Raw genomic sequence first — 211961 nt, forward strand, 5'->3', positions numbered from 1 at the left:
TGAGCCATTCAGAGTCAAACCCACACATCTTCACCCTCATCCTGAACAACCAAAGTGACCATTAATATAACAGCTCTATGTGCACCCACCTGCTTGTTTCAATTCTGTAATTTCTTCATGATGATGATATTGACTGCTTTTGTAAAGTATTTTGTGATCTGCTGATGACAAGCACTAGATAAGAACTAGGTGTTATTTTACATAAAAAATTAATATTGTAATAATACTTTTACTTGCAGTATATCATTCAGCCACTAGATGGCCCTGTGTTCTCTACAGCAGTGTTTCTCAACAACCAGTCATATACTGGCACTGGTCCCTGAGATCTCCCTGACAGTGTAGGAAGCTGGTCCCTGGTATCAAAAAGGTTGAGAAACACTGCTCTACAGAGTTCCAGTGTGAGGGCCCTGGTAAACAAGAAGGACAAAGCTGTAGCCCAAACTGTGTGGATGTATTTTTGTCTCTGTAGTTTGTAGCCATTTTGTTTTTTAAATTCCTACTATTTAAGTCAGATTCTGATTCTGTAGATCATGACTAATGCCAAAATTTGAGCAATAGCTAGCAACAAAGATAATCCATTCACATAACATTTCCTAAATGCTGCAGAAAAACAGATCCCCCAACCAGCATTTGATCTGACACTATCACTTTCTTACATGCAAAAACTTACAAAAACCACATGTTAATTTTCAAAATACCTAAATATGTAAAGAATGAACTTGGTCAGAGTTAAGGCTGCAGGTTGGGCTGTTCAGGATGAAGGTGCACTTAGGTGGGCTGAGCACAATGAAAGGGAAATAGCTGAGGTTGAGAAGGCCCAATAAAGTGTGTAGTGAAGATGGGGTGTTGAATGACTCAGCTCCTTTTTCTCTTACTTTTTATGGTTTTCATTGGTGGAATGTGCAGCTTACCAGCCTCAACTCCAAACTTAGAAGTTTTGTGAGGGCATATGTGAAGTACAGCCTCAATTATCCCCAAATTCTTGTTATCCTAAACAGGAGCATGTTACCATGATGTCTATTCATTATATTGAAAATTCCTTTGATTATCTGTACTTCATGTTTCCTGTAACATTCAGATAATTAAGGCTGTATTGTGTGTCTATGTTTATTTTATATAATATATATAAAATATACACACACAATGTGTATCTCTGTGTTTGTATCAGTCACTTTAAAATTCCACGGGGAAATTCAGAGCCAAGGCATCTTTGATGTATCTCCTCCACTGGGCTACCTGTACAGGCTGCTGCTGTCACTATGAAAAACAACAGAGTAAAGGCCCATCAGCAGTCTTAGTGCCACACAATTCCCCATCTCCTTCCACCTTCTGTGTCCTATTTGCTCAACCCGACATATTTATTACTAGTCTCAGTCTTGCATGGTCAACTATCTTATGAACTGTGCAGTGCAAAGCAACAGGGAGAACTTAATAAAGCCAAGTCAGACTGCACAGACTATTCCTCAATGCTTCTGTAGAGAGAGAGGGACTTTACAGGCACAACTTTGCTGCTCTGCAGATATGCTAACACCATATCTGCCAGTATTTCTTGCTGAGGAGCACGGTTGTTATTACTTTGACGAAGGAGGCTGGAGAGATTTTCATTATTTACCCTAGGAGATGGTTCCCTGGACACTAGAAGCCAGATTCATAAGTCTGAACTTATGCCTCATCCTGCAGCAGACAGTAAATCAGGGTAAAAGAATGAGAGGCAAGGGAGTGGATGGTTCGTGGGAGGGTAGTGGAGAAACTGCTAGATCACTGGTTCTGATCCAGCCCAGGTCCTGAGTGAGTTAAAGCTGTTATTCTAAGGTCACCACACAGCACCCGTGTGAAGTGAGCAGATGTCTCTGTCTAGCTTCCCTCTAGCCTGGGGTCCACATAACAAAAATTCCCTTCCCACAGCTGTTGTTAACTGGCTCCAGCTGCAGCAGAGAGGCCAAGGACAGGGGGGGCATACTGATGGCACAATCTGCCAACTGTTTGACCTGTACTTCATCTGCGGGTAAACTGAGCATTCCAGTGCTGTCAGTCTGCTTGTTTGGCTTTGATATCACCCAGGTTTATACCTCTGTTTCCTAACATGATTCTTTTCTTTTGTCAGAGCCAAGAAAAAAAAATGCAACGGCGGTCACAAACACGTTTCACGTAGTCTGGGTGGGGCGGCAGGGAATCAGCTGATCTCTGCAGGATTATGAAAGAACCTTCTCCCGTCTGTACAGCACTGGCCATGGGAACAAGTCCATCTGACACAGTTACTGTATAAGTCACTTATGGAAAGCTGAAACTAAAAGATGTCCCTTAAGGTCCTAACCTTTGGGGCTCTATCACGTGAGCTAAAGAAGGATTCCTCTACTAGTTGGTAACAGTAGGTCTCTTATGCTCTCTGTGGGCCAACCACCTCCTCTCCCCACCTACCCACATGCAGGCACACACACACACACACCCATATGTGCACACACACACCCTACATCACTGTAGCTGCAGAATGCTAGACTAGATGGACCATTGATGTAGTCTGCGATGGCAAATTATATGTACCTAAAGGGAGACTAATAAAGGACCAATGGGAATACTAGTGAAAATAGTCCAGTGACATAAAATATATGGTAACATAAAATCTATAGTCTGTGAAGGAGAGAACTAGGTGTCTGGCTGGTGGGTCTTGCCCACATGCTCAGGGTCTAATGGATCACCATATTTGGGATCAGGAAATAATTTTTCCCCAGGTCAGATTAGCAGAGACTCTTGGGTTCTTTTTACCTTCCTCAGCAGGCATGGGGCACAGATCATGTGCAGGTTTAAACTAGTGTAAGGGGTGGATTCTCTGTAACTTGAAGTGTTTAAATCATGATTTGAGGATTTCAGTAACTCCGCCAAAGGTTAGGGGTCTATTACAGGAGTGGGTGGGTGAGGTTCTGTGGCCTGCAGTGTGCAGGAGGTCAGACTAGATGAACATGATAGTCCCTTCTGATCTTAGCATCTTAGTTTATTTCTGAGACATTAAGTGTCCATTGGGAGTTAAAAATGCAAGCCAAGTGTCCTGTTTGTTTACTGGACATCAGCACTGCTAATGAACCTGAAAATAAGTTCTCATTACCAAATGCACATTCATGTGTACAGGTCTGACCACAGCTTAAACTTCATGACCTGACAATATTCACAGAGGCTCCTCACAACTCTTTAGATGGTTAATAGCAACTGGGTCAGATAAAGCTTTTATGCTAACAAGAATGATCTTATGTTTATGTAGAATCTTTCATCTCTGCACAGCTCAGGTCCCTATAGAAACTGTGAGGCTGATTTTTAAACAAGATATGTGCTGGTACTACCTCAACTATATAAGCAACTGACTTTATTTAGTTATTTGCCTGTGCAATTACCACATTTATATGTACAGTTGCAATTACTGTGCTTGCTGCTGGGGTGAAATTCAGCAACCTTTTAACAGCGCTCAGCAACATTACATGACAGTTTAGGACGAGGAAGTGAAAAATACCCTATCCAACAGAAACTATTGGGAGAACATAAGAGAGGAGATTCTGGTCTGGAAACCAGCCTGCAAAAGACTTCTTGTAAAAAGCTTTGTGTGTCCGTCCGTCCGTCCATTTGAACTGACGCTTGGCTCCGCCATACCATTTAGACTCTATCTGTCCAAACATGTTCTAGGGAAATAAGCTTCTTGGAATTTCTCCTATCAGTAACTAAGACTTGACCTTATTTCTATCTGTATTGTTATCTATTTAATGAAAACTTCAGCAGAGAAAGGAAAACAGCACAGCAGGGCTGTCAAGTAAATTATAGAATATGTGCATGTGCTTACCGAATGCTCATAAACTGATCTGCAGCAACTGCTTTCTCTGCTGAAATGGAGATGTACAATGCTGGTACATTAAGTCTTGACGCTAGTGCCTAGTATCAGCCAGATCCATGTGAGTCACGAGATAAGGAAAACCCCAGGTGTCAACACATTCCCAACTGGCTCTGCTTCCTCCCCAGAGTGAGAACATAACAGAGAGTGTTTGACAGGGAAGTTTCTGAGGACCACCAGCTTTGTCTCGTCATTAGAGTGTGAGTGACCTTGACGAGCGGGGGCAAGCAATCCTCTTAGCCAAAGTGCTACTGATAAATGGTGTGCATCTGCATTCCTTATCGAGTGTTATTGAGAGGAGCAGCATTTCAGGCAAGTTGGGCACCGGATCAGCCTACTCTTGAGACACTGAGAGCTTTCAGCAGTAATGCTGTCTGTCAGTTTCTAGAACTGCAATGTTCCTAGTCACATAATGAGTTCCCTAAAGCTCAGTGCTCAGCTGAGGAGGATTTTATCTGTGGAGAGCTTGTACTAAGATTGCAGGAAGTTAAATAGTCTTAGGGTCAATTCTGGAAGGTGTCAGATGCCTTCAGGGATCTGACTTTTAATGTGTACAATGAGATCAACAGGTCTTGCACATAGAATGCCATTACTAATAGCTATTATTTGTTGCTATTCATTTATAGAGCATCGTTCAGGTAGGTCATTTAACTCTTACAATCATTCCTCCCCTGCACCTCTAGCTCTCAGCAGCGTAGCTTCAAGTTTAGTTATAGTGGGCCAGTTTGGGGCCAGATGACTCCCTCGCAGGAGAAAACCACTGGAGGGAGTTAGTGGGGCAGGCAGGCAGCCCTTGAAGAGTTTCTTTTAAATCCTCTCCCTTTGAGGGGGCAGGACTTAGGGCTCAGCAGGGTTTGGAGAAGTGAGGTCTCCTAACTGACAGATTAAGCCATGGGGAAGGGATCGCCTCCCAGATTCATTGAGGGAGATCTTTGGTGCAGGGGCCATCTTTTTGTTCTGTGTCGTACAGCACCTAACACAATGGGGTCCTGGCCCAGGCCTGGTGCTCCTAGGCACTACTGCAATACTACTAATAATTAAAAATGGCTGACCTGTGGTTTCAGTCCCTCGCCCTCTCTCCCCTGCTGGTCCCCGCTCCCTCCCTGGCAGAGTGGCTCCCATAGGAACCATGTCACCATTGGCTGAGCTCCCTGCAGTTACGCAGCAGTAGCCACTGAGGAGATCCAAAGGCAGTTACTCCAGTTTCAGGTTGCATTAACTCTCAAATGGATCTCCATGTGTAAATGCTGGGGCTGGGGAAAGGATGGTGCCACACTGAGATTGGCCCCCTGCCCAGGCTCCTCTCAGGCCTGCACCCAGAACCCTGTGATCATCTTCCACATACAGCCCCAGCAGAGGGGGATTAGTGGGGTGCTGGGGGGGAGGTACAGTGCAATGGAGGTGGTGGTTCCACACAGGCAGGGGATCCTCCCATGGAGGAGACGCTTTGGCCCTTTGCTCTTTCACTTTAAATAATCTAAGTTATTAGGAATACATTCAATGTGATGATTTTCAACTTGGCAACATGCCTTTAAAAACCTCTGAAGGTTGGGCAGGCAAAAGGGCACAAAGAAACCTCGGCCATACAATGACAGCTGTGTCTGGGCAGATGCAAAAGATTTGATTAGCGAGTGATTGAATTTCTAGGGTTCTGTACAAACTAGATTGCTTTCCTGGAGAGCACACCCCTGGCATTTCATTCAGTGATTACAATAGAGCTTTCTTCTGCTGTTACCGAACAAGCTCTAGCTAGCTAGCTTGTATACAGCAGCCATAACCATGGTATCTGAGTACCTCCCACAGTGACAAAGCATGCCCAAGAAGGTATATTTCTCTCTTCCCATGGAAGTTATTAGCCTTTCCTATTGCTTTCACAGCAATCCTATTTTTGCTCAGACAGGGAGTTGGAGGCAATCTGCCAAGCAGATGATAGAACCCTACAACTAGTCCAGAGGATTCCCAAACACTTTGCATCTATTGTTCCCGCAGGTCCTGCAAGGGGATGAAGTCAGCACCTGTTGATTGCTGCTTCCTGGCATACTCTGCTGGAACTCTGAGATTCAGGCTTTATGGTGCGAAAACAGAGTGCAGTGATCCTTCATTTATTGCCAGCAGACTTGTTGATTGTATTCATGAGACTGAGAGAGCCAATTCCCTCTTGCCTTTCATTTGGGGAGGAAGCTCCTTGCAAAGGTTCAAACCCACAGTTCAAAAATAATGAACAGGAAAGAAAATAGCTGCAGTGATGGCAACCTGGCAAGAACTTAAAGGAAAAGGCGCTATAAAGTAAACAAGGCAGAATAACTGGTTTTCACACCATTTCACAACATCTTGCCATGAAATATCTCATAGCTGGCTTGAGCCATTTACAGTCTAAGAACATAAATAGCTGATCTGAGAAATGCCACTGTTCTGGGCTCAGAAATGTTTTACTATGATAACTGGGACCTTCGAGCATAGAGAATGGGAAAGGTGTGCATATTACAAAGAGCCTTTCTGTTATCAACTATAACAAGTAAAAGAAAGAGTCAGGAACTGGATGCCTAGGGGGTTAAGGAGGAGGCTGGAGACTTTCCCCTTTAAATCACTAGCTCCGAGATGACCCAGCTCAGTGGTCATTACAATTGGATGACAGTTTGTTATGTGGAATGAGTGGATAGTTCTCAAACCTGATGCCTACTGTCCAAGTATCAACATGCTTTTGTCTCCATCATAACTGACAGTGGCAGCAGAGGTCAAGGATAATAGAAGTCTGGCTGAAAAGGCATGGAGGCTGACCTACTCTCTCATCCCTAGTTGTGATTGCTCAGGAATAAGATTGACGCCATGTGAAGGAATGTTTCATTGCTACTGTCTGTGTTCTGTGGGTGAATAGAGAGGATTTCAGGGCCTGATTTCCAGAGGTGTTCAACATCCACAGCTTCCATTGACTGCAAATGGAGTTGTGGCTGCTCAGCACCTCTGCAAATCCAGGCCCAAATTCAGTTTTATTCAAAGGCAAAGCTGAATTCTGCAGAGCCTCTATAAAGCAGCTCACAAGCTCAAACAAAGCAGAGGGAGCTCCAGTGCAAGCTAGTTAACCAACCAGACAGCTCATCCATCATCATCTCCACTCTGACATCTTTGGGCTGGATTCTGATCTCTGTGATGCTTCAGTAATTCCAATGCCTTTGTCAGGTTCGCTCTGTCTTTACACCAGTGCCACCACCAAAATCACAATTTGGCCCCAGGTCTTTATTTTATTTTAACACCTCTGCTACTCCTGAATGGTGAAGTCATAAATTTCTCCTCATTCCTCCAGAGGCAGGGAACATAACCCGATCTCCGAGCCTTTGAGATGACTTATGTTAATAAGAAGAGCAAGGTGTCGACTGATAGGAAAGGTCCCTGGGGAAGCATTTACCATTGTCAGCTCTTGAAAGATGATCAGCTGTTAGATTAATCTCCCATAACATATCACTTAGGCCAAAGTGGGTTAGCTAAATCTGTGGTCTTAAGAATTTGCAAAGTTCCCCTTTTGGCTTAGACACAGAGAAGAATAAAGAAGCCAAGGTTGTAGGTGGGGGATTTTTATTCTGTATGCACTGAATGGGGCAGCTACCTGGTTTTGCCTGGCAAGTATTCAGTTGCTGAGATTTGTACTGCCATTAGAAAGGGTCATCACCTCCCAAACTGGCCCACATTCCCTGTCTCAGGGCAGGTCTACACTGAAAACACTGCCGCTGCGCTGCTGTAGCTCTTCAGTGAAGTCACTACTATGCTGACGGGAAAGCTTCTCCTGTCGGCAAAGTTAATTGACCTCCACAATTGATGGTAGCTATGTCGATGGGAGAAGCCCTCCTGTAAACATAGCGCTGACTACACAGGGGTTAGGTCAGTATAACTGCATCGCTCAGGAGTGTGGATTTTTCACATTACATTATGCACCATTACAGGTGGTTTGAGAGTGGCACAGAGCACGTAGACAACATATATGGGAAGAGGGTGGCTGGAGGTCAGAATTGGAATCCCAGGCATGGCCTCTCTCACAGGGAGAATTGGGGAGATGGGCAGGCTGCTGTGTGTGAGTCCCACGTTGTTCAACAGGAAGCAACATAGACGGAAGTCCTAAAAGAGGAAAAGGCCCCTCAATGTGGGACCGTTCAAGGAGATGAGGCTAAGAACAAAGGTACAATTTAGATTGATCTTATACTCTGGTCCAAGCCTGAGCTGCCTTAGGCTCTGGATTTCATATCCTATTCCCAAATGACTTTTTTCACCCAAAAACAGGGCTTCATCTAGGGGAAGCAAATGGCAGAATGTGACCAAGACAGTTGCTTGGGGGTGGGGAGCAGCCTTCGCCAGAGAAGGAACAAAAATAGGAAAGCAATATAATAGAGATGTGAAAGTAATAAATAGCACCTTAGAATTCTGGAATTTTGCAGTCAGCCATCCAGGCTAATGCTTTCTCTATATCTATCTGATATTTGCATTTAAATTCCTTCCCTGAAGAGATGATGATCTCATAGCACTTTATAAATATTCATAGATTCCAAGGCCAGAAGAAACCATTGTGATCAACTAGTCTGACCTCCTGTATAACACAGGCCATAGAATTTCCCCAAGTTAATTCCTAGAGCAGATCTTTTAGAAAAACATCCAGTCTTGATTTTAAAATTGTCAGTGATGGAGAATCCACCACGACCATCAGTGAGTAGTTCCAATGGTTAATTATTGTCACCGTGAAAAAATTTACAACTTATTTAAAATCTGAATTTGTCTAGCTTCAACACCCAGCCATTGGATTGGGTTATACCTTTGTCTGCTAGACTGAGCATTGATCAAGCCCCTCTCTATCAGGTAGGTAAGTAATATAGAGAGAGAACTTCATCCACCATCAAAAGACGTCCAACCTCTAGAATGGAACACAGCAGTTTTTCAACAGTACATGGCAACACCATACAATAGCTTAGCAGAGAATCTGAAAAAAGCGCTTTTGTAATTGAAATTGCAGAAAGAATACTGAGTAGATGGAATGTAATTCTCCATTTGGAATGTAGCCAGCACGTGAAGGGTAACAATAATATCTACATGGAGTTCATTTGCAACATCTGTCAGTTATGATGCTATGGGGAAATGTTACAAAATGCAGAGTACTCTCAGCTTCTCAAATAATGGGTGATCAGCCTATCTTGGGATGGAGTTCATAACAGGGGAGATTCTTCTATCAAGGAAAATCTACTACAGCATCCCTGATAAGTATCTCCTATTTATGATTTTCCCATAGGGAGAGTAGAGGAGAGGAAGGTTGGTTGGTTGGTTGGTTGGTTCCTGCAACTCTGGTGGTTGAGGTTCGATTCCCAACTCTGCCACACATACTTCTTGTATGACCTTGAGCAAGTCATTTATCTCCTTGTGCCTCAGTTCTCCATTTGTACCCTATCTTACCGGGGTGTTGAGACATGTTAAACAATGTGATGTGCTCAGATGCTATGGTGATGAGAGCCACAGAAGTACCATAGATAGATAAGTTCTTATATAACCAACTTATCCTCCCAGAAAGGAAAGGTATTCCCTTAAAGGGAGGATGATTACTGACAGACCAGCTCACTTACCCTACATAAATATCGATAATACAAAAAACACTTGCATTCTATAATGCTGTCTGGTATATAAGGGATCCTTTATAATATTATTTAATATCAATATTGCAAAATTACAATGATTTGTACGAGATATGCCATGTCAGGTAGTGTTGGATCGATTATAATTTGCTAAAATTGATAAGCACATTTATGTATATGTATCAGTGTTATGAGTTCTAAATATGTATAATACATCGGTATTTCAGGTTGTCCTGTGTTTCTGGGTGACACCCCAGACAGGATGGCAGCAGGACTAAGCCTGCTTAATGGCCCATCAACGAACCTCAAAGATACTATGAATCCAGTAAAAGGGGCTACACCTTCTGAGTCACCAGGACATGTAAGAACATGCCCACCCAGAGACAAGGGACTCTGGGGCTTTTCCATGCCATGTGCTGTGTGGCTGTGTTTCGGACAAGCCACATGGCAAAAAGACTTAAAAGGCAGCTGCACCATCCCCATCTTGTCTTCATTCCTGCTTCCTACCTCTAGATCAACTCATCTGCAACTGAAACTGTGAAAGAAAGGACTGACACCCATCCAGGTACTGGATGTACACCAGGGGGACTGTACGAGCCTGCAAACTGCAATTCTACTGAGAATCTGATATATATGGACTTTACAGTCATTTGTATGTATCTGATTGCTTTGACCATTTAACGTTTCTCTTATCGTTTGTTTCTTTCTTTTATAATAAGCCTTTAGTTTTAATTACTAAAAGATTGGCTGGCAGCGTGGTATTTTGGTAAGATCCAAACTTATATTGATCTGGCAATGTGGCTGACCCTTTGGGGTCAGGAGAATATTTTGGTAAAGGGAATAGAGTTTAAATAATGTATCTCTTTACTGGAACTAGTTGCTGACTGAAATGCAGGAAAGGGGCTGTGTCATTTTTTTGGTTTAGCTTCTTGATAAGCAATGTGGGTAATCAGAAGCACTGTTTGTGACGGGTTAGGGAATCTAACTGAAGTGTTAGCACCAGTTTGGGAGAATCTGCTCTCCTTTTTGCAGCCTGACCTTGGCATATCCTAGGCACGGACAGATCACACATTTTTGTCACTATCTGTGATGCGAGGGAGAAGATTGTCACAGAACCACATGATTCTGCAGGAAAGGTCCATCGCTGCTGTGAGCAATCACTGAAGTGAGTTTTTAGCCCTTGATCAGGCTGTCACAGTCAGTGATGGTGTGTGTTTGTGTGAGATGCATTATTACAGATGGCTGGCCTGCCTTCTGCTCCATACAGAAAATTGGAAAGGAAAGAGGCTGTCTATATAAAGTTAATTAACTATTTCTGATGAGCAAGGCAGAAACAGCCAGCAAAAGTAGCATCTTATCTACTTCTTCTGGGACACAGCACCTGGTTTATAGAGGAGATACTGTCAAAAGAATATGTTGCTGCTTCCTTAGCTTAGGACAGAGGTTCTCAAACTGAGGTGTGTGGAATGTATGCTGGGGTGTGTGAGAAGCTTTAGGAGAGCAGCCGCTGCTGGCTGGGTGACCAGCTCTGAAGGCAGCGCCGCCGCCAGCAGCAGTAGAGAAGGAAGGGTGGCAATGCCATACCATGCCACCCTCTCGTCTGCATTGCTGCTGATTGTGGTGCTGCTGCCTTCAGAGCTGGGCACCCAGCCAGCAGCTACTCTGCTTTCAGATGTGGGCGGCGGTATATGTACTTGTATGGTGGGAGTAGGGGGAGGGTCGCATAAATAACTACAGACACAAAGAAAAGTGGCGCGATCAAATAAGTTTGAGAACCACTGGCTTAGGAGAGACAAGTGTGCAATGCTAACACAGAATGGTAGGGAATGCGTTTGTGGGGAAAATACTTTTCAAGTATGGTTTGTTATTGCAAGGTTGCTTTTTGAGTTCTGAGCACCATGGACTGGTCTATTGTTGTAGGGTTGCTGGTGAATACTAGGCTACACACGCTGGTTTGTTATTGGGGGTTGCTTGGTGAGTGCAGGGCTACACACGCTGGTTTGTTATTGTAGGGTTGCTTGGTGAGTGCAGGGCTCCACAAACTGGTTTGTTATTGTAGGGCTGCTGGTAAGCACTGAGTCTTAGTTACTGGCTGTAAAATTCTCTTCCCGTATCTGGGCTACCCTGGCGAAGAGCAAGAGAGCAGCAGACTGTGCTAGCTGGAAGATTGACTGAGGATCCCAGGCTAGGTTAGGGGAGGAAGAGTCAAAGGAGCTGATTGAGCTTTGGAGAGGAGACTGGGGGCAAAATGAAGGTAGTGATGCTGCATTAACAGCTCCCAAAGGGGCTTGGATGTTTTCCTTGAACAGGCCCCCAAAACAGCTTCAGTAAGTGCAGGGCCTGCTTCCTCTAAGCCAGACTTTCACTTACAAACATCTGAACCAAAAATATGTACCAGAGAAAATCTACATGAGGGCAAGTACAACTGGGGTTCTCAGACTGGCAGCTCGGAGGATGTCCGGATCCATTTGGAAAGTAGTTCAATATGCCTCCACTTTTTGCAGGATGGGTCAAGGACTCACGTGTCATGACTGAAGCATGTGTGATGTGGTGGAGGGGGAAAGTTGCAACACACTAGTCTTCACATTCCTGATGCAGTTCCAGTTGGATACGTTTTTCCTTATTTGCTTCCCAAAGCTACTGCAATAATATTGCTGCACAGTTAAACAGCTGCCACTTCCCAACCCCCACGATGATTGCATTTCAGTGGAGGGTGAAGTGATTACTCTATAGATATAGGGCAAATGGCTCCATTCAGATCCCCACAATGGGGCTCAGGGCTGATATTCTGCTCTCCTTCAATGTACAGTACTCTGCACATGTAGGTTGAACGTCACAGGGTAATCTGGCCCTTTACAAGATGTTCCAGCACAGCCCCCACTGGTTTCTGGTTCTCCTATTAAGCCATGGGACTTATAGTTCAGGCATCAGCTGACTCTGGGCCAGGAACAAGGCTTGCTGGGAAGGTAAAAATAGGGAAGTCCTGTTCCTTAGTGGAGAGAGAACAAGAGAAGGCTGGAGAGAACAGTAGCTGGCTGAGGCCTGGGGGGAAACAGTAGCTTGTTGGCAGCACTGTCTGGGCCAGCCAGTTGGGAGTGAGACTAGGGAGGTTCCCTGCAGAGAGGAAGCCGGGAACTGGAACCTGTGTGGACTTGGCTGATGAAGGCCTGGAAAGAGATAGGCAGCTGTAGGAGGTGACAGGTGACCCTAGGAATCATGGTGCAGGGCTGTTTGCAGTAGAGGTAAACAGCTTTCCCATAGTATCCAGTCCCAGGTTAGAGACTGGAGTAGGAGGAGGATCCAGACACCCTTATGGTGCCACCTAGAAACAGTAAGACAGTCGTGCGACTGAGAGGAAGGATTTGGAGGGAAGCTGTAGGCCAGGGTGGATTGACTCCAGTATAATGGATGAAAGAACTCCCTGAAAGCAAGAGGGAAGGACTTGTCAATTTCACAGACCCTAGGCAGAAGGCTTGGCCCAAAGAGGTTGAAAGGGCTCATTTTGATTTATGTGTGGTCTTTCCTTACCCTGGAAAGGGAGGGTGGCCAGAGGGCCAAATCACCAAACTACCAAAGAGCAGCCAGGAAACTGACGTGCCTGATGGCAGAGAGGTAACCCAGGGAATTCTCCTGTGTGCAGATGGTCAGCACAAAGCCTATGCACCAATGAACCTCACTGAGGCCCTAACTGAGCTCTCTAGATGGAAGGTGCCATGGAAGTGCAGAGCAGTGCTGTTACATTTTTAAACAACACACTGCTCAAAATTCAGATTCTCCAACAATCTGCATTTCTGCAGAACTCTGACGCTCTAAAATACCTTTGAAGAAAACCCCTTTCATGGTCAACACTTTGGAGCCAACCTCCTGCCATCACGGAATTCCCTTGTCTCTGGATCTGCTCACAGCCACAATTACTTCCCGTTGGGTGATGGCTCAACAAGAAGAGGAATTTATCCTGTTTCTGTATTCACAATAGAAGTTGTTCCTTCCACTCAGTGCTTAACTCCCCAGCACAGGTGTCCTGTACGTGGGCTGTGGAGGAAGATCCATTACTTTTTTTCTGACCTTAATTATGGTTTCTAGGAGCCTGCAGCTAGCAGAAGCACAGAATGCACCTGTTTGCACAGTCTCTGAACAGGCCCATTTGCCCATGCCATTTAAAGGAGGCGATTCAAACAGCATCAGTTGTAGGAATCTGTTTCTCAAAGGAAATAACATCACCATGTCATGCCTCGCTCCCAATTCTGCATCCTGTCAGGAAGTTGTAACACACACCACCCTGGAATTCTTGCCTACAAAAAAGCAACAGTGAGTGGGTGAAAATCAGCTATGTGGAGAAGGCTTGTGCATCACCTAAGTCAGTGGTGCCCAACTTTATTACACAGGAGGGCCACGTAAACCTAAGCACAACCTTGTGTGGGTCAAATAGATTCTCTATATTTTAATAAAATGTAAAGTCACCTGTATTGATTTATATTTTAAGTTCAGCTTGTGTATGTATTTAGATATGTTGGCTCTATGCACAGTATTGTCTATTTACACACTTGTGTAAACTAAAATTATGTAAACATGACAGCAAAATGCTAATGAATCAGCCCTTAGTATATTGTGTTGAAGCAGGTGTTGGGCCTTATGAAATGCTCTGGTGGGCCGTGTATGGCCCATAGACCATAGGTTGGGCACCTTTGACTTCAAAATAGGGCTCAAGTGGGTGTTGCATGGGCCTTGAGTTGGTGCTCTGCACAAGGGTGGATTTTTCCCCATGAAGATAACACACATCACCTGTCTTCAAAAGAGTAATTGTCAAGGTTTTTGATACTCAGTGTGGAATTAGTCCTTGCTCTCAATTCCTGAGGGGTTAATTAGCATTTGTATCCTTCCCCAAATGTTTTCTCTTGAATGGTGCCTTCCCACAGTTGGTTATTATAGAGCTGCTCATGAGTGCTGGGTTGAATGTATTGATTTGTTGTTGTTTATGACACTTTGTTTATGACACATATGCTGAATCATGGAATCATAGCTAACGGAGATGGAACAGACTTATCAAATCATCCAGTCTGTCTCCCTGCCAGATGTAAGATTGTTTCAGACAGGACACTTTCTAATGTGTCATTCAGTCTAATTTTAACCATCCCAAGCAATAGGAGATTCCACAACTTCCCTAGGAAGACTATTGCATAGCCTAATATTTCTCATTGACTTGTTTTGACGGGGTTGCTCTTGAGTGCTAGAACTGGCTGGACATTTTTTTTTCTTTTTTTAGGTCAGCTTGAATGAATACTCAGCTGTGTACACACACTGATCTGTTTGTTGCAGGGATGCTCATGAGCTTGGGCCTGGCAATGTCAGTTTGTTATTTCAGGATTGCTAGTGAGCCTCTGCATTAATACCCTCTGGTTTGTTTTAATTTGCACATGCTGAGTTCCACAGTTGTCACTGGTATGATACAAGCCACAGAAGCAAGTGATAAAATAACATTATTTTGCAGCCTAAATAAATGCCATGTTATAATTTAATCCTTCCCCCAGCTAAGCCTTATGCAAAAAGTAATGTGCAGTGGGGTTTGTTCATTTTTATATGTCCTCTTTAAAAAAAAATAAATAAATAAAAAAGGGGTTGGGGGAAGGAGGAGAGAGAGAAACTTTCCAAAAAGAAACTTTTTTATTGAGTGAGAGAGGCAGTTCCAGTGGATAGCTGTTCTCTTTGTTTCAGTACAAGTGAGAGATGTAAATTGCTCTCTGATGTAGCAGGCTAGGTGATTGGTGTGTCCCAAATCAACCTGGCAGACTGTCTTATTTCTCTGGATGTATTTATTAAGTGGCTCTGGTGCTGGTGAGAGGCGCCAGACGGACTCTAGAGACTCTGTGCACACAAAGGGTACAGCACAGACAATGGCAACAGCAAGGCTGAGACACACTGGCAATGAGCTTATGAGTCTGATTCAAAGCCCTCTGAACAAGATAGGAGGGTTTTTAAAATGACTTTAATAGATTTTGGATCAGGTCTATGTATGGGGGAAGCTTGCACTGTTTCTGTCTGAATCTGGTGCACAAAAGATTTCAGTCTTCAGGACTGTCAAGCTGGCAACATCCAGCAACATAGCTGCTTATTTGGGTAGTGGGTACCTACTTGGGTGGTGGTATTTTGTGATTTGATACTTGGCCTACTAAGAACCATTAATTAATTTCACATAGGAGACCACAGAATATCAGATAGGTAACCACTTACCAGAAACTCATGCACAACATAGGATGGATTAAAATTTGGCAGATTTTTTTAATGACCTGTTGGGTAGAATAATTGCACCCATATTTTCCATGGGAATCTTTCTTCATGGCCTTGCTTTCTTATTTCTACCACCATGGTTCTCTGTTCCAGGAACACCCATGAAGTTGCTGCTTCTCTGAGAACAGCAGCAGAGGGTCAGTGTCAATTGGTGCAAGTCCGTACAGACATCTTGGAAGGAGTGGCTGGAAAGACATTTCACTGCAAGAATTTCTGCAGCTCCATATTTATCCAACCAGTAAAGACCAAATCGTAGACCCCTGTTTTCTGGCTCAATGAGCAAAGTGAAAGATAAGAAGGGGTTTTTTGTTATCTCTGCTGAAAAGATTAATGTCAAAGCAGGAGGATTAGTTCTCTGCAGCACAGGAGATTAAGTTTGGATTTTGCAAACTTTCCTATTATCAGCTTTCCCCCCTAGACAATCCCCACAGGACTTCACAACCCTTCTCTGCCAACACTGGAGTTCAATGAATGTGTCTCTTATTCAACCACTTTTTCCTCATTCACAACCTCTACATTAAAACAGTCTTCACAAAGCAGGATTGTGCTTCGTTCTGGGATTTTGCTTTTTTTTTTTTTTTTTTTTGGCCAGGCTTCCAATTTTCTGTCTCACACCCAGCCTAAATCTCACACCTAAATCCAACATTTTTCTATATTTTGAAGGAAAAATGTAAAAGATTTTGTCTTTCTTCTCAATCTAACAGAACAGCCTTCCCACGCTCCCAACCCCCAATAAAACATGCCATATGTCCAGATATGTCCAGAAAAAGAGCTGCAAATTATGCTGTCTCATACAGCTATGGAAGAGCAATCTGGAGTCTAATCTGGCTCATGCATCAACAGAATTGTTAATTTTGTTCCAAATGCAAGACAAGTTTGTCCTTAATTATACTTCAGCATAGTACTCTTTGATAACCCACTCACTAGTTACTGTTGCTCAGACTAGCATAAGAACATAAGAACGGCCATATTGGGTCAGACCAATGGTCCATCTAGCCCAGTATTCTGTCTTCCAACAGTAGCCAATGACTAGGGTGACCAGACATCCCAACATTAGGGGCTTTGTCTTATATATGCAACTATTGCCACCTCTCCCTCCCTTTCCACTCCCCCCTTCCCAAAAAAAGTGTCCCAATTTTTCACACTTGCTGTCTGGTCACCGTGTCAATGACCGATACTTTAGAACAGGGGTGGGGAACCTTTTCCCTGCCAAGGGCCATTTTGATATTCGTACCTTCATTCGCGGGCCATGTCGCCGATTCCGCCGCCGAATTCCCCCCGCCGCCGCCGAAAAGGGGCAAACGGCGGCAGGGTTTTGGCGGCGGGAACTGCCCGCCCCCCACGGAACCGCGCCACCGCCAACTCCACCCCCTCGCCGCCGAAATGCCGCCGCCGTTTCCGCCTTTTCAGCGGCGCGGTTTTACAGTGTCCGCGGGGTGCCGTGGGCCAGTAACCGCCTCCGAGCTCCCGCCGCCGCCGAAAATGGGCAGACGGCGGCAGGGTTTCGGCGGCAGGGTTTCGGCGGCGCGCACTTCCCGCCCGCCCGCGGGCCGGATCAAATTCTTTCCGGCCCACGGGCCGGAGGTTCCCCACCCCTGCTTTAGAAGGAACAAACAGAACAGGGCAATTATTGAATGATCCCTGTTGTCCATTTCCAGCATCTGGCAGTCAGAGGCTTAGAGATGCCCAGAGAAAGGGAGTGTATCCCTACCTATCTTGGCTAAAAGCCATTGATGGATCTATCCTTCAGGAACTTATCTAGTTCTTTTGTGAACCCAATTTTACTTTTGCCCTTCACAACATCCCCAGCAATGAATTTCACATGTTGACTGTGTGTTGTGTGACGAAGTACTTCCTTTTCTTTGTTTTAAACCTGCTGCTTATTAATTTCATTGGGTGACCCTAAGGTTCTTGTATTATTTATTGCTTCGCATAACACTTTCCTATTCACTTTCTACCACACACCATTCATGATTTTATAGACCTCTATCATATTCCCCCACAGGTGTCTCTTTTCCAAGCTGAACAGCCCCAGTCTTTTTAATCTCTCCTCATATGGAAGCAGTTTCATAGCCATAATCATTTTTGTTGACCTTCTCTGTACTTTTTCCTTTTCTAATATATCTTTTTTGATATGGGGCAACCAGAACTGCATGCAGTATTCAAGTTGTGGGCCTACCATGGATTTATATAGTGGCTTTATGGTATTTACTGTCTTATTATCTATCCCTTTCTTAATGGTTCCTAACATTGTTGGCTTTTTATGTCTGCCACTACACATTGAGTGGTTGCTTTCAGAGAACTATCCACAATGACTCCAAGATCTCTTTCTTGAGTAGCAACAGCTAATTTAGACCACATCATTTTGTATCTGTAGTTGGGATTATGTTTTCCGGTGTGCATTACTTTGCATTTATCAGTATTGAATTTCATCTGCCATTTTTTTACCCAGTCACCCAGATATGTGAGATCCTTTTGTAAGGGCATGTCTACACTGCCCGGCTCTGTAAATGCAAGGTATGCAAGTTAAGTTATGTAAGTAAAGTAAAATGACATCAGCGTACCATACATCAAGTAGCTGCACTGTCTTCACTAGGCTATGTCAATGGGAGATGCCTCTCTCATCAACATAGCTTACGCTTTGCATTCTGGTGGAGTATCAGAGTTGACAGGAGAATGCTCAGCAATTGACTGAGCGGGTCTGCACCAGACTTGTTCAGTCGATTGCCACTGCATCATTTGCAGCAGCGCTCACAGTGTAAACATGTCCTCAGTCTTTGCAGTCTGCTTCGGAATTAACTGTCTTGAGTAATTTTGTATTATTGGCAAATTTTGCCACCTCACTTTTTATCCCCTTTTCCAGATCATTTACGAATATGTTGAATAACACTGGTCCCAGTACAGATCCTTGGGGGAGCCCACTCTTTACCTCTTTCCACTGTGAAAAGAAAACTGACCATTTATTCCTACTTGTTGTTTTCTGTATTTTAAGCAGGACCCTCATTCTTATCCCATGACTATTTACTTTGCTTAAGAGCCTTTAGTAATGGACCTTGTCAAAGGCTTTCTGAAAGTCCAGGTACACTATATCAACTGGAGCACCTTTGTCCACATGCTTGTTGAGACCCTCAAAGAATTCTAATAGATAGGTGAAGTATGATTTACCTTTATGAAAGCCACGATGACACTTCCCCAACATATCGGGTTTATCTATTTGTTTGATACTTTTGTTCTCATCTATCGTTTCAACCAATTTGCCTGGTACTGAAGTTAGGCTTAGCAGCCTGTAATTGCCAGGATCGCCTCTGGAGCCTTTAAAAAAAAAAATTGACATTGCATTAGCTATCCTCCAATCATCTGGAACAAGGCTGATTTAAGTGACAGGTTACGTACCACAGTTAGTAGTTCTCCAATTTCATATTTGAGTACCTTCAGAACTCTTGGGTGAATACCATTGCTCCTGGAGATGTCTTACTGTTTCATTTATGAGTTTGTTCTAAAACCTTCTCTACTGACACCTCAATCTGGGACAACTCCTGAGATATGTCACCTAAAAAGAATGGCCTGGGTATAGGAATCTTTCACATCCTCTTCAGTGAAGACTGATGCAAATAATTCATTTAGCTTTTCCACAATGGCCTTGTCTTCCTTGAGTGCTCCTTTAGCACATCAATCATCCAGTGGCCCCACTGACTGTTTGGCAGGCTTCCTGTTTTTGATGTACTTAAATAAAATTTTGCTGTTAGTTTTTGTGTCTTTTGCTAATTGCTCTTCAGATTCTTTCTTGGCCTGCCTAATTATATTTTTATATTTCACTTGCCAGAGTTTGTGTTCCTTTCTATTTTCCTAAATAGGAATTGATTCCAATTTTTAAAGAATGCCTTTTTTCCTCTGACTGCCTCTTTTACTCTGCTGTTTAGCCATGGTGGCATATGTTGTGTGTGATCTTTCTGGGTTTTTTTTATTTAGGGTGTACATTTAGTTTGAGCCTCGTTTATGGTGATTTTAATGTCCATGCAGTTTGCAGGCATTTCACCCTTGTGACTGTTCCTTGTAGTTTCTCTTTAACTAGCTTCCTCCACTTTGTGTAGTTCCCCTTTTTGAAGTTAAAAGCTACTCTGGTCAGATGGTTGATAGTACATTCCTGCTGCTATATTCTTATCATTCAAGCATGGAATTTCTGTCCATAGAAATTCTAATGCACAGTTTGATTTATTTAAGATTTTTACTTTATCTGATTCTATGCTTTCTTTCACATAAAGTGCCACTTCTCCACCAATGCAACCTACTCTGTCATTCCTATATATATTTTTACCCTGATATTACTGTATCCCATTGATTATCCTTATTCTACCAAATTTCCATGATGTCTATTATAGCAATATTCTGATTTAATGCCTGGCGATCTAGTTACCCATCTTAGTATTCAGATTTCTAGCATTTGTATATAAGCACTTGGACATTTTTGTAAATATTCAGTTGCTTGTCTTCATGTGTTAGATTTAAATGGGACTCTTTTACATAGAAGTGTTCCTCACTAGCTCCTACCTGTACTTTACCAAGTCTTTCCCTGTTCTGTTTCAAATCAAATTTTGCAGATAGCTAATGCAGCCTCTTTCATGGTGCTCTGTGCGCAAGAGCCTTCTGTTCCCCTCTCCCTGGCAAAGAGGGATCCCATGTGCAGTGGAGATTGGAGGAAGCCCTCTAGAGCAGAGGCCCCCAAACTGTGGGGTGTGCCCCCGTGGGGGGGGGGGTGCAGAGAAGCATCCAGGGGGCGCACAGCAGGGCCAAGGCCAGCCCCTTATGGGGGGGGGCATGGAGGAAGTGCTGCCCAGCCCCACTCTCCTCTGGCCCCGCCCTCCCCCCACCGTGGCCCCCCCGGCTCCTGACCACCACAGCCCCACTCCCTGCCTTGGCCCCCAGCCCCAACACAGCCCCCTGACTGTGGCCCCACTCCCAGCCGCAGTCCCCGGCCCTGACTCTGCCTCGTTCCCAGCCCTAGCTAGGAGAAGCGGGGGGGGGGGGGGGGTGTAGAAGGTGCGGGGGTGCAGAAAGGGTTAAGGGGAGGTGCAGGGGACCACTGCTGTAGAGGAAGATGAAAAACTTTTACCAGATGGAACAAAAGTACTAGATTGTGATGATGGGTAGAGGAAGCGAAAACTACTCTATAAATAGTCTTGGAAGGATCAAATTTTTAGCAATAAATGTCAATAACCATCATTTTCACCGTACATACACAAACCAATGAAAATATATTCCTAGTAATAATAATCTAAATTTACAGACAGGCAAAGTAAGGAAAATTCTGCATGAGAAATTATTAGAGTTTAAGGATATTTACTTTGTATATTTTGCCATGTGATGTTGACAATTTGTGTTTTAATGGTTATAAAGCATTAACTTTTTGACTCTCAATGTCTATTGTCATTAAATAATTATTGTCTGTCCCCATCCCATGATTTTCTATAACTGCAAAATTTTGAATTGATAAAAATCTTTTTTAAATGCTTTAAATAAACATTGATATCATCTATCAAAATGATCCCCAAAAAATTTATTCTGACAAACCTATCTCTATATCTTGTTCTAAATATCTGTTTTCATGTGGAATTTTTGCAATTTTCAACTGAATAACAATTCAAAAATATACAAGAATAGTGGTGTAATGAATAGCCTGTGTGTGTCACTACTGCTCAATGTAGATGGTATCACAACTGATGAGTGATGTGTTCCACACTCTGTACTGCAACAATAGATTCCCCTTTAACTTAGATTACCAGATTTTATTTATTTATTAAAGACAGGATGGATCATTATCCTGTCGCTGCTGTTGATGTGAGAGTCTGAGTGGTTTCAAATGCATACAGGTACAATATGTTGGTAAATTAATAGCCTGGTATGCCCCTAGTGAAGTCAAAAACACCCCTTCTAACCTTGTGAGTCCTATGTTGTTTACTGGGAAAGGCTACCAGGGAGAAAGGAAAGAGGTACAAAGAAATGGGCATTAAGTTGAAAGGAAAATGATTATAGTGGATGTGATATCCAATCAACTCAAGGCTAATATTTTCTCTCTCTGCTGGAGGCACTTAATTTGCTAATGAAGTGCTGGGATAAGGAACCACTGCGCTCCCTGAATTGTCAAAACAAATGTACAATTCTCAGCCTGGCATTGAAGATGACTGATCCCTCTGCAGAAAGCTGGGCTAAGGCAATCATGATCAATGTCATGTGTCTTCTCATGTATAACTTTGTTCATTTCAGTCTACATAAAAGAATCCAGAATTCCTGAGCAAGGGTGAGAACTTTCAGATTCAAATACATCATCTGTGAATCAAACCAATTAACAAGTTCTACTAAATAATTTTAATTTTGTTAAATAATAGAACTTAGGAACTACACCAAGCTCTGTATGTGTTTGTTTGTATATCATGCCTATTGGGAGATCTCTGATCTCAGAGGTGCCAAGTGAGGGAAAATGACGTCTCAGATGATACATGACACAACCATCAACTTCTAATGTCCAAACACTGATACGTTCAGGGCTACCCAGGGGAAAATGACACAACTGTCAGTGAACTAAGTAGTATGTGACCAAAAATACACAAGGAACACTTATGCTGAGTACGGAGGTACCATTGTACCTAATCACTCTTCTAATCCTAAATTAACTTCAGTCCTAGCGTCCAGATACCCTGCAGCCTGGCCTTAGATACATGTTTCATTATAACACTACTTCCCTTTTATGCCTCCTACAAGAGGACAAGTTGTGCCTGGAAGTTATGTACATCAGAGCTAAAACATTAGCTGCAGTCATATAATACAAAATCCAGGGTCCCTGTATTTGTGATACTGCTTTTAGGGGCTGCTATGCCACTTCCAGAAGATGCAGTCTTTTGGTACAATGAGAGTGTTATTAATTTGTTGTTTACACTTTTCAGGCAAGATCTGTGCTTAGAAAGTGACTGTTGCTATAAGTAAAATATTCCTCTCCTTCCTTTTTTCTTTTGAATGTGGAGATCCCAGCCCCATTTCACTGCATTAACCCCCTTCTCTGCCACTCGTGAAAGGCCTGGGTCAGGTTGACTTTCTCTTTCAGCAGCATGTTCTTCCTGCCAGGACCCGTCTACACTTCTCTGGGGTGAGCTGAAGGGGTCTCCTGGGATGAACTTCCCAAGATCTGAATGAACTAGCCCCACCGCACCTGCCACTGCCATGGGAATGAATGCGTTCAGGACCCAAAAGCAGCATCATCGCAGTGGGAAAGGCATCCTCTTCTCTGTTTAATCTCTTCTTGGAGTGGGCGACCCAGTTCAGAGAATGCATTTCAACCTGGTATAAATAGACCGAGCCCAAGTTGTAGCTTCCTCCATGTGCCCTGTTAGGAGGAATTCACCCATCATGCTATGGCTTGAAATGCAACAGCTGTGGAATTCCAGCAGAAATGCTGAACAGGAGCCGTTCATTTCTTTTGAGACGTGTCATTACAGGACTCTGGTAGTTCTGAAGGCAGGCAGCGGGCCCCATTGCTGTTTTGCTTGGAAGCTGTTACTGTAAGTTATGGCATTTTGAATGTATAAGCACTGTACTAAATCTGGCTAACGTGTGCTAGAGACTGTTCAGTACTGAAAATCACTGGGGACTGGCTGGCCCAGGGGCCTGGGAATGGCTATGGAGCCTTTTACATATAGATCACCGCTTTAAATCCAGCCCAGATCCATTCAAATCTAGCCCAGTTCAGCTGATGGCTATTCACTGGTCTATGTGTAACATGCTGATGATCTCAGTCTAGTTCCTTCTGGTTCCTATCACAAAGCACCACCATAGGACTAGCACCTTTGCTGGCAGTCTGAGCAGAGAGACAGAGCTGCACCTTCAGCTCCAAAGGCAGCTGTTTCCAGCACATTGGCAGGGTGCTGGGGAGAACTTACTTATGAAACAGTGGCACCTAGAGGCTTCAGTCAAGATCCAGTCCTTCTTGTGCTAAGCACTGTGCAAACACATAGTGAGCCAGCAATCTAAATACTCAGATGGGGGGGGGAAGGAACTTGCCTAAGGTCACGTAGAAGGTCACTGACAGTGCTGGAAACAGAACCCAGGTCTCCTGACTCCAAGTCATTATCTGCAGGACCATGTTGCCTCTCAACAGATCAGAGATAATATATACACATCCTGTGCTATCAGTCCCTTACTAATAGTAATTGAGAAGTGGCCTATATACAGCTGAGTTATGGTGGGTATTAACACAATGTATGTGCATATCTATGAAGCTGTCAGCATTGTTTTTTTTTTAAATAACCCTGTGTGAATGCTAATACCACACCATGTGTTGTTGCTATAAAATAAGACTGCTTAGTGAGACTCATAGACTATAAGGTCAGATGGGACCATTATGATTATCTAGTCTGACCTGCTGAATAATGCAGGCCACAGAACCTCACCCACCCACTCCTGTAATAGACCCCTAACCTATGACTGAATTACTGAAATCCTCAAATCATGGTTTAAAAGACTTCAAGGTACAGACAATACACCAGCAAGCGACCCGTGCCCCATGCTACAGAGAAAGATGAAAAAACCCCAAGGCCTCTGCCAATCTGCCCTGGGGGAAAATTCCCTCCCAATATGGCAATCAGCTAAACCCTGAGCATGACTCACCAGCCAGACACCCAAGAGAGAATTATCTATAGTAACTCAGAACCCACCCTATATAACATCCCATCACAGCACAATGGGCATATTTACCATTAGTAGTCAAAGATCCGTTAATTACCAAATTAGGCTGACCCATGATACCATCCCCTCTATAAATTTAGCAAGCTCAGTCTTGGAGCCACCTAAGTTTTTTGCCCCCACTGCTCCCCTTGGAAGGCTATTCCAGAACTTTACTACTCTAAAGGTTAGAAACCTTCATCTAATTTCAAATCCAAACTTCCTGATGGCCAGTTTATATCCATTTGTTCTTGTGTCCACATTAGCGCTGAATAATTCCTCTCCCTCCCTGGCATTTATCCCTCTGATGTTTTTATAGAGAGCAATCATGTCTCCCCTCAACCTTCTTTTGGTTAGGCTAAACAAGCCAAGCTCTTTGAGTATCCTCTGATAAGGCAGGTTTTCCATTCCGTGGATCATCCTAGTAGCCCTTCTCTGCACCTGTTCGTTTGAATTAATCTTTCTTAAACCTGGGGGACCAGAACTGCACACAGTATTCCAGACGAGGTCTCACCAGTACCTTGAATAACAGTACTAACATCTCCCTATCTCTACTGGCAAAAAATAAAATAAAGACATAAATGGGGGTTAACTTTATGTCATAAGTGAGATTTCAAGTAGCAAAATTAGTGGAATGGCCTGAAATAGCACAGTCATGATGAATCTTGACACCAACAATCAAATGTTCTAATGGGGCAGGGACTTTTAAACTTTTGAGCCAGTCCCATAATTTGAAATGGTTTTGCCAATGCCTGCTCAAATCCTGGTTCTCATTATCCCAGATGTGAGTTAAAGACAAGGGCGTGTTCTCCATTTTTTAATATTCTTTTTGTTATTTTCCAGGTGCCTTCACTTGCATCCTTCTGATATTTCCCTTAAGGACATTCCTCAGCGATATCTCTGCAATAAGACCCCAGTGGAAGAGGCTGCTAAATGTAAATCTCAGATGTTTTAGAAAGTTTTCTAAAACAGCTACCAAAAAAGAATGGAATAACTTCTCCACCTGAGACTTTTTTCCCCTATCATACAAGCTGCAGCAATAATATTTGGTAATGAAGTGTGACAATCTTATTAGAACATCCCCAGTCCCAGAAGGATTTCCTGGACATAACAGGCACTTGGAATGTTTTGCTTTTAGATCATGATGATTCTCCCCTCCCATGCACACCCGTAGTTCCCAAGTGACCAGCATTGTGAACTCTGACCCTGCTGACTTGACTTGGATCTCCCCCAGAATGGGAAAAACTACTAAGATTTTCCTTCAGTTTTACTACCATCAATCAAGCTTAAAAAGGAGGTAAAATACAGGATGACTTTGCTTCTGTGCTCAAACCTGAACACAATAAGGAATCCCTGTGGGATTTTTAGACTAAAAGCTTCCAAGAATTCAGTAAAGTTTTGGAATCAATTCATCTGGCTGGAATGCTATCATACAGCATATAGACTAGTCCTTGTACTGTAGGTCCCCTTGTATAATCTTTGCCTTCTACAGGAAGGAATAATCCATGCATGATGTGTAGTGGCTATTGCCAGGGCATAGATAGAATGTAGACACAAATGCCTTACTATGCTGGAATGCCCTCCTACAGCTCCTGTCTCTCAGAGAGGCCAGAATAGGGGCAGCCACACTCCCCCGGTTGGTTGCAGGCATTCTGGCATGCTTTGGGGCAGTGCTACCCACAATTTGGCCAGTCATGTCAAATTTGGAGAAAAAATTTGGTGGTTCAAGCCAACATTTGGACTCAAATTGTAATAAACACAGTTCTCATTTTCATACCATTGCACTGCTTCTAACAGCTAGTGCTTCAGATGATCCAGCGAGGGACCTAACTTGCACTAAACTTAAGTTCAGTGGAGCAGTAATTATGTCTTACAATTTATATATTTGGATTTTTACAAACTGTACTAAAAGAGTGCCTGTCCAAAACTCTGGCCACCCTTAACAATCTTTGAACAATGCACCGAATAAATAAATTGACACATCAGTTCCCCCAGACCAAATCAAATAACACAGTGACAAGACAGCAAAAACTACTAAACTCCCCAGGATAAGTATTTGCACAATGCATAGCATGAGGATGGTACTGTAATACAGATAACAATGAAGTTAGTTAGAGATGAGTGAAAACCAGATCCATGAGAATAAAATACATTGTTTTTTGGGGGTTGTGATGAAATGTGCTCCCCACACTGGCCCTGCAAGAGCTGAGTTGGATCAGGTGGACCCAATCAGCTAATTAGGTTGCAAACAAGGGGGGGAGAGGGTCAGGCTAATGGCAGCTAACTAGAAAGAAGCTCACCTCTGAGAGACAGGAGAGGCTTCTATAAAAGCCAGGAAAATAGCACCAGCAGGGGATAGCAGGGAGAAGGCTGCAGACAGTTGCTGGGAAGAGGGTGGTGTGTTTGAGGGGGCTGCAGAAACAAACTCCTCCCTGGGAGGAGGGGGTGAGGTATCTAGAAAACCCTGAAGGTGTGCCGAGAGGTATGGAAGCAGCTCAGGGAAAGGCAGCAAGGAATGGATGTAGGCTGCTGTGTGGAGGGTCCCTGAGCTGGAACCTGGCATAGAGTGTGATCCCAGGTTCCCTTGCCAGTCACTGCAGGAATGGCACTGGGAGGCAGCAAAGCAGAAGACAGCCTGAGACTGCTGGTGGTGGAACCTTGATATGCTTTCCCCTGGAAGGGGAAATCGCAATAGTGACCTGATCAGCAGGCTGAATTATGAAGAGGGGATGCAGAAGAAAAACTGACAGGGTTGGCCTGACTGAGCTAGTCCCCAAATTGCCAGCAGGCAATGCTATCCAGCAGTGAACAGAACAGGGTTCTGTAGCAGATTCTGAACCAGCTGGATCCTCACCTGTTTTTTGTTTTTTTTATTTTGGTTCCAATTTAGCTGTGGCTCAACTAGCAGGAGATTCTAGCGTCCTCACTTGTGAGGAGGGTTGAGCTTTGAACCCAAGCATCGCGCCTCACAGGATGCTGAGCACAACCACCTCTGCTCAATTCTACTATAGGACCACAGTGCTTACAACGCACACAACCCTGCACTCCCATTGCTTCACCTGTACTTAATATGGGGAGAAACAGAAGCTGTTGCCCTTCTCTCTCTCTCTTTTCCCCCTTTTCCCCCCACTTGGGCTGCTAGTGCTGCTGGAAGGTGCTGCCATAGACTCACTTCAACACTGAATTTTAAAGCTAAATGCTAACAATGGCGTTTTATTAGTGATGTTGTGTGCTCTCCCCATGTCCATAAATGCTGTACACCCTCTCTCTAAATCAGCTGGCCACTTGATTACATGGTGCCCTCCCACTGACTTGTGTAACCTGATCTTAATGTTGTGTTCCAAACATTCCTGGATGCATATGTGCAGCTTTAGAAAGTGCTCTATTAACTATTGCAGGAGTAAGGAACATGGTTCTCTATTATTAAATCAGCAAGACACCAAAACACATTAACGAACACGAGGTGTCCTGAACAGTGGCTCAAATCAGATCTCTTATTTAAATTGGACTTTCTAGCCACACATAGGAAACATGAGGTCTTTTGCTCACAGAAAAGTGGCAGCAAACACTGGGTGATGGGAGATGCTAGAATTTCAGATGCTAGTAGAGCTACTAGAGTCTAAAGCTAGTGGTCTAGTTCGAGGCTGAGGCCATGCAATTCACTAGCAGCACAGGCCAAGTTTCCCAGTGGTCTCAGTATACTGAAAGGCCTTTTATACTCATGGCATGCAAGCCATATGCCAGTGTGTGTAACACAGCTCATGTCAGTCTGCCATCCGGGTGAGTTCCCCTTCATTTCTTCCCCAATGAGATTTCAGAAGAAGGGAGTGGCTGATGATACATTATCTGTAATTACTTACACAGCTTTCAAAACTAACTGCATTACCAAGAGACTGATAGGAGATAGAAAAGGGGCCTGCTGCTCTTTTGAGTGTTGTCCGGAAGAGTGGAGAGGGGGGGAGACTGCAGTGACAGTGTATGTGTAATTCAATCTAGGTCATAAGCATTTCCTATTGGCTGAGCATCAATCACATCATTAACCCTGAAATTGAATCCTGCCTCTCAGACATGCTGTCTTTCAGGTCTCTGGACCATCTCACCACTGAAACTTCCTGTCTGTAGTCCAAGCTCGTGTGGGCCCTTCTTTCTCAGTTATGTCAACCCAGACATAGGGAAAAGATTTTAATGGGTACTTGTTATGGATTGGGGTCATCATCAAACGGTTAGAACTGCTATTGTTCTCTCATGCAAAAATACCCCCCATCTTGTTAATATTTCTTTTTTCCTCCAAACCACTTTACTCACCCAAAACAAAAGACAGAGGCTATAAAAGGGATTTTTAAAATATCGCCTTAATCCATTCTATGCAGTCCATGTAATCTCTACTCATGATCACTAGCCTAGTGGGTGCAGCTGATCTTTGGTGTAACTCCACTGTCTTTGCTGAGGCTACATTATGGATGAAATTAGCCCAATATATTTGGCTTATAGTCTTACAAGCTTATGCTGTGATCTTGTAGGCTAAACATGGGTTGGCCAGCTCACTGCTTAGATGGGAGACCTCTAGGGAATCCTAGTGATTGCAAGTAGTGTTGCTCGTGATTCAGAAAGAAGTGCACTTTTCCATAAATCATTACTGAACTCACTGCACTAGCTGAATCACTCCATTGTTGGATATGGAGTTTTACTCCCCCTAGCCCCAGATAAAATGTAAGAATGTGGTCCTTACTATTTGTGGTCATTAAATAGTCCTTGGCATTCTTTGCAAGAATAGGGAATCCTGGCCAAATTCCAGTATGGATAATTGTTTTCTGTTTATCTTAATCCTCCTGTACTTTCAGTTGCATTGATTCTTCTTTGCTGTCCTAAACTTCTCTTTTTTGTTGCTTCATTTCACACAAAGAGATGGATGCGCTTCAGATATAAGCAAAGTGATACAAATATAGACCTGTACACACACAGTCAGGTAGGATTCAATCTTGCAAGGTGCTGAGAGCTCTAGCCCCGATCCAGTAAAGTGATTAAGTACATGCCTAACATTAAACACAAGTAGTCCCTCAATAGACCTCAACAGAACTAGGAACATGCTTTAAATTAACCAGGTGCTTCAGCGCATCAGGGCTGGAATGCTCAGCACCTAGCAGGATTGAGCCCTGAGTGAGACACTCAGTAAGATAAAGTAAAACACTTTGGGTACCATCTGGATGAAAGGTGTTATATAAATGTAATGTTCTAGTCAAAATCCTAGCTCTCTGATTGACCTGTTAAAAGATCAACAATAGAGATAATCCGACCCTCAATTTGTTATGGTTACAAAAGAAGAAATTATCAACTTCATTCTTTTTTCTAAAAGGGCAATTGTTATTGCAGTGGGGATCCTAGCTATCCCCATGGTTTCCTCACGCATCATCTTCCTTCCCAACATTTCAGGAGGGTTTGGAATTACGATATGATCACTTCTTCACCATAGGGCAGATCCTGAAGTCTTTATTCAGGCAAATCCCTCACTGAAGTCAGTGGGAGGTTTGCCTGATTAAGACTTCCAAGGTTGGATCCGAGTAGAATTAATGCAGGAGCTGATCTTCAGAAAACTCCATTTGAGCTTAGCTTTAGAAGACCCTTAGTTTTTCCAATGAATGTCCCTTGATCCTTGCTAATCTATTTCCCCCATTTTGGATTCCATCTCAGTTGCTTTTCTGTCTCATGTTACCTCTGTACCATCCTGCCTCTAAAGTCACCAGTGGGATGTAGCACTGAGCGTGTTTCAACAAGGCCCACCCTATATATAACTACATATACTTGCTTGCACATATAGGGAGAGGCTTTCATTACGTGTTTTTCATGACCTGGTGCTAACGGAGAGCACTCTGATTTTAGAAGTGTTAAAAAAGAGGCTTGAAATAAGACTACGATAAAAAAAGGCTCAGGGCCAGATCCTAAACTGGCACAAATAAACGTAGCTTTGTGTAACAGGCAACCTTACATTATTGGCTTTTAAATTGAACTAACTGTTTATTTCACTATCCAGACACTGATTTGCCTTGTGTAATTTATTTGTCAAAACCTCTGCTAATGGACCCTTGGAGGTAATCTTATAGCTATTGAACTGGTCATTAATTTATTGATTATCCACTGTTCTGCCAAATGGTCCTCTCTGATCACTTGTCTTCGTTATACTTGGGATTCCGGGAGTAGCTTGTGTACTTTACACACTGTCCATTATGCTAATGAGAATTATTGATATGGTAATTGTCTAGGTGGTGAGCTTAGGAATTATAGATGACATAATCAACTTGCATGTCTTCAAGTTCTCTCTTATGAGTATTCTGGAATAATTAGCAGTAAATATTGACAAGTTGGTAGAGTTAGATAATTAATTTAATTCACATCAAAACCAAAGACACTTTTGGAATAAAATAAAACACTCCAAATGCTCGGGATTCTGACTCGTCCCTCTAGAAAATAAAAATGCTCAGAAAATCAGGGCAAAAAGCTTGACTCGGGGGAGAATTATACAAACAACGTGATCTCTCTTTGGTTTTATAGCTAGAAAATTTTAGCCACCACCTCTTCCGTACATCCCCCCAGAGAGCAGCTTATAGGAAAGCAGAGCCCTAATGCCTCCCTGTACCCTGATCACATGGGACAGAAGCTCCTCCTTCTGGACAGCAATCTAGGATCCTGATCCTTCAAACCCACATGTGCCTAGCTTTGCTACCATGAGCGTCATTTTGAAGTCAAGGGGACTGTTGATGGTAGCAAAGTTGTGTTTGCAGGATCAGGAGCTAAGAAGGGCCTCTGGGAGGAGATGCAGCAATGGCAACAGCAAGGCATGACATTTCAGGAGCTCTGCTGAGGCTGAGCCCAGCTGTTCTTTGTAGGGAATGTCTGGCAGTGGGGTGGGCATTTCGGCAGGAAGTACCTGTGATGAAGCGGGAAAATGAGGTAACAGGGGGGAACTGCCTGAAGAATTTGTTATAATAAAACTTAAAAAATAAAACAAGAGCTAAACAGAGAGAAAGCTTAGGGTAAATACTTTTTTTCCCCCAAGTGAAAGGCAAGGATTACATTGGGTTTTTTTAAATGGCAAGATTTATAACACAGGGAAAATACATGGAACAGGCTAGTTCAAATAGCCATTAAAAAACATAAAGAATGGCAAAGGTTAAAAAAAATAAGGCCCTAAATCTGCAATTGTATCTGCCACTGCAGGCCCCTGCCACTCTGCAGAGCTCTGCTGACTTCATGGTGGGCTTATACTGGAGGGACTGAGATCAGAATCTGGCCCCAGAGCTCTGATTCTAGGTTGTGGTCTGGCTCCTTTACACCAAAAGCAGCTAAAAACCTGCAGCTGGGAATTCCCCTAGCACGGGGGCAGGGATGAGCTGTTCCCTGGGAGGTGCAGGGCTGGCATAAGTCTGGTGGGGGACGTGTTGCGTGTGAGAGAAGGTAAAGTTATCTTTGTTCTTCCTCCTAGGCTGAACCTACTGAGAGGTGCAGCTTTGAACTGGCCTTAGGTGTTTAGTATATGCAGACCCTGGATAACTCAGTTGTTATAAGTATCTATTAATATGTGAGGGGCGCACATGCTGACACTTCCCCCATTGTAGACCTATGCATCAGCTTTTGCTCCTGGTGGCACTGTACTGGAGGCAATTGCCATGCCTCCAGCAGTCCTGGGGGAGCCCTGAATTGAGTGGTCTCTGCTGTGCCTATCAGTGTAGCATTGGCTTTCCTACACTGGCCAGGACTAGCTGCACTGTGTGTGTGTGTGTGTGTGTGGGTGTGGGGGGGAGGGGTAGGGGGGATATGACTGAGATTGCAAGGCACAAGGAAGAGAGAGGAAAGGCTCACTGGGCCCTCCCCTTTGCCCTCCTGTGTAGGGCCAGGCACACTCACATTCCAAAGACAAGAGAGGTGTGTGAGGGAGGTCACTATTACTAGCAGGGATGGGATGAAAACAGGGGAAGGGAAATGGAGGCTAAACATCAGGAAGAGTTTCCTGATAGGGAGCTCTACTAAAGTGTGCAGTAGTCTCCCAAGGTAAAGGGGATCCTTAAAAGTGAAGTAGGTAAAGCACACAGCGTGCTGTAGGGGACAATCCTTCATTGCCAGGGGGAGGGACAAATTGACCTAACAGGTCTTTTCCGTCTCTAATTTCTGAGTCACAAGCACTAACTTCCAATAAAATCATCTTTCAAGTTGAATGATAGCTATACAGCAGGGGATTGCTTGCAGACAGCTGATCTGGGAGGAACAGAATTAGAAGGAAAGGGCCTGCCCTGTACACAACGCTAGAACATACTGAAATTCTAGCTGGCTATTTTTGGGCAAAAGAAAACTAAAGTTTCTGTGCAGCTTCTAAAATATTGACCCCAAAGTCTGGCAGAAGAGGAGGAGGTTTTAACATGATTAGCTTAGTTATTACCAGAGTAGGATTCCAGTTTTTAAAGCTTGGGTCTTTTATGGGATGTCTCAGTACTGCAATTGGATGCTCATATGGGAACTTTTGCACACAAAGACGGAGCATCTCCAGATACTATTCATAACATGAACTGCTTGCGTTCATCAGGAACACCATGGAACTGCCCAAGAGATAGGCTCATGGAAGTCAAAGGCAAGGAGAACTTGGTAGCAGGTTATATCCACTGGATACAGGCCTGAGACCAAAACTGGCTACTTCTGTAGCATAGTGAAAGACATCATTTTGTTTAGGTGGCTCCAGTTACTGTGGGCTCTGGAACCCCTGGCATTTCAGGGACTGACTAGGCTTTTCTGACTCTCTCCTTGTTAGAAGGTTTCCATGATATTTGTTCTTACCTGAAGACATTCAGTGCTCTTACTTTAATCCATATAAAGATAGCACAGGAATGGGTGGCCTATAAATGTTTACAATGAATGCCCCCTTTACATGCCAAAGTGCCCATATGATCAATCACCATGTGGGAATCTAGATGGGAAGCTTTGACTCTGCTGTTTAAGCTGAATGCAGTTGGAGTAGTTGAAAGAGCTTCTAGCTTGCTGCAGAACTACAAAGATCAAACATTAGAAAGCCATAATGAAGATGAATTCTAATGGGCAGATGGATATATGCCAATATGCTAATGTGCATGTTTAACTTGACAAATGCTAATGATGAAGATGATTTTATAGATATTTTGGGACCTACATTTATCATTTTGCCATGATATATTAAAAACAGAATTATTATTATTTTGACTGCATCGCAAAGCTGTTGCTAAGCACAATGCCAAACTTGCTGACTTGCCTAAGTGGCAGCCAGTCATTTATAAAACACTGCACTATATTACTACAAGTTTTTGTCCTTAATTAACATAACCCTGAATTTTCATTGTCATCAATCCTGCCGGCAAGCCTGACGTTTGAGCTCAGATAAATGTCCAGAATTAATTTTTTTTCAGAGTACTGCCTCCCAGTGAAGCCAGAAGGTTTAGATTGCATCTGAAGACATTAGTAGATTTTTCTCCTGCATATCAAATGAGTCTAAACTTCTGGATTATGATGAATTAAACTATATATGAGTCATGCAAAGTCTGCTGGTTAGAAACATGTTATCAATACCATGTTTGGCGCTTGATCTTCCACACTCATAGATTTCAAATTCTTTTGAAGATGAACGTACCATGTGAGTAGTCGTTAGTCAAACATTAGTGAAGGTCTGTGGCATTGCCAATGGGAGGTGAGGGCACTTGACACCTTTCAAAATCAAATTCTTTATACTCAGAAGAACAAAATGCCCGGAAGGGTTTAATATAATTTTGTAGGAAAATGTGGAAGCCAAGAACCATAACTTTTACTTATATGATATCTTTCATCTGCGGGATCTCAAAGGACTCTACAATTAGAGAATTAAGCTTCACAGCACTAGGAGATAGGTATTATTGACCCCGTTTTACAGATAGGGCACGGTGATTAAGTGACTGGCCTACAGTTGCATAGAAAGTCAGTGGCAGAGTTTGACATAGAACTCAGAAATCCTAACACCCACTCCCCTGCTTTAATCATGTACACAGCCTTAAGAAATATATCTTATTTTACGAGAGAGAGGATTACTGAGAAAGACACCTAGTTTATCCTGAATAGTGCCACGATGAGATCTTTACTTCCACAAAGACAGCTACTAGAAAAGGCAGAAAGGGCCTTGGTTTAATATCTAATAATACACTTTTAGAACTGCACTTTCAGCAGTGTGGATGAAACCAAGCCTTGGTGCTGGATGAGAACTCACAACCTTCAGAGGCAACAGTGATACAAACTGAGCCACACGGACACCATCATCAGGATCAGGACCCTTCATACTGTACTGTACTGAAAAAGAAGGAAATGCATTCACAGCCCTGGAGCCTCTCTGGTCTCCTTCTCCTGCACCCAGTCCACTCTCTCCAGTGATCATGGAAACCCTTCTTCTTGGTATATGCTGAAAGGGGCTCCTGCCCACCTCTCTGTACTGCTGACCCCATATCCCTGAATGAAACTTCTCTGGCTTCCGTGCTTGTTCTTCTACATCTCCGGCCCAATCAGCTGATATCTCCTGTCGCTTTCTCTCTCTGGCCTGGGAGAGTTGTTTGGGTCAGCAGAAGGGGGAAAAATGGTCATATGGGGAGCACAGGGCAGGGGAATGTAAATGAGGGTATAGGAGTTGTCTGACAGACGGAAGGAACTTGCACTTCCTGCACCTTGACCCAGCCACGCCTCTCAGTGGTGAAAACCCCTCTTCATCTCTGGCACAAGGCTCTCTAGTGAGAAACAGCCATCAACTGTGGGAATTAACTTAAGTTGACATCCCCTTGGGAATTTCCCTATTAAGGGTTAAAACTGCATTCTAATGCTAAAGATTAGATATTAAAATAGAACTCTTATTTTAAACAGTAATCCTTCCAAATAACACGAAATCTTCATCAATAAATCTTTAGCCCACAAGCTAGTCTGACTCTATTAAACATGAATTACAAGAACTCCACTTGTACCCAGCAGTATTTATGCACAGATTACTTCAAGACAATTTTAGAAATAATATGACAGCTTTTGGCTCTTGTAAACTGACTTAGCCAGAAGAATCATGCACTTAGCATTCAGTGCTACTATTAAATGTATCTTGTGAGCTTTTCTGAGAGTTAAAGTTTATTACACACATGCAGATCTACTCACCTACCTACTGTACACTCGGGAATATCTCTTGACCCAAAAGGTATCCATTTTTTCAACGAATAAGCAACAGTTTTCCCAAGAAAGCAAAAAAAGATCAAAATGGTGTTGTGAACTAATGCTGGTTTTTGAATCCCTAGTTGTTCCAGAGTGACAATCCACTTTCCTAAAACAGGCCTGCTCTTGCTCCTATTGAAGCTAAGGATTTCAGTAGAATCAGGATTGGGCCCATACACAGCAACTATACATATATTATGGAAATGAACTACACGACTCCTATTGCTGGGGTTTGGTGACGCTGACTGTGCTTCACAAGGACTGTAAATTCCCCAGACTATCTTTGATTGGTTATAATGATACATTCTGTTATTTTCCGGTGATGCTAGGAAGACAGGTGGGAAAAAAAGGCTCTTTGATAGGTTAGTGTGACCCAGGAACCCTTCAGTGACAACTGGCAAGGGAGTTACAAGCATACCCTGATCTTGGTATGTGCATTCTAGTTCACCCAAGCATGTCGTGTGAGGTCTTAAAAAAAGAAAGCCTGGGTCACACCAGTTATGAATATTATTGTGAAATGTACATACAGATACTAATTAAGGAGTTATGTATGTATACTGAAAATACGTTCTAAAGTTCTGTATCAAGGCAGAGTTGACAAACTGGTTTTCTGTGAGACAAAAGATGTTTGTTTACTTGTCTCTCTGTCAGCATGTAATTAAACACTGTAAGCCAACACGGTGGAAGCCTAAGCCACAGGAAATCAGCCTGACTTTGGGTACAGACAATGAACTTTAAGGGATGTAAGGAGAAGGCAAGGAAGACATCCCTTTATCCTGCACCTAGAAAGTAATCCGGCAGTGGGATCACATCCAGCCTGGTTGAAACACTGTGAAGGACATTTGGGGTGAGACAAACTTCCTTAGCCTGGGAGTTAGCCTGTTAACTTAAATTTAGTCTTTAGAGATCATGTTATGATTTTGTTTTATATATAACCCCTTTGTTTCCATTATCCATACGCACTGTCTCTTGAATCTTTGATAAACTTGTAGTTTTCACTATGAATATATATCAGTATTGTAGTATAGTACTGGGAGAGGAACCTGTATTGAATCACACTGGCTGCTGTATACACTGTTCCCTTGGGGACAGCACACCTGGTATTACTGTGAGTGTTAAGTGGAGAAGGGGCTGGACACTACAGGGAAACCCTTCGAAGGAGCTTGGGGCGTGGTGTACAGCTACTGTTATCCTGCAAGGCAAAGGAAGGGCTGGTTTAACCCAGAGGAGAGTGGTTGGGTGGCTAACATCTTTGAGGTGTCAGGGACCTTACAGCCAGGTAAGTAAGCACAATCAGGTCTCCTTCTCACTGGAGGCAGAGGAGTGACAAGGCTACTCACAGTCCTGGGTACCCTGAGAACCATCACTGTTAGAAACCTAACTGTGGAAAGGAGAAGGAGCCTGGATTTTGCAAGACTATTTGCCTTCAGTTCTGCCCCTCCAGGCCATGCATCCATTCTGTTGTGTTCACACCTTGGGCAACTGGATCTGGCTCTAAATGAATTAACAAGGATCTAATTACTATCAATGGCTAGATATGACTACAATGTGCTACTAGCAGAATCAGTATTGTCAACCCCAAACTCAAAAATAATGAGATATTTGAAAAGAAATAAAATGTTTCTTTTTATTTTCCTTTCAGTTTTTGAGCCTTTACTGTGAACATGAGTCATGTTTTAAGCTTTTCTCTGCAACCAGGAAGGCTAGAAATGTACATTAAAAAAAATTAAAGACCCTCTGAAGTTCTTATCTGATCATATTTCCAGAAGCCGGGGATTTACATAAAACACTCTGATTCATTGACAACATTGAATTGGATACACACTATTCCCACTATTTCAGCTTAGTTTGTAATTGTGTATGAGCCACCTTTCCCTTGGGGTGTGAACAGTGGGTGGCAAAGTGTATTATTTGTTTGCCTGGGATCTTGCCTATGTGCATGCTTGTGATAGGGCAAGTGTGTGAGCACAATGTGAGTGCACCTAAGCACCATATGCTTGGAATGAGTAGCGTGCACAGGGTCTTGCTACCGTTTTTTGTGACTGCTGCTGTTATTAATACATGCATTTCTATAATGCCCATCTCTGTAACCTCTGCTCACAGAGAGAGTGGGGTTGGTGGGTGAGTGACAGGAAAAGAACTGGAGAATAGTTCCTGGATGGGAACTTGAGATAGGCCCTGGACTCTGAGGGAGTTGCACAGGCAGCCCCCTGGGCAGGGCAGGGCAGGAAGATGTACTGGTACCTCCCTCTGCCAGTGAGTGCACCAGACTACGGAGAACGGGTAACCTGCCCCCACACCAGCCTAGAACCGGGCTAGAAAACAGGGGCTGCAATGCTAACTCCCCCCATGCGTGCACCAGGGGTAACTCCCGCCCATGCATGTACCGGGTTGGGTAGCGCATGACACGACGGGCTAGGCTGGGCGATCTCCCCACTGCATCCCCACGTGCCCCAGCCAGCAGGGAGTGGGCGGGCCCGGAGCCAGGGTCCCGGCCGGGGCGGAGGGGCTGCGCGGAGGACCCCGCCCCCGGCCCCGCCCTCCTCCTCCTCCTCCTCCTCCTCCCCGGCTCTGCAGCGTCCGTCTGGGCCGGGCTCGGGCGGAGAGTCGCTCGCGCACGGACGGAGCAGGCAGGACATTTGCGCAGTGGCCGGCGCGGGGCCATGTGGCTGCTGTGGCTGCTGCTGGGCTCGGCGGGTGAGTGAGGGCGCGCGGGGCGGCAGCAAGCGCAGGCTCCTTGCCCGGGCTCGCGAGGGGCGGACTGCGCTCTGGGGTGCGTGGGTGGGTGGGTACCGCCCCCTGACCCTTCCCGTGCGCGCCAGGCTGGGGAGGGAGGGAGTGCGTCTGTAGTGGTGGCTGTCCCCCATGCACCAAGCCGGGGAGCGGGCTGCAATGGCGGCTGCCCCCCATGCGCCTGCCAGGCTGGGCAGTGGAGGGGGGGGGAGGTGCAGTGGTGGATCCCCTCCATGTACTAGGCTAAGGGCCGGGAGAAGAGGAGTTGTTTGCAGTTTCTTCTGCTCCCTGCTGCTCGGTGTGTGGTCCAGCAGCAAGAGGAGAGGAAGGTGTAGGTACACAATGGGGGTGTGTGTGGAATTCCTCCCCTTAGGGGCCTGCTGCAGGTTGCGCTGGGGGCACTGGGAAATCCTCTTGCTGCAGCTCCCTTCTGGGTGTCTGGAGCCGGGGGGGCTAGTTTGCTCCTGTCCCTCAGGAGTTGGTGTCTGAGCTAGATTGGCCCTTGTGCTGTCCCGGTACAGTCTCCCTCCTTTGTCACTTATGGCTGCACCTGTAGTCCTTGGGTGGGTGCAAGGGAGGCATCTGTCTTCTGATTCTGGAGAGTTTGGGTATAGCATGTGGTTAGTGGGGCATCACTGCAGAGCAGCCTAGGCCGTGCTCTGATGCCACAAGGTACCAGCTTGGGCATATTTATAGAGGGCCATGACTGTATGCAGTACCTTGCAGTGTTAACTGAAACCCCTGTCCCACAGAACTTACCATCTGAAAGCTCAAAGGGGTATGGCATGGCTGGCAACACATAATATGGTTTACGGAACGATGAGACCAAGCGAGAGGCTGAAAAGGAATTCGGTTTAGTGCAAGTGTTGCTGAATATAATATGATACTGAAGCTATTTTTTAGGGTGTTACTGTTTTTCCAGGATTAGCAGTGTTGGCAGTAATTGAGCATTATAGCATCATAAAGAGAAAAAGTAGTCCATGGTGGAGATGTGTGTCTTACTCATGTGGCAACAAACACTAAACTGTCAGAGTGAGTCATAAACATTTAGTATGTTTATCCTCACAGCATCCCTCTAGGTGTGAATGCATTGTCCCTATTTTACAGATAGGGAACAGAGACAAATTTAGGAGGAGATAGTCAAATGTGAAAGGGATTTAGACACACAAGTCAGTGGGTCAGGTCCATACTCTTGACTTGTATGTCTAAATGCATAGGTGCTTTTGAATAGCTCCCCCTAAATGAGTTGCCTCGGGTCACAAGGAAGTCTCTGACAGAGCAGGGAATTGAACTTGGATCTCCTGAGTGTCACTGCTTCTCGTGGTAAGGCAAATGACAAATGCCGGAAGGGTGCATTTTGACTTGGCATGTCATGTTTCCCCTTCCAAAAATCTTAAGTAGGAATTTGTCAGCCACTTGCTCAGCGAATAGTGTAATAACTCAGCATGCCTACTATAGGTTAAAGTGTTGGATTAATGTTTTACTAGAAGATCACAGGTTCCAACAGCAAGCCCTACTGGGAAGTAGCCCAGAATGCTGTGCTAGGGAAATAGGTGAAACATGCACAGAGGATGGGTCAAGTGTCTGACTGTATCTGAATGATTTGATATTGGATTAAAAATAAAAGATGGCTCTGTAGCTGTTAAATTCATACGTGGTATGGTAGGCATATGTCTGTCAAAGTCTGTACTCTTATATTTTTTGCAGCTTTGCTGCAGGTGTAAATTATTTCTGCAACATGAGTTTAGCAGGCACTTTTCCAGTGTATTTTGGTAGAAGTGTAAGTGGCGTGGCAACATGAAGCCACATCTGTTGTCGAATTGCTTCTTGATGTTGGAGGGTCTGAAGTGATGACACAAAAAGGGAGAAGCCCAGAAGATCAAGCTTAATTTCTCTAAGAGCATCTGTCGTCAGAGTGAAACTGTTATTTATTACATTTCACAACTTCCATGATAAAACTAGTCGATGTGGTTTGCACTTAAATTAATACCTATCCTGCAGCTAATGCTTGCCACTGTAAAGGGCTCTTCCTCTTTCAGGTGTAGCCTTAAAAATGAGGAATGAAAGAATAAAACTTTATGCTGTTTGAACTCCTGAGGCTTGTAACACCTTGTGGCTCATGAATAGTTTTTGCATAGACTTACTTTTTTTTTTCTTCCATTATTGCTTCAACAGTGGATCTTTTGGAAACCTTCAGGCAAAGCTTGGGTGTGTGCATTTAAATTACGTTGGCTTCATCCTATTATTATGTGCCATTATACTTTGGTAGTGTTGCCAAAATTTGTCTACCATAATTACTCCTAATAATATGCGTGTCTCCATGTGCTAAAAGCAGTCATATTCCTAACATAGCCAGCATGTCAACGTGTGAGGCCATGGAGCGTCTGTGTTGTGGAATAAGGCCTGATTCATCCTAACATACTAGTATCAGTCTCATTTTCTTTAAGTGTTTCTTTTTCTGCTCATTTCTCTTTTTTTCCCTTCTCATCTGCTCTCATGCCTACCTTTTCTTCCCGACCACAGGGGCAAATAAGAGTGATCTTTCTTATGGTTGCTAGTACTTCAGTTTTCTGTCTGTAATCTGCATAAATCTGCCATGGTGGCTGTGCACCAGCTTCCCTTCAGTTATTTAACCAGAACCTCTGGTTTACATTGGAGTAAAATGGTACTTAACATTCAAAGAGCTTTCTAAAAATATTTTCTGGAATTCTTGTAATGTGTTCAGATTTTCTTTTGAAGAGCAAAATATTGGATCTTTGTGTTTTGGGTTTTTTTGTAAATGTTTCTTCCTCTCTGTATATTGACTCCCCTGCAGTTTTCCTACAGGGAGAATATGTTTCTTCCTAGCTCTCTGTCTTTTATTGAATTTTAGTTTTGATAATTGCTTAAAGTAGTTTTTCACTAACTGATATCTTTTGGGGTTCAGGTGGAGAAACTTGGAACTTCTGGTGTTTAACATTGGGCATAGAAAGCCCAATACATTTACAAATGGCTGATGTAAGTTATTGTTCTAGAGAGCATGCAAGAATGGCTGTAAACTTGGATTGTGTCGGTGAAGATTAGCAAAGCAAATCTTAATTTTTAAAGTCATATACTTGGCCCAAATGTTGCTTCTGATCATGTAAGGCCTTATCTACACAGGTTTTGTTTTTTTTTCAGTATAACTTAGGATGTGAATTTAAACTGGTGGAATGCCCTGTGTAGACACTGTTAGGTCTTATCTACATGGGAAAGTTTTACTTGTTATACAGGTATAACTTCCTATGTGGACATTCTTATCCAGGTAGAAAAGTGGCTTTTTCCATTTAGCTTAAATTCCTTAAATTCCAAGTTGGATAAGCTAAATTGAAATGAGCTAGTAAAACTTTTCTGTGTAGATGAAGCCTAAACAAAGAATTATCTGTATGTTAATTTTGTTCCTCTCTATTGCTGTGTTGTGTTCTAGATTCGTTCGAAGAGGCCGAAAACAACCAGATAGATGTAAAAACATTGGTTTTTAATCTATTGTTTCCTGTCCTCCTGAAGAGAGCAAACGATAGGAAATTTCATGAACCACCACTGCCTAGTGTAGGCAAATGTGTATTTCTCTTCTTTTGTCATATTTAACTGTAACCTTGGAAATAACAAGGAAAAAGAGTGTGATGCTGGCTGGATTAGGGGGAACATTTAGGTATTATTTAACATCAGTATGTCAAAATTACAATAATTCATATGAGAGAGGCCGTGTCAGGTACTGTTAAAAAGGTTATAATTTGCTAAATATGATATTGTATGTGTGTGTGTCATGTAGGTTATAAATATGTAAGGCATGTCCATATTTTAACTTGTGCTGTGTTTCTGGGCGATACCCAGGATACAGGATGGCTGCAGCACTAGCTGGTTTAATGGCCCATTAAGGAAACTCACAGGTACACTGGGCCCAGGGGGAGAAGCCAGGGCTACACCTGATGAGTCACCAGGACATGTAAGAGCGTGCCCTATGGAATGGACACTCTGACTCGGAGGCTTTCCCATGCCTTGTGCTCAGGGCTTGGTTGTATTTGGAACAAGCCACATGGCAATCCACTATAAAAGGCAGCTATACCACATCCTAGTGTCTTCAGTTCAGTCTTCATTGAGTCCTGCTTCCTTATCTCTGGATCAACTCATCTACAACTGAAGCTGTGAAACGAAGGACTGAGGCCCATCCAGGTACTGGATGTGCACCAGACTCAGAGGGACTATACAAGCCTGCAAACTCCACAATTCTGATGAAAACCTGATATATATGGACTAGCAAATCATTTGTATGTATCTGATTCCTTTAATCATTTAATGTTTCTCTTATAGTTTTTTTTTTTCTTTCCTTTTATAATAAACCCTTTGTTTTAGTTACTAAAGGATTGGCTGGCAGCGTGGTATTTTGGGTAAGATCCAAACTCGTATTGATCTGGTACTGTGGCTGACCCTTTGGGGTCAGGAGAACTTTTTGGTAAAGAGCATAGAGTTTTAATAACTTCTCTCTTTACTTGATCTAGTGGCTGATTGGGAGCCAGAGACTGAAATGTAGTGAAGCCGGCTGTGTAGTTTTGTTTTAGCTTCTTGATAACCAGTGTGGGAAATCAGAAGCACTGTTTGTGGCTTGTTGGGAAGTCTAACTTTAGTGTTACTCACTACTGCTGAGAGAATCTGTTCTTTTTGCAGCCTACTCTGATCTTGGCATTTTCAGGTGGTCTATCCTAGGCATGGCTGGTTCATAGAGAATTCTTGTTTACCATGATAAAAAGCCCTGTCTTACTGTGAATGTGGTGCAGGTCTTGGAAATGTGAAAAACACAATACAGCTGGAAGGTTCACAACTGAGATTCCTATGTGTGTTCTCTTAAATTGGAACTTGGCATTTAACGACTTCCCTGTTGAACAAACCTTTCATATGATATGCATGTTTACTAAAAATGTAGTCAAGTGACCGTGTGCTGAGCAGGCCCTGTCTTTTCTTTTTTCCCTTTTATCACAGCTAATGCTGCTGGAATCAAACTCAAAACACGCGCACACAAATTTTAGGGAACATGCGTGCACAATTTTTTAGCATCACAGATATTTGTACACTTGGAAATGCTGTAAAAAAACAGGCAGAGACTTGCTTAGTGAGTAAAACGTAACATTAATGCATATTAAACTTAATAGTGAAGATTAACTTAAAACCCTTGTGCACAATTACACAAATGTAAAATATTTGCTTAGGTTGGTTTTCATGTGTACTGACTTTCAAGGCACTACATAGAGATGGTGTTTGTTTTTTGTTTTTTGTTTTAATGGGAATGTTGTGGCTGAAAATCCCATGTAATATATGGGAAGCTAACCCTTTCATCTTTATTATATTGCCACACTGCATAGAGTGGGATTTCTTCCCCTTCCCCACCAAACATCTAGAATTATCTGTTTGTCTTTAGTAGTTACATTAAAAGATATACACAAGTCATAAGTATTATAGAAAGTGGCTTTCAAATAATAACTTGAGGAGGAGTGGGTGTACTTTTAGAAACTTTATCCCTGGTAGTCTCTGAAGTGATGTGTTCTCTCTACTCTGCAAAACGTTGGAATGGGCTTTAAATTATATTTGCACTTCTTAGTGCAATCCTATTAAAAGCTCTGGGTCTGATTTTTCATGCTTCTGACCCTTTTCCGTGTTTCTGTGCTTTGAGCTTGTGAAACAAAGGAGCATGCCTGAAAGTCAAAAAGGTTCTGACAGTAACTGTGTTCAAGTCAAGAAGCCACTGCTCAAGCATGCTGGTGGGAAAGAAGGAATAAGTGCTGCAACAGAGCTCAAAATATTTGCCAGAGAAATACATCTGCAAGCCAAAGGCTGATTGAAGGATGGGAAGTAGTCAAAAGGCAACACGCAGGCTACTGAGAAGCCCCATTTCAACTACTAGGGAGGGTATTAGAGAGACAAGACAGATGAGACCATTCTTCATTGGACCAACTTCTGTTAGTGAGAGAGACAAGCTGTTGGAGGGTACTGGAATTTCCATCAGGATGCTGTCCCTAAACATTGCTTGAAGGCAATTCCTTTCATATTAAAGGCCTAGCTATTGGGAATCTGAAGTTTGAAGACCGAGCCTAAGTTCTGTCTATCTAGATTATTTCCCTACTTCTTGGGCTGCTAGACTGGAAAATGAACTTATCTTCTCCTCCACCCTCCTGTCTCCAACAAGAGCCTACTAGCAGTTATAAAGGATGTGTTTCCCAACTGAGGGTGGGGTGCCTGTGAATAGTTTCAATCCCCAACTCCACTCCTGGTAATAATAGACTTTCCAAGCAGCAGCAGATTGAAATTGATGCTATTTTTGTCAATTTCACAGAAGCTTCAGGGGTTCTGAATGGCAGCAGTGAAAAGTCATGGCAGTTCCTACTGCTTGGAAAAGCTGTGAGTAGCAACAGAGGCATTGGAACTTTGTGTCGTTGGAATCAAGATGATTGTGCTACAGTGGCTTGCTTCCAACTGCAAAGGACTGTGAGGCTGGAGTTTGCAGCAAGGAACCTTTGTAGGAAGAGAAGGTATAATGTGACGGGTTCACTGTTGCTTATGAAAGATAGGGAATAAGTTATATCTTCACTGTAATACCAGAACAAGGGAGCGCAAGATGAAATTGCCAGCAGATAACATTGATTATATGCTGCATGAAACCCCACCCCCCACAATTTGCTGTCTGGGTACAGTGGAAGATTATTAAATCAAATATGGTGGGCTTAAATTAAAAAAAAAAGAAAAAAGAGAGGAAAAAAAAGGGGATAATTTTATGAGAATACTGTAATATATGTACCTGTGTTTACTGGGGCAAAGGTAATCCATAGTCATGTTTCTGGACATAAATTGAGCACCAGAAAAACCAGGGAGGAAATTCCTCCCTTCATAGCTAGCACTGCAGAATTTGCTAGCTATATTGATCGGGAAGGGGCAATCTCTCTTCTGAAGCATCAGTTATTTGCCACTCTGAGGTAGTAGGATATTGGAATGGATAGACTGATCTGGTGTGGCATATCCTACATTTCTTACATTTTCAAAACAGTGCAGTTGAGATGCCGAGCAACTCAGGAGCCACCTAGGGCTGCTGTCCAGGAGGACCTGATGCAAAATTAACCTAGTTTGTCACCTATACACAGATTTTTGTTTATTTTTTTTACCCCAGAAATGCCACTGAGAGAGCATCTCGCTCTAACAAGTTCCTTCTGTGGTTACATAGTCTGTTTATGCAGGAACAGAGTACCTCGGTATGCTTGGGAAATTCTGTTGGTGGACTGCAATCTGTAATAATTACAGCAGTGGTCTGAATTTCAGTGCGTTCTCCATGGCAGGCCAAATGATTGATTGATCTGTTCTGTGAGCTGGTGGGTGACTCTCTAGATTGTCGTTATTCAGTTGTCCTGCCTGGTACAGATTGAAGCTGACGTCCTGTCTAGAGGAAGCAAGCAGCTTGTTACATGTGTTTAAAGTGGCATTTTCTGAAGTTTGACTTGAAAGCAATTTCAGCATCAGTTGTTTGAAGGTGGTGGAGAAGAAATAGGTTTGGCTTCTAGGTTTAAAAACATCTTGAGTTACCCAAGCAAACATAAATCTCATTTTTTGACACAATTGCTGTGATAGAATATGCCAAGATAACAATCAAATATGTCAAGTGAAGTTAGTTTTAAATGATGGGTTTCTTTTTAAATATATATCTGTCATGAAGCACTGTACCACAAACTGTCCCCACACCCTTGAACTTAAATAGACCATGGCTGAAGGGAATTTTGTAGATTGTCATCTCTACACAGCAATTAAACACCCTTGGCTAGCCCAGGTCAGCTAACTTGGGCTATGGGGCTGTAAAATTACTGTGTAGACGTTCGGACTTGGGCTTGAGTTCAGGCCCAATTTTACAGCTCCTCAGCCTGCAAGCTCGTCAGCTGATCCAGGCCAGCTGCGGCCACACTGCGGGGTCTTTGTTCTGGTGTAGTACAAAGGTAGGCTTGCTGACTGCTGGAAAAGTTTTATATAGCACTTTTCTATGCACTAATAATATGAGATGTGAATTTAAACAGAAATTGTTAAACCAGTTGAAAAAGTTGTATGGATGCTCTTTTTTTCAGTATAAGAGGTGCTTATTTTGGTTTAGCTTAAGTCTATTAGAAGCAGGTTTAACCACATTGAAACTTTTGTTTCAGTATGAAAACCACATATCTTCAGGTTTTATTGCAGATTTGAATTAGACGGGTGCATTTTTCTCATGTAGACAAGCCCATACTCTTTTCCAGGGGTTCTCAAACTCTTTTCCTGGGACCCCCTTTGAAAATATTTCAGGTTGTGATGACCCCCCCCCCCACCACCACCACCAAAAAAGAGTGACGACCCTCCATGCCATCCTACCCTTACTTCTGCGCTGCCGCTGCTGCTGTGCATGGCGCTGCCTTCAGAGCACCCGGCTAGCAGCCGCTGCTCTCCAGCCATTCGACTCTGAAGGGTTCTGGCTGTCAGCCATGCACTGGGCTGGCAGCCACAGCACGTGTGGGGGCAGACAGCTTGCGACCCACCCCCACCCCCCCCAACATGATAACCTCATGAACCCTTGAGGAGTCCCTACCTTCAGTTTGAGAACCACTGCTCTTTTCTGAGCTAACCGTGATTTCCTGTGAAGTACGGTGCAATGCTGTTGTATTGAAGTGTGGCATAGCAAAGCTATTTGCTAAAAAGCTGATCCATGGAAAGCTGGCAGACCACATGGTGCTGGCTCTGTTTGATCCCAGGTACTTATACAAGTATCTAGGCTCTTCACTGCAAAGCAGAGCCTGGAGGCCCATAAAAATAGCTGGAAACAAGGAGGAGCTAGTTTGATGCCTCTTCTAAGAGCCTAACCTATACAAGAGCAAGAGGGGAAGAAACAGGCTCTGTTCTTGGGGATTGCTAGTCACCAGCGGGAGAGAAGTGTCCGGTGGAGCAGAAAATGAGCCAAGTGAGTACTATGGTTAGGGAAAGCAGAGGGAATGGCAGGAAAGCATGTACAGGGAGAGTGAATGACCAGACACAGGCAGGCATGTGCAGGGGGAATGAAGAGCAAAAGAGCAGAGTCACTGTCTTCCCTAAAAGGACCAAACAATGATCACGTTAAGGACAATTAAAAATATTAGATACTGTTACATTTCTAGGTAAGCAGTTGTTTTAGCTACCGCAGGGATGCAATATGCTTGTGATTGCGACAGGAGGTGGTCTGCAAAATTATGAATGGAAGGTCATGTAGCCATGAGACTTTAAGATGTCGTCTATAGTGTAAAAACGAACCCATGACCTAGTGTATCGAGCCCTTTAGAACTGGGAGTTAGTGAGTCAGTACCCGAACTGGAGAAGTCCTGAGTGGTCTCTGTGCAAGTTGCAGAATTACCAACTGGCTCAGTTTACCCAGATTTAAAATGGACACAATACTTCCTCTCATCACATAGGCAGGCTGTAAATATTAATTTATTAAAGCTTGTGAAGTGTTTGTAATCTTGGATTAAACATGCTATTGTGGTATAATGTATTGTCTTTCTGCAGGGTTTAATGTTTCTCAGTTTTTACTAGCATTTTTTCACCTAGGAGCTTGCTTTGTTAGGCTTCCTTTTGAGCCTCTAGTCCTTTAAAGCTACTTCATAGGCAAACTGCCCTCTGAGAGGATCTGTCTTGAAATATGAGTTGTCTGTCTTCACAGTCAATGTTTCTGGAAATCCAACTGATGTTTGTTTTATAAAACTAGATTATTTTAATATAGACAAAACTGCACCAGTTGGGAACAGGTCAAACTTGATGGCCTTTGTCGGGATGTTGCGGAATAGCTCAGCCCAGAGAGGGAAAAGTTAATTCACACAAAATGCTGGAGTATTTTGTTTCAGTCTCTGTTGCAGGTGGTATGGTTCTGCAGTAATTGGCGGTGTGTACACGGTAGTGCCATTTTAAGATTAAAGCATGTGAACCCTGGCCACTAAGGTTCATTTCCTCTTCCAGTTATAGTCTCTGTATAGAGTTTGATTGGTCTTTCCTTGATGCCTCCTCCTGCTTAGTAGAATTCCCCTAATTTAGAGGAGATGGAAGGACAATGAGCTTCATCAATACTCGTTGTGAAACTGTGCATATTTCATGCAGAATCTTCATCAGTGGAAGATCGAGAGAAGCAGCACGGTTCAGTGAATAGGGCACTGGGCTGGGGCTGAGTGATCTGGGTTCTTGTCCTGGCTGCATAACTGATCTGCTTTGTGACCTTGGGCACATTCCTTCCTCTCTTTTTTTCATGCTAACCGGTGTCTGTCTTACCTGTTGCATTAGAAAGTCTCTGGGTCAGGGATTTTTTTTCTTTTTAAACTTTGTGTTTATACAGCTCCTAGCACAATGGAGCCTTGATCTCAGCTGCGGCCCAGACATGCTGTTGCGGTACAAATAATACTATTCCTGTGCACATGAAGCCGCTCCTCAAGTCTGTCATTCCTCTAGAAAGACTGTCCCCACTGGTAAAAGTGGTTCATAACATTTATTTCGTGCGTTGGCCACTGTAAATTCATCTTTGGCCATCTGAATTTTTATTGTTGTTAGGATATTAAGATCAAGACTCCACTGTATGAACACAGAAAAAATGGTTCCTGCTCTAAAGATCTTGCAGTATAAAAAAGGACAGCTGAGCAGAAATTGACATAAGAGCAGTAGACAACAAATAAATTGTCAAATCTATAGAACTTTTAGTTAAAAATTTCTTCCTACTATCCGGGTGCCTGCACTTCTGCTCATCCAGAGTGCTGTAATCTACTGTTCTTTGGTTGTCGTGTGTGCCACTCTGGTGGCTGCTTCTCCGAGGATATGGGTATTATCAACTAGCAGCTAGAGGAGTTATTCTTTGATCTCAGGTGGTATAGGCTTATGCTTCTAGTACTGGAGGTTACAGATCAGATGCTGGATGATGACCCATTATGATGGTTATTACACTTCCACCCTCTCCATCCATTCAACTGCACTCTAAATCAGATCCTTCAAAGCTCTTGTTGTTGGTCAGTTTGCTACTGTGAACCTTCACTTTGCACACCTCTGCTTTCATGCTTGGCTTAAAAACCCCTACAGGATCACATGCTTCATTGCTTCTGTAAGCTGAGCTCATTGTACATACCAGGCACTCCTTGCATCTGTCCATTCTCCTCCCCCCTCCCCCCCCCCCAAAAAAAAAAAAAAAAAAAAAAGCTTGCAGTGTTCCACATTCCAATCCCCCTCTGTTTCAGGGACTCCCTACAACCCGCCCACCAGTGCTCTCAAACCTTGCAGATGTCTGTCCTGTCATTCCCCCATGCCATCCATTTCCCCATTGTCTATCATGCCTCAGGCTCTGTGTAGCCCTAGTTTCCCTTCTGACACGTGTTGGGGCTCTGTGTCCCTCATGACACCTATAGCAGGATCTCCCATACCCTTTCTCCCCATGCTAGGTGCTCTGTTACTCTCCTTTTTCTCCTCCCTTCCCCTCCTCAATTGCAGGGGCTCTGCACACACCCCTTTCCTCAATTTGTGTAGAATCTGTGTTCACTTGGCCAATAAAATTCAAGTGCAGATGCATGTGGAAGGAAATCTATCAGAGTATTTTATGCTGTTGAATTTCTTTCTCTTCTCTTGTTCCCCCTTGGGTCTCAGTACTTGCTGTTCTGATTTATAAGCTCACTCCATAGGTCATGTTTTGGGTTCCATGGACCTTGATAATATCTCTTTAGTAATAATCAACAGGGAGGGCATTGTCTAGTTAGAACAAAGGGGTTTGGACGTCAAGGCCCCTGGATTCTCTTCCAGGATGAATTGATTTAAATTGCTTTGGTTTAGTTTTAATCATGATTTAAATCAGCAAGTAGGAAACCTTGACTTAAATCATCATTTTTAATCGTTTTTTGTATTTGTACTACTTAGGTTTTTTTCTAAAGAAAGGTTGTTTCTCATTAGTTGATAACTATTAAAAGTTGATTTGCAGCTAATAGCCGTTACACTAAATTTGGTGCTTTTTGCAAATCAACATGATATACTATATATATATATACACATTGATTTAAGCAATTATATAGCTTACTCATAGACTTTAAGGCTAGAAGGGACCATCATGATCATCTAATCTGACCTCCTACACATTGCAGGCCACAGAACCTTGCCCACCCATTTCTTTAATAGACCCATAACTTCTGGTGGAGTTACTGAAGTCCTCAAATCATGGTTTAAAAAGTTCACATTGCAGAGAATCCACCACTTACAGTAGTAGTTTAAACCTGCAGGTGACCTGTATCCCATGCTGCAGAGGAATGTGAAAACCCTCCTTCATTCTCCCCTCTCTCTCCCGTGGGGGGTGGGTGGGGGGGGGGATTTTTTCCCAACAAATATGGTGATCAGTTAGACCCTGAGCATATGGGCAAGACCTGGTAGCCAGACACTTGGGAAAGAATTCTCTGTAATAATTCAGAGCCCTCCACAACTAGTGTCCAATCGCCAGCCATTGGAAATACTAACTTAATTAAGATTTATTCACATTCTTAATTTGTACATTTTTATTGTGTTAGAAAATGATGGATGATGCATTCTTTACTAGACAATATTTTATTTTGTGTCAGGCTCTGCTTGGATGGAAATTCAAATTAAATGTAATGTACAAAAACAGCATTTTAATATTTGTATAAAATAAAATCAAGTGTTGGATACATACTTTTTTTTTTTTTTTGACAGAATGTGTTTTAAATTAAAAACTAAGGAGATACGATCTGTAGCTAGTGAATTGAACTTGATTGTTTCTGGTCGCCAAGTCCTACATGATTTTGAAACTAGTAGATCTCAACTTCTCACATCCATTTTTTTTATTCATATATTGGTAGAGAGGGAAAAGCTTTCCTACTTTTTCAAATCCCAATTGGTTTCTTAACTTTGGATGACTTGTCACTGAACCGAACTTGTTGAATTAACCGAAAAGAAAATATTCTCTCTGCATCTGCTGAATAGTCTACTGCTGTCAAAAGCTGATTTAGCTCTTCCACAAACTATTGCCTGGTGCTTAGCCAGTAATTTTCACCAGTTCAATGGTTTGACTTTCTTTAAAACTTGGCACCACAGGTGTCCTGCTTCAAATTATTTTGGTATTTAATTTAAATGGCTTTAATAGATCATAATAAATTTAGGCCTTAACATAGGTTAATTTCAAATTTAATTTTAATGGGTGTATTAAAAAAAAAAAAAAAAAAAAAAAAAAAGTAAACCTGTAGTTAATTTAAACAAACATCTGATTTATTTTTATAATCAATTTTTATCCCTGTTCTCTTTTCAGCTCTTCTACTGACTCACTGTGCATCCCTGAAGAAGTTACTTAATCTCTTCAGTGTCCATCTATGAAATGGGGTAAATTGGTGTGAGTGAGTGAGTGAGAGAGAGCAGGCAAAATTTTGTTAGCTATGCAGAATAGATCAAATATACTAGACACCACAAACCACATTGCCTCAAATAAAAGATACGTTACTAGACTCAGCATTTTTAGCCTCCGCAGGAAACTTATTGCAGTAAGATGAATAAACATCAGAGGCATTGTACTCCTGTAGTTTATAACAAGTAGAAAAACTATCAACTCTCATATCAAGAGCACAAATTGGTCAGGTAACCCAGGTCAGAATTATGCAATATTGGGGATTGGGTGGAACCACACAGTGTTACAACTAACGTGCTGTCTAATTGAAACCTAAAGTCAGTGCCTTTAAGTGGTGTCTAATATGTCGTACCTGATTTGGAATGGCTTATCTAGCAGCAGAATTCTGGGTCATCTGGAATTTATTTATATGCTTACTTATTATCCCTCTAGATAAAAGAAATTGCAATGATCTGTGTAGTGGCACAAAACAAATTTGTCTTATCAAGGTCTTGGCATTAGGAAAATGAGACTCTTTTTTTTGTGGTTTGAAAACACAGTGCATGGAGAAACTAAATAGATACTGAGATCAAGACCCACACAGGGCTGACAAAATGCATATTGTTCTTGATAGAAATCCTGGAGTCCAGCAGCACCTATTATTTAATCAATTAATTTTAAAAGAATAAGTCATTAAAGTAATTGGACACAGTTAAAAAATCGGTCACAAAAGCTGCTACAGAAAATCTTTTGATTGTCCTCCACTCAAACTCAGTTTAAAAAAAAAAAAAAATCACCAAAACAAAACACTACACTGCATACACAATTCTACCCTTGGGAAGAGGACGAGGGAGAGAATAAACCATATGTTAAAGATGTTAGTCCCGTCCAGTGCTTAATTTTTTACTTCTGATCTTGGTCGTTCATAGCCCCAGCACCACTGGGCTTGCTGCATCAGTTATGAAAGGAAAAAAAATTACTTGAGCCCTGGCACCTGTTTCATTGCCCATTGCTTTTTCATTCATTAAGTACTGCTCCCATTGCTTAGTGTACTACTGGAAGGTGTTCACATATTAGTGTGATGAAGGCACTTACAAGAACATATATAGAACAGAATATGGTAGTTTTGCTTGATATTGCAAAATATTGTAGGGTTTAAATGGTTGTGGATCAGTCACTTCACTATATAACTGACATTTTGCCCATTCTTGTCTCGTCCTTTCATAATTAAAGGCTATTATTGAAGTGGCAAAGGGTTGAAGTAGTCTGTTTTTAAAACATTTTTCTATAGCTGTTGTCTTTGTTTTAAATGGAGAGATCTTCCTTTGTTTAAACTGAGTGTAATTGAATCTGTCTAGTGGACTGTTGATGTGGGACTAGCATGAAAATAAATCCTTGTGTATTTCGGTCACCAAGCTCTAAAATGCAAACTATAAACTGTTTACCATAGAGAGGTGAAACCTTTTGTTTTCTGTCTGAGTCTAGAGCCATGAACAGAGAATATAAAGTTCAGGAACCAAACCCACTCCTCCTCCTCCCCTTCTTTCCCCCCCCCAAAAAAAAGGGGGGGGGGAAGGAATTGAAATCCACACCGCTAACAGCTTGGCAGGTCTTCAAGATTGGATTGAACTTCATTTTCAAGGCCGCCCCAATGAACTGTCAAAGGAAACCGTGTTAAAGGGCTGGGAGGATGACCAAAAGACCACAGCACTGCCATATCGCTAGTGCAATCCTGAATGCTCTTTGTAGACACTGCTTTAAACATTGCATCAGAAATCTCCCATGGAGCAGGTTAGGGTTTCTGGATTGCTTCAGCAAGTTTGAGGCACTGATGCAACAGGACTTTTTTCCGCCAAAGCCCTAAAGAGGGTTGGCATGACCGTGCTTTCATTTTCTACCCTCTCATTGACAGCCTTCACTTTCTAACATAGTCCAGAGTAATTAAAAATAAACAACTTAAGATGTATCTTTTTCATATCCAGGTTGTTCCTCCTCCCTGGTGGGCACATGTTGATCATTTCTTGCTTTCGTCCTACTCTTCCATAAAATCTTGTTGGCGGCGTGGGGGCGGGAACTTTCGCAGTATACTTTCCCCTTTCAGAGATTGTATTTCTACTGAGTGGAGGCTTGTCCAAAATCTTGAAGCGTCCACTGATTTTGGGTGTCCAACTTGAAGGACTGATCTTCCAGAGTTCCTGAACACCTGACACTCCTGTTGAAGTAACTGTATCTGGGAGTGCTCAAACCCTAGGTATCTTAAATGGGACACCCAAAATTAGCGGACACTTTTGAAAAACATTGGCCATGCACTGATGTATGGACAATCAGTCACACTGGTTTTTATTTGACTAGGAGGCCTTTTAATACAAGACTGTGTACAGCAGAATTATTGTAGCTGGCAGGTCTACTAATCCTTTCTTTTCTTTTTTTTTTTTTTTTTTAAACCGGTTTTTAAACTCATGTTCATGTGATCTGAGTTAAAGATTGCTTATTAACAACTCCTGCACAAATTAGAATACAATGTCTAACCAGAATGGATCTCCTTAAAATTTCTAATGGGACCTTTGAACATCTGCCAAGGGAGTTTTTCGGCTTTCCGATGAATTCTTTAATGGAAGCTCTGGCCCGTTATTTGGTTCACAGCTGTCAGGTTAGCTTCAGGCCACTTACTTTCCAATTTCCAAGCATTATCTATAGAGCTATGTCTGCCTCATTGGACCTTATTACTTAATGAGCTGAGTCAAACTAAATCTAAAAACTTAAGAAGCGTTTTGATCACTCAGACAGGGCATTCAAGTCCTAACTGAGGTTGAATGGAGAGTAGCTTGCCTGTATGATTTATTAATTGTTTTCTTGGCTGCAGCTCCTCAGTGTGTTCTCATGGGAAACTATGTATTCAGTCAACACTGTGAGTTTTATAAAGCATAGTCTAACTTCGTTTTTATCTCTAGTGCCTTTGGTGAATGTATTGCTTTCTTGCTCTCCAAAAATCACAGTGTTAAGCAGCACACATCTTGTGTAAACACATTAAAAAGCAATCAGTGTAACTTACTCAGTGCTATAGTGCTCAAATCCTAGTGGTTGTCTTATTTTAAAGAGATTTGCTGCTGAAATATTTATTGATGATGTGGTTAATTGATTTTGGCTCATTTAAAAGTTTTAACAACAAAAATGTATGATCATGAATGCAAGTTTTTGATTTAGTTGTAAGTAATTTTACTTTCATTTGACTACTTGTTTGCAATTTTAGTTTTGAAATGAGGTTCTTTGTTATGTTAAGTTTCACATATTTTAAAATACTGAAGCTTATTGTCATTGACATATGAAGGTAAAGAGAGCATAGGATTGAGAGTCAGACCTTCTGATGCTCCGTTACTGACTCTATGTGTATCTTTAGGCAACTCATTGAACCTCTGCTTCAGTTTTGCCATCTGTAAAATGGGGATAATGGAAATGTACTTACCTCACAGGAATGATAATATTCCCAAAACATCTTGAGGATGGAAGCAAAAATTCCACATAGGCGGAGCCTTCTGAATCATCCAAAATTGAAAGTGTTAAACAAATATAGGCCAAGTTTGTTTGTTTATTCTTTGTTTTGTATTTTGTAACATGACTGGTAACACTATTAGGTGCCTAACTTCCAGGAGCTTGATTTTCAGAAAATCGTAAACCCCATCCCCTGCTCTTGTCCCTTTAAGGTGTTACGAGTTGGGCACCAGAAAATGAAGCATCCAAAATCCCTAGTCACTTAAAAACAAAAAACAAACAAAAACAAAACAAAACAAAAAAACCAACTCAAAATATCAAAACAATACAAAAACAACAAAAATTCTTGGCCAAGAAATATAATGAAGAAAAAAACTGAGTTAATACGAATTTTGTAAATATCCTCCTGTATTTACTTTGTTTGAAATGGGCTCTTTGTTTGTCATGTTTCAGAGATCCTGTTTCACTGAACTGCTGTAGTAAACCTATTTGGTTAGGGAATCTACTGAGAGAGAACCAAGCCATTAACATTTAACATTGATTACAGGTAGTTTTTCCAAGAATAGAATGGAAAATGTTACTACATATTTTATCCATGAAAAATCCATGCAGAAATTATTTGTATACAATAGAGCTGTTAAAAGTGAAAAAGGTCAATTTTTTCCCATTTATCAGAATTTTATTTTTTTGGGTGGTGTGGGTGAGTTCTAATGTACTGTATATACAGATGAAAAATAAGAACGGACATCAACATAGGGTGACCAGATAGCAAGTGTGAAAAATTGGGGTGGGGTGGGTAGTAATAGATGCCTATATAAGACAAAGCCCTGACTGTCGGGACTGTTCCTGTAAAATTGGGACATCTGGTCACCCAACATCAACACCTAGATTAGTGGTTCAAATCCAGCCCAGGTCACTCTGACTAAAAACCTTTACGATCTGTTGGCTGTTAAGTTGCCTATATAAAATGACTTGAATGGGGCAGTTTCGGTGAATCACTTGGCTACCTCAAGAGTCACAGTCACAATTAGCATTAGTGGGCAGTCTGAGTAGAGGCTAAAGGCTGAATGGGTTTGGAAAGCCAAGTTGCTCATTTTGCTTAGATGTACGGTGATACCTACCTATGTTGTAAGTTACATCCTTTATTTGGGAACATAACATCCAACTGCCTGTGTGCAAGATGAAGCTATTTCAGAACTCTCTGCTCACCCTAAACATACTTTCAGGCAATAAGCAAGCAATAGATCATATGCTGTGATACCATGTTTTATTTTTTACTATGTATTAAATCATGTGGTATGGTGCCTCTTTAAATAAATAGTATTTTATGTACTTGGAGTACAGATGGTCACCATGCATGTATATCTAGGTAGTTTTGTAGTATCTAAGCATTTCACAGACATGAATGAGTTTACGCTTGCAGCATCGCTGTGAGATCAGGAAGTATTATCCATATTTTACAAATGGGGGAATGCTGAGGCCCAATGAAGTGAAGTGATTTGCTCAAGTCCACATAGTCTGTGCCAGAGCTGAGACCAGAGTCTAGATCTCTTGAATCTAAGTCCACAAGACCACCATCCTTACTTGAAAGAGATTCCATCATCAAGATTAGTATGTGATGGAGATGCCTCCGTTAGTCTTATTTCTCCTAAAATTCCCATTGGTACACCCCCATCAGTGGAAAGGCTAGTGTAAGTCAGCCTGTCTGCATTAAACTACCACATTGTCAAAATGCTGGAACTTGTCTGCCTAATTCGTTTACCATTGGTGTCACTGATGGGAGCTCTAACTAGGACATCTTAGGAAAATAAGTAAAGTTTTGGAAACACCCAGGACTGTCAATCTAGTGTATTTTATTAATTCCTAAATTCATTCTTAAATTGATGGGGAGGGTGGGGGGAAGTTGACTGACATGATGTAAAGTAAATATTTGTGCTGCTTTTCTATCTTTCATTGTCTAGTAAAACAAATAATTCCATGGCAGTGGAAAGCTCAAATGTGGGCTTCGATAGATATCAGCAGATGGTGTGTGTTGTCTCTCCCCATCCCCATAATTGTCCTCATGTATTATGCATTAGTGATAGGAAATGTGCCTGCATGGTATGAATTACTGACAATATAGTATTTGTATTGCTGGCTGCAGTATTTGACAACCAGCGTTGAATTACTTGGATTTCTACTGAGCTTGTAGTTGACTTTATTTTTTACTGGCACAAGAAATATGTGTAACTCACAGACATGTTGTTCACATTAAAGCAGATTTAAAGCATCTTGGAAGAGCAGAATTTGGAACTTCTTGATATATCCGGGGCAATTTGGCCACTGACAATATGTTGGGGCCCAGGTTTTCCAAGGGTTTAGCGGAAATGCAGTTTCTGGCTTTATCTTTTAGCTGTTTCTGCTGTCATTGTTGGTAAAGTTGTAGTTTTCTTTTTCGGGTCTAACGCTAATATAATGTGCTGATCATATTTATTCAGTTTTCTATTTAAGAGCACCTCACAGTGCCCCCTTAAAGTAGATAAGTATTTTACAGATGGTGAAACTGAGAGACAGATTAATGTGAGATGTGGTTATGCACAAGTATGATTGGGTTTTAAGCCTGCCTCTGGCGGAGAGTGGACAGGTCACTTAATGTCTGCCTCAGTTTACCCATTCTGTGAATTGACAGTATTACTTATCTACCCATTGGAGTGCTGAGCATTTATTAGTGTTTATAAGGCTGAAACAACACTAAATGATATTAATTATTCATTATCACTTAATTACTGTAGCTACTTTAATTGTTAGATTTGTAAGTAGGACAGTGGAAACTTCTAAAATTATGCCTTGTTTCTTTAGCCAGTTTCAATCTACTGCTCTGGAAAACAGCCTTGATATATGATACTTGTTTAGTGCCTTCTATCCCATTTTTCCTCTGATGGTTTGCACAAGTCCTACAATAACAGTGAAGATATTTATTAAAAGAACAGGGTAAACACAGCCTTGGAAAGAGGGTTCCCTTTGGAGATGTGGAGCAATTTTCATATCAATAGCACATCATCAGACTGGAGGTAAGATTAGAAGGCTAAATTTCAAACAAACATCAGTTGAAAAACTCAGGGCCATATATAGCTAATTTAAAACATAAATGAGTTTATTAGTCTCTATCTGTTTGGCTCATCTGTTCAGATAGAGGGGCTTCTTCTGGATTTTGTCTTGTCCTTTCCCACATTATGTAAAGTTTTGTCTCTGTAACGTCTGTCTTGTTCATTTTTTGTTTTTACAGGCTTGATTGAATGGGCTGTTTTTGATTTTGTCTGCCCCCACTTTGGAGTGGTTTTCCAAAGTCACAGACAGGCATACTATAGTGTGTTAACCACAGTGATTTAACAAACAAAAAAGAAATGTGAATATGTATAAAATGATTTGGTTGTTAAATCCAGGCAACAGCCATTAAGAGTTGGGATTATGCGGTTTCTCCTTTCAGTGCTTCTTGATCAAAGTGGCTCCAGTTTCCCTATGGTGCACACTTCCAGTTGGGAGAGTGACTAGTTCTATCTTGGCTACAGTCTAGATGCTGCAAAGAGGTTTTCAAAATAGATGCCTAAGAACATATGTGACGGCTGCTCTTTTTTTTAGAGAGTCTTCATTCTGTGTAGGGTCCTGAAATAAAAATAAAATGAGGAATCAGTGCAACATGACACACAGCAGTTTCCAATATTTTCTCTTAAATTAAAGATGGAAAAAACTTATTGGTTTATCTCTCTACTTCCTTCCCAGGGCTAATGCAAGATTATTCCCTAGAGTATATAGTCCAGTGCTTTATCCAGTCCAAATGTAAATGAGTATCACAGAGGACTTTAAATATTTACCATATTGTCTTTTAATCATTCTTTTTTTTTAAGACTTGCGGCATAGCTTTGATTTAATAAAATAAAGACTATTTAATAAGTATGCACATTTTCCAGTGATGTGAGTAATTCTCAAATATTGTACTAGATTTAAGTATATACACACAATTAACTGTATCTGATGCACTGCCAAGAAGCATGAGAGGAGACCTTTTTCACCCCACCACTGCCACCGGTCTAGTTTCAAGCTGGATTCAATTGTTAAGTAATTTTTTAAATAAACACTCAATAGATAATTGAGTAATTTTTAGTGAAGACCTTGATCTTGATGCTCCCTTTATTTACACTGATTTCACACTGGTGACGTCCATGGGTTTACTTCTGCTTTACACTGTGATGAGAAGAGAAACAGGCCACCTATTTCTGAGAATTGGGTTTTTAAAAGTTCTGTAACTGAAGCTTCTTTAATCTTAAAACTGGATTTGTGAAGTCGACAAGTGGAAAACCAAATGATAAAGGAAAAAAATCCATTTAGAAAGGTTGCTTGACAAATGGACCATCAACAAGGGCCTGATTCTTCTGTTTCATTTGTGTAAATTACATGGATCTCTTCTGAAGTCTCTGAAGCTGCACTGCTATAAAATGGAGGCAAGTGGAGATAAATTGGGCCCAGGGAGCCTATTGCTGTCTAGCAGAAACTTCTTTTGCTCTGCCTAAACAGCTTCTGAGTAATAAAGAAACAGCCAGACCCAAAGGAGGCTATTGCTGTATTCAGCAATTTGGTGAGTGACATTCTGGACCCATTAAAGTCAATGGCAAAACTAATCCTGGCCACCACTGAAGTCAGTGTCTCTTAGAATGACACACAATGCTGGTGACATTCCTAAATTATCTACTTTTCCAGTTGCTCAGGGAAAATTTTGCTTTTTGAAGGAAGGGCAAATTGAAAAGAAAAAATAGCAATTAACTGCTACTTTTAAGACCTGCTGAGTGTAGATATAGAGTTTCAAAAGGCTCATTTGTATAAACAGAATGTCTGATCCTGTGCTCTGTTCCACCAGACCAATTCCATCAGCTTCAAAGGAGTCATACTGATGGAAAGCTGGTGTAGCAGAACGAGATCAGGCCCAAAGTCTTAAAAGAATCACTTGATTTCCATTTCTACTCATCCACAATACTTTGATTTTTTGTTGCTCTGTGTTCAGGACCTCATTCTGTTATGCTTATTTAGATTTGGTACTGTCTTGATTTTTATCTTGCAATGCAGTTATTTGCAGTAAGTAAAAGTGTTTGATCCCAGAACATCGCTGTTAGTGTAGATTTCTTGTTGGCAAGGTGTTTCTGAAAACCACAATGTGTCTTGTGCTTTAGGAGAAGTTGGCAGTGTCACCTGGCTCTGGCTGTCAGTGTGAATGAATTAGCAGCTTGCTTTGTTTGGGCCTGAAAGCAAATGACATTGCAGATACCTTGATTTGCATTCTTTGGTTGCACTGTATTCAGAACGCCCATCATGGTTTTCCCATTTATCTCCTTCAGTTTTCTGGTTTAATGAGCAAATTCTTTATTTATTTATAATGGGACACTAGCCTTGCTAAAATATTTACTAAAACTATATGTGAATTTGACCCCTTTCAGCTGAGAAAACATTTTTCAGGGCTAGCTTCAGAAAAGTGTGTGTGTGTGTGTGTGTGTGTCTGAATCAAACAGAAAAGACTTGTATACACATCTCCCACCTCTGAGTTGAGTCCCTAATTCACAAGGCTATGCTGTTGTACACTCTGTCTGTCCGACACAATGAATATTCAAGTATTTATACAAAGTGGAACAGCTTCAACAAGAGAGTTTGAGGGCAACCCACCGCAGAATAGCCAGTAGCCTGCTGGTGAGAGCACCCATCTGGCATGGGAGAGGTCTGAATTCAAATTCTTGCTCCAGAATTAGGATTAAAACCTGGATCTCCCACAAGCCAGGCAAATGCCCTAACCACTGGGTACCAAGGGAGAAGGCAGCATATGCATGCACAGGCCTCTTTTTCTGAAGCTGACTGTTCTGGGCTCTTCTGACAAATTCCAAACATTTTCAGAACCAAATACTTGTTCAAATTTTTTCAGTTTGCTGGCAAAACTGAAAAAACCCCAATTATTTGGCCAGTTCTACTGTTTAGTTTTATTATTTATGCAGTACCATAGGCATCCATGGCCCTTTGAGGCAAGTAAGACAAATCCTTGTCTTATAGTTGATGACAGCAAAAGACTGACTCACCTGAAGGGTGTTAGGAGGGCAAAGATAATCAAAAGGCGGGAAATACAGCTTGAAGGGATACAGTTTATAGCGGAGAGCATGAGAGAGAAGTTAGAGGCTTCCTAACTTTCTTGTTCCTTTTTCTCTTTTAAGTTACTAGATGTTGCAAGGGGTTTTATATTGGATCAGTCAAGCAAAGTTTTCGATGGCAATTTGAATAAGAGTGGCTGAATGAGGCACCTAAGGATGGGGGATGGTTCCATGTGTAATGGCAGCATGAGAGCAAACATGCGAATGAGTGGTGGGAAAATACAGAGGAAATAACTGAGAGGTTAGAGTGCATGTGAGGAAGGCAGGAGATACGGGTGTGGACTGTGGAGGAGGAATGGAGGTCACATCTGAAAGTGCTTTGTGTTTTCTGCTTACATAGTGTAGAAGAAATCAGTCTTCACTTCTGTTTGGGTGGGCAAGGAAAAGACCTTTATTAACAAGGTAATTACCTGGAGCAACAGCTTCAGCTGAACTGCGCCCCCCCCCCGATCTGCGTTGCGTGGGGGTTTTTTATACAGATTTATTCCCAAGTCATTGTTATACAGCAAAAATGCATTAAGCACGTGTAATACAAAGACGAAATAACCGTGAGTTTGCACAAACAGTGATACGTATACAAGGAACTTTCCGTATATGGTTACAAAGGAAGGCATGCGCATAGCTTATTGTTAAAATGGAAAAATACAACTTCAGTTAAAAGAAAGAGACAGTAGGGCAGTTTACTTATCTTATTTCTTAGTTTCTGAGAAAACTTTCGCCCACGCCTTGCTGACCATGCTTATCGGTCAGCGCATCCCTAACTGCCTCTTAGCTTTCTTAAACTGTCTTTGTGACAAACTTTGTTTCCACAATAGTCACAGGCTGTGCAACTAGTGGGCTGAAGGCTGCCTTCTATCCTCTTCAGGTAGCATCTTGGATTTGTGATGAAGGTTGTGACTTTGCAAATGGGAAGGAAGCAACTATCTTGAAACACTTAATAACTGATTAGTCAGTAGAGCTAAGCATGGGATAGTGTAATATCACAGGCACACTTCAAACCCCTCCCCCCCATTCCTCCATCTCTTCAGATTCATATATTGTATTTGCCTACTTCAGTGCTTAATAATTCAGAAATGGCAGCGAGCAATTTGTGCATGAAGCCATGTCCCCTCCAGCTGTGATCTAGTCAGTTTATAAATTGAGAGGCTGGGAATCCTCTACAGGAGAATGCATGGTGCTTGTGGAAAAACTGTTGATAACTTAGTAGGTACTACTCTTCCGTCCAGATTGGTACTTACCCTGTACTCCAGCATGGTGTTGGGAGGAGGCACTGTTCAGCTGGCGCATCTACCTTTCATGTGAAGTACAGAACTATTCATCCTATCCATTAAATACCCCATAGCACTTCTCTCCAGAGCTGGGTTATTTGTTAGTCCCATTGTCCTGGACAAATTTTAGCCTTTGTATTCAATCTACTGTACCAAAATTTCCCCCTGTGGTTTCAGTTGGATGGTCCATAACAGGAAAGTGAACACAAATGGTTAACAATGAAATTTGTTTTGTAAGTATTAACTTCTTGAATCAGGAATGTCTTTGTAGGTTATTGGCAGCAAAGCAGTGACTGCATAAATCTCTCTCGACTATACGTTATAGACGATATTGCATTTGAATGCAGGGAAATTAATTACATAAGAAGCTAAGATGACAGGAAAAACCTATAACAGTTTATCACATTCTGTGGATATTATGAGTGTTATAAATTTCAGTTATATGAATTGTATTTATTCTGTAAGCTTCACCCATTCATCATTCTTTTTTTCCTTAAATAGGGCTGATGGGTTCTTCAATAAAGCAGAAACCCTGTTGTTTAAAAAGGAAGCAAAGGAAGGTGAAGGAGATGCCTTCAACATAATGGACAACAGCAGAGTTCAGACCTCATGAAAATACTCTAGTTACATGGCCACTAATAGCTAAATTATTAATGCGGCATTGATCGTGGAAGATGCTTTCGACCATTGGCTATCCTTTTACGTTGGCATGTTAATAGCCGGAATTATAGGAGTCACATTCCATATGGGGTCTTTCATAACACCAACAGGCTCTTTTTTTTTTTCAGATTCAAAGCAGAGAACATGGACTGAGTTTCTAGTGTTGTTTCAGCAAGGCTCAGTTTCCTAATTCTTGAATGCAAGGAATTTACATTTTGGTAGTGGAGTGGGATAAACTAGGAGTGAGGGACAGACAGTATCTCTTAGGTATCAGGAGGTGAATCTGATGTTGAATTAATCAGTCTAGGATGAGCTTATGAGCCTGCCATATCAGATAATGTAAAATAATGGGTTATAAGATAGGATCATTTTTCTTTCTCGTGTTCATGAATCAAGTCGTAGACAGTGCCACATATTGTTTCCTGTTGGTGTCACAAGAGTACAGCCGTCCTGGTGAGTTGCTGAGACAGGGTGTCACAAAGCATTAGCCTTTACAAAAAGGAAACCGTCCCTTCTGAAAATTGCCCTAAAGGGCAGAAAAATATATTTTAATTGAGAACTTTTTGTCTAGTTTCACAGTGAAGTGTTATCTGCTTCCCCGGATCCATCGGCTTGTGTTATCTAGGTGCAGGGAGGGTGTCTTACTCCTTTGTAGACAGCTACTTTTCGTTTGTATGAATGCCTGCCATCCTAAAGTGCTTTTCTAGCCATTGTTTGTGCGTGGGAGAAAGGGGAGGGGAAGGGCAAATTAGAGAAGGTTGTTTCTGACTGACTTCTGTTAACCACTGGAACAATTTACCAAGGGCTGTGGCGGGTTCTCTGTCAGGGGCAAATTTTACATCAAGATTGGATGTTTTTCTAAAAGATACGCTCTAGGAATTATTTGGGGAAAGTTCTATGACCTGCGTTATTCAGTCTAGATCAGTGGCTCTCAACCTTTCCAGACTACTGTACCCCTTTCAGAAGTCTGATTTGTCTTGCATATCCTCCAAGTTTCACCTCACTTAAAAACTACTTGCTTACAAAATCAGACACAAAAATACAAAAGAGTCACAGCACACTATTACTGAAAAACGGCTTACTTTCTCATTTTTATCATATAATGGTAAAATAAATCAATAGGAATATAAATATTGTGCTTACATTTCAGTGTATAGTATATAGAGCAGTATAAACAAATCATTGTCTGTATGAAATATTAGTTTGTACTGACTTCGCTAGTGCTTTTTATGTAACCTGCTGTAAAACTAGGCAAATATCTAGATGAGTTGTTATACCCCCTGGAAGATCACTGCGAACCCCCAGGGTACCCTTGGTTGAGAACCACTTGACTGGATGATCACAATGTTCCTTTCTGGCTTTAGACTCTTTCAATGCTCGCTGACATCCAGCACTCAGATATATGCCGTACCTTTAGCTTTGCCATTCACTTTTTAAAATTGGTTTGTCCCCCTTTTGAATTGCATGATCTTTGTATATTTCTAAAGTGACTTAATAAAATGTCAACTAAAATAATCTTTTAAATTTATAGTAGGGCCTTTGTATCCCAAAGCACCTTTACAAATTACATACAGGGGATCACTTAACCTGCCTCTGAAATTCAGCAGCTGTCTAAGAAAAAAGGAAAAACCTCTGCATATGTAACATTCCTCATTTTTGCCATTGCACAGCTCGGAAGCTGTGAAACTGCCCTTAAGATTATTCCTCTCACGTGGCAGTTCAACAGGAGGGCCAGTACATTACTTGTCTGTCTCCCTTTTTTAGAAAGCAAGATTATTTTTGGTTTCAGAGACTTCCAAGAGAAGAATCTCTCAGAAAGAGTGATTATTTTTCTTGGGTCTGTGAGAGAGACGTTACTAGCGCGCTCTCTCTCTCTCTGTCCCTCCCTCCCTCCCCCCTCCTTTCCATTCATGAAATGGCCTTTGTGAAAGGAGAGTGCATTACCCACTTTTCTTCCTTCATTATGTTTGAGACAGGATTGCAAGACTCAGTTTATCTCTAAAATATGTAGTATGTTAAGGGGAAAATATTCTTGGCAGTAGCGGCAACTATTGTGGGGCTGCAGATAGTGCACAGGGTTAGTAGTGGGGGGGACAAGTTCTTTCTTGCTGGGTTGCAGTGGGCTCAGCTTGGTGGCGGCTAAGGCTTGGATTTTCAAAAGAGCTTAAGAGAGTTAGCCAGCCAACTCCAAAACTCATCTGAGCTCCTTTGAAAATCCCAGCCCAGATGGTTGTTTTCTGGCCACTCTTTGGGCCTGTGTGATCTGAGTTGGAACTGAATTCAAACCATTTGCTTTTTATGTCCCACAAGCAGTCATCAGATTCACCACTAGTATGCGGTCTCGGTAGAAAGGCTAAGGACGGAATGGCCTTCAGAAACTGAACTTCTCCCCCCATGACAGGGCTGCCTGCCCACTTGTAAAGTTGGTCGCAGTGGGGAGACTTTCGCTGCTGCCGCCCATGCTGTACTTGTTGTGTTGATGTTTGCATTTTTGTGGCAACGGCTTTTGGTCCAACACTAAATGTATGTTTAAGAAATCTGGGATACTCCATAACACCAACTGTACACTGTAAATTTTCACTGTTGTCTGTATATCCTCTCACATGAGGAAATGTGTATGTGTTTGAAGTAGTGGAGAACCATAGTTGGAGCCAGTCTGTTCACAGATTCTGCTGCATGTAAAGGTTGTTCAGACAAACTTGCTGTTTATTTTGAGTGTTTTCCCCTCTGTCGCCTTGTGGAGGATTCCCAGTTTTAGCTAACGATATTTTGTCAGTTTGAGATTGGGAGAGTAATTATTAAAACTCAGAGCTTTGGGCAAGTATACTTTTGATCTCCTTCTAGTCCTACTTTTTCCAGAGCACAGAATAAATAAACTTCTAGGGAAGTATGATCTCCCCTCAGATAAATTAATGCATTCCCTGTCAGTAAAGAACACACAGTGGGTGAGATCCACCCTGCTAAATTTATACCCTTTAATTTTCAGACATTCAGTGTCACTGAATTGGCACAGTGGTGGGAGCCAACGCTACCTGCTTTGCAATTATATCCACTGGGTTGTTGTTTATGGGAGAGAATAACTGGGTCAATGAGATCACAAATTAGACTGATTAACTCTTTGTAGCTGGATCCAAAACTGTTTTGTTTCATCAGTATATTCATCCAGTTTTCTAGTTTGTAAACTTACTTAGAAGCCCCAGTCATGATTATTCTTGGTGCTGCTGCAATACAAATAATAAGTTTAGTTCATAGGCACCCTGAAATTAGGGAAAATTACAAACTTGTGCAACATGGAGCCTAGATCTTGATTGGGGCTTTGGGTGCTACTACAAATACAAATGTTAAATAAAAATGATATCACTCTGACATAAATCCCAGTGGAAATAAAAATTCATATCTAGCAGAATGTCTGTTACTAGATATATATATTTTAAAAGAATGTTGACTCTTGGGGGATTTCTGCAACTCTTAATCACATGGTGGTCCTTCATTCCTACATGTCTAGAATCCTTTCATGGCTTTGTTGGAAATTTGAAATCATATCTCTTGTATTGTAGTAAATTACAGTTTCTTTCTAATATTTCAGACAAAGTGAGATCAAGGCTTAGCAGCTGGTAATTCAGTTTTATTACACTACAGTGATGTACAGAAGGCCGGCCTGTGTATGATCCACAGACCCAGCTTTCATTCTCCAAATTGACAGATGCCAGAAGAGTTGCTGTCTCTACTCCTGTGTGAGGAATGCCTTGTATTATTCTACTCTTTTGTTAATTTAAAGACCGTTTATAAACCGGATGGATGGTGAATGCTGTGTGGAGTCTGCCTTAGGCTTGTAAGATTGGTTAAAATAAGGAAATGGGAAGATCTTGAGGTGTCCTTAGTGTCCTTAAACCTTTGGAGACTCAGCATTTGGAAAACGTTGAGCTAAGCTTTAAAGTGAGATTAACTCTGTCTGTTAATCAAAATGTATTCTTTTGTGAACGTTTGTCCAAACTGAATTCACAATAAATCCAGAGTTTTCAGCAGTCCTAATATAATATATTTAGGTCAAAGCTAAGTGACTGAAGTTGGGCACCTCCATCTCCATTCCAAATCCAATAGATTTAGATGCATAAATTTGAAAAATGTGACCTTTTCTCATTAGGCAACAGAGCTTGTATTGAAGTTTGCCCTTCATCTCTCACTTTGTCACTTACATTTACTGGATTTTCTTGATAATCTCTTGTATCTGTGTGTTATGGGGCTGTTTTTGGGTGGTTGGGGGAGCAGGAAGGTAAATGTAAAGAAATTTAAAACTAGAGTTGACAAGAGCCTAGCAGTTGGACTAGGTGAATCATGGAAATTAGAAAAGAAAAAGCTGTTAGATCATCTGGTCCCGTTTGTTCCCAACCTTTTTGGCTCGAGGGCCACAAATATAATTTTTACAACCCTGAAGGGCCACCTGTCTATCAGCTCATAAAAAATGTATTGACCTGTACACCATTAAGGACTACAAATCACTACATATTTAAAGTAAACATTTTAATGCTACTGTGCTCATGTTTACATTTACTATTTTACACCCACAAATCACTCACAGTATGTCACACACTCACAGACAAAGCACTAGTGTAGAATAGTGACTGTCACTACACACTAAAGCACATGACCTGGCAGCGAGCTAAGTCACGGTGGGTGACCTGGTAAGTGCAGGCCAAACCGGAAGGCACTGATTTTTAGACTCTTGCCCCTCCTCAAGCATGGTGGGTCCTGGCTGCTCCGCTAGCAGCTTCCTCCTTCACCAGTGCGGCCAGACGGAAGGAGTTCAGCAAGGAGGCTGCCTCCTCTCTGATCTCCCATCCCCCTGGCTGCAGCCAGCAGGAGGGGAGTCGTGGGCCACTTTGAAAGACCTCGTGGGCCACTTTTCGCCCCTGGGCCACAGGGTGGGAATCACTGATCTCGTCTATCACTCTGTCAGTGCAGTATTGCTCTCTACCATGTATTCCAATGAGCTTTGTCCAGACCAGGGTGAATGCTCTCAATGTAAGTCTAGAGTTAGTGGGGCTCAAGTCAGCTGACTTGTGTCAGGATACCCTGGATTTGAGTGTCTACACTGCATTTTAACCTTTGGTTAAGGATTTTCTGACCTGTGCTCGGCTTTGTACTGAATGACCATCTAATCTAAGACTTGGGCTCTCCACCTCTAGGTTGAGTCGCACTGGCAGGAAAACGCCCCTGTGCATCTGTTCTGAGGATAATTAGGACATCAGTCTCCAGGGCTGTCAAATTATTAAGATGAAACTTTGTCATTCTTAATTTTTAAAATGGGATGTTCAGTGAAGGTGTTTTTGTTTGTTTTTTGTCTGTTTGTTTTGAAGTTTGACATAAAATGTAATTTTCAGAGGAACAATAGCCACACCCGGGGGTGCAGGAATAAGAGATCCCGGGACGCTGTGGAGAAGTTTCGGGGCTGACTCCCACTCATGGCTCACACTGCCTGGGCGCTCCTGCACACGCAGCCTCAGGGAGGCTGGGAGGTGGCTAGAGAGCAGAGTGGGGACCCAAGCAGCTGCTCTGCTTGGGAGAGGGAGTGGCCAGGATGTTGGGGGGGGGATCATCCCTCCTCTGGGCACACTGAGCACTGAGTTTTGCTGTTCACCCTCCCTGCAGGGCAGTTGCTTAGTCCCTGCTCTGCTCTCTGGCCTTTGCTCCTCCCCCCCAAGACTGCATGCGCAGGGTACCCAGGCTGCGTGCACTGTAAAAGCAGCAAGTGGGGGCAAGCCCCCAAATCTCCTTGCAACCTGCTGTGGCTTTAGCTCAGGCTTCTTGCTGCGGGAAGGTTTTGGGCCTGTCTTCCGCTCACCACCCTGACCATGCATGCAGCCCTGGGGAGCGGGCCTGGGAGCAAGGGCCAGAGAGTAGAGTGTGGACCAAGTGACTGCTCTGCAGGGAAGGCGAGCGGCAGAGCTCGCAGCTAAGCACAGCTGCGGGAGGGATAACCCCCAACGTCCTGGCTGTTGGGAGCCGCCTCCTGCTTGTCAGCTTCGCTCTTTGCTGTGGGCAAGCTTGATGCAGCAGCAAGGAGGAGCAGGAATGAGGAGTGCGTTTGGCCAGGCAGTAACGGTGCTTCTGGCCCCTGTGCTGGCTGCCTGCAGTGCTGCTTCTCTGCCCCCGGGAACTCTGGGATACATCCAGAGACTTTGGAGCTACGTGCTCACAGGGAAGAAATAGGGCTTGGACCCTATGTCACAACATTGGCTCACACCCTCCAGCCCTGCAGGGTCCTGGGACTTAGGTCTGAGCCCTATGTCAGCACAATTGGTGTGTGGAAGCAATGATGGGTTAGACATTGTTGTGTAGACATACCCAGTGTTTCCATTGATCCCTTGGGGAGATGATTCCAGTGTCTGCTTGAGAACATAAAACACTTGCACTGCTTGGCATTCTAAACCATCCTCTGCACAACTTCATTCCAGTATTCCTCCCTGTTATACTGCAAAACACAGCTTTTGTTGAAAATGCCTCAATCCATATTTTTATATTGCCAAGTACTGCATTCCTTTCCTGCCAGCTTTGAAGCTGTTTTTATATACAACATACCTGACTTGCTGTGGTCATATTTGTTAGGGAGAATTGCTCGCCTATGCTATGCAAAAGGAGTAGGCTCCAATTTCCCTCCCCCCCCCCCCCCCAAAAAAAAAAAAAAAAAAAAAACGAACAAAAAAACAAAACCAAAAAAAACCCAACAACCCTTGATGACAATTCCACATTAATTTTCTATATGCACAGGCTGAAATGACATTCCATTGTAATGGAGATGTATATTTTCTTTCAAATAGGGCTTATGTTAAAACAAATAAGTGGAGTAGATAAGGTGAAATTAAACTCCTGACAAAAGAATGAGCCTTCGACTTCAGTATAATCCCAGCTGAGTATCTTCATAAATGTGCTTCCCATTGACAAAATGCAGATGCCATTCATTTTTCTGTTACTGATTTGCGTACGGAAATAGGTTAAATCTAATCCATGCAGCAAATGCTGACTCACTTTTTCTTCTGTCTTGCGTTTTTTAGCATTACTGTATAAAGCACTTCAGAGAACCCATTTGAGAAAAAATCATGTTTTAGGGAAGGTGGTTGTAAAAACGTATTTTTTCACTAGAAGCGATTATTTTCTAGCTGTGTGGCAGTGATACAGGGATTTCCCAACTTTGAATAAATAACTACTTTATCTCCTTTTTTTCCTATTTAACTTGGTCTAGGGATTGCCTTGGGGAGGGGGTGGGATACTTAACCAGAACTTCAAGAGCTTGGAATATGGAATGCTTTCTCTCAGGGGACTTCCAGAAATAGCTGGTCTGAAGAAACCTTACTGTTGCTTTCAGTAGTTCTGCAGCTCTAAAAGGCTTGTGTCCTGTGATGTCACAGTTGGACTGGACCTATTTATGTGCAAAGGTCTCCAGAGTGCCTTTGTGAGAGTCAAAGTGCAGTCCTTGGCTTTCTAAAATATAGCCTGTGGCCTTGCTACATGGTTCACCACATTTTGGATATAGGCACATTTTGGACAGAATGAATGATTAATGGATTGGAGCTCAAGCCTGCTATTGCTCTAGAACAGGGGTGGGGAACCTTTTTTATGTCAAGGGCCTGATGGTGGCTCTGGCGGTAGGGGAGAATTTGGCGGCGGCGTGGTTTCACGGTGGCGGCAGGGTTCTGTGGGGGGCGGGGGGCAGTGCCCGCCGCCGGGAAGGGACAAACGGCGGCAGGGGTTTCGGCGGCAGGGTTTCGGCGGCAAACAACTGGCCCCCCCCCGGTGCCGCCGTGAAACCGCGCCACCGCCGAATTCCCCCCCGCCGCCGAATTCCCCCCTCCTCCCCCCACCCCTGCCATCAGATCCCAGAACAAATGATTTTGCGGGCCTTATATGGCCCGCCGTGGGCCGAACCAAAGCATTTGGGCCGGACGTTCCCCACCCCTGCTCTAGAATATGGCCTTTGAACACCTTGATTTTTGATCATTTAAAATAAATTAAGTCTAAAACATGTCATCATTATTCCCGTATTACAAAGGGAGATGAACAAAGCTGATCGACTTCACGTTTTCATTGCTGATGAATGTGGCCAATAAGCAAATTGTGATCCATCAGTCACAAAAAGTATACGAATTAAGCAAATATTGGAGTTGTGTGCGTTGATTTTTGCTAACATACTCGTGCAGACTTGATGGGGCACTTAGTGAGATGTCAGTGCAGTCCTCAGCATGGCAATGTTTATGCTTCTGATTTAAAGGATCTGGTCATATTGATCAAAACTACCCAACAGTGTGGTGTGGGATGTGTGCAAATATATCCTTTCCTAATATTATTCATTTATATTATGATAGGGTTCGAAGGCCCTACTCAGAATCTCAGTCCTTAATTCCACTCATCTTTTTTTAAACCTCCTTGTGGTCTCTCCATCCTGATTTATTTTTTTCTTCATTCTGAACTATGACACTTGGATTGTATTGTTATGCCAATGCTAGTTCTCCTCTGTTAGAGATACCAAAGATTCTGGCTGCTCTAATCTTTTCACGTGCCCTAATGACCCCATCCATCCTAAGTCCCGATCTCCCACGCCCCAGCTCTCATTCCTTACCCGACTCTTGTCCATAATTTTTCACTCTCACAGTACAAACGTGTTTTAGTTTCCCCCATACTAAAACCCCACTTACCTCAACTATTACCCTTATCGCCTTCATCCCTAAGCTCTTTGAACATGCTGTCCAGAGTTCCTCTCCTCCAATCCTGTCCTAGACACTGTCCAATCTAGCCTCTGCTCCTTGAGCTCAACTGAAAATGCTCTCACCAAAGTTTCCAATGGCCTAATTTTAGCCAAATCTCAGAACCAATAGTACTTGGTCCATCAGTTGCCTTTGACACAGTAAACATGCTGTTCTTGAAATCTTATCTATCCTGTCTGCCTGCCTCTATAAACTTCCTCTAGTGTAGTGTGTGCTTTAGAGGATCTTCCTCCAGCTTCTGGGGGGGTTCTCCAGGGTTCTGTCCTTGGTTGCCTTGTCTTCTCCCCCTGCACTTTATCTCTGGGTAATTTCATCTTTAAACACAGATTCACAGATCTTCCTCTGCTCCAGACTTGTCTCCTGTCCAAACTAAAATCTCGGCCTATCTCTTTGACATCTCCTTGTGGCTGTAGTTGTCAGCTCAAGCTTAACACTGCCAAAATAGAGCTCATCATCTTCCGCCCCCACCTCCTTTCTCGATCACTGTGGGTGACACCACCATCCTGCCCATCACCTAGAGCATGTTCTGTTACTTGGACCTCTCTTTAGGTCCTCACATCCAAGCTATATCTAAATCTTACGGATTCTTTCTGTGTAACATCTCTAAGATACGGCCTTTGCTATCCATCTGCACAGCTAAAACTCTCATCCAGCCTCTCATCATCTCGAGTCTCAACTACTGCAATATCCTTCTTCCTTACCTGGACAAATGCAATCTTGCTCCACTGATAACCGTTCAGAATACTACTGCAAAAATAACTTCAGTAGCCCAACGCTTTGACCAAGTCACCCCTCTCTGAATCCCTGCATTGGTTCCCCCTTCTCAGTCGTATCAAACATAAGCTGCTTGTCCTCACTTTCAAGGTCTTTCATGGCTAATCCACTCTCTCAGTATTGAAATGTTGACTCCTGCCTCCAGTTGGCCCATGAAGCCAGCCTCCATTGCCCACTTGCTAAATATTGAAACCAACATGTCAGTGCTTTCTCCTGTGGTGCCCCTCACACTTGGGAGGAGCTCCCTGTAACCATTCCCAAAACTCTCTCATTAGCCTCCTTCAAAACCTTCCTTAAAGCTGTGATGCGTACAGAAAAACCAGTGGAACAACAATTAAGCTGCTGGTGTTCTGAGACCGATATACTCACCAATATTGTATCATTGTTTACTTGTACTCCCCCGTCTGTCTGTTTCTGATCTGTTGTCTCTTGTCTTATATTTAGACTGTGAGCTCCTTGGACAGGGACTCTTTGTTTTCTTTGTACAGCTCCTAGCACAAATGGAGTACTGGCCCATGACCCAGGGCTCCGAGGCATAAATAATAAATCAGAGGAGGCATTCTTGTATTAAGTTTTCATCTGTTCCTGTTGGTAACTGTCCTGGAGAGTTGCTGTGCTCAGTCACACAGTTCCTGCATTCCACCCTCCAGGTGACTGCACTTCAAGTGGATGATTCATATATGCATGATCTGTAAAACACCTGTGGGAAGAAAGGTGCTAAAATGGTAGTATGAGGGTGACCACTGGCTAAAAGGGGAGCTGTACTGGCTGTACTGTTGATGTCTTTCATCACACTCTTGCTATGTCACTTGCATTCTCACTGCTCCTCCTCTTCCCTCAACTTTTTCATGTGACTGCACATCCAATTATTAGTGCTGTTTGCAGACAGAAGTTCTGTGCAGCCAGACAATCAAGTCACTACTCCACAGGCCTTATGATATAGTTTTCCTTATAATAAACACAGAATGTTGATAGTCGCAATTGTAAAATGCTTCACAGAATTGATAGTTTGCAGGAGATTTTTAAATTTAAAAAAAAAAAAGCCAAGAAGTTTGATCACATAAAATACAATTTAGAAGAGCTTAATTTGTATGGCCTTGTAGTTAACACCTGCCACACCTCTGGAATTCCTTTAAACCACAGTTCCTTTTCAAGTAATTGTTATATCACGCAGGGGGTGGAATTGATGATGGTGGCAGTTGGGGGAATAAATATGTAGCAAAGCCATTGCTCTGACTGGGTCACAACAACAACTGTAGGCTTTTTCTCAAAAGACATAATGAAAATGAACATATTTTATTGGCTGGTGGGTATTCTTGTCCCAGGGTTTGTGTAACTAATCACGGTCAGTGAAGTCTTGGTACTTCTCAGGGCACATTTACACTTAAAACGCTGCACTGGTGCAGCTGCATGACTAGTGCTTTATTGAAGACACTATGCCAGTGTTTCTCAATTAAATTTGGCCACGGAACCCTTTTGAACTTGATAAATAATTGCGGAACTCCCCAAACTCTTAACAGTATTTTTACATATGGGGCCAAAAAAAGTGTCAAAATAAGCAAATTATATACAAACAACTAGGTCAGCGTTTCTCAATTAAATTTCCCCGCGGAACCCTTTAGGCTCCGTGGGGAAATTACACTCCTACTCGATACCCTCCGCCGAAAAATCCGGGACATCTTCCCTTTTTCGGCGGCGCGGAGAACAGCTGCTCTTGGCGGCGCGATGTCACTTTCTCGCGGAACCCTAACCGTGTTCCCATGGAACCCCAGGGTTCCGCAGAACACCAATTGAGAAACACTGCACTATGCCAATGGGAGAGAGTTCTCCTGTTGACATTGTTAATCCACCTCCCTGGATAGCTGACATAGCACAGTGAGGTTGGTATAACTACATTGCTCTGGGGTGTGGATTTTTTGCACCCCTGAGCGATGTAGTTATACCGATATAGGTCTATAGTGTAGACTGGACCATAGCAATGAATAGAAACTTTCAAGCAAGAATATCTAGTCAACAGCAGTGGTTCATAAAGAGCCTACTCCTGCAAGGTGCCCAGGACTTTTCAGAATCAAGCCGCAAAAGAGCAATGCACACCATCTTTTTATAATTGTTTGAAGTAATGGCTCGATCATTTGCAGTTAAGGAAACATAAAGCTTACTTTTAAAAAGTGATTTGTTGTATACTTTTTAAAAAGGGACACTACAATAAAAACAATTTAATGCTGTGTCTTTGTTACCCAAAGCACTTGGATTATTCAAACAGAATTGTCATTCACCAGTTTTGCTGTTCGCTTGAAACCTAACATGTCATCTTCACTTCTTGGTCGTCAGGCATTTATTCACTGCTGTTGCGGCTTTGGAATCACAGGACTGCAAGGGATTGACAGGAGACTGTTTAATAACAAACTGATGCTCACGATTTTCTGCATACACTAATTAAGCTGATGGTATCCCTAAAGTACATTTTGTATCTGAAGTAGATAAGTGCCACGTGTGCAATTCCTGATGGATCTCCCTCCATCCCTAATCCTTTGACTGGATGAGGTTTTTTTAAGGTCCCTTTCAATTGTTCATGCAGGGTTTCTCCCCTCCAATTTTGCAGCATGTTCTTACCTGTTTACTCGAGCTTGTAATTTATACTTGGCCATGCTAGTCAGCTCCAATCCCCTGTTCTCTTGCCCCCTAACTGCTCCCCCGCAGTTATGTAGTGTGTTTTGTTCTGATTTTCTGTCAACCTTCATCTAAAAAATGACTGGATTTTGGTGAATGAGGATTTTATATTGTATGTGGTTTCGTGCAGCACTTTTTTACGATGAAAAGTACTGTGTGTGTAAAATGTTATTACTTAATGCTCCGTTGGTATCTTGCTTTTTTCCTAAAGTGTTTTGAGAGATTCCTTGATTTGTAGAGGGCATAAATACAGAGCCAAATTCTATTGAGTTTAGCATGTTTGAATATACAGAGGGAGTTGTTGAATTTTGTCTATGCAGGCTGTCCTGCTGTTAAGCCTCTTGTGCTGTGCTGTTTTGTGTTGCTGTGTACTGTAGCATACGGCATGCTTATTTTTGCCAACATCACTTTCACACCCTGTCATCAAATTCAGATTTAAGAAGTTAAACTAAAACATATGTTTTTAGCCAGAGACCTTTTTTGAAAGGGATTTATTTCAGAGACTGGTAACATGAATGCCATCAAAACAAAGCTACACGTGACAATTATTCGCTTAGGACTTGGCACTGGGATATGCTACACGGGTGTAAACCAAGCTGTTGGCACTAACTAACTGCTGAGAAAGTTGGAGCGGTTTCAGGAAAGAGTCGATCTCCCCTCCAGCTTATGAGGACATGTTTACAGATGCGGCAGCTGAACTTCCAAAGGATCAGTCTGTAAGGCAGAGCCTTACTACCTTGAGGTGTTGACTTGTAAGAAGTGAGGAGTTAAAAGGAACAGAGCTTGGGTAGTGCTCCACTACTTGGATTAGGTGGTATTGGGTAATCAGTAGGCATCACCCTTCCTTTTGAACCAGTACCCATTTGTGATTTTGAAGGGCAGTGTGCTGCTGCAGGTGTCATCATTTGGAGATGTAAAACTGTCCTGACAATTTGTGGTCATTAAAGCCTTTAGTGCAGTGTTTTTCAACCAGGGGTACGCGTACCCCTCGGGGTACACAAAGGTCTTCCAGGGGGTACATCAACTCATCTAGATATTTGCCTAGTTTTACAATAGGTTGCATAAAAACACTAGTGAAGTCAGCACAAACTTAAATTTTATAAAGAATAACTTGTTTATGCTGCTCTATATGTTACACACTGAAATGCAAGTACAATATTTATATTCCATTTGATTTATTTTATAATTATATGGTAAAAATGAAAAAAGTAAGCAATTTTTCAGTAATAGTGTGCTGTGACATTTGTATTTTTATGTCTGATTTTGTAAGCAAATAGTTTTTAAGTGAGGTGAAACGGGGTACACAAGACAAATCAGACTCCTGAAAGGGGTATGCTAGTCTGAAAAGGTTGAGAACCACTGCCTTAGGGGGGATGTCTACACAGCAATTAAACACTGCAGCTGGTCCGGGTCAGCTGACTCTGGCTGGGGCTGTGGGGCTTTAAAATTGCTGTGTAGACTTGGGATCAGGGATCTTCCCACCTCGTTGTGTCCCAGAATTCAGGCTCCAGCCCAAGCCTGAACATCTACACAGCAATTTTACAGCCCCACAAGCCTGTGTCGGATGACCAGGGCCAGCCACGGCTGTGCTGTGGGTCTTTTATTCCAGTGTAGACATATCCCCAATGAACTGTAAAACTCTTCTTCATTTGGGCTCTGCCTGGCTGAGGAAATGGCGCATCTTCCCTGATGATTCCACTGTAGCTGAAGCTAGTAGAGAAGTTTGAGAAAAATCCCCTCGTTTCATTATTTTTTTTATTTCACGTATGTATTTGTATTGAGGTAGTGCCTGCAGAGGGCAATGAGGATCCCATTGTGCTGAGGTCTGTACAGCTGCATAGGAAAAATTGCTCACGGTTTGAGGTCCTGTTTCAGCAAGGAACTTTAATGTGTGACTAACTTTAAGCCGGAGTAGCCCCACTGAAGTCGACGGGAATACCTATGTGCTTAAAGATGGACACAAGCTTAAGAACCTGCATCTGGGTCTAATTTGAAGGTTAGTAGCCTGATATGGTTGGGCTATGCCCTTTATATTTTGGATTTTTATTCTTGGTTGTACTAACTTTTTCTGTAAGTGCCCAGAAGAAAGGGTTAAGTGCTTCTGAAAATATGAAGAAATAACTGGCATGAACAGCGCTACATAAATTTATAATCTTATTATTTACACATTGACTTTAAGAATAGAAAAGTCAGTTTGCTGAAAATCACTGAAGAATCTGGAGAGATTAAAAAAAACTAAGCTGGAATGCTGAGCTTGCAGCAGGGTGGGTGGGTGTTGAGGATCCTTGGTCTGTAATCAGCAGGTTGCTTTCCATTACAAGTGACTTTTATGGAGGAAATCTACTACAAATATATCACCAAGTTATTCAGATGCCCTTACACTCAATGTGTAGAATCCATACTTTCATTCCTGCTTCAGAGGGATAATCTTTCTGTAAGCCCCACTGTCTCCTATTAGTGTAACAGGAGCTGCACATTTCTTAAGTTTCCAGTGACTTCAAGGGATCGTGAGCTTTATTCTTAAGGGATAATAAGGGCTTAACTCTTTCACCCCTGAGTTCTTCTCTACAACATCCAGAATGCACCACATGTAATTTTTAGGGGTTAAGAGCTTAATTATGCATGACTCTGAAAGAACCAGTAACCTTCTGTCTGCTTGCCATTCTACTCCAAGTTTAGTGATGAGCTCGTCACCTTTGAGACCAAGGATATGTCTGCACTGCAATTAAAAACTCGTGGCTGGCCCATGCCAGCAGATTTGGGCTGGTGGGGCTAAGGACTGTTTAATAGCAGTGTAGACATTCAGGCTCGGGCTGGAGCTTGGGCTGTAGGATGGTGCGAGGTGAGAAGGTCCTGGCCTGAGCCCAAACATCTGCACTGCAGTTAAAAAGTCCCTTAGTCTGAGCTGCTCGAGCCTGAATCATTGCAGTGTAGACATAGCCTAAGAGGCAGCTGAGTCTAACTGACAGGATGCTGGACTGGAGACTTGTCACTGACCTGCTCTATGATGTTGGGCAAATTTTCACTCCTGTGTCTGTTCCCCCCTCCCCACCCTGTCTTGCCTATTTAGACTGTAAGATCTTTGGGACAAGGACTGTCTCCTATGAGTATGTACAGTCCTCGGTACAGTGGTTATGGATCTCAGTCAGGGACCCTTAATTATTACAATAACACAAGTAAATAACTGGTGATAGTGACAGCATACACCACTGAGGCTTGAACAGAAAGAAATTGAGGGAGTCAGTCTTTCTAACTTTCCCTTGAGCAGTGCAGAAGACCCTTTTGCCACATTCTCACAGTATTTGCGCATTGGTACCTGACTACTCTAATAAGCAAAGTCAACAGGATGTCTCTCCATCATATAGGATGAGCAGACTTCTTGAGAGCAGATCATGTGCCCTGTTCCTGTGAGGTGTGACTGGAGTTGGGAACACTCAGCACTATTAGGATCATGGCTATGTTTGTGCATCTGGCTAGTGCCAGATTTAAGCAGTATTGACTGGTGGAATCTTTTAGAGTAGATTTAATTTCTTCAGAATACGGTGGTTTGATGGGGTTCATCTTCAAGGCTTGTTAAGTCTAAACACCTAAGTAAAGTTTGCATGCTCTCTGTTTTGGCTTTTTGCAGCTGAAACAGGAGTCTCTCCTCAGTTGTCTCTACAGTACAAACACAAATTATGCCTTCTTAAGACCAGAAGGACAGTCTTGTGGCTAAAGCACAGGACTGGAATTCAGGACTCCTAAATTCTATTCCTTGCTGTGCTAGAGATTTTGTGTGTGAACTTGTTAAGTCCTTTAAGTTCTCAGTACCACAGTTTACAAATCTAAACAAAATGAAGATGGCACCTGCCTCATAGTGGTTTTGTGGTGATTAATTCCTGATAGGCATTAAAGTGCTTTGAGACCCTCTGATGAGGTGCTCTAAAATTTTGAAATATTTATTCTTGCTAACTTACAGGAAGAGACCTGGTTGCATAACGTAAAAGTTAAATAGGGCTAATATGTGACCTTTCCTTTCCACTGATTTCTCTCCTGTTTGTCACTGCTGATAAGCATTCCTTCCTATAGTCCTGGCAACCATGCTCCAGTTTAGTAAATTAAATAAGAAGTCATTTCCTCTCTCTATTTCTATTTTTGTTTGTTTTTATTGGTTTGGTGTCACCTGCTACTTCCACATAGGCTGTTTACAAATAGTCAATGTCCCTCTTTTCCCCCACCACACTAAGCAGTCCTCCTGAGTTTTGGCCATATGGGCGGGGGTAGGGGTTGTATCCAAGCAGAGGTAACAGCTGTAGTAGAGACAGCTAAACTCAAGGCTGGGGATTTCACCAGAAATCCCCAGCTGAGAAGTCTAGCCATGCAGTATTGTGGGATTTAAAATAGACCCAGTGGTCCTCAGTTCAATCCTTGTAAAAAAAAATCTCCCTGTCCTAGTCACTCCACAGAAGGAAAAGCAAATTTATTCATTAACTAACATTTTAGTAACACATTTAATTTAGAAAGATCCTGAAGTGATGCATCCAGTGTGTACACAAATCTTTGTACCCAGCTTTAAAATGCAGCCCTCGAAGGTGTAGCATAGTAGCTGTTTAACATATATCAATGCTATATGATGCTTAGAATAGACAGTAAAGAATACAGCATCCTCACCTTGTTATTTGTTTATGGTAGTGCTGATGACATGCTGGGTGCTTTCCAGACACACAAAAACGAACAACCCTCTGCACTGAAGAACTCCCAGGACAGACACCCAAGTAGATGGAGAATAGGGGAAAGGCAACAACACATGGAGAACAACAAACAGATTAAAAAAAAAGTCAGCAAGATTCATTATAGGCAGCCCAACAGAGATGTCTTTAAAATAGGTTTAAATGGTGGAGAGGATGATGGCTTAGTGGATGAGCTCAGGAGGTTGGAAGCTTGCATTGGAGGCTATGTGGAAGAAGGTAAAAGAGGCAGTTGTTCAGGAGACTGACAAACAGGTGTTGAGGATAGGAATGTTTGAACAAGAGCCGGGGCACAATGTCACACTCTACTAGTGAGGATAAGAAGAGAATATGTTGGGATTTCTGATAAGCAGCAGCCTGATTTTTCTTGTCACTTATGAATTTTTTATAATTGAGTACGCCCTCTGCACAAAACTAGACTGCTGTAAAAATGGTGAGATTTGGTGCTTTTGTGTATTTGTGTTTTGTAAACATTGATTGTCAGTTTATTTGTCTCAGTGGTCTTAAGTGTGACTCGTATGGTTTTTCTGCCTTTGAATTTGTATGGTTAGACATGATCCATCCTTAGATCATGGAAATGCTAAACATCAAATACAGTGGTTCTCCCAATTGTAGTCATGAGTTGCCAAAGGTCTGTGGACAAAAAAATTGGGGGCAAGAGGGAATTCCTTAAATCAGATGTTTTACATTTCTCCCTTCTGTGAACACGTTACTTGTGAGTTGACATTACATTGTACCTGTCCATTGCCTTCACAAGTAATCACCACAAATTCTAGTTAGTGTTGGATGCATCAGAAATGTAATCATCAGGCAATTTAAGTGGTGGTGGGCAGGAGAGAGGGATTAAAATTGCTCAGAGATTAGGTGTCTTCAAATAATCACTAGCAAATGTCCTTTTCTTTACTTGTGACAGATGGTTTATGTGCTGTTGATGGATCCCGAAAGAGCTAGCCTGTCTCATCCGTCACTTCTCGGAGCCAGCTTGGAAGTACATTGGGATGCTTGTCTTTTGTTCTGCCAAGGCCTCTCTGGCAGCAATGTAGATAAAAGCAAATCCAGCTGGAGCCTGGGCTCTACAGGGATTTAGGAGACAGGTTGAGAAACAAACAGCTGTAGATAAACTCATTGGGTGGCATCAAACGTAATTATTGAAAAAGAAATGGAAAGGATAATGAGTTTTTGTTTGTATTTTTACTTTATTTACTTCTATAATGTTGTTAACAAGGGATGGCAGTGTAATTTACAAACTGAGGCCTTTTCTACACTAGCATTTATGCTGGCAAAACTTTTGTTGCTTACGGGTGTGGAAAAAACCACCCCTCTGAGCGACGTAAATTTTGTTGGCATAAACGCTTGTATAGCCATGTTCTGTCGATGGGAGAGAGCACTCCTGCTGACATAATAAAACCACCTAAAGGAGCAGCGGTGGCTATGTCGGTGGGAGAGCTTTCCCGCTGACAGTGCTGTCCATACTAGCACTTATGCTGGCAAAATGTATGTTGCTAGGAGCAGGGAGGGAGAGTTCAAACCCCTGAGTGACAAAAGCTTTTCCAGCTAGTGCTAGTGTAGACAAGACCTTAGTGTAATTTATGACCCTGAGTGGTAGGTGTACTATCTCCATTTTACAGGTGGGTAAACTGAGGCAGTGAGGTTAAGTGACTCGTACACAGAGAATCAATGGACATGGTAGAGTCAGGAGCAGAACGCCCAGGAGTCCTTACATTCAGTGTTCTGCTATAAGCACGTCAAGGCTGCCTCCCTGTTCCAGTGCATTGAGTGTTAATGAGCCAGATGTTTATCAGTGTTGGGAGAAGGAAAGCAAGAGAGGTAACAGGACCTAATTGGTTAGTTCTCTTGCTGTCACTTGTACAGTGTAGAGACCACTGAATGTTTTAGGTGCCTGCATGATGTTGAGTCAGATCCGATGAGTCACGGTGCATTTATATAAACGATTGAGTGATGCCAAAACACACCGTTGAGACACAGCCAGAATGGTGTTCGGTGTTTCTGATGGGGGTATGTGTGCGGGTGATGCACTAAAGGAAGTGGGGGCCCAGGACACCACTCTTCCCTCCTCCCCCTCCGAGCCAGCTCTGAGCACAGACTCAGCTGCCACTATGTCCTCCCCTCCCATCCATACCCGAGATAGCAGTGCAGGTCTGCCAGCGCTGGAGGTAATGGGCTGGGGCACCCACATTCTGACCTAATGGGGGAGTCCTGCGGGTGTTCTGTTGCTGTGGGCTGGGAGGGAGACCCCAGCATTCCTTGAGCCCCCTGGCCCAGGCACATCTCTTCTCTTACCAGGGAGGATTTGGGAATGCCAAGTCTGAGGATTCAGTAGTTTTGCTTTGCACAATGATGACTTGAAACTGAAAGTTCTGATTCTGGTTTCACTTTCTGTGTTTTCCCTGTCACTTTAATGCATTGCATCCAATCTTAGTGCTCCAGGAATCTAGTACAGTCCTACATGAAGGAATAGATGTGATGCACTATGATCAGACTAACCTTTGCTAAGAGTCAAAGAGGTTGACCCAATGGATATAGCTATAGGAGATAGATTAGTGGTCTAAGCATTGGGTTTGGAACATCTAGACTGGATAACATCAGTGTTAACTCAGCCCTTCATCCACTGTGGGAGTCGGAGGGTTTGTCTGCACTGCAAAAAAGGGTGAGTCTCTGATCCTGGGTAAACTGACTTGGGCTCACACTACGGGGCCAAAAACAGCTCAGGCTGGAGCTCTAGCTCTGAAACCCAATGAGTAGGGGTGAGTTTCTGACCCTGGGCACAGTCCAAGCCTGAACATCTACACCTCTGTTTTTAGCCCTATAGCATGAGCCCCGTGAGCTGGAGTCACTTGACCTGGTCTTTGCCATGGATCTTTTTTTGAAGTGTTAGATGTACCTTGAGTTTCAGCACATTTAATGTGTGAGAGTATTTTGGAAGGAACCTTAAAAACTCTGACTTACTCTAGGTAGATGTTAAAGACCCTGTTGAACTTCTTTCAGAAGTTTGTCCTCATATCTCTGGCCCAAAATGTCAGTTGCTCTTGTTATTATGCTGTACCTTTCACCCCAGAGGTGGCTGCATTTCAGTGGTGTTATACGTTCTGTAGTTTTTAAAGTGCTTTGGAACTTTGAGATTAAAAGTGTCCTGTCCGAAATATCCTTTTCCTGCCGTGATGATAGAATGTGAAGTGCTCAGTGGTGGCTTGCTTTTTTGGAGAGTGGGGGTTGCTACTGAATTCTTCAAGCTTTTGTAGCAAGTATTAAATATTTAGATGCCCGCATTTTTGGAAGTAGTTGTTGGCTAGTTTCCCTCAACCAACCCCCTTTAAAAATTGAAACATGGGGCCCTTTTTTTTGAGCCTGGCTGGTGTGTTTTTTTTTTAAAGTCAGTAATGTGTTGCAGTGAAAATGGACCACATTTTCTTTTTTTGTTCCTTTTTCTTTTTCTTAACTGAACATATACATGCATCCAGTATTTAGTTTGGATTCAGAATTAGAGAGGCTTCAGGGTAAGTATGTCAGCTATTGGAAAGCTTACTCTGCCAGACTGAAGGAATTTCTACCACTGCTAGTAGGTTGCACAAAAGCTGACATTTGTAGGGACTGTATTTTAAACCCTTCAGGGAATTAGACGGGGTAATCTAATTTGGTCCTTTCTTGGCCCCCCTGCCCCTCTGAATTATCCAGCAGGCTGTGCCTTGGGTGAGATGGAAGGTAATAGTCAGAAATGTTGCATGCCACTGGATGAGGATCTCCTTATGGGCCTTAGGGTTTTTTGAAGTTGGCTCAGTAGAGGAAAATGAAGTGGATTTTTAAAGCCAGTTAGCAAAAAGAGCAATGTAACTTAAACTATTCCACATGTGGAATTGTTTTGACAGTTCTGTGTGCACAAATGGATTCTTTAGAAGTGGAGCAATCGGCATAATAAATATCTAGATACATTTATTATATGATTTAAATGCTTCAATTCGTAACCCCTGACTTTTTTAGCAGTTGATAAAGGCCATTTTAGAAAGCACATGGTTGGTGGTCTACGCATTGGATTTAAGGAGATCTTTATTCTTATCCTAATGCAACAAACCTCTTGTGTAACTTTAGGCAAATAACTTAATTCCTCTGTATCTCAGTTTCCCCTTTGGTAGTGTATCCCTACCTTCAAAGGATTGTTGTGAGGATAAATTCAGTGAATGCCATAGAACAGTCCATAGATATCTTACTGGGCAATGGATGGGATTTGATGGCTGTTCTCAGAACGTCAGAGTCTATTCAGGAAAGCACAATTATACTCTACCAATTAAAGTGGGATTGTAAGAGTGTTCAAAGGTTTCTCCTTCAAGGAGATTTCCTTTCATTATTTGGTAGTTTTGAAATGAGCCTGAGGAACATGGCCAGTTTGTTTTTAGGAAAATTAGAAACAAAACTGGAAGCAGATGTTGGGCTCTTGACCCTCCCCCTCCTCCTCAAGGGTCTGTAAGACCACCAGAGTCTGTAAGACCACTGTCTTTGTATCCTGTACCTTGGAAATGCATCTGACAAGCTTTCTTTCTCTGAAATTCTGTGATCCTTAGAGAGTAAAGATGCTTCTGTGGTCAAGGCGGGAATTGGGAGACCTGGATTCTGTTCCTAGCTCTTCCACAGATTTCCTGTGACAAGTCACTTGCTGTAATTGGTTATGTCTACACCAGGATTTTAATTTCAGATTGGTGCAGCCCCATGTGTGATTTGAGAAGGGTTAGATGACATGGTTGCAAAAAAACAGGAATCTTTTCTATAGCTTCCACTACACCAGTTGGGAATGGCAGATCAGAAAAATCCTAATCTAGACTAAGTTTCTATCTGCCTTAATTTCCTCTTCTACGAAATAAGGATAACACCCCTTTCACATGGATGATCAGTCAGTCATTAACCATGGTAAGGCATTTTGCTCTTTCCATCCCAGGATCTCTTTAAAAAAATGCTTGTCGTTGTAATTAAATAGTAACTGACTGCCAAAAAAAGTTCCCTTGATGCGGTGCTGACCTGCAAGGGTGTGCGCGCTCTCTAAAATATAGGTTTTAAAAATCCTACTGAATCTTAAGATGCTGAATGCTGTATAATAAACCGAAGACCAACATAGATCAACTGTACCTTCACAAGGAGAAAAAGAGCTTCCAGCTATCTTATTTTGTATTTCTTTACCTAGCTAAAGAAAACCTTAGTTTGTACGATTGTGCAAGCATATGTGTTGTGTTATTAGCACACCAGTGGCTGTTTGCTAATGAGAGGGTTGCTGTAATATTGACAGGTTGTTTTCACTTTCTGCATTGTTGTTTGCAAGTGTTGATTATTGCTAGGCAGATACAGATCAGTGATGGGAAGAATGACCTGAACTGGCTTACGGCAACAATAGAAGTTGACTTGGTAGTTGAGCATACAACTTCTTGTGTCTCTCACAGTGCTCTGAGGCTCCGCACTTACCAGTAATGGCTGCAGTTGAACTGGTGCTCCACACGGTTTTCCCTGCGAGAGTAGCCCAGGACAAGCCATTTTTAATATTTGTTTAAAAAAATTTTCAAACCTGAACCAGAGTTGAATGGGTTTGTTTCATGCCACTGTCCTCAGTGGACACCTTTCTTGGTGAAGACAAGGCTAAAGTGAGCAGGTGCTGACCTTGGGGGTGCTTTCCAGCACGTGCTAAATAGCAGCATTTCTGCACTGGGATGTGAGGAGAGCTTAAATCTGTTTCACTTGCAATGAAGGAGGGAATGAAATAGAAGGTTTGGATGAAATTGGTAGAAATAGGAAGAAAGAATTATCAGTTGTGTGGTGTGATGGGGTCTGTTGTGTTCTCAGTGGTTGCTGCTTTTCTTAGATACAGCACTGGAGACAGAGCTAGTATCAGCGCCTATAGTTAAGGTTGTCCAATCTGTCACATTATAGGCTGGTTATCAGTTGCTTATAACTTTGCCAATCTTTAACAGTTCAGGCTGAACGGGTGTCTGCTGTGGGCTGAATTTTTTGTGGGGAAAATTTCAGCAAAAACAGCTCAGCCATTTGCAAGAATAAAATTAAGGAAAAATACTAGGGATTTAGAGAAGAGTCTGATTGGATGAGAAGCTGAAGCGGGAATGGTGGACAGAACCAAGGCCTGGGTGGCATATAGTTTGCGGAGGGGCAGGCATGGGGGAAGGGCAGGAATGAGGAAAAGAAAATCCTCCATATCCTGTCCTCTACTCTATCGCTTGTTTCAGACCTGAAATGCAGCTTTGGAGGACTTACCTTTCCCCTTGGGTGGGGAGGGGGAACACCATCCTTAAACCTGCATTTTTGACCTGCATACTAGCCACTTTCCTAATAAGGCATTTGTATACTCCCCACATCAACTTCCTCTGTTGGAGTTCAGCTCTCGGTGATGTTTGCATTTTTGAGCTTTAATGCATAAAAATGCAAGGGATTGATTGATATTACTGGTCAGAGTTCCTCCTCATGTTAAATGTAGCTCTAAACTTGTGTAAACTTGTCCAACATGCTTCTATCCCCATCTGCAACATTTCTGCCATTCTAGTACAGAACCCCCTCTTGGCATACTGCTTTAATGTGCTAACTGCCTTACAAGCATGTGAGCAGATATATGCCAAGGGACTAGATTAAGACCAGGAAGCTCACTTTTAATTTTGACTAGCAGCACTGTATTTAAGACTGTTCATTAACCCACATGCCACCTAGCTCTGAGATGGTAGCAATATATTCTGCAGACACAACACTGGTCAGACCAAAGGGGATTGGGAGCCCAGTGTATAGCCTTTATATGTATTTGTAAGACTGGAAATACTATAAAGGAAGAGAATGATTAAAGCTAACCCTACTCTAGTGGGTAGGAGGAAGGGGAAAATGGTGTTGCTGGAAGGTGGGGAAATAGTGAGCTCCTTTTAAAGCATTGTGAAGGGGTAGCCTGGTCATTGTCTACTGTGTTTAATTTACCATTGACAGACAGCATTATCACTGGCTTGGCATGTGCTCTTTATCTACCAAAGAGATACGCCTTGTGAAGTTAAAACAGGCCCTGTATATTGGGTGTGTTCCCCTCCCCCCCTTCTGTTGCAGAGAGCCAACTGTTGCCTGGGAATAACTTCACAAATGAATGCAACATTCCTGGAAACTTCATGTGCAGTAATGGGCGCTGTATCCCAGGGGCCTGGCAGTGTGATGGGCTGCCTGACTGCTTTGATGAAAGTGACGAGAAGGAATGCCGTGAGTGACCCCTGTGATTCTTACCTTTTTTGTATCATGAGGCTCAGTTAGATAGCATTATTTGCGTGTGTTGTGGTCTGTGTTCTTCAAATGATGAAGCATCTGCCTTGACTCACTGTTTGCTTTTTGTTAGTGCGAGATAATCTACCTTTACAATACTTTTTCATCCTCCCACAAGCCTGAGCAGAGCCTTCTCTTCTGCAACTCTTGCCATTTGGAATAGTTCCTGTATCTCACCACCTCATCAACTCCCCATCTTATTTCAGATATTTGTTGAACACATCTCTAGTGCTTCATCTGTACTTCTTAACTTTTTTTCCCCGCTGATAGACTGAACTCTTGAAGCAGCTTCAGATGGTACATAATCATTTTACTGGTTTACAATCTTTCTTAAACATCAGACCTGAGTTGCAGCATCCTTCTACCTAAGCTGGTCTTGTGGTTAAGATGCAGGACTGGGCCTGCGCTCCTCATCTGTAAAATGAGGATAATATTTTATCTTAGCTATTTAGATTTTAAGCTCTTAGTAAGCCAATTCCTGTTTCATGTGACTGTACAACACCTAACACGAAGGAGTCCTGATTTCAGTTGGAGCCTTTGGGCTTTACTGTAGGACAAGAATGGCTTAGATTCCCTTTTGAGCTTAACGTGCACCTTAATTAACAATGCAGGAGTTGTCACTGGGATACATGACACTCCCTGTTAGCCCAACTTTCCAAGAGCTAAATGTGTTCCCAGACCACAGGTTGCCAGACCAAAATCTGCATCTTAAAGCTGGTTGAAAGAAGGCACTTTTAAAACCAAGATATTTATAGGACACTGCCTCAGAGGCTTTCCTGTCTATTTCCTGAAAACTCTGTCATTCTCTGCCTTGCCTGTCATTTTTCCCCAGCTGCAAATAGAGACACTTAATGAAATATCGCTGGGCTGGGGTTAGCGTTCATTTGTTCATGAATTGTGCTTTGTGCCCACCTCCATTCAAATGATCTCTTATTATGAAGAATTGGCAGGATCCGGTGTGAGGCAGGTGATAATGAACACAGTAATGGACAATAAAATTTAAATAGCTGCAAAACCAAAGTTCATAAAATGATTTAGACTGACTAGAATGAGACACTCTGATCTAAGTTATGCTGCAATTGTGCATTTGGATTTCTGCAGAATTGTCTTCCTCTGGATTTTTTTTCAGTTTTATAAGGGCCATCCAGTTTGATTGGCTTAACTAGGATTTTTGGCTGGGTCCCTTTAGCCTTGTCCAAAAAGGAGGTAATTGGGCCATTCTTTCCTCCTCTCTCACACCTTTATCTTCCAGCTGATCCTCTTGCATAAATGTAAAATTAGCATGAAGAAGAGAGACTGGGAATGCAAGTGGTGTATATGTTGCATTGGCCTGCTGTTGACAAGTCAGATAAATCAAAGCAAAAGGGAGACGCTCATTGGTTTTTTAGGGATTCAGATAAATAGATCTTCACACGAGCAGTCAGGTGATATATCCAAAGAGCTTTAATGAGCCAGGGTTTTCCCTTGTCCTAGTCTGGTGTCTCCTACTGTAGTGCAAACTGCAGAGCTTCTTACTAAGGAACCGACTCCATCATTTACCCTCATGACAAGCAATTCCCTTACATCAGCACACCTACAATCCCCTCATGTGTCCATGGCTGTCCCTGCAATGAGGGCAGACATTCGACATCACTTCTGTTGGGTTAGAAGCCACACACCTTTTCATATCTGACAAAGATAAGGAGGCCCCCTGGAGGCCAGGTGGTACATCATCTGTTGCTTGGGTTGATTAAGAAATGCCTTTGCGCTGTTGTCCACAATTATCAGCCAGTACTGATATGGGACCCTAAAAGGGTTGTGTGAAAGGAGAAGGGTGGGGAGATGGTGGGCATAGTGGCATACAGATGGGAGTTCTTTGACAGTATCATGGAGGGCCTTCAAAAGTATGTGAGAATTCATAAGTTTCTCAAGTCATAAGTATAGAAATGATCATTTCAGAACAATTCCATCATGTAAATTATCCTGTCTCCAACAATGGCCAATTCTAGATGCTTCAAAGAAATGTGCAAGAAATCCCAGAGAGGACAATTCTGGAATAACTGGCCATAGGGGAAGTTTATTCCCAACTGCCATCAATTAGTGGCTTGTTCTCTGAAGCATTAACATAGCAGTAGATAGTTCTTATTCCCACAGAAGTGTCTATTCCTGTTCTGATCCTATTGAACTCCTGGCTTTAATGAAGACTTGCAGCAGAAAATTCCACAGGAGAACTGTGCGTGTGCGTGCGTGCATGTTTAAAAAAAATCCTATATTTTGAAAATATTTCAGTAGTTTGGAAAAAAGTTCAGTTCCCAGGGGACAACAACATAATTGCCACTGATCTGGTCCCTTTCTTGACAGAGCATTAGAATTGAGTGGGCTTGGAAGCCTAAACTATCTTCATGCCTCTAGAGATGGTGATGGTAACTCCAGGTCAGAATTGAGACCTCATAAGAGGCAGCCTTTGCATTTTGGGGTGGGGCCAGAAAATCCACTTCTTTGGATTGGGAAAGGGCTTAAAGACATAACTGACTCCTGTCTACTGTGATCACGGTCTGCTGTGGTCAGAGTTGCCTTAAGGATTATGGGGCAGGGGATCAGCAAGGTAACTTGGGCATCATTCCCCAAAGATCTAGTATGGGGAAAATGTTTTTGGGCCATTACTAGTCTCTGGTGCTGCAGAAGCAGAGTCCAGCTGCTTGTGCTGAGGTTCAGGAACAGTCACCAACATTAAATGCATATACTCATGCTCTCAGGGCTTGAATTAACACCTTTTAAAAGCTAATCTAACTTGAGAGAGAATGGTCGCGCTGGAGAACAACACTAATAGCACTAACTAGTAGAAAAGTTAGCAATGCAGCTTGAGTGTCAGCAGCACTCAAGCGTCAACTCACACCCCTGATGGACCAGCTAGCTCGAACTTAAGGCACATTTAACTCAAGTTAGAGAGCTTGGGAGTTGGGTTAGGGGCAATACTTATTCCCTGAGCTTATTCTCTTATTCTAACACTTATTCTCTGAGCAGGGAAGAAAAGTCAAAATAGGCAAGTAAGTCAGAGTTCAGGAGGACACTAGGCTCTGGTCACCAAATGGTTTTGCTCACATGCTGGTAAATGCTAGGGTCTCTTTTTTCTGTCTTTGACTAGTTATCTACAGAACCCGGAGTAACCAGCAACATTATAATAATGTAATAGCTCAGAATTTTCCTTTCCCATCTGTGTCCACATGAACATACAGAATTATTAGCCATCTGCCAGGGAAGTAACAAGAAAAAGGGGAAAAACACTGAATTAAATCAGTAAGCTAAAATTTACATGTATCTTCCTCCCTCCTTCCATTTCATTAGCTCCTTTTCTCTCTCTTCTGCCATGTGTGACCTACTCTGTTGATCAGATCACTTTCCATTTTTCTGCCTAAGGTTCCCGTTTTTGTTCCCTTTCCAGACTTTTCATAAGGGTTGGCCAAGATTACTTCGGTTATGTACAGAATCTCAAAACCTAGGATGAGCTGGGGGAGCTGGGGCTGTTCTCTCTGTGACTCCCGAAGTCCTCTCTGACCATGTTAGCAGGGCACATTGTTTGTATGCTCCCTGCATGTGTTCTGAGTGTAAACAGAGGGCTTCAGATCTGATGTTATGAGTCTGACACTGTTCACCTCCTTCACAAATAAAGACTGGTAAGTACATCTGAGTCGGGTGGGTATGGAGGTGTGGAGAAGCTGGGAAGTTGCAGAAAAACAAATGGTACTTAAGGGGGAAGAAACAGGCTGGAAAGATGTTCATTCATTTTAAAATATTTTGAGGTAGATACAACGGATACTCCTAATTTTGATTTTGTTTCAATGGAGATATTATTTTAGGGCCAAATCCACATCCCACTGACGTGCCTTGTCCTTAACGTCACTGAAACCAGGGTGCAGTCCTCCTTCAAGTGTCTGTGTACACACGTTACCCTCAAGCGTGTGCGTGCCCAGCACTCTGTAGCAGTACTGTTTTTTCCAAGACCATAGTTTCCTCTGGAATCTGTATTTCCTGTTTCTTCCCTTTGCTCTTTTTCTTTGATTTTGTTCTTTCTATAATAATCTAATAAAATGTGAACATTGAAATTGGCTTTTGTCAGCTAACGAGCAACAGCAAGGAGAGGGATGGCATGTTGCTGCCTTTCTGTCAGCTAACGAGTAGCAGATGGTGTAGATTTGGAGCATGGCACATCATCTGAGTTAACTGCCTGACATGACAGGAGCCAAAATTAGGGATGTACCAAATACACAAATTGCAACGTCTCCTTCGTTCCTCTTACGAGAGAGCCATTTCTTTTCTGCCAGGTCTGTGTATGCCACTCTGTTTCTGTGAACCAACAGTGACACCCAGTGACAAGTCACTCTAATCCAAGTGGTGTGTGAGGGGTAGAAGGACTGATTTAGAGGTTTTAGTCTGGAAAAGTCATTGTGCAAAAATGGCTTTGGGTTCCATGTGTGTGAGTGTTAGTGGTTCCAGATCACACATGACTCTGGTTGCAAGTAAAAAGCGTGTGTTTAATTACCACCACTGCAAATTCAGCCGAAGATCTGAAAGTCATGTTGGTTTACGTATCATCACCAGTAATAAAGGTTCTGCAATTGGAATTTGCTTAACCAATTTAGATGGATGATAGATGATGCAGAGCGGAGTTCAGATAGCACAATCTTAGCTAAGCAGGCCTCTGCAAGTAGCAGAAAATTATTTTGTCATTAAAGTCAGCTCAATACACTCAGGAAGCAGAGTAAGAGTTGAGTATAAAGTTGCCGTTTGAGAGTCATTTTTCTGATCATTAGCATACTTTCAAAGTATGAATTGATTTAAACTGATGTGGGGAATAAAGCACCCTGTTTTTCACATTCCATGCTAGTTGTTTATACATTTTTCTATCATTTCTCTATAGGTTAATTTGTCAGTAATTCTATATATTCTGTCTATGCACACTTCTAATACTTTGGTCTCAACACGCTTATGGATGTCTTTACACACAGACACCTACTTCACAGAGTGCAGAAGTGTGTGTGGCAGGGGGTATACACAAACTTCACGCACAACAGTTCTTCAAGTGCTTGCTCATGTTGATTCCATTCTAGGTGGTGCACGTCTCCATGCACGGTTACCGGATTTTTTTTCCCTTTAGCAGTACCTGTAGTACCAAGTACCGAGGGCCTCGCGTTCTGATGGATGGCACCGATCCTGCTCATCCTTGCATAGACGTTTGCCAGATGGGAGTCGACGCTGTTCTGGCTCCCCAGCACCGAGGAGTTTGCCCGTACCAGCACGGTGCAGAACCCAGTCGCCGGAGAGGGAGCCATCGCCTAATGAGGGCAAACAATGCTGTAAGACTTCAGTCCCGAGGCACCGATCTTCGATGCGGCACTGGTCCTGCTCGTCATCTGGGCATGGATCCTCGGCAGCCCAGCACCGGTCAGGCGAGTGGCACCGCTGGTCATCTTCCTCGTGCTCCGCAACACCAAAGCAGCGGTCATCAGAGCGCCATGGTACTTGGGGGTCGGGGTTCCCCTTCTCCATTCCACAGCACCGCACTGCAAGGGAGCCAGCTGTTCCCCTCCCATAGTCATCCAGCAGCGAGTCTGTTTCCTAAGGGGAGGACAGGCAGCCTGCCACCCGATCAGGGCACTGCCATCTGCTGAAGTCACAGGAGCAAGTTCCCTGCTCTGCATCTCCTGGTTGGCCACAGGGCCAGTGCAGTGGCCATATTGGGGACCCTGCGGGATTCCGGTGTCCCCAGCCCCTTTATCATACAGGTTCTCTGGCATGTAGTCAATGCCAGTGGCCCTGAAGGGGGCTCACAAGTTCGCTTCAGAGGAGGACTCGAACCCCTAAGGAGATGTCATCAGTAGCTCCCCATCAGCAGGAGGGGATGCTGCCGCCTCCCGTGCCGGCTCAGTCCTCATCGTCTTCCCTGGATGAGGTGGTCGCTTCGGGGCCGTCTGTGCCCATGGACGATTTTCAGGCCCACCCAGGAGCTCTTTAAGAGGGTGGCCTCAAATTTAGGTTTGGAGCTCAAGAAGAGCTCAAGGAGGCCTTGGACAGCCTCTTTGATGCGCTTGCATTGGTGGCACCGGCCCAGGTCACCCTGCCTGTACATGAAAAGGTGCTCAAGGTGGTGAAGGCTCTATGGCAGACATCCTCATCTGTGACCCAACGTCTAGAAGGGCTGAGAAAAAGTACTATCTTCCTGCCAAGGGAATTTAAATATTTGTTCATCCTCCCCTCCCAGGGTTCCCTGGTGATGGCGGCTGCCAATGAGCATAATAGGCAGGGCCAGCCTCGCTCGACCCCCAAAAAATAAAGATGACAACAAAATGGACCTTTTTGGGAGGAAAATTTATTTGACAGCAAGTCTGCAGTTTCGCATTGCAAATCAGCAGGTGCTCCTGGGCAGGTAGAACTACAATCTTTGGGACTCCCTCAAGCATTTTGGGGAGACCCTGCCCCAGGACCAGGCACCGGACTTTGCCACTGTCCTTGAGGAGGGTAGAACAGTGGCTAGAGCGCCCCTGCAGGCGCCTTCCAATGTGGTGGACTCAGCCGGGAGAACCATGGCCTCAGTGATTTGTATGTGTCGGTACCCTTGGCTGCAGTCTTCTGGACAGGAGGTGCAGCAGTCCATTCAGGACCTCCCCTTTGATGGGTCTGCTCTCTTCTCTGACCAGACTGATACCAAGCTGCATGGTTTTAAGGACTCGAGGCCATGCTGCGCTCCTTGGGTCTTTATACACCCCAGGCCTCGAGGTGTCAGTTCTGCTCCCAGCAGCAGCCGCAGAGATACCAGCCTCCTCATTTTGCTCCCTATAGATGAAGGGTCAGAGATAGAGGCTCTAGGAGGTGCCGGATGACTGCGGGTTCTGCCCCAGCTCCCCAGCCAGGACCTTCCAGGCGCTCTAACTGCCAGCGCCAATCCTTCTGAAGATGTGCCTGAGGACGGTGTTCCAGTATCGAGACAGAATCCTCCCTCCCATCCATTCCTTAACCGACTTGCTCCCTTACTATCCGAATGGGCCAAGATTGGACCGTTGGGTCCTTGGCATAATCTCGGCAGGATACATCCTGCAGTTTTCCCCCCCCTCCTCACAACCCTCCCTCCTCGTCCCTCTTCAGGGACCCCTCTCGCAAGCAACTTCTTGTATGAGAGGTGGAGAACTTTCTCAGTCTAGGGGCTATAGAGGAAGTTCCACCAGACATGAAGGGGAAGGGATTTTACTCCCAGTACTTCCTCATTCACAAGGCAAAAGGGGGTCTCAGGCCCATACTAGACTTGCGTCATCTCGACAAATATCTCAAGAGACTGAAGTTCCTCATGGTCTTCCTAGCCTCCACCATTCCTTCTTTGGATCCAGGAGATTGGTATGCTCCCCTCGACCTAAAGGACGCTTACTTTCACATCACAATCTTTCCTAGCCACAGATGATTTCTCCGCTTTATCGTGGCCCGCTCCCACTACCAGTTTACTGTGTTACCTGTTGACCTCTCTTCTGCCATGAGGGTGTTTACAAAGTGTATGGTGGTGGTGGCTGAGCACCTAAGATGCCAAGGCATTCAGATTTACCCGTACCTGAACAACTGGCTGATCAAGGGCAGATCCCAGTCTCAGGTCCGAAACAGCTTAGACCTCATATGTACCACGTGTTTCTGTCTGGATCTGTTAATAAACGAACGAAATCAACATTAATGCCGGTGCAGCAGATAGAATTCATTGGAGCAGTTCTGGACTCCATGCAGGCCAGGGCATTTCTGCCCCAACCTTGTTTTGAAGCCATGTTAGGCATTATTACTTGTCTTTGTGAGTGCCCCATCACAACAGCCAGATCTTGTCTGCAGCTGCTAGGCCATATGGCAGCTTGCACGTCTAGGTCTCGGGCCACTCCAGTCATGGAAGGTCTCTCTGTACGCCCCGAGCAGGCACTCTCTGGACCGAGTGGTCACGGTTCCCCTCATGTCTTGTCCTCACTGGAATGGTGGCATGACCCTCGCTCATTGCTACAGGGCATGCTGTTCGAGGAACTAGTCCTCTCAATAATGTTGGTGACAGATGCTTCGGATTTGGGGTGGGGGGCCCATATCAGCTCCAACCACAGTACTCTAGGGGTTTGGTAACGGGAGGAGTGAGAAATGCACATAAACGGGAGGGAACTATGGGCAATACACGTGGCTTGCAGGGTATTCCTTCTCTTCATCTCGGGTAAGGTAGTGAGGGTTCTGATGGACAACACCACCGCCATGTACTATATCAACTGGCGAAGGGGGGGACCTGCTCCTCAGCTCTTTGCAGAGAAGAAGTATGTTTTTGGAACCTTGTGGTGAGCCACGACTTTCACCTTATAGCCTCTCACCTTCTGGGCATCAGGAACGACACAGCAGAGCACCTCATCAGGTCCTTTTTACCCCGCCATGAGTGGTTGCTCCACCCAAGGGTAGCCGCTATGATCTTCCAGAGGTGGGGCACTCCCCAAGTGGACCTGTTTGCGTCCAGATGCAATAAGAAGTGCCCACAGTTCTATTATCTCCGCAGCCTCAGAGGGGTCGCTCTCTGACTCCTTTCTCTTGCAGTGGAAGGGGGTTCTGATGTATGTATTCCCGCCTGTTCCACTGCTGCACAGAGTCCTCCTGAAAATCAAGCGGGACAGAGCGAATATTATCCTGGTTGCGCTGGCATGGTCCCGCCAGCATTGGTCCAGCAGCATGTTGAAACTGTCAGTCACCCCCCACTTTCCCCCTGGTGGCACAATCTTCTCTCCCAGGACAAAGGTCAATTGCTGCACCCAGATTTAGAGTCTCTACATCTGACGGCCTGGAGACTTCATGGCTGAACCCAAAGGAACAGATCTGTTCATCGCAGATTCAGCAGATTCTGTTGGGCAGTAGGAAGCTTGCATACCTTGTGCTGCATACCTAGCCAAGTGCAAACGGTTCACCTGGGGCAGTGTCCCATGAAATTCTTCCCGAGCGATCATCGATTCAGGCTATTCTAGATTACTTGTTGCATCTTAAACTTCAAGGCCTAGCTATTGCCTCATTGAAGGTCCACCTGGTGGCCATCTCAGCCTTTCACCCTCCAATAGATGGGAAATCGTTTTTTTTCCTATTCCATGATGGTCAGGTTCCTGAAAGGAATAGAGAGGCTCTACTCTCAGGTTTGAGACCCGGTGCTCCCTTGGGATCTAAACTTAGTTCTGTCTTGGGTCATGGGTCCTCCCTTCGAGCCTTCGGTTACCTGTCCATTGCTGTTGCTCTCCTGGAAGGTATCCTTCCTTGTAGCGATTACCTCAGCAAGAAGAGTCTCTGAGATTAAGGCACTTACTCAGAACCGCCATACATGACCTTCTATAAGGACAAGGTCCAGTTGCAGCCTCATCCCACTTTCTTACCTAAGATAGTGTCTCAATTTCACTGTAACCAGGATATATTTCTTCCAAAATGTTCTTTCCCAAGCTGCGTGGCCCGGAGGAAGAACGGAGGTGGCACACACTTGACCTTAGGCGCGTGTTAGCTTTCTACATTGAATGCACTAAGTTGTTCCAGAAGACTACACAACTTTTTGTTGCAGGGATGGATAGGATGAAAGGCTTATCTGTCTCCACCCCACGCATTTCCTTCTGGATAACTTCCTGCATCAAGTGTTGTTATGAGCAGGTGAAGGTGCCTCTACTGGGTGTCATCACAGCCCTCTCCACCAGAGCGCAAGCTTCCTCGGCGGCTTTTCTGGTGCAGGTACATCTGTAGGGCTGCCACTTGGTCATCAGTACACACCTTCACGTCCCAATATGCCATCATCCAGCAGGCACGGGATGACACCAGTTTCAGCAGAACAGTGCTGCAGGCAGCTCATCTCTGACTCTGGGCCCACCTCCAAGGTATTGCATATGAATCACCTAGAATGGAATCGACATGAGTAAGTACTCGAAGAAGAAGAGACAGTTACTCACCTGGTAACTGTGGTTCTTTGAGATGTGTTGCTCATGTCCATTCCATGACTTGCCCGCCATCCCCGCTGTCAGAGTTAACGGCACGAAGGAACTGAGGGGGTGTAGGGCCAGTGGCGCCTGTTATACCGCAGCATCTGCACGGGACTCCAGGGGGCGCTGGAGCCGGCCCTACGGTACTGCTAAAGGGAAAAAAATTCTAGTAACCATGCATGGAGGCGCGCATGCACCCTAGAATGATGGACGTGAGCAGCACATCTCAAAGGTAAGTAACCGTCTTTTGAGTTATGCAAAGAGTTGTAAAAGAATGCGGGATGAAACTCATACTCTATCCAAATCTATTACTCTATAGTTAATAGATTGTCTCCTGAATTATTTGACAAATCTCTCTTGGTGTGCTCTAAAACCTTTCAGTTACAAAATGAAAACTTTTGCAAAACAAAGGCAAGATCTTGTTCTCATTTCTAAACTGTTACTTTGGATGTAGCTTCAACTCACTTGAACAGCTACACCCACTTTTTTAAAAAGGTAGCTCATGAGGATATTTATTAACATTTAAAAATTTAGTAAATATTGCCCACTTTTTATCCTCATAAAAAACCAATGGGACCCAAGTCACTATTGCACTCTGCCCAGTGCAGAAGGCTCCCTAGGAACTGCAGACTCTCCCTGCAGAAAGCCTCCCATAGGTGGTCAGGAGAAGTGGCTGGGACCCTGGATATTTCCTCACTTTCCTAAGCAGCACCAGGCCTAACCTATCACCAGAACAGGGGCTGTACAAGCTACCCTAGTCTCTGCACTGCTACCTGGATGAATCGAGGGGACCTTTGGGCATGCATCTGATTTCCCAACCCCACACAGGTATACATCTTCATTTACTGCACTGAAGTAAGTGGACTTACTTCTGTGAGATGAGAACCAGGCCACAAGTCTGCTATGCTGGTGGACAGTGAGCTGGAGTCGTATCGAGAGTTGAATGCTGTCCGTTGGTTCATTTTCTGAGCTCTCCGTTACAGAAACCACAGAATAAAATTGTTTAAGCAAGAACCTGACAAAACATCTATCTGCACACTCTCCACAAAAATCTTTTCTTCCTTTTTCCGCCTGTGCCCAGAGAGTTTTGGGTTGTCTAGAGGCAACACAAGCTTTGGTCCTGTCCTTCCTCTAGGTTTGTTGTAAGAGCAGTCAGATCCATGGCTTTCTTGTCTAAGGATAAATATCCAGTTTCTCAACTGGTCATGTGAATAATAAAAATAAAATAAAACTGGGCCTTTTATAGAAAGCACTGGAATGTCTCTAAGCTATTTAATGACTGCTTGTTACCATGATACAATTATTACGACTGAAGTTATTTTGCTTGGATTTAGCAACTCTGCAGAGTCAGAGGCTAATGAATGGCTTTCATGTACGGAAACAAAGGGCACCGAATAGCTCAGGCTGCTATCCTTTAAATACTAGGCTTTAGGATAGACATGCAGAGCTCAGTGCACTGCAAGACTGAGATGCAGCATTTTGTTAATAAGAAATGTCTGCCCAATTCAGTGGCAACATCAGTAAGCCCCAAGGATTGTCTAAATCAGCAGAGATCTTCCTAAAATACAGCAGCAGTTCAAGAACCCCAATCAGACTAATCCTACCCATCTGTAAAGATTACTGACTGCACTGTTTAATATATCAATGGCAAAAATTAGGCTTCATAGAACATCAGTTATCTTTTGCTACTTACCATCAGTCTCTGATGTCATGGATCACTGCTTTATATATGTGTACATATGTAAACTATAATATACACACAGGCTGCTGTCATTAAGATGGAGCCTTGCATACTTGGAACCGTTCTCTGGGCCGCACTGCCTCATTTTAAGATGAGAGGGCAGCTCTAGCCTGCTCTGTTTTGCTGAAACTAGCTGCAGCCCTGGCACTGTTGGCAGGTTGCCAGTGCAGCTTTCAGTAGGCTAGATTTGGACTCTCACTTGCCAATTAATAAAGTAGAGCAATCTGAACTCTACAGCTGTGCCTAGATTTCCCTCTGGTTACCAGGGCTTGGGAGTCCTACTTCCAAATGCATGTGGTGATCTGATTCACTTCAGCCCACTTGATGCAAGGACATTTATAGGAATGTACTGACTGCAGCTGCCCTCCTGTGGATGTTGCAGAAACATTAGCCTCAGGAGCAGACACTTGCATTCTTCCTTCAAAGTATGTCATAGGCCTGTTGGTGGTTGTCGTCATGAATTGAGTAGTGTGCCTGATTAGCGTTGCTCTCTACTGGGTGGAATCCGCAATGCTCAACAGGTAAAAAAAGTGCTGAAGTGACTTGACCTACATCTTTTTTGGAAATGAGGCTTAAGCTTCTAAATTGTTTAGACACATTTGAAAATTTCATCCTATACCTCTAACAGCTGAAGAAGATCCTCTCTTAACTCAAAAGCAGTAGAACCTTTGCTTTTGGAGAAGAAGGAGGCAGTTTTCTGGTCTATCCCTGCTATCACAAGAAGTTCTGAGTGGCCGTGGTATGCAGCATGACAACTGCCTCGAGGAGCATATACAGGCTGAAAAGACAGACAACAGATTAGTGACACAGTTCTAAATGACCTAGAAATGGAATCTTAACAGACAGCAGGATTTAAACCAAGTGCATGCCTACTATTACAGGTGGCGGATGAATGCTGACAGGTTAGATGGAATAGATGTGATCTGAGGGGTGCGGGAATGCTAGATGTACTGAGGAAGGCTGGGGCAGGTACAAAGGGCAGAGTACAAGGCATGCAGATGAACACAGAACAAGGCTATCATGGACTAGGCATGAGGTATAGATGGATTGAAAGGATGAGGAGGAGATGATGTGCTTTGAGTGTATGGAACATACCAGTCCCACTGAAACTAATGTTTCCTGATTTGGGAATGAATTGATTATGGCAGCATTTCCCAACCAGTGCGCCGCAGCACACAGGTGTGCCCTCAGGCCTGAGCAGGTGTGCCACGGAATTTTTTGAAAAACTACTTGAGTTCTGCTTTGGCTCATGCATATTCATGAGTTCATTTGGAGACTATATGGCGGTGCGCCTCAAAATAATTGAAGGTATCAAGGTGTGCCACAGCAGAGAAAAGGTCGGGAACCCCTGTATTATAGCAAACGGAACAACAGTTGAACATAGTTTCCATTCCAAACTACAATCCACACTGGCTCTTTCCTAAGGTCTGCAAATCTGGCACAAGCATCTAATAAAACCTGTAAGTAGGTGAACTTTTCTTTTTATACATTTTTAAAAAAATTGTTTGTTTGTTTATTTATTTAGTACATGAATGTGGAAGGAAGCAGTAATGCCAGAATTAAGGAAGAGATTAGTGTGTTTCTGAAACACTCAAACCTTGAGGGTCCATGCTAGCAAAAATTAATATAGCTGCACTCACAATGGATGCTGTCTTAGTGGCCCAGGGGGTGGGTGGGTGGGTGGGTGTGTGTGTGTGTGTGGCGCTAGAGGTTTTAGACTCATTTAAGTGATGATAGCACATGTGAAGTGATGGACATATAAGGCATTAGCAATGTCTGACCATTACATTGATGACATCTGGTTCTACCCTCACTACTTCCTCTTGCCCTCCTGCTGTCCGAGGATACCTGTGGACCTAGGAAGCATTACCACAGTAAGCTTGAAATGGCAAGTACCATTCCAGATGTGCCTACATGTTGCCAGAATCTTCTGAAAGTGGCTCATGCGTTTCTTAAATGGCAGGAAACCTGAGGCTGTTTCTGTATATTGGAAAGGGGGACACAAGTGCTGCTGAAACTTTGTCTGCAAGTCATCAATCTGCCATTCTGCCACTGTTCAATTTATAGCGCTTCATTCAGAGCACAGACTTCAGACATATAAGAATGTTTAGAAACGGAGTCCTCGTTAACAGCACAATAAATCTTTTGGCTCTAGTCTGTTTGGGCTGTCAGGAGGGCCAGATTTGTCCCTGAACTTTACAGTATGGCATGTCTGTGCGATTTTGCCTCCTTGTTTTGTGCACAGCAGGCACCGACGTAACCTTTTAAAAGCAAATAGATATATTAACTTTAAAAAAAAAAATCAAGCAATTGATCAAGGATCTTAGCTTGAAGTTCCATCTCAATTGCCTGTGATGAAACAAAAGGGCTTGTGTCAGAGGAGACCCACTAGGGAACAAAGAAGCATAATCTATCCCCTGACTGCAGGAGAAACTAAGGGCTCCCATTCAAGTTTGTAGCAAACCCCCCTCCCCATGGATTTCAAAAGGAGCAGAAATAGGCTAATGGAGCACAATGACTTTGTTTGTATTGCACTTTGAAAAAAGAGTGAGGGACTGTTGCTGGAAAATGAAAACCAAAATGCTTGGGGAGGGGTTGTTGGAGCAAATAGTGTTTTGGGGACCTGGCACAGCAGATCCATTTCTTCAGGGCTTAATGCTTTGTGATTAGTCCATTCAGGGGCCAGCAGGCCTGTTCATACCACATGGGCTTGGATCTATGTTATGTTTTTCCTAGGAAAAATCTTTCGCTTGCCATTTGAAAGACAAGGCCATAAAAAGACCCAGTGATGGGGAGGGATGGGTCTCTTAACATGAATGCTGCTTAAGTATGGAAAGTGCACGGAGCTCAGGCAGATTTATTAGCCTCTCTCTTAGTCCCATGAGAAGTGGCATCAGCTCAGATTTTTCCTCTGTTTGGAAGCGGTTTTGAGATTTAAACACCTTTGTCTGGGAGAGTCATGTAGTTCTGTCCAGTTGTCAGCTGGGTTTGATAGAGAGAGTTAAATTCTGTCTCTGTTCCTTCCTGTTTTATGCTTCCAGCAGATCAGTCTGTGTTTAATAATACTTGTGGTAGTATTTCATTGGAACAGTATTTTCTGTCTGATGCTCTCAAAGCACTTTACAGATATTAAAGAATTTACCCTCACAACGCTCTTGTGAGATAGGTTAATATCCTCATTTTACAGATGGGCAAACTGAGACCCCCACAGAGGTGAAGAGACTGGCCAAATGTCAGAGTTAATCTGTGCCAGAGCTAAGTATAGAACTCAGCTCTCCTGACTTCAGCACAGGACCAGCCATGCTGCTGTTACAATTTCATTAGCCTTATTTTTCATTCCTATGAGATGCTTGTTGGTCCCCTTTAGGCCAGCCTGCGTTACAGCAGTCATCAGAAGTGAAAGTCTCCTCTATCAGGTGCCTTTAAGAGGTTTCATCCTTTATTGCAGCTGTTAAACTAGCCTCAAGTCCAGGTGTCTAAGGCTTTTGGTAGCATCAACTGCCTAGCTGAGGTTGCAGGGGTAGGAGCCTTGGTTTTCAGTGGAACTGGAGAAGAAATGGAGCTGGAAAGGGAGAATCATGGTGACTCTTAGTCAAAGAATAAATTCTGCCTTCCAGTAGGTGGGAGCAGCTCTTGATGCCATCTGGCTAGCGCAGCCTCTGGAGACTAACATTTTAGTAGGGTTCTTTTAGCCAAATTCTTAGGCAGTGTTTTCTGTTTCCAACTGCCGAGAATCCGAATTCTTAAGCAAAGGTGAGTATTATCCAATGATCAAATAGCATTCATATCAATTTGGAGGGTGCTCTAACCAGGTTGATTTTTGTCCCTTGTTTCTGGTCCTTGAGCTATCTGAATATTGAACTAGAATTAACTCTTAACCTCATTCACACTAGCTACCAAACTCTGAGCATTTATAATGACCGTCTTATAATGAAATGATTGTGCTGAGGGTTTCATTTCGTTTGAATATCACAAATAGGACTGTTTCTGTTTCAGTAAGGAATAGTATAACAGTGACTTGAATTTATATACTCTTTCTGCAAGGAATTGAAGGCACTTTATAAACATGCATTATTTAACCCTCCCAGCCTTATCAGGTAAGTTAACATTGCCCTTTTAGAGACTGAAACTGAGGCAGAGTTGTCCAAGATGAGACTGAGTCAGGGGCAAAGTAGGGAATAGAAACCAAGAGCTCTGCACTAATCACTAGGCGAAAACAGGGTGGTGAACTTTATTAACTAACACACTGCTCGGAGCAGAACCTGGTTCTACTGTTGCAGATCCTTACAGCCAGATCCCATTACACTAGTGTAAATCCAGAGAGACTCCATTGTCTTCAGTGAAGTTACTCTGGAATTACACTGGTGTGATCAAACTGATTTTGGATTTGTCCCTTAATACTTAAATTAGAGCAAGCACAAGCTACCATCCCTTTAGCACCACAAGTACAAACCTGTCTTTCCCTTTCCTCTTTCAAAGGAAACTATTAGCTCTTTTTTATGGCAGTCTTAAAGGGGTTGAGTCTCTTTTTTTTAATTATTTTCTGTTTACATATGTATGCTGGGATGAGTGGGGTGTCTAGAAATGGCCAGTTGCTAATTTAGAGTAATTTTATTATTGATTCCCTTAATTACTCCCTAGAAAAAAATGCACTCCCTATAATAGGTTTCTATTTCAGACACATTGTCTATTGTGTTCCTCTAGTAATAATTACTTAAAGATCTCTGTGTGTGCATCTACACAGTTTGAATGGTTAGATAAGAATCATGGGTGAGAAACTAAAAATAAGTAATCTAGGGAGCTTTCTGGAGGACACTAGACTATGGTCACCAAATGGTTTTGCTCGCATGCTGGCAAATGGTTCTATTTTGGACAAAAGCAAATTGAGGTTTGGATAATCACATTTGTACTGTGTGCATGAATGTATAGTGTAACTGACTTTGTGTACGAATTTATTGCTGAGGAATGGTACAGGCTGTCAGCCTTATTTTCCATAGGGGTCCTGTTGGTGTGCCCCTACCCTGCCTTCATGGGACCACCTTTAAGGCAGAGGATGATGCGTTCCCACATCCATACAGTGTACCATGACAGCTGGTGGTGGTGGCAGATTTTGATGGTGGTTGGTTGTCCACTGGGAAATGGACTGGAACTACCAAACTCACTTATTTAGGGCCCCCTGAACAACAATTAAGTAGCTGGGTGCAACCTTCTGTCACAGCTGAGTAGGTTTGGATTTTGAAGCAGTCCTCTAGAAGTGAAAGGAGCCGCATCCCATTGCCAGTGCTGTGTATGCAGTGTAATTTCATGAAAGGGGTGTGTGAGTGAAAGAGGGAGCACTATCACTCTTTACACAGAGCAGTTGCTGTGCTACTGCTTCACATCCTGGTTGCATCAAGCCATTTGAACTTCCATTACAGCTGTGTGTCCCAGGTTCACTATGATGCTCCAGGGTGACTTCAGTGGAATGCCAGAGCATCAAAAAAGTGCCCCGGCCAGACCAGCTGGAATCAGGGGTTAACTGGCAGAGAGATGGTTAAAAAAATATCAGTGGCAGTGAAATGATGCATAATCTACACAGGATCAGTTTAGAAAGATGCTCCTGTCGCATGGAAGGTACCAAGATTTGATTAGTCAAATACATCATCATTATTGTTGGATTGAGACCTGTGATTGTGAAGCAGCATACCGCTATTTTGCATGATTGCTACCTGGGGAGGTTCTGAGGCAACAGTTTGAGTGGAAAGATGCTGATAGTGAAATATGTGTAATTCTCTTCCAGCTGTGGATAGCCACAAAATGTCTTCTGCTTAACTGGAATTTTGAAACACAGCTTAGTTGTTAGCCATGTTTCCCTGGCCCCCATCTGAAAAAGACTATGGAGTTAGAGAGCACTCTTTTTAAAAATAATTTCCTAAATTAAAAATAGGAAATCTGCCTGTTCTGCTGGTGGTCTGTGTACTACTGTCACATTCTGTTTTAGCATTCCAGTGGGATGTGCTAATTCTCATCCCTGGAACAAGATGCAAAATGCTGGTGACATGGTTCGGGAATAAAGGCTCAGTCAGCAAGTTTTCTTCTTAGAGGTTTTATTTGTGAAGCTCAGCACAACAAGAAAAACCACCAGTTGTAATAAATAGGATTTTTTTTTTTTTTTGTAAAGAAAATCTCCAACTGTCCCAGCCCAGTGGCCACCTAGAAGATGGCTCTGGGGTCTTCAAAAGCCCTTCTCTTTGACTTCCCAGCAGTGTGCTGTTGACCAATATTTGGATTCCCTCTGCAAGGCTGCTTGCTTCTACACCCAGCCCTTGTTCATTACTCCACTCTCTATGCCTTGCTCGCTGGTAATTAGGTAGGAATACTGATCTCTTAGTTGATCAGATGCAACATCACACACACTTAATTATGCAGTACAAAAGCATCTGTGCCTCCAGTAATGAGGCTCCATTCCAAAGCTGTCAGTTTCCAATCATGTTTTGGGACCCTCTAATTGAGCTGGGGGGCCTGATAATTTTGTGAATCCAATTGTGTATAATTATGCTTGTACGTTATATGGGCTGTGTGTCTGCCTGGTTCCACGCTGGAGGGAATTGTTCTTCTGTATGCTGAAAAATCATTAAACCGATTAAACTTTTGAAAATGGGAATGTATTATCTTATGAGGTCCCCAGTTGGTGCCCTCAAGCTAGTAATATGTTCTTCTTTTAATCAATGCTGCAGAGTGGTGCCTGCAAGCTGTCATTTCTATGTTGGAATATACAACCCAAATCTATTGAAATAGCTATTAAAGTAGACTTAGTGGCTTTGCTTTTTGGTGGCAATTGACCTCTGTACTGAGGGACAGCACAAAGCTGCCAAAATAGGGTTCAACTAGGACTTAACTTGCTCACAGGCTTTGTGTTAGCTGTCTGCATAGGGGTGAATTTCACCTTTCCTTAGTGAATCATGTGGGAATTCATGTTAGAGACCAACTTCTGCTGTGGTGAAGGGTTCTTCTCAAACTAACTTAATCAGCTACCTTTATGTTGGATTTTGAGAGACAGGTGGTTCTTTTTGGCAACAAGGGAGACACTCAATGGTTAATGGTGGCCAAAAGGGGTTCTGAAATACATGTTTCAGTGGTGGAAGGATGTACTTGTTCTGTTCTTCCCACAGTGTCCATGGTACTGCAGCTCACTATCTGTACTCATTTTACTCTGTGCATATTCTGATTCAGCTGATGTGTGTATAAATTAATGTAATTTACTGCTCCCAGGTCTCATCTGCCATGATTCAATATCAAATGGGGTCTTGGTAAGGCAATCCCTCCAGTTTCCATCAAAGGCACATAGATGTGCCTGAAAAATATTGGTTTGTTGTGTTGCAGCTAATTGTTTTTCTTTGTACTTGATGTAATTATGTAAAAGCAGCTTTGGGTCATCTGTGTCAAGAGGGGAAAGATCTTGTGGCTTGTCAGCCTGTGTCAATGGGTTTTTGTTTTCTTCTGGATTTAGTGCTATTGAGCAGGGGCTGAATTGATAGGGCTGTAGACTGAAGTCCTCCATTTATCCATACGATAGGTGCAGCATAGACAGCAGCGGTTGAAGCTTCCCCTTGTTGACCTACCAGTGTATTTTTGTCCTGTCTTTAAAAAAAACACCTCTAAGATAGGAGGATATTTCAGCCTCCAGGGTCCATCTAGTCTTAGCCCTTGCCACTGAAAATGGTGGCTGAAGTAGTGATTTATGTGATGTGGATTCTTGTCCACTAACAAGTGGACTGAAGCCAACAAACTCCATAATCCCATCTTTAATTATTAGATGGTAGCAATTTCCTCTCACTACCAGCTTGGGCTAGATTTAAACCTGCAACCTGAAAGTGAAAATCTCTCAGAATCCCACCCGCTCATTAGACCTTGGGTATTTGAGATTCTAGGAATATGGAAAAGGCCTTTTTTAAACTTAGGCCCTCCTCAATAACTGCATGAAACTCATTGGACCTAAATGATTTGCTCCCATAGGTAGCTAGAACATGTTGCTTTCTCTTGTCTCCTGACTCCATCCAGTGGGATCTGACAACTTTTTTGTGTGCAATATACTATGGGCATAGAACATTTGGTATTAAGGTTGCTAAGTCAAGTGCTTAAAAGTTAAACAATGCCAGAATTAAGGTTGCCTGTGCTCACTTGCTCTGTGGCATTGGTGCACATGCAGCTGAGTCAGCACTGAGGGCAGTGAGAGGCTCGAGCATGCTCGGTGAGGATGGACTGCTAGAAGATTTTGCCTGGTAAGATAGAAGTCGTCTCTGAGCATGTATAAACTGCAGTTTTTCAAAGGCTTATAACTTGAGCAGACTTGGTTGGATTTTCCAAGAGATGGTAAAAGGCACGTCCCTGTCATGTTTAAAGAGATCGGTCAAAAGCATGGGGACACTAAAGCTATTCAAAGAAAAGGTCACCGGAGTTTTTAACATGAGCAAAACTTATTTTTCTCGAGCCTGGTTCTTGGAAATGGCTGAACCATTTTGGCTGAAACTCCCCCAAAAAAACCCCCAAAACAAAAAACAAAACGGGGCAGACAGCCCTGCATAGAGAAAAGCAGCCTGGATGGCTAAAGTTCAGCAAAGTTGTTTATAACCAAAACCAGGTTTTTATAAAGGGAGCGCTGGGCAGCCCACATAGGCAGCGCTTTGAGCCCTGCCTATAGTAAGGGTGTGAAGACAGTACATTCTAACTGCTGGTCAAGCCAGCTAGCTATCTGGTGTGAATGCAGAAGCAAATCCATAATACGCACCAGCTATCTGGTGGATGTGAACAGAGACCGTGCTTGCCATGGGGGTACTTCAGTGGTCCTTGGATTTAGCAGCTGGAGCGTAAAATGCTCAGTGAAGTATGGATTTGTCTCAGAGTATAAGGCTATTAAGATATGTAGCTCTAATGCAATGTGGAAAGAGTTCAGAGGACATAAAATATTTTTCAATTGAGATTTTTCCACTACCAAAGTTAGTGTGTTTAAACATGGCAGTAACCCAGGATTATTTATCGCCTACTTTCTTCAAAACAATGACCTATTATTTCTGAGTGGACCTTGGATTCTGTTCAGAAAAAATGGTAGTTGGTGGTTATGGGAAAGTCAGTGATACATCTTACTTTTATACTTCATAATCCTAATCAAGAATTACTACAAGAATTCTCTCTAAAGAGAACGTGCAGGAGAGGGACAACATGACTTTGTTCTGAAGGATGCTAAATCAAGTAATAGTTGCTGTGGCTGCTGTTAAAACAGTTTATATAATAATATCTGCTGAGAGACATCGGAGAACTCTTCATTGCAGCTGAGTTCACTATATTGCTGCATGAGGGAATCTCCTCCAAATTAATGCCAAAGACCTGGCTTCTTGGCTTCCTCACCTTTCTTAGTCATTTTCTTTCCTTCCCCCTCTCACCCTCCCCTCCTTGTTCCTTCATTGCTGTCTCGCCATAACACTTCCTCACCATCCCCTAGTGAAACTTTGCCCGGTTTGTTAGGCACAGATTCATTTTAGGCATTGTCCATCGCAGTCGCGCTCCTATCTCCCGTTCAAGGAGTCCTCATAAAATCCACATGCTGCAAATGCATAGATATCAATCACTACATGTGATATTGGGGTTAGAACTGGGGACATTCTACTCCAGGAAAACAGGCCATTACTATCTGGACCAAAGGAAAATCTCCATTAGAATTTACCGTATTTCCCCATGTATAAGATGCACCTTTTTTCAAAAAATTTGGGGTCTAAAAACTGGGTGCGTCTTATACAGTGGTACTTACCGGTGATGTACCGTAATACATTTATTTTCAAATTTCGGGCCCCAAAATTAAGGTGCGTCTTATACATGGGAGCGTCTTATACATGGGGAAATACGGTAAGTCTTTCTCAGAGGCCAGTGATTAGAGGACAATATGTATTATATTCTAATCACACACATTTGGGCAGGCCTGGTGGCATGCAGGTACATGCTAGCGTGTGCATGAACTGGATCAGTGACTGGCTGTGACTTACACAGGAAACCCTCCAAAGAGGCCAGAATCCACTAATACAGCTGCAGGGAAATGTGAAAAATTAGAAGGGAAGAGAATAAAGGAATTTGAGCAAACATATTAAACCTTCTTACAGGACTTCTGGGAGGATGCTTTTGGGGGAATGGGTTGCTTGGTGGTATTACCCACAGCCGGGAAACTTAGTTTAGAAATGATCTGTGCCCTAATAAGTGTCTGCCCTGTTGACCATGGAAAGATGTTTCTTCCTCTTGTTTCCTTCCCCTGGCTTTTTGATTGTGCATTGTGTTCTACACCAGTTAATAACTGTCTTCCTACTTGGAGATGGCCGTATTTAAATTGTGGAGTAAGTGTACAGCTCTTCGAAATTTTTGGGAAAGCAGGGCAGGGTAGAAATATAAAATATTTTGACCTGACTAGAATATGTCTGTACCACTGCCCTCTATTTGGTGAACTCAAAGCAGCTCAGCTGTGCCATAAACCCTATGATGCTCTTGAGCTCATGTGGTAGGAGCTGATGCTTTTTGAGCCAATGGCTCAATTATGTTTTTGATCTCGCCATGATGATGTGAGTGGCCATATTATGCAGCAACATAACAAATGTAAAGTCCTAGGTAGCCAGTGATCTATTACAACATCTTTGTTTTTAAACCTGGTTTGCCATGTATGTTTTGACACGGAGTATTCATTATTTATTGTTGTGCAGATGCTGTCAAAACTTAGGTAGACATGGTCACTGCCCTGAAGGGTTTACAATCAAAGAAAAGCCACATGATAGGGGAGGAAAGGATACCAGGCAGTCTGTGTAATACACACGCAAAAACTTCGTTAATTGAACCCTTAAAGTTGTGAAGTCAAGCACTCAAAGGTTTAGGAAATGCCAGAGTTAAGGTTGTCTGTTCGGCCTTAATTCAGACATCTTGCATTATGATAGTCTTTAATTATATGATCACATACTATTTTTTTTGACTGGACCCCTGTCTCATTCAGTGCACTAATGAGTAGCTATTCAATATTTTGTTTTATCTTCATTATTCAAGGTGTATCCCCAGGTTTTATTTACTGCACACTAGACAGAATTCTTCATTTCTTCATGGGCATTTCTTTGATTCCCATCACTACAGTATCTGCATCACTACAGTATCTGAGTGTTTCACAAACGCTAATGAATTAATTTGACCATACCCCTGTGATGTGATGAGGTGATATTTTCCCCATTGTATGATGGGGAACTGAGGCACAAAGAGATTAAGGTAAAAAGTATCCACTAATTCTGGGTGCCCAAACTGAGAGGCCGCGGACCTGATTTTTCAGAGCACTTAGCATTATTTAGCACTTTTTGTGTTCAAAGCACACAGTTGTTTTCAGTTGCAGCTGTGAGTGCTCAGCACTCCTGCAGATCAGACCCCAGGGACTCAAGACAAGGACCCAGAAACTTAGGAACACAATTAGTGACCATCTGTGGAAACTTTGGTGTAATTGATGTGACTAGCATCATATAGAAACTCTGTGGCCCAGGTAGAAAGAAAATTCGAGTTCTCCAGGACAACATTCAACTGCCTTAAAAAGGAGGCCATCCTTTCTCTTCTCGCAGTCCTCTGCCTCATTCACTACACACCTTCCAACTTCTGTAAGAAATGAAGTGGAGGTCCTACAGACAACAGTTTTCTTCACTATACAGCCCTGTTTGTGGCTCAGAGCAGGTCCATCCTGTGCACAGAATGAGGCAGGGGTCCTGTAGCGAAAATAGTATGTGATCATGTAATTAAAGACTATCAGTGCATATGCACAAGGGGGCTGAATTAAGGTTGCACAGGCAATCTTAACTATGGCATGTCTTAACTTTTGAGTAGTTGACTTTACAACTTTAGTAATGTTCTTTTATCAAAGATGTGTATGATTTTCTAGGTTTTTAAAAAAAAAATATTCCATCAGATGGCATCACATTGACCCCCATTTGAGTCATCAGCAGGGTTAAAATCTTTAGATCCACCACACAGACCTCTGCCACTTGCGCTAATAGAGTAACTAATAGAGGATGACAATCTATTAGTGTTGTGTGGACCAGAACTGTAGAGGGGCTATCACAGATCCCCTGTGTGGACACATACTTTGCCAGTGGGTTTCATAGATATTTGCTGGCCGCAAAGGAATGGTGAGACTCAGGAATTTTGGGTTATATTCCAAGCTGTGGAAGGGATCATGCTTTAACAGTCCACTTCCTTCTAAGCATGATCCCTTTTGCTCCATTCCTTCTAACCTGTCTCTAGTCTAATCCCTCTGGATTGCCCTATCCCAATCTTCCCCTTCTGCTCCCGTCTCTTTGCCCAGCCAGCCCTAGTTCCCTACCTCCTGCACCTCATCGGATTGCTCTTTCCCCATCTTGGCCTGGCCTCTAGCACTCCCTTCCCCTGGTTCTCTGTCCCCATCCCCACAGGATCCCAGGCTCCTTGTCCAATATTGCTGTCCCTCCCGCCTCCAGTTCCTTGTCCCACTCTCTTTGCCCAGTCAGGCCCAGTTTCCTCCCACACCCTGTTTACCAATTTCATTGCTCTTCCTCCTGTGCCAGCCTCCAGTCCCTCTGGCTCTTGTCTCTTCTGCATTTGAATCAGGAAGTTCCCTCTCCTGGGTACACAAGAGACAGGCTGCCTGCTCTGCTTTCAGGACTGTGGATCCAGCATGGTCCTCTCAATAGGGAAAGTCCTGCTCACCTTCAGGTCAGCGTTTGCTCCATGCAGACAGAAACGTTGGCATTTTTAGCTGCAGAACTCCAGTGGGTTTCTACTGAGCATATTCAAACTGTGGTTTGTTTGTTTTTTTCCCCAGAGCCTTATAGCTTGGCCACATTTTATCAGATTTTCACAAGGAGAACAAAAATCATATCCCTGACACACAGGTCATCCCTTACCACATTTCAAGTCCCTGTTCTAGAGCTTTTCTAAGAGAAGTTGCTACAATGTTTTAACATGGGTAGAACATATTTCTCCACTAGCCTAGTTCTCAGAAACTGCTGAACTGTTTTGGCTAAAAATACCTCCTCAAAATAAAATAACAAAAAAAAATCAGCCTGAGACAGATACCTGGCATGGAAAAATTTGGCTTTAAATGGTTAAATCTTGACAAAATTATAAGAACTGAAAGCAGTGTCTTATGAGGAGTGGCTGCCCAGCCCTGCCTTTAGATCTTTCTGATATGATGATGTTTTAATTTCCTGAAAACTGTTTCCCTAATTCTGGCTTTCTTTGTGTTTCTTGTCTTGCAGCAAAAGCCAAATCTAAATGTGGCTCCACATTTTTCCCCTGTGCCAGTGGAATCCATTGTATCATCGGCCGCTTCCGGTGCAACGGCTTTGAGGACTGTCCAGATGGCAGTGATGAAGAAAACTGCAGTAAGTGCCGAGTCTACCTGCAAGCGGAGAAACGTCTTGCTTGTTTCAACAAATCAGTTCTGCGCAAGAAGGAAACATTGTTCAGTTCTTTACTCCTGACTTAAATACATCCTCCTTGTTGTTTACTACCTAACTCATCTTGTGCTTTTTGCTTTGTGAACTGCAGGGCTCTCTTGCAACAAGATATTTATAGTGTTAATAACAGTCAGAAACCTGCCTCATCAGATAGTGTAAATTCTAGTGCTTCTGTAAATGGAGCCCTTCAGGGTTATTGAAACCAACAACTGTCTTGCCTTGACCACAGGTCTGGCCTAGAAAAGCTTTGTTTTTAGTTACTAAAGCATTATTGTTTGCCGTTGATCCCCATTAAACACTAAAACATAACCGGCAACTCTTTGCGCCCTCCAAACCCTCTCTGCCAAGCTTTGCCTTTTTTATGAACCAGCCTAGGTCTGTCTGCTGCTACTTGCCAGGGGTATGCTCGCTAGTTTTAAGGGCAATGCTGGTGCCCTTACTAAACTTGACAGTTCTGTTAGAGCTGGGCAGCGGATGGTGGGGTTGGGACTCTGAGTGAATGTTTATCAAGCGTTAACTTTCTTTACAAACAAGAGTGTCACTAAATAAACAGAGTGGATCAGAGTAAGAAATTGCTTTCCGTGTCTCTCTCACAGGATGACTTCCTCAATCTGGGCATTGCTTAGCTTCTTTCATTCCTCTCTTTGTCATCTTTTGTCTCCTCTCCTGCTCTGCTGGTCCCTGGATTACACACCCACTGCCTTCACCAACACAGCCCTGCAGAGCCAATATGGCTGCAGGACAGCTCATCTGCTTCTGTGCATCATCCACAGAATTGTCAGCTAAGTTCTGACCGCTGACTCTTTCTTGCTGGTGGGGACAGAAGGACAGAGAGCCCGGCTGGACATTCAGATCCGAGGAGCTGGCTGGTAGAAAAGCAATATGATTATTTGATTTGAAAGAGTGAAATTTATGGAGCGCCAGCAGAAAGCCTATGCAAACTTAAAAAAACTCTTGCAGTGAAGAGAGTATTTTGCCTTAAGCTGAAGATCCCTGTGGTGATTTGCAGGGAAGTCGCTGCAGAAAGTTAGTTTAAATACATTTTGACTTGTGCTAAAACCTTTTGCACGTGGCTGAATTAGACCCTTTTTGTATCAGTAACTGCAGCAAGGATACAGCATAGCCGTAAGAAAAGGTTATGTTCGATCGGGGAGCTCTGCTGCTATTAACGGGAGCTGGTAAATACGCTGACGTGCTCTGGATCTGCAGGTGGCAGTTTGCAGCAAGCGCTTGCTCGCTTTTGCCAGAGCAGGCTGGATTTTTTTTTTTCCTTTTAATGACATTTAAAGGTCAAGAGGAGGACAACAGACACCAGTGTTCTCAGATAACAAAAGAAGCAATCTTTACAGTGATACGTCACTGTCCACTGCATGGGAGAAATGCCCTTTTCATCTTGTGCTCGCCGCCCCTCCCCCAACGTTGAGGGGTCTCCTTGGTAGCACCAACGTCTCTGATCCTTCTTTAAGATGCCATCTGTTGATGGCCTGTAGTGACTGTTTCTAGTCTTGGGAGAATGGGGTGGGGAGATGGCACCCCTAGAGAGAGAATGAAGTTAGAGAAAGAGGATTGAAGTCTAAGAAAATGATTTGTGATCTTTTGGTTTATTCATGAACAAACGGGACTAGAAGGAGCTTTGGACAAATGTGCCTTGAATAATAAATCCTTTGAGGTGGTGGAATGAGAAGTTACAGATTGTATGTTTTTAAAATATATCAGCTCAACACATATGTAATTGGTTATGAATTACATAATTTCCTCTGTGTGTGCAATATGTAGCTCCGAGTGTGCCTCACAACTGATCATAGTGATCCTTTCATCTTCCACCCCTCCACAGATGTGGCTGAAGATAATACCTTCAATGTGCTTAAACTACACCTCCACCATCTGCTCAGTTTCTCTAGGAGCAATGGCACTGTGCACCCTGGCGTCCACTATGAAATCCACGTGCCATGCCTTTATGCAGTAGCTTCAGGGCAATGAGAAGTTGGCATTGTCATTATAAGTGAATGTTGCAGGGTTACAGGGTTGTGTATATGTAATTTTCCCAGATGTGTGTGATGTCTATCTGATATCCTGGGATTGTATGAACAGAGGTCTTTACAGTGTGTTTCATTTCAGAGATTCAGATGACATACTGTTTGAGAAGCTTTTTTGGTTACTTTTAAAGGGGGGGGGAAAAAGTAGGCAGCCAGTCAGTCTTTGAGAACTGTAATCTCCTTTGTAATTGTGGCAGTTCCACACTTTGAAGCAGATAAGGCATATAAAAGAGCACTGTCAACTGCTTTTTAAAGTTTAACTTTGAATATTGCATTCTGTTTCAGTCACCTCCTTTCTAGAAACTGGAGGGAGTTCAGAGAAGAGCGACAAAAATGATGAAGGGGCAGGAGGGACTGATTTAGGAGGAGATATTAAAAGAGCTAAATAACGTCTAGCTTGGCTAAACAAGGAGTAATAAGGAAGATACGGCTATATATGAAGGGTACAAACAACCTTCAGGAAGAGGGATTATTTAGTGTGATGCACAGGTTATAGCTAGGAGTAGATGGATGAAATTAAAAAAGTGAAAACTTTGGCAGATTTCCCTGATATTCATCCTGACAGTGAGGCATATTAGAATGTGGAATAGTCTCCCAAGGGAAGTGGTGGAAATCTTACAGCTTGAGACTTTTTAAAATGAGATTGGACAGAACAGTAAATGTGCTGTAACAAACAATGCTAGTTTAGAAGGGGGAAGTGGATGATGAGATTTTTCCACTTCTGTGATTCTACTTGGATTATAAAATCTTTGACTACATACTATATAGCCTTTTTGTTGTGTGTTTGTATAGTGCCTAGCACAATGGGATCCTTGCCTATGATTGATTCTCAGCACTACCACAATATAAATATTACACACACAAAAACTGTTAAAAGAACATTATTGAGGTTGCAGAGCCCAGCCCTGAAAAGTTAGAAAAAGTCAGAATGAAGATGGTCTGTGCAACCCTAATTCGGTCCTCTCCTACGTATGCGTTATGGGACGTGCTCTCTGCCCTCGGTTCCAGGGCTAGACCCAGACTTGGCATGGCCCAGAGCAGCTGGGAATTGTAACTGCATGGAAAGTCCTGCTCAGCTCCAGGCTGGAGCAAGCCCAGTCATGGTGGAATCTTTGGGGAATGAGGCTGTGAACTCTAGCAAGTCTCTACTGAGCACTGGTGAACTGCAATTTTTCAAAGGCTTAGAAGTTGGCCATATTTGGGTGGATTTTCACAGGGATGGAAAAAGGCACGTCTTTGCTAAATGTCAAGTCCCTGCTCCATAGCCTGACGTTCTAGAGCTTTTATAAGAAAAGGTCACCTGAATATTTTAACGTGGGCAAAACACCTTATTTTCTTTCCTCTAGTCTCAGTCTCGGAAATGGCTGGACCATTTTGGCTAAAAATTTCCCCCCAAAATGCAGCCTGAGGCAGACACCTGGCATGGGAAACATCTGCCCAAATGGTTAAAGTTGGTCAAAGTTTTAGAAGTGCCTATTTTCAGTTGCTTCTAATGGGAAGTGTTGGGCAACCTTAAGAACAGGTGGTGCTAACAGCCCTGCCTAAAACATGAGCAGTGTTTAAGCATCTGCGAGCGAGTGCAATAAGTGCTCTGATGATAGTCTGAAGAAAAGGCCTATCATGGCTGTGGGTGGACAAGCTCTCTGATAATTCTAATGAATATTACATGAATTGAAACTTCCAGCTCCCATCATTTGGAAGTACTCAATTTACCTAACTGTCAGGTTACTCCCACAGGCTCAGTGAACAGATCAAATGTTGAGTTGTGACCCATCTTTGTAGGAGTCCTTAGGGAGGAGCTGTGTGTCTGGGTGAGAGCTACTTCCTAATGAAAGATCACACTTTTTGTTTTCACAGCAGCAAATCCCTTGCTGTGCTCGACTGCCCGATTCCACTGTAAGAACGGCCTTTGCATTGATAAAAGCTTTGTGTGCGACAGTCAAAATAACTGCCAGGACAACAGTGATGAAGAAAGCTGTGAAAGCCTTCAAGGTAGGCACAGGGTTTTTGGATTCCACTGTGAAGGGTTAAGATAAGTCTAATTACTGAGGACCAGATTTAGAAGAAAATATGACACTCCTGGCTTAGGCAGTGTTGGGAATAACAGTTCTATCGTCCTCATGCAAATAATCTCACAGGGGTGCTTGTTACAGCTCTCTAGTTTGTATGTAGTTCATTATCTGAGCTTTCAAAAGCTTGTAGTGGCACCTTTCATATGAGTATCTCAGAGCTTACAAGACCTGATCCAACTCCCATTGAAGTCAGAAAGAGTCTTTCTCCAGTGGAAGCTGGACTGTGCCCAAGAGAGAAATAAGGAAACCTCCCAACTCCCAGCATTCTTCCCATTTCACAGATGGACAAATCTGTCTACAGGTAACACTATAGACTCTCATTGCACAATCACAGTCCATTTTGCAAGACACTTTTCATAGTAGGATTTTTTCCCCCCTCACTCCTTAAAAAGGCTAAACCTGTTTTGCTCAGACTTTCAAGGGAGAAACAATTCACCTTCAGGTGGAGAACAAGCCCAAAAAATTTCAGGCTTAAAAAAAAAAGTGAAAATTTCAAAAATTATGGCTAGCTGGAAATGGAGGGTGGGGGGTAGAAGGAAAAACAAGTTGTGCAAATGTAACTCTGATCTGCAGCTCTTGCTATAATATAGTTCATGACTCAGCTGAAATATTATGGGAAGGTAATGAGACAATGTTCTGGGAGTGGTGTTTTTATTTGTTCAGTAGTTTATCACTTGTTTTAGCATTATAGGCTCAATAAACTGTGATCAAATGGGCATGTCAGTGTTCAAAGCAGGGGACTTGGAACTAGAAGTCCTGCATTCTGTTCCCAGCACACAGTCTAAATCAGTATGATCTAGAACACAGGTTTGTGGCCCCCTTCCCATCTATAACATAGGGATGATAATCTTTTCCTATTTTTCAGGGTTGTTGAGACCTAACTAATCTGTGTCCAATCTTGTGACTTCCTCTACTAGAGGGCCCTATAGAAGTGCAAAGCTTTTTTTATTATAATAAAGCCATATTAAAACACAGTCTCTACCGCTCTCCAGTTTTGCATTTTCCTCATATAAGCATCTTATAAAACATGAAAAAAAGAAGCTGCAAGCAACTTAATCTGACAAATCCAGTACATCTGAACAGCTGTCCAGTGTGAGAAGGTGTGGCGGTATCACTGCTGGGGAGATCAGAGGAGGGAACGTTTTGTAAAAGACGTGGGGCTGATTTTCAGGAGGAGGTGTGCTTGGCCCATAGAGAGCTGGGAAGCTATTCCATCCACGGAGGTGAGTGGCATGCAGGAAGGCAGGGCATCAGTAAAACTGAAATGAGAATAATTTTTTTTACCCAGTGGCTGGCAATACTGATGAGCTGATACTGTAAAGAAAGAAAAAATCCAAACATAAAAATACCCTTGACAAATGCGAGAAGAAAAGTGCCACTGTCACTTTCCTTATCAGAAGCCAACACTGGGAAGAAGCATTGTAATAACAATATCACTAAACTTTCTTAAAACCATGTTTCTTCTCTTCCCCATCTCCCTTTCCTTCTTTACCTCAGAAAATCTCTTTCCTTTCGTTCAAGATTTGAGCACAAAAAGGGTCACATTGATACTCCTGGCACAGATTGGTTTAAGTGAGTGGGCAACCTGCGAACACACCTTTGCTCATTTAGAAGCCTGAGAGAGGCAAGGTTAGACTCTTCCTGCTGGACTAGTGAAACATTATGGTCTAATCCTCCTCTTGGAGAAGGGAGGAGAGAAAACTTGAGGCATAGTCACTTGTGTACTGCTTCTGTGATGATGCCGTTGCTAGTGTGCTAAGGAGTACGTTATTTTTCACTACAGGCCTACAGCTGCCTAATAACGTTCATTTGTATGGGGATTATTGTGCTGTTGGAGGCTTAAAGCAGCAGCGTTCTTTCCACGCTTGGGATGGTTACTTCCTCTGCAGATTTATTGGCTGGATTGCCTCCAGGTTGTGTGCGTTGTCATGACAATCCGCTTTTGGAAGTGATGGGTTGGACACAGGAGAAGAAAAGAGCCATATTTCATGAGGATGTTACTTTGTCTTTATCTTTGCTCCTCTGGAAAAGTCAGATTAAGAGGAGGGTTAAACAAAGTCATTCTGTCTTATGTACACAACTGAGCTCCCATAGAGAAAAATCATACTCTCACCCTGCACTGTGATTTCACTGTGACCGGAATAGCAACTGGAACACAGTAATGCACCACAAAACAATTAGGTGTTTTCATGTTTCCAAAGAGCAGGGGAATTGGAGCACTGGACTGGGAATGAGGAATTCCTGAATTCAAATCCTGGCTCTGACAGACTTCTGTGGCATTGGGCAAATCAGTGTTGTCCCAATGCTCTCTCTTTCCACATGTGTAAATGACAATAATGTTTGCTTACCTTCCTGTCACAGATGTGGAGGTTTAAAGTGTGTGATGGGCCAAGCATTCTACATGAACTTAAACAAAGTCACTGTCTCCAAGTTCACTAGTACGTCTATCTTAGATGTGATTAAATTAATTAATATCAATTAATTAATTAAAGTACTTAAAACATTTGTAAAAGCTAGTTTGGACACTCTCCACACATTTGCTCGGAAAGTAAAGAACAGATCTGTAGCCAGGATCAGTGACGCATGGAGTGCCCATGCTAGCCTTTACGAACATGTGAAGTACCTTGATTTAAAACCTCTGTAGTGAAGACAAGCTCAGGGGTGGAATTTGTCATTATGCAGAAGGCCAGCATAAAGCTTATGCATCACTTAAGTGAGTCCCACTTAAACCTTTTTTTTTTTTTTTTTTTTTTTTTTTTTTAAAGGATTGAGGGGAAACTTAAGTAGACATGGAGACTCATGCTGGTCTTCTGCACATTTCACCTTATACATGAGTTCTGTTTTTCATGATATACCTTTTTATGTACCTCATACCTTTGTGCAGCCATAGATACTTCCTTTATACGAATACATAATAGACAAGAAATCAGACCATTTTTTGGAAGTATTAGGGTTGTAAACTACTTGTTTGCCCTGGCTGCAGTATCCATACATGGAGGATTTAGACTTAACAAGGAGTGTCCAGCATGCACAGATTTTCTCTACACGTCTCTTGGTGAGCAATTCTCATAAGTCATTTTGACTCAGATATCAGCCTCATAGTTCCCTAGCTAGTCTGTATAAGGGGAATATCTTTCATTTCTAAGACAGTCCTCTTTCATTGTACAGGAGATCCAATTAGCATAAGGTATATTGGGGAAATAATACAATGCAGTGCTATAAAAGCATACTGTAGAAATGTTTTCTCAGTAGCCTTGTCATAGTATTGAAGGTATTGTACTTTGTATATTATATTACACACTGAAGTGATGTCTGTAGGACTATGCATGAGATTGTTCTTCTGTATTATTTCCCATCTGAGCATATCTTTGAATTCTGTAAACATAATTAAGCCTCATAACAACCCTAAGTATTATATCCATTTAACAGATTGGGAAACTGAGGCACAGAGAATTTGAGCGAACTGCTGAAGACTGCAGTCTGTGGTAGTAAGGATCAGATATCAGCCTATACTTCACAGGGATGTTGTGAGACTTAATGGTTGTTCATAAAATGCCTTGAGATGTTCTGATACAATGTGCTATAAAAATATGAATGATCATGTTGCCTTCCTTTCTGCCTGCTCTTTGGGTATCCTGATGCTTTCCTTAACTTAACTCCTCCCATTATGAACTTCAAAGTCCTGTCATTGCTGAAAGGATCCAACAGTATATCCATTTGACTGTCAAATACTCTTCTCCATGATGGAGTGGAAAAGCCCTTTACCTGGGCGATGGTCACTGTCTGTGAAATGAGGTAACCAACCCCTTAGTGAAGACCATATTGCTCTAGCACTGGGATAGAGAACTTCAAAATGAACCATCATTGGTAAGTAACAACTTTGTTAGGTCTTTGTGTGCAGTTTGAAGTGAACCTAAAGCTGTGGAATTACCAAGTTTTAATTTTTGTCTTGTTGGTGGGTGGATGTGTGTGAGGGGGAGGGGAGAGGGAAGAGAGAGGGAAACCCCTGGATTCAGTTGTACAAACAGGAAAATGGTTGATTTGTCTTTCTGTAGACAAATGTTTCCCCTCTATAAACGAATACTGCACATTTTATAGGGTTTTCAAATCACGGGTGAAGCAGCAGTTTAAAATTTCTAAAACATTTTGATTTAGAAGCAAGTCAAATGATTCTGCACTCATTCATGACAGTAATTATTTGCAGATCTTGTAGATGCCATGGTAATCTTTAGAGCTGTTCTTTTAATCTCCACCTGTTTATGCTTCTCTCCCTGACATCTGTACATTTCAGTACTGTAATAGGCTGGGTGAATCTGTGACCAGGTTACTAGAGGTTGCTCTTGTTTTGGAGTGAAGCATTCGTTCCAGTGTTAGGAGCTGAAGACGGAATTAACCACCTAGCATGAACATCCAATCAAGCTCTTTACAGCTAATGCAGAATTGCTCTTTATAAAATATTATTCTGGTAATTCATTTCAGTCTAGCTGAACAATTCCAAGCACTGTGACTCCTTCTGTTCCACTGCCAAAAACATGTCACTGTCAGGAAATTTTCTTGGATATTCTGCCTAAAGTTTCCTTTTCTTAATTTTCTCCTATTATTCCAAGATCTACCCCATCCATCAAACTAATGGTGGTGGCGACCATTCAGAAGATCTGTTCTGTGGATACTCTTAGAGCCTTAACAGTCTACCTGCCTCGCAGGGAATTTCCTGTTTAAAAAAGACTCTTCCCACAGAGCAAGTGGTCTAGTTAGGCTCCAGTTCTGTATGGTTCCATTATGCAATTATTCCCTTCATCAACAGTTACTTTCACACATTCTTCCTTCCTTTATAACTGCTCAAATGTTTGTGTATTTTTCTTTCTGCAGACAGATTTGTAAAAGGACTTTGGTACCTTGGCCCTTTCTTAATCAGTTTCATCCTCTTCTGTGGACCTCCTTTTTCCCTTGTTATATTTAAAAGCCTTTCTTAATTCTCTTTAACCCCTTTGACTGGCACAAACTCATTTTCGCTTTTATTGATGCTCTTATCTGTTCCTGCAAGCCTGAACTGATTCTGAATGATGCTTTAGAAACATAGAGTGCTGGTAATATCCCCACAACTCTAGCTATGATGTTCTTAGTTTAATGATAGCATTGTTGCTCAATTACAGGCTGGGTGGTCTGAAAGCCTTATTAAATGTTAGTTCACGGCGCCTACTACCATATATTCAAGTCATTCTACTTACGTCATTTTGCCTCTAATCACACATTTGTTGGTGATACAAGTAGCTACTTATCCAGCAAAGTTCTGCTCAGATTCAACATCTAGTTTGCAGTGAAAGCGCTTCTATTCGTAAACAAGTTTTCTAGCTGTTTAAGACTAAGGTAAAAGGGGTCCAATCACTTACCTAAATTTGTAGTAGGTTATCAGCAAAGCTGCAAGAAGAAGCAGGGATCCTCGTTCTATCCAATAGATGACACAACCTATCAAGATGGGACATCACATAATCATATATTTGTGCTGGAAATTTACTTGGTCATATAATGCCACCATGGCCACATGCAGGTAGGTACGTTCTTCAGCTCGAATATTTCCAGAGAATTTCATCTGGGATATTGAAGACTTTATTTTATTAAATAAATATTTGAAAGTATATCAATTGACTGTTTACTAAGGAGAGTGAAATACATCTGCTTCCCACAGCAAAAAGCCAACTGAGTTCCAAAAATTGAAATCTGACCCAGCTATTAATATCCCCAGTGAAATCTTCCCACCCTGTGGTTATGCACAGTCAATACAAAAATCTGCAGCACACTGAAAATTTTGGAGCTGTGTGAAATAAACTGAATTCTGTCTCAATAATACAAGGACATTTATAATGACTACTGAAGAGTTAACTAAGTGCCGCAGGGTTTGTGGGGCCTTTTGCCATCCCTTAGGGAAATGAGGGTGCATGCATCCCAGAGGGTGCTCTTCAGAAATGTTTTGGAACTAGGGAATAAGTCATCCCAGGCAGTAGGGGGGGGATTTAGCAGGATTCCAAGTAAGGAAATGCAGGGAAAATCCCCACAGGTTCCCCAAATATTTCCCCTTCAATTTTTACACTGCCACGAGCACAGAGGACAATCCTGAGACACCTCAGACCATAGATATTTCCACTGATTTGAGGGGAGTGGCTCACAGCAGTAAGCTCTAGATCCACCTGTGAGACTTTGCAGGATCAGGCTCAAACTCAAAGTGGGTGCCAAAGCTGGCTGTCAAATGGAGCAGGCATACCCTGCTTTGCAAGGAAATACCCTAAGATTTAATTTATTAAAGTCAAATAGCTCCCAGCACATCCTGCCCCACTTCAAGCCTGCAACCAATTCTCCACATGTGGCAAATGGAAAACCCTCTTAAATTCCCAATTCTGTAGTATCACTTAGTCTTTCCAAAGCCTTGCAGCCTGATTCTGGCTGCTTCTGCCTGTGTAAGTTTCCTTTTATTGAGTCTGTCTTTGACTCATTATTTACATAGGCTGTAAACTGACGCTTAACTTGCAATTACTGTTCTTTGGCTTAGTCTAAATGCAGCCTACATCTGGAACTCAATAATCAAAGGCAGACTAAATAAAAGGCAGAAACTTAAGAACAGATACAAATAAAATGTCATTGAATGCTTAATTAAATAAAGGTTGTACTCGTGCATATTTAGTAGTCTCAGATCTCTTGCTTATAACAGCTGGTGCAGGGAAATAGCTTTCTGAAAGTTATGTCAGCTGTGAATAATTTTCCTGGTAACTTCATTCTCTTGTCCTCTTTCTCTCCCCACAAAATGACTTATTTGAGGCAGGGTCCTTAGGGGGGCAAAAAGCAAATTCATCTGCGCAGGCACTAACAAGATAAGATGTGCAGTCCTTGGTAGCACTAGAAGGCATTTCAGATGGTTCCTGTGATGAGGTCATCTATGAATTTATTGTTTTGGCACAGTGCAGGTCCCTGTGGTTGCAACCCTGGGCTAGCCCATGGTGTCTAAACTGATTATTTAGCCACTTGGTTTGGACATCAGATAATTGCAGGTTCTTTATTTTCAATTATCCAGTTGTGCTCGATCAGAAGAGTGGTAACTCATGAATGTTGGCCTGAGAGAAGCTCTTATTTAATCAGGGAGCCTCCATGCATGGTAGAGCAAATTTAAAGCTGTGTTGTGACTTATAAGGGGTGTGTGTTTGGAATCACATCAGAGGGTCTTAGTGTGCTGCCAGGCCTTGCAGCTCCCTCACCTTTCAAAGGTGTGAGATTCATTTGTTACCCTAAGAACAAGCATGTGCACACTGAATAATCCTTTTGCCTTCATCTGTTAACCCACCATTAACATTCTGATAAATGTTAGCCTGTGCCTGCTATGATGCCTTTTACCTAGAACATAGCAGTGGTCAAGTGGCTATCTGAGGACATCAGAGGTACAAAATAGCCATTAAGGTCTCATTCAGATGGCTTAGGGAGTGTACAGCTTTTTCACCTAGCTCACTTGTTCAAATCCAGCTCTGATGAGTAGAGCCTGAAAGTAATTTTCACTTGATGGCAGCTCAGTTGGTGTAAAATCAGTTCTTCGAGTAGTGTCCCAATGGGTGCCCCACACTTGTGCCCCCTGCGTCGTCAATCAGAGTTTTTTTTCATAGTAGAGTCTATTCAGCTTGTGCTTGTGTGTTACTCCGCCTCATGCTCTATGCTATTGCTATATAAGAGAGTAGTTCTCAATGGTTCACAATCATGCTGGAAGGGCATAACGATGGGGTGCCGCATGGATCAGTACTGGATCCGGTTCTGTTCAATACTTTCATCAATGATTTAGATAATGGCATAGAAAGTACATTTATTAAGTTTGTGGATGATACCAAGTTGGGAGGGGTTGCAAGTGCTTTGGAGAATAGGATTATAATTCAGAATGATCTGGACAAACTAGAGAATTGATCTGAGGTAAATAGGATAAAATTCAATGAGGACAAATGCAAAGTACTCCACTTAGGAAGGAACAATCAGTTGTACATGTACAAAATGGGAAATGACTGCCTAGAAAGGAGTACTACAGAAAGGGATCTGGGGGTCATACTGGATCACAAGCTAAATATAAGTCAACAGCATAATGCTATTGCCCCCCCCCCAGAAAAAGTGAACATGATTCTGGGATGTATTAGGAGGAATGTTGTAAGACACAAGTAGTAATTCTTCCGCTCTACTCTACACTGATTAGACCTCAACTGGAGTATTGTGTCCAGTTCTGGGTGCCGCATTTCAGAAAAGATGTGGACAAATTGGAGAAAGTCCAGAGAAGAGCAACAAAAATAATTCAAGGTCTAGAAAACATGACCTATGAGGCAAGACTGAAAGAACTGGATTTGTTTAGCCTGGAGAAGAGAAGACTTAGATGGGACATAACAGCTTTCAAGTACATACAAGGAGGAGGGAGAAAAAATGTTTTTCTTAATCTCTGAGGACAGGACAAGAAGTAATGGGTTTAACTGCAGCAAGGGAGGTTTAGGTTGGACATTAGGAAAAACTCCCTAACCATCAGGGTGGTTAATCACGGGAATAAATTGCCTAAGGAGGTTGTGGGATCTCCATCATTGGAGATTTTTAGGAGCAGGTTAGACAAACACCTGTCAGGGATGGTCTAGATATTACTTAGTCCTGCCATGAGTGCAGGGGACTGGACGAGATGACCTCTCAAGGTCTATGATTCTATATAGCACTGCACAGACTAATCATCTTTAGTTCCTTCTCAACTTCCCTGGCTTGAGATGGAGACTTAGCTGTTGTCCAAGTTGAGTTTTTGCCTCATCTGTGCCCTCTTAGCTTTTGTAGTTAGTGTATTATAGTAGTTAATACTTAATGATAGTTATATTTTTTCCAAAAATAAAAAAAAGTTTTGTGGATGTGGGTGAGTGGCGGGGTGGGGGTGGAGACTTTTAGATAGTTCTTCCCCCACCTGCCATCTTTGCCAGCAGTTTTAGCAGAGAAAAGGGTTAAATGTACTACCATCTAATTCCTCCAGGGCGGTGTGGAAGTGGGAAAGGTTCCACTGCTGGACTTGTTCTGTAGACAGATTTAATTCCTCAGGCTATCAATTCAACCTTTCTCCAGCACTAAATATACCCAAAACGGAATGTTGTAAATAGTTTTTAATATATGCAGCGTTGAAAATGATTTGCATAAGTGCATTATGGAATTTTTGCTCAGGTGCAGTGATTGATTTTTGCAGCCAGGGCTGAAATAATGGTACTGTTTTTGTAACTAGCTTAGGGATAGGGAATAGTAACCCCGTACCCAATTAGATGTTGATACTTCTCCTTCAGATGAATGGGTAATCATGGGAGCTGGGGGTTCAGACTGTAAATGGTATATTTCTTTTTGATCAGGCGAAAGTACAATATAAATTCAAACAATTCCTTCCAGATATTTTATCTTCATTTCTTTAGTGGCATTGATGCATAATTTACAGTTTGATGAAGATATGATTACAAGATTATAGTATTTTCGCTATGAAATTCCAGTCTCCAGAACCAGATGGTCAGATGTCAAAGCCTTGTCTTCCTATGGTTTAAAATAAAAGAATTTCTTTCCCCTTAACCTCATGATTCATTAAGTTCTCTATTGAGCTGTCATGGATCAAATGATCCCTATGAATTGCCCTTTCAGGATCTGCAACAGTGTGAAGGTGTTTGAAATGTACCAGGTCCTGGCTCATTAAACTGCAGTAACTTTTCTTGGAGATCATTATAATTTGATTGTGAAAAAGACTCTTTTTGGTAAGTCATAAACGCATGCCTCAGTCTTTATACTATCATTGGAGTGAATCCAGCTACTGAAAGCACAAATAAGGTTAATTCTTCTTTGAGTGCTTACTCATGTCGATTCCAAGTAGGTGTGCATGCCGAGAGCACAGTCACCAGAAGGCTTTTCCCCTAGTGGTATCTGTAGGGTCGGCTCTGGAATCCCCTGAAGTATATAGGACCCTACTGACCATCCGCTTCCTCAGTTCCTTCTTACTGCCTGTGGTGGTTGCTGGAATGTCCATTTGCTCTTGCTTTGCAAGCACTTTTCTCTAGTCGTTTTCTTCCCTAGATAATACCTGTAAATAGTTACTAGTCTAAATTAGTTGTAATTTTATAGAGTTTTTATTAGTATAGTTAGGATCCTGCTTATCGGGGTCAGGATTCCCCCTTCCTGGGGATGGGACATGCCTTGATCCCCTGGCTGTAAACCATATGGGGCTTGTAAAAAGTTCATACCCAGGAGCGATCCCCATATCACCTGCCTTAAGTGCCTAGGGGAGAGTCATCAAAGGGATCGTTGCAAGATGTGTAGGGATTTTTGTCCAAGGATGAAAAAAGGAGAAAAGCCAAAGACTGAAATTCATCCTTATGGAGGCATCTCTCCGATGAACATCAGGCCTGGTGAAACTGACATCCAGCACGTTGGCTTTGGTGCGGCATCCATGAGAGAGACGGCTCCAAGGAAGGATTCTATGGCCAGAGACCCACGGCATCATCATGGGTCACCGGCACTGAAGGATTTCGCATAGGCACGGCAGTGATCCCATTACCCTGTACCTCAGAAGAAGCAGAGGAAGACAGACAGGAGGTGCTCAGAACAGCAGGGCAAGGAGGCTTGAACAGAGTGCGATCCACGCCAGGCCACTCAAGTACCACCTCCCCGGCCGCAGTGCCATCGACTCCGGCCCAGGGAAAGGGATCCATCAAGTCTGGTGCCTCTGGACTCCCAACCAAGGGAGATCCACAAGGAGGACCTGCTGCTTCCCTCCACGCTGGAGGCTTTCAAAGCAGCCAGGGTCCTGATGGAGGGCATGGCACAGGCATCCCCTCCCAAGCGTACGACTGCTCTGTACACCAGACCACCAGAGCCAAAGAAGCACTTGGTGCCATTTAAGGAGAAGCTGGCTATAATGCCTCGGCCCCAATCTCCCTGACACCATTTGCCGGCACCGAGGGATACCACACCATCCTTGTCCCCAAGGAGTGATTTGTCAGACTCGACTTGGAAGCAGGATCTTACTTTTCAAGACGAAGCCAGCACCAAACAGAAGCGTCACAAGAGCATAGAAGCTGGTTAGTCCTTCCCCATGCCGTGGCCACCACAATGGCAAATACCAGCCCCGTAGCCCTTCTGGACCCCCCTGGGCGTTCCACCAGGCTCAAGGACCTCAATCAGGTCCATTGTTTCCCATTGCCTCCAGGAGCAGATATCACCTGCCCCATTCCAAGGATATACCACCATTTGGCACAGACCCCAGCACCGAGTTTGTAGAGCTGGCACCGTGGGACCCTCTGGGCGCAGAGGACCAAGAAACTGCCCCTGCTAGGGCATCCTCGTCTTCATCCCCAGAGAAGCAGTTGTGGAGTCCTCACCAGCACTGGTTGTGGACAGCAGCAAAGCCCACCAGGAGCTATTGAGGAGAGTGGCACAGAACCTAGGCCTCCAAATTGAGGAGGTCTCAGATGCCTCAGACCCCAGGGTGGACATGGACATTCTAGCCCCATCTGGCCTACCCAGGATAGCACTGCCTCTGATCAAAACCATCCAAGACACAATGAGGTCACTTTGGCAGACCCAGCCTCACTACCCCCCAACAGCTAAGAAGGTGGAGAGGAAATATTTTATCCCCTCCAAGGAATATGAGTATCTCTATTCTCATCTTCCACCAGAGTCCCTGGTGGTCTCAGCAACCAATGAGAGAGAGAGAGGCAATGATATCAAGGGCCCAAGGCAAAGACACAAAAAAAAACTGGACCTCTTCGGGAGAAAGGTGTGTTTATACTGGGGGTCTCCAACACCACATCACAAACCAGCAGGCAGTGATCAGTAGATATGTCTTTAACTGTTAAAGTTTGCGGAGCATATTCCAACAGACTCTAGAGCAGAGTTTACCGCTGTAGTTGAAGAGGGCAAGGCGGTGGCATGGGCCTTGCTTCAGGAGACACTGAATGTGGCGGCCACTGCAGCTTACATAATGACATCAACAGTGGCAATGAGACAGAGCATACGGCTACAAGCCTCAGGTCTCCCACACAAGATCCAGCAAACAATCCAGAATCTTCCCTTTGAAGGTCTGCACAGCCTCAAAGACTCTTAAGTCACTCTGAAGTCCGTAGACCTCCATACGCCAGCACCACAGAGGAGATATTTCAGACCTCAATCTCTGCCCAGGTTCTGCTAGTTCCAACAGAGGCAGGAGTATAGCCATAAGAGGAGCAGAAGTTACAGGAGGAAACTCTCACAGCCCTCTTCCAGCCATGGTGCTGGTCCGGTGAAACAGTCCTTGGGCACCAAATACAATTTTTGAGTGTGCACCGAAGGACGGCATACTGATCCAAGATTTTGATCTTCCAACCCTCTACTTTTCGGACCAATTATCCCATTTGTACTAGGTGTGGGCCTACATCACTTCAGACCATTGGGTACTGTGCATGGTATAACTGGGATAGTCCCTCCAATTCAGTTCTCTTCCGCCTTTCTACTCCCCTCCTTCTCCATCCCTTCCCAGGGACTCCTCTCATGAGCAGCTTCTAATCCAGGAAGTGCAAGTGCGCCTAAAGATAGGAGCAGTGGAAGAGGTCACTTGGGAGCTAAGGGTCAAGGGGTTTTATTCCTGTACTTCCTAATTCTGAAAGCCAAAGGCAGTCTCAAACCCATTCTGGAATTACAAAACCTCGGCTACCCCTCTGAAAACCTCAACACATTCACAAAGAAATTGTGGTTCTGCATAGTCTCTTTGGCCTCAGTTATTCCCTCCTTGGATCTGGGGGATTGGTATGCTGCCCTCGACTTGAAGGATGCATACTTCCATGTGTCAATCATCCCAAGACACAGAAGATTCCTTCACTTCATAGTCAACCAGACACACTACCAATTCACGGTACTCCTGTTTGGCCTATTGGCAGCTCCCAGAGTATTTACAAAGTGTATGGTGGTTTTAGCTGCATTCCTCAGATAGCAGAAGGTACCAATATATCTGTACCTAGATGATTGGTTAATCAAGGGCCACTCCAGGGAACAGGTGGAAGCAAATGTAAAGGTCATAAGATCGACCTTTGCCAGGTTCTGGTCAATTTGCAAAAATCAACTTTGACCCCTACTCAGAGAAGAGAGTTCATAGGAGCCGTGATAGATTCAAACCTGGTCAGGGCTTACCTCCTGGACTCTCGATTCCAAGTCATATTCTCCATCATAGAAAAATGGAAACAGTATCCCACTATCATGGCCAGAAACTGCCTGAAACTACTGGAGCACCTAGCAGCATGCACATAACGTTGTCCAGTATGCCAAGCTACGTCTCAGACCTTTACAGAAGTGGTTAGCCTCAGTTTACCACCAGTCCCAAGTTCACATAGACAGGGTAGTCTCAAATCCCACATCTGTGTTAGAAACACTTCATTGGTGGCTCAACCCGCAATCTATCCGTATAGGAGTCCCATTCTCCGCCCCATCTCTCTCCCTGATTGGGTCACTGACATTTCAGCGAAGGGCTGGGGAGCTCACCTAAAAGGGCTCAGGACCCAAGGCCTTTGGTCCTGGGAAGAGCTATCAACCCACATCAGCATGAGAGAGTGGAAGGCTGTACGCCTAGTCTTGTCAAGCTTTCAGTACTCACCAGGCAGGAAAATGTGTATTGGTAAGAACAGACAATAGAACGGTGATGTTCTATATAAACAGACAGGGTGGAGGTGGAGCATGCTCCTCTCCCCTGTGCCAGGAAGCCCTCCAACTCTGATACTTTTGCATAGCCCATGCAATTCACCTAGAGGCATCTTACCTGCCAGGGTCACAGAATGTGTTGGTGGACCACCTTAGCAGGTCTGTCTCCATCCATGAATGGTCTCTCAATCCAGACATGGTGAACAACATTTTCCGGAGGTGAGGAATTCCCCACATAGACTTACTTGCAACAAAGTTCAACAGGAAATGCATGCAGTTCTGTTCCTTCCAGAATCTCAGCTTGGGATAAATCGCCAATGCATTCCTCATCTCTTGGACCAGCCACCTATTCTACACATTTCCACCAATCTCGTTAATCCACAATCCTTCTGAAGATCAGGAGAGAAACATCTTCCACAATCCTGGTAGCCCTGGCTTGGCTGCACCAACACTGGTAGACCATGCTTCTCAACCTCTTGGTGGAAACTCCTATCTGTCTACCGCTGGTGTTGGACTTAATCACTCAGATCATGGCCTCCTTCACTATCCCAACCTAAAATCTCCCCACCTCACGGCATGGAAGCTCCATGGCTGAACTCTCTGGACCTGGAATTTGGAACAAGTCAGAGAGGTCCTCCTTAGCAGCAGGAAGCCTTCCATCAGGCCTGTCTGGCCAAATGGAAGAGATTCTCCATCTGGTCCACACAGAAAGGTACTCCACCTGAGCAATCATCCGTACCTCTTATCTTAGACTACCTGTTGCATCTCAAACATCAGAGGCTTTTGGTATTGTTGATTAAGGTCCACTTGGCTGCGATCTTGGCCTGTCATCCTTGGGTAGCAGGTCGCTCGGTCTTCATCAATCACACAGTGGCGCTTCATCAAAGGTCTCGACAGGTTATGCCCTCAGACGTGCCAGCCAATTCCTCAATGGCATCTTAACCTAGTGCTATCAGCACTGACGAAACCACCGTTTGAACCGTTAGCGACATGTTTGCTCCTCTACCTATCATGGACCTTTCTGGTGTCCATCACTTTGGCTAGAAGAGTTTTGGAATTTAAAGCCCTCATATCTGAGCCTTCTTACACTGTCTTCTTCAAAGACAAGGTTCTCCTACATCCATACCCAGCCGCCTTCCGAAGGTAGTGTCGCAATTTCACTTGAACCAGGACATATTTCTCCACACCATCGCAACACACTACACTATTACTCAGCAAGCCAGAGACAGTACGGCTGTTGGTAGAGTGGTGTTACAATCTGGAGTGCATTGAACTCCGACCCCTCCTCCTCCGGGGCTGCTTGGGGGTCACCTACTTAGGATTGACATGAGCAAGCACTCGAAGAACAAAAGACGGTTACTAACCTTCTGTAACTTGTTCTTCGAGATGTGTTGCTCATGTCCATTCCAAGACCCACCCACATACCTGGAACGGACATGAGCAGTACATCTCAAAGAACAACAGTTACAGAAGGTTAGTAACCGTCTTTTCTGATTTGCAATAGAACAGAGCTGATTGCAGGTAGGCAGAACAGAACATCTTGATCCAGATCATCGCTGTAGAATTATAAGAGAACAGTGTTTGTATATATTTAAAATGTGGTTGCTTTTACGCAAGTCCTCATCAACAGTGCTTAAAAAATTCACTTGCTGCTGGTAAGAGATGTGTGTCCATGGGGGCAGCTCAGCCGTCAATTTAAAGGGCTTTTTTTTTTTTTTTTTTTTTTTTTTTTTTTTTTTAAGTACTTCTCTTTTGGTTACTCAGATAATGTTTCAAAAGTGAACCATGTGTGACCCAATTTGATGCCTTTCTGAGTCCAAACAGAGAGCTCCATTTTGCTTCTGCTCATATTTTTATCACACAGCAGCAGAGTGAAATGTAATGCACTTGATTTTACTGCTGATTATTAGAACTCAGTGGGCAGTGGTACAGCTGTCAAGAATCATGTCAAATTTAGTCTGCTCTATGGGGATCCAATAAGTGGAAACTGGGGAAGGAGTTTAGGCCTGGTTTAAACTCAGTGTTCCCCTGGTTCAATTAAAGTTGTGATTTGATACAGATTTTAATTAAATATACATGTGGGGAAACTTCTAAAGCTGGCTTATCATCAGTTTAGCTTGTGTCTGTAAATTTACTGGCACAAGTTGAGTTGATATAACCAATTTTAAACTTATAAATGTCCACAAGTTGCACCAGTTTAACTAAACTGGTTTAAGGTAAGGCTGATGCAGCTTCTGTTTAGCCAGGCCCTGAGGCTATGTTCAGACTGACGGCGGCAAAATCGCTGCCGCCAGATTGATCTTTCTTGATCGATTGAGCGGTCAGTGAGACCTGACTGACTGACTGACTAAGTCCACCCCCAAGTAGCACAGTGTGAACAGCGCACAGAAGGGAAGCAGAGCAGTCAACGTCAGTTACGCAAACTACTCTGCCGCCGAATCGCACGGTAAGTGTGACCCAGCCCTTAGAGTAATGGAGTTCTGCTGCATTAACTGTACTGGCAGAGTTATAGTGCTATGGCTCCCTGGTATGGATGCAGTTCTACTGTTAAAAAGTTTCCTTTTATCAGTATGGCTCATTTCCATAAGTGAACGAGGTAAATGAGTTATGCTGATATAACTACACTCACACTTTGGGGATGGTAGGATGTAGTGGTGTAACTATTTTGGTTAAAAACAAACAAAACCTCACAGCCCTAACCCAAGATAGTTATGCCAGTACACAAAATGTATATTGACCAGGCCTTAAATGGCGAATTACCTCCTTACACCCCTGTACCTTTTGAATTCTCCTCTTAGACAGGATAGCGGTAATGCTTAGCTTTCTTTAGCTGAAGCAAATAGGATTGAGGATTTATTTGTCTTTTTACATGCAGGTCATTGTTAAGTCACTATACCAACGTTTTCTGAGGAGCATAAATCACTGGTATGGGTTTGGGATCTCTTTCTCTTGGACAAGCAGCACACCAGACTTTCTCAGTGGCTACTGAACATAATATATGGATAAGGAATTCTGAGTCCTTGGATCTGTGGTGTTCTCTGGGCTTTCAAAGGCATCTCATGTTACCAGATAGGCTATGCTAATTTGGTATAAAGAATAGTATTAAAAAACCCTACAATACATATTTATGAGAGATGTTAAAAATATAAAACAATTATATGGCTTGCAATTAAATAAACATCAACATGAAATGGGAATTAGAAACTAAATAATTAATTTTCCATTTATTTGGTGTGTCTAAACAGTAAAACCTTGACAGGAAGGAGTGTAGGTGTTTTAATGAAGTAGTGCTTCAGCTTTTTGTCTCAAGAGATCTGTGCTCAAACAAGACTGAGGTCACATGTAGACATTGTATATTCCTTCTTGAGGGAGTCCTGGGTGGGTGCGAGACACTGTGTGTGGATGTCCTCGTTGTACAGTGGCCCTACAGTCTATTTGCAGTGTAATGGCTCAAAATGGGCCCAAAATCGGAATAGCAGCAGATGACAGCAACATAACAGTGTAGTCTAGTGCCCTGAGCATGAAATAGGCTAGGATATATAGGACCTCCTGAGTTCTACACCTGTTTCTGCCACTCACACTAAACTACCTAGTTCCCAGTGTGTTGGGAGAATTTAAAAAATGTTTGTAAAGCAATATGAAGCTAAAAAGTGCTCCTTGCCATTATTAATTTTGCATATTGCATTAACATGCACCTACAGATCTGCATGGAGCCTTGGTCTAGATTAGAAGAGGAAGATGTAGTTCAGAATTGAGCTCTGGAGGAGGAAATTTGAACAGTTGCTGCACACGTTATCCCTAGACTATGGCAGTGCCATCAGCACTATATCTCAGTGAACACTAAACAAGCTTCTAGAAATGAAGAAATAGACAAAAGGATCTGAGATTGTGCCTTTGGCAGATGTTAGGAATGCACTGACCTCTGCTGAACTTATGGAGAATTAAACATGTTTATACAGATTGTTCAACTTTCATTCTTAGATGTTTGTTTCCTTGTACATGCTGTGTAACTAGTAAACATCAGTCTCATTTGAGAGATTGTCCAGGAGACCAGTGCCAGGGCTTCCTGAAACATATGTTGCAGGAAGATCTGTTAAACTGGTCTTGCAGTTTGTCTCTCACAGGCTCATCCTGACCTGTTATGATGAAAAGGTCTAGAGCTGACAGTTTTCTATAGAGAAGACCCCTCTTCCAGCCCATGAGAATTTGACCATGTAGGGCTGCCAATGTTTGTGTCCCAGTTGACTGTAGTGGTCATAGAGGCAGGACTATTTCTGAAATAAAGGCCTTGGCTAAAGTTTAAAAGGACTGGAACCTGGAATTGAATGGGGGAGTCAGTGCATCAATGATGCTAGAAGCCCCAGAACTAGGGGTATTGCAGGAAAAAGATACGGGGTCCCCTGTAGGTGAAGAGAGAGAACTGCAGAGATTCTCACCTGAAGGCAAGTTTAATTTGTTTATTTTTCACTCATGCCAGGAAGTATGTGAAGCATAATTAGGAATTTCTGTCTGTTGTCCATAAGAAGGCTTATTAAATTAGTCATGTAGCTAAAATGTGAAAGGGTACAAAAGTGTGTGATTTAATGAAAGGGAATATAGTGGAGAAACTTAGACACTCTAGCCTAATAGTCAGTGAGCTCCGTTTGGGTAGTCAAGCCCAAGATGGAGAATAGCAAGAGCAGATACTGAAGACCAGTGAGAGATTCCAATCCAGAGCCTCCAACTCCGCTGGAAGTTGATTCCAGCATCCCATTGGAGCTGATTGTGGTGGACCAGTCTGGAACAGACTTGGTGGATTGGACTGAAGGCCAGACCTAACATCAGTAAACCAAGGCAGTTTATTGCAGATTGTGCAAGCTGATAGGGAGACCCTGTACCAAACTGACCACTGCAGGATTAGACTGGATTTGGGAGCGGTAGGTGGAGTTTTGCTTGAAGTAAGAATTGTTTGCGGTTGCAGCAAGCCAGCCAGTGAGTAAAGGACTCTGGGTTCTGCTATACCTTGCACATGGGTTTTTTGTTTTTTCTTAATTTCATTTTAGTACTTGACATTTGTCTTTTTCCAAATAGAGTTGTATTCCCAGGGTCTCCTGTGTGTGACTGCTGAGTGGGGAAAGGGACACTGTAGAAGATGACATGAACTTTACTTTCAAGCGGTTAGAACATGTATGTTAACTAAAGTTGTAGATGGGAGCTCGAGCCAAACATTCTCTTTATTTTGAAAGAGTCCCCTACTTGTAACCCAGACATTATATTGTTTGTCAGCCCGTTTTACTGCTGTCGCACAGCAGAAGAGTCACGATATCATGGTCTTTGGCCTGTACCATTTAGGAGACAGTCTGCTTTGTGATGGATAACTGCAGTATCCTCAGGGCCTATGTTTTCAAGTCCAACTTCATGCCCATTGCATAGAACTCATCAAGAAACAATTGACTGGTGTAACATCTGCACAAGCCAGTGTTGGAAACTTCCCCTCTTGCTTCCCCCTTCCTCGCTCCTGGTGTTGGCTAATGGATGATAGACAGGAGGCGATTAGACAGTGATGCTGCGAGATTTGTGTTTGGTAATTGCATAAAAATACCCAGTGAGAAGCTTCCCAGCCAAACTGGATATAATTCAAGATTATTTAAGGGAATTCTTTGGTTAGAGGTACCTTAGGAAACATGCTGACGTGTTATCGCCAGCAACTGCAGTGGAGCAAGAACGCAGCATGATGCCTTTGCAAGCTGTTGCAAGGGGTAATGTTGCCTAACAAAGGAAACCAAGCAATATGGAAAATCCTCTAATACCTTAAACTTATAGTAATTAATTTCCCAGAGAAAACCAAGAAAGACTTTTGCCCTATTCATTACTTTTCTACCAGTGCCCTGACCACGTGTTTCTCCTTCCTAGAAAGTTTACTGTATATTTTGGGGAGAAAGTGATATTGTGAGAGGTAAATAATGAAGGAAAACAGTCCCAGGAACACTTGGAATATATTGTTTGATAAAATCCCCTTGTGTGTGTTCATTACATATTCACAAATTAGTATTTGAACAACTGTTGGCAGCGAAATATCACAAAAACTGTCTCTAAATAAATCAGCTGACAAGCCTGTCTGTCTGTTTTAGGTTCTCTAATTATCACCAAAGTGTCTGAGCATGCACCTCCCAAGTAATGAAAAATAGAAACAATAATTTCTGCCTTTTTTTTTCTTCCCAGCCTGTATGAGAAACCGCTTGATTAATTTATAAGGCTTTTGGCTTCTGTGTGTGTGAAGAATTAATAGAAGGAAAGCTGAGTTGAAGACTTGCCTCTCTTACTTCTGTTACTTTTTCATTCCTAGTTTCACTCCACTTCTTTCTTATAATAGGTCATGGTGTGTGTCTTCTTCAGTTGTCTTCATTGACTCTTTCCTCGCTTCCTTATTTAATTTTTCCCCTTAGTTTCTATATTATGCTTTCTTCACCTGTTTTTTAATCTTTCTTGGAAATACTAAAACAGGTGTGATATAGCGAAGGCAGAGGGCAGTAGAAGAGTGGTGGATGGGAGATATGTGAGCTCCAGAATGCTCTGGGCCTTGTTCCCTGCTGACTAACTCAGAGCCATTAGGGGGCAATTAGGAGCAGCTGAGGCTGATTAAGGACCAGCCAGGTGCTCCATAAAAGCCCTCTGTGCCAAACAGTCAGTGCACGAGCTGGAGGGAGTAGCCGTGCCGTGCCGTGCCGTGCCAGGAACGGACTGGAGGAAGGTACTGGCTCAAGAAGCCAAAAGGACTGAAGGAGGGGGAAAATTAGCCCAGGGGAAGAGTGTGCAGCTTGGAAAAGCAGTACCAGCAGCACATAGCTGCTTCTCATAGGGCCCCTGACCTGGAGGAGCGGGTGGGCCTGGGTCCCTCCTCCCTCCCCTGGGCAGACGGGGTGACGGGCAACTTCCCGGCCCACTACAAACAAGAAAGCGTGAGACTCACTAGGGGGAAGTCGGCCATCTACCACACAGGCTGTCTCTATATTTATAGTGCCCAAAGCAGCCACTTCCAGAGTTTGTTCGCCTTTATGCAGCTAAATTAGAGCTCTTCTACTCATACATCATGATTCTTATACTTAAGTAGTATCACTAAGTGGGGGAGTGCTCTGGGTTCAAAAATATGCATGTGGGAGAATCTTCTGTTTGTTTCCCCCAAATAACAGATTTGGGAACATTCAAATTATCCCATACAACTTCCTGTTAGCTGCCAGGGTTGCTCTACTCTGGTCTGAATGCTGCTGGTGGCTGGATGCTAAAAGTCATGCCCAATTATCTGAACTCATAGCCACTGGCTGGAATTGGGCTGTGTGCACATCCTTTATCTCTTCCCAGCAGAGACTCAAATCTCGAGACCTTAAATCTGCTGCTTGCAAGTCACAATCAGGTGAGCTAAGGGCTTGTCTACACTACATGGTTAGGTTGACGTAATCTGCCTTTATGTCAGAGTCTACACTACAACCTTCCTTCCACGATGTAAGTACCCTACTACACTGACATAACTCCACCTCCACAAGAGACGTGGACAAAAGCTTATGTTGGTCTAGTTAGAGACATGCAGTGTCTATATGTACACTGCGTTACTTGTATCGGCTGTTGGCTTCTGCCGTGAAATTGGCAAGAAAGCCGGGCAGCTAGAGCCCAGCCCTGGAAAGCTGGAGCAAGAATGGACTCTGCTTCCAGCTGGCAGCTGGGGCCAGAATCCCAGACAGCTGGAGCCCCGCTCCCAGCTGGGAACACAGGCTGTCTTCTCAGTCTCATGGCTCCATGCTGAAGTCATGAAATTGACAAGGCTGCCCTACTCCCTCGGGGTGATAAGCCCCCAGCAGCTTCCCCTCCCACTACCAGCAGGGTATGGGGGGGCAGCCTGCCGGGAGCTGCCAGCGGAGCTGAGAGATGGGCTCTCAGCTCACCACACTGCTCTTCTTAGGTTGGTTAGAAGCACTCCTTGTGAGGACATGAACCATTGACCCAACAAGGGTAGTGTGGACATGCACCACCACAGTAATTACTGCAGTGGCTGTAAGTCAACCTAATATAGGTCAACTTAAGTTTCTAGTGTAGACATACCCTAACAATCTGTCTCAGACCCAGCTGTGCTAAGCCTGTCTCAGCAGGAATTTCCTCTCTGTATGCTTTACTGCATGATCTGTGTTCCTTATGTTTTACTATCTTGAATTACTATGCATAATGGGTGATTCCGGCATTACTGGTGATTCTGTGTATGTGGTTACATTGGTAGGAATAGCTTCCTCGCGCTTCTGACATTAGGGTTGTGTTTTGGCAGCAGTGTCTTCCCGTACGACGCCAGAACCAAAGTTAGGGGAGAAGAGAGCCTTGAAAGGAGCTACTGCATTAAAACATATGTTGGCAGTGGAAGTTGAACAGGCACTGGCGATCTAGTTCTGGAATGTAATCTGGGTTTTACCGCCCCGCTGTCAGCCGCCTCCTTTGTAAACAGCAGGTAATAGCAAGTGTAGAAACAGTGCAGTCTAACACAGCAGACTTAATTTTCAGTCTTTGGCCTAGATCATCCCCTTCTGCAGTAGAAGCCAGGGGATGGTTCTCAGGGGGAGTAAATGAGTAAAACTTGCAAAGTTCTTGCCCCTGAAATGGTGGGGCTGAATCTTCGAACCAGCACTAGACCCTGATGATTTCCACCTTTTCCAGTTCCATAGCTGCACAGCTCCACTGGAGAGAGAGAGAGAGAGCTGCTAGAGTCTCCAGCCACCTCTGGAACTACAGCCCCAAGATGTACACTGTCTTGTCCCAGGGAATTGCCAAGAGTCTGGAGGGAAGACAATGTGCATTCTCTCCCTCCAGCTTTATCATTCATCTTCTGGCAGTTCAAGGTTTCATCCCCTCTACTCAGACCGTGCAAAGAGGCATGGGAAATGGTGCTAGGAACAGTTGAACTTCCCTCAGGTACAAGAGTGGGGGAGATACGCACAGTGTGTCCTTTCTATGCATGGATCTAGGGTATAACTGAAAACCAAAATCTTTACTATGGGTGGGACTTTCAAAAGACCTATTAAACATCAATGGGACATTTATGATTCCATGACTTGTGTTCCTAAATCACTTAGGGTGGGATTTTCAAAAGTGCCTGTGTTTTTTAAAGAAGTAAAAATAAGACAGAAGATTCAGGGCTCCAGAATTAAAGATTAATGCAAACTGGATGCAAGGTTTCCAAACGTTATAAAATGCAAACAAAATGATGTGTAAAGATTTTTTTAATCTTTGACATCCTGTTTTGAAGGAGGCTTGTATGAGTAGCAGTCACTCTAGTGTTTCATGTTTTAATTCCTGTGGATATACGGAATCATAAAAATTAGGGCTGGGAAAGACTTGTGAAATCTATAGTCCATTTCCTGCCAAATCAGCATCATTCCCCACAGGCCACTGTTATCCAGTGCTTTGCCCAGTCTAAATTTCAGTGCCTCTGGTAATAGGGATTCCACTAAATCCCTTGGGAGATTATTCAATCTTCCAAGCGTTGTTGTTAGTAAATTTTTGTATTCTGACATTATCTCATTTCCCTCTAAAGTTTATGCAGCTTTGGACCAATTTAAATATTTCCTTTCTTCCTTGAAGTCTGTGCTTCTTAGAGCCCTGTAGTACAGGCCATTTACTTCCAGTATGTTAGAACAAATCTTTACCTACATCTCCTTTCTGTTCTGTATGCGGAACAAAATCCCCTAAATCTGACACCACCCTCCTCCCCCAGACTGAATGAGAGGCGGTTTATCTGAACACTTGTGGATAAAGATTGATGCAGAGATTAAAGAGCACATTACACCACATCACACTCCACTGTGCTTTCTCTATTTCTGTAACCAGGCTGTGTGTCTACCATGTCCATTTGATTTGTGCCCTACATTAAATAAAAACTCCATCCTTATTCTGCACCATTAAACCACCCCTAAATTGTGTTTTTATGGGGGCTGCCCGGCCTAATCACTGTCCAGAGGTTTTATTAAGCCTCACTGAATTACTTGCCCTTCTAGGAAGGTCCTAATTGGTCTAAAAAGATGCTGTGTCATAGTGCCGAATGTATCTTGTCGATGGTTAATTTTCAAGGGACGCTACTGAGGTAATATTATTGTATCTTTGAAAATGGTCCCTCCTCCTGTCACTAGTAACAGATTATTGCAACAGAGGTTTTTGAAACAGTGTGTTTGTTCTGACTCTTTTGCATGTGACTCAGTCAAGATAGTGAAGCCTGGACTACTCAGTTTCCCTCCTTTGTTTCTCATCACTTTCATTTTGAGTCTCCTGTACGAACACAAAGCTGTTTTGTTTCATTTCCCTAGATTCCAGAGAGATGTTTAAATTGAACATATTTTCATTTCATTTATTTAATAACACTATTTATTTTAAACTACCAGTCTTCACCCTAGTTCTTAAAGCACTTTTTCAAAAGAGGGTAGGTATTATCTCCATTCACGGATGGAGACTCCAGGGCACAGAGGTATCACTTACTTCAGGTCAGTTCATCAGATCAGTGACTGAGGAAGGTCTGTGTTCCAGTGCCCCGTCTTCCGGCCAACAATGAATTTATGAAACTTTTGGTTCTTACTGGCTCTTGTAATTCCTAAACTCTAACCCTATCCCACAGAGTCCACTTTAGTGTGTGTGTGTGTTTGTGTGTGTGTGTGTGTGTGTGTGTGTGTGTGTGTGTGTGTGTTTAGTGAATAAGCTGATTCTTGCAGTATAAAGTCTTTAGGTTCTCTTCCTGTTCTCCCATCCCCAAAAATTTTGGAAGCAAGCTCAACAAACTTGGACGCAGCTCCTAGTTGTCAACATTTAAATCCTTGGGGTTTGGGTGGAAAACTTTGTTCAAAACTCATAGTGCATGAATTTAACTTAATTCTTAATGTTGGCCACATTCAGAGATGACTTGTTGCAATAACTTTTCTGCCGTTAGACTGTGTGAGGCCTTTACTTGCTGGAATTAGAAGAACTCCATCTTGTGGCCAGATGCTGTTTGAGAGGCTTGTGCTACCTGTGTAGGCTGTAAAATCACCTCAAGGCATTATTTCTCTAAGCACTTTCAAACCTGCATGAAAGATTTCAGGAAGTTAAACCAGTGTCTTGGTTCCCAGATATTAGGCAGATGTTCAGGGAACAAGATCAGTGTGAGAGAATATAACCTTTTTTTTCCAAAGACACATTTGGTGCATTTGTCGGGGCTTTAAATCATGTTTTATCACTGCTTACAATGTGCTTGAAGTCTGTTTGCTTACTGATTTGACTCAGTCCTGTTTCAAGCTCAGATTTCGCTAACATCAATTTTGTGAGACTGTCTGTGTAGGAAAGTACAGTACAGCTTCAAGTGTGTCCCTGGATGTTGATGTTTATGCTGCTCCTTCCAGTTTCTGTTTGCAGAGCAGGAGAACAATTTCAAGCCGAGTGTGAGTAGTTTTAAAAAAAATAAATTAAATTATGTTCTGTTGAGTATCTTGATTTGCTTGTAAAAGATGCAGGGTGTTTTTGTTTTTTTTTTAAGTGTACACAAAAAAATTAAATGAGTGGCTTGGTTGGCAGGAAAATACATATTCAAAGCCATGAAAATGCTAGGTGTGATATGGAAGCCACATAATCTACACATTGTTTTTTTGGGTTTGGCACTCAGGGTTTCCCACATCCCCTGTTTTCTGTGACATATTCCCATAACCTTAGCTTTTAGAAGGCAGGAAAACCTCCTGAATATCATTTTAGACTGATCTCATGTTGCTGAGACCTGGGGAGTTGCATTGTGAGGTGAGGCGGTAACAAGCATGTCTGGGAGGACAAACTATAAAAGCAGTTGCTTTAGTCTCCCTACCCTGCTCAGTAAGAGGCATCTGCTTGGGGGTACAGAGAAGCTCTGTCTGCAGAAGAGCATGGATGATTCCTGTGGGAGGTACAGTGGGAACACAGTGCAGATTTGTGGGTTTTGGTGGATTTATCATGTTGATCTCTGTATATTCCCTACCAATATAGATCAGCAGGAAGCCGCGTAGGCTACGCTTGCCGTCAGGTTGGAGTAGTCCCCAGTAGAGCTCTGTCTTGGTGCTAGGAATGTGATCCAGGTCCAAGTTGTGTCCCCCACCCCACCGCCCATGAGTGCTGATATGTCCTTTCTGTCCTCCCCTCACTTCCCTGCATTCTTTGCTTCACATGGATACACTAACACTTTAAAAAGAGTCTACCAAGAATTTTTTAAAAATAGGATTACTATTTCTAATTACTATTATTAATAATTACTATTACTAATAAGCACATTGGAATGGTAAGCCTAAACTTATTAACATTCAATGTAAAGAGACAGCAGGAAGTGCTCAGCATATTTTTTTTTAAAAAACGTACATTTTGTTTAGCCAAAATGTTCCAAATCCATTGAAGTTTCCTTTTTTTCTGCATATATCACTCTCATCAGATTTCCAGTGTCCAAGTGTATTCGTTTATTCACTCACTCATTCATCTGCTCAGTCTCCCATTCGTTTCCTGGTAGTCTTTAAGCATACCAGAAGTTCCTCCCTCTCACTAATCTATTCAGTGAAAACCTTTCATTTGCCCCTCAACAAGAGTGCCTTGAAGTAGCAGGCACTTATTAGGTGGCCTTCATTTGCTGAATGATGGAGGCCTCCAGTGAACTGAGAGAATATATTAACTATCTAAGTGTGTAGCAAGCAGAGGTTATTGCCTGGATTGGTAAATCTGAAGCCACTCATTTCCCCCCTTTCTCTCTTTAATTAGAGAAAATATTCTTGGTTCCTCACATTGATTCAAGTCTTAAATTTTTCTGATGGGTGTGTGTGAAGAATGTTTCCTGTGACACACACTGATGCACTCTTGCACTAGTGGACACACAGGCTTTGAAAGCCCGAGAGGGTGACATTTTTGGGTCACTCTTTCCTGCAGCAGTTTTTTGGTGATGGTGTTGGAGTGGGGAGAGAGGCTGCTGTTTCAGTTCAGGTATCTTTGCCATATATCCATCAATGCAACCCGTAAAGTATATGTGAACAAATGAGGGAGCTTTCACTGCATCGGCCACGCATGAGGGGGAGGTGAGGGAGCACAGCTTTTGCTAGTCAGGGACAGCAGGTCATGCTCCCCTCTATTTTTAGCAGAGGGGTAACTACTTGTCCCAGTCCCTTCTTACTACTTATTTGATGCTCCCTTTACACAATAATTCCAAAGGGCCTATATCGCATGCACTGTATGATACTGACTGCCTAAACTATGGGTGACAAGACTGCCCAACTCTGAGATAACAGCAACTTGAAGTCTACATCTAAATATTTTAAATAGAGTAGACAGCAGCTTCCCTTACATTTAATAACAAAGTGTGGTTTACGAGGACTAAATGTCCCAGCACACAGTTCATCTAGGTTTGAGATGAACCATTGAGACATGCAGGGCCTATGCTCTCTGTTAAAGAGAAGCACAGCAGTAAGCCATGTTGTAAACACCATAGTTGCTTCTTGAACGTCCCTTCCCTTAGACCTAAAGGAGGCATCCCCCCTTCACACTTCCTTTGTCCAGCATCTGCACGTTCATACAGGGCCCCTTACTTTGAACCTCTTATCTATATTGTACTAAATGAATCAATTTACATTGATGGACTTTTTCCCAGGTTTGTTTCAAGTGAGGGACAGTGCGTTTCCTTGAAAATTAGGGTCCCACTCCCCCTTTTGCTGTTCTCTGTGACTAGAGCACACACTATCAATTGACCAGCCAGAAGTTGTGAGAAGAACTGGCATGGCCAGTGGGCATATCTGGTTCTTTCTCAATCCATCAGAGTGTAGCTCATGGTAGTGCAACATGCCACCACAGCTGTTGCACTGGGCTCGCTTTTAGGGTATTGTAACTAAACACATTTTTTAATGCAGTGCTTCTCAACTTTGCTCCCTCAGCTCTTAAATATGTAGCCACCCAAGATGTGTTTTATCTCTAGTTTCTTTTTCCAAGTTCCATAACTCAAACAATAATAATATCTGGGTCAGAACAGCATGTTTATAGAACTCTTGAAGGCTAGCTAAGAAGCCCAAGAGCTCAGATGATGTAAAAATGATGTTGATTTCAGCAAGCAACCCTTTCCATAGTCATTCTTGTGTTCCCTTTTGGAGAGCTCTGTAGAAGAGTTGTGTCTGAGGGAATTATAGTAGCATACTCAGTAGGGCATAGGATGGAGGGCCAAAGATTCCAGGCTTTGACCATAAATTCCACTGTGGCTTTGGGCAAGTTATTTTACCTCATTTGTGTCCGTTTTAAAGAAACGGGGCCTATCTATCTCATGGTGGCTGTGATTAGGAGAGTTAATCAGTTAATGTTTGCAAAGATTCTGAAGATGTAAAGTGACATTTTAGTTCTAAGTAATATAGTTAATCTGTCATTCCCATGGGCGTCGTGGTAGATCTGTGGATCAGTAAAACATTTACAAGGTAGGTAAGTAAGTGGTTAGACAACACTCCATTTATATATAGATATTTCTATACAACCTTTCATTATGCACAGTTTACTGGTTGTACGGTTTTTATACAGGAATCATTGAAAAGCAGCCATTTCTGGGGATGAAACATCTGTTTAGATGCGTCTGCTTAGAACAGGAAGTGAAGCATGCATAACTGAATTTAAACTACGAGAGGAATAGATCAGCACAGTGTAGTTACCCAGACTGGAATCTGACTATGGCTGTCAACCCCACTCTTGCAAAAAGTGCCATAAGAACTTTAACAAGTGGTCAGGACCTTGGTTTAAAATTTTATTCCTGGCTTGAAATGGTTTGTCTCACAACATGATTCTATAAATGGCTTTTTTTTAAACTTGGGCATTTGGCGTGAGAATAACAGAGTGTAGCTAAAGCAGTGCACACCCCCAAATCTGGAATAAAATAAAAGTATGTATTCTGTTGAAACAAGCAGCTACAGTGGTTTGATTTATAATTAATCTGTAAAGTCTTTAGTCTTGTCAGTATAAAACCAACTGAACCTGACTGTCTGACAGTGGCATCGTCTACCTGAGCTGAAGGGTCCTGCATTGTATTGTTTCTATTCCACTGAAACATGATAGATTACGTCTGCATAATTGCAGGCTTTCTGGGGCTCTCATGAAGAAAAGAGGCTGTGATGTGAGGCTATCGTACCTTAAATAAATAGTTTAATGCTCGAAAATAGCAGTAAATGTGTTCAGGAACTCAGGGGTCTGGCAATATTTTTTAAATTGCTTTATAATTTCCCAAAATATACATAGCTTGTTGGCACTTTGTATTTAGATAATTACTGGATTTGTGTGAGCCTCTAAAGTGATATCTGGGAATGCCTTGTGCTTCTTCACCTCCAAAGAATTAAGTTCATGCTTATTAGTTGTAAACGCCCTATTAGATAAGCAAGCAATATGAGAAGTCTTATTAAAGTATCCTAAGTAATCTTTTTGGAAATTATATTTTATTAGAATGGATCTAATCAGACTTTAAAAATAAATACATACAGTGTGGGAGGAAGTGGAGAGGGTTATGGGGAATGGGTATGGGGAGAAATAGAGAACAAATAGATAACCGACACACACATCTAATGGGTAGGAATTCAAACTCTGGTTTCTATGACAACACATAGAGGAGCCAAAGCTGTTGTCTTTAGAGCGCAGGCTGAAGAGAGTGAATTCTCAGTTACTGCCATAGATCTGCAGGCGTAACTGAAGCTGCAGCAGGACAGTATTGTTTGTGGGTCCTGGTTGTATATAGGGTGGTGAGGACAGGCTATAGAAGTGCATGAGGATTTGCATCTGGAGAGCAATACGTTTTAGTGGGGGTTGGAATATCTATGGCAAAGTGTCAAAATGCAGGATCAGAATTTTTCTTTTAATCTGATAGGTCTGATATTTTATGGAGGCCCATCAAGTGGTCTTGTAGACTGTTTATACAGGCTTGTCCAGTCCTCTTGTGCAAAGGAACCCTTTCTGACTTCTCACAGCGACGGAAACTGAAATCTCAGTGGTACCTTGAATAAACACCTGATTCAAGATCTGACTTCAAGACACATTTCTCTTTTAAAAGGATCTTTAGCCTGGTTTAGGGCATGAGTTTTCAACAAGGATGTTCACAAATAGGTGTCAGGAGATCCTTCTGGGCAGAGGGCTCTGGCTAGAAGGGATGGATGCTCTATATGGGAAAGGCTGAAAACTGCTGGTTTAGATTAAGGAGTCTTTACACACTTTACTGTGTGTGTGTGGGGGGGGGGGGGGGGCTCAAATTAAGTCTAAGTGGAGGCAAGTAATACATGCCCATGGAGAGTAGTGCTCCTTAGTATTGTGTTCTCAGGCTGCTTCAACCTATTCAACAAACTCACTCTATATAGATAGCAATGACTATATAATTGTTTTATTATTGAAATCTGTCAGTGCTTTTCCACTCTTTCTCCATTAAGCCTTTATACAGAGTGTGAAGAGGGTAGCTTTATACTTTGAACAAAATGCAGTAACTTAATGATTGCTTTCAGCTCAGTGTGATCTCTGCAACCTCTTCTTGTAATGACAGGGTTTGATTTGAACATTACGCCGCTTGCCTCCGGCATATTACCAATCCCCTCCCCTCCAGCCCCCCAAATACACCCAAATGAGTCACAGTAGATTTGCCTGGCCTATGCAGTGAGTTGCTGCTTCAGTGCTGACCTGTCACATGCACCTCAGTAGCTGCAGTCTTTCCAAAGCCTCATCATGAGAGGTGAAGTATATGTGAAATGATGTACATTAATATTAAACGCTCAGTGATGATTATTCCCTTTCCTGTGATTAGTTGACCATTGGACCTCCATTATGCTGATCTCTGGAGAAATGGATATTGTGAGAGAATCTCCACCCTGACTTCATCTATAAGTGGATTCTTTTTCCTCATTTTGGTCTTATTATCCACTGACTTCTGCAGTGCAGCCTATTTTATGAATCTTGGCAGTCAGTGCTTCATGTCCTGTCCTCTCCAGTGAAATAATTGCATTGACTGTTGAAACGACTCCAAATATTCCTCACATTTCACCACAAAGTTGCACATTTCACCACCAGAATTCTACAACTTGGAATATGCCTACGTTCCAGTTAAAATCAGCCCATTTTCAAGAAACTTGTGGTACTTTTCACAAGCACTAAATTACATCAAAATAATAATTTCAAAGGTGATAACCTTTGGAAATGTCATCTGTTTAGGGCAGCGTGGGCGCTTCCATTTCATATCCCCCTGAGCCATCAAGTCCCTCAGTAGTGTTCTGGATCATTAATATCGGTTCCCCTAGTATGTTGTTGTTAGGAATCGATCTGTAACTGTTGGGTCAGCTGTTTGTATGTTAAATGCCCATTGTTTCCAAGGGAAGATGTTTCTATATCTTATGGGGGTTTTATTGATCAGGATTTAGAGAGAGGCTGACTTGCTCTTCTGAACGGATCACAATGTCAAGGAAATCTGCTGTCTATGGATAATTTATAGGCATTGTTATTAACACAGAATGTACTGTCAAATGTGTTATTTTCATAGACTTTTCAGCATCACATCCGATAACATTCATCTTGTTGCATCTGCATTCTTTGGCATTCATTCTTTGTGTTTGCCCTTTGGGGTTAGGTACCCATACAAATTATATGGTTTCTATGGTTGTTTTTGCTTTCCGACCTTCTTTAAAAAGGGAAAGATGCTGTCAACTGAAGCACTGATGGTTTTTTAAGGCATTTTGTGCTTGTGAAAGATACTGTATTTTCCAGCCATGAAGAACAAAGTCCTCTGCCCACAGCTAACTTATGGGTGGGAGCAGTGCAGATTTCCCCTATGCTGTCCTGAATGTGTCTCAAATGTAAAGAGAGGTGATCAGTCTCTGAGGACTTGTCTAGATGAACAGTTAGAGCATGGGAAGCTGGTGAGTAAATCTAATGTACTGGATTGCCACACATTGACTGACCGCATGGACTCTACTACCGAATATTAAAAGCTCTTTAGTTCACTTTGATCTACTCTGCTTTGAAACACCATCAAGAGTGGCATTTATTAATGTTAGCCAACCTGTCCTCTAGCAAGTGCACTGAAACTATCAACCCACTTCACTTAGACCAGCAAACAGTCATTGGATGGTAATTTTTTAGTCACTGCTGATTTGGCCTGGTATAGAACTAATCATCTAGATTTGAGAGGCTTCGAATCCCATGAGACATATGATGTAACATTTAACTTCACTTATTTGTTCCTAATTCTCTAGGCCATTAATACCTCAAAATTTGTCACGAATAATTTGTAATCATCCTACTTTAAAGAGAGAGAATCCCAACTGCTTCTGCCCTCATTCTCTATTGCTGTTGACGTAGACTCTAGAGCAGGGTATCAGTGATAGTCTTAAGCTGCTTTGTTCTACCTATATTATAATATGTCTAATGATCCTTCTGTAGCAAAGCCTTTGTGTGGCAAATGAGTGCTATTTGTAGGGTTACACAGAGCCAGACCTTATGAATATGCCACAGAAGGCAGTGAGTCAATGTGAGGAGGCGTCTGACATCTAGTGTGCTTTGACAGCGTGCTTTAAATGGCTTGCCTTCTGAATACTCTGATATGCCTCATTGTTGAAGTGTTTTAGTGTTAATAAAAGAAGATTTGGAAGCAAATAACCTAGTAAGTTTCAAAAGATAAGGCGTTTATGTGAGTAAGAATAGTTAGTGTAGCAGCAGATGCTAAGTTATATGTATAGGGGCTCTCTGTCCTCATGCTTTATGGCATGAGCTAATCATCACCAGGGGGTCATGAAGAAATTGAAAGTCAGAGATCATAGGAAGGATGTCTCAGTGGCAAGCCACTACCCTTGGACTTGGGAGATCTCAGTCAATTCCCTGCTCCGCCATGGATATCCTGTGTAACCCTGGGCAAGTCGCTTAATCTCTGTGTTCCTTATCTCTCTGTAGAATGCAAATTACACTTTCCTACCTCACAGGGGTGTTGTGAGGATTAATACATGAAATATTTGTGAGGTGCTCAGATACTTAAAGGCAGCCATATAAAATACCTTAAAGAGAGAAATTCCCCACCATGATAGGCCATGGCAAAAAATGGTTCATCCTGGAGTTCATTTTACATCATCTTCTGAAGGGCTTGGCTGTGGCTACTGTCAGAGAGAGGATACACCAGGCTTGTTGGCTTAGTGATCTTATCCAGTCCTCTTGGAGCTGGATTTGTGTGCCAGATGCAATAGTCCATAAAGTAACTGAGGCCAGAGGAGGGGGCAGTGAAACACAAGTATAAACTAATCGAGCTTTTCTCCTGTTGGGGGAGGCTGGAAGTTGAGGGAAGAGGAGGGAAGAGTTTTATTTCTTCATTTGGTATCTGCCCATCTCTCAAGTATTTAAAGTGATGGGTGGAGGGGCATGTAAGTATCTTGATAGATAGAGATCACAATTTATGGGGGTGCTCAATGGAAAAAGAAGTAGTGTTGCTACCCTGAATTGTCTTCTGCTATGGGGAACAGATGTGTATCACTGCACCGATGTGTTTCTAGTGGGGTCCCACAGGGATCAGTTCATGGCTCTACGCTAGTTAACATTTTTATCAAAGATCTGGAAGAAAACATAAAATAATTCCTGATCAAGTCTACTGATGACACACAGATTGGCAGAATGGTAAATAATAATAAAGTGATCTACGTCACTGAGGGTATATCTTCACTGCCACAGCGGTAGGCATTGATGCAGAGAAACCTAGATCACTTAGTAAACTGGGCACAAGCAAACGATATGCGTTTCAATATGACCCAAATGTAAAGTTGTATATCTTGGAACAAAGAACATAGGTCACACTTAGAGGATGGGAGTTGTATCTGGGGAAGCAGTGACTCTGAAAAAAGTTTGCGAGTCATGGTGGATAATCAGCTGAAAATGACACTGTGACCCAAAGGGCTTACGCCATCCTTGGATGCATAAACAGGGGAATCTCGAGTAGGAGTAAATAGGTTATTTTACCTCTATATTTGGCACTGGTGTGATCGTTGCTGGCATACTGTGTCCAGTTCTAGTGTCTACAATTTGTGAATGATGATCAGTTGGAGTGGGTTCTGAGAAGAGCCATGAAAATGATTGATTAAAAGATTGAAAAACATGCATTATTTAATGGTATACTCCAGGAGCAAAATCTATTTAGCTTAACAAAGAGAACATTAAAAGGTGACTTGATCACAGTCTAGAAGTACCTAAACGGGGAACCAATATTTAATAACAGGGTCTTCAATCTAGCAGACAAAGATATAATGAGATCCAATGGCTTGAAGTTGATGCTATTCAGACCAGAAATAAAGCGTATATTTTTAGCAGTGAAGCTAACTTACGCCTAGAACAGGATCCTGGTTGATTCTCCATCTCTTGCAATTTTAATTCAAGATTTGATTTTTTTAAAAGATATGTTTTACATCAAACAGGAATTATTTTGCGGAAGTTTTAAGGCCTGGGTTATGCAGGAGATAAGACAAGATGATCACAATGGTCCCTCTGGCTTTATAATCTATGAAGAGTAGGAAAGAAGACCCATGGTTAACATCAAAGTGCTGCCTTCAAGTATCAAAGGCAATGTTAATTTGATTCATTTCACTATTGTGGGAATAGGGCTTCCCTCTCAAAGTAGGTAAATTTTATGTTAGTCACTTTCAGCAATTCTATTGTTTATCTTTATAAGATTGTGCATTGGTTTAATATAAAATCCATACACCACGTGAATGTGGACCCAGTTTTAGAGAACTGCAGTTGGATGCAAAGCTCAGCTTAATTGTGTAAAGCACCTGTTTACACAGTGAGCTTCCAAACTGCGGGCAAAGAATGACAAGAGATGAAAGTACACTTTAATCATCTGATCAAGAGCTTTTAAGAGACTTACTGTTTGATTTGCAGTGTTTTCTGAAGGCAACATAAATCGTTTTTTTTAAATTGAGAAATTGAAATTATTTATTGGCAAATGTATTTGTCCTCTACAGCCCTGAGACTTGAATTCTTGTCTCCCATCCTACAACATCTCTTTATGCTTATTACTGTCATGACTGTTTTTTTAACATACATATAAAAATCAGTTCCCCTGTTTCCTCAGGAGTCTGATAAAATTTAGGGAAGGGAGGAATCATTGCTATAATTTTAAGTAGGGCTGTCAAGTGATTAAAAATTAATTGCGATTAATCATGCTATTAAACAATAATAGAATACCATTTATTTAAGTATTTGTGGATGTTTTCTACATATTCAAAAATATTGATTTAATTACAACACAATACAACGTATACAGTGCTCACTTTATATTTATTTTTATTACAAATATTTGCACAGTAAAAAAGAAACAAAAGAAATAGTATTTCAATTCACCTCATACAAGTATTGTAGTGCAATCTCTTTATCATGAAAGTTGAACTTACAAATGTAGAATTATGTAAAAAAAATAAAAATGCACTCAAAAATAAAACCATGTAAAACTTTAGAGCCTACAAGTCCACTCACTCCTACTTCTTGTTCAGCCAGTTTCTTTAAGATAAACAAGTTTGTTTACATTTGTGGGAGGTAATGCTGCCCACTTCTTGTTTACAGTATCACCTGAAAGTGAGAACAGGCATTTGCATGGCACTGTTGTAGCCAGCGTTGCAAGGTATTTACGTGCCAGATATACTAAACATTTATATGCCCCTTCATGCTTCCGCAACCATTCCAGAGTACATACTTCCATGCTGATGACAGGTTCTGCTCAATAACAATACAAAGCAATGCAGACCGACGCATGTTCATTTTCATCATCTAAGTCAGATGCCACCAACAGAAGGTTGATTTTCTTTTTTGGTGGTTTGGGTTCTGTAGTTTCTGTATTGGAATATTGCTCTTTTAAGATTTCTGACAGCATGTTCCACACCTCGTCCCTCTCAGATTTTGGAAGACACTTCATATTCTTAAACCTTGGGTCAAGCGTTATAGCTATCTTTAGAAATCTCACATTGGTACGTCCTTTGCGTTTGGTCAAATTTGCAGTGAAAGTGTTCTTAAATCAAACAGCATATGCTGGGTCATCATCAGAGACTGTCCTAACACGAAATATATGGTAGAATGCAGGTAAAACCACAGAGCAGGAGACATACAATTCTCCCCCAAGGAGTTCATTCACAGATTTAATTAACTCATTATTTTTTTAATGAGTATGATCAGCATGAAAGCATGTTTCTTTTGTTTATCTTTTTTACAGTGCAAATATTTGTAATAAAATAATATAAAGTGAGCTCTATGTACTTTGTATTCTGTGTTGTAATTGAAATCAGTATATTTGAAAATGTAGAAAAACATTCAAAAATATTTATAATAAATTTAAATTGGTATTCTATTATTGTTTAACAGTGCAATTAAAACCACAATTCATCATGATTCTATGCATGGATGAGGATACAAAGAAGAAATGCATTGTAGAATTTCTGGTGAATGGGAAAGCAAATTTAATTTAATTTTGGAAAAAAATACAAAGTCAGTTTCCACACTGAAAGTTTGTGTAAAAGCTATTTAAAATGAGCCATAACTTTCAAAGAGCTTATAACCTGAGCATTAGCTTGTTGTGTTTTGATACGCCAATGGAGCAGAAACTGTGTTGTTGCTAATTCCTGTAGAGACACCATTCAATGAGAAGCTGATGAATTACATAGTAAGGGGTTTGTTTCTTCTTTGGCTGTATTGGGTGTGGGAAGGGGTTAATGTGCACAATTTCTCTGTATATGTAGATGAGACAAGACCTTTCAGTGTGATGTGGCATTTCAGTTGATGGGAACCTACTGCATATTTTGTGACTTGACTCAAATGTGGCTCTCTCTCATTTAGTTAATTCACTAGGGAAAAGAGCTTGTATAAAAGAAAGTGTGGAAGGTTGAAGTTCCCAAAAGAAATCAAAACTACAGTGCTCAAAATGCAAAGAAGTGAATCAGTGGCTAATTGCTGCAGAAGATAAATAGATATTTCCTGCACTGTTACTTGTCCCTTTACTTTTGTGTTGTCCCTGCTGGTATTTCATTCTTGTAAAGTGAGGGAGACTGAGCTAGCTCTGCTTTTTGTCCAGTAAAATCTGTTTTCAATTTTTTTTTTAATCCTGTTTTCCCACCCTGCTTTATCTAGTCAGTTGAAATGAGTCTCTTGGTCCAGTGGCTAGAGCACTGGATGTGGGCGGAGGCGGCCCGAGTTCAGTGATAAGCTCAGCTTTCCTGTGTGGCTTTGGGTAAGTTACTTAATTTACCCTGTGCCTCTATACCCTATGTGTAAAACGAGGATAATACTCCCCTACCTCACAAGGGTGTTGAGCATAAAATCCTTTAATAATCATGGGGTGCTCAGATATTTACACTGCTTAGAACCATAAAAGTATCTAGATAGAGTGATTAGTGGTTAATACAGCCTTTCGTTCTTCTAAGGTAGATCATTTCAGTACCATGTAGTCTTTTGGAGGTTGGAGAGCTGTCTTTCAATTGAGAGCTTAATCAGGTACTTGTGTGCAAGATCCTCTGAAACTGAGGTCTTTCAGATAAGAACAACGTGGTCTTCTACACCACACAGATGCTATTGATGGTTCTCTTCTTAAGAACAGATAATTGCCCCAGTTTCGTTAGCTAAAACTCACATTTTATGCCGTATGCCAGTTGTCTTTGTGGCCACCACTCACCACCCCAGAGATGGATGCGTTATAGTTGGCGCCGCCTGTATATTACTTGGGAAGTACTTTGGAATCCTTTAGGAATGAAAGCTGCTTTATTATTTATTTAAGCACCGGCAAAATGCTTGGTGCTGAACAGGGCACAGATAGAGTCCCTGCCCCATGCAGCATAAAATGTGAGATAGAGAGAAAGTCACTGGGAGACCCAGAGAAGAATGCAAGTTCAATTTTTCATGTATTGTACATGAAAAATGTTATTGTATTGATTGATTGGGTTGATATGCAATGGAGAAGGGCATTAATCTAAATATAAAAGTAAAGACCAACGCTCAGCCCAAAGAATTTGCTTGTCATGTAATTTGTCATTATAATTGTCATGTTTTTACAGGACACAGTATTGAAATGAAAAACAATTTTATCATCTGAAAATCGTAAAAGCTAACAAATTTGAAATGAACATAAAATCCATTGAGATTACAGGATTCTTGCAAAATTGATCTTTAAATATAATCCGTCTGTAAATTGTTTTCATTCATTTCCAGCAAAATAGGAAAAGCAACACTTCTCTGTCCCCTTTCATATTTACACCTTTTCAATTGACGTGAGTGTGGGTGAGCGGGTTGCTGCATGTTAATGCCAGAAAATAATCCACTTGCTGGTTTGCTTCCCCGCTGTGAGTGAATATGAATGAAGGGAAGTTCAGTCAACTGCACCTCCCGTCTTCTGCATTACTTTTAGTTTTATACACATATAGAAAATAAAGTGACTAATCAGAGATTATAATAGGACTCTGTCTTCTGACTGCTCTGAGAGGAAGCATCTCACTTTATGAGCACAGTTAGGTACAATATCATGAATAACATCTTACATTTCTGTGACACCTTTCATCCCCAGGAATGCCCAAGGGCTTTACGAACTATGTATGAGCAATGCCAGGGCTTTCTAGCCACATTTGAGACAGCAGACCAGTAACCAAACAGAGGAATGGGCCAAACCAGTAACCAAACCAAACCAGTAACCAAATAGAGGAATGTATGAGGAAGAACTTTGACAAAGGACATTGGGACAAACCCTATTAATATGAAATATGCCATGGAATCTGTAATGTCCCTAAAGAGGAGACTGGACCTTGGGTTTTAATTATCTCATCCAAAGTAAGCTGTATGATGCTGAATTTATCAGCTTTGTGGGTTGAAGTGCTGAATTCACAGTATCCCGATCTAACCTGATGGTTCCAGTGAGTCTAGAGATGTTTCATACTTAATCCCCAAACCTCTCCCTCTGACATAGTTTTCTTATTACCTTGGTTCATATTGGAAATTCCAGTATTTTTCTTTACTGGAGCATCTTAATTAATCAAATGCAGTGTCCCAACAAGACCTCCTGCTTAAGGTAATTTGGCTGCTAGGAAGCCAGCAGTCAGGTTTTCTGAATCTAATTTTATCCAGGACCCTGACTACTCTTGATTTGTATGTCACTGCTTTTTAAAAAAGGACTTGAGTTTATAGAGCACCTAACAGATACTAAGTAGCAATGGAGAGTGCAGAGCAGAGGCACCAAGGTTTTCAGTGGGTAAAAAAGCATACGGACTCATAGAATCATAGAATATTCGAGTTGGAAGGGACCTCAGGAGGTCATCTAGTCCAACCCCCTGCTCAAAGCAGGACTAACCTCAGCTAAACAATCCCAGCAAGGGTTTTGTCAAGCCTCAGCTTAAAAACCTCTAAAGATGGAGATTCCACCACCTCCCTAGGTAACCCATTCCAATGCTTCACCACCCTCCTAGTGAAAAACTTTTTTTCCTAATGTCCAACCTAGACCTCCCCAACTGCAACTTGAAACCGTTGCTCCTTGTCCTCTTGTTGGTAACATACCCGTAGAAACCCTTCTTGTTCCCCTTCATGTCCCTTGCTAGCTGCATCTCCAATTGTGCTTTGGCCTTCCTGATTTCATTCCCGCATGTTCGAGCAGTGTTTTTATAATCCTCCCTAGTCATCTGACCAAGCTTCCACTTCTTGTAAGCTTCTTTTTTGTGTTTAAGTTCGCCAAATACTTCTTTGTTAAGCCAAGCTGGACGCCTACCATATTTGCTATTCTTTCTGCACATCATTTAAAAAAAACAAACAAACAAACTGCCAAAGTAGATTATGTAACCTGCAGCAAGCATCATTGTCTGGTGGCTTGCAGAAGACTTCAGTTGGTCTGAGAAGTAACTTCTGTCCGTCTTCAGTCCTCCATTAATCATTACTTTTTGTTGAATTTGTTCAGACACTTGAGTCTGTTGGTGTAATTTTACAAAATGCATGATCTTTAATCAGTATTCAGGGTGTTGATATTCCATTCCACCTGAAAGACTTGTTGAGATGGGTGGCAGGGTCATGGGCTGCTCTTATAGATTTAATCTGTTCTGGACTTTGTGGTGATCAGAGGTAGAAGCTCCTGGACCTATGTTTGAGGAAGATACTTTCTTAACTGAACTGTTCACATTGATTAGTTGATTTGACAAGTGCTTGCAGTTTTATATACCAGGGCATCCAAAAATAATATTGTGACTGACACCTCAAATAATTATTTAAGTTTAGAACTATGCTTTTAAAAAGCAACTAGGAGTCACCAAAATTTTCCTCTGAAAATCTGACTGCAGTATCCAACTTTTGTGTAAAATGAAATAATTGTATATGTAAAACATGAATCATCTAGGCAGTTGCAACTAGATACAGTTTAACACAGAAAGACAAGGTGCTGCATTCAGTGCTGGCCATTAAACTACTTCTGTTCAGTTATTTAGGTAACATGAGAACCATTTTCCTTAAACTTCATTACTGATCATTTAAAAAGTTATCGAATAAATGTGATGGCAACACCATTTCTGTTGCTTTTAATCATCAAAGAAAGCATCGCTTAAACTGAAAACCCAATAAACAGGGGTCAGGAAGTTTCAGGAAGGAGTGGGGGTGGGGGAGCCTATTACCTTAAAGTGCATACATTTCTAAGTAGAAAGGGCCCAGTAGGAAAAAACAGGTTGGAACAACTATTAAAATGTATATTAGTCAAGGAACAATAATCCAGCTGTCCTTCTATTGCACTTCCGCGTGGCAGGTACACTTCCAAATGAGTGGTGATTTACCAGATGAGCTTCGATACTGAGCCTTGCAATAATGAGTTTAGCAAAAGTTGGAAACAGTATAGTAATCACCCAATGGAAAGCTTTAAAGTTGACAGTGACAGCATTTTTTGCTTAACTGCTTTATTGCCATATCATTTGCCACAGTCCTGTACTTTTCAGTGTTCTGTATAGATACAAGTTCTAAGACCTTAGGATTACACTTCTGTTTAAAATTTTAGTTTTTCAGTAATAAAAACCATGTTCATTTGCACTCAGTAGTTGTAAAATGAAAGGCTAGTGGACTGTCTCACTTTGCCCCATCATTACAGTTTTGGGAATATAGACTTCCAACCCCATTGGAGCATGTTTATAATGAACTCAAGGCAATTTATTATGTAAGTCTGGATAAATGGAAGCATTTTAGTCGAGTGTCTAGAATAGTGGTTTTCAGCCTGTGGTCCACAGACTCCTGGGAATCCAGAGACTATGTCTAAGGGGTCTGTGAAAGGTTGTCATTACTATAGAACAATGGTCTTCAACCTGTGGTCCCTGGACCCCTGGGGGTCCACAGACTACGTCTAAGATTTCCAAAGAGGTCTGCACCTCCATTTGAAACTTTTTAGGGGTCCGCAAATGAAAAAGCGTTGAAAACATCTGCCTTGGAAAGCTGATTTGTGATGAGTTGCTTTCCAGGAATCTTTCTGGCTTTCTTCAGAGGGTTACAAACACAGTGAGAGAGAAATAGATTCTAATGTCCAAGGAACTCATTGTCAGAGGGAAAAACAGTGGTATCAAGTCAAGCTGGGAAGTACCCACAAAAGGCCATGTTGTGCCATTAAAGAACAGGCATTGGACACCACAGAGTTATCCTCATGCTCTCTGGCAAGCAAGGGAGTGTGCCTTCTACATCACTCTTAGACAGATGCAACATGCTCTGTTCTCTATGGTTGAACTGCTGTAATAGCTTGTGAAGAGTAGCTGTGTCTGTAACCCTACCATTTATTTACCTGTCCTCATTCCTTTTGGCCCCACTGCTTACACATCCGTAGTAGAAAAGCTTAGGGTATACAGTTGTTCATGGGAGGGATGTGTAAGGGGTGAGGAAGGCTCCTTGCAACTCCACTTTCTCCATCCCATTCCCCCACATGCTTGCATAAAGGCCAGGTACATTTTGGCACAAAGGGCGCAGTGAAGAAAGGAGATTGGGTGAAGAGTACAGAGTGGCTCTAAAATGGGGCATAGCTGAATGGAGTCTTGATACAGGCAGGGTTGTGCATAATAAAACAAAACACTTATGAGTAATGTCTTGATACCAGAGCAGTGTACTACTGCAAACCTGCGACAAGATGAGTTTATGCCTCAGCTTAAACACTTTTCAACTAACAGCCCTTGGATGTCCTCATCTGATCCAGAAGAGGGGAGTCAGCTTCTCTTCAGTTAGCAAGATAGGCTTTGACAAAGCTCAGTCGGCCCTTGGTAGCCGTGTCCATTGGGCCGAGTTGTTCTGTAGCTCTGCTGAATTGAAAATCATTTTATGGCGTGTAGGCTGCAAGGTCAGGATCAGATTCTGATGGAAAATATTCTATTTCAGCCGCACAGTTTATTAAAAATTCATTGGCATTGGTCTGAGAATGAAACATGTCTGTGTGTCAATATGAGCTCCAGCGAATGACTGAAGTTAGACTCCAGTATTAGGCTGTGAAAGTGTTACCAAATAACGATCAATGCAACAATATTTCTAGAATATACTGGGAGAGGATTTTGTTTGACAAATCTAAATGTTGCTCATTCTGAGAATGAGAACAAATGCCTGAGGGGTTTAAATTCCTATTGCCTGGGAGAGCTTAGTAGCCTTTACAGGGGCAAATACTTCAGGATGGGTGTTTGACCTAGACAGGGGAAGCAAAATGTCAGTAAAATGTTTAGGGCCTGGTTTTGATATCCTTTGTACAAGTTTAAATTAGGAGTTTGATATCAATGGAGTTAAACTGGTGTGAAATTAGAATCAAGTCTTAGTGACTTTTGTATGGGAGACTGCTAACTGGTAAGGTGGATGCTGGCGGGCTTGTCTGTGAGGTGAAAACCACTTAGAGCAAGCCCTGCCACTGCAAACTCTGTCCTTGCCTTACCTATGCCTGCTGCCATTCTGCCTTCAAGTCAGAATTCAAAAGTCTGTATAACTAGGAGTTAAGATCTTGCATTCCAGAATGCTGTAGGACACAATCAGAGTACTCCTCTGGGAAGAGTGTTTTAAAGAATCGGCTGCTAACCTTTGTTATGAAATTTAAGTCTGAAGCCAGAGAAGATGGTAAAAATTTATAGAATATCTCCCCTCTCCCCCCCTCAATAAAAATCCAACCCAGTATTGGTGGAATTGGCTTAGGTTCTTAGCTTTCCTTTCACAAGTCCCAATTCTGTCTGGCTTTTCTCATAGACTTGCTTTATCAGTGTTCTCTTCACTCCCTGTATTCAGGTTGCCGTACAGCTGGTTGACAGATGAGGGAGAATTGTATTTGTTTTTCTTTGAACAAACTGTATTAATTAAAATGCCTCCCACTGGGCTTGCACTTCTCTATAAGTAACACATATTTCATTAACATTTGCTTTTAAAACCAACAGGATCATAAACTTAAGACTGCCTTAGCCTAAATGCTTTCCAAATTTAATGTGCATAGTATAATTCAGAGGCAGGGCAGTAAATATGGGCACATGACTTCTGGTGCATCACAGATACGTGTGGTGGATTTTTTTAAATGTGGGGGAGGGAGGTAAATAATGGGCTTAGGTTTTACCAGCAAAGTAGACTGTCAAGAACAGACCAAAGAATTAAAGTTATAATTAAAAAGGAACCAAGTTATAAGAGAGTGGATTTTAAGTGGGCTCTTTTTCCCTACAGGCATGTTCACTGATACTATCTGGGTGTGTTAGGGCTGCAGTGACTTTTTTCCTGCTGAGGAGCATTCAATTGCATATCACCTACAATCAAGAGGCTTCCTTTTTGACAAACCTTGGCTTTAAAAAAAAGTCTGAGAGCTTCAGAATCCCACCTGTCAAGCTGGAAGGTAGTGTCCTTAAGGAGAGGAATTCCCCTGATGGACACATGCTTCCACCTGTCCGAGGCCCTTCAAAACAGACATTTGAAGGCTCGTGGGCTTTATCTTTGTAGTGGGAGAAGCTCCGCATCCAGTAGGAGGAAACAGATTGATGCCATATAAACCAGGAAGGAGGGGGAGGTTTCCAGTGCTAGTTGGTTCGCAGTAAGTCATTGACAATGGAAATTTTAGGGACCTGGAGAAAGTGCTTCAGGAAAGTGTATCAGTTGTAGGCTAGGACTTCGGCAAGGTGCCGACTACCCATACCAGCTCAGACAGATCTTTGTTGATATTGATATAACTAATCATTTTCATTGTTAACTAAACATGAAGAGTCTCCAGTGGAAGAACGAAACAGAAATAAGCCCCAGCTGAAAAAGGGGAGTTCATGTACAGGGTTTCAAACATTTACCTGATACCTTCTAACCCAAGTACTAAGCCTATAGTGAATGTTTACAGATTTTTGGCTTCAGCATTTCTCTGTGTGCATTGGCAGAATAGCATACTTAACTAAATTCCATGAAGTTTTTGTCTGTTGAACATTGTGCTGAGGATCCTTTCCCCTTTATTTAAAAATAAGTCTGGAAGTATTGGTCTTGGGCTATGTATTTGTGTTGATCTTGACTCAGCCCACACTTAAACATGCAGTGCAATGTAAATGCTCATTTTATCAGGGTGCATCATTTATTTAGTTTAATACTTTGTATTAATTCCAGTTAGCAGAGAAACAAACAGACCAGATAGTGAGTGAAGGCAGAGTTAGACTCAGGATTTCAGCCAAGAAGCTACCTTAATGAAAAGTCTAAAGGAGTGTTCACGGCTAACGGTTGCCATTATTTAAGAACATATGGATAGCAGCTAATACTGAAAGTGATCATGTGAGAGTCATGTAGATCTAGTTAGTTTTGAAAGGTTAATGGTGTGGAGGTGTCCAGTAGATATACAACAAATTAAACCTTGGCTTGTGCTGTTGTGCAGCAGACCCAGGTTCAACCAATGTGCATCCTTGAGTAAGGGACTTCCAGCTATTCTTGCTCTCCCGGCTGGTGATATTGAGATACGTAGGGTGAACCCAGACTCCAGTGTTTGGAGTAACTGTCTTACTGGTATGGTATCTCTATCTGCTGGCCAGAAAGATGTAGATATGAACCTCAGAGGTCACCTATGAGGGGAAAGATGTGGTGAAGACAACAGCTGTCTTGAGGGTGAGGGAAGAAAGAACTGGGGATTGGAATTATAAAATGGTGGCTGAGAGTAACGACATGGACTCTGTGATGGGGAGGGGACTTGACTAGTTTAGGGCCCTGGTTCCAGTGAAGACCCAAGCTTGTGCCCAGGGCAGTGGTTTTCAACCTTTTATCATTTGCAGACCCCTAAAATGTTTGAATGGAAGTGCAGACCTCCTTGGAAATCTTAGTTTGCAGACCCCCAGGGACTACAGACCACTGTTCTCTGGTAACAACAACCTTTTGCCCACCCCTTAGACAGTCTGCGGACTCCAGGTTGTAAACCACTGGTCTAGGGGGTCCACTCTATGTGAAGCCAAAACAAGGTGCTGAAAAGACACTTAGTGAAGAACAATGTATAATGGAAGTGTTATGTAAGTGCTGTGTTATTGGCATTCTGTTTGGAGTCTGAGGACGGTGTGGTGATTGAAAATAAAGTGGGTAGCATATTAAATCATCAATTTCTCTATCCAGCATGGTATTTTTAAACTGATTTCAGTTATCCACCCGGGTGCAGTCTATTGCGACTCAGCCTTAAAAGCTGCATGATGTCATTCGAAGGTGCAGTGAGGCCTTCCTTCACTTCAATTTTGAAAGTCACTCAGAAGATCACCATGTCTTTAAGAGTCTGGGAAATCCAATTTATTGGCAAACTCCCTACAGGAGAAACTGGAGAGCAACTGTTAGTCGTAAAAAAAACCATTATGTATTATGCTCTGTAGGCTTCTGTCTAAACTGCATATAAGATACTGGTGCAGTTCTAAAGATTCACAGGAATATCTTGTGTTGAATGTGGGGAGAAGGTTGTTGCACTGGCAGTTTTTAGTTGTGATTTGCTCTTGCTACAATATTTACATTTTAAAAAAAAATCAGTCCATATGGACACTGTTGCTTCTGCTTAACTAGAGTTGGCAGCTGTAGTTGAATAGTTGAGCACTTGGCAAGTGCATTTCTGAATGACCCTTGCCTTCCTGGGGTTCTGCCCAGAGCCAGCCTCACAGTCACCATTTGAGTAACCATTTGAGCCTCACAGTAACCATTTGAGAAGTGCCCTAATCCTTAGGGATTCAAGGCCTGAAATCTTAGTGCAGTAACGGAATGAATGTATAAACATAAAGGAGACAGCTTGCTGGTGCAGGGAACTGGGTATCAGTTATGTCGATCTGATGTTCCTGACAGCCAAGCCCAGAACTCCTTTTGTTCACAGTTTGGGAGCGAGAACACCTTGACTTTGCCTCCCAGGCTTTTTGGTGTTCCCCTCTCCCCCAAGTCCCTAATATGGAGAGGTACTTTTGCAGAGAGTTTACGATGGTAGTAGCTAATTCCTAAGAAAATGCATGTCTGAAAGGAAATGTTCTGAAAATCAGACTCCTGCTGCTCCCTTGTACTCATGTTGCACACCAAAAGAAACTTTCTTCCAGCTCCCCACTCTCTTCTAGTTGGATTCATACTTGTTCCTCGGTGCCACAGCTCTGACTACTTCATGGAATGTGCTTCCATCTCTTGGCTCCTGTGTTGAGGCAGCAGTCGGGATTCAGTGGCTGGAAAAGATGGTTCATGTCAGAAGAGCAGAAATGGAAGGTGCCAAATGGACCTGAGGATGCTAAGCATCTTTGAAAATCATGCCCCATTTTTACTGAGATTGATTGATTGAAATAAGGATTTCAGAGTGAAACAGGGTTATATAGTCTTCCTATTCCCTATATTAATGGGTAAATGGATAGTCTTTAATGTAGCATTTCCTTTTCTGAGATAAGTTATCCTGTAATTGTCCTGTTCCTTTTATATTTGCAAATAATATTCAAACATTCCAGAGGACATAGCATCATACTGCAGAGAATGTGTTGTTCAGCTGTGCCAACAGAGGATGAACTCCTGCATTCAGCATCCTGCCAAACGGGGGATTTTAGGTGAGATTGAGGTCAGCTCAGTAACCTTCTGTAGTTCCAAGGGGAAGAAAGTTGATTTATATTGCAACACTAATTAAATCTGCAGATCTGCTTAACCAAGTTGATATTTAATTAAAGCAGAAGGATGGTGGATATACTAAAATATATAGTGAATAGTGAATGGAACAGTGTGGCATAGGAATGGAATCACTTTGGAATAGTGAAAGTGAATGGCACAGTCAACCTTTGTGGGAGTCTGAAGATTTTTAGTTCCTTAAAATGAGTTTTTCCTGATTTCACCTCCCCCCCTCCCCCCCCCCCCCCAAGTTTCCAGGCATATACACAAATTATTAGAAAATATGCAGTAGTTAGTATAGTGATAAATATGGCTTCCTAGAGGGTGTTCCAAGTGTTTTGATCCTTGCCACATAAAACAGACTGCTTTGTATGTAATCAGAGCAGTTCAGAGCACTTCATACCAAACCATGTATTCCACATATATAATATGCACGTGTGCGCTATGGTATTGTTAGCCACTAAAAGAACCCTGATAGATGGCATATAAGAGACATTTAATTAAATGTTTTTAGATTAGTTTGTAAAGCACTTTGGGATCTTGTGTGATTATATAGGTATTATGTAAATGTAGGTTGTTATAATAAAAAGCGTGCTTTTGAATTTTCAACATTTCTTTTCCTTTTTAAATTGGGCAGTACCAGAAACAAGCAGGGATTTTACTCAATGGATTGCAAATTATCCAGGGGACTGAAATCATTGCTTTCTGATACTACACTCAAGCCTAATCTATTCAGTACCTCCTAGTTAATAATACACACAGCTCATAGGCTCAATAGCCCTTAGACTACTGATACAGACCTGATACCTACCCAATTCATTTGTTTTACTGGTAAGGGATCACTAATCATACCTTTTTACCTACATTGTACTCAGAGTGCCTTTTTGGCACCCTCTGCCTCTTGGCTTCAATGAGTGTCTTTTAATTATCTTTTTAATTACTCCCAATCCATCCCTGGGAATGTACTTTTTGCTTTGTTCTCAGGAGTATTAAAATGAGCAATTCCCTTTCACCATTAAAGGTCCATCTTCATTGTAATAATAGCCATTTTAGAGAATGTGGCTATGACATTGGTGTTCCCTAATGTGGTGAAAACACTATTCTGTCTTAGAGATGACTCTACACTACATTTTTACCATATATGCTAACCCAGTGGCTGTCGAACCGTGGTACACATACCCCTAAGGGTATGTGAGCTCTCGTCAGGAGGTATGCAAGAAAAATCCTGTAATGGCAGACAACGCATCATGTTATCCCTTAGAGACCACCACCCCCACACCACCTCCACCCCTGTTTTCATAGGTATATTATAACCCTATCTCAGATGGAGGTACGCAGTAGATTACATTATTCGGAAAGGGGTATGCAGCCTAAAAAGTTTAAAAGCCACTGCCCTAACCGTAATGTAACATTGCTGTGTCCGATGCTAGAGCATCGTTCAGTCACAAAATTTCATTGGTTAGGTCAAATATAGAAGGTAAGTAAAATTTTGTGTTAAATGTCTGGGGACTCCTGTGTTGTGACACAATTCCCTAACATGATGGATATATTGCCAGAACATTTTCAGAGTTCTTGCTTAACTGAAGCCATGGTTTACATTAACCTTTAGCCCTTTGCTTTTTGGGTGCTCCATTCTTCACCCATTATAACCAAAAGGAAAGTTAGCAGTGATGGCTTCCCTTTCTTATTAAATGACTGGTAGCTTGAGTCTCAGTGTCAAGTCTCACTTGACAGAAGTGTGTGTTACCTTAGATATTTTTCCTTGCTGCACCTTCCTTGGATATGGTACTTTGGTTCTCTGTAGCATACTGGTTAAACCAAAGGAAAGTGATTTTAGTAACCTGAACTCATCCCCATTAAATGGTGGTGGTTTTCTCATGATGATATCAATAAACAGATGCTATGCGGTTCAGAACAGCTTCATTTTTAAGGTAGATTTCAGATACCATTATCTTCTTTATTGCTGCTTTGTTCTCTGTATCCCACCAGTTCTGTACAGTGCAGCCTTGCAAAATTGTCATGAAAAATCTACCAATTCAGCTACATTATCTCTCCACAGAGATGATGGAAAAATGAATATTTTACTTGCTGGCACCACAACCACTACTATCTTTCCTGTCAAAAATGCCGTGGCTGACTAGACTCCTGCAAGGCTGCTATAATGTGACCTTGGCAGAAACATTTTAGAACAATAAAACCAATAAAATGGTGCTCAAAAGCTTTAATGTGAGGCTTTATGGCAAAGATGGATTGATTTGCTTTTTGTGATAAGAAGTTATTTTATTGAAACTAAAAGCTTAAGTTACTATCATTGGCAGATGTTAAGGGCATAGGTTTAAATAAAATACCCTTAATATTGATCCAGTTCTCTTGTGCACATGTGACCTGGACTCAAGAAAGACTCTTACTGCCTGGGTTGTTGGAGACATGCTCGTTATGCACTGGGCCTCTTTGTTGGAGCATAAATTGTATGGTAGAAACTGCTAGCCAAGGTCACAGAGATCGGCTATGAATAACTAGTATGTGGTTCAGAAAACAGTTTTTGATGTAGAGAATGAATTTCTCTCTGATTGGTGGGGAAAGCTTTACTTCCCTGCTTTAACCTCCTCTCTCTGATCTCACAGACCTCTTCTGACTGTGTTACTTATCCTGTTATTTTTCTAGTTATCTATCCTCCCTCTCGTACAGATCTTGGGCTTTGCACTGCAGTTCTTGCCCCTAATCTTGTTGAGACAGCTTTGATAGCTGTTACATGGTGAGAGGAGGTGCTGCTGGGAACAGTAGTCTTGAAATGCACCCGTCCTCTCACCTGGCCCTGCTGTTCCGATTCTGGGAACCAAATATTCTTATGGAGACCATGTCCCTGAGGTTGTATCCTCTTTGGGATAGTTTTTGTTTCTAGACAAGACATGTGAAATGCTCCCAGGCAGTCCTCTTGGGAGCAGGCCTGGTGTTATAGCTTTCATGTGAGCCTTTGATTTTTTTTCTGAAAAAGACGTGTCTCCAGACTGGTACAGAATATGAAAGCACTTGACAATTGTCTTCAGAGCAGTGCCCCCAAACCACAGAGTTATAGCCAGCACTGACCCATTCATGTTGTGAAGGATTAATAAGGAAACATTGTGACAGCATTTACTCAGAATCATCTCATGAGTTTTTATCCAGGGAGAACAATTTAATGAGACTTTCATACAGTTACACATTCATGGGTCTTGAGGAATGTAAAGACGGAGTGCCACAAATATACCTACCAGTGGGTGCTACAGTACTCTAGATTTTGCTTTCCTGTTGAGCACCCCCAGCAAAAACAAAACTCCCTTAGAAAAGATGTTTAGAGCTGATATTCTGATTCTAATCTGATAGTCATGATTTTTATTTTTTTATTTTCTTGGCCCGTTGCCTGACAGCTTTGCTCATCCAAAGAATTCAGAATTGCAAATGAAAAGTTCAAATCAAGCTAAAAATAATAAAATTAAAGCTGCTTCTGATTTCCCCATCATCCGCCTAGCGTTCTACATTCTAGTGTCAGCTTCCACACAGCATGGGATCTAGATGTTTTACAATATAGTGTAAACTGTGTGGTATAGCATCAGTCATACAAACCACATCTCAAAACTCAGTACAGAATCACACACAGTAAGCGAGGCAAATCTGGTAGCTCCACTTACAGTTAACGTTGCCCAACACTTCTCATTTGCTTACAACTTGGCCAGACTTTGACCCTTTGGGGTTGAAATAGGCTGTGCCAGGTATATGCCTCAGACTGACTTTTTATTTGAAAGTGTCACCAAAAGCAGGTTACTATCAGGTTATTTCTCTGAATGGGAAAAATATGCTGTTTTGCCCAGGTTTAAAAAGAAAATCCTTTCAACCATTTAGATGCGAAGCTCTGCCCTTTCCATGCTTTGGAGAAGGTACTTGAAATTGGTCAGGAGGGTTGTTCTGGTGTCAAGGGTTGTGCCTTTTGCTGTTCCCTTGAAAAAATGTCCCTGTTTTGGCCAAGTTACAAACCTTTGAAATCTTTCAGTTTGTACATGCTCAGTAGAGACTTTCTACAGTTTGGTAGCCAAATGTTTCGAAGATGCTGTTGGACTGGACATGGTCCAACCTGGAATGACACAGACTGAACAGGAATTTCTCTGTAGTTGCTCTTCCTGGTTACTGTGGTGCTGGGCCAGGAACTGAGAGCAGGGAAGACTTTATCTCATAAGAACATAAGAATGGCCATACTGGGTCGTACATGATCCATCTAGCCCAGTATGCTGTCTTCCAACAGTGGTTGAAACCAGATCTTCAGAAGGAATGAACAGATCAGGGCAATTATTGAGTGATCCATGTCCTGTCATCCAGTCCCAGCTTCTGGCAGCCAGAGGCTAATAGCCATTGATGGACTGATCCTCCACGAATTTATCTAGTTCTCTTTTGAACCCAGTTATAGTTTTGGTCTTCACAGCATCCCTTGGCAAGGATTTCCACAGGTTAACTATGTGTCGTGTGAAGAAGTACTTCCTTTTGTTTGTTTGTTAACCTGCTGCCTACTAATTTCATCAGGTGACTCCTGATTCTTCTGTTATATGAAAGGGTAAATAACACTTCCTTGTTCACTTCCTCCACACCATTCGTGATTTTATTCATGATCTCCTGTACTGTCGGTGCTCCCTGTGCTGGATCTAGAAATTATGCTCTAGGAATTATTTTGGGGGGCTAGGCTGGCTCTCTGAGATAGGGTGTGGCCTTGGCTATTTGGGAGAGCCTTGGAGTAGAGCTCCAGCTCTTCTGGATCCAGAGGAGTCAGCTGTGGTGGTTTGGGCACCTGATAAGGATGCCCCCCTGGTAGGCTTCCTTTGGAACTATGCCGGGTATCACGCTGGCTGGATTGGGGAGGGGGGAATTAACACAATTATGTCAAAATCATAGTAATTCATGCGAGATATGCCATGCCAGGTGCTGTTAGAAAGGCTATAATGTGCTAAGTAAGATGGTAATGTTTATATTCATGTGTTATATGTGTAATGGAAGTTATGGATATGTTTGATATATCCGTATTTCAAATTGTGCCGTGTCTGGGTCACACCCCAGACAGGATGGCTGCAGAACAATAGCCTGCTTAATGGCCCATTAAGAGATCCACAGGTACAAGGGGCCAGGGAGAGAAGTCAGGGATGTACCTGATGAGTCACCAGGACTTACTCATGTGACTCTGGACTCCATTTTGGTTCCTGCAAAATTCCACAAGCAGCATGGCACAAACCAAAGGACATAAAAGGCAGCTGCCCGGGATCCATTTTGTCTTCAGTTGGGTTCAGCCTCCAGCCACCTATCTACCTCTGGATCAAGTCATCTGCAACTGAAGCTGTGAAACAAAGGACTGAGACCCATCCAGGTACTGGATATACATCCAGTACCAGAGGGACTATGCAAGCCTGCAAACTCTACAGTTCTTCTAGAAACCTGATGTATATGGACTTTCAATCATTTGTATGTATCTGATTGCTTTAATCTTTTAACATTTCTCTTACTGTTTGTTCCTTTTTTTTTATAATAAACCTTTTAGTTTTAGTTACTAAAGGATTGGCTGGCAGCGTGGTAATTTGGGTAAGATCCAAATTGATATTGATCTGGTACTGTGGCTGACCCTTTGGGGTCAGGAGAAATCTTTTTGGTAAAGAGCATAGAGTTTAAATAACTGGTCCCTTTTCTGGACCTAGTGGCTGATTGGGAGCCAAAGACTGAAATGCAGTAAAGGGGGCTGTGTGTATTTGTATACTGGCTTCTTGTTAATCACTCTGGGGAATCAGAAGCACTGTTTGTGGCTGGTTGGGAAGCCTGACTTCAGTGTCACCCACCAGTGCTGGGAGAATCTGCTCTCCTTTTACAGCCTGCCCTGGCCTTGGCATTATCAGGTGGCTACCCTAGGCACGGACGGGTCACACCGGGCACATCACACTGGGAGGAGGCCCCGAGGCTGACCCAGGACACACTGTAGGGATTATATCTCCTGGCATGCCAGGGGAGACTGGGATAAGGAATGGGGATGTGGAAAGAGACAGGATTGGGACTGAGACAAGCATAGACTGGAGGGATAAGACAGGAGAGTCTGTGACTGCTAAAGCACACTCCCTTCTAGAATCTAAAATAAAACCTAAGATTCCTGAGTCTTGCCATTACTTTGTCTCAGCAAATACTATGAAACCCACTAGCAAAGTGTCTTGTTCCCCTCTACTGCTGGTCCTCACCACTACTGCTGTCAGTTACTGCATTAACTCAAGTGGCAGAGATCTATTCAGTGGATCTCTAAAGGTTCCAGCCTTGCTGATGAAAAGAACTTTGTGAAGGTTGCAAAGTCAAGCACAAAAAAGTTGAGAAATGCCAGAATTAAGGTCACCTTTGTAACCTTAATTTGTCCCCCTTGTATGTATAGATAAAGTCCTTAATTACATGCTCACACTTTTTTTTTTATTCTGGAATTCCTGTCTCACTCGGTGTAAAAAGATAGATAGTGTTCTAGGGATGAAGGTGTTCTAGGCTTGTATGGTGAAGGAGGCAGTTGTCTCTAGGTCCCTTTCCTCATTTGTTGCAGAAGTTGGAAGGCATTTCGGTCAGTGAGGCAGAGGACTGTAGGAAGAGAAAGGATAAGGAGCAGGCCAGGGCCCTAGGGAAACCAGGGTCAACATTTTCAAAAGAATAGCGATTTAGGGTGACTCAAATTTTGGGTGCCCAACTTGAATTTCAGAATGAGAGTGCTCAGCGCTTTCTGAAAAATCAGGACCTTCTTTTAAAAGGTCTTGAGATGAGTACCCAGAAGTCACTTCTGAAGTCTTAGGCACAGGTCTCTGGAATAAGCTGGAACACCTTCTTTAAAAAAAAAAAAAAAAAAAAAAAAAAAAAGGGCAGCTTTGAACTGGACCCAGAAATTAGTGTGGCAACACTGGAGGTGTTTGAACATAGGAAGGTGACATGTTTCTGAATGCATTGGGTAGATAGTGGATGGTGGCAGGCAAATATCTTGAAATAAACAAATGAGGCTAACAAATACTATGACAGTAAATACAGTATTTATGAGAACAATCTTCTATCTAAAATGGTGAAATTTACAATACTGTATGTGCCCTATTATCATAAACTATTAAGAGAGTATTTCGGTGTACAGCACAGTCTGAGGTAAAAGCACTATGACTTGCAACGACGACTTGGTTTGAAAAAAAAATAATTTTCAATTAAGCTTGAAAGACAAAGTGCAAAATTAACTAACTTGCAATTAATTTCAGTAGTAATTATGTAAAAATTCCAGGCATGTAGAAGATGAGGAGTGTGGCATAATTAGTTGTGGGGGATTTTTTTACTGCTGTAATTACAGTGATGAATATGCATGAGGCTGTTTGGGAAGTAAAGCACAGCAAGCAATTGTATTTAATTAAACTTTTAGCTATTGAAGCTGCTCTTTGTTTTAATTCCATCAAAACTAGTATAAAACTCCCAGAAAAGAAGTCATACACCAAAGTATGAAAATGTCATTTTATGATCCATTTTTCTTAGCAGAGATCTTCAGGGTCACCTACCATTTCCTGAGCCCCGGGTAACCATTATGATTCAGTTTGCCAGCTCTTGAACCTTCATGCAAGACTTGATCAAAGCAAACTGCATCTTTTATTTTTGGGGTGTTTAAAATGTTTTGAAGAGAAAAGGCGGTTCAGAATGTTGTTGTGTAGATGACAATGAGATTTGGGAACACTTCTGATCTTGCCAATGTAAGTCAAGAATAACTCCATTGTTGTCAGTGGTCTGAGATCAGAGTCAGGCCCTGATTCTCCAGAACTCTTTGTTGGGAGCCTTATCTGTACAAAACATGCAGGAGTTTGTCTAAATGATTAAAATGAGCTAAATTGGAAAGGGAGAGAGAACAAAGTCACAGAAGCTCTCCAATTCCAAATTTTTCCTATGTTATACTTAGTCCAAAAACCCATGTGATTCTGATTCTCCTTTTCTGATGTGTGTGTCCAATCGATTTTTAAACTGATGGGTAGACATTTGGGTGAAACAGCATAAAAGCATTTGCCTAAGCTATGTTTCCAGACTCATGCTGCCACTTGGATGCAAGGATTTTACACAGCATATAAAAAATACCATGAAATGTATTTGGGGTTTAAGTGCTTAGACACTAGAGGATAATTAACCAATTGCATCATAATGTGTTTTTGTTTTGTACTGATGGATGTTAAAGTATCCTGTATTAGTATGTGTGCAGATAAAAGGGCGTGGTCTGCTAGCCTGAGCATAGGCCTGGGATCCAGGAGTTCCTGAGTTCTAATCCTAGCTCTGACACTGACTTCCTCTTTGGTCTTGGGCAAGTCACTTTACTTATCTGTGCCTCCATTTTAAATAAGGTGGTAATTACTTACCTTGCAGGATTATTAAAGGGATTTGTTAGTTCCAGTCTCTAAATTCTTAGAAGAAAAGGATAGCTAAATAGCTAACACAATTATGCACATATTATGTAGGACTGGAAGTAAATTTGTCATACGTGTTTCTACTTAAACATGTCTGAATTAGCATAAAGCTTTTAAAAGTTTTTTTTTAATTTTAATCTTTTCCTAAGAAGCAGTTTGTTACAGATGTCTGCGTGTCATAAATACACATCCATGTATAGCCAAAAACATTCCCCTATGAACCACACAAAGGGCAGCCGGCTACTGTCAAGCATAGAAATCAATTTCCTTTAACTTCTTAAATTCTGTATAGTCATCCAGTTTTTATTTAAATACAGTAATACGACTTGATTTCACCTATTCACCCTTTTCTCTGTCAAATACATCCATAAATTCTTCTTACATATATTCCCTCCTAAACTTAAACCTGTGCTCTTTAGTTCTGCTCTGTCCAACAACCTTAAAATAAGACATCAAGCTTAATTTTATAATAACCCATAGCTATTTAAAATACTTCAATCATGTCACCTCTTAATCATCTTTTCTCAAGGCTAAATAAATCCCATTTTTATCACTCTCTTGATATTTAATCCCCTTTTTTCCATTCATCAACTTTTTCTCTGTGCTGTGCTCTCTCCAACCTAATTCTGTCTTACTTTAAATGAGCTGACAAAAACTGGACACTGTACTTCAACTGTGGTCTCACTAGGGCTTTATAAAACAATTGTACAATATGTTTAGACTTGTGTAATACTCTGCTCATGTTATAAGCCAGCATCCTATTAACCTTCTTTACTGCTGCTATGCTGGACCAAGAATCTGTCAATACAAGATCATTTTCTTCTGACATACTAGCTAATTCAGTGCTTTTTAAACTGTGCTTGGCTGTACTAATTATTATTGTCTGCAGTCTCTCAGTGCAGAATAAAAATCATAACTAGGCTACCAAAATCTCTTCCTTTGTCCTCATACACAATAATTATCTTGACATAGTGATTAACAATCATGATTCCTGCCTTTGAATATTCTTTTCTTTTTTTTTTTTTTTTGCACTGTGCACAAGTATTTTTCCTATCTAGAATAATATACAATTTGATATGACTAGTTCAGTCAATCAGCAGTGGTTAAAAAGGGTAATAAACATTTCCATGCCATCTCTACAGTAAACAAGCTCTCCATCTTTAGTAAGAGCAAATCTGGCATGTCCACTTCCACCAGATTGCCGATATTAATGCTGATTAAAATATCTTGTGCCAAGTGCAGCAGTTTCCTCCATTCTGTCATTAAAAGCAATTTTTTGCTTAATTTATTTATGTGAAAACTTTCTGAAGTGAGACCAAATCTTTTTATAATATGTATGTCAAAGGGGAATAAAGATTCTGGATAGACTCCCAGGTACTGTAATATCTTGATTCACTGTCGGAAATGCCATCTGCAAAAAAATTTGCACATTACTGAAGTAGATGGTCTCCTTATTCCTTCATGCACCCATGATGGTTTCGAATGTAGAGAATTGCCAACATCATACGAACTTTTTACTGAAATTGGCATTAGAGCACGATTATGCAACAAGTGACATCAAATCAAAAGAACACCTGAATACAGAGGTCATTGTTAGATGTAGAGGTTTTTTGTCACAGGTAGTATTAGTGCGAGTGCGTCAAATTTATTTGGAGGAGTGAGGCAAATTCTGTACTTAGTTACGGTCTGTGGGCTGTTATATACGTTCTGACTTTCATCCTTATGGTTAAAAATGGATGTGTAAGTAAGCTCCATTAACTAAAACTAGAGTTCCAGAAAAATCAAAGTGACCATTAAACATACTTAAAAAAACTCTTTCTAAACGGAACTCTCTGCCACTGCTGCATCCCCCAGCTTGGAGTGGCATTTCACTGTTGTTCTGAATTCAATCAAAAGACAAGTTGTTCACTTTCTTCAATACCTTATCACCAAATGTCTCCCCTTCTTTTTTCCTCTCCGTATGCTCAAACATGATTTCTTTCCTTCCAATTTTCATATTTCCTTCCCTTGTAAGAATAATTTCTCTGTTCTGAACAAATGTCAGCGTAGGGCTCAGTAGCTTTAAGGGAGTTGTGGTGTTCCTCCCTAGTCAGCTGTCAATCAAACACATGGAGTGAGAGAAAAGACCTCTTATGGTGGATGGTTCCAAGTTCCCTCCAGTCAGCTTTTGGTTCTAAATCTGTTTGATGCTCACATTAATGTTCCTGCAGATAAGAGAATTCCAGTTTCCAGTTGGACCTAAGGCAGACATTGTTTTTGTGGTGGATTTTCAATAGGATTAGCTGGCTGAAACCACATGCACATAAAGTTGAACCAAATCAGTACGGAACAGAATGTCAGCCAGAGTGTGGCACTGATGTCACTTTAATTTGAGGTGGTGTTTAGGAGGGACAGTGGTGGGTTGAGCTCTTGAAATTTAAAAACCCAAGCCCCACTCTGAATGTAGAAAGTGCATACTCAAGCCATAAGGGACTGTTGTTCACAGTATGAACTGAACCTCAAGGGGGTTGGACTAGATGACCTGAGGTCCCTTACAACTCTAATATTCTATGATTCTATTACTAGAGATGATTCTTGAATTGCTGTGAACCCAGGATGTGTATAATGCTATTGATGACAAAGAAATCTAGGTTTGGTATACAACACAAATATAATATATGCTTCTGCAGTAAAACAGCTGGAGACCCCTTGAACAAGAGTTCAGTTAAACTATTGCTGCTGTTGTGAGAAAAGAAACCAAAAGAATCTAGTAAAAGGTGTAGGCCATGTGAATCCTGGCTGAAATATTTTTGTTTAACTGTAACTAACAATTACAACAAATCAAAATAGTATTTTTGCTCTAATTACATACTTCGGACACTTCTTTTCGAGGAGAGAAACTCATCATGCATATAATAATGCATGCTGCAGCTGTAATAAGAAGAACCATGTAGAGGTGTGACCTCAGCAGGAATTCCCAATCGTGGCTGATTCTGAACAATCCTTCTCTAGTGCCACTTAAAAAAAGAAAAAGAAGAAGGAAAAGAAAAGAAAAGCCCTCCCATAAACCCACACAATTAGTCAAGTTTTTTCTCCCCATCATTGCATGTTCAATTACTGCAGCTGATCATGGCTATTATAGCAAAAAGTTGTGACCAGAATTTTTCCTGGAAGGCCAAATGGTTGGCAAGTTAGTTGAACCAGATTCACTTATTTCAGTTGCACAAAATGATTTCATTCACCCAGCATATTTTAGATCTTGGCAATGAAATTGTGCCTGTTGTTACTGTTGTTGTCTCTTCTAATTAAAAAAAAAAAAAAAAAGTGTTTTTACAGAGAAATAGATATTTAATTGTAAAAGTCCTGTTGAAGATAGGGCGGGAGGTAGCTTTAACTTTGATGTAACTAGTCAAGATTCGTAGTCTTCATGATTGCAGAGGAATGCATAAAAATGAGACTCCAGTGTATCCTAAACATTCAAGCCATAAGGCAAATAAAATGAACCCAAAATATTTTATTTTTTAAAATCTCATGACTGGTTTAGAACTTCATGATTTTTCAGAGCCCAATTAATTTTCAGCTATCTGGGATTGGCAATACTGTTGCCTTCACTAGAGTTTTACGAGACAGCTATTTTGTGTTATCAAAAAGATACACCTGTTTATACTAGTGAAAATACATCCTACGGGGAAAGAAGGGCTTCCTGGCTAAAATACCAGCACTGGATCTCAGGATACCTGGCTCTGCCACTAATTTTATATGTGACTATAGTCATGTCACTTAATTGGCTGTCTGCCCTGCTTTTTCTATCTGGAAAATGAAAATAATGTTCACCAGCTTCACAGGGGTTTTCTGACTCCTCATTCATCTTTGCAAAGCACTTGGATATCCTCTGAAGTAAGGTGCTATGTTGGTGCGAGGTATTACACTTTTCCACTTCCTGTGTCTGCGGCAGACAATAATAACCTTGAATTATGGTTCCTATAGCAGCGGTGAAACTATCAAGGATGTTTCAGATAGCAGCTGCCTGGCCTCCCAGGATCTATGGTGCCAGACCAGCATCAGGTCCATGGCAGCCCTGCCACATGGACTCAACTTCCAGACTCCTAGGCCAACCGGCTCCCAACTGCCTGCTCAGGAGCAGTTTGAACCTTTGAAGGAGGCTCTGAGGTCCTCAAGCCCAAGGAAGTCTGTATGGCAGGGCTGCCACAGACTTGGCAGTCCTGGGATTCCCAGCAGCCTACCAGGAAGCCAGGCCAGGTTCTACCCATCTGAGCTTCATCCTGAATAGGGGACCTTTTGTCTGCCGAACTTGTATCCACAGAAAAATCCCTTGGTGAGATCTGAAGGACTGTTCACTTGCCAGAGCCCTTTTTGGAGTTGGGCTGATTTCTAGAGAGCTTAAGGTGTGTAGGTTCTTTTATTGTTTTTTTTGTGCATTTTTCTCTGTAATGCTTTAACCCTTAGAATAAATGTGCTTGCTTAGAAAGAGCTGTGTGGCACCTTATAACTGTGGGCAATTAAGTTGCTTATAGCCTCTGAGGAAGGAAGGAAAAGCAGCCCTGCTGAGGCGCTCTGCCATGCTGGGGAATTCACAGTGTAGGCAGGGAACTGTGTAGCCTGGAAGTACCCTGGTCAGGTGGCGGGGAGATGCGTCTCTATCGAAGAGAGGAGATGACGGCAGAGCCAGAAGCCTAAAAGTGGTTGCCTTTGCTGGACCGCAGAAGGGGAATACAAGTGCGGTTGCCCTGAACTGTGGCACTTGGTTTCACCCCTCCTCTGACCAGAGCCGTCCCTAGAGTAGGGTGAATCACAAGCCCCACGCTTTGGGGGGGTCCCGCGCCAGATCGGGCAGGAGGCCAAGGTCCTGGCTGTGTGCTGGGACCAGGAGGGAGGCGGGCAGCTTCCACCAGTTCCTATTTTGATTTTTACCCACAGTTCTAGTGTACTAAGAGTTTCTAAATCATCAGAACAGTATTAGTAGCGAGTACAGTATCTGTAGAGAGGGGAAACCATGTGGGCTGTTTATCTGACAGTATCTGTTCCTCTTCATATTTCTAGACAGAATATGGTTCATAAAAGTAATATACCAGTCACAGTAGATAGACTTTGTGCTAGCAATTTTTCTTAAGAGCTGTTTCTTAACATACAATCCTAGAATGATTAGACTATATTTAAAAGCTGATTAAAAATACACTCCACAGTATGTCTAAATCACACATAAGCTAGCAATATTCCTAGCCAAGTACAGCTGACTCTGCAGGCTCAGTAAACCCTTTCATTGTAACTCTTCGAGCCTTATTATCCCTCTTATACACCAACTGTCCATACTGCTAACACAACATCTGGGAAGTACTTAATTTGCAATTTCTAGCTAATACCATGCGCATGTCTACTCCTTACCCACTCCCAGCCCAAAATAAAACAAGTAAATGTGTGATTTAAAGTAAAGTAAACTGTGTTACACCTGCACACAGTCACCTGGTTCCATATACTACACTGTATATGTTTATATAGGCACATAGATTTTATAGAGTACACGATTTCTTCATCTTCCCTCAAGCTTGCATACTTCACCTTTTTTATTGGAATGTTTTTTTGAATTGTCTGTTTTGTTTAGAAACCTTCCCCTTTTCCGCCTCCCAAAGAGTAAAATGATTACAAGATATATTAGCTAAAATACCAACCTTCTACAGAGGTTTAGATTCTAAGCCAGCATCACAGACTGGTGGTGACTTTCTCCCCTCATGATTTAAATCCACTGTTTTGCTGGTTTGGGAAAGTTGTTTCTTTATTTTCTCTCATAATTTGTTTTATGCTACTAAAGGCGCTTTAAATTAGACTAAAAAAAGCACTGAAAAATATATTGTGGGGAGCATCTTGCCTTGGCAAAAAGTGGGGTGCTAAATACAATCTTCACGCTCTTATGTACCTCAGAGTTCTTTACTCTAACTTTTTCAAAAGAAAAGCTGATGCACTTGCACATCAATTGGCCTCTGCTCCCCAAAGGAATTTAGTGAAAAAATCCATTTGAATGTTCTGCCTTTATTTGCTTAAAGGAGTGGAGCTGAGGCTGATCTGGGAGACTCAACTTGAGACCTCCTGTGTTTTGTGGGTTAGATGCACAACTTTTTAATCTTCTCATTAACACATTCTTACCCTCAGATCCCATTGATTTGTTTTTCTTTTTCTTAGAGTTATCTAAGGCTATGTCTTCACTGACGCATCAGATCGACTTATTTGGATCGACTGAGCGGTCAGTGAAGACCCACTCAGTCGATCCAGAAATCGATATATTAAGACCACGTCCTCAAGTGGCATAGCGCGCAGAATGGAAGCAGAGAAGTCAACGGGACTTATGCAAGTTTTTTGTGTAGTTTGCATAACTCCGGTTGACTGCCGCCAAATCTCTGAGGTAAGTGTAGACAAGCCCCAATTGCTCTTCCTTAATGGAAATCTCTTCTCTGGCACCATTCTGCTGCCTTCTGACTCAGATTGGGGGTATTTCTTATACCCTTGAGATCAACTATGTCATGGGGTTGGTGCAGATCTTTTTGATTAATTACTTATCGTAATTTTCAGGAATACAAAATACTTTTTAACTCATATTCTTCAAAATGGGGTACAGGTCGGTCCTTCAGATTAACAGTCCTCGTTACAGCACTACACAGTTTTTATCATCTCCACTGCAGTTGGGGAATGCTGGCTGTGGCTTGATCCAGACAACACATAAATAATGTCTGTAGGTTGGGGTCAGCTGCCAGCAATTTTGCAGAACTTATACCAGCACTGCTAGTGTAGGGAGTCTGACCACCGTTTATAACACAGATGCACAACTTAGGTGTGATGTTAGACCCTAGGACGCTCCTTGCTATGGCCAAGAACATTTTCATCTGTCCTACAAAAAGAGTACAACTTTTTCTCTCTGAGCTAAAGACCTTGCCCCATTTAGTAAGTCTGCATCTCCATGAGGTTAGAAAGCAGAAGAGCATTTTGAGACAACCTGTTATGAAGCAGATATAAGCAACTTGATGGTAAAAATGTTGGAAACTTCCCTAGTGCTTTGTGTACACCAGGCTATTGCTGGTAGGAGTCATTTTGTAAATTTCTCTAGCGCAGACAAGACTTTTTAATGTAAGACATGTCCAAGGCAGCTTCCTTGATGGTATCAACATGCACAGCCCATTTTGAAGAGAAAAGAATGAGATAGGAATAGAAGCATTTAAACTCTTCCATGTTACCAGATGAGAGCATTATTAGGAGAATGTTCTTCCTTTTTATGTTTGGTGCAAGGTTTTGTGCATTGTTTCCATTCTGCCAGCATTAATCAGATCACCAGCCACTGGCCTATCATATGTCCAGGAAGTGCTGCTCATAATCATGGTAGGATGGTCCTCCTTGTTATTCAGTAACACTTTAATTTCCTCTTTGGCTTTCATCCAGTTGCAAAACCTGGGCCCTTGTTTCCATGTTTGTTGGCAGATTCTGGCTTCACAAGCTTTTACATTACCCTGAAGTTAATTTTAGAACTTTAGTTGCCATGGTTCCAGCTAAGTATTTTTTAATTCTCTACTTGTTTGCTGAGTTTGCTTCTCTGCCCTTTTTTCTTTAACGTTTAAATTGGGATGCAAGAAGTGCATGGAACAATTATTCAACCTTGTCTAAAATAAAAAAGGAGGGCATGTGAGAGGTGAGGCTCTTAACCGTCAATCTGCTGAGTCAACATCTGCTCATTCAGTACTACCCAGCAGCTGCAGAGACAGTCATAAGCTCTGCTCTTGTATTGCACAGTCAGGGCAAGAGGGTTTTAAATCTTACGTAGGTAAAATGCTAGCATAGAATATTGGACAGGGTATTCTCTTTGTACTGAGCCCCTTCTCCTTTTAAGTGCATGAGGGCACGAATCCCTGTTCTAACATCCACTTTGCTGGAAGTATAGGTGAGGGGAAAGCATATTGCATAGACCTCCAGTTAAAATCTTAGGGCACCTCCTTACCTGAATTAGACCTCCTTAAAGAAAAACCATGTAGTGACATTATGGGAACACATCGATCAGGTCAATTTGTAATTTCAAAAAAAAAAAAAAAAAAAAGAGAGAGAGATACAGAAATTGTTGAAATGGGCCACACCAGAATAACCAGCAGTCTGACAGTCCAGCGCAAGGAATCCACGTGTGATTTGTTTTAATGGAACATGAAACCATACAAAGATGAGAAATTTGGGAGGTTGGGCCCTTAATTGAAGCCTGTACCACATTGCAAATAACAAATAACATGCTAACAACAGTCTGTGTTTGAATTTTGTCTCCTGTAGCCTTCCAAAGCTGCAGCCACACTTTTGAACTGATTGGAATTTAAATGTGTTGCTACAGTGGTGTCTTTGTTGGAGATGGACCGTGACTCATGTTCATTAAGGCTACAGATGTCTGCTCCGACTATGTGTTTCAAAAGCTTTCTCCCTGATGAAGTGTGAAAAAGCCAAGCTTGAGCAGAGGCTTGTGAAAGATGAATAATAGCCCTTCCTCCCAGCGCCTGACAGGCTTAATGCCCTTACTCTCAGATCTCTTTTAAAACTTTGAGAGAGTAAATTTGTTCAAGTCAATAAAATAGTCCTCTGAGCACTACTCAATGTTTTCCTTATCAGCCTTTTCCTAAATTATTCACAGTTTCTTACACTCAGTAGCTTCTAGACTGCACATTCAGCGTTTCCTAGGTAATAAGGTTTAATAGGCATAAGTGGCAATGATGAACTGTTTATATGTGGTGGTATCAGAATATATAGATCATGTTAACAAGAAAAATATGAATTTGAGTTAAATCAGCGTGCCCACTTTTTCTGTGAAATGCAAGAAACAGCAGAGCAGATGTTGCTTTGTAAACCTGCCTGGGTAGTATCTGTCTGTTTCTCACTAAGGAAAAATGACTGCATTACCAGAAACTTAGTTCAGCGACTTTTGCAGTGTGTAAACATTTACAGAAAGTTATTAGAGCAGAACTAGAGTCATATATTTTTCTAAACCACTGTCGTGCATCCAGTCAAGATGCAGCAAAGGATCCTTATTTACACCCCTCTGTGTATCAAATTGTGCTCCGTACGTATGCATGCTCGTAAAAAAATTCATAAAGCAAAACTGCTGGCCATCCCGCTATTCTGCATACAGGAGTTGTGTGTGAACTGAAAAGGACATGTATGGGAAGCAGCATTGCACCTACAGTGTCTCACTAGAAAGCTTTCTCCTCAAATTAAAGGTTTTGGTAAGACAACGCATTGAGTGAATTTAAAAAAATGAGTTAGATGCATCCTTTCTGAGAGAAGAGCATGCCTGGCTTCCTCCTATTGAATGACCTCCTGGATAAAGTATACTAGATGGAGAGGTCTGTCATAAGCACTCCAGAAATATTTTTGAAATATGCATATAGACAGCAATAGCATATTTTTCTTCTGCAAATGTTTTTGATGAAGAAGAAAAATCTCATCAGAAATTTCTTGCACGTATTGACATGAACAGGCTTGTAGGAAGAAAACATGCTGTAAAAATCTTTCATAGCAGAGCTATGGAAAAGTCTTGCATAACCCTCCCCCCCCCTTTATTTAAAGAGTCTATATCTAAAGAGGTATAGTCTTCCTTCTGACCTTTAAGAAATGCTTATTGCTTCTAATCTTTATTTGAACTGGAAGCTTTTTCTTTTCAAAGACTGCAAACCAAACAGTACCGACACAGCAGGATCATGTGATAGGACTCCCTCATCTTTTGCATTCTGGATTTATCAATTTGGCACGCTACAGCCATACATCAGGAAGATGAGATTTAGGGTTATTCTGTTTAAACAGCACCAAAATGAAGAAAACACCAGTAAGTTTCCATTATGTCAGATTGTCTAAAGCTAGGAGAAAAAAGTTAAACTATTGACTCTACAATCCTGGGACCCCTATTGCCCACCACAGGGTATGAGAATAGGATCTCTTGACAGTAGCTGATGCTTTTTGCACCCAACCTTGATCCCCACAAGTGGAGTAGGAAGTGAGCAGAGCGTGCCTGTTCCTGGAAAGGGAGAAAGATGCTGAAGTTTTCAGCAAGATTTTTTTAGGCGAGGAGGCAGGAGGGATGCCTTTCTCTAAAGCATCAGGAATTGGCTAATGCTCAAGGCAGAGTTCCCGCCTAAATAAACTAGATCTGGTGTGTGTCTCTCTTAGATTACTGTGGTTGTAGCAGCTTCCAGGGAAGTACAATGAACTGGATAGGAACACAGGAAAGAAACTTTAAAAACCTGCTAAGTAGCGGAGATTTCCTAATAAATTAATGGAAACAAATACCCTAGGTAATGTTTAACCATGATATTTCAGCATGTTTTAGAAACCATCTGCATATGAACTGTTATGCACCTGTACCCTCTGTAGATTGGGTCTGTGAAAGAGTTAAGAGTCTAAAAGAAATAAAATAGTTGTAGTAATAGAAAAGGAATTCATGGTTCCAATATTAGGAAATTAGTTTAGGAAAACAATGGGTTAACCCTCTGCTAAAGAAAGGGAGTCTGTCTTTCTTTCGCCCTCTGATAAAGAAAGGGAGTTTTTTTCTCTCACCCTCTGCTGAAGGAAGAAGCACTTATCTAGTCATAAATTCTGGCTTCAGGAATTTCATCAGACGGGTAAAAGGGAGGGAAAGTTTTCTTATCTGATAAGTGAAAGAATGTCAGCTTGAAGAAAACCATTAGACAGAGAGCAAGAGGTAAATTTAAAAGGCGCATGCGTAATAAGGTAATAGAATATTAGCACACACCTTGCATAGAAAATTCGCTTATTAGCATGAACATGGATGTATATGTTGTATGTGGAAGAAAATGTATGTAATAGGCGGTCGCGAAAGTTGTAAACCTTTTATTACCCAGCCATTGGGGAACGAAGGGAGGGATTTTCTCGTCTGGGATAGGGAATATAAACTGTTAAACAATGAAAGGGGGGGTGCGCTCCTTACAGAATAGATTTTTGTTCTGGAGTTGTGCCCAGCTTTGCAAACCTGTTAAAAAATAAAACGTAGTTTTTTTGTTACTCTTTACCTGTATCCGATGTTCTTTATTAAACCCTTTTAGTCAAAGTTATTATTTACAGTCTGTATTAATGTTGCACGAAGACTAGCATAATACCAGATAAAATTGATGTATTTCACTTCATAGTTTCCCCAGACCATTATCTTCTCCCCTTCTCTGCAAAAGTGGAGAAACCTGGATGTAATTTCTTCAGTGATGTAGTTGGACAGTTGAGATATACAGAAACTTTTCATTCCAATCTTGTTAGTTTGAAGTTTATGTATCTATGTGGATGCCTCTATTACCAGAGAAGTTGACCTATAATGCACTGCACCCATTTTTCTACTTTTATTAAAGGTATGGGACTAATCTGCCTCCAAGCAATCCCCTGGTAACTAATTAGGTCTCAGTTCTGCACTGATGTCCTCTTCTTACCCAACTTCCACAAATTGCAAACTGAGCTGAATGAAAGTTTAATTGTAAATGGTAATAAAACACTGGGACCTCATACTGTCTGTAGTTTCCTCACACGGAGGCACCACAAGATAATAGCTAGTTTTTGGCCTTCAATCTGGGGTTATAGTTTCCTTAAATCTGTTGCAAATAAAATATAAATATTTGGGACATAAAAATCATCAGGATTATCCATGATCTAAACATGAGCACAAAAACCAGATTGTTGTAGTTCTCTTTATTACCTTAAAACTAAACAGCTAAAGAAACTCAATTGGATTTTTTCATTGGAGGGTGACAGTGTTGGCTGACAGAAGAAGTCCAAATTAGAGTTGAGGCATGTTAACTGATTATCACTGTCTTCCCCACACTGGCCCATCCCTGTGTAATATGACATGAACTCAGCCACTCAGCTGGTGAATTCTGGAGTGGATTACTGAAGAAGCACCAGTATGTGATGAGCTGTAAATACATTTACTAATGAATGTAAATTCCCTTGCACCTTTCTTCTGCTTTGTTTGCTTGCTTGACTTGCTTCGACATTACTCCTGCGTACGGGCTTGAGTTCATTTTACTGAAGTGAACCAGAGAACTAACCGTGGTTGGTAATTTTCAGTCCAGCACATTTGTGTGTAGAGGGGAACACAGCACTGGCAGCATTAATAAAGATGTTCATTGAAGTCTGACAGTGTGTGTCATGGAAACTTGGAATGGCTCCATGGCAGGACTTGGATTGTTATAGGCCCATAAAGGAACTTTCTGGTTGTGGTAATAAGGATCTTGTCAATGAGCCTGGTTTATTTGCTTTAGGAATAGTTCTTCAAATTCAGAAGATGGCAGGAAATTGTTTCCTCATCTCAGGCACTCTTCTTGTGCCAAAAAATTTTTTTAAAAATCCATTATTCAACACTGAGATATTTGAACATAAAGAATGGGACATTTTAAATTCCATTATCTTCCCTGAGTAATGGGAAATTATTTTAAACGTTGCTGTCAAGTGTGTATTTTGCATTTATCATCAAAGTAAATTACCAATATGAAATCTGAAACACCAAGAGAAATAGGCCAAATATCCTCAGGCTGATATCCAATGAGCTTTCCTGAAATTTCATTAAAGCGCTTCAAATCTTTGTGAAATTGAATAGACGTCTTTGTTGTAGTTTGTTTCACTATTAGAGAAATCATAACTGGCAAAGTATGGAACACTGGGTGGCTGCTGTTAGTTTTGCTAGTGTAAGTAGGCAGATAAATGGAACAAGAATTCTCCGTCAGCATTTGCGATCCTGGTGGTCTAGTCAGGAACGTGGGGTTTGGATGGATGGCTTTCCTGCAGTTATCTCCTTTACCCATTCCTTTTGTTTTTGCATGAGGTAGAGGGATGTTTTTGTCTTGTACTTCAGTAGAATTTAATTATTGCTGTATAAAGAGAGGTGTCCTCTAAAACTCTTAACTCTTCAAAAAATATTACTGAGAGGCAGTGTGCTCCAGTGGCAAGGACATTTGTTTCCATTTCTGGCTCTGCTGCTGCCCTTGGACGAGTCACTTCACCTATTTGAGCCTCTGTTTTCCCTCCCACCTGTGTTGTTTGGGTTGTAAACTCTTCACAATAGGGATGGTCTCTTAGGATGCATTTCTAAGGTACCCAGAACAATGGGGCCCCAAGTAAGGCACAACTGTAATACAAATAACAATAGTGTTAGCACTTGGGTCTGAACGTTATCAACTCAAGTGCTGTCTTTATATTACCTCCCATAACTTTTTGTCTTGCAGGTCCACAGCCTGCGTAGACACTTTTTCTCCTCTCTCCTTATTCTCCCATATCATGTTTCTTATTAAATCCCGATGCTGCTGCTGTGTTAATATCTGCAAAATTAGTTGTTGGTTTTTTTTATTGGCCTCCACTAATTAAATCTCGGTCAACAAGATGCTCAAATTACTGTAACCTTTTCCTGTCCAGCCTTCCTGTTTCTTCTCTATCCCTGTAATTGACCCAAAATACAGCTGATAAAAGTCTCAATCCACTCCCTACTCACTGCCATGTTCTACCATGTGAAATTAAAGTTAACCTACAGGTCCTATGTAAATTTGCGCCACTCTGTTCTCATTTCTGCCTATCCCTCCCCATGCTCTTTGTATTTGTCCTAATTCATTTGCTTTACTATTCTCTTGGTCTCTCTTGCACGCTTGGCCTTACTCCTTCCAGTTTACTTTATACACCTGGAATTGTCCCCTTATTTTGTCCAAAGTGCGCTTATAGTTCCTCCCTCCTTCCCTCATACTCTCTCTCTCTTTCAAATCCTGTTTCTTCTAGTAGTTGTCCTTCTGATCATCAATTATTCCAGCAGCCACCCTTAACTGAACAATCGTCCGGTATCTTTGCTTGTATTTGTCTTAGATTATAAATTCTCTGGGACAGAGAATCTGGTCACTGTTTGTTAGTAAAACATCATATAAATTTACAGTGCTATGGAAGTTATTTTTTAACATTAACAATAGGCCTTTTCATCTCTGATCTGTCTGATTCAGTTCACACTGTTTTTGTTGAATATACTTTCAAAGGACGGGGGCTATCCCCACACTGTCCTCACCTTAACCCTGAAAAATACTGCTGTATTGGCCAGAAGAGAGGGTGGAGTTGATAACAAAAGCACATGCACGATCACAAGGTGAATGATTCCAAGACAGTCTCCAATGCATAGTGTATTTCCTCTTCCCCAGCTGGTTTGCGATCTCCTTCTAGTGCATCCGAGGGGGGTCTGCATGACTGTGAGCCAGTGTTTGGTTTGTACATGCACATTTTTCTACAGTTCTAAGAAGGAAGAAACTTCAGATGGAAGCCAGTCACACAGTATGTCACATGGTACATTAGCAGAAAACAGCTGACGACAAGCACAATATTCTACACTGAGACTCATCTCAAGCTTTCCCTCCTCCTTTTCTGTGTCTTGCAGAGGCTGGCAGTGGACAGGATTATGTGACCTCAGAGAACGAGCTGCTCTATTATCCCAGCATCACCTATGCTATAATTGGCAGCTCAGTTATCTTTGTGCTGGTGGTGGCCTTCCTTGCCTTGGTTTTGCACCACCAACGAAAACGCAACAACCTCATGAGCCTGCCTGTGCATCGGCTCCAGCACCCTGTCCTCCTGTCAAGACTGGTGGTCCTCGATCATCCACACCATTGCAGCGTCACCTACAATGTCAACAATGGAATTCAGTACATGTCCAACCAGGCCTGCCACAGGCCACTGGATCTGGATTCTCCACCATCATATTCAGAGGCTGTGCTAGACCAAAGGTATGTATGTAAGGTGCTAAGAGTTCCATCCTGAAAGATATGCTAGTGATTGCAATTCTTAGATTCTGTGGGAATTCTCATGCTTCCCATGTGTTCTCATCGTAGCATTTATGATCGTTGTTTTATTTTACAGGGTAGAAATGTTTCCTATGTTCTCATTCTGTCACTGCTGTGTAACTAGGTTTGGAAGGATTAGATTTTATCGATAAATATTGCTTTCACCGTATACATACAAAGTGATAAAGAATTATTTCCATCAGTAATGATCAAAATTTATGGATAGGCAAAAAAAAAAAAAAAAAAAAAATGCTCCTTGACAACTTTACTAGACTTTTATTTAAGTATATTTGCTTTGTATATTTTGACATGGTGCTGACCGTTTGTTTCTTCATAGCTATAAAGCTTCAACTTTTTGAATGTCATTGTCTACTGTTATTAAATAATTGTCTGACCTCACCCCATTGTCTGACCCCCACGCCATGATTTCCTGCAACTGTGAAAATTTAAATCAGTAGAAATTGAAAAAAATACTTTAAAATAAACATTGATTTATCCATCAAATTATTAAAAAAAAACAACAACAAATTCTGCCAAGCCTACCTGTAACTATTGATTGTTCACTTACATGGGAACAAATTCAGTTTGCCTCTCTGTGTACACAGGAAAAGAGGTCTCTTCTCCTCTCCCCCTCCGCCCCACCTTAACCTGCAGAATTAATGGTCCACAGGCCTCTGTGCAGCCAGTGGCATAAAAGAGATATAAGGGTTCAAGGGGCATCACCTGAGTACACATCTCTTTTGGGGTTACTTCTGCTCTTGTCACAAGGAATCAGTCTCTATGGCTCTTTGGGGTGCTAAAGGGATGACAGGAATATGGAGGAAAACAATCACTTCAGCAATGTTACTTCATGCCAATCTGGGAACAAAGTATGAAAACCCTGAGTTTGCTCCATAGTAAATCTCAGATGCTCAGAGTGTAAATGCACAGGACCAGATTCTGTAGCACTCCTTCTGAAGTCAAGGAGTCTTGCTTAGGTAAGGGCTGCAGGATTTCTCCTATGGTCACTGGTATCCTTAGCCAAAACAAAATCTAAAAATTGTATCTGATAGTCTTTAGTGCATGAGGCACTCAGAGTAATAACCCTAGATAGGTGGCACTGGTTTGCTTCCAAAGTGTTAGACAGGTAAGACTTCTCCACTTCTTTAGAAATTCAGAAAACAATATATAGTTGTGAACCCTGAAAAGCATGTGAATTTAAGTGTGCTTTTCTTTCCAACAAGCCTGTAGTGGTGCCCTGTCTGAATATTGCTTTTTGCTTATTTTTTTCCATAGTAACACCACTGACTTTGTTTATAGAGGCTTATATACACGGCCCCCAGTTTTTCATCTCTCTTTGTAAATTGGTAAATTAATTCAGTGCCTGTAAATGGTGTCCAGCTGAAAGCTCTAGAGCCTAATGTCCTCTGTTTATGAACAGAACAGGTCTGGCATTGGATGCATCCCCATGATGCTCTTTCAGTGTTCTCCAACACTGACTTTGGAGTCTAGGGGTGACAGAATAATTCAGTGTTCGTGCTCATTCATGGATCTCTGCTGAAACTTGCAGTAGTGGTGATAACTTGTCGTAGTGACAACTCTCTCTACTGGAAATTGGACTCAGCCCAACTAACTGTCCAGCTGTCCAGATTTTGATCACCACTAACTTAGGTTACTGATAACCACCAGCAGCCCTAGTTTAAAATGTATACATCTCCCTTTGTCCTGAATTATCCCTACATTCTTTTTTAGATGTGTAATTGTTATGCGGGAATTGCTGAGTTGAAGCCATCTTTGGGGTGAAGCGGGGCAGCTATTTGACAGTGCACAGTACATAATAGTTTAGGACAGGAAGTGATTATTCTGTGGAAAGCGAAACAACAGAGAAAATGTAGGGAGGCAAAATGTAACTGTCCACATTGGAACTTGACCAAGACACAAGTGTAACATCCCTTCTGTTGGTGGTGCATAGGTCTTGGACTGGCCCTTCTGCACAGGGATGAATTTCCTCATAGTGTTTGCAAAGCACTTTGAGATTTTCAGATGTTGGTATAGAAATGTTGTTGTTTTATCACTTTTTTTTCTTATGTTGGGATAGAAACTCATAATCTGTTACAACGAGCTCCAGAATTTTGTTCTATTTCCCTCTGTGCCATAGTCTTCAGTAACATTGTTACTCTCTTGTATTTGCAGCCGACCCCCTTGGTTTGATCTTTCTCCACCCCCTTACTGCTCAGATTCTGAGTCCCAGAGTCAGACAGATCTCCCTCCTTACCGATCTCGGACAGGAAGCATGGAGAGCACAGACACCCCAGTGGCAGGAAGCCCCTTGAGCACAGGCAGCAGTCGGACAAGAGGTGTCAGTAATAGTATGGACCATCGCAGAATGCTTCATGAGAGAACACCTGAGCAAAATGACACTCTGATCCATCCTGTTGCTGAAGGAGAAATGTGACGGGGGTATTGAAAAGGGTATATGGGTTAGTCTGCTGTGGCTTGTTACCATCAGAGATGGGCCTGAGCTGTGATGTTCAGAATGGGATTTAATTTGAATCCAAATCCAAACTTCCCCAATTTTCACAGATGTTGTTTGGGCTCATCACAGGCAAAGGCCAGAGCCATGAGTTGTAGATCCAGGTTCACATCTGACCTGCCCAGAGTTGGTAGAGGAGAGGGGTTAACTCTGGGATTCCAGTTCAAATCGTTGAATACTTAAGACTTTGTGATTTAATGTATATCAGGGTGTACGTACTGTATATGTATGTATATATGTGCATGTGTAAAATGTAGAGGTATTACACACAAAAACCTGTTAAAAGAACATTAAGGTTGCCAAATCAAGCACTCAAAATATAGGAAATGATAGAATTTAGGTTGCCTGGGCCACCTTAATTTGATCCCCTTGTGTGTATACATTGAGGTACAATCTTTAATTACATGATCACACACTATTTTTTTCCACAGGATCCCTGCCTCTTTGCATGCACAGGATGGATTGTGCTCATTAGTGAACAACTATTCAATATTTTGTTTTATCTTCATTGTTCAATGTGTGGCTCTAAGCCGTATTTATTGCACACTACTCAAACTCTGCTGTGAAGACAATTATTAATTTCCTCATGGGTTTTCTATGGTACTTATCACTATAGTATCTGAGAAGCTTCACAAACATTAAATGAAGTTATTTTCACAACTCTGAGATGAAGTAGCATTATCCCCATTTTACAGATGGGAAGTGAGGCATAGAAAGATTAAGATAAAAAGTGTCCACTAATTTTGGGTGTCCAATTTGAGACACCTTGGACCTGATTTTTCAGAGCACTTAACATTCTGTAGCACTTTATATCTTAAAACATACCTCTAGTTGTCTTCAGTTGCAGCTGTGAGTTCTCAGCAATCCTGCAGGTCAGATCCCAGGGTCTCAAGTCAGGCACCCAGTTAGTGCCTCCTGTGAAAAATTTGGTTTAATTGGCTTGCCCAATGTCATATAGGAACTCTGTGGCAAAGGCAGGGATAGAATTCCAATTCATCAGGGCAATTTTCAAATGCCTTAACCATAAGACCATCGTTTCTCTTCTACAAACACCTGACTCATCCATTACACACCTTCCAGCTTCTGTAGTAAACAAGCCAGGAGTCCTAAAGATCAGGGTTTTTTTTACTGCACAGCCCCGATTTATCCCCACAGCAGGTGCATCTTGTGGAAAAATAGTATGCGATTATGTAGTTTAATACTGTATCATAATGCATATATGCTCAAAGAAGCCAAACTAAATTTGCACACGCAACCTTAATTCTGGCATATCCTAACTTTTGAGTGCTTGATTAGCAACCTTAATGTTTTTAATGTAATTATTTTGTGTGCCATTTCATGTGTTTTTAAAAAAGCAAACTGAAGAAACAAATTCCCATATGTGGCATCATACTGACATCTAGCATGGGTCATCAATGGGGTTGGAGCCTTTAGATTCACTGCACAGACTTGTGCCACTTGAGCTAATGGAGTAACTGATAGAGGTGGTAAGTTGTTATCCTAGAGGGGGATGGGACACACTTTGCCAGTGGGTTTCACAGATGTTTGCTGACAGCAGAGGGGTGGTGAGACTCAGGAACCTTGGGCTTCATTCCAAGCTCTTGAGGGAAGTGTCCTCTATGGCTTGCAGACCCTTCTGCCAATTCCTCCCATGCAATGCTTTTTGTCCCATCTTCTCCGACTTGTCCCTGTTCGGTCTTTTCTTCACCCCAGCTCCTAGTCCCAGTTGCATTTTTATTGCCTAGCTAATGCCAATCTCCACTTCTCCGGCTTCTCATCCCCTGCCAGTGTCCTTGTCCAAAGAATCCTCGTCTCCCTCTCCTGGCCATCAGCTCCAGTGTTCCCCCATTCCTGGCTGCTCATCCAGTTTCTCTTCACCCTGCCAAGGATCCTCCTCCTTCTTAGCCTTTTCTCACCCACTACATGGTTCTTTGTCCCAGTCTTTCCCCTCTCCCTGGTTCCTTGTTTCAGTCTGTTTGCCTGGCCAGTCCCATTTCTCCCCCCACACTTCAGGTCTTCCTCAGATCTGTTGTCTCTCACTTTAGCTCATCTCAGCTCCCAGTCTCCTTGCCCAGCCAGTCTGTCTCCCTCCCTGACTTGTTTGGCTCTTGTCCTCTCTGTGTTTGAGTCAGGTGGTTCCCCCCCTTCATGCTGCCTGAGCTCCAGGAGGGCTTCACTGCTCCCTGCTGTCCATTCCAATGCCCAACCCAACCCCTGTCTACAGCAGTCGGGCCCAGCAATTGCAGGGAAGTCCCACTTGCCCCGCGCCCCTCAATCCCTGGGGTGGAGCATGCTCAATGTGAACAACATCTTTGGAAATGTTAACTTTGAAGCTATGAGAAGTCTTTATTGAGTGAATTGAGGTTTTCAAATTTGGATGTTTTTTTCACAGGAAGGCAAAAGGCATATGCCTGAATACAAAGGCCCACCTCCTGACAATTTTCAAGTCCCTGCTCCAACACATGGGAGCCACTAACACTTCTCAACAAAGTGGTTGAAAGAATTGTTTTAACATGGCAAAACAATGTATTTTCCCCCCTAAGGTTGTTCTCTGAAACTGCTGGGCTGTTTTGGCTGAAACTTTAAATAAAAAAAAAAAAAAAATCAGCCAGAGGCAGACATCTGGCATGGAAAATTTCAGCCTGAATGGCTAGAGTTTGGAAAAGCTATAAGCAAAGGGAAGACAGAGTCCTATAATGAAAAGTATCGGGCAACCGTAGTAATAGGCATACTGCCAGCACGGCCTATAAAATATATATCCATGCATACACATATGGCTTTGTACATAATATAAAATGGGGGGGGGGGGGGGGGATGCATATGTATGTGTGTGTATATAACTGTATTTCACCAGCATAGATATCTTTCTGATATCTTTGGAAACAATACTTAAATTTCATACTAAAAAATATTGTGTCATGTGGAAAACCATTTATTTTCTACAACATTTGCTATTATTATTCATAGTTTCCCTGGTTGAAATTTAAGTTTCTGCATAAAAACACAAGCGCAGTGGAATTATGCAAGGCATTAATTCAGCCCAGTATTTCTCTCTCCCATTTTATGTTCTCATTCTTGGAATATTTCCATCTGAAATGTGTGGACCATAAGTGAAACAGTGTTTAAATGCCATTGTAAAAAACAGTGTTGTAGGTACAGTGAGTCAGTGTGGAAGGAAGAAAGCTAAGCTTTCCCTGTTGCTGCTACTTTAAATGCCACTATATTCCTATGGTTCACTTTTATATACGATACAGATGATGGTGCCCTTTCTCATATCCGGATGGAAATCAGCCCTAAAAAATAGTCGTATCTGTTTCTTCTGATACATTAGTGCCTTACTCCAGATTTATGCCTGTTGCACATAGGCATAAAATAGGGATAAGAGAGGTGAAACAAGACCATGGAAATGAAGGCAAATTTTTCTTTTTCAATAACTTCTTTCAGTTTGAGGCTTTTGGAGCAGAAGTCCAAACTGATCTTGGGAAAACTTGTTTAGTTTATAGTTCCAAAGATTCACAGGATCGAGCATTTGTCATCATTACATTTACACATGTATCATAGGCATCAGTTCGGTCTCCTTCACTGTAGTTTATTGGAGCCAGGAATGTGGATGAATTCTACAAATGTAGCTGGCTTTAAAAGTGAGAGAGTGCAGTAGAAAGCACCATAAAACTAGAACATCATTGATATCTCTGCTTGCACATCAAGCTAATTATCAGCAACATTTCCACGTGGTCTCTGGAAAGCCCATCTTTCTTAAGGGCATTCAGGAATGTTGGTTACATTATTACCTCCGTCCCCCCGTCTGTGTGTGAGAAAGACTTGCTGGTGCTAAAGTGGGTGTCACTCCTGTCTGTTAGCCACCCCAGACAATCTCCTCAGAAGCTCTGCCAGCCTTTACTTCGCCTTGCAGGTTAACGCTAGGTGCTCCCCAAGCTCCTTTGAAGTGTGTTCCCCTGCAGAATTCACCCCCGTCACTGGTCACTCACAGAAATTACCAAATTTGGTATCTCTAAAGAGACAACAGTACACACACACCCCTCTTCGAGTTAGCCGAGGAGTCACTTTAGCTTTATTTAATATACAGAACTGAGGTGAATTTATAATAAAACCAAGAATAAATGTCTTAATAAAGAACAGAGATTTAATTGATGCTGAGTAAGAATAATGGAAACCGAATTGGTTACAAGTAAAACAAAAGTATAATACACTTCAAAGAAACTAAACATAACTTTGGTATTCTACACTCCTTTGTCTAAAATGGTGTTTCACTATCAAACTTTCTGCAGTGTTCGCTGATTTTCAGCCAAATCAGAATCCAGATTTTTCATGGTATCACCTCTCCTCTAGTTAGGGTGTTCTTTAGTGGAATGTTCTCCAGTCTGCTGATGCCATGCTGCTTTCTCGTCTTCCTGTAACCGGTTCCTTCTGTTTATATCAGCGGCAAAGGTTACTCCCATTATATTTGGCTTATCCTGCTTAATTTCTATGGAAGACCTAGGCAGACAGGTAAAACAACATTCCTTTGTCTAGTAAAAACTTGTTTATCAATGCTTACAGAGTTTTAAAAATATTTTCAATGCATACAACTTCTTAAATATCACACACACATCACACAGTGCTTCTGATGACCAGTAGAATGTAAGCTTTCATTTGGTATCTCCCATGACCTTTATTGCAGATAAATAGTATGACAGCAATGTGTTAGATATAGTAAGTTTGTCAGGCCTGATAGAAGTTGCTGTAACCAAACAGTGAACTCTTAGTCAATTAGCATTGAGGGGCTCTGAGGGTCACACCATCCTGAATTGTAAAAGCTGAGGAATGCTGCTTAAATATCACAGCACACAAACGTAGGGCCAAATTCACCTTTAGTAGAAGCTCACGCAGTGCAGTTATTTATGCTTTCTCATACAAGGCTGAGTGGACAGTTAAGTGATCTGTCCTTATAGCCCACTGGAGAGATAAATATGGTCTTTGGCATGTAGCTAATATCCAGTTCTTATTTTACAAATAAACAAATGGACGCACAAAACTGAGTTGGCAAAACTGGAGAATAAATTCAATTTCTGACTCCCAGACCAGTTCTGTGATCTTGAGACTCTGCTGCCTTTCCTTTGAACAGTCTTTTATTAAAATGCTACATAAAAAAGCATCTGAATTATTCTGTGTGCTTCCTGTCCCTGTTCATATCACTGGCATTTGAGATGTTACTCCACATTTCTAAAAATTATTATTCAAAGGTTCTTAATGTTTCCACTGCATACGTCTAATACGTTTTTGGAAGTCCCCTAAGGTACAGGGTGAAATTCAGCCATAGGGCTTAAGTGGGACTTATGTGGTACATATCCATTGTGCAGGTCATCTTCACGGGGTGAATTTCACCACGTGTAAATAGGTATTCTCAGACACCAGAAGCATGTGCAAACAGCCATGCTCTGGAAACACTGTCTTCCACTGCCAGGGCACATGTACTAAGTGGACATCATGTCATCTGCTCCTTCTGCCCACTGTATCAGTCACTGTCATGTATAAATAAGATATTCTTTTTGGGTGTGTATATTCATGTAAATTTGAATTGAGATGATCCCTTTGGACTTTTTAAAAAAATGCATTCTAGGGGTGTGTTTTTGTTTCCCTTCCAGCGAAGGGTGTATTTATCTCTTTATTGGGAAGAAGTGTGTTTTAAATGGGGATTGGGCATTTAAATAGGGTTGTAAAATGAGATTGTGCTTTTCCAGTTCAATGTTGGAATTTTTTTGGTAACAAGACACATTAGACTAACCTGTATGATAGCAGCTTGTGCATTGTTGCACATTTGATTATTTATCAAATTCTTGAAGGATACGGGGCTAGGAATACATCTCTTCTCCATCTTGGTGGTTCTTTATTTGTGGAAATGGAGTGTTACTACAAGATGGGAACTTATTCTCTTATGGGAATTAATGAACTTTGAGGAGTCCTGAAACATCAGCACTTCATCCTAGGTAACAACGCTAAAAAGTGAAGTAAGAAGTTTACCATTTTCATACTGCTAAGAATGAGTTTGCTAAGCACCCCTTATTTAGAAAATGCTATAGTATTTAATGGGAATATCTGTAATGTGAAACTTCCGGAAGCATTACTACCATGCACAATACAATGGTATTTTTAGAAGGGGTGTTAGCAACTGTTGCATTGATTAAATTAAATATTTCATTGAAAATCTGAAGTTCCTTAATCAGTTCAGCGTGTAAAGCTGAAGTTAAAACCAGTTATGCAGTATCGTGTTAAAGAAATTTTTCTCTCCATGCCCAGTAAAACTGGAATTTACTGATATACTTCGCAGTTATTCTTGATGCTAAACCTTGGTATCCATACTCAAGGATCTGTCAGTTGCATGTTGCATCAGAGCAAATAAACTCTATCTTTAAGACCTGATCTTGCATGACTAAAGACTATTGGAGTTTTGCTGTTGGGCCCAAATCTGACCATCTTACTTGCATTGAGTAGATCCATTGCTAATATGGTACTAGTCTCAATTGGTACTAGTCTCTATGTTCTACTCAGCAATTAGAGTATTAGAGTGATGTCACTGATTTCAGTGGAACTACTTGAGTAGGGGATCAGAATTGGGCCCAACAGAAGCAGGATTTGGGCTCTAAGGGCAAGTATTTCAGAAGTTCTGAGCATCAGCAAGCCCCATTCAAGTCACTGGTGCTACAGATCCAGCACCTTTGAAAATTAGCCCATGATTGAATATGTTTATAATAATCTGAAGTTAGGTATAAAACAAATTACAACTAACCTCTAGTGTTGTGCTAATGGAAAACTAGAGTAGTGTTTTTAAAAGGGTGTCTCTGAATAACTTTCTCCATTCTTTTCTATGCTGACAAACACAACAGCATTGATTGCATTGGGATTTTAAATAGCTGGCTTTGTTCTTCATCTCCTTTTAAGTCAAATCAGTTTTATTTAAAACATTTTACTTCGATACAGTTAATGGGGCCCTTGCTATAGATTTAGAAATTGGGTGGGGGAAAGAGAAGGAGAGGATTCCAATTTTAATTAATACTGCAACATGATAATCTTGTGCTCTTTACTTTTAGACATCTTAGAAAAGACAAATGGCTTCAGCAGATAAGAAAAAAGTATTACTGATGAAAAGGATAGAGGGACATTTTTATTCTGAATGCAATTTGTAATGACTATTTAGATAATATAAATAAAGGAGGAACTAATGCTTTAGTTTTAAAGTAGTGATCACATGGCAAACACTCATTTTTAACTAATGCCAGACAGAAGCTGTATTGCATATACTGCCCATGACTACATTAGGAAGACTATCCTTTTTTAATTTTCTTTGTGAAACAGAATCTGACTGCATATGTTATTTTACAGCTGAAATGATTTCTGAATATAGGGCTAGGCCCTGATCTTGCAATCAGCTATGTGACTTTCAGTGAAGCTTTGCAAAGATGTGGGATCTGCCTGCATACATCCTAGTTTCCATCCTATCCCCCCTGGTTTTGAGCTTTCTGTTCCCTCTGTAATCAAGATTTTGCATGAGAACCTACCAAAAAGTTGCAAATTGAAACCACGCCTAGTTTGTTACGGTAAACTGGAAATTTTAAAATGTATTTTATACTCCTGAATAAAGTTGAAGTTTCACTTGTCAACTGTGTACAAACTCTTACCAGCTTGTTTCCCATAGTGTGAAGTCTTTATCATTCTTGGTTGTATTCTGTCAAGTAGCCTACTTTCTCAGTCTCATTTCATTTTCTCTTATGTTACTATTGTTAAACATTGTTAACGCTGTTAAACGTTTGTTAAATGTTGACCTTTCTAAACATTTTTGTTAAAAAAAAAAAAAAAAAAGAAAGTTTTAAAATATATATAAATGAATGTTTGTTTGTTTTCATCTTTCTACATCACCTTTTTGATCTATGCTTCATTTTACAATAGGGTGTCTGAAGCACGTCTTAGTTTTGTCATTATTATTATGATTCTCTGTATTGTAGTAACATCCCCGAGGTCTCAGTCAAGATCAATGCCCCATTGGTGCTGTGTGGCTATACAAACACATAACAAGAGACCATCCCTTTTATTTGTGTGTCTCCTTGTTCCCTCTAATTCAGGGCAGATTCTTTTAGATACTCTTTATCAAGTTCTGTTTATAAATAAACAAAAAGCTACATTGCTTGTCCAAGAAATTGGCCCTTTGAAGATTATAGTTGTCATTATTTTGGTGAATTGCAGCAAGGGAACTAGGTTTATGCTGGCTGACCAAGTTATCTCAGAGGAAAACTTATCTGGGTACAGGCCACTACATAAGCATCTAGCAATCATATCGGACTCCTGTGCAAATGTCACCATAGCCTATCATAGCCAAATCTCGTTTTTATCATAATCTGAATTAACTAAGTCGTCTTTTATTTCCACCCAAATACTTAGACAAAAAGCTTTACTCTGGATTGTTAAATTACCCCATAATTAAATAGCTGTGGGTTCAGAATCCCTCCCCCACAACAACAATAAAGGCAAAATGGTCTGACACTGCCACAGTATATCCTCCTCCGACGAGAGATCCTCCGTGTCTCAGAAGTGGCTGACTCATTCGCATCACAGTGAGAACAGAGCTTGAGATATGTCATCTTGGAAGACAGACACAAAAACAAAAGGCATTCTCTCTAGCTGAGCTCTCTGGGTCTGGTTAATCATTTTTATTCTCACTGCTTCTCATTTATTTAAATAACTTAATTTTTATGCCTTAAAATGTAAACATTGTTATTTAGCAGCACTCTCTGCTGGTGGCGTCTCTTTCCATATTGATTGTATGCAGCTTTCTGATCATTCATCACAGATTATTTGTCAGTCAGAGAGATGAAAGGTCCTCCTAACTATGATACAATATAGTCCAGATAGGTGATTTACTGATTACATGTAATTGAAGTAAAGGCATCTTGGTAGGAAAATTCACAGCCCTTTTAGAGTCCTCTTAAAAAATAAAATCCAGCATGTGTTTGTGTTTTTTATTGCAGGAGCTCTTAACCTTTTCCTTTCTGAGGTCCCCTCCCAATATGCTATAAAAATTCCAGGGCCCAGTGAGCGGTGGGGGGATGCTGGGGGGGGGTGCTTGGGGTTCTTGCCCCAGGGGGATGGGGGCTTGGGCCTTTAGCCCCCTAAGGGGCCGGGCTTTGGGATTTTAGCCGGGTTGATGGCTCAGGGCTCCGGGCTTCACCCACTGCTGTGGTGCTGGGGGCCACATACACCCGGTTGTGAATCACTTTTACTGCATTCAGGGCTTGGAAAAGTGCTGCACTGGTATCCTTAGAGAATGAAAGCTCTCTTTGACCACACAGCTCAGCCTGCACCTCAGCACTGAAAACTTCATCCATCCTCACCAATGTCCCTTACACCTGACCTGGAGGACTGTTGTATTAATTTAGATGGAATAAATGGGCCAAAGGTGTTAATGTAAGCCAGTCACCATCCAACATTAAACAGCATTAAACAAGGATTGCAGTTTGGTATACAGAGACCTCAGCCTGCTTAGTATAATGGCAAACACCCAGTTAAATGTAAACTATTAAGTAAGGCTTTCATTTAACAACATCATCTGTTCCTTTTCCCTTTATCTGGAGAGAGCTTTTTAGAAGGGAAAACTCCCTTGTTTAACAACAAATCTTAGTTGGTATCAAAGATGGTGATAACTGTCCTTGGGGGGGAGAAGAGGTTGGCTGAGATGGGCTAGAGCTGTAGTCCTTGCTCTTGTTTAAGTCCAATCCCATTTCATTGCAGGTGATGGTGGTTATGTCATCTGGGTCCCTGTCCCTGGCCCATCTGGTCAGGATGTCACTCAGGATCAGGATGACAAAGGTCTGGGGTCCCAGAAGGTGTTGGGTGTGGCTGCCATGATGGTAAAGCTCACTCCAATAGCCACAGTCTCCCCAAAGTCTGTCTGTCTTTCTCTCCACAAAGGGCATGGCAGATGGAATAGCCTATCCCATCATTATTTTGTCCACCAATTAGGCTTAGTTTCTGACACACCAATTTTGATTCACTGTTTTCTGGTTCCAGGAATGATCTTAACACAGTCCTTGAATAATATCAGTAGGCCATTTTGTTTGGACTAACAGAGTCCGTCTCTCCTTTTCACACCTGGTCCCATCACCATTTGTTGTTATAGGTTATTGTGACATTTTATGAACTTTCACACCCTTTTTACAGTTGAGCTCATAACTAGGATACATTTATAGGCCCAATTATTACGATAGGACCACCATTAGGAAGGAAAGTATGGTGCAATTTCTGTGGCTTATCCAGTCCTTGGTACTCTTGCGGAGATGGATGAAGTGGGGCCAGTTAATGCAACTTGTATTAGTGCTGTGCTGTGGACATCTGGTTTCTGAAAATAGGTCTGAGACAAGTAACTCTTCTCACATTTGACCAACCAACCATCGTATAGGTAGCTTCTTTTACTAGCAACTAATCTAAGGGGGATTCCAATCAGTGACCTTGAGATATAAAGCTCCACATCCCTTTCCTTGTTATTGCAAGATAACCATATTGCAATAAATCTTTGCTGTGTAAAGTGTGACTGACCTCTCAAAATAAAATTACAGCAGCCTGTTACTCAGTGTAATAACAGTACGTGTTATAGTCCCTTTCCACACAAAATGGCTCACTTTTGAGACACCCCATCGTTCTTTATACAGTGAATGAATTGTCTGTTGTATTTAATTGTGAATACCTGCTGTTTCCTTGACACAAACAAACCACAATGCAATTACAGTGATGAAGAAGGGTGCTGCTTTATTTGACAGCGTAGATTTTTCTACCTGTTTGTGACGTAGATCGCCTAGAAAATACTGTTTGTCTAACAAAGCATCTCAAATATTCCCTGCACCTGTAGACAAGGAAGAAAAATTCTAAGGTTGCTTAATTGATATAATTCTTCAGTGGTTTTGGACTAGCCACTCATGAACATATATGAATGGAACAGAGGCTTTACACAGACCACAGATTAATTACATGCCTCTTGTTGCTGAGCTCTTGATATGCAGTGTACCAAAGTGTGTGTTTGTATAAGGTATTCCTGAGAGAATTGTGTTCCTTTTGCAACTGTGCCTATGTGGGGCTGTTCCTTATTTTAGTTCACGATACAGATACAGAACTGTAGCTGGCGACTGAGACAATAGAGATCCCATTCACAATGGGAAAGTGATAAACTGGGTGTTGCAACCACTGCCTTTCCCACATAGTGACCTATTGACATCAATTTATCCCATCTTTAATTAGTCTTCTCTTTCTAGCTTTTGTGATTCTGCCTGTTATAATTAGGAGTGGATTCTACAGCACTGACAATGTTTCATGTATTCACAAGCTAAGTAAATGCTATCAATATTTTGACTGTTCTACTGCAGGTTTTGTTTCTACAATCATACTGCAAAGTCAAGCAGCGCACGTCTCTGTTTTTTACTACCATGCCCACTATTATCGGCGGGTTGGAGTTGTTCATATAACCAGTGATTTATCTCAAATGGATTTGGATAATGCCGTGCTTTGGAAATAATGGAGTCAACTCAAATATTTTCTTTCTAGATACGCCAGATAGGAGATGTATCATAGACTAGTACATTAATTTAATTAAACACCTGAATTTGTATGTGGGAAATCGCCAGTCTGCTTAACCATATGTACCGACCTGCTCATACGTCTTGCTGAAAAAAAGTGTTCATTCATTGTTTTGCTTGGTGATTTTTTATGCTCCTAAAAATGTCTTTCATGTGTCAGTTTCTTTTATCCAAGTTCCCTCAAATATTTAGTAAATATTAGTTTGTTTTACTACCTAGTATTAATTTTAGTACCAAATATTTAGTAAAAGGCAAACAATTTTAGTTTTACCCAAAGTAGATCTGTGCATGATGTGGCATCAATTTTTTCGCATCACCTTCTTATTCTGGTGAAAGAAGAAAAAGATGCACAAAGAAAAACATGAAGGAAGTTCACACACAGAGCTCTTAAAGGACAGAAAAGCCTATGCAAAGAACTGATCATTATTTTTTTGCCATGCTCCCAACTATGCTCCATTCCCCAGCTTGCGCGTTTTCTACAGTATGACTTTCCCATCACTCCATGTTCTACTCACTCCTGCACTTAAATATATTCTGAAGCATTCAAGCCCTCCAGCCTTCTCCCCGCCCCATTTTCTACCCACTTCCTCTATGCATTGCCTTCCAGCCCGGGACTGTGCTTTAGGATTACAGGAACACCTTTGCTTTCCCAAGTGTTCTGTGCTAATCACCTCAGGTTAGCACTGCAGTATTTATTACAGAAGTTCTGGAGATAGTTAACACCATGATTTGTATTTGATTGTATAATGTTTTAATCAGGACAAAAAAGAAAGTGAACCAAATTTCTTTAGGAAGAGGTTGCTCTTAGGAACAAACTTGGAGTGAAATATCCTTATTCATAAACTGATAGATGATAAAGCTACAATGGGCCTATGCACATCTAGTCTAACCTCCTGCATAAGAAAGAATGAGATCAGCGAATGTTTCTTGCATGAAATCCAACAACTTGTGGGAACTACAAATCTGTCTTTTAGGCCTGGTCTACACTTACCAGGCAATTCGGTGGCAGTTGACGGGAGTTATGCAAACTACACAGAGTAGCTTGCGTAACTCCCATCGACTGCTGTGCTTCCCTTCTGTGCACCGACTTCACTGCACTGCGCCAACGGGAACACGGTTTCCGTTGACACAGTGCTACGTCACTTGAGGGGGTGGTTTTACTGCGTCCACTTCTGGATCGACTGAGTGGGTCTTCACTCACCGCTCAGTCGATCCAAATAGGTCTATCTGACAGCGGCGACTTTGCCACCGTCAGTGTAGACATACCCTTAGAATGACATCAAATCTTGATTTAAAGACTTCAAGTGATGGAGAATTTACCACATCCCATTGTAATCTGTTTCAACGGTTGATTATTCAATGTTAAAAATTTGCATTGTGTTTCCAATTTGAATTTTGCCTGGAATTTCCAGCCACTGGATGTTATGCCTTTGTTGGCTAGATGAGAGCTTCCTCTACTATCCAACATCTTCACCCTGTGTAAGTAATTAGAGACTGTGGTTATATCCGTTCACAACCTTCTTTTTAATAAATTGAATAGATTGAGCTCTGTGGCCTATCCATATAAGGCATATTTTTCAGGTCACAAATCATTCTTGTGACTTCTCTGTCCAATCTCCAGTTTTTCAATAAAAAAAGTAAAGTTATTATTTGCCTTATTTTGCAGAGAGAACTTATGCCTGGGGTCACACAGCAACCCATGGTCAGATCTGGGAACAGAATTCAGATTCCCAATGGAATCTCTTATTTAGTGGATGGCACTGCCTCATATTTATAACAAATCTCCACTAGTATTTGGGACGGTGGATTGTTTATGACTCTTGCTGATCAAGAACAAAGGAAGTGCAAACCCCAAACCTATAGGTGATTCTATTTCAAATTCTCTTTCTTTTTATAAAGATGGTAGAGATTAAAGCATTAGCAGAACAATAGAGAGACTGAGGCAGATCTGCCTATTGTTTCCCTTCTCCTAACCTCTGCCTGCTTGTCTGTTTTAGCTTTAGGGTTTATCTATACATGAAAATTTACCATATTAGCTGTTGTGGAATAATTGACCTTGGGGGGATTCTTGTTCTGAATTGAGAGTGTCCAGGGGGGGAAACAAGCCCTTGGACTGTGAGCCCCTCATAGGAAGAGACCTGAGTATTTGGGAAGGGGTAAACATATGTAATGATGCTGTATGAACAGGGCTGCAATGGCAGTGCATAAAGGGGCAAGGGTAGGGTTACTGGGGCTGCCGGAACAACTATATCAAATTGCTGAAGACAAGACTTCTTGCTTACGCTACTAAACAAGGGGAGGAGAGAATATAACTTTGACCCTGATTAGCCTAAAATGACAATCAACTTGAGGGAGAAATGGGCAACATGACCGCTTTCGTGCTATCAGGTGAAAATGAGCTCAGGGCAGCTCTTTGAAATGTGGCTTGATTAAAATGTCCCTACCTACCATATAAATGAGTATCAGGAAGAAGATGATGACTAAAAGCTGGGGCAGAGATTGGACTGAAATTATTTTTGGATGGTTTTTCTTCTTCCTTTGAAAATTCAGGTGAAGTTAATTAGATGGAATGGCAGCAGGGTCTGATCTGAAGCAGGCTTCCTTTCATCTTACCTCTGCTTTTAGAATATATTCATTCTTATCACCACACTGGAGAAGACGAAGAAAAGAGGGAAAATACCTGCACAATCAGGTCCAGCAGCCTCCAGATGAATGAAATACTTCGTGAGAGCTGAGACCATTAAAGATTCCAAGTGGAGAATTAATAAGAATTTAGGAACTAATTTTCCAAGATGAGGATGACCGGAGGAAGGAAACTCCATAGCCTGCAGAAGAAGAAACATGAAAAATTAATGAGACCAATTATTTTTATAGTGTCCAAAATATGTTCTGTTTAAAAAGTAAGTAGAGACAAGAATTTGGTGATATGACGGGTGTTTCCCCTAATCTCCTCTGACAGTCTCAGTCATTGAAGTGCTCATGTTAACCCCTCAGTTCATTAATCAAGCCTAAATCACAACCATTAATCATTATTAAGAATAGCCTGCCATCATGCCAATGGCATTTTTTATATTAATCTAATAAAGTAAGCAGAGAAGAGCTCAGTTTCCAAAATGGACTAGGTGCAATCTACATAATGCAGAGGAACGCATTCTTTGGATGACAGCCGCAGCTTCTGATAGAACTAGTGTAAGGGGGTGTATACCTTCACTGCAAAAAATAGGTGTGATTTAATATTGAGATACATCTCAAAATCTCCAGCAGAGCAATGATAGTGGTAACTTTTACCTCAGTGATGAAAAGCTCCAGAGGGGTAGCCATATTAGTCTGTATACAGCAAAAACAACAAGAGTCCTGTAGCACTTTAAAAACTAACAAATTTCTGCAGGTATAAGCTTTCAAGGGCTGCAACCCACTTCGTGATGCATGAAATAGAAATCAGATAAGAGGTGTATATATATATATATATCCAAGGGTAAGAACCAACAATGGGGAGGGTAGGTGTAAACATGAGTAGATGAGGCCTATTTACAACCATTGATTAGGAGATGAGAATGTTTGAACGGTGACAATTACTTCTTGTAATGAGATAACTATTCCAAGTCCCTATTCAGACCCAGTTTGATTGTGTCAAATTTGCATATGAGTTCCAGCTCTGCAGTTTCTCACTGAAGTCTGTTTCTGAAGTTTTTTGTGGAAGTATGGCAACTTTCAAGTCCACTACAGAGTGTCCTGGGAGATTTAAGTGCTCTCCTACTGGTTTATGGATGTTCCCATTTTTTATGTCTGATTTGTGTCCATTTATTCTTTTGCGTAGTGACAGTCCGGTTTGGCCAACGTACATGGCAGAGGGGCATTGCTGGCACATGATGGCATATATTACATTAGTAGATGTGCAGGTGAATGAGCTCCTTATGGCGTGGTTGATGTGGTTAGGACCTGTGATGGTGTCACTGGAGTCGATGTGGGGGCAGAATTGGCAACGGGCTTTGTTGCAGGGATAGCTGAACTTTGTGACTTTGTCCTGACCCACAACTACTTCAGATTTGGAGGTGATCTGTACCTTCAAGTCAGTGGCACAGCTATGGGCACCCACATGGCTCCACAGTATGCCAACATTTTTATGGCTAACCTAGAACACCGCTTCCTCAAAACTCGTCCCCAAGCACCTCTTCTTTACCTATGCTACACTGATGACATTTTAATCATCTGGACCCACGGGCGCCTGGCCAGAGAGGAACAGCCCCACACTGGTAAGGGCCTGGAGCAGCCCTGGCCAACCCACCAGACCCTGCCTCTATTACCCTCAGTCCATGAGGGATGGAAAGAAGCAGAGCCACACAGGGCGTGTGGTGGTGGCTGCGCCAGGGAGAATTAGCTTCTTACTCAGATAATTTAGTAGTAGTAGTACTATTATCATATGTGTTTATAGGGGTTATATGTGTTTATGGTCAGTGGGGGGTGGGAGGCGTGTGTTTTACCTAGTGTTAACTAGTAGGGCTCTCACTCAAAAAGATTGGGAACTGTGACACCACAGGCACTATGGTGATACAGTTATGGCGCTGCACCTATTGTAGATGCTTCCTACAGCAATGGAAGGTTTGTTTCTGTTGCTGTTCGTAATTCACCTCCCCAAGGGGTGGTAGCTAGGTCGATGGAAGAATTCTTCTGTTGACCTAACTGAGTCTACCCCAGGGGTTAGGTTGGCATAGCTATGGCTCCCTGGGTATGCATACAGTGCAATAAAAGACCTGTGGTCAGCTGCGTTGGACCTACGGAGCTATAAAATTGCAGTGTAGATGTTTGGGCTCAGGCTGGAGTCCAGACCCTGAAAACCCCTGAGGGGGGAGGGTCCCAGAGCCCAGGTTCCAGCCCAAACCCAAACAGGTTAGACAAACACTTGTCAAGGATGGTCTAGATAGTACTTAGATCTGCCTTGAGTGCAGGGGACTGGACTAGAAGCCCTCCTGAGGTCCCTCCCCTCCAGTCCTACACTTCTATGACTCTATCTACACTGCAACTTTATAGTTCTGCAGCCTGAGCCCTGTGACCTGAGTCAGCTGACCTGGGCCAGCCACAGCTCTGTGGCATGTCTTTTATCAGAGTTTAGACATACCTTCAGGTAATTTTTAATGGTAGACCAAGTTCAAGTGTTATAGTCTAGCCTCCATTTACCCCTGTGTCCAAGGCGGTACATATCTTACACAGACCAAGAGGCTGAATTCACTATTTGAGATCTATCCAAATGTCTTCAGATGCTTGTAGGGAAGTATAAAGCGGTGAAGTTATGGGGCTTTGGATATGTAGTTTTTGGGTGTGGATAAACTCTTTATAATTCACACAGAACATTATTTTTTTCAGACTCTGAAAGGGATTCTAAAGTAAAAATGACTAACTACTGAAATGTTTTCTAAGGATTTTTAGCAGGCAAAAGACCAAATGAAAGTGGGAAAAAGACCCAGGACTACAGCTGGGCAAAATTTTTTGGATGAAACTTTTTTTTTAATGCCAAAAATGCAGATTCCAATCAATCAAAGCATTTCATGAATTCATCTGAATTTGTTTAATTGTTTTGGTCAAAAAAAACCAAACAAACCCCAAAATCCCAAAGAAGTCAAAACCTTTTGTTTAGACATCTTTTAACCAAAACATTTTTGACTTTTCAATTAAAAATGACTTTTTGTTGTTAATTTTATTTCCATTTATTATTTTTAAAAAGTTCCAAAAACGGATGAAAATGGCTACCTAGGACTACTTCCAGCAGTGACGAGTTTTCCAGAATGAGGGCTTTGATACACAGCCCATGCTACTGTAGGCTGTACATATGGACTGAGGATGGTATTTGACCCTGAGTGATAGCCCAAGAATGGCTTCTTTTTGAGAGCATTTACTACATCTCGGGACTGAAAAATCCACTTAGGAAAAAGCACACCACCCTATTTTTAACCAGCATCTCCATGCAAAAAGCTTGATGTGAGGGTGGTGGCAGCAAAGTCCCTCCCAAACCGGTCTAGTGCTAGTGAGCCCCACTCTTCCATTCCCCTCTCTTTCTTTTACATAGCCAATTTCACAGTCAACAGCCTATTAATATGAAAGGAGCAGTTCATCCCTCAGAGTTATTGTGTGAGGCTGACTGAGACTCAGGCAGATCTTGGTGAATTAGTTAGGCTGTGTTCTAATTTCCAAGGCTTTCTTTGCAACCTTGATTGCCAGAAACATTTTTTTTTGTTTCTATTATGAAAGTTTAGATTCTGACATCATCACATGACTCCAGCAGCCAAGTCCGTAGGCCTCTTAACCCTAGAATTTAATAAAATATATGTTTTAATTCCCACACATTTAAAAAACAAATTAAATAGCAAATCAGTGTGTGCTATTCCTGATCTGTGCTATTAACTGGGCTTCTTAGCCATCAGATTTATAGGTTCTTATGCTGCGCCCATCATGACATATTAAAGTGAATGCACAAAGTTCTGCTTCTTTCTGTTTCCTATTGCTTTTTCAAGATGGGTTTATTTTCCATCCTTTGCTATGCAGGGGACCAGAGCTGAATTAATGGTTCTTCCTCTGGCTTGTTGAGAAATGATCCTTGGATCCCTTCCAAGATCACTGATTTGCTGTCATTTCCCACGAATCTGGCACTCCTTGGTGGAGACATGAAAAATGACTCCTTGCCTTCCACGTGGCGGCAGTGCTTTGGGTGAAAAATGCATGCTTTTTATGCCTGCTTACTCCTTGCCTTTGTGCGCTCTCCAGATAAGCCGCGTCTGCCAGAGCCCTCTCCTTAATCAAATGCACAGCTGGCCTGCGAACTGCTAGCCTAGAGCAGTCTCTGCTGCTGAGCTCATCACCATCTGGACACCACCAAGAAGTTGGGGGAGGAGTTAAGTTGGATGAATGATGGTTGGGGGAGGAAAAATAATGTCTAATTTCTTTCCTGAAAGCTAGTTTCCAGTGCAGAGAACCTAAATAAATAAACCCACCGAGCACAGCCCAGTTACTTAACAGCTCGTTAAAATGCATGAAGCTTTCACTCCTTTTGGGCTACAAGTAAACTATTGTTTTCCAATTAAAGCAAGAAGGGGAAAGGAGGGGGATTGGGGAAACTGCACTGGGAGGGGGAGGGGGAGGAATAGACACCTAATTTCTGACAAGAGGCAAATAATGGCACTTTTTCATCTTCTAATTGGATATATTAGTTCTAAAGCTTTAAATTTCTGTCTGTTGAATGGTCTTTACAAAAATATACAGAGTGACACTGCTAGCTGAACAGAGTGGTTTGATTACAACAAAAGGAAATAAAAAAGAAGTTAGGGCTTTTTTTCTTTTCTTTTCTTTTCTTTTTTAAAGGGGTTTTGTCCCGTGGGTCGATAAGGCTCAATGGTTTGTCCCTAAAAATGGACAGATATGTTTGTTTGTTTTGAATTTCACTGTAAAATGTTCACTTAGTCCCCTGCAATGTTGAATCTCCAGTCAGAGTAGTTTGTATATGGGAAAGTGAAATTATCTCAAACCTGGCAGGGAAACTATTTCTGCGATACAAGCCGAGAGAAATGCAAAATAAACAAACACGTGGGATACATATTGTCAAGTCCTTGATTAGATTTTTTAAATGTCTTCTACTGCTAATAATCTACGGTGGGGGTTAGGGGAAAAACAGGAAGGGGCTTAATTGTTACAGAAACTCTTTTAAAGAGGATTAAAAATAAATACAATCTATGCCTACAATTTTATGTCCTGGGAAATGTTGGGAGCAGCATTTCAGTGCACATTTCCTTGCAAGATCAGGACCTTTGTATGTCAGTGTGTGTCACGTGTCTGCTCTCTCTGAAGAATTCCTGAAAGGAAAAACACAACTGTTTCTTTTATTTACCCCCCACCCCGAAACCTTCAAACAAACAAAACATTGACAACGTCCATTTCAGCAGGAGTGCTGCTGCTATTTTGCCTTTCGCTAGCACTCCCTTCTAGTGGCCTCAGTGCTCTATACAAACATTTTTAAATTCAGCCTCATCAATCCTTGTGAAGAAGGGAAGTTTTATTTTAAATTTTATTTCAAATGGAGGGTGGGGGGGGGGAGAATGTGGTAGCATCTCTCTCCCAGGGATCCACTTTTACAGGCTACAGATCATAGGACTTGGGGCTGGATATTGTCCCTGCAGCTCCACTAATTGGATTAATCATTGTTCTTTCAGCCTAATAAAGAGGTTATGCAAGGGAGCAGAGGGTTCTGCTATTAGGGTAATGGGGTTGCTGCTGCCACATTAAAAAAATTGAAATCACCCCCATTCACCTTCCTCCCAATGCTATGGTGTATGCCAGCTGTTAGGTACTGCTGTTAGTCATTCAGATGCTATAAACCTTTCAAGTCACCCAGTGTGCTGAACACACTCTAATGTGGGGGGAAACATTTGAAGGGCAGGCACCCACTTTCAGTGAACAGCCTGGCAACCTTCGCAAAAAAAATCCAGAGGCATTTTTAGAAATGCCCTTCATGAGTGACCCCCATCTACAACTCCAGCCTACAATCACTGCGCAGAGGGTTTTGGTGAAAAGTGAGATTATCCTTTTCTAGAGATGAGCCTCAGTCATGACATTTATATTGATCCTAATATCTCCAAAGCTTCAGATCTCGGATTTTGGTTTGGATCCTTCTCTCTACTGCTCTGCTATTTCCTTTTAAACTAACATTGCTTTTTTGACCGTTGAGGACTCAGTACCAGCCTCATCACCGTGGTAGCTGAGTGCTTCTTTCCCCTCCTTTGTTGTGCAAACCTCCACCACCACATTTCTATGGTGAACAAGATCCTTCTTCAGTTCTACTCTGCCTGCCTGTGATCTGCATGAGTGAAGCTGTGGGTGACAGTGAAGAAGGTCGGTTTCTGTGAGAGTGCTCTCCAGCTACAGAATCGTTTGGCGCCCATTGCTGCGACTGTCTGAATCCTCTGCCTCCTCCTCTCCCCGTGTCACCAGTTTGCCAGCACTGCACCCTTGCTGCGTTCCTCTCTCTATTCATTATGATTGTTATGATTACCAGGAACATCTCCCACAGCAGGAATAATAGGAGTAGCGGGTGCCCTGGTGGCCCAGCTTGGTGCAGCTCATTTTTGTGCTGATACAACTGTGGGAGCTGCCAAATCTCACAGAGAATCTGCTGTGTCACTTTGTGCCTCTAACTAAGTTTACTGAATTATAAATATGCATGATAGGTTACAACAGCCTTCTCTCTCTCTCTCTCTCACACACATAATCTCATTGCATAATCATAGAGACAGAAATACAGGGCTGGAAGGGACCTCAAGAGGTAATCTTGTCCTGCTGTGCACTGAGGAAGGACCAAGTAAACTAGATCTTCCTTGATAGGTGTTTGTCCATCCTATTCTTAAAGACTGCCAATGATGGGGATTCCGCAACCTCCTTTGGAAGCGTATTCCAGAGCTTAACTACCGTTATACTGAGAACATTTTTCCTAATATTGAACCTAAATCCCCATGGTGCAACCCCATCAGTGGACGTGGAGAACAATTGATCACCATCTTCTTGATAACAGCCCTTACCATATTTGAAGCCTGTTATCAAGCCCCCTCCCCATCCTCCCAGTCTTTTTTTCTAAAGATGAAATGTGCCCAATCTTTTAACCTTTCCTCATAGGTCAAGTTTTCTAAACCTTTCCATCACTTTTGTTGCTGTCCTCTGGGCTCTTTCCAATTTGTCTGCATATTGAAGTGTGGTGTACAGAACTGGACACAGTACTCCAGCAGAGGCCTCACCAGTGCTGAGTACAGCAGAATAATTACTGCCCAGGTTTTATATACGGCTCTCCTGTTAATACACCCTAGTATGGTATCAGGCTTTTTCTCATTTGTGTCATGTTGTTGAAGCACATTCAATTTGTGATCCACTAGAACCCCAAGATCCTTTTCAGTAGTACTTCTGAGCAGTCTTTTTGTGGAGGGCAGAACTTAAACTACAATAACGTACTTCTAGCTGGAACCCCTGTGCAAAGTTACAATTAACTAAACCTCACAACTTGTTTATGTGTTGGCTAAAGAATTATTTTTTCCTATTTCACAGTAGGTGCACCTTAGAGTACAGACAGGTGAGATGTCACGGCCGAGATCACTGTACAGGTGCGGAAGAGACTCTATGGGTCCTGACTTCTGGCCCTCTCTTCTAACCACTAAGTCACATATAAAAGGGTGGCTCACTGGGGAGAGACCTTCAAAAGCATCTAAGAGATTGAGAATCGTAAGTTGGGAATTTGTGCTTCTAAATCCCTTAGATGCTTTTGAAAATTCCCTCCACATTATCAATATCTGCCATCTCTGAAAATGATAAGCCGAGATGACAGAGACTCATAGTGAACAATATCTGTAAGTTAGTTCACATGACTAGGTATGTATGAATGCTAAATAAGCATACAACTTGCAATAGCTGTAAAGCCAAAAGCTGTGTCTTCAAGCCCCAGGCATGTGTGAGTTCCTAGTCCAGTGGTCCCCCAACTTTTGGGTCATGCCCCCCCCCCAGGAGCTGCAATCGGTAGCTAGGACCAGGAGCTGGGTCAAAGTCATGGTCGGGGGCCGGGAGCCAAGCTGCAGGGGGGCTGGAGCTGCAGCCACAAGGCCAGGACTGCAAATGGGGCCAGGAGCTGGGCTGCAAGGCCTGGGGCTGTGAATGGGGCCCAGGCCACAGTTGGGACTTGGGCCAGCGCGGAGTAGGGCCTGGGTGAATGCTGTGGCCAGGAGCAGGGTACGGGGTGCAAGGCCACAGCTGGGACTGAGGCTGGGGCTGCAGCTGGGGGCAGGGCTGGAGTGGAGATGGCTGGGTGGCACTTCCTTCCCATCCCCGTGGGGGCTGGCCCAGGCCCCACTGTACCCCACGAAGGTTCCTTTGCAGCCTCTAGGGGTTGCACCTCACAATTTGGGGATGTCTGTCCTAGTCTAAAATA

At 42.2% G+C, this 211961-nt stretch overlaps 1 protein-coding gene across 3 annotated transcripts; it reads left to right on the forward strand.

Annotated features, from left to right (window-relative positions):
• Positions 1-38279: 38279 nt before the first annotated feature.
• On the forward strand, positions 38280-192133 carry LDLRAD3 (low density lipoprotein receptor class A domain containing 3). 3 transcript variants are annotated; one of them, XM_067558105.1, is made up of 6 exons: positions 38307-38388; positions 87409-87555; positions 112605-112730; positions 116699-116833; positions 186484-186829; positions 189059-192133. In XM_067558105.1, exons 1-6 carry the CDS (start codon positions 38355-38357, stop codon positions 189318-189320), a joined length of 1050 nt encoding a protein of 349 aa, XP_067414206.1. In that variant the 5' UTR covers positions 38307-38354; the 3' UTR covers positions 189321-192133. The 3 variants fall into 3 exon arrangements, with proteins under 3 accessions (XP_067414210.1, XP_067414206.1, XP_067414209.1); XM_067558108.1 differs by lacking the exon at positions 38307-38388 and adding an exon at positions 51774-51810; XM_067558109.1 differs by lacking the exon at positions 87409-87555 and having other exon boundaries at positions 38280-38388.
• The last annotated feature ends 19828 nt before the right edge of the window (positions 192134-211961 follow it).

The sequence above is a fragment of the Emydura macquarii genome, unplaced genomic scaffold (genome assembly GCF_026122565.2).
Source record: "Emydura macquarii macquarii isolate MOO-44397 ecotype Brisbane River unplaced genomic scaffold, CSIRO-AGI_Emac_v2 contig_1876, whole genome shotgun sequence".
Lineage (NCBI taxonomy): Eukaryota > Metazoa > Chordata > Testudines > Chelidae > Emydura > Emydura macquarii.

Excerpts from the sequence above, each read along its gene's own strand:
- LDLRAD3 (XM_067558105.1), top strand. The coding sequence starts at position 38,355 with ATGTGGCTGCTGTGGCTGCTGCTGGGCTCGGCGG. Across the intron at positions 38,389-87,408 it reads GCTGCTGCTGGGCTCGGCGG|AGAGCCAACTGTTGCCTGGG; the intron begins GTGAGTGAGGGC and ends CTTCTGTTGCAG. Across the intron at positions 112,731-116,698 it reads CAGTGATGAAGAAAACTGCA|CAGCAAATCCCTTGCTGTGC; the intron begins GTAAGTGCCGAG and ends TTGTTTTCACAG.